Raw genomic sequence first — 288,358 nt, 5'->3', positions numbered from 1 at the left:
CTTGACAGAGGATGATCAGTAGGATGGCACTTGGAATTCCCAAGTCCTTAGAGTTCACAGACTCCCCTTACTAAATTTTTACCTCAATTGGTCTATGTCTGCTCGATGCTACCCTTACTCTGATGGTTAGCTCCACTTCTCTTTTCTTTGCAATTTTTCCTTTCTTTCTGTGTCTCTTGGCCTTTGACTTCTTCACTGCTTCTCTGCCTCACTGTCTCTCTGTTAGCTCATGGCTTTAAAGCCAGTTTGTTTCTTCGACTGTTTGGTTCGTCTTCCCAACTCTCTAGATTGCCTGCCTCTGTCTTCTGGGACTCCTTTGCCATGCATCATCGTTGCTACGTAAGGCTTCACAGAGAGGTGGCCACCTGTCTCCTTGCGAACTGAGTGTCAGTTCTTCCTGAACGGTCATTTTTTCTATTATTTCCCAAATGCATGCAAAATGGATCCTTCTATCGACTCATTGGTCAAATCGGACTTCAAATCATTATGTTCCATAGCTTATTTCTCCCTCAAGTCTGGTCATCCATCAGGTTGAACCTCTGTCGTTTGATCTGGAGCCCCCAGATCCTACAGTCTTCACTTATATCGCACGGTTGAGTTTCTCGACCATTAGTCTGTGATGTAAGTGGTTTTTCTCTCTCCCCGCTGGACACGCATCACTCAGTGTATGGAATCGCTGGGTCCTCGGCCAAACCCACTTACTGCCCGAAATGCCTCCGATATTCTGCCAGTTTTGAGCGTGGGACCCGCCTGTCGGTTTTAGCACTTTCCCACGGTTTTCTAGTTTCCCTTGTGACCAAGTGCTCGGGGCTTTTCCTTCTCAAGGGGTTTTTCCCAGCGATACGCGATTATCAGAAACAGCCTCTGTTTCTAGGTTTGATCTTCCCAACTGCCATTTTTACGCCATGCACAGTCTCCATGGGCCAATGGTTAGAGAGCTTTGACCGAAGGGCCTCGTTGCTCTATGCTGGCTGCAAATTACCATTATTCAAAGGTTATTTCTGATAGCTATAAGATTTCTTGAATTCTGTCATTCATTCTTAACAATCATGGAATTGTTTGAGGATCCAATTCGGATCAACAATCTACTTATAACATGTATTATTGATGGATCTTGTTTCCTTTTTCCAATTTTGTTATTGCATGATTCCCTTATCATTTTACTATAAATGGGTATCTCTTTTATTTCTCCAAGTAAGGGAATGTTTATAGAAATAATTTCCAGTTCATGAATAGTATCAACTTCAAGTATGCTTCTTGGTATTTCTAGTTTTTCACGTACCAAGCTCTCTCAAAAAGGAGCCATCCTAGAGGATTGAGGTTGTTCTTGTAAAGAGACAATTTGTTTTAATGTTGTTTTGGATTTTCAAGTTTATCTGGATTTTCCTCTTTTTCCTCTTCAATTATCAGTGTTGATTTTGGATTTACAATTTTGTTAGAGCTAAGATTAATTTCATGTAATCCAATAAGATTTCCTTTTACTTGCACAAAAATTATTGTAATGCCACAATATTGTCCTTTAATTGTGCAGAAAATTTGTGTAATGCCACACAATTGTGCTATAATTGCAAAAAAAATCCTACAATGCTAGAGGATTTTCATGTAACTCTACCGAAAATTCCTACAATTGGTTGGGAAGGAAGTTGAGTAGGTCATGGGGGTAGTGGATTAGATCAAAGTTGTAATTGTTGAGGTTTAGTTAATTGTGGTTTTGATCTAAACTTAAATAGGAACACAAAAAATTATATATATAACCATAAATACAAAGATGTAAATAAAATAATGCTTCATTTCATTAATATCAATACTAAAATAATCTTACAAACAGAATGGAAATAAACTAGCTCGAGCGATGGTAGTTATCTCTGTGAAGAGATGTGGTGGTACATGCCTCTAAATTGTATTACAATGAGGCTTGAAGGCCTATTTATTATTAATAAATAATGGAAAACCATAAACATCCAAAACCTAACCTTAGGATATGAAGCGCCAAAATTATGTGCCCCATTTGGTAAATTGGTATATCAAATTCCTAGGGTTGTAACTTTGGTATACGATCTCTATTTCACGTGCCTAATATCTCGTTAGAAATATATATATATATATATATATATATATATATATATATATATATATATATATATATATATATATATATATATATATATATATATATATATATATATATATATATATATATATATATATATATATATATATATATATGATCAATACTCCTTTCAAATGGAAAACATCAGTAAAGCACTCATTTTTATCTTGCTGTTCCAAAAAATCATTGTTTAGGGACTCAAAATGGCTCCAAAAGTTCAGTGCCCGAAAAACTGCCAAAAATAGTAAACTGTGCTACAATTAAGGAAATTGCAAAACTGAAAGAGAAATTGGTGGGGATCCAACGAATAGGTGGGTCGCCACCAACATCTACGTGGATCAATCCTCCCCCCTCAGGAGGAAATGGTCTCCATTGCATTGAGTGCCTACATGAGATCGGGAAACTTTTGCTGAACTTGGTCCCTGGTGAGCCACTTGCCTTGGTGGAGGAGTTGGCCTGCTTTGGCAACCTGATATAGTTGGATCTTCTGCTGGCAAGTGTTCTTGATATCTATGTCTATAATCTGACTATTTTTTTCCTATTCCATGCATTCTGGTTTTAAATCTGTTGGTGTAAGTTGTTTTGCAAAGTCTGACGTGTCCAGTAATGGTGGGAAGTATGGTCGAAGGCGATCCACATTGAACACTTAGTGCAGCCTAAGGAATGGGGTAATGCTGAGCTCAAAATAATTGTCACCCACAACCTTGGAAATGGTGTAAAGACCATATCAGAGTGGTTTGAACTTCCGATGGGCTCTGGTAAGGCATTCTTCCTACAAATGTAACCAATCTTTTTCACCCACCTGAAACTTGTATGGCACTCAATGTTGATCATGTCGCTGCATGTACTTGGCTTGCAACTTGTCCAAGATGTTGTGAACTTGCTAGCAAATGTGTTGGATGTGTTCAATAAATATGGTCTTGTTCTAGCAGCTACAATCGCCCTCCAAAATTTTTCCTTAGCCTGTTTTGGAGCCTTCCTACTAACCTTCACAGTAGCTTGCCTTGCTTCATCAAGTCCTCAAGCTTTAGTGTCTTTCTTTCTCAAAGGCAGCCTGTCAATCGCAGTTTGATATTTTCCCTTCATATACTACTCATCCAGACTTGGTCCTACTAAAGGTTGAGCATCTTCCCCTTGAAAATTGTGCATTCATGGAGGCCAACTAGCCTGTTCCTCCAGGAATTGCGCAATCCTCTATGACAGCTTGTTGGTCTCCAGGATTGCGCAATCCTGCCAACCAACCCTCCTAACGAGGCTTGTGCAATTTTCCCACCAACAAGTACTTTAGCCTAAGAATTGTTCAAATCTAGGTAGCAATCAGCTGTTGGGCCTAGAAATTGCGCAATCCCCTTGGGTATTCAGCCCAACTTAAATTCAGGAATGCACATTTTTCCCACGAAGTTGAGCACTAGCACGCATTGACAATCCAGTTGACCAGTTCCACCCGGGACCAAGGAAACTCGACTTGCATGCATGCATGACTTGATCTTCTCAAAATAGAAAAAGGCAACATGAAAAAGTTATCCCATGATTCAGGGAGCTATTTTTAGCAGTAAGGGGTTACATGCAAAGTTGTTTTAGAAGTTTTCCTCTAAGTGTCACATTTTCCTAGATTTGTGGCATGCACATCTTGAGACAAAAATTATTTATTCGACACGTAAGAGCTCATTCATTCACATCGATCTTGGAGCTCTAACATCCCACAACACATTCATAACTCTTCGACACATCCAGCTTAGCTATTCACGGGTAAGTGGCCTCAACTTGTCTTTTTCATCATTTCTGTCGCTTTTTTTGTATTCTCTTTTGTGACTATTTTTTGCTTCATTTCTTTGAGTGCCTCTTATTGTTTACATATGTTCTAACTTGTCCTAGCTTTGTTTCAATTTTCGTTGCTATTTCACTGTTGTCACATGCATGAAACTGTTTTGCACAGACATTCGCCCAACCAGTGAACAACCTCACCCACATGCATTTTGATATGTTTGTTCAATCTTCCATTCATGTTTTGCATGTATTTTTTATCACTTCTACTACCACTTAGTGTTGCCATGTATTCCATTGACTTGCTTTAAGTTGCCCGTTGGCAAGTCAAGCTAACCTTGACCTAGTCTCTGCCTTCACCAAGGCTTCATTGCACAACTTGGAGAGGGAAGGCTCACCTTCCTCTCAAGATTTTCACATTCTAGCCCAACACTAACCTCCTAGACTGAATTGCACATTTCTAGATTTCAATGGCTACTTGGCCCAAAAAATTGCGCAAAATTGTCCCTGGGCTAGCAGCCTACCCCAACTGGAATCGCACACTGCTAATCCCAGCAGCCAACTTCCCAACTGAATTGCACATTTTGTGGATCCAATAGCCATTTCAGCCCCTCAGTCAATCCAAATTTCCTTTTGCACAGTTTTGGAAGCCAGTCACTCAGCCTCATAGTGAAATTTGTGCAATCTTTCTCATCAGTTCCCCAGGTATGTGTTGTGACCTTCCCCAGATTTGCTTGGTTTTCAGTATCATATTTCTTGGCATCCATGCTTCTTGTTTCCAAATATTTCTGGTTTTCATTTGTCTCAATGGCTTCCAAGAGACCAAGATCCTAGGACGTTGATGGTGTTGTAGTTGGAACAACAGTTGAACAGGTGTCCTCTAGCATGCTGATCTACGAAGATTCAAAGTTGTATCTAGACGAGGACATCAAACTGAAGTGGAAAGAGGTGAATGAAACATTCACAGGTACTTTTGGGGAAGACCTTGAAGACCATCAGGTGTACGTGAACATTCATAAGTCCAGACTATACTAGATTGCATGCAGATACCTCGCATTCCCATGTGTGGATATGATTCACTAGATCGTATCTCACACTGACCCCGAGACGATGACCTTGAGCCATGTCAGTGGGACGAAGCTTGCAACCTTATAGGCATGATACTGTGATGAGATGTATCAAATGGACAAGCCCATGACTGTCATGACCCCTCCATTTAGCTTGCCCAGCAGTAGAGGCCACTCCAGAAATATTTTGAAGGATTGGGTAAAGGAACTAGCTCATTTCAAGATAACCGCTAACCGGATCTATAAGACGAAGATTTTTAGGAAGGCATACCAATAATTGGTCATATTCGCATGTCAACTAAGTGCCAAGTGAGCACCGAGACCTTCCCTCATAGCTGGGTGGTCACGCTGGACCAACTGACCAAAGTAAGACTATGGAACTGGTTTGGGATACTAGCTCATTAGCTGAAGGAGAAAGTCGCGAAGGCTCAACAGTCACTTGAAGGCATGCATGTAAAGATTTATATGTCCATCTACATTCTAGATGTAGTCTATGCTCGACATGGGTCCTTGAGCTTAAAGTGGGCATGGTCACCAGTGGAGACTGTTGTGAGAACATATTTCAAGCTATTCTCCAAGTGCAGCTTCAGAGGAGTGATCAAACGGCTGTCCAACAATCTTGTCGCCTGAATGTATAGGTTGATATTTGATCAGGATCCCCCCCAATGTATGACAAATGAAGTGATGAAGGCATTGTTAGGCACTGAAGATTGGTACACCTCACCAAACGGCATGTTCATCTGAGTGTTCAGTGTGGAGAAGCCTCCACATGTTCTGCCAAAGTTTGCTTTGGATGTGCTTTTCATGCAGGAAGTAGTGTATCATATCTCAACAGGATTAACGGCTAGGCTGCAGAGGAAGAACAAGGCACCTTGGCCCACGCTTCTGTTGCGGATTGGGTTATATGAGATCAATATCATCAAGAAAGTGGATGTCAAAGCTGAACAAATGAAGAAGTACCTATTCGACCTCCGAAGCTTCAACCCATATGACCCACATTGCATTGTGGAGGATCACTGCATGAGAGTTCAGTTCAATTGGATCCATGGGGCATTTCATTGGGCCGAGGAAGACTCATGGAGGTATTGTGACCATCATTCCAAACCCAATGAAGAGGTTGGTTTCGTCGTAGAATGGTTAGCATGACAACATCAAGCAACACCATGAAGAACACCAGCAGTAGCAGCAATAGCAGAGGCAGCAGAGCCAAGCATACCTACGTGTGAAAAAGGGAAGATAAATATTGTTAACCACATGGAGGAGGAACAAAGATGAAAGTTTCGATCAGATCCATTGATAATGAAAGCAACTTTGGAGACTCGACTATGAAGTGACGGCGTGACATGAAGATCATGCAACAGTAGAATATCGAACAAAGAAGGAGTTGCATGTGTTGACGCAGCAACTCAAGAATAACATGAAGTTGCACAGACAGTCCAATGAGTTGCAACGGGAATAGGAACAACAGTGGGTGCAACATACACTCGCAGATGAAACTACGCTAGTACGAGTTAAGGATCTACCTTAGCAGCTAACATAGAGCAAACATGGTGAGAAATGTTGTTGATCGTATGCAAGGGATCCAGAAGCATGCATTTTGTTCAGCGCATGCATTCGATACAACCCATTCAACACACTCACCAAGCTGAAGATAAGAAGCAAGTCCAATTGGGGCTTAACATGTACTTGAACGAGTTGATGTGCACGACCACCAGCACACACTTGAAGATCAGCATGGACACTATGCATTAGTGTGTTTCTAGTTCAACGATGCCCAAGAAGACCATGTGAAAGTTAGAAAATGAGTTGGATGAAGGGGCTAAACTAATGCAATGATTGCAACAAAGGTAAGAGTTTTCTTCAGCAAGATGTCACCATGAGGTGCACGCACATCATCATGGACGACCAAGCTTGGCATCAACTCACCACCTTCACCATCACAAGCATGTCAAAGAGTTGGTATCATGACAGTGGACCAAGTCTTAGTGATGTCTTACAAGGCTTTCTCAGGCCATGTTGTCTCGCATAAGCACATGTGCATTGTAATGTTGAGTCATGTCAAGTGTAAGTCGAGTGTCAATAGTTGGATGTAACAGTCATAGAGTAAGTGAAGAGTCATGAGGCTAGTTGAACTGCCAAAAATGGAAATGTCAGAGGTCACCCCACCCTTTGCTATAAATAGTCCCTCATAACTCATTGTATAGGATTTTGGTCAGCCAAGCTTCTACTAAGACTGTCTTGAAGAAGGCTTGGATAGTATTGCAATGTTCCTTGGATTCTCCACTGCACGGAGCTGGTACATATCTTTGGAGGAGAACGCAGATGTGGCTGTAACCTTTTACTGATAGGGCTAGTAGGTTTACATGGTGTATTATATTATTGTGGCTTACACTTCTTTATATACTAAAAGCCAACACATTTTCATGCATATGTCGTTATTGTATTTGGACTTCTCTGGTTTCCTTAATAATATATGTTGTTTAACTTACATACTTGTATATTAACTGATTTGTATGCAACTATATGAATCATGTTGTTAACGTGTTGCATATGTTATTAATGATGTCACCATTTGTGTCGACTACGTTGTCGGACACCAGATAGACCTTTCTCTGAACCTTGTTATATAAATTGTCACACTCATCTCAAACTGATCTGTGAGTGTTGTTCGTGTTATCTTACCTTGTATGTTGGGATTGTTGCATCCATGTCGACTGCTCTGTCGAAAAGTGTGCATGTCCTTTGTGTGGTGCGTTCCTAGCCGAGTTGGGACTGATCCATTTCAAACTGCAACTCACCTTCACCTTCCTCTCCCTTTGATGTGTTGGAACCTATCATACTCATTCCTTGCCTCACTGCATCAATCACACCATTTCTACTGACAGAGTAATCTTACTTTCCTCTGTGTGACATCGTGGTCAAGGCATTACCTTATGACCCACTGTTAGGACTCCTGCACCAAACGTTTTGTGGTGTAATTGGGACTTCTTACCGGGGAGATCCCCTTGACACGTTGGTGGGTCCAACACCATCAACATTTATGGCGCTAGAAGGAGGGTGCAATGACAAGTAGTGTCCTCTCTTCTAGTTTTGAGACTTTTCATATCTTTGATTGAATCTTTCATTCTTCTTCCTCCAAGGTGTTTTTGAATCGTGAAGATGTCTCCATCTTAGGGAAGCTTTTCAATATCTTGTCCACTCACATGTACGATGGTGAAGGTGAAGTTGCCTAGTCCGAGCACTTTCATAACTTCGTTTCCATGATTTATAAGAAAGATGAGTTTACTGACGAACAGGCTAGTCTGCTACTTGCATTCACACTTTGTGAATCCCCATTTCATTGGGTGCTCAACCTACTGGTTGACACCGTGCACTCATGTGAGAACTTCTATGATATTATTGAAGACATGTTCCATCATTTTGATCCAGACCATCTTGAACAAAAACTTTTACGACAACGGAGGGCTCCGCATGAATCCATTATTGGATTTTGGCAGTGCTTCTGTGACTTACATTTTCAAGCTTTGAAGAGCCAAATGAAGTTTTCTAATCTTTGGGATGGGTTCGAGTACTATCTTAAGAAATTTGGCCATTCCAAGAGAAATCTTAATGTCAAGCCTCGGTCAGCCTTCTTCATTGATGGAACTGCACAATCCCATGTGGGAGTAGGCACTGTCTCGATGGACTATTCACTTCCCTCTCATTCAACAGTTCCACCATCACCTAGTGATGTTAAGGATCATGTTCACACATATGTTCATCCTTCACACCCTCCCAACATCACTCCACTTAATTTTCATGCAAATTTGGTTGTTAGTCCTTCGAGTTCCTATATGCATTATTTTCTTCGACCTCCGTCTTCGCACCCAGGTGTTCCTCCAGATGATGTTGTCTTTTGTTTGTCCATTCTGGACTCTTCACTTGTTGTGAATGAGGAACAACCCACTCACGAATTTGGTGTTGCACAACCAACATGCGTTGTCATTCATGAAGAGTATGAGTGGGATATTGAACATCAACACTCGGAAAATGACGACTCCCTTCCGTCCGAACCCCCTCCATTCCTTCCTAGCTTATTTGGTGAACTTTCCATCCATGATTTTTTATGTGTGCCTTCATCTACATATCCACCCATTGTTGATCACTCGTAGGACTCACCGGATGCTATTCCATCATTCGACAACCAAGAGGATAAGTTATTCATTGAAGATCCACTTGATCCTTCATATGTCCTTTCCGGAAACATAGAGGATGAGTCTGTTCACTTTTCATCTACCCCTCTGTTTGATTCAACTGATCTTGAGGATGCCGAAGAATTAATTGATTTTTCTTATCATGGTAGTCGTGATCCATTTTCTTCCATTTTTTATCACGATCATGAATCTATCACAGTTGATCTTTCAAAGACACCGGTTTATGATGATCTACTTGATGATGAAGTTGAGATACCCAAGACTGTCGAGGCACTTCAGCCCGAGCTGATGCTTATGTCAGTTCCTCGCTCCCTTGGGGTTAGTCTCACTTCTGATCATGAAACTTTTTCAATCAACCAAGTCTCCTCATCACTCATCTGTATGCATTGAAGATCCATGTCACACACAGATCACACTTCCTCCACTCGAACTACATGATCCCATTGCTCATGCATTGGAGGAGTATTACATTACAAGCACTCACGTGCGATGAAACTTATCTTTCTTTCTTTCGTTTGCTTGCATGTCTCAGTCAGAGTGTTCTTTTGCTTCAAAGTTGCACGTAGTGTCACATAGCACCATGATAAGTCCACGAACAATTCGTCATGAACATGTGATCAATTATGTCCTGTGGGCACTTTGAAACATAAAGTGTGGTTGTCTTCACTATCATATCTTTCTTGTACGCTGGTCTGCGCAACAGGGTTACTTGCAAACTAAGCCTTCACCCACATGGGTCTACCAAAGTGCTGATGGCTGCATTGGAAGTATCAGTTCATGTGATCAGGCCCATGCATTGTTAGTATAGGAGTAGGAGTAGTGTTTTCTTTCAGTTGTTTCCTTGCATGCTTGTTTGCTTACATGATTTTATTTCTTGTTTGCTTACTTGTTCTTCTTTCACTTTTACTTTTGTTCTTGCTTTGCTTTGTTCTTTTTTTGTTTGTTCATAGGTTATTTTTCATAAAACCATGTGACTCATGAAACGAGCTGGGTAAAGTACAAGAGGGTTTGTATAGCTATTGCTACATGGTTATCTGTCATCTTGCTTCTATATGATGAACTTGTTACTCTTAGTCCATGATACGTCGAAGGAAAATATGGACTTTTCGAAGTGAACCTTGGTGTAAGCACAACACTTGCGCGCTAACTAGTGTCACTTTCTCTAGTCGATGGTTTTTGGGTTAACCCTTGTCATCTCAGTCAAGTAGAGTAAGGTGAGGGGGGAAACCTTAACAGGCATGTTAGAGATATAATAAAATACTTCTTTCTTGGAACAATCTCCTCTACTCTCAATAAGTCAGGATCCCTCTTCCGCCTCTGAAATGAATAAGTGCTATGCACAGTAAAAATGAAAAAATGAAAAGTCAAAAAATCCAAAATGAAAAATGAATAAGGAGAAAGAAGAGAAAGGCTTCTTGCGCAGGCAGGTGATGCAAGTAACTCCGTTGGGGTACTGACTAGGGCCATTGGTAGAAGAGCCATGCTTGTCTTCCTATATGACTCGACCGGTGTATTGTCCAGGCCTACTGGCAGTGGAGTAGCACCATAGATGAAACTAAGACTCTGACGACTATACTGCTTGTGCACCTATATAACCCTCAACCCCGATCGAAACAACTGTGTTGCCTTGGCTTGGAATGTGTGCCAATCGACCAAGAGTTTGGAAAATGCTACATCATACATCAAGTTAGTGTGAAACCAAGATGAGCTAAGAACTGAACAATTCTTCCGGAGGTGTTAGACTCGTTTTCACAAAAAAGGTCTATTCGGAGAGCTGGAGTTCTACTAGTATGTCACCAAGTGTTGTAGCAGCTATAACCACCCTCCAAAATTTTTCCTTTGCCTCTTTTGGAGCCTCCCTACCAACCCTTACAGCATATTGCCTTACTTCTTCGAGTCTTGAAGCTTCAGTTTCTTTCTTGCTCAAAGGCAGCCTGTCGATCACAGTTTGATGTTTTCCATTCATAGGCTACTCATCCAGACTTGGTCCAGCTACAGGCTAAGCATCTTCCCCTTGAAAATTATGCATTCCTGGAGGGAAACCAGCCTGTCCCTCTAGGAATTGCGCAATCCTCTCTGACAACCTGTTGGTCTCCAAGATTGCGCAATCCTGCCAGCCAACCCTCCCAGCAGGGATTGTGTAATTTTTTCCAACAACACATAGCTTAGCCTAGGATTTGTGCAAATCTAGGCAGCAGTCAGCTGATGGGCCTAGAAATTTCTCAATTCCCTTGGGCAATCAAGAATGCACATTTTTCCCAAGCAGTTGAGCACTAGCATGCATGGAGAGTCCAGTTGACCAGTTCGACCCAGGACCGAGGAAACTTGACTTGCATGCATGAATGACTTTATCTTCTCAAAATAGCAAGAGGCAACATGCAATAGGTATCCTATGATTTAGGGATCTATTTTTACTAGTCGGGGGTTACATGCGAAGTTGTTTTAGAAGTTTCCCTACAAATGTCACTTTTTCATAGATTTGTGGCATGCATGTCTTGCGACCAAAATTATTTATTAGACGCATCAAATCTCATTCATTCACATCAATCTTGGAGCTCTGACATCCCACAACACATCCAAGACTCGTCGATGCATCCGTCTAAGCTATTCACAGGTAAGTGGTCTCAACTTGTCTTTTTCAACATTTCTTCACTTTTTGTGTATTCTCTTGTGCGAGTGGTTTTTTCTTTATTTCTTTGAGTGCCTGTTGTTGTTTACATATGTTCTAGTTTGTCCTAGCTCTATTTAAATTTTCACTGCTATCTCAATGTTGTCGCATGCATGAAACTGTTTTGCATGGACATTCGCCCAACCGGCAAACGACCTCATGCACATGCATGTTGATCTATTTTCTCAATATTCCATTCATGTTTTTCATGCACTGTTTATCACTTCTGCTATCACTTAGTGTCACCATTTATTTCATCAACTTACTTTCTTTCAGTTGCCCATCGACGAGTCAGGCCAACCTTGACCCACTCTCTGCCTTCACCAAGGCTTCATTGCGCAAGCTGGAGAAGGAAGCTCTCTAGATTTGTGCATTCTGGCCCAAAACTAACCTCCTAGACTGAATTTCACATTTCTAGAGGTCAGTGGCAACTTGGCTTGAAAATTTGCACAAAACTCTCCCTGGGATAGTAGTCTTCCCCAGCTGGAATCATGCATTGTGCAATCCTAGCAGCCAATTGCACAACTGAATTGTGCATTTTGTATATCCAACAGCCAGTTCAGGCCCCATTCAGTCTAGACTACATTTTACGTAGTTCTAGCATCCAATCACTCAGCCTCCAAGTGAAATTTGTGCAATATTTCTCATCAATGCCCTAGGTGTCTACTATGACCTTCCTTAGATTTGCTTTGTTTTCACTGACATATTTCTCGTCATGCATGTTGCTTGTTTTTGGATCTTTCAGGTGTTCATCTCTCTCAATGGCTTCCAAGAGAATATGATCCCGGGACACTGATGGTGTTCTAGTTGGAACAACATTTGAACAGGTGTCCTCTAGCATGCTGATCTACGACGATACAAAGTTGTATCTAAACAAGGACATCAAACTGAAGTGGCAAGAGGTGAATGAAGCATTCACAGGTACTTTTGGGGAAGACCTTGAATACCATCACGTGTACATGAACATTCATAAATTTAGCGTGTACTAGATTTCATGCAGATACCCCGTGTTCCCATGTGCGGATATGATTCACTACATCGTCTCTCGAACTGACCCCGAGACGACAACCTTGAGAAGTGTTAGTGGTTTGAAGCTGCAACCTTCTGGGCATGAGACTAAGATGAGATGTATTAGATGGACGTGCCCATGACTGTCATGACCCATCCATTCAGCTTTCCCAATAGCAGAGGCCACTCCAGAGATATTCTGAAGGATTGGGTAAGGGAGCCAGCTCGTTTCAAGATGACCCCTAACCTGATCTATAAGAAGAAGATTTTAAGGAAGACATACCAATACTTGGTCATTCACATGTCGACTGAGTGGCCAATCAAGCATTGAGAACTTCCCTCAGACTTGGGTGGTTGGGCTAGACCAACTGGCTAGAGAAGGAAGACCATGCAACTGGTTTGACATACTGGCTCATGAGCTGAAGGAGCAAGTGACAAAGGCTCAACAGTCGCTTGAAGGAATTCATGTAGAGATTTATATGTGTGCCTAAATTCTATATGCAGTCTTTGCCCGACATGAGTTCCTAGGCTTAGACTGGGCATGGTCACCAACAGAGACTATTGTGAGAACATATTTCAAGCTATTCTCCGAGTGCAGCTTTAGAGAAGTGATCAAACGATTGTCCAGCCATCTTGTCGCCCCAATGTACAGGTTGATATTCGAACAAGATCCACCCTGCATGACAGAAGAAGTGATGAGGGCATTCTTAGGCATTGTAGATTGGTATGCCTCACTGAATGGCACGTCCATCTCAGTGTTCAGTGTGAAGAAGCCTCCACACGTTCTGCCAAAGTTTGCTTTGGACGTGCTTGTCATGTAGGAAGTAAAGTATCATATCTCAATAGGATTAATAGATATGATATTGTGGAAGAACAAGGCACCTTGGCCCACTCTTCCATTGTGGATTGGGTAATATGAGATCAAGAGCATCAAGTAAGCAGATGTCAAAGCTAAACAAATGAAGAAGTACTTGTTCGACCTCCGAAGCTTCAACCTGTATGACCCACATTGCATTGTGAAGGATTACTGCATGAGAGTTCAGTTCAATTGGATCCATGGGGCATTTCATTGGGCCAAGGAAGACTCATGCAGGTATTTTTATCATCATTCCAGACCCAATGAACAGGTCAGATTCACCATAGAATGGTTAGCACGAAAGCACGAAGTAGCACCATGGACAACACCAACAGTAGTAGCAGTAGTAGCAACAACAGAGGTAACAGAGCCAGGCATACCTGTGCATGACAAAGGGAGGAGAAAGATTGTCGATCGCATGGAGGATGAAAAAAGATGCAAGTTTCGAGCAGACCCATTGATAATGAAAGAAACTTTGGAGACTCAGGGTATGAAGTGATGGCGCAACATGAATATCACGTGAAGGCAGAAGATGGAAGAAATAAGGAGTTGCATGTGTTGAAGCAGCAACTCAGGAAGAACATGGAGCTGCACAAATAGACCAAATGTGTTGCAGCAAGAACAGGAACATCAATGGGCACAACATACACTCGCGGATGAAATTGCACCAGTACGAGTTAAGGATCTATCCCAACAGCTGACACAGAGAAAACATTGTGAGAAATGTTGTTGATCACATGCAAGGGATCCATTAGAATGCATGTCGTTGAGTGCACACATGTAATCCAACCCATTAAACACACTCACCAAGGTGAAGAGAAGAAGCAAGTCCAACTGGGGCTGAACATGTACTTCAGCAAGTTGATGTGCATGACCACCAACACACACTTGAAGATCATCATGAACACTATGCATCAGTGTGTTTCTGGTTCAACCATACCCAAGAATACCATGCGCATGTTAACAAAAAAGTTGGTTGAAGGGGTTGAACCAATGCACTAGTTTCAACAGAGGCAAGAGTTTACTTCAGCAAGATGTCACCATGAGGTGCACGCACATCATCATGGACAACCAAGCTTGGCATCAACTAACCACCTTCACAATCACAAGCATGTCAAAGAGTTGGTCTCATCACAATATACCAAGTGTCTGATCTGGAATTTATCCAGGACAAAGAATTAAAGGTATTACAGATTCATGTGCATGGATGTGCCTATGTTACTTATGCAATGGATTGATAATATTGCTAGAATACATAGACATTGAGGCAATCAGAGAAAACATAACAGTCAAACATGTAAACAAAACAATTTTAATAAGGAGTTCACCCAATGCTCCTAGGCTACGTCTCCTAATCCGGCCTTTCAGTGGTGGCCTCTCTATTATGTTTTCAAGAAGATTTTTTACAATAGTGAGCTCGATTCGAGACTCACTTAAACAGAATGAAGTCAATAGGAATAGAGAGCACAAACTCTCCTTACTAGAACTCGACCTCTGAGGGTCGCAGTAGTATGATAGGCCTATGTTGAGGAGTTTGCTTGAACCTCTCAAGCCTTTAATGGAGTACACAGACTCTCTGACTCTTTATGGCTCTGTCTAGCTTGATGCTTCCTTCAGGTCAGATTGGCTTCTACTCTCTGTTCTCTGCTATTAGCTTCTTTCATCTCTTTGTGTGCCTCTATGTTGTCTCCTCTCTGCTTCTGTCAGTTCATGGCTTTAAAGCCAGTTTGTTCTTTGACTACTTGTTTCCGCTTCCTGGCCTTCTAGTTTCCCTACCTCTATCCGTTCAAATTTCTCTACTTTGCATCATCATCACTGGGTAACCCCTCGCAGGGAGCTGGCCAACTGTTTCCCAATGAACTGGGTGTCATAGTCTTTGAATCATTTTTCAATGGTCGTTAGTTCAGTTTGCTTCAAGATCACCTGCGAATCATGAATCTTTTGCCAACTCATCATCCACGTCAGACTTCAAATCCCCTGTCATCTTGCTTTTTGACTTGTCAAATCTAGTCAGTCATCAAGACGTATCTCCATCGTTGATCTGGGCCCCCCAGATACTATGGTCGTCCTTCATATCGGGTAGACAAGTCGCACAGTGTTTATCGGTCTGATGTGGGCGGTTTTCTCTCTCATCTGCCAGACGCATGTCGCTCGATGTGTGGCATTGGGTAAGACCCAGTCAAAATTGCGTACTACCTTGAAGCCTTCTGATATCCTGCTAGTTTGGGGAATCCCGCGCTACGGAACCGAAACAGTTACTTTTCCATTTTTTATAGCAATTTCAGTTTTCGGGCAATTTGGGGCTTTCCTTCACTGAGGGGGACACCCTGCGATACGTGATTAGTACTTTAGCACTAATCGTGTATCAGAAACCACCCCCGTTTCTTAATTTGGCCTCCAGTTTTTCCAGTTTGCGCCAGTGCACGTTACCATGGGCCAATGGTCTACGCACTCGACCGAGGGTCCTCATTGCTCTGCTCTAGCCATAACTGCAATTGTTATGAGGATTCCTTCTGATAGCTTTGATCTTTTCTAGCACTTGAATCTTTTAACACAATTTGAAACAGTCATGAAAACTTAGAGATTTTTTAGGATCCAATTTGGGTCACGACCTTCCCACTGAAAAAGCTTTTGGACCACCAAAAGTTGGTTTTCTTTCAAGCATCAATCAAGTGAGGGTATTGCTTCCTCGCTTACTTAATTTCTATCCATTTCGCACTACTTGGCTTTGAACCTTTGAGTTCGATCCTGAGGTATTCAACATCCCCTCTGCGTGTAGTTCTTACCTTCCTTTCCAGAACTCTATCTTCATGCAATTAATTAAGATATTCAGGTAACAAATCATCAATAGAAGGCAATTGACTCTGCTCTTTGGGATCTTCAATTAGGGAAGGTTCAAATAGTCTCAAGTTGTTTGCATTAACAACTAAGTAGATGTGCATGTAAGCTGGTAGATCAAGGCGAAAAGAATTCTCACCAATTTTCTCAAGTATCTTGAAAGGTCCATACCTTATTGGCTTCAGCTTCTTACCTTTACCTTACATCTTGTCTTTGATGATATATAGCCAAACTTGATCACCAACTTGGAAACTATGCTCCATGCGATGCTTGTCATGGCTTGCCTTGTACTTGGCTTGGCTCTTTTCAAGTTGTTCCTGTACTGTGTGGTGAATCTCTTGGATTTGTTCAATGAACTTAGTTTCCTTCTCCACATCACTGTTTCCATCAACTGCTATGCTTTACCAAAGACAAAATCCAAGGGAGACCTTGGTGTGAAACCAAAACAGGTCTCAAAAGGAGATCTCTATGTAGAAGAATGTTTAGCTAGGTTGTAAGCATGCTGCACATAACATAAATGTTCATCCCAAAGTTTGGGATGCTTGCTACAATAGCCTCTAAGCAACTGGATCACTATCCTATTGACCACTTCTGTTTGGCCATCTATTTGCAACTGAAAATTTGTGCTCTTCTTCAGCCTGGTGTCCATCAATTCCCACAAACTTTACCAAAATCTCCCAACAAATTGGTTATCTCAATCAGATATTATGGAAGTGGGTAATCAAAAATGAACCCATACATGCTGAAAGAACAAATTTGTAGTTTGTTCAACTATAATCTATTTGTTACAAGGTATTAAAATACACATTTTGTTGAACCTATCCACAACAACATATAAATAGTCATGACCTTTCCTAGATTTAGGCAGTCCTCCAACAAAGTCCATGGAAACACTTTCCCAAGGATGAGAAGGAACTAGTAGTGGAGTGTACAAGCCTAGTTTTCTATTGCTGGGTTTACTTTTAGCACACATGGTACATCCTATTACATATCTAGAAACTGTCTCATTCATTTTTGGCCAATAACAAAATCTTTGCAGCTATGCAACCGTTTTACTTACACCAAAATGACCTGATATTAGAGAAGTGTGTGCTTCTTGAATTATCTTTACTCTTTCATTTTGTGGAATGCATAGCTTCCCAAAATGATACAAGAGTTGGTCCTTAGCATGATAATCCAGTTCTTCTACTCATTTGCCTTGACTTAAAGTCGCATATACATCTTTAAAATATATATCTTGATCATATTGTTCAATGTAGCTCTCATGCAATACTGAAATATGCTTAAGTATAGTAGATGCATTTATAATGGGTCTAGATAACATATCTACAACTTTATTGTGTATGCCCTTTTTATATCTGATGGCTAAATGAAACTGTTGTAGAAAACCCGTCCATCTATAGTGTCTTGATTGCTGCAGCTTAGTTTGGGAGTGTAGATATTGAAGTGGTTGATGATCAGTATATATAACTATCTCTTTGCACATTAAGTAATGTTTCCACTTTTTCACACTTTGTACTAATGCATACAATTCTTTATCATATGTGGGATAGTTAACTACTGCAGAATTAAATGTCTCGGAATGATAACACATGGGTTTACCATGCTGCATCAACAATGCTCACATGGCATAGTCACTGGCATCTGTTTCAATCTCAAATGGTCTTTGAAGATCAGGCTGTGCTAGTAATTGTGTTGTACTAATCTTTTCTTTCAAGGTGTCGAAGGCTTTCTGCTGTTTGCCTCCCCACAGAAACACCTTGTTCAATCCTGTTAAAGCATGTAAGGGAGCTGCAATTAAGGAAAAGCTAGAAATAAACTTTCTCCAATATTGTGCTACTCCTAAGAAGCTTCTAACTTCTGTAGCAGATTTGGGTTTAGGCCGGTTTACAATGACTACAACCTTAGAGGGATCTGTCTTCAATTCACCACCCCCTAATATATGTCCCGAATAATTCAAAGGTGTTTTGCCAAATTCACATTTTGAGAGTTTAACATAAAAATTTTCTCTTTTCAAAACATCTAGTGTCTTCTTAACATGCTTTAATTGTTCTTCCCACATTTTTCTAGATATTAGAATGTCATCTAGATATACAATAAAAAAATCATCAAGAAAAGGTCTGAGTACATCATTCATTACTCTCATGAACGTAGCAAGAGCATTAGTTAAGCCAAGAGGCATAACCAGCCACTCATACAATCCCTGCTTTGTTTTGAAAGCATTCTTCCATGCGTCTTACTCTGCAACTCTGACCTAATGATAGCCACTATGCAAGTCTAACTTGGAAAAATAAGCAACTTCCTTCAACTGATCTAATAGATCATCTATGTGCGGAAGGGGATAACGATTTTTGATCGTTATCTTATTCAGCGCTCGGTAATCAATGCACATTCTCCACGAGCCATCTTTCTTTTTCACCAAGACAATTGGAGACCCACATGGTGATGTGCTAGGTCTATTGAACCCCTTCTCAAGTAGATCCTATACCTGCTTCTTGATTTCTGCATTCTCTAAAGCGGACAACCTTTTATACCTATGGCTATGATTGTTGCTTCATCTCCTGAGTCTGACCCCAAATCCTTTTGAATAGCTGCAGTAGTCTTCTTCTTCTTGCCCTCGAACTTCTTAGGTTTCATTTCTGGATGTAGAATCCAGCAGTGTTCATCATCATGCCCATCCTTCTTACAATGAGTGCATGAAGAATTTATTTTCTATACAATGTTTGTCTTCCTCTCTTTCCATTTATGTTTTCTTTTCTCCTTATTTTTTCTTGCAGTGGGTTGGGATGATCCCCCAACCTCTAGGTTCCCATTCTTACCTCTAGCTTCTAGATTCGTAGCCTAAACAGATACCTCATCTATGCTAGTGGGATTAAACATGAGAATAGTGTGCCTCATGTATCTGTGTATACCACCTATATACTTCAACAGAGTCTCAGATGAGTCTAAAGAAATTCCTATTATCAAAGCTCTTTTCTTAAATTCTTGTAACCTTGTACACTTCGCCCTTTTAGTTGTCGAAGAGTTTGCCAGCTCATCATGGATTGCTGCATGTAGGCTAGTGGAAAGAATTGCCTTTTAATTCCAGAAATAAATTCAGTCCAGACAGAAAGAATCTTACCATGTTTCTTCATGTCAGCTTGTGTCCTGCCTTCCCACCATACCAAGGCAGTGCCTCCAAGGCATAGGCTGGCCAGTTGAATCTTACGCTTGTTTGAGTCAATGCTCTGCACTCTGCAATAAACATCAATCTGTCTGATCAAATTATCCATATTCTTTGCATTCAACTCTCCATCATATATTGGTAAATCAAATTTAACATCTAATTTAATCAAAGATGACTTCTTTTTATTTTCAGGGCTATTAGGAGGCGTGAGAAATGTTTCTTATTTCCCTTTTCCTTTAGAGTGGTCATGGAGGAGATATTCTTCTACTCCTTTGTCTTATTTGGAGCTTGATGAATCTTCATCTCTATGTTTCTTAAAGTCCCTATACATTTCCTCCACTGTGGATCTCAGGGTCATAAAACTATCCATGAATTTGGGGTCTGATTCCAAGGGATTTTCTTCTGACATTTTCCTTTTAGAATAGACTCCTCCAATTTCCCGGTTAGCTTCAGCCAATTCTCCTTCTCCTAATTTAAGCTTTGATCTAGTTAGCATTCAACAACAAAATATAGCACAAGCTTGTCTAACATTAGTAACCTAGGGCTCTGATACCACTTGAGTTGGAATTTATCTAGGAAAAAGAATTAAAGATATTACAGATTCATGTCCATGGATGTGCCTATGTTACTTATGCAACGGATTGATAAGATTGCTAGAATACATAGACAGTGAGGGAATCAAAGAAAACATAACAGTCAAACATGTAAACAAAACAAGTTTAATAAGGAGTTCACCCAATGCTCCTGGGCTACGTCTCCTGGTCTAGCCTTTCAGTGGTGGCCCCTCTATTATGTTTTCAAGCAGAGTTTTTACAACAAGGAGCTCTATTCGAGACTCACTTAAACAGAATGAAGTCAGTAGGAATAGAATGCACAGACTCTCCTTACTAGAACTCAACCTCTGAGGGCCACAATAGTATGACAGGCCTATGTCGAGGAGTTTTCTTGAACCTCTAAAGCCTTCAATGAAGTACATAGACTCTTTGACTCTCTATGGCTCTATCTAGCTCAATGCTGCCTTCAGGTCAGCTCGGCTTCTACTCTCTGTTCTCTGCTATTAGCTTCTTGCTTCTCTGTGTCTGCCTCTCTATGTTGTCTCCTCTCTGCTTCTGTCAGTTCATGGCTTTAAATCCAGTCTGTTGTTTGACTGCTGATTTCTGCTTCCTGGCCTTCTATTTTCCCTACCTGTGTCCATTCAAATTTCTCTACTCTACATCATCATCACTGGGTAATGCCTCGTAGGGAGGTGGCCAACTGTTTCCCAATGAACTGGGTGTCAGATTCTTTGAATCATTTTTGAATGGCTGTTAATTCTGTTTGCTTCAAGATCACCTGCGAATCATGAATTGTTTGCCAAATCATCATCCACGTGAGACTTCAAATCCCTTTTCATCGTGCTTTTTGGCCTATCAAATCCGGTCAATCATCGGGACGTATCTCCGTCGTTGATCTGGGCCCCCCTGATCCTATGGTTGTCCTTCATATTGGGCAGACAAGTCACATGATGTTTACCCGTCCGATGTGGGTGGTTTTATCTCTCATCCGCCGGACGCATGTCGCTCGATGTGTGGCATTGGGCAAGACTCAGTCAAAACTGCTTACTGCCTCGAAGCCTTCTGATATCCTACTAGTTTGGGGAATCCTGTGCTATGGAACCGAAACAGTTACTTTTCTATTTTTTATAGCGATTTCAGGTCCGGGCACTTCGGGGCTTTCCTTCGCTGAGGGGGATGCCCTATGATACACAAATCATACTTTAGCGCTAATCGTGTATCAGAAACCACCCACGTTTCTTGATTTGGCCTTCAATTTTACCAGTTTGTGCCAATGTGCGTTACCAAGGGCCAACGGTCTACGCGCTTTACCGAGGGTCCTCGTTGCTCTGCTCTAGCCACAACTGCAACTGTTACGAGGATTCCTTCTGATAGATTTGTTCTTTTCTAGGACTTGAATCTTTTAGCATAATTTGAAACAATCATGAAAACTTAGAGAGTTTTTAGGATCCAATTCGGATCAATGTCAGTGATGTCTTGCAAGGCGTTCTCAAGCCATGTTGTCTCACATAAGCACATGTGCATTGTAATGTTGAGTCATGTCAAGTGTCAGTCAAGTGTCAATAGTTGGATGTAACAGTCATAGAGTAGGTGAAGAGTCATGAGGTTAGTTGAATTGCCATAAAGGGGAATGTCAAGGGTCACGCCACCCTTTTCTATAAATAGTCCCTCATAACTCATTGTATAGGCTTTTGGTAAGCCAAGCTTCTACTAAAACTATCTTGAAGAAGGCTTGGATAGTACTGTAATGCGCCTTGGCTTCTCCACTGCACAGAGCTAGTACATATCTTTGGAGGAGCAGGCGGATGTGGCTGTAACTTTCTCCTGATGGGGTTAGTAGGTTTACATGGTGTATTGTATGATTGTGACTTACACTTCTTTATATAATAAAAGCTAGCACATTTTCATGCATATGTTTTTATTTTTGTTGGACTGCTCCAGTTGCCTTAATGATATATGTTGTTTAACTTACATACTTGTATATGAACTGATTTGTATGAAATTATATGAATCTTGTTGTTAATGTGTTGCATATGTTTTTAATGTTGTCACTGTTCGTGCCGACTACTCTGCCAGACACCAGACATACCTTTCTATGAACCTTGTTATATCAACTGTCACACTCATCTCTAATTGATCCATGAGTGTTGTTCATGTTATCTTATCTTGTATGTTGGGACTGCCGCATCCATGTCAACTGCTCTACCGAAAGCTGTGCATTTCCTTTTTGTGGTGTGTTCCTAGCCGCGTTGCGACTGATCCCTTTCAACCTGCAACTCACCTTCACCTTCCTCTCCCTTTGATGTGTTGGAACCTATCATAGTCATTCCTTGAATCACTACATCAGTCACACCCTTTTTATTCGGAGATTTATATTACTTGCCTCTATGCGACATCGTGGTCAAGGAATTACCTTACGACCCACTGTTGGGACTCCTACACCAAATGGTCTAAGGTCTAATTGGGACTTCTTACCGGGGAGCTCCCCTTGATAGTTTGGCAGGTCCAGCACCGTCAACATGTCTCTTTATCATCCTCAGACAATACATGTGTGGATTATGTCTGTGTATTCACATGCAGTATGGTAACATCAATCAAACACACTTGTTGAAAGCCTAGACCCACTTGAAAGGGATTGCGACCAATCAAGCTATGGAGAGTTCCATTATAACTATGTTGCACATAGGGAATACTCTCATCCCAGGTTTATGGATTCTTGGAGTTATACATGTGGAGTATGTGCAGTATCATCCAATTGACGACCTTCGTTTGGCCATCAGTCTGGTGATGGAAGACAGTCGACTTGGTGAGCTTGGTCTCCAATAGTGTCTAGAGGCTTGACTAGAATGTGCTCAGGAACTTGCTATCCCAATCTGATATAATAGTCTATGGGATTCCAAAATGTACCCACACTCATTCAAAGAAGAGTTTGGTAGTGTCCTCTATTGTGATACTCTTCTTACAGGTTGCCAATATAGCCATCTTAGAAAATATATCCACAAACACAAATACACAGTTATTAACATGCTTGGTATAAGGGAGGCCATGCATGTATTCCATGGAGATGGATTCCCATGGCTGGCTCGGAGTAGGAAGAGGAGTGTACACAACTTTCTTCTTGTTGTTTGGCTTGAAAATGGCATAGGAAGGGCATGATCTGATATATTTCCCAAAATCTAGCCAGAGTTTTGGCCAATAAAAGTACTTTTGTAGTACAACCACAATCTTATCCACAACAAAGTTTCTTGCGATCGGACTGTAGTGTGCCTCCCAAATCATCTTAACACGTTCACTTGAAGGAACAAAAAGGTGGCCCAAATAGCATAAGAATGCATCCTAGAGGTGGAAATCAGGAACTTTATTTCCATCTACTAGCATCTAGTATGTGGAGGTGAACTTTGGATCACTTTTGTATGGTTGTAGTCATCTAAAGGTCTTGTGGCCATAGGCATTGAAAACAGTAGCCAATGCTACAACTAGGGGCCGGTTGAGGCATTATGCAACATGATTGGTGTCGTCCTTTTTGTATTTAATGTTCAAGTTGAATTTTTTTAGAGACCACTTCTGATGGCGATCATTCGAAAATGTCCCTTGTGTTTGTATAAATTGAAGTGGTCGGTGATTGATGTGGATGATTGTCTCCTTCCCTAGAATGTAATTCTTCCATTCTTGGCAAGCCTGCATGATGGAATACATCTCTTTATCATATGTGGGATACTTTTGAATTGTATCAAAAAGTGTCTCACTATGATAGGCCACTGGATGCCCATGTTGGGTGAGGACTACACAAATAGCATAGTCAGAGGTGTCTGTCTCAAATTGAAATGGTTGTTGCAAGTCTGGCAGTGTCAGTACCAGTGCAGAACAGAGGCGGTTCTTCAACTTAATGAACGCCTTCTATTGGGACTCAAACTAGGAAAAAAAATCTTTCCCCCCACCCTTAGTAATCTGACTCAAATTCCAAGTGATATGCGAGAATCCCAATAACTTATTACTCGAATAGATAATAACAGAGTGAGTTCTAGACTCATATGTAACATGCCACTTCCACGAGTATGATTGTCCTACTAATACATCACAAACTTCAAGAGGAGAAACATCACACAATACCTCATCCATGAAGGGATTAATGTTGTAGGGAAGGCGACACTGCTAGCTAATGTAGAGATCTTGTCCTTGGTGAAGCCAATCGATGGTGTATGGATGTAGATGTGTTGTAGTCTATAGACCCATATGCTTCATGACCTTTATCGAAATGAGGTTATTTTGGCTCTCGTTGTCGACAATAATTGCAGTGGAGAACCCTTCACCCACATATGTGAGTGGAAGAGGCGTTCCCCCTCCTCTGCATCTTCTAGCTCAATCTTCTAGATCGTGGTGGTGATCACAATGGAACTGGGCTCCATGTCAATGATTTTCTTCCCTTTTTCATTCCCCTTGTCGAGTTCTGAGTCAGATTCGGAACATCCGCCTGACTCAGAAGCCTTTACTTCAACCACCAGTGACTGCTTGGCTGGACACTCACTTGTGTTGTGATTGGAGCTCTTGTGGAACTCATATCACTTTCCCGTGTCCTTGTTTTTTTTCGTGGTGTTGTTAATTTTTTACATCTATGGTAGGTTATCTTGTGTCACCCCACCTTGTCTTTCTCCTTTGCTCTACGGTTTGGGGGCACCTTTCCCTTGCTTCGAATTTGCAAATACAAAGTCTCACTTTTTCTATTTAAACTTTTTCTCAATATTGACTGTGTATCAGTATGCCATGCTAAGCAAGGAGATATCTAGGAACTCCATCGCATCCTGTATGTACCTGTGTAGATAGTCACAATACTTGAGTACCAAATTCCGCTCAGAATCCCTGATACCCAACTTCAAGCAATGGGTATGAAAAACATTGGTAAACTGCGACACATTTTTGTCCCTTCCCTGCCACAACATGGTCCACTTTATGTATTTATCCTCATAGCTCCCGAAAAGGTACTACTTCTCCTTAATGGCATCCTGGAATGAATTTCGTGTGGGTGTAGCTAAAAATGGTGGGGGTGTAATTTCGTCCTTCTTCTCACAATAGGTTTCCTACTAGTCCTTGACATGGGGGGCGACTTTTAGGAGTGCAAAAGTAATATTTTCCTGGATGGAAAAATAATGAACAAAAAAATATCCTTCTAGCATATTTAACCATTTATCTATGGCATCCGCATCTATCTAACCTTTAAATATGGGGATTTCAAAGTTAACTTGTACCTTGAAAGCTGTGGTGCTTCTAGAGTTGCTGCCGAAAGGAGATGTGTCACCTTTGGGTAGCCATTGAAGGATCTAGGCAACATTTTCCATCATCACATTCCTCTATCGCTTGAGGGCTTCTTCGAGCAAGATTTGGAAAGGATCTCTTTCCCCCTCTTCTTTCTTCTGTTCTTCCATGGGAGGCCATCAAGGTTTGTGAGGTTTTTCTTGCAAAGTTCGACCAATTCGAGTTGTATCTCCTTATATCCTAACCTTGTTGGGGACATGCAAAGAAAAACCAAGAAAGAGAAAACCATTCTAATACCACTAATCTGAGCTTAAATAGGAATGCAAAAAATTATAGATATAACCATAATACATAGATGCAAACAAAATAATGCTTCATTTCATTAACATCAAATACTAAATACGCTTACAAACATAATGGAAATAAACTAGCTCGGGTGATGGTAGCTTATCTCTGAGAAGATATGTGGTGGCTACATGCTTCTGAATTATGTTACAATGAGGGTCGAAGGACTATTTATTATTGAGAAACAATGGAAAGCCTTAAACATCCAAAAACATAACCCTAGGATATGAAATGCCAAAAATATGGTCCCCGTTTGGGTAAATTGGTACATCAACTTCCCGAGGTCATAACTTTGGCATACGATCTTCGTTTGAAAAGAAATATATCTCGTTAGAAAGATATATCTGAGGACTACACCTTTCAAATGGAAAACATCAATAAAAATTCAATGATTGGCCATTTTTTCCAAAAAGACATTGCTTAGGGCCTCAAAATGGCTCTAGAAGTTCACGACCCAAAAAACTACCAAAAATACTAAACTGTGCTACAATTTCATAAAATGAAAAACTGAAAGAGACAGTAGTGGGGTTCTAAATGGAATGGGTGGGTGGCCACCAGCATCCACCTGGATTAGGTTGTTGAAGAGGATGTTTTTGTTGAGGAAGGGGTGTCTATGGTTGTTGCATTTGTGGGTATTAAGAATATGGTTATTGTTGATATGGAGGTTGAGATTGTTGATAGGTTTGTTGGTGGTATTGGGGTTGAAATTTTCATTGTGGTGGATAAGGATGGGCATGAACATTTCCATAAGTAAATCATCTTGTTGTGGAGGCCATGCATGCCATGGAATTGGAGCATTCAATGTATTCTAAGGAACAGTATAATATGGGTATATTTTTTACTAGGTTCTTGATACATACCTGCTTCAACTAGTTACCATGGTCTTCGAGGTGTAATATGGTGGATTTATTATTTCTTTACGGATTCTTCTCGATAAGTTGCTTTCAGTTCAAGTAATGTATATGGACATGCCTCAATTTTATGCAGTTCTACAAAAATCAAACAAACTTGAATGTTATCTAGAGGGAACTCTCTTAATGGATGCTTCTTTCGACATTTACTACATAAAATAAATAAAATTGATTCTTTCTCTTCTTTATTTTCCTAATTTTCAAATCATATATTTGAGAAGAAAGAGTATTTAAAAGATTAGTTATGAAACCCTCCAAAAAAATTCGTAAATTTTCTCTAATAACAACTCCAATATTTAATTTAGTAACTTTTGTAAGAAGAATCCTTATCCCTGCACTAGTTAGCTTTCCCTCTTTAGTATTTCTTACACAAATAACTAATTCTATCAAATGTTAGATGAGAAATATCACCAACACCCATTAAATTGAGTATATATATATATATATATATATATATATATATATATATATATATATATATATATATATATATATATATATATATATATATATATCTATATATTCATCACGGATGCCCTTTAAGAATATTGTGTGAATTGTATCAAGACTCAAATCATGTTGTTTTGATTTTTGCAAATTATACAAGAATATTTCTAAGTAGTCCTCTAGACTCTCATCTTCTTGTTGTATCATTCAAAATATATCCTCCTGAGAATATATAGGTCTACAATAGGGTTGATATTTCTTAAGAAAATATTTCTTCATATCATCCCAATATGCAATGGTACCTTCACCTAATCCCATGAACCAACATAATGCAACTCATTTCAATGTTGCAAGAAATAAACGTAATTTTTGTGCATTAGTATTATAAGCATAGTTGCGACATAAAATATCAAATTCAAATAGAAAGGAATTAGGGTCTTCAGTTACCCTACCATAAAATGTTGGAAAAAATATGGTGGGTTTTTTTCATTTTGACTTCAACCTTTGGAATTTCCACAATACAAAACCAAAATGGTTCTTCCCTATAATTTTCTTCATCTTCTGGTGCTTTTCCATTTATTTGTTCTCCTCCACATTTTTCTCCATTTCTATGTCTTCCAACTTCAGCTCCTACTATATTAGATCCTCTTTCCTTATCTGGAATATCTTCATTCCAAAATATAGTGTACTCTCTAGTCCACCTTTCAGGAGAAAATTCAAGATGTAGTTCTAATTGGACCCCTTATGTATCGCTTCATGTTCTTGATACTTTTTGTGCTTCCACCAAACTGTTTGATTCCATTCCTCTCTCGCAATCAATTTAGTATATGGGGGAATTCACGTATAAAGTTTTCTTTGAATTCTACCTCTACCTAATGATTCTATAATACATCTTCCTCTACTATCTCTTAATCTACACATACATCATTCGACACATTTGGCTTTGTAGGAAACACTATGGTGGTGACACAAGTTCTTAGCTCCCGTATTATATTCCTATTCCCCCATATTAGAAATTTTTTTACTATAAGGCATAATAAAGAAAATTGCTAAATGTTTTTATGTTTTCCTTTTTTTTTAAAACAAGCTAAATTCCTAGGGACTAGTTCTTCTACACCTTCCCAGTAATGGCACCAAATGTCAAGTCATAAGTGGAATAAATTCTTCAACATTTGTTTGTCAAACCAAGGTAAATAAAATACAAGGTGAAACACTATATGTGCAAACTAGCTACTCGCATGTTTTCCTATGCAAAAATAAAACACAAACTAGTTACATGTAATTTTTAGAATTAATTTACACTTAAGATTGTTTTCATAATTCTGAGTCCAATTATTGGTTGTGATGAAATAAAATTGCAGATTAGGATAGACACATTACACATTCACACTAAATTTTCTTTTTGAAACCGTACTTGTTTAAACATAGTTACCGATCAAACGAGAAAATGACCTAGTACCCCTTTTTTTGAGGCAGCAAAAAATCACCTGATTTTGAAAAGTGTTGATTCAGAATACAAATTTTTTTTGAATCATATTTTTGGCACTTTAAATTTTCTTATGTATCAAGTATGAACATTTTTTTTGAAATGTTAGTGATTTTCATGTTGATTATGAAAAGTTATTATGCAACATCAACCCCTTTTTTTAGAGGGTTGATTTTTAACACTTTAAATTTTCTAATGTCTTTTTCTTCCCTAAGATATTTATTTAAGTGTATTTATGTATTTGTGTGTTTTTATTTTTCTTTTCAATTTTTTGTAATGAAATCTTAATTTTTTCGCGTAGTTAAAAAAATAAAAATAAAATGGTTAATATTTTAAAGTTAGTATTTTCTATATGTTTATGTAATGTTAATTAATATTTCAATGCACATCAAATAATTGTCACAAAAAAAACAATAATTTTAAACATTTGAAAAAAAAATACACATTTTCAATATAAATATAATGAAAAAAACACATTTTGAAACTTTTTGCCAAAAATAACATGTCAAACAAACAATTTTTATGGGAAAATCCTAACAAAAAACTTAAAAAATAGCATTTTTTCTCAATTTTATGTTAGAAAATAATAGTAATCACAATGTTTTTACAAAAAAAAAATGATTCACATAAAAATTAAATTGAAAATAAGATAATACAAATATTGAACATACGATAACAATAATCAAATGCTCACTCTTCTCATAAAATCTCAAAATCAAAACATTACAAGTAAAAGTAATGAATATGTTTCAAAAATGAGCTTCATTTGCAAGCATAACTTAAATTTCATCAACAATATCATATAATCCATGTTCATCATCTTATGCATCTTCATTATTTTCTTCTTCCACAATATTTTATGCTTGAGTTTCCTCATTTTTATCTTCTAATGGATCTTTTATGTCTGAAAATCTCCCAAAGTATCCTTTTCTAATCATTCCATATAATGGTGGTTGAGGTTCCTTTACCTTTTTTACCACACTTGATTCATTAAATTCTCTTTTCCTGAAACCAGCTTCTTGCATTGCATCTGGCAATAATTGAAGAGAATTAATTCTTTGTTGAATAAAATTGCATTGTTGTGGGTCTCTTTGAATCATAATGAAATTTCTTCCTTTTTGTAGGCAACATGCTAGTGTTGTACCTAATCATCAAGCACACAAAAATAAGTAAGTAAATGATTATAAACACATAAAAACAAGAAAAAAAAATATTAAAATCCAATTTTATATAATAAAACTTACTTGAACCTAAAAATAAATCCAAAACCCAATATCCTTCATTTGAACATAAATATATAAGATAGTTAATCAATGCTTGTGGTTTTTGATAAATGTTAACTATATCTCCTTTTGAATCTTTATCCTCATATGTTAAATTTTTTATGACAACAACATGAACAAACACTTGGCTTTGGCTCTTTTCATCTACTTGATTCAGAAGAATAGACTTATAACTATCATATTTTGTCAACATTAAACATGGATGAACTCACAATCACTTATAATTGGTTGATCTCTAGAAGAAATAAGATTTGACTTTTTCATGTAACATGACATAGTAAAAGTTCAACTAACTTGTACATAAAAAAATAACATTAATCAAACGTACATTTTCAATATCTTACCATGTAAGTTGCATCCTTGAGTTTTCTTTTCCCTTGAAGCTTGTTAATAGAATTCAAATTGTGTGTCTGAGTGAAATGTCACAAATTTCCAAAGTGATGATGTTGTGACTTCTTGAAATCCCGTAACCACTTTATTAAAATCCTCATAAGTGTAAGGCTCACTATCATATCAAATGTCTAGGAAATTGAAACTGTGATGAATATCTTCAATAACTAGGGCATATTCCCCTTTAGGTATGAGTTTTGTAATGTCTTCACAATCACCTTGTATTATTTGATCTTGTATAGTGTCCAACAAATGAAATGAGTAAGAGTAGGATCGAGTTCAACAATTCCTAAGACAATGCTTCATTAGCCTTTCCAGCTTAATTTTTTCAATAAATATTTTGAAAGTATTTGGTACTCCACTCGCATCCTTCTTAGACATCTTTAATGAAATAAACAAATATAAGCATATGTAACAAAAAAAATAAAAATTTATGTGCGAACAAAATGAATCTAAAAATCAATATACATTTACTAGTGTACTAAAAAAAATCAATTTATATGCGAATATTATTATCGAGTAAAACTTTATATGCGAATATTTTTTTTAGGAATTCTTTGACTATGAATATAGAGACAAATTTTCCACTTGGTCTTAATACTAAGGATGATGACAGAAGCATTGATCAAGGGTAGCAAAAAGAAATTTTGATGAACAGAGATTCAATTTTTCCAATTAGTCCTAATCCTAATGATTATGAGAGTACCACTAATGAAGGGGAGGATGAAGAATTTCCAGTAAATAGAGAGTGAAAATTTTCACATATTCCAAATCCTAATGATTATGAGAGCATCATTGATGAAAGGGGGGGGGGGGGTGAAGAATTTCTAGAGTCAAATTTTCCACATAGTCCTAATCCTAAGGATTATTAGAGCACCACTGATGAAGGAGGGATGAATAATTTCCAGAGTCAAAGTTTCAACATAGTCCTAACCCTAAGGATTATGATAGCACCATTCAGAAGGGGAGGGCAAGGATGAACAATTTCCAGTAAATAAATATTCAAAGTGACCACTTAGTCCTAATCCTAAGGACTATGAGAGCACCACTAATGAAGGAGAAGATGAAGAATTTCCATTAAATAGAAATTTATTGTTTCCACTTCTTCCTAATCCCAAGGATTATGAGACCACCACTGATGAAAGGGAGGATGAAGAATTTCCTACAAATGATAATTTGACTATGAATAGAGAGTTATATTTTCAACTTAGTCATAATCCTAAGGATTATGTGAGCACCATTTATGAAGAGGAGGATGAAGAGTTTCTTGTAAATGATAATTTTAGATGCACAGATGTGCATAATGCATTTTCCCTAAGTGAGTGTTTCAAAGACACTCATGGTGATGATGAACTGAATCCTCGAAGGGAGGATTTCAAAAGCGAGGATGAAGATGGTGAATAATTTTGTCTAAGTCAGGATTTCAAAAGCGCAGCTGTTGGTAGTGAATAATTTCCTTCAAGTGAGGATGGTAATGAATATTTTCCAAGCAATGATGATGATGAATTTTCTAACTATGTTTAGAATGATCATAGTAAGTATAATATTCCTAATGATGATGAAAATGATTCTATAGAGAATAATGAAATGATGGAGACATTGCAAGAAAATATTGTGTCTAGGAGTAGGAGTAGACCTTTTCATATTAATCCAAAATATTCTAGTTATACAAGGTCTAGGACAAAATATCTCACAATTATACGTTCTATTGGTGATCTGATTTCAATTGGATGTTGTTGAAAGGATTTCTTGAAACGTATGGATTTCAAGTTTTCTTTAGAGAAAAGGAAGAGATTTGTCAATGAATAAAAGAATTCAAAATTCATTTTTAGTGGTTTGCATGCAATCTACACTATGTTAGGTTCCTATACGAATAAGAGTCATAATTTTGAATTACTAAGGTTAAGCCTTGTAGTATTGTACATACCTTTTCTTTCTGCAAATGTTTTCCATATTAAAAAATTTAAAAAATGTAAAGAGGGTATGTCCTAAAAGAATAATCAAAGGAAAAAAAGAATAAGAAAAGGTCAAAAAATGAAAATATATGAACCCCAAAAACAAAAAAGACCATGAAAGTGTGCAAGTCAAAATGCCACTATTATTTACATTTATGCATAATAATGATTGTGTATATCTTGTTATTCATGCCACAATCCATGTAAATCAAACTGTTTAATCTTGATTATACCATGCTTTTAATTTTATGTTTATAGTTAGAGAATAAAATCTGACTAAACAGTTTAATCTTGGCAGATCATTAGATAGGTAGAGAAAATAAAAGGAGCTCATCAATTTAATCTATGCCCTTGGATGATATAAGGTTAGAATTAGATAGTCCACTTTGTAAAAGAAAAGGATTGATAAGGGTTTTCTAGCCTAAATGCACCCAAATAAAATGAAGAAAAAAATGGTAGGGTGAGCAAATGGGTAAATAGAAGAAAGGTTGCAGAAATATCAAGTGATTACACAAAAGTACTTATGTCACGTTTAAATACATCTTTCAAATGTGCATAAGCAGTAAACAAAGAAAGGATAATGGTTTACAACTTGGGTTATTTAACACCCCCTCAGTCATTTCATCCCTCTACTTACTAATTTCCCATAAATAAGTTCTATGTCCTTCAATATTTTAATTCAAAGAGGCTTAGAGCATTTCCTTGACTTTTGGAGGGGCTGGACCCTCGGCGTAGTTACTTATGGACACAAGTGCTAGAATTCCCTTCATAAAATCCATTCCCCCTTCATTTCCCTAATAAAACCCCCTTTTCCTATGGTTAAACTCTTTTGCCTAGGAAAAGAAAAAACAACTCCATGTAAATCCCTTTTCACCCAAAAAACCCACAAAAAACCTTTTATCCTAAGTATTGAGTAAAGCGCACAAATATTACATGTTACATTATGCTTAAAGGATATTACTCACTCTGCTCATTCACTTCATATTAATTTTTAATTTTTATTATATAATCCCCAAAGTTCCATTATCCCGTATTAATTAATTCCTTTATATAAATAACCCAACCCCTAGTTTTGTTATAAACTATACACTTTACCCCATATCTCGACAAAATTAATTAATCCCAACATTTAACCCCGCCCGATCGCCTAATCCTGTCATTACGCAGCGCTTGATCTGCTAATCCAATAGTTAAATCCTAAACTAATCCCATATTGCTGAAGATTAAAGCTATGGTCCCCCCCGAAAGCCTTTTCTTTATCCCCCGTGCAATTCCCTCACTTGAGTGTCATTTGATCATCATGCCCCTCATCCGAAGGCCCACAGCCATATCGGCCGACCCCGATCACTGACCTTTACCCGCCCGATAAGGCGATTTTCCCCGACTCCCCGAATGCTACGTGTCGCACTCTAAGGTAGATCGGGTGACCCCTCCTAAAAACCACCCTCGCCACAAAAGCGGTGTGATGGCCAAGCAAAACCACTTCCCTGCTTAACCGAAAAACTGCCAACTGTTCATTCATAAATGAACCCGCCAAAAATAATTATTTTTCTATAAAAGGCCGCGAAGCCCTCTTTTCGCCCTTTTCACTCATTTTTCTCTGTAAACTCTGAAAAACCTCTGCAACTCTTGAAAATACTGAACTTGCCAACAGACCTCCAAATTCACTCCAGAAGACGTTGCACACAACCCAAATGACCTCTCAATCCACACCAAAACTGTACAAACCTCTGAAGTTGCCGTGAACCATCAACTTGAAGCCAATTCACCCAATTCTAGGTATTTCATTGTAGAATAGCACTCGGCGTTCAAATTTTCAAGCCTTCCACCTATCAAGTGTTTTCATTAAGCAAAATTAATTAAAAAGCACCTTAAATTTGAAAACCTGCAGCCAAACTCTCTGAAATTCTTCAATTGCCATTCAAAACCTTTGAATAAACCTGTAAAGCCTAATTTAAATCCACAAGAACTAAGTTATGGTTTCCCCCGTTGCCTTGGACGTTAGACCGATCACAACCCCCCATTTGGAATTTGACCACCTTCCCTTTGCTCACTGGGATTTCCAAATTAAGGATACATCTACCCAGGGCCACCTGCTTAAAATCCATTGTCTAAGTAGGGAAAAATACCTCAACCATGCTGATGACATTAGCCTTTGGGAGTCAGATTTCCCAAAATATTAGTTCCCCCAAGTACATATCTTCCCAGAAATTGTTCATATGTTCCTTGCATGCTACATCCCTAGCCATAGAGCCATAATGTCTCATGACCAAAAGGTGTTGTTTACTATCACAGCTGAATCCATAAATGAAATGTTACAACTCCAACCAGGACCAAACCTGACTCCACTCTCAATTGGAGATTTGTTAGACCAATATTCCAAATTAAGTCGCTATAGACTGGCTCAATTGTTCCAAGGTTTCATTGTTGAGGAGTAGTACATTCCTAAAAATCCCCCCCCATATCTTTATGCCATGTTCTCTAAAAGGGGAAAACAAATCATCACCATGATATCATGTGTCCTAGGCTACTCCGCTGATGAATTTGTTGATGAACGTGTCCTGGCTGTCATGTCAATCTATACCCTACAACAGCCTCCTGTTGTTGTGTACAATCATGCTGACTTCATAGCTGAGAGAATGCATGAACAGTTCACCAGGATGAACAATGAAAGAGTGTTCAAATACTCATCTATCCTCTACCATATGTTCTTATATTATCAGCCACACAGATTTCATTTTCCCCTCCAGAAGCTAGATACCAAAGGCCAGCCCAAACCTGTCATTTTTTCGACCCCATTGTTCCATAATTATGACTCACCATATACCTATTCAGATTTCATAGATTCTTTTGTTCATCCAGTCATGACTATGCTGAAAGGAAGCCCTCCTCCCAAGATAAGTCCAGTGATCAAAAGGGTCCTTCAATTGTGTAAACAAAACAAAGTGGTAGATTGGTATCTTTACCAAAACCACACAGAGATAAGGATTTATGGTTGCCAGCTTGCACCATATGAACTACCCAAATACCTCCCCATAAGGTTATTTGATCTAGAGTACTATAGGCAAATAATGAACTCCGATGAGATAAATTTTGTCTCGGCCAAGAAAAGATCACAATTCAAAGTAAAAAACCAGTTAGGCCCCTTCGTATTCAATTCTAGAGAGGCAGGGAAGGAAGCATACCGAATTTTGTAGCAAATGAAGTTCCAATAGAGTTTCATGTGGAGGTATGACCCTAAAGAATTCATGAACAGATTGAGAAAAAAGGCCAAGTTGGGATCTTATATCCACCACCTGATACAAGAGATAGAAAGATATGGAAATCAATCTTAGTGGGTGGAAAACACTATTGTAGACAGAGACAATACAAAGATAAATGTAGAAAATTCCTTATGTGACTTAGAAAGGTAGTTTGATGAGAGCTCGTTTTTGCAGGTACCTGAACAACAAGAACTAGCCATGAGTACCCTTCCTATCATGCAGACTCCCCAAAATGAAGAAAGAAATCCCAAGAGAAATAGAGAGGGAGCTTCCACTTCAAGCATGGATACATCTAATGTACAGTGTGAAACTAGTCATAGAAAAAGGCAAAGGTTCAATCCTGTTTCTAAACAGGAAGATACAGAAGGATCACCACAAGTTACCAACACTGATTTGGACAGAAGCAAGGGCACAACCCCATCTGGGGAGACACATGAACCATCCACATCACGAACTCAGATGTTAGAAAGGAAGCTAAGTGTGTAGGAGCCTTCACTCAGTAGGCTTGCTGACAAGGACCAAGACATAAAGGACAAATATAAAGAAATCAAAATGAGGGATGAGAAGATCAAAGCTCAGACATATGATCAATATCTAAAAATCACTCCCACAAATCAAACAAGGTTGATGTCATATTTTGACATCAAGGAGGGAAAACTTCAAATTTCCTTTATCAAACCTACAGCACAGCAGCCCAAGACATTTTCAGACTTCAAGAGGGTTGACTTTGAAGTATTGGCAAGGGATATTCATCCCATATACCAAATAAAACTGCAGAAATGGGCTGGAGAGATTATACACTCCACCCTTACAGGTAAAGCCATAGCTGCCCATGAGCTACAAAACTCATTGAATAATATCTCGGCACAATTTTAGTTGGAGAAGGCCTCCTCATAGGCCAAGGATACTAGGATTAAGTCTTTGGAATACTTAGTTATTGAATTGGGACATGATCCCAAAGATAATAAAGCTACAAAGCAGCTCATAAAGAATAAAAACAATGATATTGCAGAACTAAAGAAACAATTGAAGATACCTCAGCTGCAACATCCCCAAACACAGGAAGTCTTAGAGAGCCAAACTAGACATGAAGAGTTGATGGACTTGGTCTTAAAGCTTAATGATCAGTTAAGGGAGACAAAGAAGGAATTAGACGCTTTGATTCAATTGAAGCAAAGTGATATTGCCACTACATCACAAATATCATCCCAACAGTATCTACAACAGTCCCTTCCACACTAGCAGCTCCACTAGCACCTACAGCTCCACCTGCCACAACATTGCCAATCACAACAGAGTCTACATCAGCAGTAGGTACATCATGAGAAGAGGGAGACAAACTAATCAACGCCATGAATGAAATGTCTATTCAAGCTATAGAAATTAACAAACTAAGTGAAAAGGTGGTAAGTTTAGAAACTGACTACAAAATTGCCCAAATTATGCAAAAGGAAGAGTCACAAAAGGCCAATAGAATGAGTGAAAGAGTCAAAGATATGGAGAAAGACTTAACATTGGAGAAACCCCTTGGGCAAGCCAAGGAACTGTTATGGGCCAATATCATTGACTCTATCAATGATATTTGGACATCTATTCAAGTTATTTTTGAGCAGATAGAATTGATAAAGATAGCTACAAAAGCTATCCAAAAGTCAAGGAGTTATTGGGAGACATGCCTGAGGACTCCAATAGACTCATCCACTTCCTTAACAGAAAAAACAGGTATGAGCTTCATGAGCTGGATATAGAAGATAGAACTAAAACCATTTTGGAAATAAGGAAGGTCCTTTCCAAGAGAAACTTAATGTTAAACTTGGAAGAAAAGTGCCAGAACATGCAGGTAGCCATTGACAGATTCATGGCTAAGTTCCAAATTTTGAGGGAGAAAGGATTTCCTAGTCCATTGGTCATTAATGACAAACTTATGACACAACAGGACTATGATAAGAGACTCAAGAAGTTGGCAAAGAACAAGCTAGCACTTCAACAATAAAAGCACTGCCAACAGGCAAATTTTGTATAATACATAAAACACTTGTTCATCACCAAGCCCAAATTTTCCAAGTATACCGAGGTTGATGAGATATATAGGCGAATGATGAATGTCAAATTACCTGATGATATATGGTGGGAAAAGATGACTGATTTATAGTAAGAAATATACAATAAAAAGGTTACTCTACAATAAAAGTAGAACATCCAGGTAAACAGATGAAAACATTTCAACATGCCAAAGTGTATCAGTGTCAAAGAGTATCAGGTGAAATTTAAAAGTTAAAAAATATTCAAACAGAAAATACCACAATAGCAAGCCAGCATAAAAGGGCTACAAACTGAACTATAAAGGCTAGAAGCACCACAATAAAAGGGACAACATGAAAATAGTTCAATAGTTGTCTCTATCTTCTTGCAAGAAGATATTTGTATTTCCTAGATTAAATCTCAAGTTAGTTTGAGATATTTGTAATAAACTTTTGTGTAAATAATTCACAATTTGAAGTATGTAGGGTGGATTCTTAGACATTTCTATAGACCTTTTGATCAAAAGACTGTAAAGTTATTCCATCACCGACTGGGCCCGCAAGTTGGATTGATGAATAAAGACAAGATATTTCATAGGATTCATGTGTAGAGTGAAGTGCAGACAAGTATTTTCTCTTGTTTTTGTTATCTTTCCTAAAGTTGTTTCACAATATTTAATGTATTTCTATATCTGAATGCTTAAACATGGAATGATACCTCAGAATTTGCTTCGTTGCACTATGTTTTTACTGTTATGCATTTAAATGTTTTCTACTGATTATCTGAGTTAAGGAATTCTTAATTGCTCCTTAGTTTAGGTTGTCTCCCTATAATCGATATCAAAGGATTCTTAATTGCCCTTTGTTTCTGATTATCCTCTATTCCTCGTTTTGATCCCGGTTTGTGAATTCTTAATTGCTCTCTCACCCTCGTTAAGACCATTTCACCCATCTGGCCCAAGAACCTGCATTTTACTCTGCTAGCTTGCCCTTTGAACACTCCCTTTAGTGAGTTAATTTCAGCTCTGCTGCCCTTCTGTTGACTCCATAGCCCAATGGTCCAAAGACATCATTCTATCCATCTGTCTTAAGGATTCCACCATCCAATCTTCAATACAAATCAAAAACCCCCTGAGCCTTCAGAACTAGCCTGAAATCCTAGCAAAGAAAGCTAAATCATATAGAGAGAGACCTCTATGAGCCATAGGTTGGCTAGAGCCTATGCTTAAAAGTTGGTCTGTGGTTACCTTGGTTATTGTCTTTCCTCTAATAACTTCTAGAGAAAATTCCGAGTGATAACATAGTGGCAACCATACTGGGGACATCGAATCCTTAGTCCTAATAAAGCTTTAAGAAAATCATAAATCTTCATTCTAAGCCTCTTAAAATCATTTGTTAGAAGTTTTCTTGGAAAAATCTCACAAAAAAAACTAAAAAACATTTGAAATTTTGGCTTCCAGGAAGACTCATTTTACTAGGGTTAATCCAGACCCAAACCCTACTCGAGTAGTTAATAGTCCCAACCTAATTTCAGGAAAATCCAAAAAAGAAGAAAGTTTAATTAGCCAGATACCATTAGTTAAAGCTAATTCATGTCCTGATGAGTGGTTATTTTTAGAAGAACTTCCCTTTGATGTGCCCTTTTATGTTTCATTATTTAGAACAAAATCCGAAAATACACTCAGTGAAACTGTTCTAGATCCGGACTTTATTGCAAACGTTGAAGTTCAATAGGCCAACAAATCCATTGATGAATACATTCTGCAATCTCCGCAATCATCCATTAATACTTCCACAACCCCTAAGCTTTCTGAACAATCGTCCATTACATTGAATTCACCATTGTTCCCTTCAATTTCATAAATAAGACCTTATGAAGTCCATTATTCACCACCATTTGTATCTAATCTTCCTCACCAACCTATCATCTCCCATTCATCACCTACTAGTCCTAGTTCTTCATCCATTCTTCATCCACATCTTAACCCCTCCCAGCTTACAACCATGGTAAATAGATATGCTCCTCTTGTTTTACCTACCCAAGTTGGTGCCATGCCAGCAGACTACCAAAGTAATATTGGTCAATTTGATGGCACAGGACATTACACTGCTCAACAACATGTCAACAAGACAACGTATTACATTGAATTGCACGAAAATTGACATAGATAATGTTCAAATGAGACTCTTTGCCTAGACTTTAGCTGGTGATGTTAGGAAATGGTTTAGAGCATTGCCTGCTAATAGTATTGATAGTTTAGATGCACTTCACCAGAAAGTTTTTAACAGATGGGAAAAGAAAAAGAATCCCCTACAAGTCTTTTCATAATATTATGAGAATATTAGAAGGGGACCTAATGAGACTGTTCAAGATTACTGCACTAGATTCAATAGTATATATAATGCCATCCCAGTTAATCTTAGACCCCCACCTGACTTAGCATTAATAAAGTTCCCTGATGGTTTTGACACAGATATGGCATACCAACTTAGGGAAAGAAACCCCCCAACGTTAGAAGAGATGCAAAGTGTAGCTGTTAGTGTTGAAGATAATTTGTTAGCTAAAAGGGCTAGAGTTAGAAATGAAAAAAGAGGAACTGCTAATGATGAAACTTCACCATCTGACATCAAAATAGATAGTTTAGCCAAAAGTATGGAAAGATTAATGGATAAAATAGATAACATAGAAAGGAAACCCAAATGGGATAACCAACAAGCACCTCTAGTTAGAAACCCGAATTTTAGAAAGAACCAAAATCAAAACATTGGGAAAAATGGACCAAATCAGAACATTAGGCCTCCTTTTCAAGAAAATTATGCAAAAACATCTCATCCTGAAGATCTAGAACAAGACACACAAATTAACCTAATGGGAATAAATGATGAGAACACAGTTTTTCTAACCCAAGATGAGCAGGAACTGCATATGTTGCAGCAATTACAAATCCATTCTAGAGAATCATTTGATTACAAACAAGGATATGATTCTGCCATTTTTGAAGTACATAAACAGTATAATCTAAGAAGCAAAAAGAATGTTGATGTCCCTGACCAAACCAAGAAAACAATGCAAAGTCAACCTAAGAAAATAAAAGAAGCCCCTGTTTCAAAGATCCTCCAAATTCTCCCTAGGCAGAACCCAAATCCTTCTAGCCTCACAATTGTAGATATAACCTTTGATCAACCTTCTGTTGATCAACTGTCCACCTCAATTCCACTTAAGGAACCAGTGGACCAAGCTCAAAACATCAGATTTGAAAATCCATCTAAGGAGATCCCCAATAAAGGAAAAGAAGACAAGCCCACTCAAGTCCCTACTGCAAAAATTCAAAACCTTCAAACAGAAAAAGCCTCTTTGCCTTTCATTATGGGAGTGGAGGTGGAAAAGATAAAGATTTTAGTTCCCTTAATAGAACTAATCAAGAATGAAACTTACAAGTCACAGATAAACCAGACGTTAAACATTGTTGAAAATGAGGATTCTGTCAGCTTGTTTGATGACCATCCAGAACTTATATTTGGTCTAGATGTTAATGGCAAACCATTAGAAGGAGGAGTTCCACCATTTTACATTAGCCTTAGTATCCATGAAAAAATCCTACACAATGCAATGTTGGATTCTGGGGCCTCTCACAACTTAATGCCCAAATCAGTAATGGAGAAATTAAACCTAGACATTACAAGGCCTTACAAAGATTTATTCTCATTTGACTCCAGTCAAGTAAAGTGTCTGTTAGTGTCAGTATTTTCAGCCTTCCTCCAGTGATCAAACTTGCTCTTACAAAGTGATTTTAAGGTGTCAAGGTCAAATTTTGTCATTTCAATCAGTCTTCAAGCAAAATTTGGCCACTAGGCATTAGATCTAGGGTTTGCTTTTATTCCCGTCAAAGTTGTCCAAATGTCAGTCCATGTCACCGTTCAGCAGAGTGTACCATCATTCAGAGGGTTGTCATTATCATGTCAAGTTCCACTGGGTCATTTTACACCTTGTTCATGCTTCAGTTGCGCCTACGTAAGGTCATTTCCCTCTCCTAGGGTTTTGAAGGCAATTTCTCTTGGACGGCCAAATCATCAGAAAAACTTGTATCCTGATGTTCATACACTTTCCCCTATCCTTAAAGTACCTTATCAAACACTTCCCATCACTAAGATCCCCCAAATTCTTCATTTTCGCACAAACCCTAGTTTCTTGCTACAGCTTGGCAATTTCCTAGGTTGAACCTGTGTTTTGCCTTTTTGGACCCCTTCCCCTAACTCAATATTTGAAATTCCACTTTCCTCTTCTTCTTAACATCCCTCCCTACTTCCAAGAATTTTCCCAAGAATTTAGAAGCTGCTTATCCCCTTCATTTCGCTTCATTTCGACAAATCTCTTGTTCCACACATCGGGATAGGTTCTACTCCAATGATGTTTCTGAGCAATAAAAGATGAATTTGGGAAACCTGAGAGAGGTTTTTGTCCAAAATAAGCCAAGGAAGAAAAAAATCCTTCACATTTTACACAGGTGTCATGGTTTTAGATAAACGTCAAAAATACAATTGCCTCGGGAGAATTGATGCACCTCTGAAGTGACCTTGGGAAAATCAAGTTTTCTCCTAGCTCGGTTGGCCAAATGACTTGTTTGATGAGTCAAATGATAACTAGACACAAATATGTTTCCAATTAGCTATCATGTGCTCAATTTGGAGTTGCGAAATGCATTCAAAAGTTGACTGTAACAGCACTCTGCCTTGTGGCCGCCTCATTTGGCACATTTTGACCAGTCGTGGGAGATTTGACTTTTGACAGGGAAAATGAACTCCAAATTGAAATATTATTCTTGGGTTGGAAATTAGACTCAAATACCTTTCTAAAAAGCTATCCTGCACCCAATTTTGACCCCGGGAAGGCCTCCAAAAGTTACCTAGAAAATGTGAGGCGCACTGGGAGAAAATTTCCAATGTAAATTTACATTGGCGCGGCGCACTGGGAAGGCGTGGCGCATAGAGTTGCCAAGGCTGATTTTTTTTTTAATCTGCTCCAATATTGCCCCAAAATGCATGGATTTCCATTGGTACAAGTAGGTTGAACTTCTCTCATGGTTTTAATCCAATATTGATGGTTGTTGATGGTGTTTGATGAATGGTGAAGTGTGTTAAAGAAAACAAACCCTATCTCTTCAAAATTTTCCAAGGAGATTGCTGCTAGGGTTTTGTGTTGCAACTAAGTATCCCCTCACCTCATCACTCCCTAATCCCATACTCTCCTTACTTCCCTTATTCCCCAGGTTAACAAACCCCCAAAATTCACTAAGCCCATGCTCCCAATTCCCAAATCACTTATTCCTAAGTTCTATTATCCCTATTCCTAAACCCTACCATTCCCTATCACTCTCCTCTCATTTCACTTGTAAAATCCTCAAATCCCAATTCCCAAACATAGTCAAGTGACTGGACCCTCACCTTCACTTGATTGAACCACATTTTTCCCACACTCCACTATACCCACTGTCCCTATTCATCACTGTCCTTCCTACTTGGCACACATTTGGCATTGGAATAAAGGGTACAAAATTCTCTTTTTCAACGAGTTGCTAAACGCACACCTTGCATGGACATTATGGAGACAGACACTGAAACATCATATGAACAAGACAATCATTTCCACCACTGAACTGCATGCACCAAGAAGGCATCAAAAAGGAAAAAGAGGAAAAAAGAGCATGATCGACTCCGAATATTGGCTGACACAATCCTTGGCCCACCATAACACTTAATGAAGAAGCTCCAACCCAAATTTCAAGAAATTTGGGGTAGTTTTGGTATTTTTGTAAAAATTTTTGCAAAGAATAGGGTTTTTCTCCCTGTGCGTCGGGCCACGTGGCACGCGCTTATTATAGGAGGCTCAAAATGCAAAAACGTTTATAGTTTTGGATTTTTCATGAAAAATTATGATTTTTGGTGCATGGCCAAGACGTTTGGGCAAGTTTTGAGTCCTCAGGAGGTCAAAAACACCCTAAAAATGACCTATCTACCCCTAATTCCACACACGGAAAGAAGTCTTGGGAGATTGAGGTTTTGGAGGGTAAAATGGGCACCAAATTTAGAAATTCTACTTGGCTTGGAAAGTAGACAGGCAGGGATTTCCAACAAGCACACTTGGGCTCAATTTGGACTTCAAAAAGTGCCTCAAAACTAGCTCCAAAGTAGCGTGATGCATACAGTTTTTGGCGCGGCGCACAGAGACCCAAAGGCCAAAATCACTTCCACTCCGCGAAATTTGGATTCGCAATTTTCTCCAAGTGGTCCCACTCATTTACAATACATTTTTCCCGGCATCAAAGGAAAAGTTTAAAAAACATTTTTGGCTTCTATCCAAGTCGCCAAATGAAGGCGAACAGCCACCCAAAAAATCTACGCTCATATTTTATTTTTTTCTAATTGGTCCTCATAGAAAATTAAATGTAACTGTTGATGGTTGGCTCTTCATTTCTTGGGTTGATCGAATTTCTCATGGAAAAGTTTATTTATTGTATTGAGAGTCATTTTGTAAAGGGTTGGAGTTTCTAGGAGCAGTGTGGAGGAAAAAACCCAACACTTTCATTGTACAGTTTTGGCCATGAGATTAATAAAATGATGCAGCTCTGATCTAGGAGATCCTTGTGGTATGGGTTTAGCAAATGTTTTTCTTCTTTGTTTCATATGTACCTTGTTATGTTTACCGTTTCCTTCATAATCACTTCTGATTGAATACTTTTAAGTATGAGAGGTAGAATCCATTTATTTGCTATGCCTTGTGAAAGCATTCATGTTCTGTGTGTTTTTCTTCTGTCTGAAAAGGATTCATTACACATGCCCTTTTCAGCCTCTTAACAGTCTTTCCACTCCATAATATTTCAAATTTGATTGCTAAACTTTCTACCTATATTGCCTCACGAAATACTCTGTATCATCGATTTAATTTCCCAACTCATGTGGTCCTTTGGTCCCACACAGCCTAGAAAATTCAGTTATTCAAAAATCGACTTTTCCATATCTAATTACTAGCCTAAAATCAGTATTTAGTTTCAGTCATCTCAGACCATTTTGCCTATCCATTCGCTGAGTGTGACTCAGAGAGAGCCCTCTCCTGCTCTGGTAGGGCTAGCTACCAGACTGAGCGTGGTTTGTGGTTACCCTAAATTTTGCCTTCCTTCAGCCTAAGGCAGATTTAGGTGCTAATAGTGTCTAGACCTGTGTGTCACTTTAGTCAAATATCTTGCCAAAAGCATCCTTATGGATATTGTAGTTTTTGAAATCCCACCAAAGTATGGCATGCTGTTATCCAGATCATGGGGAGCCAAACTTCAGGGATCCTCACAACTAGATATGTCATATGTAACAATCTTTGTTTTTTGACAACCTAAGAAACTATACCGAGAAACCATAATGAAATATATGGTATGTAGCCAATATCGTCCTCAAAACTTTCCCATCTACTCCATACACTCAGATATCGATTCTTTTATCTTGTATAATGTTGATCAAACAGCAAAAGAAATTTCAGACAGTATTAATACAGGACCAAGATAAATTGCAGTTTCTACACAAAATGAAACTAACCAAACTTCAAAACTTTTCAATGAACAAGATGGTCAAATTGCTGTGAATGAGGAATAGTTTGTTGCACCAGATAGTGAAAATTATGATCATGAGATATTATGGCATTTAGAATTTGATGGGTCAGTAAATAAGTTAGGATCAGGAGCAGGAGTGTGGATATATAATTTGGAGAGTAATCACTCAGAAGGTCATGCATATAGATTGAATTTTAAATGTACTAATAATATGGCTGAGTTTGAAGCATTAATTTTAGGTCTTAATTTACTTAGGAATCTAGGAGCTAAAAGAGTTTCTGTCACGGGAGACTCTAAACTAATTATAAAATATATTGATGTTGTATATATGACAAAGCACCCTAGATTAAGTTGTTATAGGGGAACTATTGTAGAAATACTAAACACTTTCCTAGAAACAAAGCTTGCAGTAATCCCTAGAAAACACAATATGCAAGCCCATAGTTTAGCAATGTTTTCCAGCACTTGCAAATTACCCTTCCAACCTAACCATCAATACACTACTGAAGTTAAGCACAAACCTGCAATTCTAGATAATTTGAAGAATTGGAAAATATTTTCTAATGACAAACAGATAAATAACGTTTTAATTTCAGAAGAAGAGTTTGTAAATAACAATATAGATATTAATACATCCATAGATCCTGACACTAAGGATGAGTTAGAAATAAATGAGATAGAAGGTGATGAACTAGATAGAGTCAATCCAACTAAATTTACTAAATCAGATGTAGATAACTTAGAGAAAATTGAGATTGATGAAATAATCAATGAAGAAACCGAAGTAATTAATCTCAAGGATAACTTCTTACCAAAGGGATTAACCCCTCTGGAAGATTTATTTGATTCAAATGATGTTCCTATGAAACCTAAAATGGAACCATTAAGGTCTGATATAGAGGAATGTAATATAGGCACCAATGAAAATCCCAAACTGATCAAACTTTCAAAATCATTACCTCCAACTAAAAAATTAAAATACATTGAGTTTTTGAAAGAATTCCAAGAAGTCTTTGCTTGGAGTTATGAGGACCTCAAATCCTATGACACCAACATCATCCAGCACACAATTCCTATTAAAGAAAATCAAAAGCCTTTCAAACAAAAACTGAGAAGGATCAATCATGTCTTATTACTTGCAATTGAAAAAGAAATTCAGAGGATGTATGATGCCAAAATAATTGCACCAATCATATTTTTTGATTGGGTATCAAACTTGGTGCCAACTAGAAATAAAAATGGTGAGATCAGACTCTGTGTGAATCTCATAAACCTCAACAAAGTGTCACTAAAAGACAATTACCGCTCCCCAAAATGGATCACATTTTACAGAGGGTAGTTGGATCGACCAGAATCTCATTGTTGGATGGGTTTTTTGGTTACAATCAAATCTTGGTTCATCTAGATGACCAACCCAAAAATGCCTTTACTACTCCTTGGGGCACATTTATGTATGTGACAATGCCTTTTGGCCTAATGAATGCAGGAGCCACTTTCCAAAGGGCTATGGATATAGCCTTTGCAAAAGAAATTCATGATTTCCTTGTGATATATCTAGATGATATTAAGGTATTTTCAAAATATGGCAATCAACATTTGGATCATCTAAGACAAGTTTTTATTAAATGCAGGATATTTGGAATCTCCTTGAACCCCAAAAAGTCTTTGTTTGGGTTAGAAGAAGGAAAGTTGTTAGGTCACATAATTTCAAAAGATGGTATAAGAATAGACCCCGCGAGAATAGAAGCCATCTTGCAAATACAACACCCGAGGAACATCAGAGAGCTACAATGTTTTTTAGGAAAAAAAAATTTCCTTAGAAGATTTATATCTAATCTAGCATAATTAATTAGATCACTAAACAATACGCTGAAAAAAGATTTGACCTTAAAATGGACTGTTGAGGCTAAAAAATCCTTTGAATACATTAAACTGACCTTAACTAAAACACCTTTCTTAATAAGTCCTAAATTTGACACAAATTTCATCTTGTTTTCCTTTGCTTCTAAGCACACAATAGATGCAATTCTATTGCAGAAAAATGAACAGGGCTATGAACAACCCATTACTTTCTTTAGCAAGGCCTTGAGAGATGCCCCCTTGAAATACAATATAATGGAAAAACAAGCATTGGCTTTAGTCAAATCCATTAAGGACTTTAGGGTATACATCTTATATTCTCATATAGTAGCCTACGTTCCAAATTCAGTAGTCAAAGACATCCTAACTCAAGATGGTCCTGATGGAAAGAGGGGAAAGTGGATAGCTACTATTTTAGAGTATGATATAGAAATCAAACCTACTAAGTTAATCAAGGGCCAAGGTTTAGCCAAGCTCATGGCTGAATCGAACTGTCAGGCCTTGGATATAAATTTTATTGCAGCAATAGATAATGAAGAGGAGATGGTGACTCCACTAATCAGTAAGGCCTTATTGAATCACCTTGGTATGCTGCTATTATTTATGTTTTACAGAACTTAAAAGATCCTCTTGAATTATCTAGGACTAAAAGAAAATTTTTAAAGATCAAATCCTTCAAATTTTGTATATTAGGCAATGCTCTTTTGGAGAGATCATGAAGGTATTCTTCTCAATTTCTTATTAAAAGATGAATCTGACAAAGTTTTGCAAGAGTTTCATGCAAGGGACTGTGGAGGACACCTTTACTGGAAGACCACTGTAGATAAAATCCTTAGAGCTGGTTTCTGCTGGCCTACCTTGTTTGCTGATGTCAAAAAATATGTGACCTCCTATCACAAATGTCAAATTTTTGAGGGGAAGAAAAAGATTTTACCTTTACCCCTCAACCCAATCTCTACTGAAGTACCTTTTCAACAATGGGGTTTTGAATTCATTGGTGAAATTCACGCACCCTCCTCTGCCCAACACAAATGGATCCTCACAGCCACAGACTACTTCGCAAAATGGATAGAGGCCATACCTTCAAGGCAAGCCACAAATAGTGCTATCATAACCTTCCTTGAAACCAATATTCTATCAAGATTTGGATGTCCAACTAAGCTCAGTATTGATAATGCAGCAACCTTTAAATCCAAAAGAATGATATGTTTCTGCAATAAATATCATATCACCCTGGGTCATTCTATAGCCTATTACCCTCAAAGAAATGGACTGGCAGAATCCTCAATCAAAAGCCTGGTGAACATCATTTAGAAGTTACTAGAGTACAATAAGAAACTTGTAATAAGAAACTCTTCAATGCCTTATGGGTAGACAGATTGACTACTAAGAAATCAATTGGTACTTCTCCCTATCAACTAGTTTATGGAATGGAAGTTGTCTTTCCATTCTCTTTGGGAGTACCAGTAATGAAGATAATTCAAGAATTGTAGGTTGAACCAAATAGTATCCAAAGAAGAATCAACTAAACTATTCATCTACAACAAAGCAGGGAAGAGGTCTATATCACATCTCAAGTTGTGCAGGAAAGGGTTAAAAAGATTTTTGATAAGAGAACCAAGGCTGAAGATTTCTACCTTGGTGACAAGGTGCTCAAGTGGGATTCAAGGAGGGAAGACAAAGGTAAACATGGGAAATTTGATTTACTATGGAAAGGTCTACAGAAGAAATAATGCTTTCTTTCTAAGAGAAACTAATGGTACAGAAGCAAAAGGTGGGCCAGTGAATGATCAGATGCTAAAACATTACTTGGAAACAAGTTACTAATTTTCATTTCCCATTTGTACATATTCTATTTTCAAAAGTCTAGTTTGGATTGGATGGTGATTTTTGAAGTTGAAGCCCGAAGAGAAAGCCCTAAGCTTTGAAATATTCACTGTCATAAGTATCAATAATGTAGATGCATAGAGGAACACTTTGTAAGGTAACATCTACAACAATTCAAAGGCCACTGGTCTTTAAATTTATTGACATTTCACTAGAAAATGCCATCCCTAAGTGGAGCCACTGTTAGGTCCCTATACCAATAGGAGTCATAATTTTGAATGACTAAGGTTAAGCCTTGTAATATTGTACATACCTTTACTTTCTGCAAATGTTTTCCATATTAAAAAATTTAAAAAATGTAAAGAGGGTATGTTCTAAAAGAATAATCAAAGGACAAAAAAGAATAAGAAAAGGTCAAAAAATGAAAATATATGAACCCCAAAAACAAAAAAGACCATGAAAGTGTGCAAGTCAAAATTCCACTACTATTTAATTTTATGCATAATAATGATTGTGTGCAGCTTGTTATTCATGCCACAATCCATGGAAATCAAATTGTTTAATCTTTATTCTACCATGCTTCGAATTTTAGGTTTATACTTAGAGAATAAAATCTGACCAAATAGTTTAATCTTGGCAGATCATTAGATAGGTAGAGAAAATAAAAGGAGCTCATCAATTTAATCCAAGCCATTAGATGATATAAGGTTAGAATTATATAGTCCACTTTGTAAAAGAGAAGGATTGATAAGGGTTTGCTAGCCTAAATGCGCCCAAATAAAATGAAGAAAAAATGGTAAGGTGAGTAAATGGGTAAGTAGATGAAAGGTTGCAGAAATATCAAGTGATTACACAAAAGCACTTATGTCAGGTTTAAATACATATTTCAAATGTGCATAAGCAGTAAACAAAGCAAGGAAAATGGTTTACAACTTGGGTTATTTAACATCCTCTCAGCCATTTCACCCCTCTACTTACTAATTTGACATAAATAAGTTCTAAGTACTTCAATCCTTTAAGTCAAAGAGGCTCAGAGAATTTCTTTGACTTTTGGAGGGACTGGACCCTTGGCTTAATGACTTATGGACACAAGTGCTAGAATCCCCTTCATAAAATCCATTCCCCCTTAATTTCCCTAATAAAACCCCATTTTCCTATGGTTAAACTCTTTTGCCTAGGAAAAGGAAAAACAACTCCATGTAAATCCCTTTTCACCCAAAAAAGCCCACAAAAAAACCTTTTATCCTAAGTATTGAGTAAAGCACACAAATAATACATGGTACATTATTCCTAAAGGATATTACTCACTCCGCTAATTCACTTCATATTAAATTTTAATTTTTATTATATAATCCCCAAAGTTCCATTATCTAGTATTAATTAATTCCTTCATATAAATAACCCAACCCCTAGTTTGGTTATAAACTATACACTTTATCCCATATCCCGACAAAATTAATTAATCCCAGCATTTAACTCCGCCTGATCGCCTAATCCTGTCATTAAGCAGTGCCCCATCTACTAAGCTAGTGGTTAAATCCTAAACTAATCCCATATTGTCGAAGATTAAAGCTATGGGACCCCCCTCGAAAGCCTTTGCTTTATCCCCTATGCAATTCCCCCACCCGACTCTTGTTTGATCATCACCCCCTCATCCGGCGACCCACAGCCATAACAATCGAACCTGATCACCAACCTTTACCTACCCGATAAGGCAAGTTTCCCCGACTCCCCGAATGCTACGTGTTGCGCTCTAAGGTAGATCAGGTGACCCCTCCTAAAAACCACCCTTGCCATAAAAGCAGTGGGATGGCCAAGAAAAACCACTTCCCCACTTAACCGAAAAAATTGGCAACTGTTCATTCATAAATGAACCCACGAAAAATAATTATTTTTCTATAAAAGGCCGCGAAGCCCTATTTTCACCCTTTTCACTCATTTTTCTTTGTAAACTCTGAAAAACCTCTACGACTCTTGAAAACACCAAACTTGCCAATAGACCTCCAAATTTGCTCCAGAAAATGCTGCAGACAACCCAATTGACCTTTCAGTCCATACCAAAAGAGTAAAAGCCTCTGCAGCTGCTGTGAGCCACCAACTTGAAGCCAATTCACGCAATTCCAGGTATTTCACCATAGAATACCACTCCCCATTCAAATTTGGAAGCGTTCAGCCTATCAAGTATTTTCATTAAGTAAGATTAATTGAAAACCACCTTAAATTTGAAAACCTACAGCCAAACCCTCTGAAAGTCTCAATTTCCATTCAAAACCTTTGAATAAACCTGTAAAACCTAATTTGAATTTGAAAGAACTAAGTTATGGCTACCCCTGTTGCTTTGGATGTTAGACCGATCACAACCCCTCATTTGGACCTCGACCACCTTCCCTTGGCTGACAGGGATTTCCAAATTAAGGATACATCTGCCCAGGGCCACCTGCTTAAAATCCATTGTCTAAGTAGGGACAGATACCTCAACCATGCTAATGATATTGACCTTGGGATTCAAATTTTCCCAAATATCAGTTCCCCCAAGTACATATCTTCCCAGAAATTGTTCATATGTGTCATGCATGCTACATCCCTGGCCATAGAGCCATAATGTTTCATGAACAAAAGGTGTTGTTTACTATCACAATTGAATCCATCAACGAAATGTTACAACTACAACCAGGACCAAACTTGACTCCACTATCAATTGGAGGTTTGTGAGACCAATATTGCAAATTAAGTCCCTCTAGACTGGCCCAATTGTTCCAAGATTTCATAGTTGAGGATCAGTACATTCCTAAAAATCACCCCCCATATCTTTATGCCATGTTCTCTGAAAGGGGAAAACAAATCATCACCATGATATCATGTGTCCTAGGCTACTCCACTGATGAATTTGTTGATGAACTTATCATGGCTCTCATGTCAATCTATACCCTAGGACAACTTCCTGCTGTTGTGTACAATTATGTTGAGTTCATAGCTCAGAGAATGCATGAACAATTCACCAGGATGAACAATGAAAGAGTGTTCAAATACTCATCCCTCCTTTATCATATGTTCTTATATTATTAGCCACACAGATTTCCTTTTCCCCTCCAGATGCTGGATACCAAAGGCCAGCCCAGATCTTTCATTTTCTGGACCCCACTGTTTCATAAGTATGACTCACCATATACCTATTCAGATTTCATAGATTCTTTTGTTCATCAAGTCATGACTATGCTGAAAGGAAGCCCTCCTCCCATGATAAGTCTAGAGATCAAAAGGATCCTTCAATTGTCTAAACAAAGCAAAGTGGGAGATTGGTACCTTTACCAAAACCACACAGATATAAGGATTTATGGTTGCCAGCTTGCACCATATAAACTACCCAAATACCCCCCCATGAGGTTATTTGCTCTAGAGTACTATAAGGAAACAATGGACTCCGATGAGATAAATTTTGTCTCGGCCAAGAAAAGATCACAATTCAAAGTAAAAAACCTGTTAGGCCCCTTCATCTGCAATTCTAGAGAGGCAGGGAAGGAAGCAGACCAAATTTTGTAGCAAATGAAGTTCCAACAGAGTTTCATGTGGAGGTATGACCCTGAAGAATTCATGACCAGATTGAAAGAAAAGGCCAAGTTGGGACCTTATATCCACCACCCCATACAAGATATAGAAATATATGCAAATGAATCTGAGTGGGTGGAAAACACTCTTGTAGATAGAGACAGTACAAAGGTAGATGTATAAAATGTCTTATGTGATTTAGAAAGGCAGTTTGATGAGAGCTCATTTTTGCAGGTACCTAAACAGCAAGAACCAGCCATGAGTACCCTTCCTATCATGTAAACTCCCAAAAATGAAGAAAGAAATCCCAAGAGAAATAGAGAGGGAGCTTCCACTTCAGGCATTGATACATCTAATGTACAATGTGAAACCAGTCACAACAAAAGCCAAAGGCTCAATCTTGTTTCTGAATAGGAAGATACAAAAGGATCAACACATGTGACCAACATTGATTTAGACATAAGCAAGGGCACAACCCCATCTGGGGAGACACAAGAACCATCCACATCACAAACTCAGATGTTGGAAAGGCAGCTAAGTGTGGAAGTGTCTTCATTCAGTAGGCCTGCTGACAAGGACCAAGACATAAAGGACATATATAAAGAAATCAAAATGAGGAATGAGAAGCTCAAAGCTCAAACATATGCTCAATATCTAAAAATCACTCCCACAAATAAAATAAGGCTGATGTCATCTTTTGACATCAAGGAGGGAAAACTTCAAATTTCCTTTATCAAACCTACATCACAGCAGCCCAAGACATATTCAAACTTCAAGAGGGTTGACTTTGAAGTATTGGAAAGGGATATTCATCCCATAGACAAAATAGAACTGCATAAACAGGTTGGAGAGATGATATACTCTACCCTTACAGGTAAAGCCATAGTTGCCCATTAGCTACAAAACTCATTGAATAATATCTCGCACAATTTCATTTGGAGAAGCCCCCTCACAGGCCATGGATACTAGGATTAAGTCTTCGGAAGACTTAGTTATTGAATTGGGACATGATCCCAAAGATATTAAAGCTACAAAGAAGTTCATAAAGAAGAAAAATGATGACATTGCAGCTCTGAAGATATAATATAAGATACCTCAGCTGCAACATCCCCAAACACATGAGGTCTTCGAGAGCCAAACCAGACATGAAGAGTTGATGGAATTGGTCTTAAAGCTTAATGATCAGTTAAGGGAGACAAAGAAGGAATTATATACTTTGATTCAATTGAAGCGAAGTGATATTTCCACTACATCGGCAAATGTTATCCCAACAGTATCTATAGCAGTCCCTTCCACACTAGCAGCTTCACTAGCACCTACAGCTCCACCTGCCACAACATTGCCAGTCACATCAAAGTCTACATTAGCAGCATGTACATCAGGAGAAGAGGCAGACAAATTAATCAAATCCATGAATGAAATGTCTATTTAGGCCATAGAAATGAACAAACTAAGAGAAAAGGTGGCAAGTTTAGAAATTGACTACAAACTTGCCCAAATTATGTGAAAGGAAGAGTCACAAAAGGCCAATAGAATGAGTGAAAGAGTCAAAGCTATGGAGAAAGACTCAACATTGGAGAAACGCCATGGGCAAGCTAAGGAACTGTTATGGGCCAATATCATTGAATCTGCCAATGATATTTGGCAATCTATTCAAGTTATTTTTGAGCAGACAGAATTGATAAAGATAGCTACAGAAGCTGTCCAAAAGTCAAGGAGTTATTGGGAGACATGCCTGAGGATTCCAATAGACTCATCCACTTCCTTAATATTAAAAATAGATATGCGCTTCATGAGTTGGATATAGAAGACAAAACTGAAAGCATTTTGGAAATAAGGAAGGTCCTTTCCAAGAGAAATGTAATGCTAAACTTGGAAGAAAAGTGCCAGAACATGCAGGTATCCATTGACAGATTCATGGCTAAGTTCCAAATTTTGAGGGAGAAAAGATTGCCCAGTCCATTGGTCATTAATGACAAACTTATGACACAACAAGACTATGATAATAGAATCAGGCAGTTGGCTAAAGAACAAGCTAGCACTTCAGCAATAAAAGCATTGCCAAGAGGAAAATTTTGTATAATACATTTGAGAACTTGTTTTTTCTCCAAAATGAGATAAAAAACTTGTTCATCATCCAACCCAATTTTTCCAAGTATACCAAGGCTAATGAGATATATAGGCGAAAGATGAATGTCAAATTACCTGATGATAAATGGTGGGAAAAGATGACTGATTTACTATAAGAAATTTATAGTAAAAAGTTAATTGTATAGTTAAAGTGGAACAACCAGGTAAATAGATGAAAATAGGTCAACATGCCAAAGTGTATCAGTGTTAAAGAGTATTAGGTGAAAGTTAAAAGTTAAAAAAGATTCCAACGTAAAATACCACAGCAGCAAACTAGCATAAAACGGCTATAAACCGAACTATAAAGGCCAACAGCACCACAATAAAAGGGATATCATGAAAACAGTTTAATAACTGTCTCTATCTTCTTGTAAGAAGATATTTGTATTTCCTAGATTAAATCTCAAGTTAGTTTGATATATTTGTAATAAACTTTTGTATAAATACTTCACAATTCAAAGTATGTAGGGTGGATTCTTAGACATTTCTATACTCCTTTTGATCAAAATACTGTAAAGCTATTGTATCACTGACTGGATCAGCAAGTTGGATTGTTGAATAAATACAAGATATTTCACAGTATTCATGTGTAGAGCGAAGTGCAGACAAGTATTTTCTCTTGTTGTTGTTATCTTTCTTAAAGTTTTTTCACAATATTTAATGTATTTTTGTATCTGAATGCTTAAACATGGAATGTGTAGATTTTAACCCCATACCATAATTACCTGCATACGAATTTTAAAACACAAAAAATAAAAAATGTGAGAGAATAACACATAAAACACATATACACAGAGATTTTCCCCTGGATCCCAAAACCAGGACTACCAGCTTGATTTTTCATTATGTTCCTTTCAATGTTACAATACATATTTATACATGCCAAAGCACCCAATACCATAGACCGAAAACCATCGCATCCAAAACCATGTGCGAAAAACATGCACAAAACCATAGGTAGGTCCGCCCAACCTAATATAGGGTCCAAAACAAAATTTTCCGGGGTGATACCCCGGACCCCATACAGTGGGGTTACCTACACCTCTCAAACCCCTTGTGACTCCCCCCACTACACAATCGTTGCAACGAATGGGGGGGGTCCACCCCCCTTCTAACCCCCCCAGTTAACTACGTGGGCTAGTCATGGAAAGAATATAACACAACCCAACAGAATGATACCTCAGAATTTGCTTCATTGCACTCTATTTTAACGGTTATGCATTTAAATGTTTTCTACTGATTATCTGAGTTAAGGAATTCCTAATTGCTCCTTAGTTTAGGTTGTCTCCCTCTAATCTATAGCAAAGGATTCTTAATTTCCCTTTGTTTCTGATTATCCTCTATTCCTCATTTTGATCCCGGTCTGAGAATTCTTAATTGCTCTCTCACCTTGGTTAAGATCATTTCACCCATGTGGCCTAAAGACATGCACTATACTCTGCTAGCTTGCCCTTTGAACACTCCCTTTAGTGAGTTAATTCCAGTTCTTCTGCCCTTTTATTGACTACATAACCAAATGGTCCAAAGACGTCATTCTATCCATCTATTTTAAGGATTCCACCATCCAATCATCAATACAAATAAAAAACCCCCTAAACCTTCAGAACTAGCCTGAAATCCTAGCAAACAAAGCTAAATCATATAGAGAGAGCCCTCTCTAAGCCATAGGTTGGCTAGAGCCTATGCTTAAAAGTTGGTTTGTGGTTATCTTGGTCATTTTCTTTCTTCTGATAACTTCTAGAGAAAATTCTGAGGGATAACACACTAGAAGGTTATGATTATCATATTGGGAATGTATCGATTTGTAGAAAGGATTTCAAAATGTTGCATTCAATTGGTAATTTTCATTTCTCAAGAATCCAAGAAAGACTAGAAAAATATCCTATATATTATTCAGAAGTACATTTTAAAATAGAGGTTGGACCATCAATAATTACTGCAATTTCATGAATGAAAGACTTCTTTTCTAAGCATGGAGATTGTATTCCAAATAAAGACACTATACATAATCCAGATAATTTCTCAAGAGAAGAAATCTACAACTTATATAGAGAATATGCAAAAGGTTTTGAAGGAGATGGTAATTTTATTACATATTCATATTTTACAAGGATATGAAAGACCGAATTCAACAATGTTTGTATTCCTAAGAAGACAAGGATGGGGGTTTGCAGTACATGTGCTTCTCTTAAATAAAAAAGGGATAATGTCAAGGAGAAAAAAGAGGCATGCATTCATAACGTTTTTTTTTTAAATTGGATTGTTATCAACTATGAAAATATATTTATTAATAGATTTCTTTTATTTTATGTGCAAATTCCATTGTCAAAGCACTTCAAGAACATCACAATGATGTAAAACAATCTCAAAAAAATTCTTTTCTTTTCTTCTGACAAGGAATAGGCTCACACAAATGTGTTATAAATTAATTTTTTATCGGGAATTTATTATAAAATAAATCGCTTCTTCTACAACACTATCTAAGATAATTGTTTATTTCCAATTATAATATATATCGAAGCGCCTTTGACCATGACTATAAATGTTAGAAACATTGACCTTATTTGGAGGAATTACTCAAGACAAATGTTTCCACTCTTCAAAATATTCTTCAATATTGGCTTCTTGTAAGATGAATATATCATATTCTTCTTAATTTCTAGATGCCAAAGGTGCTTAATCAACATGCCATGGTTGAATATAAAATTCCTCCAATTCTCAACCATTGTTTCACTTGAAAGGCTTATATCTAATGAAATGTTACAAAATTGTTTATACAAAAGGAACTCACTCTAGAAAAATGTCTCAAACTCTTTTGAATTCTCAATGGGAATAGAATAAAACCTTACCCAACTTATATAATGGAATTTCCATCTTTATGCTTCCATGGCTCTTTCGTTTGATTTGCATAAAATTTCAAAGATATTGTTGTTTCTATCATAGCAAAATGTTTCAAAAATTATGACCAACTTTCATATATCTCAAGAAAACTATCTTGGTAATAAAATTGGTCAACATCCATTGATAATTTGTTCAGTACTTTTCCTTCAACACAAGGGAAAAAGTTTGCAACTACACACAATAAGAGGTAGTTTTAAAAATATGTGGCAAGTTTTTTTCACTCCAATCATGATCAATGAGTGTTTTTGGAAGGAATTTTATGTATGTAGACAAATTTAAATTGTTGCATCCACTTGCATTTCCAATTATTGTCAGCATGTATTGATATTTTATTATTATCTTTTTTTATAGTTTTTAAGCACATTTTTGCTATATATTTCAAAGCAACATGTTGAGAAAGAACTAGCTAGACATCAACATGTCTTCACCACGTTGTCAAAAGGTCAATATTGTGAACATTTAGTCTGTCATCATTATGTGCATCTTCATATTTATTTTTCCCTTTCTCATTGATAAATAATTTTGACTCATCACAAATTGGCCATGGAGAATTGCATTGACATGAAATCATATACCATTTTTTACACAAATAAGAATGAACACTACATTGTGTGTGTATCTGAACATGATTTAAAAAATTCTCATAATGTTCATGAGGATTGCAAAAGAAAAATTGTGAAGTGTTTAAAAGGAAAGGATCATCATTTAGCCTTAGAGGAACCATTATGTTTCATCAATGAATGTCACATGGATTCTAGGTTGTTAGATATTTATCAAAGAATATCCTTGTAGCATGGAAATTCACACAATCAGATCAATCCAACATTTCCATATTTGGAGCAATTAGAAACCATAAGAAACTATGGATGTGGATTGAACCTCCATGTTGCCACTCATACCTAAACAAAAAATATATATAATAAATATAAACAAACCAATCATAACAATAGATAGATGCGGAAAAACCATAAATCATAAAGCAAATATATGGATGAACACAAACCTATACCAATTTTTTTTATCTCCACGATATTTTTGGAGCACTAATTCATGAAAGATATTGAATCTATGATGCATATACATTGCAACAATATGGAGATATTGAATAGCGTTATTAACTATATTTTTATGCTAATTTTTTGAATGAGAATGTGCATTTGATGGAATTAGATTATGTAAATTAGGCGAGTTGATGTCAACCATACTTAATGTAAAAGAAAAGGTTGTGCAATCCAATTAGGTAATCATGTTTGTGAGTTTAGTACAATTTTTTTCAGTGATTGCTTGTATCCCTAAGAGAATAACCATACTGCATTAGGTTATCAACCAACATATTGCCAGGTAAATCATCGAGTTCTTGATATAAGTATTAAATACTAGTAGGTGCATTGTCATGAATATTATTTTTACAAACAATTAAGTTGTTACATATATTTGATGACCCATAATCATATTCAATAAGCAATATTGAAGCTAAGGATGGCTTATAAACGCTTGATCAAAATATATGAGTAGATACAAACCAGTACATGCATTTGAAAAATTACAAATGTATCGATGTAATCAATCAACATCATCAGTTGTGAATAAAGTGGGAAACTTCATGTCTAATAATCCTTCAATATTATATTCATTTATGGGAGAATAACCAATACCTAACCAGTCCAGTTGTTGGTTATGTCTAGAATCTACATTAACAATCAATTTTCTTATTTCATCTAATTCTTTTCATTCATTTGGTAGTCAACCAACAAAATATGAGGGATGGAAGTGAAAATTATCAAGGACCATTTCTTAAATTCCCACATCATTTCTCTTTATTTCATCAATATGACGATCAACAAATTACAACTTGCTAGACATATTTGTCAATCTTTTTGGGAGAGTAACAATTAAATCCAGGTAAACATTACTATAATATTTATACATTTTAATTTTGGGATGAAATTCAATCATCATTTCATTCTCCCTTGACATAAAATTTATAATATTTGGAGTTTTCAACACATTTTTTCACAATTAGGAGGGAAAATTGTTCAACGTGTCATGGGATGTTCTTTGCAATCACACACACACACACCAATTGTGGAAAGCTAATTGTATGACCACTATATTTATATTGTCCACCATAAGAATGTGCAACTTTGAATAGCAAATTAACCCATTCCATTAGCATCTCTTCAACTTGGGTAAGAATTCTTAGAACATAAGGTTGTTCAGCATCACCCATGTTATTAAAACGGGAGAAATGATGGAAACCTCTCCCATTATTACATATTTTAGAAATAAGTATTTTGAAACCTCTAACAAATTGTATACCATAATAAGATTCATTACAAAAATGGAACATGTGGACAATATAAAACTTATCAATATTAGACCAAATTTTTTGTGAAATCCAATCATTTCTCCTCCAAAATGAAGAAAATTACTTTCTTGTTCTTTACAACCATGAATTGTATTTTGAACATGATGTAAAGTATCCTATTGAATGAGACTATTTCTTTTAACATTATATCAACAAAATTATTAGATTTCATTCTTGTAATTTGGTTGCACCCAATCATGTTCTACTTAGACAAAATTAGAAATGTTTTTCTCAAATAAATGCATGCCAAAAATGAGAATTATACTTGTAAATGAATAATAAATTAAAGACATTAAATATTTACAACTTCTTTTCAATTATATGGTCTACCTTCAACTGAAGGAAGGTAAATAACTTATCTTGGTTAATAATGGGAATTTCATTGTCTAATAATATTGATTGGAATATTGTTCTACAAATAAGCAGAAAAGAAGACATGACTAAAATAATTAATATAATAGATAAAAATCTACAAAATAATGAAGAATGATACTTGACATAATTGTGTTGTTCCAAGCGAGATATTATTGAAATATTATGTAGGAGAGAGCATATTTTCTTGAGAATGAGGTTGAGCAAAGGTTGACACAACATTGGTAATAAAAGGTGGCAAATTTCCAACCATTTAGCCAATCATACTTCTATCACCAACAAAATCAAATGCTTCTAATTTTTCAATGTGGTTAGTATGCATACCTTGCAAACTTACTGCATGCTCCAAACATGGGGTTGCATTGTAGAATACTAAGGGTTCTCATATGTAGCTAGGTTATCTTTATAAACACAATGTTTCCAAAGAAGACTATTGTTAGTAGACTCTAGAAAATATTCATGGAAATGAAACTTACTAGGAAATGTTCTTCACATGATATCAACCAAGCTTCAATACTTACAAATACTACGAAAATGATTATGAATATTAATTGAAATTTTCATTTTTCTATGATACACAAATCTTCTTCATTCATTTTTTGCATTCTATTTTGTTGATACCATAAACATCATGATTCATTACCCCTCTCACGTGATGCAGGAAAACAAACTCATTTCAAACTATGCTTAGTTGTTCCTTCACTTGACATTTCTACAAACGTATATGAATATTTATTAAATTATTAAATATTAATTATCAATTTCAATTATTAAATATAAATTACATTTAAAGAAATAATTTGTAATATATCAATATATAAAATATATTTGGAATATAAAATTATGAGCCACCATAGTTGAATATTTGACAATATTTCAATGCATTAAAATAGAGAATGGAACATGTAAGAAAAGTTAAAAATTGAAATGATAATAAGGTGGATCAATCCATCTCACAGTTGTTCTAAGTTCAAAATGAAGTGAATAAATCCATGTCACAACTCTTTTGGTTCAAAATGAAATGCAATTTCAATACATTATAATAAGAATTGAAACATGAACTTCATCAATCCATCTCAAAATTCGTATCACAACAATTTTTAGTATACGATCAAGGAAGATGAAACAACTGTGAAATCTTTCAAAATGTCTTAGAAAAATTATTTTGAATCTTTAAAGCCTAAGTCATGATATCGATTACTAGTGGTGGTATGTGATGAATAAAATATGTTTTTGGAACAAGTGGAAAAACATTTCCACTTTCAATAAAATCAATGCAATCTCCAAGTGATGAAAATTGGAACCTAGAGTTCTGCACCATGGAGACATTGTAAGTCATTTCTATAGCACAAAAACCAAACAACAAATCATTTAATTTGAATGGAAGTTATATGTAGTTTCACATCAATATTCTCCATTGAATTGTGTGAAGAGGAATGTAGCTAGTAAATTCATTATTAACATAAAGATCTATATAAATCTCATGCAACAATTATAATTTGAATCCCTAGTCATCCTCAAAATAGTCCAATCTCAATTCATTATAAGGCTTCCAAAATTTAAAATTTCCAATTAACTTAATACAATAAAAAAAACTCAAACCATCGTTGTTAAGGTAGATAAGGGGGTCCTTAAAAAAATGTCAATGAGATAAACTATGTCAACAATTGAAACAAATGAAAAACTCCACATATTTTTCAAAATATGCAACTAACATTTAGTATACATATATGTAGGGTAATCATCATAATATTTGTCTAAATACAACTAATTGACTTTTCCTTTAGAGAAAACAATCTCATTTTGGTGATTTGTGCCACCATAAGGAACTTCTATTTTCTTCAAGTCCATATCAATGTTGTTACAAATGTAAAAAAATGACTGTATGTCTTCATAAATATGTTTTAGGAGAAGAAAATCAAATTTTTATGAAGTAAATTTCTCTAATATAGAGAATAATCTATACTATCTAACCTAAGTAGATTTGAGATTTGTAAAGGACTTTGTAAGAGTATTAATCACAAATTAATTTTTGGAGTGTGAAAATGTTGTAGGGATAGACAACATAATCATTAATCGAAATGTACACTCAATTGTGTATCTTTAACTAGTAAATGGAAGTGTTGAGAAATATATAGGGAAGAAGTTAGGATGATTTCTCTATCTATGATAACTTCTTGTGATATCTTTTTACTTATTAGCTTCTTCTGTTATTATTATGTTTTTTATTATCATCAAACAACTATCAAAATAATAAGAACAATAATACACAAGAGCACAGGATATAGGCTGCAAGCCAGGGCCAAAACCTCTCCACTTCAAAGGAAAACCTGTAAATATCTTCTCTTATTATTATATTCTTCAATTGATGAATTCCAAGATTGCTAGACCAATACCAATACCCTTCAAGACAAATTTTGACCTCTCTAGATTATGTGATTCCTTTTTCCATGTCAAAACTATTCAAATATCTTCCAGCAACACAGCCTCAACCCCTAGCTTCAAAATTTCAGCCTCTACTATAGGTCTACAATTTTCATCCCCCTCCAACTATTATGTTATCCACACGTCAGTGAAATTTATCCTTCCAAGGCCTTCCAACAACTTTGTTTGCCTTTCTTCCTTATATAAGGCTAGTAGGTGACCTATTAGGCCCTTCTTTTGGCAACTTTGATCCTCTTCCAGCAGATAGAGAATTTCGACATTGAAGTATAAAACCCTAGCCTTCCTTCTTCACATGTGTGAGAGAGAATTAGCCCAAAATCTTATTTTCTTCGTCCTCCTTCTTCGCTAGCCCTCTGGTGCTTATCATTTTCTTATATGACTGAGTAGTGAATGTTTCGCAAGGAGGTCAAGTTCCATCCTTTATATAGGCCTCTTAAGGTGGACATGGCTCCTAAAAATAGGTTGCCTTCTTAGCTGCCATGTTTAATTGGCCTTGAAGGGTATTTTGACACTTTTAAACACAAATATAATTCTTTTTACAAGTTACAATGTGCTCGAAGGGGTCTTCAACTTATGACAATGACTCTTTTGACTCTTAACCTAGGAAAAACCCTAGAAGTACTCAATGGGTGCTTGATCTATAAAATAAAATACCTTGAGCATGAAACCCATGCTCACAAAATAACAATACTAATTTTTATTTCATTTTACAAAATACAAGAATCAAAAGTACATTTCATATTTATGAATTCTGAACCTAGTTACACATTTTTCAACGCTCCCTCTTAAAAAAGGGAGGTATTCGAAAATGGTACATGGATATTATCAATTTGAAGAGATCTCATAAAAAAAATCGTATTGGTAACCCATTTGTTTATCATCATTTCAACCAACATTATCCCATAGCAAGGCCTTCACTAACAACTTTATCCCCCATAACATCAGAGCACAATGATGGCAAGACCAAAGATTTATAGACACAATCACCATTGACTCTCAAGGCACATTCTCCACCCAAGTGTTCATAGAGTATGTCCTTCCAGGACTATTATTATCTTGGATAGCCAATCCTCAAAGAATATTGGTTCTTGACTACTCTTATCTTGGATGCCATATCTCATCCTCAAGGAGTATTGGATGCCAAATGCTTACCCAATCCTCCATTCTTTCTTCCCAAGTGAAGACAAGAATGATGTGCCTATATATCCCTCTCAACTAGGGAGGATATATCAAACAGAATAAGCTTGTCTCTCAAATAGCAAGCTTTTTATTAGGAAGATATTTTATCAATATATCTGCTACCGGTTCATTAGTGGAGATATACTATAGATGCAATACACCATCTTGTACTAGCTTCCAAATGTAGTGATACTTGTTGTTTACATGCTTTTTCTTTCCATGAAACACTAGGTCTTCAAACAACCTTATACATGTGGTGTTTTCACAATGTATCACTATAGGGTTTATTGGTCCTTTAAACAAACCAGACAACAACTTACTCAACTAGACATCTTCTCTGATTACTTCACAAGATGCAATGTATTCAACCTCAACACTACTCAAAGAAACCAATTATTTTTGTCATCTCATCCATGAGACCGTCAAGGATTCCAAACTGAAATATCCTCCTGTAGTGCTTATTTCATCCTTCTCACTACCCCCCAGTGAGAATTTGTATATCTAATCAAGTGGACTTCATTCCTCCTATTATATTTTAGATAATAATGGATTTTTCCTTGCAGATATCTCAGAATGTGCTCAGCTATTATCCAATGATCATGATTTGGCTCTGTTGGGTCCCTATAATACTAGTGATTACCCCATTACTATTGTAGTTATACCACTTATTTATATTATTGTGCCCCTATTACCCCCATATTGTTATTCATGTGCCCCATAGAATACCTCTATTGTTGAACATCCTCCTTAAAAGAGAAAATGGCGATAGCGATGGCTAGGGTTTGCTTAAGCAGGGCTCTTTCTGCAGCCGCGTCGGTCCCCAAGCCAGCCACAGAACCTGAAAGCGATCCAATCCATGGATTATCAGTAATCGCTGCTGGGAAGCCGTCTGCGCCCTCAGAGAAACGGTTAACCTCGCCTCAAATATGCCCAGTTCAGTGCGGCCGCGTACCTGCAGGGTTTTCGATCACATGGAATCGAAAGATATTGGATTGGGAGCGAAATACAAGTTTACAACGTGATTATGAGGCGAGGGTTTCAACGGAAGCACACCGTTCTGCGTGGATCCGTGAGGAGGGTGCTCTCTGGTAAGAGATCGAAGGCCCAAAATCTGCATCTGAACAAGGAAGTCGTCGAGCTGTATGGCGTTTAGGGGCCAGGGCTCGTCAAATCCAGAACTCATGGAAAAATGGCAGGAGGGGATTGCATGTTGCAGATCCACGTTCCCCTTCATTGCATGGACCAAAACTTTGCAGTCTTGGCTTGGATCTACACGATCTAGACTTTATCCGAGTACAGCTTGATCCCAGGCAGTAGATCGAAGGCACCAATCATAGATCGAGCAGTTTTTCGGCAGATCTAGACAGGCACAAGGAAAAACGAATCAAAACAGAGCCAGATCTGGAACTTTGACTGTAGCCAGAGCAGGTAACAAATACTTGTTTTCAGATTCTGATTAATCTCCCTCAGGGGAAAACTCGCCTAGTTTGGGTTCATGCAGGAGACACCCTCTTGCAGTTGAAACAAAAAATATGGGCAGAATTGGGATACCCAGTCCAGATCCAAAATCTGATTAGTGGTAGGCGGTCCCTCTAGGACTGTAGATCGCTGGAAAGTTATGAGATTGGGCCAGGATCAACCATTACGTTAAACTTCAGATTGAGAGGAGGGCCTCTGCCTCAGGGACAGACAAGCTCCTCAGGGGGAGACAAAGGAAAAAAAACTGCAGCCCAGCACCAACCCAAGGGAGGATTATCCTACAAAAACATCTTACAGGGTAGCAGGAATTCAGGGCCCTCTCCAGACCAAGGCGGACACATACCCAGGCCATACATAGTAGATCAGTCAGAACAAACCTGAGCTTTAAACTTAGATTCGTTAGGGATTGATGACTTCGTTAAGTCCTATGAAACGCAAGCTCTAATTTGCCGTTTCAACAGCTTCTGGCCTAAACCCATGGATCTATTCCACTGGATCTTCACCAGCTAGACCATGGAATGTGATATTCATCTATGTTCGAAGGGTTTCTTCATAGTAAGATTTACATCCAAGGAAGTCAGACATACAGTCATCAGTGCTGGGCCATGGTTTTGGGGAACATCGGGGCTGTTTATGACCCCATGGTTCCCAGATTTTTGTTGGCATTATGATTCAAGTGTTGTCCTTGATGGCAACTCACTCAGAGGATGGTACAGGTGCTCAGAGGTTGGTACAGGTGATGGCAACTTAATCAAAAGACAGATCTTAGTACAGCATGCCAAGGAAGTTCATATACGCATGTTCGTTAAGCCCAAGTCGCGTGTACACGCAAGTTGGTTTCAGAAAAAGCGCGTGTATGTGGAAAAGTATCTTTGGTCCATGGTGGTTAGTCCTTGGAAGTTGTGCCTATGATTTCAGACCATTGTGTCTCGACGGGCGTGTCGATCCCTAGTTTTGAAGTTGATGGTATTGTGTTACTATGGTTTTGGCTCTTGGTATTGAGCTAGGCCTAAGACTATATAAGGAGAAGAAGATCATTAGGCAAAATCATCTTTCGACAAGGCTTGAATATCTAAGAGAGAAAGAGATCTGATATGCAGGTTCTGAGTTGCTTGATCTAAGCCAAGGAGAGATCACATCGGTTGATGGAAGACTAGATCTAAGGATAGATCGGGATCTAATGGTTTGAAATGCACTATCATGATATGGTTGATTATGCGTATTTCTAGATCTGCATATTGTCGCAATGTTACGTTCTGGGTCTAACTAATGTCTGGTACAGCTGCAAATTGAGAAAGTTTATTTTTAGATCTGTACGCAGGTTGGCTTCGGTAAAAGCGCGTGTATACGCGGGTTTTGCTCATTAAAGTAGCGTATATCTTTTGAAGCTTGATTTTGGGTTTACAGTGGGGTCTGACTGTTATTGCAGAGTTCTGTAGTCTGCTCTATGTTCTGGTAACTGGTGATTGACAGGGTTCAGTGGTTCAGTGATTCAAAGTTTGGTTGTCTTATGCTTCAATGATCTGTTGTGGAAATTGAATGAATTGTGGTCTTCAGATTGTAATGTTGTGCTTCAGGAATATCCAAGTCTGAAAATGTATGAAAAGTGATACCTGAAAGAAGGAAGATTGTAGGTCAGCACCTACGTACTAGTATCTTGGCTAGTACAAGAGCAAAGGGGGTTGGAGCTCCCTTCCAAGGAAGTTTGGAGAACGAGAGAAGGTTGAAGCCTTCTGCAGGTTGTAGCCTGCGTACTGGTATAAGGCTGCACCAGTACAAAAGATTGTAAACTGAAGTTTCATATTAAAGAAAGATAGAGACAACTTGCAGCAGGTGGTTTTCACCCACATTGGGTTTCCACCTTATATCTTGGTGTTCATGTGTGTGGCTTTTTATCTGTTCTGTTATACTGCACATGTTTACTGTTAATGTGGTGAATAATGTCCTGATGCACTTAATTGAAGAATAAGCTAACTAAATTGTGAGTTTTCTTCTTATACGCTGTTTTACTTCGTCACAGTAGCGTGTACACGCTGGTTCACTTAACTGAAGTAGCGTATATGTTTCTGAGCATTTAAAAAGTTTGATTAATCTGATAATACTGATTCACCCCCCCTCTCAGTATTATTTCCAACAATTGGTATCAGAGCAGGTCCTTCAGAGAAGCTTGATCGCTTGAAGGAAGATCATTCATCATGAGCAACTACGAGAAAGAAGCATCAATCAGGCCACCGGTTTTTGATGGAACAAATCTCAATTATTGGAAGGTAAGAGTTACTGCATATCTTCAATCTCTTGGTACAGAAGTTTGGGACATTGTAGAAACAGGCTATGCTTTTCCTTCAGCTACTCCTACAGATCCAGCTGAGAAAAAGGCATATGAAACAAATGCAAAAGCAGTCAGTACTCTATTAGGAAGTATATCTCAAACAGAATTCATGAAGGTCATGCACTTCAAATCAGCAAAAGAGATATGGGACAAAATGATCACTAGCTATGAAGGAGATGAACAGGTAAAGCAAGCTAAACTTCAAACTCTCAGGATTCAATATGAGACCCTCAAGATGTATAATGATGAAAGTGTGGCTAATTATTTTCTTCGGGTAGATGAGATTGTTAATTGTATGAAAAATTTGGGTGAAGAAATAAAAGAGACTATAGTAGTTCAAAAGATTCTAAGATCATTATCCCCCAAGTTTGAATCTAAAGTATCTGCAATAGAAGAAAAGGAAAATCTCAAAGTTCTCACTATGTCTCAGCTACATGGAATTCTAACTGCTTATGAAATGAGAAAGGGAGGTCCATCAGACAGAAGGGAAGCTGCTTTTAAGGCATCAAGAAAAGAAGATTACTATGAAGCAAGCCATGTTCCAGAAGAAGAGGAAGAAGAATCAAATTTTGTCAGAAATCTTCAAAGGGGTGCTGGAAGGTTCAGAGGTAAGCTACCTTTCAAATGCTTTGCTTGTGGAAGAGTAGGTCATTATGCTGCAAAATGTCCTAATAAGGATAAAGGAAAAGAACCTGCTAGATGGAATAAGAAACAAAGTGCAAATAAGAAAAGCTACTACACCCATGAAGATAGTGATGGCTTATCAAACAGTGATGAAGATGAACAAGGTAATAAATATAAGCTATTAATGGCATTTGAAGATGATGATTATGAGGATGCTGTAGATGTGGATAATCTCTATAATGAAATTACTAGACTCAAGAGATGCATAGAAGAAAAGAGTGTGATCATTGATACTTTGCAATTTCAAATTGATGAAAAGGAAAAACATCTTGAAAAACTAGAAGGTGAAATTGTTGGTCTCAGAAAAGAAATTGAGAAAACAAAAACTATTAATCTTAAGTTTGTCAAAGGATCTGAAACTTTGGATGAGATTATCAATGTGCAGCGGTCTCCTCTAAACAAGACAGGTTTGGGCTATAATGGAGAAACCTCTCAAGCATCCACCTCAAAAAGTTATCTTGATGCAGCAAGAAGAAATGAGCAGAAGAACAATGAAGATAATCAGGTAAAGCAGGGACGAATTACAAACAGAAACTATCAGGGACAATCCTTCTTAAGGGTGAACAAAAGCTACAACCAACCACAGGTAAAATCTTCTCAGTTTGGCACAAGAATAGATGAAAATAGAAATTACAATCAGTTGGCTGGTAGATTCAATAACCGCAGAAGCTTCTTCAATGGACAATGCTTTTCTTGCCATAACTTTGGTCACAAAGCAGCTCAATGTGTTGCATATAAAACAATCATGACTAGGGAAGCTCAAAAACAAAGAAGTATGACAGGGATTACAAAGAGGACCTATAACAACTTTTCAGTTCTTGAAAATGAAGTTGAATGTTCTATTTGCAATAATTTTGGTCATAAAGAATCTGAATGCAGGAGCAGGTTTCAGGAGAAAAAGGAACAAGCCACGAGCACCAAAAAATGGAGAATAAAAGAACCTCAGACAGAAAGATGTGGGATAGCGTTTTATGCAGAAGGACAGGAAAACCTATGGTACATTGACAGTGGATGTTCGAAACATATGACAGGTGATAAAGAAAAACTTGAATCTTATTCTACTTTAGAAAAGGGAAAGAAAGTTTCTTTTGGAAATGATACTCCTGCAACTATAAAAGGAAAAGGTATTGCTCCTTTGAAAGAAAAGGTCAAGGCTGGAAATGTTTTGTATGTTGATGGATTGAAGCATAATCTTCTAAGTGTCAGCCAGATGTGTGATCAAAAAACCGAGGTTATTTTCAGATCGAATGGATGTCTTGTTCGTGATCTTGATACAGGTAAAACAGTTCTCAAAGGCAAAAGAACTCCAAATAATCTGTACATATTTGAAGAAGGACAACAACAATGCTATCTTAGCAAGGATGAAGAGCACTGGTTATGGCATCGAAGGTTGGGACATCTAAGCTTCTCACAAATAAGGAAAGCATGCAAATATCAGGCAGTTCGCGATCTTCCAGATATCAAAATTCCAGACAACACCATATGCAAATCTTGTCAGTTTGGAAAGCAAACCAGAACTAACTTTCCAGAGAAGGAAGGATCAGCTAGCTTGCCTCTTGAGCTAGTCCATACAGATGTATGTGGTCCATTTAGGAAAAGGACACCTCGAGGAGAAGAATATCTGATATTATTCATTGATGATTTCTCAAGGTTTGTTTGGTTAGGGCTTATGAAGCACAAAGATGAAGCATTCGAAAAATTCAAATCCTTCAAAGCATTGGCTGAAAATGAATCAGGACACAAAATTAAGTGCCTCAGATCTGACAGAGGTGGGGAGTTCACATCAAATGAATTTTTCGATTTCTGCGATGAACATGGGATAAGAAGAGAATTCTCTACAGCTAGAACTCCTCAGCAAAATGGGGTTGTGGAAAGAATGAACAGAACTATCCAACAAATGGCTCGTGCTATGCTCGATGAATCAGGTACTCCTGCAACCTTCTGGGGTGAAGCTGCACATGCTGCTGTTATCATTCTTAACAAAACAAATGTCCGAGTAAACAGCACTCAAACACCTCATGAGCTTTGGAGTGGTAAAACTCCTTCCGTGAAGCATTTCAAAATCTTTGGGAGCAAATGTTATATTAAGAATACTGATGAGCAACTTGGCAAACTTGAACCTAGAGCAGATGAGGGCATTCTTCTTGGTTATTCTCCACATAGCAAAGCATACAAGTGCTACAATAAAAGACTTGGCAGAATTGTTGACAGTATTGATATAGTGGTTGATGAGAAGGGATATATTCCTAGGCAAGTTCATCATGAAGACATTGAAGAAGATGAAGGTTACTCTCAAAGGCGAAATGATGAAGAAGAAGAACCTCAAGAAGAAGAAGAATCTCAAGAAGAACCAGAGGAGCAGACAAGAATAGAAGAGAAGACTCCATCCAGATATGTCCAAAAGAATCATCCAGAAACTCAGATTGTGGGGCAGAAAGAAGCAGGAGTACAAACAAGAAGGACACTTGCAGAAGCTTCAAGCTACTTGGCTCTACTCTCCTCCATTGAACCACAAAATGTGAAAGAAGCATGCAAAGATGAATGTTGGGTCAAAGCAATGGATGAAGAACTTGAGCAAATCGAAAGGAACAACACTTGGGAATTAGTTCCTAGACCAAAAGATAAGAATGTAATAGGAACAAAATGGGTCTTCAAGAATAAGTTAAATGAAAATGGAGAAGTAATTAGAAACAAGGCCAGACTTGTTTGTAAAGGGTATGCACAGCAAGAAGGAATAGATTTTGAAGAGACCTTTGCTCCTGTGGCAAGACTAGAGGCCATCCGAATGTTCCTTGCTCTCTCAAGCTTTCAAAACTTCAAGGTATTTCAAATGGACGTGAAATCAGCCTTCCTGAATGGAGACTTAGAAGAAGAAGTATATATTGAGCAGCCAGATGGGTTCATTCTTGGGAATGATCCAAACCTTGTATGCAGATTGAAAAAGGCACTCTATGGGCTCAAACAAGCTCCAAGGGCTTGGTACTATCGGTTGGACAAATATCTTCACCAACAAGGCTTTTCAAAAGGATCAGCAGATAGCAATCTCTATATAAAAGTTGAAAATAACAAATTGCTAATTCTTGTTGTTTATGTAGATGATATTATTTTTGGCAGCAATGAAGAGACTATGAGTCAAAACTTTGCCTTGGTTATGCAGAAAGAATTCGAAATGTCACTTCTTGGAGAATTGACATATTTTCTTGGATTGCAAATCCAACAAAATGAAGGAGGTATCTTCTTGTCTCAAACCAAATACCTCAAGCAGATCTTGAAGAAGTATGGCATGGAAGAGTCAAAGCCAGTATGTACACCCATGGTTACAGGATGCAGCCTCAGTGCAAATGATGAATCAGCAGCAGTCCACCAACCCACTTATAGATCCATGATTGGGAGTTTGCTTTATTTGACAGGTACTCGACCAGATATTACACATGCAGTAGGAATGGTTGGAAGATTTCAAGCCAACCCAAAGGAAACTCATCTTCAGGCAGTCAAAAGAATCTTCAAATATCTTCAAGGGACCCAAAACTATGGCTTATGGTATCCTAGAAATACAGATCTCACTCTTCATGCTTACACAGATGCAGATTGGGCTGGAAGTGTGGATGATAGGAAAAGCACAAGTGGAGGTGCTTTCTTCATGGGTTCCAGATTAGTATCTTGGTTCAGCAAGAAACAAAGTTCGATTGCCTTATCTACAGCTGAAGCAGAATATGTGGCTGCAGCATCTTGTTGCACACAACTTCTTTGGATGATGCAGACCTTGCAGGACTTTCAAATCACTTGCACTCCACCTGTCTCTATCTTATGTGATAATACAAGTGCAATCAGCATTTCAAAGAATCCAGTCATGCACTCAAAGACCAAGCACATACCAATCAAGTACCATTTTCTTCGGGAACAAGTGCTTGAGCAGAAGGTCAAGTTGGAGTATGTTCCTTCTAAGGAGCAAGTTGCCGATATTCTCACAAAGCCACTGCCCAGGGAAACTTTTGAATATCTCAGACAAAAGCTGGGAGTAGTTGCTGCTTCATCCTGTTGTTAAAGTTTGTTTGTTCTACAAAAAGTTGGTATACGCAGGTTACGGAAGGGATATGCGCGTATATACGCGGATTCATGCTGGGTAAGTCGCGTGTATACTGGACGCTTGTTGCAGTAAGAATATCCGCGTACATACGCTGTTTTATACAGGATAAATCGCGTATATGAAGTTCTGAACAGCAAGGGAAAACTCTGAAGTTCTGAACAGCAATGGGAATGTCAGAATTCTTCAGGCACAGTTTCAGGGAGTGCAACAGGCACAGGTTCAGGGGGAGCAGCTTAAAAGTCTCATAAAGCATTGTTGGCATTCAGATGTTTTGGTTTCAGGAGAAGGAGCTCAGAAAGAAATTCTGGTTGCTGATCTAACAAGATGTTTATCAGATACTGCTGGTGCCTTTCCTAAGTCTTGGTCTAGATCTGTTGTCTCTATGTCATGTATCTCTCTTGTCATATCTCTTTTATGGTGTCAAGGTCATGTAACGGCCTATGTTGGTTTCCCCACTATGCCTGGGATGAATGCTGTAATATAATTGGTTGTTTCTGATATGTTATGGATGTATGTATTGAGTCTTTTGGTGATAGGAAGGTCCCTTATGGTGTATAAGTCTTGGTTCTTGTTGAAGAACATCTTTTGCAGATCTGGCCTACTGTCAGGGGGAGCACGAGTCAGCACAGCCAAGCAGAGGTATCAGCATGTCCTCAGGGGGAGCACAGCCCTTTGTCCTTGATGTCAAAGGGGGAGAGTGACTTGGTGTGGTGGTTGCCATCAAGTCCAAAGGGGGAGATTGTTGGCATTATGATTCAAGTGTTGTCCTTGATGGCAACTCACTCAGAGGATGGTACAGGTGCTCAGAGGTTGGTACAGGTGATGGCAACTTAATCAGAAGACAGATCTTAGTACAGCATGCCAAGGAAGTTCATATACGCATGTTCGTTAAGCCCAAGTCGCGTGTACACGCAAGTTGGTTTCAGAAAAAGCGCGTGTATGTGGAAAAGTATCTTTGGTCCATGGTGGTTAGTCCTTGGAAGTTGTGCCTATGATTTCGGACCATTGTGTCTCGACGGGCGTGTCGATCCCTAGTTTTGAAGTTGATGGTATTGTGTTACTATGGTTTTGGCTCTTGGTATTGAGCTAGGCCTAAGACTATATAAGGAGAAGAAGATCATTAGGCAAAATCATCTTTCGACAAGGCTTGAATATCTAAGAGAGAAAGAGATCTGATATGCAGGTTCTGAGTTGCTTGATCTAAGCCAAGGAGAGATCACATCGGTTGATGGAAGACTAGATCTAAGGATAGATCGGGATCTAATGGTTTGAAATGCACTATCATGATATGGTTGATTATGCGTATTTCTAGATCTGCATATTGTCGCAATGTTACGTTCTGGGTCTAACTAATGTCTGGTACAGCTGCAAATTGAGAAAGTTTATTTTTAGATCTGTACGCAGGTTGGCTTCGGTAAAAGCGCGTGTATACGCGGGTTTTGCTCATTAAAGTAGCGTATATCTTTTGAAGCTTGATTTTGGGTTTACAGTGGGGTCTGACTGTTATTGCAGAGTTCTGTAGTCTGCTCTATGTTCTGGTAACTGGTGATTGACAGGGTTCAGTGGTTCAGTGATTCAAAGTTTGGTTGTCTTATGCTTCAATGATCTGTTGTGGAAATTGAATGAATTGTGGTCTTCAGATTGTAATGTTGTGCTTCAGGAATATCCAAGTCTGAAAATGTATGAAAAGTGATACCTGAAAGAAGGAAGATTGTAGGTCAGCACCTACGTACTAGTATCTTGGCTAGTACAAGAGCAAAGGGGGTTGGAGCTCCCTTCCAAGGAAGTTTGGAGAACGAGAGAAGGTTGAAGCCTTCTGCAGGTTGTAGCCTGCGTACTGGTATAAGGCTGCACCAGTACAAAAGATTGTAAACTGAAGTTTCATATTAAAGAAAGATAGAGACAACTTGCAGCAGGTGGTTTTCACCCACATTGGGTTTCCACCTTATATCTTGGTGTTCATGTGTGTGGCTTTTTATCTGTTCTGTTATACTGCACATGTTTACTGTTAATGTGGTGAATAATGTCCTGATGCACTTAATTGAAGAATAAGCTAACTAAATTGTGAGTTTTCTTCTTATACGTTGTTTTACTTCGTCACAGTAGCGTGTACACGCTGGTTCACTTAACTGAAGTAGCGTATATGTTTCTGAGCATTTAAAAAGTTTGATTAATCTGATAATACTGATTCACCCCCCCTCTCAGTATTATTTCCAACAATTTTGATCCAAATAAAATGACTATAACCAAAATGCCAGTCTGGGCTAGATTATACAATCTTCCACTGCACTTTTGGAATGAACGAGTGTTGGAAGGCATTGGGAACAACATAGGGAAGTATATCAAAACAGACCTAGAAAGGATCGACGAAAGGATCTACACTTTCGCACGTATCTGTGTGGAAGTAGATTTAAGTAAAGGGCTGCCGGACAATATAAGGCTGATCTACAAACAATAGAACTGGCTACAGGTACTAGATTATGAAAACACCGCTTTCTGATGTAGGCTCTGTAGGCAGACATGACACTTACAAAGCTCATGTCCAGAAGCTAAGAATAAAAAGAAACAGAAAGGGAAGCAGAAAAAAGGATGGCAATTTTCACACTCAGATTCAGAGGACGAAGAATCAGAAGCAGCAGAGGAAGAGATCCCAGCAGAGAAGACCAAGATATCTCAAGAAATGGAGAATCAGAAGGAAATCCCATCAGACAACAAGGCAGAGAAGTCTAGCATGGATCCGAGCACGGGTGGCATCAAACGACACCACCACTCAGATACTTCAGATTCAGACAAATAAATTAGCCCACAGAATGCAGAAACACAATTAGTCATTGCTTCGATCGAGCCCACTCCAGGTGAATGGCGTAAGGTCGAAAAGAAAAAGGGGAGAAAAACTTGAAGCGTGAGTCCTACTCACTGCAGGAATTCAGTTTTTTGCCTCTTTTCTTCTCTCTCCTCCCTTACTTTCTTCTTATTCTTTGTGCACGTTAGTCCTTTAACGTTGCGTGGGGTGCGAAAGCACTCGAGCCCTTGTGGCAGCTTACGGAATGCTTCAATGCATCTGCTAGTGTAACTTTTCATTATCTTTTTAATAAAAAGTTACTATTCTTTTCCTTGGAAAAAAAAAATCCCTCTATTGTTATTTTTGTGGCTTTATATTATTATTGTTAGGTCGGCTGGATTATATTGTGACTCTTTAGACTCCTATATATAGAAAGGAGGTTTTGTCATTTGTATCATCCAAGAATTGTTCATTTATGTAATGTAAAGGAGGTTTCCCCCTCGAAGAGGCTGAATTCTAAGGCGTTGATCTATCTTTTCTATCTTTTCTTGAGCTGGTTTCATAACATTTGGTACCAGAGCTTTGGATTCTAGGGTTTCGCTGCTCCAAACAGGTCATCGTGGAATTTTCGCTATAAATTTTTTTTTGCGACATTTCAGAAGTCACAAAAAAAAACCCATTTGAGAAGAAATCGCGCTAAACCTTGGGTCCAAATTTCAGAGCTTTTCACGCAATATTTGCGGAGATATGATCTGAGGAATTTGGTCTTTTTGCAGACTCCTGAATTACATTCAAAACAGGTGACCTGGGGAAAATCGTCATAACTTTCTCTCTGGGGATCGGATTGAAATTTCGTAAGAAGGTACAGAAAGAGGACAGACTGTAGTTTCTTGTGTGTGTGTTTCAGATTCAAAGGTTGAAACAGTAACCCGTGGCACGTCGTATAAGTTCGCTCTACTGAACCAGTCTAAAAGTAAGTCACTGTGGGAGATTTCACATAACTCTTCCTTGGAGAATCCAATTTGGCTCAGACTTGTGGCATTGGAAAGAGGACATAGAAGGCTACTATAGGTAGCAATTTCAGAACTGGATGATTCGAAATTACATAGATACATCAGATTCAATATCAGGCTTCTATAAAGTGAAAAAAGGTGTGTAGTTTTTTTTTAAATTTTTGTGTAAGCTTGGTTTAACGGAATTCAAAGGGCATAGTAAAGAATTATTATCGATAACTGATGCCCCAAGGAAATGAAATGTAAACACCTAGTAAGGAACCTGAAAGCTTTAGCATGACTCATGAAGAACAGGAAGAAATGCTACATGATATATCAAAATTACAAGAACAAGTGCAATAAATGTCACGCTCACAAAAGCTAACAGAAGCTAAGATAAGTGGCGTGGAATCTAAGATAAAGGACATGGAAGCTAAGATGGATGATTCAAAGACAGGTTTGAAGAGAGACATGGCAGATTTGAAGACAGATTTGAAGACAGACATGGAAGAATTGAAGAAGTTGCTACAAGAAAGGGTCACTAATGGTGAGAAGGTAGTAAAGGAAACTCATGATGAGAACAAAAGAAATGTTAATCATGATTCCATAGACGCTAATGTTGGATCGAAGAATCACCATATTCCAAAAATCGATATGAGGAAGTTTGATGGCAAGGATCCTGCCACATGGATATTACAGATGGAGCAATTCTTCGATCTCAATAATGTGCAAAATGCACAAAAGGTACGTATGGCAACTGTATATTTGGAACCAAATCAGTTTGTATGGTATCAATGGCTTTTCTCTCGTAAACAATTTATCACTTGGGCAATTTTTATGGAAGAATTGATAGCACATTATGAAGATACAAAAAGCAACACTTTTTTTAGCCAATTGATAAGTCTCAAACAAAAGGGTTTAGTAATGGAGCACATTGAGGAGTTCCAAAAATTGAACATAAGGGTAAAAGATATTCCAGAGGAGCATAGGATTGATGTGTTCATAGGGTCTTTAAAGGATAATATCCAACATGATGTTCGCCTTTGGGACCTGATTCATTAGAGAAGGCATTCAGGTTAGCAAGAAAAATGGAAAGCAAAATTATGGCAACCAGGAAGCATACCACTCACAACTATAAAGACGGAAGTGTTGTTGCCCCTAGTCTTCCACAACCTATAAGGTTGACACCACAAAAATTGGAAGAAAAAAGAGAAAAAGGGCTTTGTTACAGTTGTGATAGCAAATACACTAAAGGTCATAAGTGTGCTGAGAAGAAATTATTCTACATAGATTGTGAAGAGAAAGAAGAAAAGGAGCAAGAAAGGTCAAAAGAAGAAGATATACTCCAGGAACAAAGCCTAGATGAAGAACAAATAAATCCGACCATATCTTGTAATGCATTGGCGGGAATTACCACTCCTCAAACCATCAAGATAGAAGGACAAATCAAGAAGAAAAAGGTAATAGTGTTGATTGATTCAGGAAGCACCCACAATTTTATTCATTGTAGGGTAGCAAAAGAATTGATTTGCTTCCTATATCCAGCACCAGAGTGTCAAGTGATGATTGCAAATGGAGGAACAATAAATTGCTCCGGAAAGTGCCATAATATCAAGCTATCCATGGGAGAATATGTATTGACTAGCCCAATGCTTTCCATTCCAATGGGAGGTGCGGATGTTGTACTAGGAGTCCAATGGCTACAATCCTTGGGTACAATAGCTTTTAATTTTCAAGAACTTTTCATCAAATTTTCTACGGAAGGAAAGGAAGTTGAATTAAGGGGTATTGCAGGGAAACCAGGAAAGATAATCAGCTCTCATGGTATGACAAAGCTTCTAAAAAAGGAGCAAAGAGGTGTAATTGCACAATTATGCTCGCTAGATGTTTCCACATTGGAATCATCTATTTTTCCAGATCTCCAAAAAGTCCTGGACCATCATTCCAAGGTATTTGAAACTCCCAAGGGTCTCCCACCTATGCGTGATCATGATCATGCTATTCATCTGATTCTAGGAAGTGTTCCTCCAAACATCATGCCGTACAGATATCCCTATGTCCAAAAAAGTGAAATTGAACGTATGGTTGCAGAAATGCTAGAGGCTGGTATAATTCAACCGAGTCAAAGTTCTTTCTCAGCTCCAGTAGTGTTGGTGCACAAGAAGGATGGATCATGGCGCATGTGTCCGAATTATAGGGAGCTCAACAAGCTCACTATTAAAGATAAGTTCCCCATTCCTGTTATTGATGAATTACTGGATGAATTGCATGGATCAATTTACTTCACCAAGTTGGATCTTCGTTCGGGATATCATCAAATCAGAATGAAGATTGAAGACATTCCAAAATCGGCATTTAGAACTCATGAGGGTCATTATGAATTTTTGGTCATGCCTTTTGGCCTTACCAATGCACCTTCAACATTTCAAGGTTTGATGAATTCAATTTTCAAACCATTCCTTAGAAAATTTGTGTTAGTATTTTTTGATGATATACTAATCTACAACAAGTCTTGGAAGGATCATGTTGAACATGTTGACAGGGTGCTACAACTATTGGAGGAGAAACAATTATATGCAAAATGATCCAAATGTTTCTTTGGAGTCCAGGAGGTGGAATATTTGGGTCATATTGTATCTCATGAAGGAGTTAAGGTAGACCCTAGCAAAATTAAAGCCATTAAGGAATCGAAAATCCCCACATCCATAAAGCATCTGCGAGGATTTCTTGGGTTGACAGGGTATTATCGCAAGTTTGTTAAGAATTATGGGAGAATAGCAGCACCTCTAACAACATTATTGAAGAAAGATTCATTTTCATGGACTCTGGAAGCAACAAAGGCCTTTGAACATCTTAAAGAGGCAATGTGCCAAGCACCGGTCTTAGCTACACCAGACTTCACAAAAACCTTTATTGTGGAATGTGATGCTTCAGGAAATGGAATTGGTGCTGTTCTAATGCAAGATGAAAGACCCATTGCTTTTGAAAGTCGTCCAATCAAGGGAAAGTTTTTAAGCAAAGCTATTTATGAGAAGGAAATGTTGGCAATACTCCATGCACTTAAGAAATGGCGACCCTACCTAATGGGAAGACACTTCAAGGTAAAAACGGATCATGATAGCCTTAAATACTTTTTAGAACAAAGATTATCCTCTGAAGAGCAACAAAAGTGGGTCACAAAGATGTTGGGTTATGACTTTGAAATCATCTACAAAAAAGGGAAGCAAAATGTGGTGGCAGATGCACTCTCAAGAAAGGATGAGGATGTGGAAGCATTGTTGTGTGCCATTTCTATTATCCAACCAGATTGGATAAACGAAGCAAGGGAGGAATGGAAGAATGACGAAGAAGTGTGGGCACTTATTCGAAAGCTACAACAAGATTCCAGTACTTCTGATACATTTAGCTAGAAAAATGATTCGTTATGGTACAAAGATCGCTTATACCTCTGTCAGAATTCCCAGCTAAAACAAAAGATTCTTATGGAATTGCACACTTCTCCCTTAGGAGGGCACTCATGATTTTTAAAAACTTACCACAGGGTTAAGAAGGAATTTTTTTGGGATGGCCTTAAATCAGATATTCAAAAGTTTGTGGCAGAATGTTTGGTTTGCCAGCAAAATAAAGTTGAAACAATTAAGACACCGGGTCTATTACAACCTTTATCCATTCCAAGCCAACGTTGGGAGGAGGTTTCAATGTATTTTATCACAGGTTTACCCAAGTCTGAGGGAAAGAGTGTCATCATGGTGGTAGTTGACAGACTTACCAAGTATGCACACTTTTGTGCATTATCACATCCATTTAAAGCCAGTACAGTTTCTACTGCATTTATGGAAACAGTTCAAAAGCTACATGGAAACCCAAAGATTATTGTAAGTGACAGAGATCCCATTTTCACTGGAAATTTTTGGACATAATTATTTTCTTGTCTTGGTACTCAATTAGCTCATAGCTCATCTTATCATCCTCAATCTGATGGGCAAACTGAGATAGTAAACAAATGTTTGGAAGGATATCTTCGTTGCTTTGTATCTGATAAACAGACACAATGGGTCAAATGGTTGCCTCTGGCTGAATGGTGGTATAACACTTCCTTCCATACAGCAACAAAAATGACCCCATTTATGGCACTTTATGGGTATCAACCACCATCCATCACATCATATTTAAGAGAAAATTCTAAGGTTCAGGCAGTGGAACATGACATCGAACATCAACAACAAGTCCTCCAACTCTTAAAGGATAACCTCGTGTTGGCACAAAATAGAATGAAACAACAAGCAGATCAACATCGCAGTGAAAGAAGTTTTGATGTAGGTGATTGGGTATTCCTACGGCTACAACCATATAAGCAAATGTCCCTAAAGCAAGCTAAGAAGGATAATAAATTATCACCAAATTATGGTCCGTACAAGGTGTTGCAAAATATTGGTACTATGGCATACAAATTGGAGCTTCCTGCAGCTTCTCGATTGCACCCAGTTTTCCATGTTTCATGTTTAAAGAAGGTTATAGGTGAAAAGCTCCCAATTCAAACAATATTTCCAGAACTTGATGAGGAAGGAAAAATTATATTGGAAGTGGAAGCAATCACAGAAACAAGAACTCGACAGCTACGAAATCGATCAATTTCAAAGTATCTTATCAAGTGGAAGAACTTATCCGCTGAAGATTCCACATGGGAGGATGAGAATTTTATACAGAAGTATCCAGAACTACTCAAGCGTTGAGGACAACACTTTTTTGAAGGAGAGGGGCATGTTGGGTCCCTATAATACTAGTGATTACCCCATTACTATTTTAGTTATACTCCTTATTTATATTATTGTGCCCCTATTACCCCCATATTGTTATTCCTGTGCCCCACATAATCCCTCTATTGTTATTTTTGTGGCTTTATATTATTATTGTTAGGTCGGATGGATTATATTGTGACTCTTTAGACTCCTATATATAGAAAGGAGGTTTTGTCATTTGTATCATCCAAGAATTGTTCATTTATGTAATGTAAAGGAGGTTGCCCCCTCGAAGAGGCTGAATTCTAAGGCGTTGATCTATCTTTTCTATATTTTCTTGAACTGGTTTCATAACAGGCTCAACACAGAATTGATTGAGAAAATTTACTACAAAACATATATTTAGTCGAGTATTCACCAAGTACATTAGTGAACCAATCAATTATCTATACCTAGTCGGATCCACTGGGATCGATTTAGAAATCTTTAGCCTCTTCAGGTTTGTGATCATGGGGGTTTTCATAGGTTTGCAATCCACCATTTCAAACCTCTTCAACATCTCGATCACATACTTTCCTTGACCTAGATAAATCCCATCAGGTCCTTTCTAAACTTCCAGTCCCAAAATAATAGTGCATCAATCGAAGGTCCTTCATATCAAATTCTTCTTCTAGTTACTTCTTGCCTTCTTGGATTCAATCTTCTACACATGTCAAGAGAATATCATCCACATATAAAAGAATTATTATGGGCTCATTCTTCACAACCTTGATATAGAGATTTGGATTAACATAAATTTTTATTAAGCCTAATATTTGTAGGTATACATCGATCCTTACATATCATGCCCTTCATGCTTTCTTAAGGTCGGATAGTGCATTCTTCAACCTACAAACATAAGCCTCTTTATCTTTGACTTCAAATCCCAAAGGCTTCTCTATATAGACTTCTTCATCAATTGTGCCATTCAGGAATGCAGCCTTGACATCCATTGGATGAATGTTCCATCCCATCGATGCTACCAAAGAGACTAGTGAGCATATAGTTGTATACCTTGCTATTGGAGAAAATGTCTCTTCATAATCGATGCCTTCTTCTTGGGAGAATCCCCTAGCCATAGATATTGTCTTATATTTATCAATACTTCCATCTGTCACATATTTAATCTTGTAAATCCATTTGGAAGTCACCATAGATTTGTCTTTAGGCCTAGCTATGATCTCCCAAACCCCATTCTTCATTATCGATTGAAATTATTCACTCATGGAATCCTTCCATTCTTGGTGATTCATAGCTCCCTCAAAGGTGGATGACTTTTATTCTATTAGTTTTTTCATATATGATGCATACCCAGAATATTTTTTGTGCTCCTTGCTTTCTCTGAATATGCCTTTAGCTACTCCATGCCCCTCTACATCTAATAGAGGAGATTTAGACTAGATAGGTCTCTTTCTAGTTTTGGGGATGACCACAGGTTCCACAGGTTCACTGAGATCTTAATCTTCGTGATTTGATTCTTATTCCTCCCTATTGCCTTCCTCTTCAAATATATGAATTTATTCATCATCGGAGTCCATAGGGAGATACTTTGATTTCTTGAATGCAATACTTTCATTGAATATCATATCTCAACTAACTTATATTCGGTGTCCCTCTTTTATGTAGATCATACAGGCCTTAGAAGAGTTATTGTAGCTAACAAATATTCCCTTCATGCCTGAAAGATCCAAATTCTTTCTCTTGTACTTTGGTATATGAACATAGACAAGAAAACCAAAAATTCAGAGATGATCCATGCTTGGTTTCTTTCTAGTGAAAGCTTCTTCATGAGTCATGTTATCTAGTGACCAGTGGAGACTTTGATTTTGTATGTATACAATTGTCTTAGTTTCTTCACCCCACATAAATTTTGGCAAATCTTAATCATGTAACATGGATTTTACACTTTCTTCAATGGATCGATTCTTTCATTGTACAACTCCATTTTGTTCGGGATTATATGGGACTATCAGCTCCATATTAATCCCAAACTCTTTATAGAAGGCTATCATTTCCTTTGATGTGTATTCTCCTCCATTATCAGACCTTAAAATCTTGATTGTCCTTTCTGTAAGGTTTCATACTTCAGCTTTTAATTCTTGAAATTCGAAGAATACTTCACCCTTGGATTTCATTAAATAAACCCAAGTTTTCCTTGAGTGGTCATCAATGAAGGTTACATAGTATAAATGACCTCCAAGAGAATTTGTAGTCATAGGACCACAAACATCAGAATGAATGAGATCTAGAATTTCTTTTGACTTTGAAGCACTGCTTCCAATTGGTCTCTTGGTGTTTTTACCTAATGCATATCCCTTGCATACTCCTTCATGATATTTTTTTTTGTTCGAGGATTCCATTCACTATGTAATTTGGGTTTGGTAAGATTTTATAGTGAAGATGACCAAATATTCTATGCCAAAGTTCACAAGGGATAACATCAATGTGAACCAAAGCTTGAGCGAGGGGAGTTAATAATTTGTAAAGTCTTCCTTCATGGATCCCAATCAACCTTGCATCTTCTATGCTTGATTTTTCTACCCCATACTACAACCTTTCCATCTATGAAAGCAATTTTGTCTCCCTTATCCTCTAGACATGAAATGGAAAGAAGATTCTTATGAAAACCTGGAACAAATAAGATATTATAGAGATGAGAATTTCCTCCATTCTCTAGCTCTAGCGAGGTAGATCCAATTCCTCTCACAGGGTAGCTCTTATTGTCACCAAGCTCAATAAAGTAAGAGGACTTTCCTCTTGAAATTGTTCTTAGTTCCTTGTATTGCCCCGTCATATGTCTTGATGCTCCATTGTCGACTACCCACATATTCCCATCTTGAAAGGTGCTAGTGAGTGTTGAAAATAGTCCTTCATCCTTTTTATATGTCTTGGTCACTTCCTTCTTAAGCGAAAATAAGGGACCCCATACTTGTTTGATCCCCTTTTTGAGATGACCTGCTACCTACATACACTTCTTTGGAAACTTCTTCAATGTAGTAGACAGGGAAAATTTTAAGGGTGAAGATTTTTCTTAAAGTTTAGAAACCTTGGCGAATATTACTAGTCCCCAAATTGCAAAATATAAAATGTTTGTTGATATCTTTATAACAACATGCAAATTTCTAGTAGTTTTAAATATAGTCTTTATAGAACTTTGGAAATTTTTAAGGTAAAATAATTTTATATTATAAAATTTGGGTGAATCATTTTTAGCAAAAAATGGAAATTGGCGAATGTTGTTTTTGGAAAAACCATAAAAAAATTAGCCCACTTGCGAATATTAGCCCCCAAACTTTTCCATGGTAGTAGAGATCTTAATAATACCCTTATCCAACCTTATCTCTAACACCATGTTGAGTAATATTTAGTGCATAAGTTAGGATGATTTCTCTATCTATGATAATTGCTCGTGATATATTTTTACTTATTAGCTTCTTCTCTTATTATTATGTTTTTTCTTATCATAAAAAACTATAAAAACAGGAAGAACAATAGTACACAAGAACACAAGATAGAGGTTACAAGACTGGTCCAAAACCTCTCCACTTGAGAGGAAAACCTGTAAATCTCTTCTCTTCTTATAGATTATTCAATTAACGAATTCCAAGACCTCTAGACCAAGACCAATACCGTTCCATGACCAAGTATGATCTCTCTGGATGATGTGCTTCCTTTTTCCAAAGGAAACCCAATAAGATTTATTCTAGTAGCACAACCTTGACCCCCAGCTTCAAAATTTTAGCCTCCGCTGCAGGTCAAAAAATCCCCCCCCCTACAACTACTATTGCATCCACACATGTGGACGAAATTTAGCCTTCCAAGGCCTCCCAACAACTTCACTTGCGTTGATTGCTTATCTAGGGCTAGTATGTGACCTATTGGGCCCTTCTTCCAACAACTTTGATCCTCTTCTAGCAGATAGAGATTTTGACCTTGAAGAAGCAAGCCCTAGCCTTCCTTCATCACATGTGTGAGAGATATCTAACCTATAAACGTTTTTTCTTCATCCTCATTCTTCTTCGCTAGCCTTCTTGTTCTTCTCCTTTTCTTGTATGAGTGAGAAGTGAATGCTTCCCAAGGAGCATGGAAAATTTTAGGGGCTAATGTTCGCCCAGTGGGCTAATTTTCCATGATTTTTCCACAAAAAAGATTCGCCAATTTCCAATTTTTTAAAAGACGATTCGCCCAAATTTTAGAATATAAAATTATTTTACCTTAAAAATCGCCAACATTATATAGAGACTATATATAAAAAAATTATAAATTTGATTAATTTTACAAATATATCAATAAACATTTATAATTTGAATATTAGGGATTAATGAGATTCGCCAATGTTTTAAACTTCAAGAAAATTTTCCATCCTTAAAATTTTCCTTGCCAAGGAGTTTGAGTTGTCTCCTTTATATAGATCTTAAGGTGGATGTGGCTCCTAAAAATAGATCGACTTCTTAGATGCCAGGTTGACTTGTCCTTGAAGGGTATTTTGACACTTTTAAATAAAACAATAATTCTTTTTACAAGTTACAATGTGCCCGAAGGGGTATTCAACTTATGACAATGACTCTTTTGACTTATTGACCTGGGACAAATCCTAGAAGCACCCAATGGGTGCTTGACCTCTATAACAAAAGACCTTGAGCATGAAACCCATGCTCAAAAATAACAATAATAATTTTTCTTTCATTTTAGAAAATACAAGAATCAAAATTACATTTCATATTTATGAATACTGAACCTAGTTACACATTTTTCAATAGGAAGAAGGCAAGAAGGTATGTAGCCTTTATCATTAAGGGAGGATCCAATAAAGCATCTCTTTTTAGTATCAACTAAAAAAATAAGAAATACAAATTCTTTGATAGAACATCAATTGCGATGAAACAATAAAAAATGGTCTTGGAAAACAACATTCAATGTTTACATCCTAGTTTAAATCTTTTCATCACTTACAACAATAACCAAAGAAATATTGGCTCAATAATCTCAAATTATAGTAACTTCCAAACACCTTAATCCATAATGAAAGGAAGGGACTTCCTAGAACCAAAATAAGTATGGACCATTATATATTGAAGAAGATGCAGGAGCATCAAACCATAGGAAATACTAAATTTTTCTAGACCTGAGGGGTCATGTAACTTTCAAAATGGGAGAAATTTCCCTCTACGAAAATATGTATAAAACATAGAAATAATGGGTTTTTTTATGTAAATACAAGTGTCCTAGTTTTAGAAGGAATCTAGGTTGTTAGGGAATTTTGGGGAGCTAACAATCTTATCCATGTGTCATATTGTAAGATGTGCAAGGTTTCATGAAACTCATAGAGAGAGGGAAAAGTGTAGTTTGATTAAGGAAATTGTTGGTTAACCACCCCACATGTAATTAGGTATTTCCAAAAAATATAGAGGTTTACATAGGAGGACTAGGAGCAATAGAGAAAAGAGAGAATCCTCTCAAGAATAGAGAAGACAAAATCATCCTAAAGGAGACAACTCAAGGAGGAATAAGAGAGTTCTTGTAACATGGGAATGAAGGCCAATATAGGAAGAGAGAGATGGTCTAATAGAGAGGTACAAAATGCTCAATCTATAAGTCAATCATAGGGAAAAGTATACCCATAATCTATAAACAATTTCTATCTCTATGTATAATGTTGACTAATGAGGAAATGTGTTCATTTGTTTTCATAGATGTCCCTACATGTAAGAGGAAGTGTACGTCTTTTTATTTAGTAGTGAATGGCTTGTGTGTGTAGGAAAAAGGAATTGTACACCATTAAGAAAATATTATTGTCTTATATTTTCATCCCAAACTCAATACCTAGATATCTAACTTTGTCACATCTCTGCATGAGTGTTGTGTTCCCTATGCATGTAACTAAGACTATAATGGTTACAAAAGTGTTTGTTACAGGTGATATTATCAGGTGGGTACCGAGATCCATTCGCAGTTAATAAATTTAAGTCACGCTCTATTTTGGATTCATTCCCATTTGGATTGACAAAGTCGAGTACAGGTTAGTAATTTTCAATTGACCCCAAAATATTATAATTGTTTCAAATATGGGCCCAACCTCGAATCTTGGATACATCTCATCCATATCCTTTGTTATGCCAATTCCCAATACAGTTTAGTTGCATGGGACCTACCTCAAACACATCTAGGCCTCACTCTTTCACCTTGTTAACTCTTAGATGTGTTACTGAATCTTATGTGGGCTAGACCCAGAGAGTGGACCCTCTAGTGGATGTTTGAATTCATGCCCAAGATCATATCTAGTTGAGACCTCCTATGGTGTGGTGAAGATTGTGAAACATATGGTCACTTCCAGACCCATCAACCATATCTGGTTGAGACCTAATTTGGCGCTGCAAAGGGTGTTCAATATCTGAATTCCTCTGGACCCCAAACCATCAAATTAAACGATTTATGCTCTAGTGATTTTCAATTAATACAGATAAGTGCAAGTTTATGAGATAAAAAGGCCTTAGTGTATCTAGAATCAATCTATTAGTTCTAGCGTTGGATCATATGACAAAAAGGAGCTAGGAACTAGGAGCTAAATGCTAGTAGACATTCATTAGTTCTGCACAAGGTCATAGACTGTGGATTTTGATACATCACCAATTAAAATCAGATAAGGATGATACACAATATTGATTCGTTAGGGCCTATGGAAGAACTACTACAGTGTGGTGGTGCATCATTTATGGTATCAGAGGAAAACCTTTTCTCTTTAGGACTGAGAGAAAGAAAAGGGAGAAAATGGTGGAGTGTTTGTGTTACAAATATTTGCAGCTAGTGAGATTTCTCCTAGGAAAAGAGGATATTGAGGGTAGTTGGTGATAGAGAGCATACAAACAAGTAAAGAAAGAGTAGAGACCATGAGGACAGTTTGAGGTAGAGATAGTAGTGCAAGAAAGGTTTCAAGAAAGGAACCAAGAAAAGAAATATGTTGAGAGAAGGCACCAACAGATTGATGAAGAGGAGATATCGAACTAGATAATTCAAGTATGAGATACTCATTTATTTTGATTTCTTAAATGTATGGCTAACAATTGAGATTGGTATTTATTTCTTAAAGAAAAGACATTGGATAAGGAAGTGAAATATAGAGGATTTGGTGCAAAGAAGCCCTAAATACAATTCTAGCCAAGTAGAAGAGTTAGGTAAGAATTGTCAAAGATAGTCCAATAAATTAGAACAAGCCTATGCAGAAATTTGAAATATCAACAGAGGAGACTTGGAATGTAAATTTGTCTCATATTTTCATTTTTATCTAGACCAAGGAAATATTGGTTGCAAGTAGGAGCAAGAGGAATAAAATCCACGATAGAGAACCCTTGCAGTAGAAAATTTGTAAAGAGACATTATAGCTTAGAGGGGAGGAGAGGATAGAGAGTGTTCTTAAAGAGAAGTGAAGAGAACATGTGAATTATCGTTAGGTGGGAAAAGTGAAAAAATAATAGGAGCAGAGGAAGCTCGAGAGGTTCTAAAGGAGGTGAACTTGTGGTACCAAAATCCCTATTCAGAGGAGAGAATGTTGGTGAGGAATTGGGGTAACATGTTAATGGAGAAGACTTGTTGTTATGGCTTGATTGTAGCTCACAGTGGGCGAGAGGAAGTTCTCAAAAGGAAGGAGAAGATGATTAATAATAATCATTACAAAGGTTCAAGTGCAAGACAAAACATAGGAAAAGAAGATCCCAAAGTAAATGCAATAAGGAGGAGATGAAACAAGAGAAATATGATAGAGAGTTTGTTGAGATTAAGGATAGACTCAACATAATAATGCAACTACTAAAAGGAAGGGAGAATGAATACTAGTGTAACAACCCTGGTTAAAAATCCATGTAAAATATATATAAGACCACGGTTCATGGCACGCTTATTCCAAACTGAATGGTGGGGAAAACAACCTAGTTGGTATTCATTCAATTTATTATGGCTAAGAAAATTGGAAAAGGAAATGGCAAAGGCTTTGGAGAGGCATGAGGCCTTTATTGGCATTTATTTATGAAAATAATGGAAAATAAGAGAAAAGGAAGGTGAAAGGTCATGTGTTGCATGTGAGGAGGAAAATGAAGGAAAATAATGGAAAATGAAGAAAATAGAGGCCTCATTGATAAAAAGGATTTTGAGGATCAATGGGTGAGGTTTGGTCAATGTAAGCTTGGTCGATTCATTTTTGGTGAAGCTCTCTTCTATTCTCTCTTTCTCATACTCTTGGATACTCAAAGTTTCTTGGAGCACTCTTGGAGGAGTGTGGCATACTTGGATTCTTGGAGCAAGAAGGCAAAGGAAGAGAAGGAAAGTGCAAGAGGACATCAGGATTAGTAGCTATAGTGGATTTTACTGGCATGTATTGAGTTGCATGTATGTTTTCCTCACTAGTTTCAACATGCATGTGGTTTCTTGGTTATGATATTTTATTAGCATGGAGGATTGACAGTGGATTGACAGTGGATTTGCCTAGCCTTTCCATTTTGTGGATAGCCATGGTGTTGTGGGTTTAATTCTTTTTTTTTTTTTTTTTTTCTGGTTTGTTCTCATGTTTCTTAGTCTTTTTGGTTGATTTATTAGTCCTAGAGCCTTGGTTGGACAAACGCTCTAGAGCCCTGTAATAATTTGGGTTGAGTTATTAGTCCTAGAGCCTTGGTTGAAAAAACGCTCTAGAGCCCTTAGTGGTTTGAGTTACTAGCGTTGGAGCCTTGGTTAGACAAACACTTGGGAGCCCTGTATAAGTTGTGGCTTGAGTTACTAGTCCTAGAGCCTTGGTTGGACAAACGATCGAGAGCCATGTATAAGTTGTGGGTTGATTTACTAGTCCTGGAAGCCGGGTTAGAACAAACGCTCTGGCGCTGTGGATAGCTTGGGTAGAGACCAGTCTATTGATGGTTTTTTTATGTCCAACAGTGTGGCGGAATCACCGTTTGATGGATTGAGGTGGTTAGCCTTTGGCAGCTGTGGATGGTTTTGGATTGATGTGTTTTATGAGATCCCAAATTCATGCTTGGAATATGGCACGAGAGTGACTGGCTGAAGAGATATTCATCTCAGCCATTCTACGGTCGGGTGGAACATGGAAGTCCCAAAACTGGTCAAATTTTCCTATGTCTAATTAAATCTAAGCTCTCTTTCTTTTGTACTTATTTATATGTGGATTCTATGGCTAATGTATTCATGGTATTTATGTTATTATGTTGCTGGTTATGAGCATGTATTCTGACAATGATGATGTATGGATCTCCTCATGTTTCTATTTGTAAACGAATAAACAATGCATATATGACCTAATAGATAATAATGCAACTAATGATATAAGAGATCAATGCTACTTAGTGATTCTCAGATAAGTATGAGACCCCTATGCTTAGATTTGTTGTTTACACATGTAGATTGCATTAATGCCAAGTGTTTGACATAATGTTAGTCCTGTTTGGGGATGGTCAGGCCTAGTCCTAGAATTAGTTTTTGGTTTATTAGTCTTGCCATCATGTGTTTAATGGATTCTACAAGTTACAAAAAGTTTTATGTAGTGGTCGAAATTCTGGGCTTCAAAAGTGCCTTAAATCCCACAGACTATGGCACATGTTTGCTGGAAATAGTCCCTAGACTCAGGCATGTAGGCTTGGGGGAGTGTCCAGAGCTCTCTGGACATTGGCATGCCCATAGCATGGGAACGCCCATAGGTTTAATAGATTAAAAACTCAGTGGGACCTAAGGGATGATACCTTAGTGGTTGGGTTGGCTCATGGGAGTGCTATTGTTGATGTGGAATGTATGTTTGATGTGTTTCCATCGATTCTTCTTCCTTAAGGTCACTTAGGAGGTTGAATCATATCATAGTAGCCTCTCGTCACATATTTACCCCTGTTGGCCGGTTACTTGGGTAGATATGGGAGGAGTGTGCTACAACTAGAGAGTTGAGTGGAGTCTTAAAAAGAAGCCTTCAAGTGACCTATTATGCAATTGTTTGATTGGAAGTTGAAGAAGTTGAGGCACCTGATGAGTGCTCTATTGAGATGTGGAGAGCTGAGATTTACTTCCAATGATAGGAGTGAGGAAGTTAACTATTGTGAACTTAAACAAGGAAAACTCATGTTTGATGATGTTAGTGAATATAAAGATAAGAGACTGATGGGAAGTCTCATGGACTATGGAGATAATCCAAATCATCATGGATATATGAGAGAAAAGATATAAAATGAGGCTAGGAAGCCCTGTGATTTTAATACTGATATTTTTTGTATGGTTGCAGGTCATAAGAATGATGAAAGTGGAAAATCATCTAGAGATGCCATAAGGATAGAAGGAGATGATGAGGGAATACCTCTTCAAAGTGTTGAGGGAGGACAAACTTTAAAATTTTCAATGAATGAAGATGAGACAATACTATCTCACAAAAAGAATCAAAGGAAGAACCATAAACATAGGGAGGAATGAATGATGGAGAGGTCATAAGAGGTTCGAAGGCCTCATTTTTTAAAAATTAATGAATTGTACGTGAGTGTAGGATACGCGAATAAAAGAAAGGAGGAAATGCAATATTTCCCCAAGGAGACTTAGAGAAATGGAATTCGGTAGATGATCAAAAGCCCTCATAAATTGTACTAAAAGAGGAATAAGATGGGAAAATGAATTTCTAGAAGGAAAGGGAAGAAGGAATTAGATGGTCTCATGGCAATAGTCCAAAGAAATCCTGCAAACAATTGATGAAGGAAACTATGGAAACAAGCAATGTAAAAGTGTTTTGTGAAGGAAGTCATATGGAAGGTGAAGGAGAACCATTGAAAGTTGTTATGAAGGATGACGAGGTCAACATTATGAAGGAGAATGGATCACATTCAAATGCAATGTTGTTACAATATGAAAATGAATTAAAACGTAGATTTGACTAGTCGGTCATCCCCAGAATTGAAGAAGACTCCACAAAAAATACATGTAAGGAGAAAGAAATGGTCGGGATGCTCAAATAATTTGAATATTTTGATAATTGTTATGATGTCAAAAATTTTTGGATTATGATTAAGTGTGCAGAAAAAGGGAAGCAAGAAGAAGGAGATTAAGGGAGCAAAGATGAGACAAGTTTGTCTCCTAAAATTGAAATCGCATTTCAACAAAAGGAAATGGAGCATAAACATGTTTTGAAATATAACCAGTAGCTTCAAAAGGGTGAAATCACACATTGTGGTGGGGAAAATAATGGAAGAGAATAAGCAATCATTAAACAAAAAGGCTAGTATGAAAAAGAGGGGAATACATCTTCCATAGAGAAACCATGGGGAAGGATATCAAGTTAAGAGAGTAATGAGATGGCCATGAAGTTTTTGGAGTTACTAATACAAGTGATTGGTGCCAATAGTTTGGTTCAATTGAGAGATGAAATGGAAGACTTAAGGGTCATGTTGAAGAATCATGGAAACAATCCACTGTAGAGTATGGTTGATTGCAAGGAGCTGCATAAGCAAGGTAGGTCGAAGTAGTAGTGAAATAAATATGAGGTATTGGAAGGATGAGGACAATAGTAGTACACCAATGTGGGAAAATGAGTGGACAAGAATAACACAAAGTTTGATATCTAGGAGGACTATAACAACATGATGACATATGAATATAAGGTCATAAATTTTCTACCTAGGGAGTTAGATACAAGAGCATCAAACCCTAGAGAAGAAATTTGACTAGACCTGAGGGGTCATGTAACTTTCCAAAGGGGAGAAAGTACCCTCAAGAAAAACATGTATAAAATTTAGAAAAAGTGGAGTTTATGATGTAAATATAAGTTTCCTTGTTCTAGAAGGAATCTAGGCTAGGGAATTTTGGTGAGATGCCACTCTTTTCCACGTGTCATGATATTGTAGGAAGTGAAAGTTTCATGAAGCTTTTAGAGAGGTTGATGTAGCTTGATTAAGGGAGTTGTTGTTTAATACCCCACATGTAATTGGATATTTGTAAAAACTATAGAGGTGTAAATAGGAGGACTAGGAGAAATAAAGAAAAGAGAGAATACTATAGAGAATAGACTAGAAAAAAGACAGCCTAAAGCAGTTAGCTCAAGGAGGAATAGGAAAGTTTTTGTAACAAAGGAACAAGTTATGAAATAGGATGAGAGACATGGAGTGACCAAGAGGTACAAACCACTAAATTTGTAAGTCAGTTAGAGGGTGAAATTTACCCATAATCTGTAATCAATTTCTGTCTTTGTGTATAATGTTGACTAGTGAGGAAAGTCGTAGTTTAACAAAGCTTAATTTCGGCACGAATTTGATAAAATTCAACAGAAATTTGCATTGAGAACCATCGGAATGATAAAATCGAATAGAAATTTGCATGGAAAACCATCGAAATTTCAGCACGCATTTGATAAATCCAATAGCAATTTTGTAAATCCAGGTTACAATTGTCAAGCTTCAAAATTTTGAGTTCCCCAAGCTTTTTTGATGGTGCTGAATCCATTTCAACCATCAAAAACATGGTTCAAACATTTTTGTTTCCATTTATTTTGACATTTTGTTTTTCTTTTTCCAAATTCCAGAAAATTTTAACCATCTCGACAAATTTTCCATCTACAACTCCATGATGGAATGTGCTCATTTATTTTCATGGATGTCCCTGAGTGTAAAAGGAATTGTATGTCTCTATATTTAGTAGTGAATGGTTTGCATGCGTAGCCAAAAGGAATCATATATTCCATTGAGTAAATCTTATAGTTTGCTCTTTTCATCCGAGAATCAATACATCACATCCCTGCGCGTCAGGGTTGGAATTTGGATTTCTCTTTACCCGTCATACAATCTTTTTTTGACGTTTTGGGTCCTTATGTTTCCCGTCAAGAAACGTTATATTAAAAATTTTGCCCTTCAAGAGTGATGTTCTTATAATAAATTAACCCTTCACTAATAAAGTTTTGATTAAAAAATTACCATTCAATAAATAATTATGTTGAAAATTTTCATATATTTATCGTAAGGAAAAAAAAACCAAAATTTGAAAAAACTCAATTGTGGAGGTTTCAATAAAAAGTGTTGAACATTTGAAATTTGCTCATTTAAAGTATATAATCAGTCCAAGGTAAAACGCTTGATGGTTATCCATTTCATATATTTAAATTATCATTTAAAGCCAACAATTTACATTATGCCACATGAATATTTAGATGCTATGTTTGGCTAAAGAGAGATTTCCAGAATATAGAGATTACTTCATTCCCAATCAATTTGATTAAATCTACATATTTACAATTGGTCATTAAAATTAAAATTTTGTTTTTTTCACCGTTAGTTAAAGTTTTAACAGATTTATTCGCTGTAAATAAGTTTAAAAACCAAGAATCTTTTTAAAAACAAAAAATAATTTTTGTTTTTATCACTGTCGGTTGAAGTTTTAACAGATTTATTCGCTGTAAAATAAGTTTAAAAACCCAGAAGCTTTTTGAAAACCAAAAGAAACTTTCAGTGGAATGTCAATTTCTAGGCCAAGAAACCATATTCTGCATAGTGATAAACCCTTGTTTTAAAGAGCTGTGAGCAGTTACACATACAAATCTCTTGTGAAATAAAAAATTAAATTACTTATTAAATAAAAAATTAAAACCTAGCAACAATCAGACCCACATTGTTTGAAGGAAAAAAAAATCAATCACTAACCTGAAGCGCAAATTTGCAGTTTCCTGGCAGTTTCCTTGGAGGCAATCTTGAACTTTCCTTGGAGTCAATCTTGAACTTAGCGTGCAAGGTAAGTCTGAATGGGCATATACCTTGAGAGAGAGTGTCAGTGAAGTAGACAACGCAAAGCTCCTCTGGGCATGTGAAATTTAAGGATGAAGCCAGCCACCAACAATATTAACAAGGCTTTCACATTGGCTTTGATTTGCAAATTTTCTATAAAAGCAAGGCAGTGTAAATTCTGTAAAAGAAGAAGAAAGCAAGGTGGATTGTGGTTCTATATATACTATCTGGAAAGTTACCGTTCCTACTCTACTCTGATTCCAGATAATGCGGATCCGTAATTTAATATGTTTATTGCTTACCTAGTCACCGACGCTAATTAGAATTTAGCATATTTTCAATTAAAAAAACTTTCCCAAAAAATACCCTGTTATATGAAAAATAAAGGGGCGTAAGTTGTAAGTTGTAACTATACCAACGCTGATTAGAATTTAGCATATTTTCAATTAAAAAAACTTGCCCAAAAAATACCCTGTTATATGAAAAAACTTGCCGCGTAAGAACGTTTGGTGCATAAGAACGTTTTGGAAAAAGTTCCAAACGTCAAAAATCCATCTTTTACTCTTCCAAGCACGTCACTCAAAACGGGCAATGACAAATTCCAGCCATCAAATACGTGCAAAAAGCCTTATGACGGGCAAAATGCCCGTCAAATTCCATCCCTGCTGCGCATGTGTTCTGTGCCCTATTCATCTAACTAAAACTGCAATGGCTATAAGAGTGTTTATTGCAGGTGATATTACCAGGTGGCTGCCAAGATCCCTTAGTTCACTCTTCACTGGGGTCATTCATGTGGTCCATATTGTTCGCGACGCCAACACCCGATAGTTGCGTGGGACCTACCCTGAACATATTTGGGCATCACTCTTTACCTTTGTTAAACCTCAGATGCGTCAGTGAATTTTGTGTGGGCCAGACCCAGATTAACAACATAGCATAGAGAAAACAAACTTGAGCCAATGGAGAGTGAGCCCTGCAGAAGTTGTTGGAATTCACACCCTGGACCATATCCGGTCAGAACCATATTTGAATGTGAAACTATTAATGTAATGCATTTTAAAACATTATATTGAAAAATGAAATTATATTAATATATTTTTTTCGGGGGAAGGCATCTCCGCTGAAAAAGCAACATATACAATATATACATCATCTGTATATCAGAATTGATAATAATATCAGTTGAGCACAGGAAACATATACAATATATACATCATGTGTACATCAAAATTGATACCAATATCAGTTACGCACAGGCAACTAAACACAATCTTACAAATAGCTGCAAAGGACCCCATCATGCAACCATGAATCAAACCCTGGTGGGGGGCCACAAACCGACCATCTAAACCATTGGGCCAAACGACCAAGTGCAAATTTATATTATTATATTAATATATTAATGTGAAAAATATATTTAAATGTAAAATTATATTTATATTAATGTAATATCTATTTTAAACCATACTATATTTTAAATGTAAATATATTGTATTAATAAACGACAAAGCCTCAAACTGGTTTACCAATGGAACATACTTTCCTTTCACAATAATATGAAAGCCAACAATAGCAACAGAAATGATCTATGGAAGTTGCTTTTACCTAATATGATGATCTATGGAGTCGACAATTATGAAGTTACTTTGACCTAATCTGAACATGAACCATATAAATGTAATGTAAAACTATATTAATGTAATGTCTATTTTAAACTATAATTGAATTTTATTATTTAAATATAATATATCAAGAAACGACAAAACCTCGAAATAGTTTACTAATGGTAAAGCATACGTTCTTTTCACCAACAATAGCAACGGAAATGATCTATGGAATGGACAATTATGAAGTTGCTTTGACCTAATATGATGATCTATGGAGTGGACAATTATAAAGTTTCTTTGACATAATATGAACGTGAATCCTATAAAGATGAAAAATAATATTCAAACAAATAAGTACAAAGTGACTTTGACATGTTTTATTAGATTATTTATTTTTGGTATTTCTCATGGAATAGTAATTAACTTGCAAAATGTTGAAATTAATGTAAAATTGAAAAAAAAACAATTGAAATCTCTTTGTTTCAATAAAATGAGTGATTAATAATAACCATTGAATCACATTTCTCAAATAAGAAAATATGTTTTTATGAAGTGAGCGACTAATCACCATTTAATCATGTTTTTCAAATAAAAAAATATTATTAAAAAACACCATTAAGAAGAAACATATCTAAAATTTTGTGTACCAATTTGAATTTCAAATCATTAGAGTTTGCAAGAAATGGAAAATGAATCACTTCATTAGATAGTGGAAGGTTCTAAGATTGTAGTCATTGTATAATGAGACAATAAGCAAAACATATATTTAAATATTTGACTACAAAACTCATAAATAATGTGTCTTTTCCACTGTATAAATATTTAATTCATAAATTTGAACTAAAAAACAAGTATACTTGTCCCCTATATTGCATGTAGGATTTCCTGAATTTAGCAATAACTTTCAAACCAAATAAAAAAGCAAAACAGAGTGTTTACACATTTTCCCATCAATGAATGTTATATGTTTGAATTATTAAAGAGGAATAAATCTCTATAGTATTCAAAATATCAAACCTTGCTCCTTATAGAGTGAGCATATTATTCAAAATATCAAACCATGCTATCTACAAAGTGAACAGATCCTTCACATCTCACAGCATTTTATCATGCCTTCTGAAGAGGGGATATTGAGGACCTCAACTGAACCAAATGAACTAATCTATTGTAGCTAATGTAATACCCAATTAATCGACATCTTAAGGTATGTCATGTCACCTGATGAAGGCAAGTCATTTTTGGCTTAGTAACATGCATTATTCAGTAGGGTGGTCGTTGAGTCGAGAAGCGCATTTTACAGCCGAATATGATGTGTAAGTGTGTTAGTTCGTCATCAAAGTTGACATTTTGCTCCTAATGGACAAAAAAAAAAAAAAAAATGTAAAATAAAAACAATTAATTTAAATGTTTTATATAGTTATTTAAATTCAAAGTACATGATAAAATAACTATTAAACACATAAGATAATTACTGAATTTGAATAGATTATAAATTTACCTTAAACAAAAAAAATTACCACATTAAAATTCCAAAAGGTAAAATTTAAACATATTATTTTTTACTCAAGTCAATACCATTTAGTAAAATAAAGTGGTTATTTCAACCCAAAGAATCCAAAATTTTGCTCCAAAATCTTTTAATATTTCTTTTAATTCAATATTTGTGAAATGAATCTTTAAAAGTAAAACCATATCCTATGGATATACTAAAATATCTAAAGACATAAATATTTCCACATCAAAGTTGTAATATTTAAAAATTTTGTTATCATGCCACGTAAAAAATATCATTAAATCTAATATTAATCTTATAAATTTAATAACTTAGGATTAATACAATATTAAATTTAATATAATATCAAATTTGTTATATTATAATATATATTAATATATCATAATATATATTAACTCTAGATATATATGGGAGGGAAGAATAAAGGCATAGTGAGAGAGGTGGAGAGATAGAGAGAGTGAGAGGAAGTGATAGAAAGGGAGAGAGAGGAAGGATGAGAGAGGAGTTGAGAGACAAGACGAGAGAGGGAGGGATAGAGAAATGGAGTTGGAAAGGAAGAGAGGGAGGGAAGAAGAATCACATAGAGAGAAAGAAGTGGAGAGAGAGAGAGAGAGAGAGGGAGTGACAAGGGAGAGATGGAGAGAGAGAGAGAGAGGGAGTGACAAGGGAGAGCTAGAGAGAGTGTGTATATGTTTGGGGCTGAGACAGAGAGACAAAGAAGGGGGGATAGAGAGAAGAGGGGGAGAGAACGAAAAATAGTGAGAAAGTTGGAGGGTGAAGAGAGAGAGAGAGAGAGACAAATACAGAGAGATAAGGGGGAGAGACAGAGGGAGGCATGAGAGAAATGGAGAGAGAGGAAGGAATAGAGCTTGGATGTGAGAGAGAGAAGGAGAGAAGGAGGAAGAGAAAGAAGGAGGTAAGAAGAAATACACATAGAGAGAAATGTGGAGTGAGAAAGAGGAAGTGATAAAGGAGATGGAGAGAATGGGAGAGAGGAGAGCAAGAGGGAAGAGACATAGAAGGGCGGAGAGAGGAAGAGAAGGGTAAGAAAGAAAGAGAGGGAGAGTAAGAGGGAGGGAGAGATAGATAAATATGGAGAAATAGTGTGTATGTTTTGGGGGTGATAAAAAGACAAAAGAGAGATAGTTATATAGATGGAAGGTGAAGAGGGGAAAGAAGAGATAGATAAAGAGAGGGGGAGATAGATAGATATGGAGGGAGAGAGCCTATCTGTTTAGGGAAGATGGGGTGAGATAAAGAGACAAAGAAAGAGAGATGGAGGGAAATATAGATATATATGGACAGGGGAGAGAGGGAAGAATAATTATTGCACTATATGCATTGATTTTAATGTAGATGGTGATTTCTAATCCTATTTGATTGTTTGCATTGAATGAGATAAATTGAAGGACATGGGAGAGGGAGAATGAAGAGAGAGAAGGAGAGGAGTGAGAGAGGGAGAGAAGGGTAAGAGAGAGAGAGAGGGAGATGCAAATATGGAGGGGGGGAGAGAGGGAGAAAGAGAAGGAGAGAGGGAGGACAAAGATATTGATTTGGAAAGGGAGAGAAGGAGGGAAGAAAAAATACATACAAAGACAAAAATAGAGCGAGAGAGAGGGGGCGGGTGAAAAGAAGGAGATGGAGAGAGAGTGTGTATGTTTGGGGGTGAGATAGAGAGACAAAGAAGGAGGAATGGAGGCAGATATAGATATAGATGGAAGGGAGAGAGGAAAGAATATTTCTTGCACTAAATACATTTAATTCACAATGGATGATGATTTCTAATCATATCTTATTGCTTGCACTAGATGCATTAATTTAAGACTGTGTGGATGTTGATTACTAATGATATTTGATTGCTTGCACTAGATGCATTGATTCCAGTGTAGATGTTGATTTCTAATCCTATTTGATTCCTTGCACTAGATCCATTGATTTCAGTGTAGATGTTTTATAATTCTATTTGATTGCTTGCACTAAATACATTGATTTCAATGTATATGTTGATTTCTAATTCTATTTGATTGCTTACACTATATGCATTGATTTTGGTGTAGATGGTTATTTCTATTTCTATTTGATTGCTTGCACTAGATGCATTGATTTAGATATAGTTTGTGATTTCTAATCCTATTTGAGTGTTTGCACTAGATGAATTGATTTTGGTGTAGATGGTGATTTATAATCCTATTTGATTACTTGCACTAGATCGTTGTTTTAGTGTAGATGTTGATTTCTTATTGTATTTGATTGCTTGCACTAGATGCATTGATTTTAGTGTAGATGTTGATTTCTAATCTTATTTGATGCTTGCACTAGATGCAACGATTTTAGTGTAGATTTTGATTTCTTGCATTAGATTCATTGATTTCAGTGTATATGTTTTCTAATATTATTTAACTGCATGCATTAGATGCATTGATTTCAATGTAGATGACAATTTCTGATTTGATGTAACTCAATATATGATGGTACTTTAACTTGAAGTTATTGGATGAACAATGTGCATTGATTTCGGTGTAGCACAACAAATGATTGACAATTTGCATTTATTTTTGTGTTATAGTAATTCAATCTATTAATATTGGAGAGCAAGCGAGACAAGGTGCAATGTTTACTACAATAGTTCAAGTTAAAGAATAGAATGCTTTACAATATCAACTATCCTTTTCATATAATCGATATGAAAAGATGGAAAAACTAACAAATAATGTAAAGATTTTGTAAATCTAAGCACTCATTAAAAAAATTGAAATTACATCATTTCTTGACTTTTGCAAAACAAACAATAGATAAAAAAAAATCATCAAAATATTTTGAAGCAAATAAATTATTTCATTCATTAGCAATGAAACAAATTATTAAAACTATGTTTCAAAATATATTTAGTAATACTCGGAGGGATACTATTAAGAATTATTTATTTTCAAAAGTTGTGATGTCCTAAAATTAAATGAAATACATGTGCAGTATCAATCCTCTTGCAAAATATTGACAATATTGTATCCCTTCTTCATCACCAACTAATTACTAGCAGACAATTACCTACACATATAGAAATATAACATAACAATTGTAAAATTTAAAAACATTCACTAGAGGCATTGATTTTAGTGTGGATAGTGATTTCTAATCCTATTTGATTTCTTGCGTTGCAAGAGATAAACTAAAGGACATGGCAAAGGAGGAATGAGTAGAGAGAAGGAGAGTAGTGAGAGAGGGAGAGAAGGGTAAGCGAGAGAGAGATGGAGACACAAAGATAGAGGGGGGAGATAGGGGGAGAAAGAGAAGGAGAGAGGGAGAGAGATAGTGACAGGGTTGGAGGGAAAAGTGTGTGAGGGAGAGAGAGAGGGAGAGAACTGAATTGAGAGAGAGGAGGAGAGAGGGAGGAAAAAGAGATGGATTTGGAAGGGGAGAAAAGGAGGGAAGAAAAAAGGCATGCATAGAGAAAAATGGAGCAAGAGAGAGAGGCGGAGTTAAAAGGAAGAGATGGAGAGAGAGTATGTATGTTTGGGAGTGAGATAGAGAGAAAAAGAAGGAGAGATGGAGGGAGATATAGATATAGATGGAGGGGGGAAGATGTAAGAAGACTTCTTGAACTAAATGCATTGAATTCATGGTAGATGGTGATTTCTAGTCCTATTTGATTGCTTTCACTAGGTGGATTAATTTCAATGTAGATGTTGATTTCTATTTATTTTTATTGCTTGCACTAGATGCATTAGTTTTAGTGTAGATGTTGATTTCTAATCCTATTTGATTGCTTGCACTAGATGCATTGATTTTAGTGTAGATATTTTCTAATTCTCTTTTATTTCTTGCACTAAATACATTGATTTCAATGTAGATGTTGATTTCTAATTCTATTTGATTATTTTCACTATATGCATTGATTTGGTGTAGATGTTTATTTCTAATTCTATTTGATTGCTTGCACTAGATGCATTGATTTTAGTGTAGATTGTGATTTCTAATCGTATTTTATTGATTGCACTAGATACATTGATTTCAGTGTAGATGGTTATTTCTAATCCTATTTGATTGCTTGCACTAGATGCATTGATTTTAGTGTAGATGTTGATTCCTAATTGTATTTGATTTCTTGCACTAGATGCATTAATTTCAGTGTAGATGTTGATTTCTAATACTATTTGATTTCTTACACTAAATGCATTTGTTTTATTGTAGATGTTGTTTTCTAATATTATTTGGTTGCTTCCATTAGATTCATTGAACTCATTGTAGATGTTTTCTAATATTATTTAAATGTGTGCATTAGATGCATTGATTTCAGTGCAGATGATGATTTTTTATTTGATGCAACTCAATGTATGATGGTACATTAACTTAAAGTGATTGGATTAATAATGTGCATTGGTTTCAGTGTAAGCACAAAGAAATTATTGACACTTTGCATTGATTTTTGTATTATAGTAATTCAACCTATTAATATTCGAGAGCAAAGGAGACAAGGTATCATGTTTACTAGAATAGTTCGAGTTAAAGAATCGAATGGTTTACAATCTCAACTATAATTTTTATGTAATCAACATGAAAATATGGAAAAAAATAACAAATAATGTAATGTTTTTGTAAATCTGACGACTCATTAAAAAAAAAATCAAAATTACATTATTTCTTGACTTTTGCGAAACAAACTATAGATAAAAAGAAATTATGATGAAAATGAGAAATTGGGGGTTGCCTAAAATCCCTTTTTTGTGTAAAAATCGAACCTGGGACTGGGGTTTCTGGGCCCACAAGTCCTTATGGAAGCATTTTAAAACTTTTAACACATAAATCTTCATTAAGCCAAAAAAAAAAATACAATTCTTCTGGCGCTCAAGGAATAATATATGGGTTTTTTTTTTTTCCACTGAATACGCCTTATCCAAATGATTTTCCAGTCATGGCACCACACCACACTTCTGCTGCGATCAGACTGTGTAGGATTTTCTCCTTAGAGAGACACCGATCAATAGCGTCCCAACTTCACCATACACGAAATCTGTGCCACCTAGGTCCTAAATAAAGTCGGCAATCCAACGTTCAAACCATAGCAATCTATGATAGCTAGCTCAATATACATATAAATGCTGGCAATGAAGCTTCCACGTGAAGGAAGTTCGATCAACAACTTGGACAGTCATCGGTGATTACTATAATCCCAAGCTTTTCAAAACCAGAAACGCTTCACGTGCACTTTTACTGAATAGCTATGCCACAACCTTTTTGTTCTGCAAAATATCTGGACCTCCTACGACGACTTTGACTTCAACTCCAGGTTAGATCTAGTAATAAAACTATCATTGACTCAGGTCTCCCAGCTTCAATGTGCCAACGTAGACCCACAAGTCAATAATTTCAGAAAGACAATGGCACTATGACAGAAATCAACACAATGCAAAATTCACAAATTCGTACGCAACACACACTAAGCATGCTTTTATTTATTATGCAAAACGGTTACAAAATTAAGGCATTTCAGCCTTAAGAACAAGCTCACGGTCGGCTACATCTTGTCCACTCACAAATGCCTCACAAACAGATATCTATTACACGCCTATTGCATTACATTTATATAAGAGTTTTAGGAAGGATCGATCCTATCCTCTCCTGTTTTTCCTCCAACTAAAGCTCTCCAAAAGAATGCATGGCTGTTATCAATAGCAAGTCTCCTCAAGACATATCTGCTTTAAAGCTACTTTAAATCTGCTTTATCTGCTTTAAATCTATTTTTCTGCTTTAAGGCAGACTTTCCTCTGTTCTCATCCTCCGGTCCACGTTTGCCGCTAAGTGCTCCCGCATCAGACTCCCGGGGTACAAAAATTTATGACCTCCTGGTCATATGCTTCCGGTATTCGTAATAACTTTAACTTGTGAGCTGCAATCTACCTCTGCAACAGCAAGTCCTCCTTGCTACATCTTACCTCACCAATCCTTTCCTCCGGATCTGGTCTTTTGGTAATCACTCTAGGCTATTGCAATCTTCTCACCTTCCTCTGCAATCTTCTCACTTTCCTCTGCTGCTACCTACACAAAATATAAAGACCATACATACTTTATTAAGAATTGTACCTCCTTCCGCAGAATCTTTTTCTCGCTCCGATACCAACTGATGAAAATGAGAAATTGGGGGTTGCCCAAAATCCCTTTTTCGTGTAAAAATCGAACCTGGGACTGTGGTTTCTGGGCCCACAAGTCGTAATGGAAGCATTTTAAAACTTTTAACACATAAATATTCATTAAGCCAAAAAAAAAAATACAATCCTTCTGGCGCTCAAGGAATAATATATGGTTTTTTTTTTTTTTTCACTGAATACGCCTTATCCAAATGCTTTTCCAGTCATGGCACCGCACCACGCTTCTGTTGCGATTAGACTATGTAGGATTGTCTCCTTAGAGAGACACCGATCAATAGCATCCCAACTTCACCATACACGAAATCTGTGCCACCTAGGTCCTAAATAAAGTCGGCAATCCAGTGTTCAAACCATAGCAATCTATGATAGCTAGCTCAATATACATATAAACGCTAGCAATGAAGCTTCCACGTGAAGGATGTTCGATCAACAACTTGGACAGTCATCGGTGATTACTATAATCCCGAGCTTTTTAAAACCAGAAACGCTTCACGTGCACTTTTACTGAATAGCTATGCCACAATCTTTTTGTTCTGCAAAATATCTGGACCTCCTACGGCGACTTTGACTTCAACTCCAAGTTAGATCTAGTAATAAAACTATCGTTGACTCAGGTCTCCCAGCTTCAATGCGCCAACGTAGACCCACAAGTCAAAAATTTCAGAAAGACAATGGCACTATGACAGAAATCAACACAATGCAAAATTCACAAATTCGTACGCAACATACACTAAGCATGCTTTTATTTATTATGCAAAACGGTTACAAAATTAAGGCATTTCAGCCTTAAGAATGAGCTCACGCTCGGCTACATCTTGCCCACTCACAAATGCCTCACAAAGAGATATCTATTACATGCCTATTGCATTACATTTATATAAGTGTTTTAGGAAGGATCGATCCTATCCTCTCCTGTTTTTCCTCCAACTAAAGCTCTCCAAAAGCGTGCATGGCTGTTATCAATAGCAAGTCTCCTCAAGACATATCTGCTTTAAAGCTACTTTAAATCTGCTTTATCTGCTTTAAATCTAATTTTCTGCTTTAAGGCTGACTTTCCTCTGTTCTCATACTCCGGTCCACGTTTGCCGCTGAGTGCTCCCGCATCAAATTATCAAAATATTTTGAAGGAAATAAATTATTTGAAACATTAGCAATGAAACAAATGATTTAAAGAATAATATTGAAGTAGTAAATTATTAAAACTACTCTTCAAAATATATTTAGTAATAAGTGGAGGGACACTATTAAGAATTATTAATTTTCAAAAGTTGTGATACCTAAAATTAAATGAAATATATGTGAAGTATCAATCCTCTTGCAAACTATTGACAATCTTGATTGTCTCCCTTACTCATCACCAACTAATTACCAACAGACAATTACATACACGTAAAGAAATATAACACAACAATTTTAACATTCACAAACCTTGTCATCCAAATCCAAACACATAAACACACAAACCACTCAAGGTATCCAAGCGAAAGCATACAAACCATTCAAGGCAAGAAACAAAATTATATAAGAGAATGATATAGTGATGTCAAACAAAGAAACCATAATTTAAATTGCAAGGTATGAAGTTTATCTCAAACATATCCATAATAATGATAATCTAAAAATTTGTCATTTTTTCACTCAATTGGAACCATCTTAGATCCATCTAACTCCAGATCTATCATGCACCAAGAGGGATCAAATCCCTCGAGGTGCAACAAATTCCACACTCCAAAAACAAGGTTTGTACCTCGAGGGATTTGATCCCTCTCGACGCATGATAGATCTGGAGTTATATGGATCTAAGCTATTTTATGAGAGTGATGCATGCAATCAATATACAACGAGGAATGACCCAACTACACATCAAGAATTGTGACATTCCCACCTCTTATTATGTTGGAATTGACAAGAGAAATAAGTAAAAATCAATCCTTTTTTTAGTGGAAATTATTTATCCTTCATTTTTGTAATTCATGTCTAATAATTGCAAATGATAATTTTGTTATTGTGTGTGATGCATATATTAATCCAATCCATCTTAACCTCTGTGATTTTATTTCTTTGATAATGAATTGTATAAACAATTAAGATCAAGCACAAACTAAGTTGCGAACATAATTTTATTTCAAACTAAGCTCCTTATTACAATATTATTTGAATAGAAAATTTTCAAATTCCCAGTCCATTTACACATTCTAAAATATAGGTGAAAAATTTTGATATAAAATCTAATTATATGTTTATTGCAAATTTTGGAGTATTATTGTGCCAAAAGATTCATTTTATATAACTAAGTAAGAGTGAGATGTGTAATTCCTTCTATGCTCAACTTCTTATTGACAAGTGTCCTTTTTAAAATAAAAACAAAATATTCTTTAAGTAGAAAAAAATAAAGCCATTATAAAACATCAATAATCCCACTTTCAGTGAGTGATTGTTCATTTCATTGTTGGTATTACCACATAACATGAAGGATAAATGTGGTAAAAATTATTTTATTCTCACTCTTTGCCATAGAGAAAATATATGCATATCCATGTTGAGTAACATATTTTATATCAAATTTAGAGAGAGATCAACTATAAAAGTAAAAAAATATTATATTTTCACTTACAAGTGTGACGAAGATGTATAATTCTTATATTTAAAAAGACAATTCAATATAGGACTTATATAAACTGTTTGAATATAGATGCTAACTAATATTTTTCAATATTTAATTTACATTTTCAATTTTTTTGGGTTGACCCACTAGGATTTGCACCTTGAATTTCATGGTTTACATAATACCTCGTAACATCACAAAAGCTGGTTGTCTAATAGACAATATCAACTTTACATATATGCAAAGAGAATATATATATATATATATATATATATATATATATATATATATATATTATATTCCAATATTTAACGAGAAGAAGTAATTGAAAGTTAAAAAATTTAATTAATTTCTAATAGTTGGGAAATATATAATTTAATCAATTTTTAATATAAAATTGATATATAGTGTCATAATAATAAAAAATGTGATATATATATATATATATATAATGAATAAAATATTTCAATAGTCTTAACAGAGTCACTATTATAAAAATTAAAAGAATAAATAAATTCTTATGGTTAAAGCACTTAAGTAATTATATTATTTACACTGGCCTTTTTTTTTTAAGTTGAAACTACAAGTTTAATCTGTGTAATCTAAATAATCCAAGCAGAGGATTTTAAAAGTGTGGAATCCATGTATGTATTCAAAAATGTAATTTAAACAATGAAAAATAAACATGGTGCATGCATGCATATAGACAAGACTAGTATACATTCATCTTAGTCATGGATCTATTAAGCACTAAGAGAAATCAAATTCCTTAAGGTGCAATTGTTTCTTAAAATTTTGCACTCTAAAAGAGATTTTCATTTCAAAAGATTGAATCTTTGTGGCCTTTTATGGAGTTAAGCCAAATTTTATCCAGAACCACCGTAGTCGAGCCTTTGGATAACATCCACTCGAGCCAAGCTTTTCAAGCAACCACAAGGGAAAGCCCTTATAATATATATATGTGTCATGGCCAACCTACTTTAGCACTAGTATGATGGGATGGGCCCCATATGATCAAACCACATGACCTAGGACCCCAAAACATTTGAAAGAGAGAAAAATGGCTTGGGTTAAAAATTGTTAGGGAGACAAAAGCTAGGATGAAAATTTTCCTGTCAATTCCAAGATTCGATCTTTATCGGTTAATGACCCCAAACTTGGAACGTTTATTTATGCATGTACATGTGAGGCATTATTACTCCCAAGAGATAGAACCCAAGGAACATAAAAAAACTATGTCAACAATCATGCCCCACTCCCATCTATTGTTGTTCCCAGGCCTTTAGACCTTGGGGCTTTTCTAGGTGGTGCACCTTCAAACTTCCAGGGGCCAAAAATAGGGGAATAAGAAATTTCTCATCTCCATCTCTTGATTATCTATCGATGCTTTGTAGAACCAGGACACCTCACTAAGGATTTGGAAAATATGCTAGTATTCACTACGCCAACCAACCTCCATGTCACCCTATCTCTATGTTGAATCATCTCGAGTTAAGACTTTTGAGGAATATTCTATAGGGAATCTCCTTCTATTGACTTTGTTATCTTGACAAAACATCTAGCTATGTTCCATGGATTCTATTAACAGATCTTAAATCTCAGTTGAATCTATATATAATAGTTGGTCACTCCTTCCTCCTTCCCCTCCTTTCGCACTGTGGTGGTTGCAAGCAACTGTTCAGAGCATTTTGTTCTGCGTCATAAAAGCCTTTGGTAGAGGGTCCAACTATTAGGCTCTTGCATTTCTAAGTTCCACACTTCCCTGCAGAGAATACAAAGAAGAATACGCCAGGGTTTTCAGCGCAAACGACTTCAACGAATATATACAGACATACTTCATTAGTTATCAGAGAATAATACATAGAATACAACATTTCCCTACAGAGAAGAATACACCAGAGTTTTCAGCACAAATGTCTTCAATGGATATATACAAGTTCACAAGTGCAAAGTATTAAAGTCCCAGCTTCAAAATACTATACATTGAAGTTAAATTTCAGTATCAGTGTCCCTTATTCTGGTGAACCTTCACTTAAATTTACATCCCAAAATGGAAAACAATGGCGACAATGAAAACAATGGCAAGGAAATATTAGATTTTGTGGAAACAAATCACTTAGGCCAAGTCAAAATTTCTTCAACAAACAAAATAGGGAAGTGGATTTGGGTAAATGCAAAACAATATCTGGAAATTTTAAAGTACAGACTTGTTCGCTATAAATGGGATAAAAGAAGAAGAAATTTTTCCCAGAAAATGAAAACAAATAATAGCAGCAAAAATAAGAGCATCAAAAATAAAATTAAAAAGTCAATCATTTACAATCCCACATCTACACCTCTTTCTTAGTCGTCATATCTCTATGTCCAGGAACTAACCAAGACTAGGGCAAGGCTAGAAATTTTGGAAACCAAAGAACAAGAAAGGGACCACAAAATTTCAGAGATTACACTTGCAAATAGATCTTTAATGGAAGGTAATAGGATTCTAAAAGAGAAATTAACAATGGTACAAGAGGATTTAGAGACAGGAAAACAGGAATGGGAAAGCATGAAGGCAACATGGAAAACCATGAAATAATCAATGGCAGCAAACAAGGAAGTGATAATCTCTAAAGAAACTCGGGTGGATACACAAACATCTCATCAGGTACTCATTTCCAAAAAAGAGATCAAGAGGAAAAACATTCCAAAAGAAATAAAAAACAGACCTGAGGATACTAATGGTTACATAAGGATGGAGGAAAATGAATATTCAAGTTCTCGTAGAGCACAAGAAATAGAACACAGAAACAGAAAACATAAGGAAACAAAATTTATTATAAGAGGAATAAGAGACTATGGAAAGAAGGAAATCACTCTCAATTTGACAAGAGACTTTTTGAAAGAGAAATTACATTGGGCAGGGAAATTTTTTCAAGCAAGAAGGGTGGCAAAAATTTGTGAAGGGAGGCCTCAACCCATAAAATTCATCATAGCAAGTGTGCAAGAAAAACTCTATATCTTAAGAAAAATAAACTCTTGAAAGGCTCACACCTCTTCTTAGATGAAGATCTAACTAGAAAAAAACAAGAGGAGAGAAGAGAAGAAGTGGAGAAAATTATAGTAGCAAGAAATGAAGGGAAAAGAGCATGGTTGTACAATGGTAAAGTGATTTTTGCAATGTTTGGGCCTCATGGCAAAGTAGGAAAGAAATATGGCAATAAAGTAAAACCTTTTAATTCTATAACAGAGAGGAAAACAACATGATCAACATGGACGAAAAGGGGTGAAGACTCAAAGTTGAGTCTTGTGTGTCTACCTAAATCTAGTTTGTTGGAACTATAGAGATTACCCTTGGAGGAAGGGACCTGGTATAGGGCCTATTGCAGAAGGTAGAGACATAATTTGTCTCATAGAAACTCATGAACATGATGGTTTTAAAACTCCTATGTTTTATGGTTATTTGAAATTAGCAGTTTGGAATGAGGCAACAACGAATGGAAAATGGTATGGAGGAATACTGGTTTTATTGAACGATAAAAAAGGTCGTCACATATAGTTTTGGAAAGAGGATACAAATAAACAGTATTTATGGTTCAAAATAACAGAGAATGAGAACCACATAATAATTGCAGCATGCTATTTTTCACCTTGAGTCTCAAAAACTTACAAAAATAAGGGGTTAGATAGAAAAGACCCATATGCATATTTAAAATAGGATATTGTTGTATATTATCAGGAGGGAGAAGTTGTTTTAGGAGGAGATTTCAATGCTAGAACAACAAATCAACAAGCTAGTATGTTTTGTTGCAAAGAGGATCACAATTCTATCTGGCTCATTGAAGAGGAGATCCCCAATGGTTGATATATTCAGAAAATGAAAAAGCTAGCAATCATTTTGGAGAGGAGTTTCTCACATTGTGTGGTGATTTCAACTTAATTATTTGCAATGGTCTAGATAAATGGAAAAGTTCTAGGAATTTCACTTGCAATACATACAATCGGGCAAGTGTTGTTGACTACATTATTTGTTCACAAATATTGATAGAAAGGATAGATGAAGTTAAGATTGGAGAGCATATGTGGGACATAAAATCAGGCCATAACCCAATTTATATAAAGCTATATTTGTTATAAGAAAGGCAACATAGGAGGAAAACCCAATGTTCTCGAAAATCGATATCAATGGGCAAAATTATTCTAACGCAAGAAAATTGTACTATTTTCAAAAAAAAATGGAGAGATCAATTTAGGAAGGGAAGAGTGGTTCCCAAGCCTCAATTATTGAGTTAACAAATATAATTTAGTGTTCACTTGAGAAGTGCAAAAGAGAAAAAAATAGGAAATTTGAATCAAATTGTTTTCCTATAAATGCTTGGTTTGATGAAAAATGCAAAATGGAAAGGAAAACCTTGAAAAATCCAGGCAAGTAGAAGATGAATGTAAATTTATATAAGCATATTTTAAAAAGGAAAAGGGATGAAAACATGCAAACAAGGCGAGAAGAGTTAATATATCTAGGCAAGAATAACCTAAATATTTTCTGGCAGGAACTTAAACAAAGGAAGAAGCAAATTGAAAATAATATTACAGCCAATTAATGATTTGACTATGAAAGACAACTTTATGAGAAATAATCAGAGGAGAATTCACCTCCAAGGATCAATGCAACTACAAGTCTTTTCACATTATAGGAAGTAGATACAGGAAATAAGAAGTTGAAAATAGGAAAGGCAAAGGACTTGGTTGAACTTCAAGTAGAATAGCTAAAGTGGGGAGTGGACATTCTTGCACCACACATCATGGAAATATTCAACAACGTCATTCGAAAAGGATTCCCGAGGGATTGGGCAACTAGTCTAGTAATACCCATGTTTAAAAGTGGAGACATTAATAATCCTTCGAACTATAGAACCATTATGATCAATCCTTTGTTTCCAAAAATCTTTAGTGGCATGGTAGAAAATAGAATCAGTAAATGGGTGGAAGTCAAAGAAAAGAGGCAAAAAACGCAATTAGGTTTTAGGCCGAAGCATTCTAGAGTAGATCATGGTATCATGTTGAGACACATTATTGAAACGGTTTGGGAGGGTAAAGAAGAAGTATTTTGCTTCTTTTTGGACCTCAAAAAGGCATTTGACATGGTCCCTAGAGATAAGTTGTGGAGTAGAATGGAAGAAATTGAAATTCCTTTTCATTATAGAGTTGTTGTCAATAGGATTTATCAAGAGGTGAAAGTAAAAATTAGAACTTCAGCAGGAATTTCAGAAAGGTTTAGAAGTAACATCAAAGTCAAGCAAGGCCTGCATTTATCCCCTACTCTTTTTGGTTTTTATATTGATAAATTAGAAGAGTGGCTAAATCTGCAAGGTGGGGATGGTGTTCGGTTGAGGGAGTTTGTGATAAAGCTTCTTTTATATGGTGATGGCCTTGTAATGATTTCTAAATCGGCCCATGGATTGCAAATGCACTTATATCCTTGAGCATTTTTGTAAAACAGTGGATATGCAAGTCATACCAGCAAGACCAAAATGATATTTTTCTCAAATAAAAAGAAGTGGAGGCAGCATATGTTCTTCTTTGAAGGCAACATTCTTGAAGAAGTAAATGAATACAAGTACCTCGGATTGATTTCAGCAACAACCTTAGTTGGGAGCATCGCAGAAAAAAGAGAATCGTAGGAGGGTGGAAAGCATTATATCCTCTTCAAAATGAATGTAGAGAAGTAGAGTTATGGGATTGGAAAGAAATTAAAGTGATTTCTAGACTCCTAGTTTGTCCAATGATATTATATGGGTGTAAATTGTGGGCTTGCAGTATCCTTGTCTCAAATTGGAAGCAAGTTGAGAAAATCCAAAAATGCTCGATCATGAGCAAGTTTAAAATAAAAAGTTCAGTTTCTTATGAGATAATGCTGAGATAAAGAGGAGAAACTTCCATCGAAGCAATTGCTATGGTGCGTCTTATAAGGTATCTACAAAAAATTGAGCAAACGGGAGAAGGTATATGGCCTAAAGTTATCTTCAATGAAGACATGAGTGAAATAAATAAATCATGGATGAGACAAAACAACAAATGGATGAAAAAATGGAATATTTACCTCAATGCATGTCCCTCAAATAGCAAGGATTTAAATAGTTTTGTTATGCAGAAGTTTCATAAGCATATATGGGGAAAAGAGTTGGGTAGAAATAAGTACTACTATGTTCAATAATTCAACCCCACTTATGATCTTGAACAAAAAGAGTAAATTTGAGCAAGCATTCCATGGAGAGAAAACATTCTTATTGCTCAATTAAGAACTTACTCACATAAACTACGGTGCGAAACAGGTCAGTGGAAAATACCTAAAGAATATTGGGAAGAACGAGTGTGTACTTTTTTCACTTCTGGGGCAGTGGAATCGGAAAAACATTTCATTTTGGAATGTGATGCTTTCAGAGACATTAGAAACAGTTACAACATTATGTTTCCAATCAATTCCTTGGCATTGTCTTTTCAGTGAGGGGACTGTTAGAAGGTTGGGTCAGCTCATCATTAATTTGAATAATAAGAGGATTGAATTATAAAAGGAAAAAAGCACAGAAGCTAGTGGTCCCATATACTATATCTAGTCTCATGAACATTAAAATTTCATTTCATTTTCATTCCATTCCATGTACTTATTCCAAAAATAAAAAAGCTGATTCTTGGGCGCCATTTCCCTATTATCGACTTCCATTCTAGGAATATTTTTGTTACAAGCCTTATTAATAAGAACCCTATGACCCTTGCCCAACCTAGTATGCCTACATATTTTTAATTAAAATAGAATCAAGTTAAACAATTACATATTTGCACAACAATATCAGGGAATGTGTATTTCAAAGGCATAAAGAGTCACTCTAGAGTCTCTCTGCTTTCATTTCTTAATTCACTTTTTAAAAGAATCAGATGTGGCCCAAATTGGCATAGAGTAACAATTTACAAACTAATCAGTATTTTAAATGGATTACATATCAACTAAAATAGAAATTTATTCTAGCTATTCTATCTAATCCCACACATTAAGGAAACAACTTCTTTGGTAAGATATTTTGACCACTCAGTGATTTTATTTTCACGGATGCCCTTGCATCATACTCCTAAGGAACAAAGAATTCATGGGCTCCTACCCATGAGGTATTTAATAGTTTTGTCACTTTTATATAACATCGTGGTTCTCATCCAAGATGCATCATCTACTGGATGGTATTTTCACTTCACTAAATACTCATAGTACTCATTGCCCATTGTTTTTTTATCAATCTCCTATTCAAAATTTTCTCTGGTTACAATGGCTCTATTGCTGGTAACTGCTTCTGCCACTAAATGTTTTGTTGTGTATTGTATGTTATCACCTATTTAGTTTGTTGATACGTGTAGAGGTCTACAACATTGAAGATGGGAGAGATACCAATCCTTGGAGGATACTCAATTTCATAAGCATTTTTTGAAAATTTCCTAAGGATTTTACAAGGATTGATTTTCTTCAATTTCAATTTATTATATTCTCCCTTAAGAAATATTTATTTCCTCAAATGTGCTAATATTAAGTTTCCCACTTCGAATTTTTGTTCTCTTCTCTTGAAATATACTCTAGTTTTATATTTGAGGTCGCTTCCTTGTAACTTATGTTTCACTTGTTCATGGATTTCTTACATAGTTGTGATAAAGTATTCACCTGTTGCACTTCTTTGCTCAACTCTTCACAAGTTTCTAAGCCCTTGAACTCCGCTCGGATGCATCCCATACATGATTTGAAAAGGAATCTAACCAATGCTTCTATTTGGAGAATCATTTTATGCAAATTCATCTTGGGAAAGTACTTGATCCCATTGCTTGGGATGGTTTCCAACCAAGCTCCTCAAGATATTTCCCAAACTCCTATTAACTACTTCAATTTTCCCATCAGTTTGAGGTTGACAGTTTGAAATAAAATTTAACTTTGTCCCTAACTTATTCCATAATTTCCTCTAAAAATGTCCCGAGAATCGAGTGTCTCAATATGAAACAATTCTCTTAGGCACTCTATGCAGTCTCATGATTTATCATACGAACATATTAGCAACATCGGTGGCATAGTTGGTTATATAATAGGGAATGAAATGAACCATTTTCTAGAATCTATCTACTACAACAAAGATTGCATCACTTCCCTTTTTATTTTTTGGTAAACCGAATATGAAATTAAAACACACTGAATCCCATGGTTTGTCTAGAATTGGCAATCACGTGTACAACCATCTATTATGACTCTTTCCCTTTGCATGCTAGAAAATTCTGTAACTGTTCACAAACTTCTACACATCAATCCTAATGTTTGGCCAAAATTAAATATTCTTCAGTTGTTCATATGTCTTTCCATGTATAAAGTGTCCAACAAGGCCTCCAATACATTTCTATTTGATTAAGCTCTCCCTCAACAATCACTTTGGGATGTAGAGTGGATTATTTCTAAACAATAACCCTTCTTGAATAATATAACCAAGTCAAGGGCTCATATCTTTAATTGATGGGTTTTTACAAGCCTCGTAGGCTTCTTTGAAGTTTGTGTCTTCCTCATGCAACTTATTCATAAATTCAAACCCCATAATTTGAATTTGACTTTCCTGTATTTTTAAACTCCTCCTACTCGAAGAATCAACAATTTTATTATTGTGGCCACTAATATGCTTCAAAGCCAAAGTGAAATTTTGTATGTATTCAATACATTTGATATGTTTTTGGCTCAATTTTAACTACTAAATGATAAACTATAGGGCATGATTATCAGTGTATAAAAAAATGTAGACATTAAATAATGTCTTCACTTCATTAAAGCTTGGACTACAACATAAAATTCCTTATCATAGGAAGAATACTTCCTTCTTGAATCATTCAATTTATTAGTGAAATATTTTATAGGCTTATTCTTCTAGATTAGAACAAAACCTATCGCTTCTCTACTTGTATTGCACTTCACTTGGAATGGTTTATTGAAATCTAGCAACACCAACACAAGTTGTTTTGTATTATTTTTCTTCAACGTATGAAATCCCTTCTCAGATTCCCCATTCCATAGGAATGGTTGTTTGTCCTTCATTATATTCTCCACAATTGGAGCACTATTCTTGCTAAAAATATTGATAAACTTCCTATAAAAACTAGCCAAATCGTGAAAACTTGTAACTTCAAAAGTACTTTTAGGAGAAGGCCAATCAACAATAGCTCTTACTTTCTGAGGGTCCATTTTCAATCCATCATTATATATTGGAAAACCCAAGTAAACCAATTTTTTCTCCAAGAATGAACACTTCTTCAAATTGATAAGAAGTTTCTCTTATTGTAGTTTTTCTAAAACATAACTCAAATGTCTCAAGTGTTCTTCTTTAGAATAATTGTACACAAGGATATCATCTAAGTATACAATCACAAATTTCCCTATGAATTCCTTTAGAACCTCATTAATCAATATCATGAAGGTACTAGGTGCATTAGACAGTCCAAATGGCATAATCAACCATTCATACAACCCATCATTGGTTTTAAAGGTTGTCTTCCACTCATCTATTTATCTAATCCTAGCCTGATGATACCTAATCTTCAGATAAATCTTAGAGAGACAACTAGCACCATTTAAATAGACCAATAAATCATCTATGTGTGGTAAATAAAATTTTCACCTGACTGTAATTTTATTCAATTCCCTGGAGTCTATACACATTCGCCAACCACCATATTTCTTAGGGCTTAGCATTGTCGACACTACACAAATACTAAGGCTCTCTTTAATCATTCCTTTATCTAACATCTCATGCACTCTCTTTCCTATCTCTCCATTCTCCCGAGGGGTCATTCTGTATGTAGTCTTGTTTGGTAGGCTTGCTCCCAATATCAAGCCAATATGATGACTTATACTTCTCATAGGTGGAAACTCATTAGGAAAGTAATATACTACAATGTTGCTATATTCATTTAAGATATCTTCAATTTTAGATGGTACGTATGTCACAATAGTTGAGGTAAGGATTACTCTAGGTTTACAAAATAAAGAAAAATTTTCCTTAGTATCTTCCATCTGTTGTAAAAATTATTTCCCGCTCATCAACGATGCCTTTGATTCGTTGTTCTTTGATGTCCCTTCTTGTTTGAAAAGAAATAAAGTATGGTTTATTACATCCTTCTAAAATTTGTAAGTTTTATTTTTCCCATCATGCGTAATAGTTCTATCAAACTATCGTGGTCTACCGAATAAAATGTAGCATACATCCATGGGCATAATATCAAAAAGGATTTTTTCCTTGTAGCTGCTTATCTACAACTCCATTCCACACTATTCATTCACCAACAATTAATGACCCTTTTTAATCCATGAGACCTTATAGGGTGTTAGATTCTTCATCCTCTTCAAACTAAACTTCTCCACCACTTCTATAGGCACCAAGTTGTATGTGTTGCCATTATTAATCACCAATGTGCAGAATTTTCCTTGGACTTTGTAAAAGTTCCTGAATAAATTTTTCCTCTAAGATGGTTCAATAACTTCCTTATATTGTTTCAATAGAACTTTCTTAAGAAATAAATAATCTCCCATCTCTAGTACATTTTATGCCTCTTGTACCTTTGGTTCACCTTCTTCTATTGGGGAAACAACAATGTTCCTCTTCCATGTATCTCTATTCTCTAGAAATTCATATGCCATATGTCTATTCTTGCCACATCTATAGCACCATATATCTTCCTTTGCATCTTCCTCTTCCTCTAGAAAAGGATCTTCAACCTCTAAAGTCTCCTTCTTCTTGTCATTGTGGACTTAGGCTACTAGATCCTCCATGTTGTGTTGCAAATATTCCTCTCTTTAACTATTGTCCTCTTCCTCTAGTATCCTTTTCCTCTACCAAATTTCTCTTTTGCAAACTTCTCATCAGTATTTAAAGTTAGCATGTATGCTTCTTCCATCATTATAGAAGATAACACACTAATCTCATCCTGGATATCCAACGTAAGGTCGTTTATGTATTTTGATGTATTTTCTGTAGACTCTTCTACATATCCATCCTTGATATTCACATTATAAAACTCCCAAGTATACTTCCTCATAGAAATTAATCTCTACATAAGATTTTTCATCTACCTCAATAAACTAAGTTGATAATCCTTTGGAAAAAAACTTTCCTTTGAGCTGCATGACCATTCTATCCCATATTTTTATCTTCTCCTTTTTCCTCCTTCTCCTATCAGCTTGCACACCATCCCACCAAACATTAGTGTGTCCCTTCAATTTGGTGATAACGAATTTAACTTTTTTCTCCTCATCCATATCCTCATACTGAAAAAGCTTATCCATATCTATGATCTAGTCTACAAGTTTTTCTAGATTCATGCTACCAATATAGGTGGATATTTCAAGCTTAGGATTTTAAACATATCCTAAAAATAATTTTAATACGTTAACCTCTGCATACTCCTCAACTACTTCTCCTTCTAAAGATTCTTCTTCTTCCTCATTCACATCTTTGTCTTCAATATCTCTTTGTCTACTAGTTTCCATGGCTACAATTCTCTCTTCCAACCACTGCATTGTTAAATTTTCTTAAGGTGACATTGTTCTTTGCTATGATAGTTTCACTTACTCATTAATGCATTAATTTCACCCCATTTCATCATAAAATCATTCATATCTACTCCATTATACATCAACATATGAAATTACATAAGAAGAAACAACATCAGCATCATCATCATTGCAACGGAATATAAAGGGATAGTAGATGAAGTAATGCACACACATAGAGACACCAGGATCAGTCCAAGACTAGGGAAAAACCCACTATGGGGAAAACCCTTGAAAATCTTCTTCTTCTTATATCGTCATCAAATGATACAGCAGAAGAGAGTACGATGATCCATAAGTTTATCTATGCAGAAAAATAACAATGATATCCATAAAATAGATCTAACTATGATAGGAATCATAACCCACATCCTGATCATTGTAATGTGTTGTCATTGTGCCAAACATTGTTGAAACTAATGTCACTATCAATGAGCCCAATACATATGTTTGCAGTGGAAACTAACAAATCAGATCTACAAATCTACAGATCTGTATAACAATAGAGAGAAACCCAAATCTACCTGATCTCTAAATCCAACTGATGCCAATATGTCAAAACCCTAGATCTGAACTAGGTCGCCCTCATCAACGCTGTCTGTGAGTGACTGAAACTTCTGGGTCAATTTCACGAATACATTATGCAAGATACTGTGACTATAGAGTCTCTCTCAAGAGGTCTCTATGCGTGCGACTTTGGCACTGAATTGCAAAGACCCAAATTCATTCCCTAGCCGAGCTATGTGAGAGACTGAAAAACTAAATTCATACCCTTGCAAAGTTGTGCGAGAAACTGAAAAACCAAGGGCACACCCTTGCTGAGTTTTGCGAGCAACCGAGATGATAGGGTCGCTCCTAGGGCAACCTGGTGTGAGCGGCTGAGGACCGGAACCTTCTGATCTACCTCTTAACCCAGAGTCACTCCCATAAGCCTATGTGCTAGCATCCAATGGTCTATATTCAATCTCATATGCTTGTGTGCTAGCGACCAGGGACCAAAATTCCCTATTCTGTGGCAGTGGATGAGATCCAAAAGACATTAACTTAGAGCGAACCTTTCACCTATGATTTCAGACCCTTGAGTGAACTCCTTTCTTCGAACATATGTGAACCAAGACAAAAGAGAAGAGAAGATGTGTCTAAATGATTTTTACGTCTCTTATATTTATAGGATTTCCTAATGATCACTTGGGGTTAATAATGACCCAAGCAGATGCTTATGTGGTTAGGACTGACCCATTCCATAATACATGTGTGAATAAAATAATTCATAACTCAACTTTTGCTTAACCAAATTAGGTGATATTTAGGTCAATTTTTGTCCTCTCAAAATGATGAATATAATGTAATCATTGTCTCGATAATTTGAAATATCTAATGTGTAATTTTACTGCAGTTTCAAAAATTAACACTTTCTCTCAACTAGGGAGAATTCCACCTGTCAATATTTGTTCATCGAATAATATGCCATTCTGGAATCTTCGAGTGCCATCACGTATCATTACGGATAATATTTTTCATGTAGTTGTCATGCCATGTCCATCTTAAGTGTCTCATCATCACAAATCATCATTGTACATCTCGATCTACCCTTTGCCTATTCCTGCTTATCTCTTTATTGTTCCTGCTCATATGTTGAACATTCTCGGATCTAGAAGAAGAAGAATTTATTACCAGAGGAGAGTTCAAGATACCACTCCCTATCCATCATTATTATATTTGGAATCTCTTTCGTTTGGCTATTACCTAGAATATCATCATCAATCGTCATGAGAGAGCATATCATCAAGGAGTACATCTCAACTTGGAATCACATCAGGTAGAAATAGCTTCCACCCATACCAAGAAATAAGATAGCTCATCACACAGTGAAGTAAACCCTTGACCATGGATCACATAGGGGAGAACACCCTCGACCTTGGAATTTCATTGGGGATCTCTACCCTCAACCTGGAATTTCATAAGAGAGCTTTACCCTCAATCCAGAATCCTATTGCCTACTGATCTTCCCATCAATGAACCTGAGTAGTCATGTGGCATAACACCTGCATCATAATCACCTTGGGTTTTACACCCCAAGTACACCCTCAACTCGTTGGCCACATGAGGAGTAATATTCCCAACAAGCCTTGCTTGTGGGTATGATGCCAACTGGGGTATACTCTACAAATACCAGACAGGGAAGTAAAATACTCAACCCTGTGGGTAACAGATAGGGGAGTACCCTATTGTCTAGATTTCCCTCAACCCTAGGATCCCTTATCCCTAAATTCCTCACCCTGGGAGCTGAAACAGGGGGGGAATAGTTGGCTCAGTGTTCTCGATCAGCACTCACCCTCATCCGGAGGGGATGCTCTTTGAAAACCATGATGCCTTTCAGAGAATATCTGCAATATTTTTGTCTCAATAACAATTGTTTATTATTCATATAGAGCATCAAATCAAATATATTGTAAGTCATATATAATCACATAAATCACAAAAGGATATCATAATTATCCTCCCTCTAAAGGAGGTGCCAAGAACAAGCCTAAGCTTGTTTCGAACAACTGCACTGTTTCAATATATGAGAGTATCTCGGTCCCAAATATAAATATGGGACTTACTGCCAATCGGATCATCACAATGTATCCATAGCATCCATGGCATATTCATATCATGCTCAAAAAACTAACAATATGTTAAAGTCCATGAAAATTTTGGGTCAAATAGCTCTCACACCTTGTTAAGTTCCACCAGAACCAATTTTTCTAGTGTTTCTTGCGCATGCGTTGGAAACTACTCTGAGAACAGCACAGAGCTGTGCTCTGTCTATAACTATAAACCCGCACAGGTGAATTCTAGAAAGTAAAAATAAAAATTACATTCTAGAAACATAGTTGATCGAATATTTCCCAACTGAAAGCTTTTAGGTGATGACAATTCAAACTATAACCCTCATAAGATGCATCTCCATCCCTTTTCTCATGGTAACCCAATCCTTCACTAAAGGAGGTTCATCCTCTTCTTAGGGATTTGAAACTTCCCCCTCTTTGATCTATAAAAGGACAAGAGGGTTGAGGGATGAAGGAGTGTTAGGTCCCTATAATACTAGTGTAATCCCTCATTTTTATTAGTACAACAATAATAAGGGGGTTGTACTAATAATGATAAGGGATTACACTAGTATTATAGGGACATGTTTATTACCAAAAGTTGACAAGGAAGGAAAAATCATATTGGAACCTGAAGCATTCACAAAACCGAGAAATCAATAGCTACAAAATAGATCAATTTCAGAGTATATCATCAAGTGGAAGAACTTACCCACTAAATATTCCACATGGGAGAACAAGAATTTATATAGAAGCATCAAGAACTACTCAAGCGTTGAGGACAACACTTTTTGAAGGAGAGGGGCATGTTAGGTCCCTATAATACTAGTGTAATCCCTTATTGTTATTAGTACAACCCTCTTATTATATTTTTGTGCCCATGTAGTCCCCATATTATTATTATTGTGCCCCATAGAAGCCCGCTATTGTTATTATTGTGCCCTTACATTATTATTTTTTATGTTAGCTCTGATTATATTATGACCCCTTAGACTCCTATATATATAAAGGAGGTCTTTTCATTTGTATCATCCAAGAATTCATTTGTGTAATGTAAAGGAGGTTGCCCCCTCGAAGAGGCTTATTTTGAAGGTGTTCAGATATCTTTTCTATCTTTTTGTGAGTTAGTTTCTTAACAAGGAGGGTATAATTTAGAGAATACAAACTTAAGTTGTTAGCTTGAGATTGGAGATCTTGTTATCTAAGGAGGATATTGAAGGCATTTGGGAGGGACCTCATGGAATCAAAGTGAAGGTTGTAAGGATCCTCTTATCTTCTTATTAATGCAAATGAGCACTTTCTCCCATTGATTTTGTGTTTTCTGAATGATGAATAGTTTGCAATTGTTTATTATGTTCATTAAGGCAAGTACAATCCCTAATTTCCTTGATAACTAGGCTAAGTTGTTTGAATTACTATATCACAAGTTCTTTTGATCCTTTTTATGGTTTATGTTTGCAGGTTCTACCAAGCATTGAAGAGTTGCATCAAGTCACAATTAGGGATCTTCATCAGGAATTTCGTGAAACTGGTAAGAGGCCTATCCATTAGTTAGAATGCTTGTAATTTGAATAAGTTCAACTTAGGGAAAGAGTTAGTTCATTTGTCATGATTGTTTCTAGTTTCCATTTAGGATCTAGGGAGATCGCTTTTTTTCGCAAGAGGGATTGTCTGGTGTAACAAATTGGTGACCATACTGGGGAATATCTCTGCTCTTGCCTTTTTCCTTAGCCTTGATTTTTTATTTTTCTGATTTATCCATTCCTGAGTCTTCATAAATTAATGGCCTTTTAGATCTAATTGGTTGATTTTCGAGTTTTTTTATTTTTCTTTAATTTTTTCTCCCTGCATTGTTTCTATTTGGACGCAGAGCGCATATTTGCGCCCTTTTTTTCATAGCATTTGAGCGCATGTGCGTTGTTGCCTACTTGAGACCTGTGTGGGCCTTGATTTTTTTTTAAAATTTCATTATAGCTTCAACCCAAACCTGAATTTGTCTTTCTAAAAGTGTCATTCTATTTTTTTGGACTGTGTGTTGTCTTTTCTGAACTCAGTTGATTGCTTTGTTGATGATTTTCTGAAGATTAGGTCTTTTTGGAAGAATACCTTAGGGTTTTGACTGGTTGATTTGTTGATTGATCAAAACAAGTTTGAATGTCTTTTTGTCATTGATATTCTTATTTTGTTTTGTCAAATACACTGGTTAAGCTTTAAAAATTGTTTATTTGTAGTCAAAATCACTTTGAATTACAAGTTAGGGTTTCTGAAGACCTTGTGCTTTTGTGAAAAAATCATAGTTATTTTTTCTTGATAAAAGAAGTTGTTGCTTTCATCTTGGGAAATTTTTCATGATTGCACTATTATTGTCATCAAATCAAAGCATTCATAGGAGAATATGTCTTTTCTCCATCTTCTTGATTGATTTTTGTGTGCTTGAAAGTTTCAAGTGATTAGAAGAAAAGAGTTTTTTAGTTTATTTTGATAATTAGGGAAATATGGAAATTAGTTTGTTGACTACATTTTTCATTACAAAATAGTGAAATTGGTTGTTTTGAGAAAAGTTGTGAGTTGTTGCATTTTATTTCTCAAAAATCAAAGAAAACTCTTTTATCTAAATAGAATTTCATCGAAATTGAAAGTTGCCTTTCCATTTTAGAGTGCATTAAGATTTCAAGTCATGTCACAACATCATAAGGTTCACCTCCATCACCCATTGAGTAAAAGAAAAACTTAATAATATAGCACTATTTAAAATTCACTTAGAATTTATATTTTTTAGGGCTCTCTTCACCTACAGGAGCTTAAGTGTAGGGATTTGGAATAGGGAAGGAAGTAAACTTTCCAAAGCTACAAAGGGACAATAGAATCTTGAGTTAGGAGGAGAAAATCCAAGTATTCTTGTTTTTCTCTAGGAAGCTCTTCTTAGGCATGAGTTATGCACGAGGTCGTGTCGAATTTGGTGAAGTGATCTGACCCACTTCATTCACCTAGATACAATGATTTACACATATTACAACAGTGATGAAAGGTACTTGGGGTCACTTGAAAGTAAAACTCGAATTGATCATGTGGAGGAGCCTTCAAGGGGATTGAGCTTGTTACTCTTCCCTTGCATGTACGTCCGATCTACAATTGTCCCCTAGGTAAAATTGTTGTATTTGGTGAACATAATGACTATAATCCTAGGGCACTACCTAAGGTGACGGTAGAGGGAAGGTCCTGTTGTACCTGTAATAGACGTTGTCTAGACTCACTTGGACTCTATGGAGGGTAATCTTTGCTCGGGATGGTTTATAGCAGAGTTACTTACACCAAACCATTTCATTAAGCAGGTTGTCAGGGTAATTGGTCCAAATACTCATTCTATATATATAAAAAATCACCTTGATCTCTTCGATGTTGGATTTCATAAGAAACTAGTATATATTGATCTCTGTGAAGAGTAAGTTTATGTGGTTTGAACTCCTAGATTTTTAGCATGTGTTACTTTCTATGTTGTTTTTTTACTTTTTAGAGACTTTAGGTGTAATTTAAATATTATGTGATTAATAATCTAAAAATATTTCATTATGGTGGAAATACCAAGACAATCACATAGGATACTCAGGGATCCCTCTGATTATACACTGAGTCAGTTAGAAAAGGTTAAAACAAAAAATATAAATCATCTGAAATTCGAACTACAGCAGAAACTGTAACTTCTACTATTATAGATTCTGATGTAAGAGGAACTGAAGTTAATCAACCTATAACATCTACTATTTTAGGCATTGAAGTAATAGAAACTGAATTTAATCAAACTCATAATTTAACATCACACTTAGAAGCAACTGATTTACAAATTACTGAAATTATTCAAACTGGATCAGATACCAGAGAATCTTCTGATAGAAACCCCGTTTCCGAACGAGATATTGACGAACCTGAGTCTGATATTTCTGAGCCTGAAATTCATACATCTCCTACAACACATATTTTGGATCCCCCACTTTCACCATGTATGAAACTTATCATTACTGATAGTCTTCCTCCTAGTAATAAAACACATCTACACAGAGATTTTCCCCTAGATCCCAAAACCGAGATTACCAGTTTGATTTTCAATATATTCCTTTCAATGTTACAATACATATTTATACATGGAGAAGCATCCAATACCATGGACCGAAAACCATCGCATCCAAAACCATGGACCAAAAATCATTGCATCCAAAACCATGTGTGAAAACCATGCACAAAACCATAGGTAGGTCTGCCCAACCCAATATAGGGTAAAAAAAAAAAAATTCCTGGGTGTTGCCCCAGACCCTGTAGACGGGGGCTACCCACCCCCCTTAAACCCCCTTTGACCCTCCCACTATGCAATCGACACAACGAGGGGGGGGGGGGGGGGGGGGCTCCGACCCTCCTCCAACCCCCTCGTTAACGCAACCCAACATTCTCCCACTTGTTGTTTTCTTTCCACAGGGGGCCACAGGAGAGCTTGGTCATTTATCCAACCCTGAAACGCCCATTGTTTCTCTACACCAAGATAACTTCTCAAAGCTCATAGATTTTGTCAATGCATATGCAGAGACAAGAAAATAATTCTGTCCAAAAATCTGGAAGGATATCTTCCAAATGTTTGGAAGGATATAGCTCATAGCTAACTAAGTACCGAGAGAAGAAAATAATTCTATCCAAAAATTTCCAGTGAAAATGGGATCTATGTTGCTTATAGTAATCTTTGGGTTTCCATGTAGCTTTTGAATTGTTTCCATAAATGCAGTAGAAACTGTATTGGCTTTAAATGGATGTGATAATGCAAAAAAGTGTGCATACTTGGTAAGTCTATCAACTACCACCATGATGACACTCTTTCCTTCGGACTTGGGTAAACCTGTGATAAAATCCATTGAAACCTCCTCCCAACATTGGCTTGGAATGGATAAAGGTTGTAATAGACGTGGGGTCTTAATTGTTTCAACTTTATTTTGTTATCAAACCAAACATTCCACCACAAACTTTTGAATATCTGATTTAAGGTCATCCCAAAAAAATTCCTTCTTAACCCTATGGTAAGTTTTTAAAAGTCCTGAGTGCCCACTTAAGGGAGAAGTGTGCAATTCCATAAGAATCTTTTGTTTGAGTTGGGAATTCTTACATAGGTATAAGCGATCTTTGTACCATAACGAATCATTTTTCCACCTAAATGTATCAGATGTACTGGGATCTTGTTGTAACTTTCGAATGAGTTCCCACACTTCTTCATCATTTTTTCATTCCTCCCTTGCTTCATTTATCCAATATGGTTGGATAATAGAAATGGCGCACAACAATGCTTCCACATCCTCATCCTTTCTTGAGAGTGCATCTGCCAAAACATTTTTCTTCCCTTTATTGTAGATGATTTCAAAGTCATAACCCAACATCTTTGTGACCCATTTTTTTTGCTCTTCAGAGGATAATCTTTGTTCTAAAAATTATTTAAGACTATCATGATCCGTTTTTACCTTGAAGTGTCTTCCCATTAGGTAGGGTCGCCATTTCTTAAGTGCATGTAGTATTGCCAACATTTCCTTCTCATAAATAGCTGTGTGTAAATACACTCCCTTAATTGGATAACTTTTGAAAGCAACGGGTCTTTCATCTTGCATTAAAACAACACCAATTCCATTTCCTGAAGCATCACATTCCACAATAAAGGTTTTTGTGAAGTCCAGCGTATCTAAGGCCGGTGCTTGGCACATTGCCACTTTAAGATGTTCAAAGGCCTTTGTTGCTTCTGGAGTCCATGAAAATGCATCTTTCTTCAATAATGTTGTTAGAGGTGCTACTATTCTCCCATAATTCTTAACAAACTTGCAATAATACCCTATCAACCCAAGAAATCCTCACAGATGCTTTATGGATGTGGGGATTTTCCTTTCCTTAATCGATTTAATTTTGCTAAGGTCTACCTTAACACCTCATGAGATACAATATGACCCAGATATTGCACCTCTTGTACTCCAAAGAAACATTTGGAGATTTTTGCATATAATTGTTTCTCCTCCAATAGTTTCAGCACCCTGTCAACATGTTCAACATGATCCTTCCAAGACTTGTTGTAGATTAGTATATCATCAAAAAATACTAACTCAAATTTTCTAAGGGTGGGTTTGAAAATGGAATTCATCAAACCTTGAAATGTAGAAGGTGCATTGGTAAGGCCAAAAGGCACGACCAAAAATTCATAATGACCCTCATGAGTTCTAAATTTTATTTTCGGAATGTCTTCAGTCTTCATTCTGATTTGATGATATCTTGAATGAAGATCCAACTTGGTGAAGTAAATTGATCCACGCAATTCATCCAACAATTCATCAATGACAAGAATGGGAAATTCATATTTAATAGTGAGCTTGTTGAGATCGCTATAATCCAGACACATGCGCCATGATGCATCATTCTTGTGCACCAATACTACTGGAGCAGAGAAAGAACTTTGACTAGGTTGAATTATAGTAGTCTCTAGCATTTATGCAACCATACGTTCAATTTCACTAGGGATTTCTGTATGGCCTGATGTTTGGAGGAACACTTCTTGGAATCAAATGAATAGCATGATCATGATCACAAATAGGTGGGGGACCTTTGGGAGTCTCAAATACCTTGGAATGATTATCCAAGGCTTTATGGAGACTTGGAGAAATACATGATTTCGATGTTGGAACCTCTAGCGAACATAATTGTGCATTTACACATTGTTGTTCCTTCATTAGAAGCTTTGTCATACCATTAGAGCTTATTATATTTCCCGGTTACCCTGCAATACCACTTAATTCAACTTCCTTTCCTTCTGCATAAAATTTCATGAAAATTTCTTGAAAATTAAAAGCTATTGTACCCAAGGATTGTAGCCTTTGGACCCCTAGTACAACATCAGCACCACCCATTGGAATGGAAATCATTGGGCTATTCAATACATATTCTCCCATTGATAGCTTGATATTATGGCACTTTCCAGAGAAATTTATGGTTCCTCCACTTGCAATCATCACTTGACACTCTGGTGCTTGATATAGGAAGAAATTCAATTCCTTTGCTATCTTACAATGAATAAAATTATGGGTACTTCCCGAATCAATCAACACTATTACCTTTTTCTTCTTGATATTTCCTTCTATCTTCATAGTTTGAGGAGTGGTAATTCTAGCCAATGCATTACAAGATATGGTCGAATTCATTTCTTCTTTATCTAGGGTTTGTTCCTAGAGTATATTCTCTTCTTTTGACATTTCGTGTTCCTTTTCTTCCTCCTCTTCGCAATCTATTTAGAATAATTTCTTCTCGGCACACTTATGATCTTTAGTGTATTTGCTATCACAACTATAACAAAGCCCTTTTGCTCTTTTTTCTTCCAATTGTTATGGTGTCAACCTTGTAGGTTGTGGAAGGCTAGGGGAAACAACACTTCCATCTTTATAGTTGTGAGTGGTAGGATTCCTGGTTGCCATAATTTTTCTTTCCATTTTTCTTGCTAATCTGAATGCCTTCTCCAATGAATCAGGTTCCCAAAGGCGAACCTAATGTTGGATATTATCCTTTAAAGTCCCTATGAAAACATCAACCCTATGCTCCTCTGGAATATCTTTTACCCTTATGTTCAATTTTTGGAAGTCCTCAATGTGCTCCATCATTGAATCCCTTTGTTTGAGATTTATCAATTGGCTAAAAAAGGTGTTGATTTTTGTATCCTCATAATGTGCTATCATTTCTTCCGTAAAAATTGCCCAAGTGACAATCTGTTTACGAGAGCAAAGCCATAGATACCATACAAACTAATTTGGTTCCAGATATAAAGTTGCAATGCGTACCTTTTGTGTGTTTTGCACATTATGGAGATCGAAAAATTGCTCCATCTGTAGTATCCATGTTCCGGGATCCTTGCCATCAAACTTCCTCATATCGATTTTTGGATCATGGTGGCTCTTCAATCCAACATTAGAGTCTATGAAATCATGAGTAGCATTTCTTTTGTTCTCATCATGAGTTTCCTTTACTACCCTTTCACCGTTAGTGACCATTTATTATAGCAACTTATTCAAATTGATCTTCAATTCTTCCATCTTATCGTCCATGCCATTCATCTTAGCTTCCATGTCATCGATCTTACCTTCAATTCCAGCCATCTTAGCTTCCACGCCATCCATCTTAACTTGCATGCCATTCATAATAGCTTCCACGCCATTCATCTTGGCTTATTTTACCTTTAGTGAGAGTGAAATTTGTTGTACTTGGTCTTGTAATTTTGATATATCATGTTGCATTTCTTCCTCTTCTTCACAAGTCATGCTAGAGATTTCAGGTTGCTTACTAGTTGTTTCCATTTTCTTTCCTTGGGTCATTAATTAATGCTAATAATTCTTCACTATTCCCTTTGAATACCTTCTAACTAATTTTTCAAACCAATCTTATGCAAAATTTTAAAAAAATTACACACCTTTTGTTTCACTTTGTAAGTGCTCGATATTGAATCTGTTGTATCTCTGTAACTGCGGATCTTGAATATCTGAAATCTTGTCTAGCAGTAGCCCTTTGCGTCCTCTTTCTAACCCCACAAGTCTAACCAACATTGGATTCTCCAAGAAAGCATTATGCCAAATCGCCCACGATGACCTGATTATAAACTAGTTCAGTAGAGCGAACTTGTACGACATGCAACGTGTCACTACTTCGACCTTAGTACTTGAAATGGATACACAGAAAACTACATGTCGTCCTCTTTCTCAAACTTCTTACGAAATCCATCTGATGGTCAAAACAAAATTTATGACGATTTTCCCCAAGTCACTTGTTTGGAATGTAATTCGGGAGTCTACAAAAATCCTAACTTCCTCAAACCATATCTCCACAAATATAGCGATACAATATCTGAAATTTGGACCAAAAGTTCAAAAATATTTCAGCTCAAGTGGATTTTTTAGTAGCTTCTAAAATGTCGCAAAAAAAATTATAGCAACAATGCCACGATGACCTGTTTGGAATAGCGAAACCCTATAATCCAAAGCTCCGATACCAAATGTTAGGAAACTAGCCCACAAAAAGATAGAAAAGATAGACCAACGCCTTAGAATTCAGCCTCTTCGAGGGGGAAACCTCCTTTACATTACACAAATGAACAATTCTTGGATGATACAAATGACTAAACCTCCCTTCTATATATAAGATTATAAAGGGTCACAATATAATCAAGCCGACATAACAGTAATAACATAAGGGCACAAAAATAACAATAGTGGGTTTTTGATGGGGCATTCTCATAACAATATGGGGACAATAGGGGCACAATAATAACAATAAGGGATACAATGACAATAATAATGGGGAATCACTAGTATAATAGGGGCCTAACCCATAATCACTAATTCCATGCAAATACCTAAAAACCCTTTTCACTGTTATCCAATGCTCCTTTCTTGGTTTTCGTTATCACCCCAAGAAACTCTCCTAGGTTGTATATCAGAGATGCTTGGGAACATTACAAACTCAACAAAAATGTTGGAAAATGGTGGATGAATGAAAGAAATGCCGCATATTCAAGCCAGATAACCACTTCTACTATGCTTAACCTCAGACATGGGTGAACAACCCCATACTACAAGGCTATAGACCACCAATTACTCACAGTTTTAAAGAAAATGTGAAGATGGAGAATACTAATCACACCAGCAGATGCACAGGATCCTGTGATGGCTAGTTGCAACCAGTTAAAAGGTCTGTAAATCTGTTTCTTAATGCGCAGACAGGATGACAGCTCTTTGGCATTAAAACAAAATAAACCTACATACATATTCAATAATACATGCTAATTCTAACACAGAGGTGGGATGACAGCCCCTCTAATGCTAAACATCAACAACACATGAATAAATGCATGACAGGCATAGCCTGGAACATAGAAGAAGTGAAAAATGAGAAATTGACAGCAAAAGAAGCTTGCATTAGCTGAAAATGAAGACCAGAAGCTACATGTGTCACAATATTTACAGTCTCCAGAAGTTGAAGCTTACAACAATATGACATTCATCAACTTGATTACATCTTGCTTTTTGGTATATATAGAGTTTGTTCACAAAAAATCTCTACTAACCTATGTGTGGAGGGTTCATAACTGACCACCAACCACGTTTACAATCAGATATGGGTCTCTGATGCAATTTGATTGTTTTTAATGGACAAAATGACCTTTGTGCTACTCTGTTGTACTTCACAAACAAGTGAAAAGTCATGTTTATCTGCTCAAGGCTATCCTTCTCATCCTTGGCCGTGCTGCTCTTTAAATATGGTTGCTAGGGATTCAATGCGCAGCGTGCTGGTAGGAAGCTGAACACTGTTATCCTTCATCCCTTTGAAGCATGGCAGAGGCAGTGGATGCAGGCGGCATGGAGGCACGGTAGGAAGCATTTCACAACAGCTATCGGGAGCAAGCTGGAATCAAATGTGGGATGTTGGATTAAAAAAACAGGCGGTGGATATTGAATCAGAGGGGCTATCGGAGGTCAACGGGATCGGACGAATGAGGGCCATCGGTTTGTAGTCGGGCAGATCCAACGGCTATCGGGCGGTGGAGGTGATCGACAGTTAACAAGTGGGGAGCCATACAGGAAGGTCGGTAAGTGGTTTCCCTACACCGCTTCGGAAGCTATGGCGATTTTCATACTACGGGGCGTGATGCAGTTAAATTATGACACGTGGTTGTAGGGTCCGGCGGGAAACCGCTTCCTCGCGGGTTATAGGATGTGCAGGTTCACGGGGTGGGGGTCGTGTATGGCGTTGGATCATGGCAATGGATGATCAGACGTTCACGGTTAATTACATGCGCTTATCGAATGATGTGACATGTGAGGGTCCACTGAAGTATTTTTATATGCACGCGACTATATAATCCAAGGTTGTAAGTTTAGCTATGTGCCGGGGACTAAACGAAGAATGGTTTATACAGGGTTTTAAATGCGTTATGAGGGTTTTTAGTGTTTAATCAAAAAATGCTTGGGAGTCGGGAAAAAGGGTTTATGTGGGGTTTAAAGGAGAAAAATAGGGATAAAGGGACTTAAAGGAGAATAAGGAGGATTTAAGGGGAAGGAGGAAATGGAGGTGTGGGGAGTTATAAGGCTATAATGCAAATGAAGGGGAAGGATATAATACATTGTTGCAAGCTCCTTTGCAACCAAAATCAGCATTGCCCAACCTGGTTTATCCAACAAAAGTTGAATAACATAGCAGAGCTAACAATGGCTCCTTCTAGGGATGAGATCCTCCCTATGAGTTCTCAAGAACCTGCAGATCAATGCCTTCCAGCTGAAAATAAATTAGCGAAAATTCCTAGTGTTCCATTGGGCATCGAGTCTACTGCACCTATACTAAAACTAATAAAAACACAATATTTACAATTTTTATGGCCAAAGACCTTAAATCACGTAAACTTTCAAGAACCGCCCATTAACTGGGCCATCAAAAATTGCTTCTCCTCCCATACTTTTCAGTATGAAGGTGTTGTTCCCTTGAATCTATGAAATGATGAAAGGCCCTGTTCAGAAAGCATCAAATTTCCCATGATTGCCTTTCTTTTCCTTCAGTGCATCCCATTTCAAAACCAAGTCACCAATCTGAAAATTATTTGTTTTTGCCTTTTTGTCAAAGGCTTCCTTGAGATTTCTCTTATGTGCTGCAGCCTTTTCAACCAGCTGTTCTCTAATCTGATGTACCTCTACTAAATCAATGATCCTCTTTGCCGTGTCTTCTTCCTCATCCTCCTCTTCTTGAAGGAATTTTCCCACAGGGAGAGTTAACTGAATTGTAAATACAACTTCAGTTCCATATACTAGCTTGAAAGGAGAATTCCCTGTGGATTTTTTAATGGTCACTCTGTCAGCCCACAATGCATACTTGAGCTTTGAATCCCAATTCTTTTTATTGTACTCTAACAGTTTTTTTATTATCCTGATCAGACTTTTATTAGAGGATTCTGCCAGACCATTTCCTTGTGGATAATATGAGGTGGAATGAACAAGTTTAATACCCATAGAATCACACATTTCCACCAATTCCTTTTCCCTAAAGGTTGCTGCATTATTTGTGATTAATTTATGTGGACAACCAAATATATTGAAGATATTCTCTGTCAAAAACTTCGTGACCACATTATGATCAGCCTTCCTTGTAGAGACTGCTTCAATCCACTTAGTGAAATAATTAGTAGCTACTAATATTCATTTATACTGGCCACTAGAATGTGGATAGATTTCTCCAATAAAATCCAAGCCCCACTGCTGAAAAGGTCCTTTTGCAATTATTGGTTTTAGGGGCAGGGATTTCAACTCTTGTTTTCCTTCAAATCTTTCGCACCTGTCACAAGATTTAACAAAAACAAATACATCAGAAAATAAAGTGGGCCAATAGTACCCAGCTCTGAGAATCTTATGGGCAGTAAGTTTCCAATAATGGTGCCCTCCACACATGCTGTCATGTAACCGTTGCATCACTTTTATTGACTATTCTTTGTCCAAACACCTTAAAAATATTCCAGATGGATCCCTCGAGTAGAGCAGATTTTCATTAATGCAATATTTAGTTGCTCTAAGTTTTAAAGTTCTAGCTTGACTTTGAGTAAATCTTGAAGGGATTTCTAGCTTCAACAAGAAATTAATTATTCTAGCATACCAATTACAAGAAGCTACATTCTCGGCCACTGACTACTTTCTCTGTGGTTCAGCTGTTTCCTCTTGTTCTTCCTGACCATTTTCTGCAATAGTGCACAAGAAATCAATATCTAAAGACCTGCAATTTTCTTCAGCTAATAATTTGGCAAGACCCTGACCTCTAACCAGCTTGGTGTGCTTCAGCAATATATTAAATTCTATCATTTTTGCAATCCATTTTTCCCTTCTTCCATCAGCATCAGGTTGTCTTAAGACATATTTTATTGCATCAGAGGGTACATATGCAATTATCTTTGAATGTAAGATATAAACTCTGAAAGCTTTCAAGGATTTAATAAGAGCATATGCCTGTTTTTCAATAATATCATACTTCAGTTTAGCATCCCTTAAATTTTTGCTGAAAATGCCACTGGATGCTCTGAACCTTCTTCATCTGCCTACAATAAAACTGCTACAATAGTGTCTTCAAAGGCAAATGAGAATACATGAAACTCCTTGCTATAATATGGACTTATTAATGTGGGAGCCTCCATAATAGCTTTTCTGATGGAATCAAATGATTTTATAGTTGCATCAGTCCATCTTACCGCTGACCCTTTTCTCAACATGGAGGTAATATGCTTCACTAGTTCTGCAAAATTTGGAATAAACCTCCTTACAAAATTTATTTTGCCCAGAAAGGACTGGATATCTTTCTTTGATCTAGGAACAAACAAAGTCTGTATTGCTTTTACTCTTTCTGGGTCAATTTGAACACCTGCAGCAGACACCACATGTCCTAACAGCTTGCCTTCTTCTAAAGCAAATTGTGATTTTTTGGGGTTGACTAAAATTCCAAACCTCCTGCACTTCAAAAACACTTTTTTCAAATGCTACAAATGATTTTGATGGTTGTTGGAGTATACTATTATATCATTAAGGTAGATAAGAATATATTTATCCTTCTCTCCCACAAATGCTATATCCATAGCTCTCTGAAAGGTTTCTCCAGCATTCATCAATCCAAAAGGCATTTTGGAATACATGAAAGTTCCCCAAGGAGTGGTAAATGCAGCCTTCTCTTGATCATTTGGATGCACAGTAATCTAATTAAGGCCTGAAAAACCACCCAAGAAAGACATTACTTTGGATCCTAAGACCTTCTGTAGCAAATGCTCCATCTTTGGTAAGGGATAATTATCTTTCTTTGAGCATTTGTTTAGATTTCTGAAATCAACACACAGTCTGATTTCTCCACTTTTCTTCCTCACCACCACTAGATTGGCTACCCATTTAGAATATCTAAGAGGGACTATGATCTTGGCAGCCAACAATTTTTTAATTTCTTTTTCAATTCGTGGAAGAAGCATAGGATTTATCGGTCTCAACTTCTATTTGAAAGGAATAGCATCTTTCTCTAGAGGGATTTTATGTTGAATTATGCTTTTATCATATGTTTTCAGATCACTATACTCCCAGGCAAACACATCAGCAAATTTCCTCATTAAATTGTAGTATTCAGCACTTTGATCATCTGATAAATGAGTGGACAAATTCACATATCTAGGTTGACCTGGACTTCCTATATCATGCTTACAGACTGCAGATTAGTCTTCTTTTTGGGCAGCTTTGTAAGGCACATCATTTTGGTCAAACAGTGTTTCTAGAGGAATTAGACCCTTAGGAATATGATTGCTGGGAAGCTGGACAATGCTCTCTTTACCAATTCTATTTCTAAGCTGGGATTTGGGGTTTTCTAACAAGGCTTCATTTTCTTGGTCAATTTTCATTTCAAAGAAACTCATCAATGACTTGAAGGTGTTGGGTGTGGAGCCTGATTATCTTCTATATTCAAAGGTATCGCCACATAGGACCCCAGTTCGAAATGGGGGCGGCAACGCCGCCCGTAAAATATTCGCTGTAGGGGGGGTCCAGGGGGGGGCGGCTGCGACCTTTGGGAGCCCCCCCTGGCGGGGGCTTTCGGGGGCAACACCCCCGAAGCTAAAAACAACTGTAAAATTGCCTTGTAAAAGTATAGTAATTTCTAGTCAATCTGGGTCGTTCATTAGGTGAATGATCTGACGGTAGAACTTATGTTTAGTTTAGGGTTTTTTGCCCTAGAAGGCAACCCCTCTCTTTGTATGAGGGTATTGTATTTGAGGCTGTGAGATATAGATGTGTATTGTGTGAGCGAGAAACAGAGAGAGGTGAGACTGTGAGAGAAAACAGAGGATATTACAGCAGATTTGTTGTAGGTTGTGTCTCTTCATTTTGCTGGATAATAAAAAGGAAGGACTGGCTATTCGGGGTGGACGTAGCCCAAACTGGGTGAACCACGTATATCTGTGTCTCTCTTGTTTTGTGCATTTTCTGTGTTTATATTTCTGCAATATTTTATGTGTTCCATTGCTCCGTAATATATAATTTTCTAACAACTGGTATCGGAGCCGAAGGTCTATTTGGCTGATAAACTCGCAGGAAAGAAGGGTTCCTGGTTCGAGTGGGAGCAATGGCTGAAGATGGTAAGTTTAGGGTCGAGAAATTTAACGGCCAAAACTTCTCGTTGTGGAAGATGCAGATGGAAGATTATCTGTATCAGAAAGATCTATACCTACCATTGGGCGGAAAAACAAAGATGCCGATGGGTATGAAAGACGAAGAATGGAACCTTCTCGATAGAAAGGCACTCAGAACAATACGGTTGTGCCTTGCTACGTCAGTCGCCTTCAACATTTCGAAGGAAACCACGACAGAGGGTTTGATGCAGACGTTTTCGAAACTATATGAAAAACCCTCGGCCTCAAACAAGGTATTTCTTATGAAACGATTATTTAATATGAATATGTCAGAAGGTGGATCTGTTGCAAACCATTTAAATGATTTTAATATAGTTACAAGTCAGTTAAGTTCTGTAGGGGTAAACTTTGATGATGAAGTTAGAGCTCTGTTATTCTTGTGCTCATTACTAGAAAGTTGGAATGGTTTGGTAATGGCCATTAGTAACTTCGTTTCTGGATCTTGTACTTTAAAGTTTGATGATGTTGTCGGTGCTATCCTTAGCGAGGAAATGCGACGGAAAAGCTCTGGTGAGACATCGGGAAATGCTTTGAGTGCAGAGTCTAGAGGAAGAAAAATGGAAAGAGGAAAGAGCTCAGGATATCGCAGTAAATCAAGGAAAGGCAGATCCAAGTCCAGATCGGGGATAGTGTGCTGGAAATGTGGAAAGAAAGGACACCTAAAGAAAGACTGTAGATCTCGGAAGGGAAAATAAGGAGATGCACAGCAAGAAAACAATCATGAAGCAAATGTGACAGGTGAGGTGTTACAAGATGCTTTGATTCTTTCTTTCGAAAATATTACTGATTCCTGGGTGGTAGATTCAGGGGCTTCATTCCATGCCACACCTGATAAGAAATACTTTCATGACTATGTTCAAGGCGATTTTGGACAAGTTCGTCTAGGTGATGATAAACCCTGTAAAATCGTTGGAATGGGTAAGGTTCTTGTAAAACAGCAGAATGGAAACCAATGGCTATTAAAGGAGGTAAGGCATGTTCCAGATCTAAAGAAAAATCTGATTTCAACAGGGCAGTTAGGCGATGAAGGTTGTGTGACAAATTTCACAGATAAAGCTTGGAAGGTCACTAAAGGAGCCCTGGTAATAGCAAAAGGCGAAAAGGTTGGTACATTGTGAACCCGAATGTTATGAAGAAGCAATGCAGGTTGAAAGCAGGAAGAAGTGGGAGGTAGCCATGGAAGAAGAGATGGACTCCTTAATGCATAACCAGACTTGGGATTTAGTCAGGTTGCCTGTAGGAAAAACGACATTGAAGAATAAATGGGTTTACAGGCTGAAGGAAGAAGATGGAGGAAAACAGAGGTATAAAGCTAGACTTGTGGTGAAGGGGTTTGCACAGAAGAAAGGTATTGATTTTGATGAAATATTTTCTCCTGTTGTTAAAATGACTTCAATCAGAACTATTTTAAGTCTTGTAGCAGCTGAAGATTTGCATCTTGAGCAGTTAGATGTAAAGACAACCTTTCTCCATGGGGATTTGGAGGAAGAGATATATATGCAGCAGCCACAAGGATATGAGGTGAAAGGGAAGGAGAAACTAGTGTGCCGGTTGAAGAAGAGCTTGTATGGCTTAAAACAGGCTCCAAGGCAGTGGTATCTAAAATTTGACAAGTTTATGTCTGAACAAGGTTATACTAGATGTCACTCTGATCATTGTGTTTATTTGAAAAAGCAAAATGATGGCAGCTATATTATATTGTTATTGTATGTAGATGACATGCTTGTTGCAGGATCTAACATGCAGGAAATAAATGTGCTCAAAAGAAAATTGGCAAATTCATTTGCAATGAAGGATTTGGGAGCTGCAAAACAAATCCTTGGTATGAGAATAACTAGAGACAGGAAAAATCGTAAATTAACATTGTCTCAGAATGAGTACATACAAAAGGTGTTGAAAAGATTTAACATGCACAATGCAAAACCAGTTAGTACACCTTTTGCTAACCATTTCAAACTTAGCAAGGAAATGTGCCCAAAGACCCAAGAAGACATGGATTATATGTCTAAAGTTCCATATGCATCAGCAGTTGGAAGCTTAATGTATGCAATGGTCTGCACAAGGCCTGATATTGCACATGCAGTGGGAGTTGTAAGCAGGTACATGAACAATCCAGGAAAGGAACATTGGATGGCAGTGAAATGGATTCTCAGATATTTGAAAGGTACCACAAATCAAGCATTATGCTTTGGTGGTTCAAACATCTCCCTACAAGGATATGTTGATGCAGATATGGCAGGTGACAAAGATAACAAGAGGAGCACTACAGGATATGTATTTACTGTTGGAGGAGGAGTTGTTAGTTGGGTTTCAAAAATCCAAAGTGTTGTTGCACTTTCAACAACAGAAGCAGAGTATGTTGCTGCTACAGAGGCTAGTAAAGAAATGATTTGGTTACAAAGGTTTATGGGTGAATTGGGTAAGGAGCATGATATGGGCACGTTATACAGTGATAGCCAAAGTGCCATTCATCTTGCAAAGAACTCAGTGTTTCATTCCAAGACTAAACACATACAGCTCAAGTATCATTTCATATGATCAGTGTTGGAAGATGGAGAGTTGAAGCTGGAAAAGATACACACTAGCCAGAATCCTGCAGATATGCTAACAAAAGTTGTAACCAGGGAGAAACTGAGAATGTGCTCAGTTTCAGTTGGTCTTCAAGGATGACGATGAAGATGAGAAATAGCCAGGTCCAAAGAGGAGTCATTTTCCAGCAAATGGAGCAGCGGTGGAGTTGCTACAATCAGTCTCCAAGTGGGAGATTGTTGGGTGTGGAGCCTGATTATCTTCTATATTCAAAGGTATCGCCACATAGGACCCCAGTTCGAAATGGGGGCGGAAACGCCGCCCGTAAAATATTCGTTGCAAGGGGGGTCCAGGGGGGGGCGGCTGCGACCTTTGGGAGCCCCCCCCTGGCGGGGGGTTTCGGGGGCAGCACCCCCGAAGCTAAAAACAGCTGTAAAATTGCCTTGTAAAAGTATAGTAATTTCTAGTCAATCTGGGCCGTTCATTAGGCAAATGATCTGACGGTATAACTTATGTTTAGTTTAGGGTTTTTTGCCCAAGAAGGCAACCCCTCTCTTTGTATGAGGGTATTGTATTTGAGGCTGTGAGATATAGATGTGTATTGTGTGAGCGAGAAACAGAGAGAGGTGAGACTGTGAGAGAAAACAAAGGAAATTACAGCGGATTTGCTGTAGGTTGTGTCTGTTCATTTTGCTGGATAATAAAAAGGAAGGACTGGCTATTCGGGGTGGACGTAGCACAAACTGGGTGAACCACATATATCTGTGTCTCTCTTGTTTTGTGCATTTTCTGTGTTTATATTTCTGCAATATTTTATGTGTTCCATTGCTCCGTAATATATAATTTTCTAACAGAAGGAACCTATTTATCTCATCATCATCATCAAAGACTTTCCAATGCTGGACATTATCAGGCAAGGATGGTCTGTATTTCTTTTGGACTTCATAAAATAGTCTAGAATGCATGGGAGGTATAAATAGACTAGAAGAAACAACAAGAGAATCAGCGAGCTGATTTTGGGCTCTAGGAATATATGAAATGCAGAAATAATAAAAATAATCTCTAATTCTCCATACCTCATCTCTGTATGCTTGCAGCCTTGGGTGCTTTGCTTGAAATGTTTTATTTACTTGTTGAATGATCAAATCAGCATCTCCAAACACCTTTATGCTTCTAATTCCTCTGTCTTTTGCTGAATTAAGGCCCAACAACAAAGCCTCATATTCTGCTATGTTGTTTGTGACTTAGAAAACCAACTTAAAAGATAGCTGAATGCTTTCTTGTTTTGGAGATACTAGCATCACTCCTGCTCCTGCAGTCTTCCTAGAACATGCTCCATCAAATAACATCTCCCAAACCTGACTTCCTTCCTCTTCTTCGACCTGAGCTGTTGGTTTCCTGAGCTGCATTGAGGCCTTCTGAGATTATTCTATTTGGAGAATACATGCTCCAAAATCAGTGTCCACTGCATATATAGGATGATTGGTAGGATTCTTCTCATCACTGATGATATATGCTAGTTGTGCTTCTCTATGCAATCTCCTACTTTCTTCTCCAAATATGGGGCTGTTGCATAAGAAAGATCATTCTGTAATATCCCACCTAGTCTCTTAATCCAACCTCTGGACAGCAGCATGCCAAACATGGGAGGGACATCTACTACCACAATATCCATCATCATACTCTTCATGGGCAGCTGAGTTAAGGTAATGGCCAAATCTTTCCTCAATCCAAGGCATTTCACTTTCCTTGAATCAAAAGAGAATAAATCATGATAGGGTGTGGTGATGTCAAGGCCTAACTCTTCCATGATAGCTTTAGGCATTAAATAGTGGCTGGCCCCTATATCTAGCAGGCAGTTGTGAAGGATTTTGTCATGAATGGTCAATGAGACATAAAAAGATGAAGAATTATTATCAGCATGTTCAATCATAGGGCTGAGCACAATGGCAGGCTTGTCATCTTGCAAATTGATAGAGTCAGTGGAGGTTTGTGTGGTTTCTAGCTCAAGGGCTTCAAGGATAGGCTTTCTAAATACTTCACTCTTCACCAACTCTACCAGAGGCACAGATATTTTCAATTTTTGAATTTCTGACTCAAAGATGAAAGAAGAAGATAACTTATCAAAACATTTTACCTCTTGAACTAGAGCTTTGAGGATGACTGGATTAGCTGCTGGTCTTTTCTACCTCCTATTCTGTGACTCTGTTTGGACATCAACTCTTTGGGCATGATTCTCTTTGACATTCTTTGCATTTGACCTCAAGTTATATCTCTGCTACTTTTCAACTTGTAGTACAACTTCTCTATCCCATTCCTGACTGTTTTGTTTTTGTAGCAATGATTCTTCATAATCAGCCAGAGTAAAAAATGTAGCACTGCCTTTATCTTCCATGCAATGAATTTCATCCTCATCTTCTTCAAATTGTTCCTCCTCCATGACTACATTTTGGAAAGGAGCTTTAACTTTCTTATCTTCTTTTGAATCTTCACCCCTTTGCATTATTTGTAACTGCTCATTTTCTCTTCTGAATGGATTGGAGTTTCTTGGAGCAAATGTGTTTTGCAGCCTTGTTTTTGCTGAATCTTGCTTAACCTTTAGCTTAGAAATTTCAGCAGCCAATGACTCTATCATCTTAGTCATTTTATCTAATTTAGGCTCTAAAGATGAAGCAGAAGAAGTAGAAGCCTGACCTCTCTGTCTCCTTCTGTCAGCTTGACCTTTTAGCTTCTCTGCAGCTGTTATCACTCAGGTTGTCCTTAAGCTCCGGAAAAGGATATGGCCGAGGTAACCACAGACCAACTTTGGACTGCAGGTTCTAGCCAACCTGCAATCAGAGAGGACTCTCTCTTTTAGGTTTAGCTTTGTTTGGAAAGGATTTTAGGCTAGGTCTTTGAGTTCAGAGGGTTTTTTGTTTTGTTTTTGGTGGGAAGGAAGATGTCTCAAGTAGAGAGGCAAAACATAGTCTGGTAAGTTTCAAACCATTGGGCGTGGAGTCAAGGAGTGGGACTGCTGGTGCGTTTTCTTGGTCACAAGAGAAATAAGGAGCAAGGTAGCCGCTCATGAAACAACACTTAAAGCTTAAAAGGATGGAATGAGGGATAAGGAATGAGAGGCAACCAAGAATCTCTCACTCGGCTTAAAAAGGGGGAAGGTGAATGACCTTTGTCTAGGAGCAATTAAGAATTCCTAGACAACTGTCAAAGATGAATGGATTAGGGGAAACATGAGCCATAGTGAATTCATATTCATTACTAACCCAGATGAAAACATAAAGAAATAGCAGAAAATGAGCATAGGGGCAGTTAAACTAATTCTAGACTATTCTTTCTTTCTACTATTTTAGACGGTATATCAATGGAAAAACAGAGGTAGGAAAACTTATTGAGTCATGTTGTAGCACAAGAATTCCAAATTCACTTCTTCAAAACCATTAGACACAGAGCAGACAGTCTTTCCTCCAAACCTTTCAGCAGTCTTTGATTACAGAAAACATATCAGGTATACAGTGTGAGTCTCCACTGAAGACTATCAACCAACCGACCCTTTAAACAATACAGAGGGTGGTATATATAGGGAAGATTTATCCAAATTATCTATTACAGCCGACCTAACAGGTCTGACAGAAACTGATTACTTTAACCTAATCTTATCCAGAAATAAATGCCAGAAAATATCTTTGAGCTATGCTGGGGGCAGCTGTATCAAAATGAGTTAATGTCTGTCCTGGTGGCTCTGTACTGTTCATCTGTCATAATTGTGCATTGGTCTTTGCACCCTTGCTGTTCGGCGGTATTGAATGCTTTTGACTGTGATTTGAGAGCTAGGATGGGCTTACTCCTCTTGATTTGACTTTCTGGGGGGCTCATCAATGTTCAGGTGCTTCGAGCCCCTAAAAAATCTTCGGCTGATACTCTTTGGCTCTTCTTCTTCCTCTGACACTCTTTGGCAATAAATTGATGCTGTTCGGACGTGCTGTGGGTCTCATTCACAAATAAATGGCCGCTGTTCGGCCTCTGTTTCTTTCAAAACTATTTTCTGCTCCTTCCGGCAAGCTTCGCGAAGAAAAATGGGTCATTCGGCGCCTTTCGGGCTTGCTGGGGGCCGCAGAATGAAACGATTCCTGAAGATTCCCCATTCAGGCCCAAAAAATCTAGCGATGAGCGATTTGCGCTAGCTCATCAAAAACTGCCTCAGAATCTGATTCTGGGGCTCCGAAGTGCGATTTTTTTTCCCTTCGCGCCAAAAAGTGTTGATGACATCAGCATGACGTAACGTTGTACAGTGGGTGACGTCAGAGATGACGTCAGCATGATGACGTGGCGGGATGACATCAGAATGACGTCATCATGTACGGATGGTGATGTGGCATGACATGTGGCAAGGGGCCACACAGGCAGATGACTTGACATGTGACTGGGCAGAGGGGGGTGACGTACGCAGTGACTGTGCAGGGGGGTGACGTAAGCGGTGACGTCACCGGGCAGGGGGAGGTAAGTGGTTTTGTGGCGCACCACCTTTGGGGGGGGAGCGATTTTGTCAGAGGGGGCTCCGCCACAGCCCAAGAGCTAACGCGTGGCGGGAGGTACGGCGGTAATACCGCCCATCTCCCGGACGCTAAAGCTCGGGCGTCTTGGAGATGGGACGGCCCACCCATCGTCGATCTGCAGGACAGACGATCGGACGACTGGCGGGAAGGATGAGGTGACGGCTGGTTAGGGCGGGGAATATGTGCAGAATATTCCCTTTTAAATATAGTGCGCAGTGGGTTTAAAACTTAGGTTTATGTGGGTTATGGGGGTTATACGGGTTTAATATGCGCGGGTCAATGTATTTGTGCACAAAACTTTGGTTTAGGGGTGGAAAAAGGGGGTTTTTTTTAGGGTTTAGGGCTAAGGGAGAGGTTATTAATCTGGCCAGGTGTCAGATTAATCCCTGCTTGGACACGGATGGGCTAAAACAGCCCCTGATGGACCATTTTTCCCCGGACTTATAAAAATATGGCTATATTGCCAGGGAGGGGATATTTATATAGGGGAATTTTATATACAAAGTTTTAATAGGGAAAGGGAGTTATATAATACTGTTAGTAGTTAATATGAAGGTGATAAGTAGGCGCCAAGGTCAGGGACCTTAGGCTAATTTGGGGGAAAAAGATTTTGAAAAGAATAAAATCCTTGAGTGAAGCAGATCTGCACCAAGGCAGCTGACATGGATGATGAAGAAACTAAGAGGAATCAAGCAGATCTTTACCTCTTTGGGAAGTTAGTAAGGGACTTTGGGGAAAATAGAAGAAGGGGGAGTTAGTTATGTTCACCTTTGAGCTCCTTTGAATGAAACTGCCTGATGATTGTGATCTGGAAAGGTAAACATTCAGCACCACAAAATTGATCATAAATCACCATTCTGCAACCATAGCTACCTACCCAGCCTATTCACCTATCATTCTTTCTTCTTTTCTGATTAGGGTGCACTTAGATTTGCAGACCCAGCTTTACAATTTTTCTTTTGAATTCTTCCTATCTAAATCTGCACTTATTTCTGCCAGGGCCCAGATTAAACAGTTGGGTCCCTTTGATTCTCTACCTATCTATAAAATTTGCCAAGATTAAACTGTTTGGACAGATACATTCTCTATATTCTAAAATCGGAAATTGAAACCTAGGGAGACCAAGATTTAGTTGTTTGGCCTTCCCTTAACTGAAAAACCTCACCAAAAATGGAATACAGCAGTGGCATTTGGACCAGGATGCTTTCATGGCATCTTCTTTGGTCTGTTCTGGAAATATGGAATACTGCAGCCTACAAAGTATGACATATTTGGCATGTAAAAATGTCAATCATGAAAAATGAATACCTGCTGCAGCAGGAGGCTAACAGCAGCCATGATATTAGATTCTACTTCTAGAGCTACATCCTGCATGTCTGCCAGTGTAGCACATCTTCTTTCTCTCAACAACAAGCAGAAATCAGAGTCAAAAGCATTGGCATAAGTGAGTTTGGCCTAGGTGGGGTTAGGTTTACCTCAACGGGTGTCTTACTATACATACGATTCAATTTATTATTAAAATCGGGTAAAGATTCACCATTTTCCCTCTTCAGATTAACAAACTCAGTATGGTAATACAGTAAGTCCTTTTTGTCTCCCCAATGCTTCAAAAATGCATCATCTAATGCTTCAATATCAGTTATAGATCTCTGGGGTAATTCTCTGAACCACTTCCTAGCCTCTCCATCAAGGCTCTGGACAAAAACTGTCATCCACACATCATTTTCACTTATATCTAAATTATCAGCATAACTGTAAAAAGCTTCTAGGTGCTCTTCTGCTATTACTCCCTCTGTGCCAGTGAATTTAGGCGAATATTTTTTATATTCCCCCACAGGCATAAGATTTAAAGGAACAGGCAAGACTAAAGGTCCATATCTAGCAGCAACAATTTTTTCTATCTTCATAGCTGCTTGTTGTCCTGCCATGATTGGGATATGTAGAGGAACACTAGCAGATTGAATGGTAGGAAGTAATGTGATGGATGGCAGAGATAAAGGGATGTTTTGGGCTGAATGGGAAGCTTTCTTTGGACTGAGATTCAAAGGGGAACTAACTGCACAAGGGGCTAAATTAATCTCTGAAGGAGTTTCCTTATTTACAGAGCTGGGTTCTAAATCTTCATACTATATATTTTCAGCTACAACTTTATCTTTCAGAGATGCATGAGATTTCTTAGGCTTACCTGATCCTGATGCCCGTTTCTGTGATGCTTTCTTTGATTTGACACTCCTCTCAGGGTCAGGAAATGGTTCAGCTGGAGATTTCTGAGGATCTCTTCAAGTGTGTCTCACAAACTAAGCCAGAACTTCAATGTGGAGTCACCAAAGGATGGTCTTCCTCCAATGGAGTCGCCAGATAGATTATTACAACTAGAAACTGTGTTCAAACCTTGTCTATCATTAAAACTTGAAGCTATGTCGTTCTCCCAGGAAAGATGAGTGTCAATTCTCCTCTGCCCAACAACGGCGCCAATTAATGTTATCACCCCAAGAAACTCTCCTAGGTTGTATATCAGAGATGCTCGGGAACATTACAAACTCAACAAAAATGTTGGAAAATGGTGGATGAATGAAAGAAATGCTTCATATTCAAGCCAAATAACCACTTATACTATGCTTAACCCAGACATGGGTGAACACCCACAGACTACAAGGCTTTAGACCATCAATTACTCATAGTTTTAAAGAAAATATGAATATGGAGAACACTGATCACACCAGCAGATGCACAAGAGCCTGTGATGGCCAGCTGTAACCAGTTGAAAGGTCTGTAAATCTATTTCTTAATGCACAGACAGGATGACAGCTCTTTGGCATTAAAACAACAGAAACCTGCATACATATTCAATAATACATGCTAAATTCTAATACACAGGTGGGATAACAGCCCCTCTATTACTAAACATCAACAACACATGAATAAATGCTTGACAGACACAACTTGGAACATAGAAGAAGTGAAAAATGAGCAATTGATAACAAAAGAAGCTTGCATTAGCTGAAAATGAAGACCAGAAGCTACCGGTGTCACAATAATTACAGTCTCCAGAACTTGACACTTACAACAATATGACATTCATCAACTTGATTACATCTTTCTTTTTGGTATATATAGAGTTTGTTCACAAACAATCTCTGCTAACCTTGCATGGAGTGGTCATAACTAACCACCAACCGCATTTACAATAAAATATGGGTCTCTGATCCAAATTTGATTGTTTTTAATGGAGAAAATGACCTTTCTCCTACTCTGTTGTACTTCACAAACAGGTGAAAAGCCGTGTTTATCTGCTCAAGGTTGTCCTTCTCGTCCTTGGCCATGCTACTCTTTAAATATGGTTGCTAGGGATTCAATGCGCAGCGTGCTGGTAGGAAGCTGAATACTATTATCCTTCGTACCTTGGAAGCATAGCAAAGGCAGTGGATGCAGGCGGCATGGAGGCAGATCCACCATTGGATATCGTGGATCGACAGCGGGAATCATTTCGCAACAGTTATTAAGAGCAAGCGGGAATCAAATGTGGGCCATTGGATTAAACAAACAGGCAGCAGAGATTGAATTAGAGGGGCTATCGGAGGTTAATGGGATCAGACGAATGAGGGTCGTCGGATTGCATTCGGGCAAATCCGACGGCTATCAGGCAGCGGAGGTGATCGACAGTTAATGAGCAGGGAGCCGTACAGGAAGGGCGGTAACCAGTTTCCCCGCACTGCTTCAGAAGCTGTGACGGTTTTCGTACCGCGGGGCGTGATGCAATTAAATTATGACACGTGGCTGTAGGATCTGACGGGAAACCGCTTCCTCGCAGGTTATAGGACATGAAAGGGGCGGGGGGCTGTGTATGGGGTTAGATCATGGCAATGGATGATTGGACGGTCACGGTTAATTTCACGTGCTTATCAAATGATGTGACAGGTGAGGGCCCGTCGAAAGTATTTTTATATGCACGCGGCTATATAATCCAATGTTATAAGTTTAGCTATGTGCCCAGGACTAAACGAATAATGGTTTATACAGGGTTTTAAACGGGTTATGAGGTTTTTTAGTGTTTAATCAAAAAATGCCCAAGAGTCAAGAAAAAGGGTTTATGCAGGATTTAAAGGAGAAAAACAGGGATAAAGGGACTTAAAGGAGAATAAGGAGGATTTATGGGGAAGGAGGAAACGGAGGTGTGGGGATTTATAAGGGTATAATGCAAATGAAGGGGAAGGATATAATACACTGTTGCGAGCTCCATTGCAACCAAAATCAGCTTTTCCCAACCTATTTTATCCATCAAAGGCTAAAGAACATAGCAGAGATAATAATTTTGACATAAACCTGCTCAATACTCTCATTGCATGCGCAATGTCTGGTCTAGTACAGAACATTGCATACATCATGATACTGACTGCACTTGCATATGGAACACGGGACATGTCCTCTTCCTCTTCTCATGTCCTGGGACACTGTTCAGCAGATAAATTCACACCTCTAGGAATAGGAACCTTCACCAGTTTACTATCCTACATATTAAACCTTTGTAGTATTGTCTCGACATACTTCCTCTAGTTTAATGAGAGCTTCCTCTTTGCCCGATCTCTTTTAATTTCCATGCCCAAAATATAGTTTGCAACACCAAGATCTTTCATGTCGAATTTGGAGGACAATTGGGTCTTCAAATCCTGGATAATTTCTTTGTCATTTCCAACCAGTAGCTTATCATCCACATACAAAACTATATAAATAACACAATCACCAATTAATTTAAAATACACACAGTGATCTGCTTTGCTTCTGGTGAAGCCAAGTCCCCGTATAAATGTATCAAATTTCTGATACCACATCCTTGGTGACTCTTTTAACCCATACAGAGACTTCTTTAACTTGCATACTAGTTCTTTCTTACCCTTCACCATAAAACCTTCAGGTTGCTTCATGTAGATATTCTCTTCTAGATCCCTGTGAAGAAATTTTGTCTTCACATCCATCTACTCTACCTCAAAATCAAAAGAAGCAAAAATAGATAGAAGTAATCTAATAGAAGCTACCTTAGCAATAGGAGAAAATTTATCACCAAAATCAATTCCCGACACCTGGGAATAACCTTTTGCTACCAACCAAGCTTTGTATTTCTCCACCTTTCCTTCTACATTTATCTTCTTCTTGAATGCCTATTTTCTTCCAATGGGTTTCCTTCCAGCCAACAACTCCATCAGATCCCAAGCCTCATTTTTGTGCAAAGATGCCATTTCATCAACCATGGTCTCTTTCTAGAGTTTTCCGTCCTCTGAATCTACTGCTTCCTTCACAGTTCTAGGATCATCATCAGTAATAGATAAAGCAAAATTTGAACAAAAAGTAGATGGAATATACCTTTCTAGCCACCTTCTTTCTCAAACTCATCTTCTCACACCCGGAGTTTGTGGCTCTTCATCTTCTGATTCCTCCTTCGTTGTAGAGTCTGATTCTTCGTCCTTTAGCTCAAACTCTATCTTCTTAAGTTCCTTTGATGGGACTTCATGTTTAGCAACATCTTTCACCTCTCTGAACACCACATCTCGGTTGTACACAACCTTCCTTGTTACTAGGTTCCAAAGCTTATAACCCTTTAAACCATCCTTATACTCAAGAAAGATGCACTTTTTATATTTACTATCCAACTTGGTTCTTTTCTCCTTTGGAACATGTACATATGCATCACATCCAAATATCCTCAGATGTGAAAGAGAGGGTTTCTTACTAGTCCATAACTCTTGTGGAGTCTTATCCTCCAACACTAATGAAGGTGATCTATTGACCAGGTAACATGTTGTCTCTACCACCTCTTCCCAAAATTCCTGTCCTAACTCGGCACCACTAAGCATGCTTCTTGCCCTTCCCATCAATGTGTTGTTTATTCTTTCTGCAACTCCATTTTGCTCAGGTGTGTATGGAGTAGTATTCTATCATGCTATACCACACTTCTTACATAATTCTTCAAATTCCTTGCTGCAAAACTCTCCACCATTATCTGATCTCAACACCTTAATCTTCTTCTCTCTCTGGTTTTCCACCAGAGCTTTAAATTCTTCAAACCTGTCAAAGACTTCATATTTCTTCTTAAGGAAATGTATCCATGTATTCCTTGAGAAGTCATCTATAAATGGTACATAGTACATAGACTTACCTAGTGATGGAACCTTCATAGGTCCAAACACATCACTGTGCACAAGCTCTAATATCTGTTTCGCCCTCTTACCATGAGAGGGGAAACTCATCCGATTCTGCTCCCATATACACAATTTTCATAGAAATAAAAATCCAGAGAGATATTACTCATACCTTCTACCATACCTTTACCATGAAGTATTCAAAGGCCCTTCTCTCCAATATGTCCAAGCCTTTGATACCACAACTGGTCTTCTCTCCAGAGACCACTAGATTTTTTGCTCCACTTTAAGGGACAACAAAACTGTTGCACCCATCAACAACAGTGCTACCTTGTAGCTTGTACAGAGTTCCAATTCGAACTTCCTACACCAATACCAGTGTTCCCCAAACTATCTTGCAGGTATCCTTCTCGAACATTATTTTTACACCTGCATCATCCAGCTTGCTTACAGAAATCAGATTTCTGGCCAATGCAGGAATATGTAGAACACCTGGAAATGTTCTAACCCTTCCACCTTGCAACTTCAACTTTTATTTTCCATGACCAACGATTCTAGCCTTCCTATCATCCCCTAAGAACACATCACCACCGTCATATTTCTCATACTCGCAGAACCACTCTCTATGGGGAGTCAAGTGATAGGATGCACCTGAGTCAATCAACCATGCCTCATGATCTACATGTGTACTTGAAGAAGCCAAGTACACATCCCCACCTTCATTTGAGGTGGTTTTTGCCTCTACAGAAGGAGCATCATCAGATTCCTTTCCTTTGTTGGGGCATTAGATATACAATCCATTTTGTAGTGCCCTTCCTTTCTGCATTTCTAGCACACCACCTTTACAAGTTTTCCTAGAGATTTAGATCTCCCTCTAGATTTATATCTCCCACTCGATAACTTATTTTGTTTCTATTTTAGGACCATCCTCGTACAGAAAAGGAATCACCATTATGGATCTCTATATTTTTCTATCTCATCTCCTCTGTTAGCAAGGATGAGACTATTTCATCGAACTGCAAGGCAGTTCCATTGCTACCTATTACAGTAACCAGAATATCCCACAAATTTGGTAGAGAACACAACAAACTAATGCACTTATCTTCATCTGAAATTTTAATATCAACGTATAATAAATAACTTACCACAATATTAAATGCGTTCAGATGTTCTGTCACCGAGTCTACATCTTTCATCCTCAGGTTATACAACTTTTTCGGTAGGAACAATTTATTCACCAGAGACTTAAATTGGTACTAAGTCCCTAACTTGTCCCAAAAAGCCTTCGTCGTAGCTTCCCCTAATACATTCAACAACACTGAATCTGAGACACACAATCGTATTATGCTCTTTGCCTTTCGATCCAACTTCTTCCATTCTTCATCGGACACTCCCATTGGTTTAGTACCTAGATCTACCGCGATCCACTGATCTTTATCCACCAACAAATCCTCCATCTTGAGTTTCCATAACTCAAAACTCTAACCATTAAATTTCTTGATCTCTATCTTTCCACTACTTGCCATCTTCTTTCACCACCAGAATCGATCTTGCAGATCTCCCATTGAACAGGTTCTACCATAGGCCCGAGCAAAACCCCTCAGCAACAAAGGTGTCCCCTTGAAGCCAAAACAGCTCTGATTCCAAATGTAGGTTTTAACCCCGACAGAAGTTACCTGCATACGAATTCTAAAACACAGAAAATAAACAATGCAAGAACATAACACATAAAACACATATACACAAATATTTTTCCCTGGATCCCAAAAATGGGACTACCAGCTTGATTTTTCATTATATTCCTTTCAATGTTACAATACATATTTATACATGCGGAAGCATCCAATACCATGGACCCAAAACCATCACGTCCAACACCATGGACTGAAAACCATCGCTTCCAAAACCATGTGCGAAAACCATACACAAAACCATAGGTAGGTCCACCAAACCTTATATAGGGTCCAAAAGAACATTTTCCTAGGGCGCTTCCCGGACCTCATAGAGGGGGGCTACCCTTGATCCCCCCACTACGCAATCAGTGCAACAAAGGGGGACCTCCGCCCCCCCTCTAACCCCCCCGGTTAACTACGTGGGCTAGTCGTGGAAAGAATATAACACAACCCAACATATTGCCATTGAAGAACTTGTTTGAGACGAAGAGGAACAACCTCTAGTTTCTACCAGTGAACCTGTAGATATCTAAGAACTTTTTTTTCGATCTCTTCACCTTGACCCTTGGTATTTTACACCCTTGAACATTTTAGGGCAAGGAATCTACATTACACAACTCCTTATTCTACCGTACCCAGTTTTGACTGGTTCACAATTATCCAAGAAGTGTCATGACAGATACATCCATGTATTCTACTTCTTTGAAGTCCACATTGTATGGTAGTTTTTTACCACCTGGATATCACTCTCTTGCAGCAGCTTATTCAAGAGCTTCTTCCTCGAACTCATATGCAAACATGTCAACTGGTGTAATTAACCCTACCAATGAAGGTTTGGCATCTGAACAAGCCATTAATATTATTTCTGGTAATGTTTGTAATCCACGAGCTAACCCAACAGGTGGTTATTATCCGCCTGGGGGGAAACCATCATATCTTCCACCTGGAGGACAACATTTTGGTGGACCTTACCCTACAGCTAGGTGGAAATCCCCTACTAAAACTACTTTAACTATGCTCAAATTACTCAAACTGGTTTTGTTCAGCCTGTTATGCCTTAACCCGCTTATGGAATGCCTTACCCTAGATTGAATACAGCTTGGAACCCTTCTCAATGGTCAATTCCTGTTGCTTCTCAGGTGCCTTTGTATCAACCTGGCCAACCTCTTAGACAACCTATGCAACAACTTCCTTTTCAAGGTATGTCTTCTCAAGTCCAACCAACCGTCCAGGCTACCTCATCGACACCTGCCCAACAATTTCTTTGAAAGTCCGCCCAATGTACCCATCAGACCATAGGGAAGTCTGCTATGGAAACGTTTGTTTAGAACCCAGGTTCAAGTTCACTAGGACTCCCATTCTAGTAGTATCACAAATAACTATCCCGCTTACATCACAGGTTACTTTGCAACATATTGTTCAGTATTTACCTCAGGAATATGGTGTTCAATCCTTTCCTACAATTCCATCAACACCTCAAATATCTGTTGTTTAGCCTATTGTTCCTTATATGCAAGTACCTTTTAAAGGGCTATATTTCCAAGGTTTACCCCATACTTAGTTTGTTCAAGCTACACCTTTTCTGTAGAAATTCTGCAAATTCTCTACAAATCTCACTCTAGGACTATGTAGAAAATCTGACTGTAGATTAACCTGATAATGCAATATAACCAAAGAAAAATACTATAACCTACTTCTACTATCAATTTGCAGAAGCTTAAATATTGAGCAAGTTTGAGTTGAACAATATAACCATAAGAAGAAGAATCAATGCACAATACACATGAAAATACTTTGGGAAAGCCTCAGCTAAAAACCCCACTATCTGTATTATCATACAAGGTGGAAATACATCAGAATTATAAAAAGCATTAGCTACCACAGCTAGCCAGCTCTTAGTACAATCCTCTTGGATGCTCACAGCCAATCAAAGCTTCTCACAAGCCTTCTCCTTTGTCCTCCAAGTTCCTATTTCCTTGGGCAATTCCTCTGGGATGATCTCCTTCACCCAGTGGAATGTTTCTCTCACACACTAGTCTAATACACTGTCAGAACTGCAGAATCCTTAAGGAACCTTGTCCTTCTACATGCATGAGTTTTCTTTATAGGAAAACACATGCAATTGATATTACACTATCCTTGACTTTAATCTCAACTGGGTCTTTCACAGAATAGACATGCATGAGTTTCTGATGAGGGAATCTTCAGTTATCTCGAGTACACTAGTTGAGTGCATGCATGCATCAACTGATTGATAACTCAAAATTAGGTCCTCAAACAGTTTGGAACTAATTTAACTGGACTTAACTCATTAAACTGAGCTAACTAATTACAACTCAAATATAACTCAATCTTATCTCCTTAATTAAGGGATAATCTCCTTAATTTAAGGGATAACTCTTGCATGACTTCACAAAGACTTATAACTTGAATTTCTCCAACTAATTAATCCATAATGAATTAATTAATTATTTCCAAGTAGCCGGTGAGACTAAATTCGATTTTAATTCACAATTTAATTCAAGGACAAATTAAAATTGAAATTTTTGGATTCTATTTTTATCATTTCTTGTTGCTATTTTCAACACTCCCTCTCAGCAAGAAAGGAATTCAACTCGATCCCGATTGTGAACCTTTGGAATGTTATGCATGCAACACTTCTCTCTACTGTTGTTGCTCCAATAACTCCAGAAACAAAATAACATCCAACCTGAATCAGTATGATGCATCTGTCATGAAAGTCTCTGACTACTATTGCCTCTGTCAACTGAAAACTTGCGCCTCGGCTGAATCTACCTTTCTGCACTGTTGTCAATCCTTCTCTGCGCTCTTTAGTATCTCACTGCTCTAGCCTCTGTCACTTTGCTCTTTGACTTCATCAATCCCACTGATTCCTCCCACTACTATGTAATTTGGGCTCCCATAGCAAGGTACAATCCATGAGATAAAACCTCTCAATGGAACCTGCCCAATTTCATCCTTCTTAGGACTATCACTTCACATCGCCCCACCTCACGCCTGGAGGTATGGATACATGTGATCCCTCTACCCACTTGTCCAATTGTGGCTCCTCCACAATTGTCTGAGACTTCTTCTGGGACTGCATATTGAGAGGTAATTTACTCTCCCTCTCAACCACCATGTCTCTAACATTTGCCTTTCTCCTCAAGGATTTGCATGCATCTTGAACCTAGAGAGCATACATGTTCTTAACTCTTGAACCGATCTATCTCACCTGTCTCGTGGTGATGTGTCTAAGGAAAACCTTTCCATTACTAAAGACAACATCATAGCCTTTGTCCTCCAACATCGCAACCGATACCAAGTTCTTCTTTAGTCCAGGCACATACTTCACATCTGTTAAGGTGATAAGAGCTCCATGCTCCCTTTGAAAAGCAAACGTGCCCACTCCTGAAACACTATACCTTTCTTCATCACCCATCTCTATGCGCATCTTGATGTCTTTCTCCTCCAAGGCACTGAATAAACTTTTATCACCAGTCACGTGGAATGATGCTCCATTGTCAAGATACCAAACACAACCCATCATTGATGACACCATGCGTCCGATGAGGGTAAATTCCATTTTGAACTGAGATGTTAATGCCTCACCTTCTGAGGATCCCTTCTTGGACTTATTCGATGGGAAATTAGTCACATAATGTCCCATCTCATGAAAATTAAAGCATCTCACTTTAGACTTGTCACCCTTCTTCCCTCCATGACAAGAATTCGATTTGGAATGGGAATCCTTCCCCTTCCCTTTCCTTGGCTTACTCGCTAAGGCCAAATTTTCTTCATCATCATCCTTGGATGAAGAACCATCTCGTGTGCTCCTCCTGATCTCCTCCTGCATGAGATCCGACCACAATCGTTCCCAATCTGATAGTTTCTCCCTTCCATTCACTGAGTCCTGGTAGCTATTCCAGCTCTTTAGAAGGCCAAGGAGAGCAAGGCTCATCATATCATCATCGACAGTAGTTATTCCCACACTGCTAAGCTCATCTCTGCAGTTGGTGAGCTTGTTCAGATATGTGGAAATAGTATCTCCATTCTCCATCTTGATTCTTCGAAGCTTATCCTTGAGCGCCAATTTCCTCTGGTCGCTACAGTTCTAGTAGAGGTCCTTCAATGTCTTCCATAATGAATATGGAGTATCCTTCCCATGGAGACTCGAGACAATACGGTCTTGAACTCCCTCAAGGATGATCCATCTCACCCTCACCACACACTTCTTCCACTCAGCTAACTCTTGTGCATTAGTTGAACCTGGCTTTGGGATTTCTTTATCAATGAAATCCTTCAAGCCATTGTCTTCTAATACAACCTCCATGCGATCTTTCCATGCTATTTAATTTGAGTTGCCTTCCAAGGCATGCTCGAGTCTCAAGCCATAGAACGCCATTGGCCAACCTTGAAGTATGATAAGAATTCGATTTGCACCTGCAACCCCAAACTTCAAACTTCAAATTCTCTTCTCTGTATACTGTTCACAAATCCGATAAACATTGCTCTGATACCATGTAGAACTTTCTCTATAGATCAGCTAGCTCTGATACCATGTAGAAATTTCTTTACAGATCAGCTAGCTTTGATACCATGTAAAAATTCTACAAATCTCACTCTAAGACTATGTAGAAAATCTGACTGTAGATTAACCCAAGAATGCAATATAACCAAAGAAAAATACTATAACCTACTTCTACTATAAATTTGTGGAAGCTTAAATATTGAGCAAGATCGAACTGAACAATATAACCAGAAGAAGAAGAATCAAAGCACAATACACATGAAAATACTTTGGGGAAAGCCTCAGCTAAAAACCCCACTATCTGTATTATCATACAAGGTGGGAATACATCAAAATTATACAAATCCTTAGCTCTCAGAGCAAGATAGCTCTCAGTACAATCCTCCTGGATGCTCATAGGAAATCAAGGCTTCTCACAAGCCTTCTCCTCTGCCCTCCAATCTCCTATTTCCTTGCACAGTTCCTCTGGGATGATCTCCTTCACCCAGTGGAACACTTCTCTCACACACTACTCTAACACACTGTCAAAACTGCACAATCCTCAAGGAACCTTGTCCTTCTGCATGCATGAGTTTTCTTTATAGGAAAACACATGCAATTGATATTACATTGTCCTTGACTTTAATATCAACTGGGTCTTTCACAGAATAGATATGCATGAGTTTCTGATGAGGGAATCTTCAGTTATCTCAGGTACACTGGTTGAGTGCATGCATGCATCAACTGACTGATAACTCACAATTAGTTCCTCAAACAGTTTGGAACTAATTTAACTGGACTTAACTTAGTAAATTGAGCTAAATAATTACAACTCAAATATAACTCAATCTTATCTCCTTAATTAATGGATATTCTCCTTAATTTAAGGGATAACTCTTGCATGACTTCAAAAAGACTTCTAACTTGAATTTCTCCAACTAATTAATCCATAATGAATTAATTAATTATTTCCAAGTAGCTGGTGAGACTAAATTCAATTTTAATTCAAATTTAATTCAAGGACAAATTAGAATTGGAATTTCTGGATTCTATTTTTATCATTTCTTATTGCTATTTTCAAGATTTTCAAACTCAATTTCTCCAAGGTCAACCCTTGCAAAGCCAACCCTTTCAAGGATAGTTTTTTCAAGTTCAAATGGGTCAGAATCTCGCCTTCCAGAATCAACTGTACCTAGGTCATATGTTTTAAAAACCTATTCAACCGCAATACAGTATGGCTCATCCTCGATACCTAGGAGGTATGCAGACTCCAACTACTTAGGTTATCCTAGGATATCCTCCTCCTAGTATGAGACTCACCCCTCAGGGTTATCATATCCATCGCAGGACCCTAATCACTAGTTGCCTTTCATTGCAACTCTAGATTTTCCTTACCTCTCTCAGTTGACTAATGATCCGCTTCTTTATTTACCCTATGCACCAACTATTCCTACTAAGTTTCCCAGTGAAATTTCTAAGTTTGAAGGTATGTCTAGTGAATATTTGCCCAACCATGTCATGACCTACCATCTTTGGTGTGCGTCCAACTCGTTAAATGACGATTCTATTAGATTACGACTTTTCCAACAAAACCTAATTGGTTCGACAGCCAAATGGTATGTAGAATTACATTTCCCTTCTTTCAACACGTTCAATGCCCTTACTAAAGCATTTTTGTCGCATTTTCAGTTACTCGTTCGGTATGAAAATGGAACTAAACTTTTGACTTCTTTAAAGAAGTCAACGTCTACCCATATCTCATATCACATTCATGAATGGAGACGAAGACATCGCCTAGTTAAATTTTACATTCTAGACCAGATTATGGCTGAATGGTTTATAAAATCACTTTTACCAGTAATAACTGAAGATGTGGCCAAAGGGGGTGTTGTAACTTAAGAGCAAGTAATTTCCCGCGCTCAATATCTTGATCTTGTTTATACTCAGTCTGGTAATTTGTATGAAAAGATCCCAGATTTACCCCAATCTACTCCAAATAATCCACCTCTTCTAGGATCACATGCCGCAGATGTCATGATTGGTTCTGTGAGCCAGAAGACGAAGAACAAAAAGAAAATTTCTAAAAATGTTCAAGTTTTGGCTCTATCTGATTCACTTGACAAAGATCCTTCTCCTAGAATTACTTCTGAAATCAACATTGTAGATTCATATACTAGCAAGGGAAATTCATTCGGAAATAAGAAAAAGGCAAAAGGCAAAACTAAACAAGACAACCGCTCTAAGGATAAATCAGCCAAGAACGAACCATCTAACCAAAAGAGAAAACCTCAATATCCTTACTTGATTTGTGAGGAAGATCATTACAATAAGGAGTGTCCTCACTAGGCCAAAGTTTCCAAATTTGTCAAAATTTCACCCACACCCACTGTTTTGAAGGATCCCTTTCCTCAAGATGGTAAAATTATCTCTCACGACCAATCCTCCTCATCCCCATCGACATATATCATGATGATGTCTTCCAGAGTTATGATAGCAACAAGATCCAAAGGTTACACATCAAAGAGTCCTATTAAAAATGGAGATGACTCCAGTTCATATGGTCAAACTTCTGCGTCTACTCCTCCTTCTTCTAAACCATTACACATTGAAAAACCAAATCCTGATATGGTAATTCGTCTACCTCCTAAGGGTATTCTTCGTAAGTCAGCCTTTAATCCTCATGCAAGGGCTGCCCAAAATTATAACATTGTTGAAGATTTGGCTATGTCACCTTCGTCCATGTCTGCCCTTGAAGTGCTGCAAATTTTTCTAGTGCAAAGGAAATATTATTATCAGTCATAGGAGCAGTAGATCCTCAAGGCTCCCATTTGATTTTTTTTTTTATCTTGAGAATCATGTCCCATTTCTCCCACAGCAACTGGCTTTAGATACCAATTCACATCAAAACTCGACGATTTTTCTGAACAGTGATTGACAAAGGAGCATTGACATGTATTATGTCCATTGCCTATTGTAAATCTTTACATTCTCCAAGAATCAATTGATCTCCCACGACTTTGAAAGCCTTCGATGGAAGAGGTTTTCTTCCATATGGACTTTTAAATGATTTACCAATCGTGTTAGATGGAAAAACAGTTGCAATAGACGTTGAGTTTGTTAATGCTCAACTTGATTACAACCTTTTTCTTGGCCAGAGCTAGACTTATGCCATGGCATTAGTAGTCTCGTCATATTTTAGGATGATTAAATCAAGTACTTTAGAAATTGGAGATCCATGGAAAGTACCGTCAGAATCAGAAATGATATTATATGGTGATGAAATTGCTCATAGTCCTTTTGAGTTAGCCTGTGAGGCCATTCAATATTTTTCCAACCCATCAACATCTAATGATGATTAGATGAATATCATCATTTATGAATATTCTCATTTTTCACGCTTGGAACCAATCTCTATGCCTGATCCTTTTAACAAAGATTTTTTAACTGACAAAGGGATTATGGAAGTTATGACCTTGGATGAAATGCCATGGGATGATACTCATCAACGTTCAACTTTCTTACCATATTTTGATAAAATTGAGAATAATTTTTCATCATTCTTTTCATCCGAAACCCTTAACGATCCTCAAAATCCAATATCTACCCTTTCTTCGAGTTTTGAATAGAATTTAGGGAACATATCAGCAACAGTACCTATCAATATCTCAGCGAAACCCACAATAATTGAAAATATTCATATAGGAGCCCCTTGTTCATTAGATGAGATTTCAACTTACAAAGCCCTATTTTAGGAATTATTTTTGCCTGGTCCTACGAAGAGATGCCACGAATCGACCCTAGCATTGTCGTACATGAAATAAAAACCTATCCGGATGTTAAGTCAGTTAGACAATGATTACGTCCCATACATCTATGAAAATTTGATGCTATCAAAACTGAGGTTGAGAAATTTATAAAAGCAAGATTCATTGACCTCGTTCCTTTAACCGATTGGTAATCAAATATTGTGCCCGTTAATAAAAATAAAGGAACCATTCCAGTGTGTGTTGATTACCGAGATATCAATAAAGCTTGTCCCAAGGACAATTATCCAACTCTGTATATCGACCAAATTATCGACGACTATGCTGGGAATGAAATTTTTTCCTTTATGGATGGATTTTTTCGCTACAATCAAATAAATATCTAAAAAATGCATCCCTTCCGATAAATATACTCCCTGCCGATCAATATAAAACCACATTTATATGCCCATGGGGGACTTTTTCTTATCACAAACTCCCATTTGGCCTAAAAAATGTTGGTGTAGCTTTTTAACGAGCAATTTCTTACGCATTCTATGATATCAAGCATATTGTTCAGCCTTATTTAGATGACCTCCCGACTCATTATATGAAACAAAAGGATCACCCAATGCACTTAAAATCAATTTTCATTAGGTGTAGGCATTACAATATTCTCTTTAATCTGCACAATTATTTTCTTTGTGTGCAATCCAGTCACCTTCTAGGTTTCATCATTTCAAAGGAAGGCATTCATGTCGATCCTCTCAAGGTAGAGGCAATTTTGAATTTTCCTGATCCTTCTAGCCTAACTCAACTCCAATGTTTGCAAGGGAAAGAAAACCGTTTTGCGTAGATTCATCCAAAATTATGTTGAACTAAAGTAGGGTTTTACTCAACTATTGAAAAAGGGTATTCCATTTTTCTGGGATGATATTGTTGCTAAAGCTTTTGATGCATTAAAGCATGAACTGACTAATGCGCCTTTACTGCATCTGCCCAATTATCATCGAGACTACTTTTTGTACTTAGTTGCATCTAATGCCACCATTGGCATGGTGTTAGTCCAAGAGAATGATTCTAGCAGCGAACATGTGATTTACTATTTGAGTAGGAGTCTCAGTAAAACTAAGATTAAATATGCACATGTGGAGAAGCTAGCCTTGGCAACTGTGCAAGTTGTTCAACGATTCCGTCACTATATACTTCTCCAAAAAATGACTATCATTTCATATTGAAACCCTATGATGTATATTCTCATGAAGCAACTACTAGGGGGAAAATACTCGAAGTGGATAGTCATTTTACAAGAGTTTGATCTGGAATTTGAAAAATCCAAATCAAATAAATCCTCGGTATTCATAGAACTTTTCTCTGACTTCCCCCATACTGATATAGAAAATGTATCAGAAGATTATTTTGCTGACGAATCTCTTTCTTATTAGTGTGTCTAATCCGTGGTATGGAGACATCATTATATATCTCCAAGAACAAACTTTTAGGCCTGAGTTATCCAAAACTAATCGTCGACGAATCCAATACCAATCCCAAAATAAAACATTATTAGCAACACTCTTTATCATCATGGTGCCAATTTTGTGTTTCGACGTTGTTTAACTCTAGAAGAAGCTGAAAAAATTTGAATGACTTCCACTCTGGAGAATGTGGTGGTCACATGTCCATGTATGCTACTGCCCAAAAAATATTATGTGTTGGCTATTTTTTGCCATCAATGTTTAAAGACTGCATCACTATAGTCTGAAAATGCCATAATTGCCAAATTTATGATCGCAAAAGCGAGCGCCTCCCACTTCTCTTCACCCAATCGTAGCTGTCGGTCATTTTTCCAAATGGGGCATCGACTTTGTCACTTATAACCCTCACTTGGTTGAGGGGCATGGATATATCATCCTTGCAGTCGATTAATTTACAAAATGGGCTGAGGTGATGTCTACATATAGATACGATGACAAGACTATAGTTATTTTCATTTTAGATCATATGATTGCTCAGTTCGGCGTCCCACAAGCTATTGTTACAGACCATGGTAGTCATTTTCATAACTTTCTGATCGTCAAACTATCCGCACAACTTGGCCTTTGCCATGATAGATCTACTCCATATTATCCACAAGCTAATGGTCAGGTCGAAGCTGTCAATAAAGTTCTAACAATATGCTTAAATGGATAGTTGGTATCCATAAAGGAAATTGACACTCTATGCTCTTTTCAGCACTATGGTCTTATCGCACTACTATAAAAACATCGACTGGTTTTACCCCTTTTCAAATCGTTTGTGGTTTGGAAGTTGTATTACCTATTGAATGTGAAATTCCATCTCTTAAATTAGCAATTGAATTATTACATGCTACCTCTGTAGACGAAGAACACTTTGTACACTTAGCCCATCTAGATGGAAATCATCGTAATGTTGTATTGGCTAGCAAAGCTCAGTAGAAATGTGTCAAAGCTCAATACGATCAGAATGTTAATCCTCATACAAATTTATAAGGTGACCTAGTCTTGGTATATGATCAAGCTCATGACAAGCTAGGTGTAGGGAAATTTGACCCCATGTGGCATGGCCCTTACATCATAAAATGCGTATTAGCTAAATGTTCCTATGATCTTATTGATTATGATGGTGTTCCCTTGGGAAAGCCCATAAATGGTCTTTACCTAAAGAAATATTTTACATAAATTTTTGGTGAAGATTTGTACATTATTTACCATTTTTAGATATGTGTGATAGATTAGTGTATTTTACTACTTCTTCTACTTATCTCATTTTTACACTTGATTTGCATATTTCAACATTTTCTTCGACTTAAATTGGCTTTGTTGATGGTGCTTTTCGTAGTACTCGAAATTTATCTTCCACAACTTGCGTTATCTATTCACCCAGTAACGAGCTAGTCTCTATTCACGAGATATGTCTCGGTCAAACAAATGAACAATATAGCAGAATATAGCACAGTTATTGAGCTAATGGCTGATGCCAACACATTTGGTTTCTGGCGTTTGATCGTTAGGTTAGATTCATAGCTCATAGTATTACATTTAAATAGTGTCTATTGAGTTAGGAGTCCAACCATGTTAAGGATGTTTTTACAAGTTTGTCTCTTGGAAAGGTGATTTGATTATATTGAATATCAACACATTCCGAGATATTTAAACATATTGATAGATGCATTGGAAAATCATGTGTTAATCAGACATTTGCAACATTTGTAAATTAAAAAAAAATAAAATCATTCATATATTGATCGAGATAAACATAGATAAAAGTAGCAAATTTTTCATTAAAATAGTGTTTGGGTGTGTCTACAAAATATGTTATCTGAGGAAATAAGGCCTCGTGACCTTTTATTCTCTGAATAGTACTGACATTAAAAGGTCAAAAATGGTCCTAGAAACTAGAACAGTTATGCATGGTGATGCTCATGATAACACACAATAGCAAGAGAAGCTCGATTCAGCAAACGTTTGAGTAGCCCGGGAACCCCAACTACGTGTCTCTGATAGGTGTGTAGAATTCCATCAACTCCAGTCTTTGGGATGTTGGCAGTGAACCTCTCAATATTGTGCTCGAACTCTATCAGGATGTCATCTGCCTCTTGGTTCGTTGCCGCAAAAACCATAGGATGATTATCTATTCTATCATACTATCTCATCCCGTCTAGTCGGGTTGGACCCACATCTACACATACATTTCGAAAAATTAGCCTTTGAGGAAAAAAACACTAAAAAATTAAAAACTTTGAAAATATGCCAAAATGAGAAAATATTACCTAGATCACCCCATTGAGCTCCAGTTCGAAGTGGGATATCAGGGTCACCTCTGTAATCTATCCCAGCATATGGAAAGTCCTTGATCAGAACAATCTACTCACTTAGCCAGTCAAAAAACTATGTTGTATACCTCACTACAGGACTATCACCGCCATGGCATGCCATCAATGCAACCCACCTCATCAAGCATGTATCCCTTGAATCCCCCTCGTCTGCCCGAATTTTCTATGGCCGAATAATAGGAACCCTTTCTAGGGAAAAAGCGACTAGAATGGCACCATAACCGAAATTTTTCATTTTACCATTATTGCACCTAGTCAGCTACCCAATCATGTTTACCACTACTGCCTTACACCATTTGTATATCGTGGACTCGCAGCATTCCATGGTCATCTGCATCTGTGCGGGGTGGCTATATGGAGGGAAACACTACCACATAGTTTGCAAAGAGTGAAATCAATGGTCCTCAAGGGTAATAGTTCGATGGATTGAATGTCAATCCATCCATCTTTGGGCGATGCACCCCTACAAAAGCATCATAAGTATCCATCGATAGTGTCTCCCCCTACTCTCAACCCAAAAAGTGAAAGATCGAATCCCCGATGAGATAACACAGTTAGGAAATATATGTCATTAGCATCAATGGTGAGGCGATAATTAGCAATCACGAAACATTGTTCCTGGACATTCCAGGTCCTCACCAACCATGTCATCAAATCTACCTTGGCTTTCATCCCAGGGATTATCCAGTATTTCAGGAGGCCGCAATTCCTAACTACAAAGTGGCTAGATTTGCCAAAGTAGCCACATCATTGGCTTCATGATCTCTCTCCCCTTGTTCCATTTTTGAGCAAGAAAAATGAGCTAAAATGGCCATTTTAAAGGAGCTATAGTACTTATTGAAATTCATTTCATATTTTTTGGGCCCCAAAGTTTTTTTTTAAATGACTCATGGCATCTGCGTAGCTTCCTTTTATTGACAGGGCATAGTTGCATGGAAATTTCCAACAAAATTCTGCGAAGGCTGATAATTTCTATATGGAAAATTCTAGTGGCCTACACAGACCCGATTGAGAAAAATCTGCGTAGGGACGAGGGCACATTTTTGGACAAATATCTGCCCCAAAAAAACAAATGCAAGCTTAAAATGAAAAAATAAATGGATAGAAAGCTAAGTTATGGAACGATCTTCTACTTGGCGGAAATGACACGTGATTTTGTCCACAAGCTGGCTCAAAATTAATCCTGGATGTTTTACGGTAAAAACACCTCTCTCTGCTCTGAACTGGTGAAAATGAAAATGGTAAAAATAAATTACTTTTTCCCACTTTTATAAGTTTTTTAAGCTTAAAAAATATTATTTTTGATATTTTGAGTCTTTTTAAGAGGGAAAACATATGTATGAGCAGTTATGACGAGTTATTGAGTTTGAATGTGCAAGATTGTTTACAGAGTCAAGATGAATCATTTTTGACATTTCAACAAACTTTTATTGCTTTTTATTCTCTTTAAAGATTACGAAAAGCAAAAATTCATGACATCTTCTTTTAATCCCTTTTCATACTTTTTCAAAAAAGAAAATATTGTCGAGTACTTACTTGTTCGAACTCATAAAAGTAAATGAACAATCATCCACCCAGTATAAGTTTACCCCTTTTACAATTGAGCAAAGACTGTTTAAGAAAAAGGTGTACATTGATCGAGCATGATCAACAGAGTTATCTCTATTATTTTATCCTTTTTCAGACCTGAGAGACTAAACCAACGAAAAAGAACATGATGGAGTCTACTTATGTTTTTCTTTTCTCTCTAAAAATGAAAAACGTCGAGCTTTACTTTCTCCGAGCTCGTTAAAATTTTATGGTTAAAGAGCTGAAAGAGTTTCCTTTGTGTGTGTTTTTCAAATCTCTTAAAAGAAAATGACACTAAGTTACACCTTTATTGGATTCATTGAAATTAAACAGTATAAGACTCGCTAAGCATGACGAATCCGAACCATTCCTTCTTAGGGTTCGTTAAAAATAATTCAATGGACTCATCGGAAGGATGAGGTTACAGTCCAAGCATATGTTATCCTCCTCACTATTGTAATAAATAAAGAGGTACTTGCCAGTAATGGTGGGGGGAGATTGGGGAAGGTGTCCATTTTACATCATCAGTTAAAAGGTAGCATGTCACTCTTGAACATGGCACTCCATCACATTCATGTCTGTGTTGGGAAATCCATTTTCCTTATAGTTAATCAAACCTCATTTAAATTATTCATGGTTTTGGGTATTATCGTTGAGTCAAATGTTGCCAAATAATTATAGCATCGTTATGTGTTCAACAAAAGTTCAACCTTGGTTCAAATCCTTTTGCAAAATCTTTTCCTTCATTCACGTCCTCCATCCTTGAGTCAGTCCTTGCAATTATTTTTAAAACTTGATAATGTTTTGTGCTGTAGGCTTTCCTACAATGAATCAATTGCTATCGACTTCAGCTCATCATCTAGGAAGTTTATTTAGAAACCTTCAGTACCTTAAATCCTGAATGCCTTAATGGTAGGTTTTTCACTTTCGACGATAGCTTCTCATCATTGGCATTTGATCGAACGATTCTATGAGTATTTGAATTAAGATCACATATTCGCACTTCATAGATTGTACTGGGAGTACCTTGAGAACCATTGTCATTATTGGTGGCTTCTCTCACGCTTGTTAACGATTCACATCATTGACCGATATTCAAGTGGTTTCTACCATGTTCAACTTCAAGACATTCACTCGCAAGGTTAGAATCGTACTGTGGATCGAGAAATCGAGATCAAGGACCTAGATCTAGCTTCATCAATCCAAGTTGTGAGGAGATTTTATATTCATGATTATGTAGATAGATGGTTTTGCCCATGTTGTGTCTAACATCTATATGATCTTAGTTTTTCCATGCTTTTTCATTGACTTCGCTTTACTTTGAGTATGGGAATGCCTACCTCAAAGATGATTTTTGATATATATTTTGCAACATGTTCCCTCGAATGTTCGTTGTAGGTTTTTGACCATTGCTTCTGATCCGATCCTTGGAATTATAAAGCGCTTCAATATTTTAAACTTATTTTTCAGACTTCGCACTTTATTTGGAAATCGGTTACACGTAAATTTTTCACCATGACACTTGATCAGTTTATGGATATTATTACCATTTGTGAACATGTTGAAACCATCTCCTTAGAGGTCTAAGAACTCAAAATATGTTAAAGTCCATGAGAAATTTGGTTCGAATAGCTCTCACACCTTGTTAAGTTCCACCTACGTCGATTTCTCTAATGATTTCTGCACATGCGATAAAATCTACTCTGAGAATAGCGCAGAGCTATGCTCTATCTATAACTATAAACCCGGTCAAGTGAATTCTAGAAAGTAAAAATAAAAAGTACATTCTAGAAACATAGTTGGTCGCATATTTCCCAACTGATAACTTCCAGGTGATGACTATTGATGAGCCTCATCATTAGGTAACTATATGGACCTTAATTCACCTCCTAGATTAGTCAAAATAACTCTTCTCACAACTTATTACATGTTTCAATAATATTTTGTTTAATGAGATGAATCAAAGTGAGATATTATGCCTAGTGGACTAATGTGCATTAAATGCTGGTTTGTGAGAGAAAATCGGGGAATTTTGGCAAGATTAAAGGCTGAAACTAGAATGGGACAAGGAAGAGAGATTGTAGGAGGTAAATCCTCCTCATTTTCTCCTCCCTCATTTGAATATTCCTCCATCAATCACACTATATTAGAGTACAAGAAGCCAAGTCATGAAGATCAAAAGGCAGCCGAGCAAGTGATAGTCAAAGAAGTTCATCTCAAGTTTGGTAGGCAAGCCTCCCTAGATTTAAGGAACTCATTGGAGACTTCAGTTGTATAAATAAATAGTCCTAGAGCCTCATTAGGATACGAATTTTTGTTGTAAAAACGCTAGCTATTTTTGAGCTCCAAACTTGTGGAAGACATTGCTATGTAATTTTTTGTTTTGATAATGAGAATGAGATTTTTCATGATCTAGTACTGAGTTAACTCAGAGGGTTGAAGCTCTTGGGTTAGGACCCAACCCTAGAAAAAAAGGCTCCTCTTCTTGTATATGTATTCCTAGATTAGTTTCATAGATTCATGGTTAAATTGTCCTTAGAAGTCTTTCGTTGCAAGTAGTGTAGATTTGATTAGTTTGTTTATTAGTTTGATTCCATTTGTTCTTTACGTCAACAATAGGTTAGAAGGGATAAAATGAACACCAAAAAGCTTTCAATATGTGCCTTGACCTCACTTCCTCCTTCAAGGATCATGATTTGAGGAAAGGACCCCTATGCAACCCAAAAAAGATAGATTTCTACTTTCTCATAGAATTTAGAGTTTACTGTACTTGAACCAGCTTTTGATCAGTTTGTGACTATAGGATTTAATTACCATTTCCTACATTTTTAGTCTTACAGTAGATCTCATCAATGATTCCATTTTATTATGCAATTTCCCTCATGCATGAAGTAGACAACTAGCTCATTAAACTTAGTTTTTCTAGCTTAGAGAAATTCTTCTTGTTTATATGATTTTTGGGAAAATACCATTTTTTGATGCAGTGAAGGTGTTTCAGAAGTAGAGAAATACTTCATAGAAAGCAACCTCCTTCCAACTTCATCCATCCATAATCATTCCTTGCTTTCACCATGACCTTCACCAATTTCATCATTTTACATGGAAACTTCTCCAAACATGTTGAGCAAATCCAACCATATCCATGCTCACTCTAGCTATCTCTCGCTTCCTTCATCAAGCACCTGAAACAAGTAAAAAACAGCCAACAATAAATGTGATAATAGAAAAATTGTAATTCAACCTACTTAACAAGTCAAGAAACATTAAATCCATGAATATGTAAGATGACAAATCATGTGGGAAATCAACCGATAGTTGCATATATTAATATTAAAGAGTGTTTACAACCGTTTGTGTTGACATTGCAGTCCTCCTCTCATAAGACCAGGTTCCCACACACTTCTTCTAGCATTCCATGATGACCTGAATTAACAATAGTTTTAAGGCTCTTCCCTTTAGGCTTCACTCCAAACCAAATCACACTTCTCTCTCACACAACTAGTTAGCTACAACTAGTAATAGTTTGTTATTTACTCCAAAGCAAAATAGCATTAGCACACCAATATCAATACTAGCTTGTGCTTGGGAAGAAGGGAGGTTTATATAGGATGAATTGATAGGAAATGGATCCTCTTCTCATGGGAGAAGTGCTTATTCATTGAGGTAGTTCCATCATTATAGGGGAAAGGAGCCCAAACTGACATCCTCGACCCCATCCGGGCAAACCATTTACCAGACTTCCATTATGAAGCTTCTAGAGCTGGAACCTTTAGCTCATGATTTAAAAAAAATTCCATAACAACACTGGTGCGACTAGGACACAGCTCAGTCTCTTCAGTCGGTGTGATGGATAATGATAATCTCTACACATCTACACGGGGGAGATAGAGGTCATTAGCGTCGATCTTGTAAACTGGGTAAAACAAAAGTTTTAGGGGAAATGGTGCAAAAGGGAATTGATCTGCTCATGAAGCGAAACACAATTGGAGTTTCTTCATGAAGGAAAAGCATGTGGGGTTCACTGTAGAGGTCCTCCAAGATCAAGGAACAGGGAGTATAATGACAATGACAAAATGATGTGTAACAGATGCCCCCTAAAGCGTGAAGGTCGAGCTGGAGTGAGGGATGAAATGATTTATAAATTAGCGTAGGGAACCAGTCTACCATCATAAAACCTGCAAGCTAGTATAGATACATATACATAAACTCAGATCTCTATCAAATGATACATGAATAATGGCATGGACGCAGCCACCCAGACAATGATCATCTAAATGGATCCAGGTGGGTGCATCCATCCATCAAAGAGGATCTTAATGAAACCAAGGTATGGTCACATCCATCCGATAATGAGAAGGATCACATATGATAACTCATGGTCTGGTCACAACCAGCCATCTGAAAGAGACATGCATATCATCATAACCATGTCACACGATTTCGCAACTTAGACTTTTGTGATCTGAGTCCATGTCTTGCACTCCAACACAACTCGATCAAAGTACAAATTCTAACATGTGAATAGATGTGTTGACGTCAAACATGCTAGAAAGTCACTTGATTACCAGTCAATGACGTAAATTGTTAAGAAGTGCGAGAGGAGCCAGTAATAATGACAATGGTCCTCAAGGTACTATCAGCACAATCCACATAATTTGAATAGAGGAACTAAAGTCGAACACCCATGAAATCACTCGATCAAAAGCCAATGATGTGATCTTGTCGTCAAGTGCAAAGAACTTGCCATTAGGGCATGTAAGCTCTAAGGTATTGGAAAGGAGTCTCTTGGTAAACTTCCTGGATAATGAGTTGAAGTTGACAAAAATCACCCATGTCGAAGGAGGGCCATAATGAATTCCACATCATCGATGTGAGACGAGAGGATGAAAAATGATTTTGGATGATATAGAGAATCAAAGGTAAGTGTAACTGCAGAAGGACAACTCTTGAACATATCGGTGACGCAACTGGAAGTTTGGTAGCTTTGGGATCCACGGGATCAGTGGTCATGATGACATGGCAGAGATCAAATAGAAGGAAAAAATGAATGGCCCAAACCCAGGGAGGTTAACAATACAAAGGAGGATATCCCAACCCAACATGAAGCAAGGAGTGTCATGTTCAAAAGTGAGCCAACGACACCACTAATAGATTTCTAAATTTTCCCCCACCATTTCTGGGAGGTACCCCAATTATTTTTAATCGCAAGCTTGAAGGGGATAGCATATTCTTGCACTATAAGTTCATCCTTTAGACGAATCCGACCTAGTAAGTTTAGCAAGCTCTAGCAAGGAGAAGCTCATGTTCACCATGGTGATGAATCCGATATCATTTAATAGTTTAACGAGTCCGACAAAGGTGTAACTTGGCATATTTTTCATGTTTAGAGAGTTTGAAAAAGACGTAAAAGAAAACTCCACATAGTCCCTTTTCATACATTTGTGTCTCTCGAGCCCGAAAAGGTAGAAAATAATACTTGAGAGAATCACTTGACCATTCCAGTCAAGGAGTACCTTTTTCGTAAATAGTGCCTCCCAGCTTGAAAACAGGGTAAACTTATACTCGGTGCACGACATTTCACATCTGTTAACGAGTTCGAAATGCAAGCGATCGATTATCTTTTTGCTTTTAAAGGGTCAGAAAAGAGCTGAAAGCGGACCCCCCATTTTATTTTCTTTTACGAGTCAAAAAGGAATAACACTTGGAAATCTTTTCATACGAGTTTAATGAGTCAAGAAAAGAGCTGAAACGTGACTCGTCATCATCATCAAACATCCATCACATGTCGAGACGAGTATATGTCTTGATCTCATCCAGAGAACAAGATACCCCAATATGAACGTGTTCAACAATACCGGGTTTGATAGAAATGTCAATTGGCATCGTTTGGGTAATATTACCCAGATTTCCTTCCAACCATACTTCATGAGTAACAATCGGTGGCGGAAATGGAGAAGAGGACTCTTCGAAAACAGTAGACATGATCGTTGGGCAAGGCAGGAACGAGGAGCGATGATGAGTATCGATACAAGGTGGTTCCTCGAGAGACATGATTTCCATGATACCTTCATCAGCAAGGAAGGTCTCGGTTAAGGGATCAGGTGATTCCAAAGTGCCAAGCCACAGGGATTGAGAGTACGTATCGAAAGAAGTCTTCGACATAAAAGAATCAAAGGGTGCAAAGTTCGAAGCCGAAACAATTTCCACATAATTGACTTCGACGAGACTAAGCGGCATAACCCTGCCCCAGGTATCAACAAGATCTAGTGCAAGTATGATCCAAGGATCAGATTTAACCGAGATCATATTGACAGAGGCAACATGAGGAAGTGGGAGTGGAAAAATTTCCATTAAGGTAGAATCTTTGAAGAGACCTGCCCCCACACTATCATAGGGAGCACAAGTTTTCTTGACGTACGGAACATTGCCATTTCAGGAGGAAGAGGCAAAGAAAGATAGATGGTAGATGGTGACAATCTTCCCTTGATGGGGAAAATGAATCAAGTGAAATAAAGAGAAGGCCATGGCATGCATGGCATGGGTCCAACTTCGGTTGAGTAGAGCATTCAAACTAATATTGGCCTCAATAATTTCTACTTCGACTTGCACTGTCTTGCCTTCCAAGGTGATGGAAAGGTTAGGTAAGACGCCGAAGGGTCACAAATTTCACCCATCAAAAGGTTCAAAAGTCTTCAGAGATTGGTTCAGTTCAGGAGAACCAATAGCATTCCAACATGCAGTCGACAGGATGCAGGTGGAAGCACCTTCATCAATGACAGTCTAGTGGATGGTCTTCTAATTGATGATTAGCTAAATAAGAAAGGAAATCTACTGAGGGAGCCACAGAACATGGCTCTCTGGATCAAAAAATATCAAATTGGAGTCGGTGGGATCAATGCCCATGATAGGTGACAACAAATATTTCCGCTGCAATGGGCAGCTTTGGATTACCTCAACAACCATCATGGCTGACGGCGCCTGAGCCAAATCCTAAACAATATTGTAATGTTGAGTAGCTTAGGCATTGGGATTATACAAAGATTTCCATAGCACATCTCGAGAGGGTGACCTTATAGCAGAATTAGGGTTAGGGCGCTCAATATGAAGAGGGCGAAAACACTGGGCAAAAGAAGAAGGCGTGGCTTCTTTCTCTTTCCCATCTGCCAAAGCAGGAGTTTACTAATATTTCCCCTAGTAGCCACATTAATAGGCGTTGTCATCATGAACACTTAAGATTCGAAGGAAGTGGATTGGGCTTGGTCTATCATTTGGGTCTGTTGAGATGGAAACGACTCTTTGAGGATAGCAAGGGTCCCTTTGAGCAAGCGACTAACTTCTGATCATTGGGGAAAATCCTTAGTGTAGTGATCTTACTCATAAATGAGGTAGGGATACTTAGGTTTCCGTTGCGAAGATTTGCCAGTAGACGATTTGGGAGGACCCTGTTTCGAGGCATCGACTTTAACTTTGCCTTTGCCTTTCTTCTTTCCTTCCGAGGATTTTTCTGTTGTGATAGAGTGGACACCGTGGACCTCTGAGGTTTTACCAGGGCCAGGTGGATTCTGGGATGAACTATTAGGAACAAAATTTGAGACTGAATTCTGTTTGGAAGAAGTTTTAGAGGGGGTCTGGGATACTGAACCAATAAATCCATTAATGGGAAGAACAGCTGGTCACTTTTATGCTTCAGGATCGGATGATGGTCGTGGAGCATTGGGTAACAACTCATACAAAGTGCTAGATTGAGAGTAAACTAGATCCAAGTACTAGGCACGAGCGATCGCCCACTCTTCAGTGATGCATCCACCCATAGATATATCGCGATCAATTGGGGCCGCAAATGATTTGGTGAACCATTCAGTGAGAAACTGATCAGCAATATTGAATTTGATTACATGACATCTACATCTCAATTCATGGATGTGATCGTAGATGTGTGTCGTAGTATCTTGCTTAAGCGACATGAAAAAATAGGTGCCAGTTTCATAGTGAACCGAAAACTGAAAATGCGTGAGGAAAGCCATGGCTAAAGAGTTAAATTCATTGTAAGTACTTCGAGGTAGCTCGATGTACCACTTTTTTGCAGAACCCATGAGGGTTCATTCGAAAGGATCAAGATGAATGGAATCGTCCACATATGAGTTCGACAAGCACTAGAGGTGATATGTCATCACATGAGCCTAAGGATCTTCTTTAGCTTTCCCATTGAAATTTGTACAATCACTCGGTATCTTGGACAGCACCGGAGGCCAGTATGATGATTGAAGGATCAGATCACTCGTAAGGTGAGATACATCTGGAAAATTGAGTGTAGCCAAGAAAGACAATTGGATGTTAAAAGCCATGGGAGGTCGATAAGCAGGCCCATAGGGAGAAGCCCATCCCTGCTGGTAAGGATTTTGGCCCCATAGTGGGGGATTTTTGCCATATGGCATCTGATGCTACCCCCATTGCAGATTACCTTAACCATAGGGAGGATTTTGACCTTGAATACCTTGCAATTGTCTGGCCATAGGTTGCTGATAAGACACGTATGGGTTAAAAAGTTGTTGAGCCTATTGACCTTAGACATATGGATATGGGACCTGTTGTCCTTGAACATACGGGTGATGAACATGTTGTACCTGAACAAGAGGGTTTTGGACCTGTTGTCCCTAGGCATAAGGTTGATACACTTGTTGCCCATGGACATACGAATTTTATACCTAATGCCCTTGCCCAGCAGGATTCTGAACTTGTTGGCCTAGGACATGAGGATTTTGAGCCTGCTGCTGCAGGACTTGACTTTGACCCCGCCCCCGTAAGGGTTGAACTTGTTGATATATATATAAGGGCTTCTACTGCCCTGGTTGGTTTTTTTGTTGCAAGGGTTGACCTTCTGGCTACAAAATTTGTCCCTTGGGTTTCAGAGGTTGGCCCTGCGAGGGCATGGGTTGAGAGGTGTGCGAAGCATATTGCATCTGCTATTTCACAATTTGCTATAAGTGTTGCAAGGGATGACCTTGCAGTTGCTACAGTTGACCTTGCTACGAGATAATTTTCCCTTACTATTGCGTGGAGATCCCTTACTGCAACAAATGTTTACCTAGCAGTAATAAAGGCTACCCTTGTTGTTGTAGAGTTTGTCCTTGCTGCTGCAAGGGTACTTGAACAGTGTCAGGGAAATTGTCAAACTGAATCTGGCCATAGCCAGACTGGATGTACTGTGCAGATTGGAGGGTGTAAGGTTGATTAAACATTTCTTGAGAACCATATGGAACATAAGGATTTTGCTATTGGAACTTAGCCACATAGGGCTATTGATACTGAACATTGCTCGATCTAGACAACCCAACGAGATTTTGAACCTGTTGGTATTAGACATTGCTTGATCCAGTAGGACCAGGAGGGTTATGAATAATACTAGAAGAAGGTTGGTTTATACCAAGCATGTGAGCTTGTGAGCTGCTCAAATTAGTGGCACCTGACACCATAGAGACATTCAGGTTCTGCCCCCAAGGCAGTGGCATAGCCTAGCCACTGACTAGAGGGACAAAGGAACTAACAGAGACAATCTTTGAAACTGTCGGTTGTTCCTGATGGGTAACTGGGATTGACGATACAGGGGTATTCAGAATGATGGGTTACACTGGGACTGAGGTAATAGCCTATTCGGAAGTCGTGTTCATAATGAACGGACCTAAAGTAGGCATGGTGCCTGATGCCCAAACAGGGTTATGGTAAAGTGATGAGGCACTAGGTGTACCTAAACCCAGGTGCACCAAAGACAAATAGTTGGATGGAAAACTAGCAGGAACACCTCCTAAAAAGGGGAAACCCTCGAGAAGAAAAGGAAATTCTTCCCCCTCAATAGTGTGTGGAGTAGAAACTTCAGACTCATCTAGAGATGTGGCTGGAGCATCGCCTTCGGGCTCCATGTCTGAAAAAAATGATGACGAATGGCCAAACGAGTATGAGGGGATAGTTCCAAAGGAACACTCGGCTAGTCACATAGACTGTAAGAACACTGCAGTGATATCATGATAGGGTAAAACAAAGGGTTTGGAGGGTAGATAACCAATCCAAGCTAATCGTTAATGGTCAACGAGTTCTCTGGAGTTTGAACGAGATTGTCCGGAGATTCTGGGCCAAGATCAGCAGATGACCCAGTATCGAAAGTAGGTGTAGGAAAATATGACAAAGATTGAATGCTCAGAACAATTGCAAGTTCAACATCTTGGTCCTCAAGTGACTCTGGTAATTCAGGAAATGGCTCCTCAGACAATCTTTTAGATGGGGGAGAGGAAGAGGAATTGGGTGAACCAAATGGTTTAGCCACAATGACCTTGTCTTAGTCGATAGAACAATTAACTTCAAGGCTTTAAAATGTTCTTTTAAGGGAAACTTACGATTTGGTATTAGAAAAAGACTAACAAGGTGTTTTGGATCATGGGAAATCAATTATTAAGACACATACAAGATTGGTGCTCTTTAATTATTTAAGAGTCAAGAAAGAGACAAAGATGACTCTATCACTTTCGATTGGAAGCAAGCTCGAAAGGACAAGTGCTTGAATGATATTCTAAGTTTAATGAGTCAAAAAGATCAAATGACTGTTCTACGTGATCTAGGTAAATAGGATTACCAGGCAACCGTGAATTGTAGAATACCTCCCAAAGAACAAAGAAGTACGAGCAGGGAATCTCCCCGAATGTTGTGTTCGTCGTATCACGTTTGCAAGGCAGCCGACTCAGCTTCCTAAGGGTAAAAGGATTGCAGCCTAGTGGGGTATCCTATTATATACTCAATGGTACAGGGAGGAAAAATCCGTACTAGCATTTTCTAATGCCAAAGCTAAAAATAACTGCTAGGTTTAAATACATCAGAACACATCTCTAGCCTAGACCTTCTAGATACAATCGTTAATGTCAAATGCACCTTAGGTTAATTGAATTCATTTTAAATTTGATCTTGAGTTATCTTTCAGTTTTCACGTCTTAGTTATGCGACTTGAAAAACCTTAAATTCAACTAAATGAGACAATACCCTTTCAATTCGATGAAATGCCTACACTAGAGAGGGTAGAAACTACTCAATCAAATGCAAACAATCAAGCAACTAAAATCGAAATGATCTTTCACTCCCTTACTTTTTTCAAAAAATAAACTAATGAAAAAGGCATTCCAATTCCTAATTTACTAACAAACGCTAATCTATTAGTCCTTTCAAAAGAAAGAAGTTCTCTTCCTTTTCCAAATGCCAATGCAATTCTAGTTTTCTAATGATTCAGGTTATTATAGCATAATGATGCAACAAGCTAGAATTTCATACTTTTTCATGAAACAAAGAAAAAATCTTTTCGCATATAATATTTCAATGAAAAAATTCTTGAGGCAGTAATCTCTTTAAGTAGATGACACATCAAAAGAGAAACTCGTTCAGGCTAACGAAACATCGACTATACTAACCACAAGACAAGCAACATAATCCATGCCGGAAAAGAAACGTTTAGGAAATCAAACGAAAAATTTTCAAACTTGTGTAAAAGAGGTCAAAGTCATAAAAGGACCAAAAACACAATGCAAAGAGTAAGTACTCCTACAACCCGACTCACTGAGTTCAGAAACTACTAAATGGATGACCAACTAGATGCCATAATGTCGCTAGACACTCAATGACTCAATCAATCAAGCAAGAAGATGATAATCCAAGAAGCAGACAAAACCAAATGAAAAGTAGCTTTCTAATCAGGGAGAAAATGGTCAAAAGGGCTTACAGGGTCAAAACCACAAGAACAAAACACACTGGGCAAGATTGTGGTTATCCCTAATCTTCACTTACAGTACTCTGTGTGACTGCCTAACTGACAACAAGCACCAAAGGCTGGTCGGCGCGACTGTTTCTTAGAAACTTGCGCCGATCGGTGCGACTATTAGCGAATTAAGCACATTGATCGAGGGATCTAAGGGAAAAAAAAAAATTGAATAGGGACCAGATCTACTACTATGAATTTTAGACTCAGACTAGTAAGAAAGAGAAAAGAAATAGAACCAAAGGGAAAAAGTGGAACTAGAAAAGTTCTCATGAAATCATGAAATCCAAGACAAACAAAAGGATTGGGAACCCCAGTGGAGTCACTAATTTGTGGTGAAGTAAAATTATATGTGCAAACACAAATAAATTCCTTTAGCTTGATAATGGGTCTAGCCACAACAAATACATTCTATGGAATATTTCCTTAGGTTAGAACCAATTAAGAGGGCCTACCTCTTAGTCCGCTTATCCTATTTGATGATGTTCTTTCTTGCTTACTCCAGCTATCTCTCGCATCCTTCTTCAAGTACCTAAAACAAGTAAACAATAGAAAACAACAAACGGGATAATAGACAAATTTTAATTCAACCTACTTAACAAGTCAAGAAACATTAATCCATGAATATGTAAGTTGACAAATCAGGTAGGAAATCAATCGATAGTTGGATATATTAATATCAAAGAGATATTACAACCATTTTTCTTAACATTGCAGTCCTTCTCTGACAAGACCAGGTTCCCACACACTTCTGCTAGCATTCCATGATGGCCTCAATCAACAATAGTTTTAAGGCTCTTCCCTTTAGGCTTCACTCCAAACCAAATCACACTTCTGCCTCACGCAACTAGATAGCTACAACTAGTAATAACTTTTTGTTTACTCCAATCCAAAACACCATTAGCACACCAATATCAACACTAGCTTGTGCTTGGGAAGAAGGGAGGTTTATATAGGATGAATGGATGGGAAATGGATCCTCTTCTCATGGGAGAAGAACTTATCCCTTGAGGTGGTTCCATCATTATAGAGGAAAGGAGCCAAAACTGACATCCTCGCCCCCATTCGTCCAAACCATTTACCAAACTTCTGTTACGAAGCTTCTAGAGCTGGAAAGTTCAGCTCCTAATTTAAAAAACTTTCCATAATGGGACTGACGTGAGTGGAACGCATCTCAGTCACACCAGTCGACGTGAGGAATAGTGCTAATCTCTGCACATCGGAATGGGGGGGACAAAGGTCATTAGCATCGGTCTTGTAAACTGGGTAAAACAGAAGTTTTAGGGAAAATGGTGCAAAATGGAATTGATCTTCTCATGAAGAGGGACACAATGGGAGTTTATTCATGAAGGAAAAGCATGTGGGGTTCACTATAGAGGTCCTCCAGGATAAGGAATGGGGAGTATAGGGACAGTGAAAAAATGTTGTGTAATCTAGAACAAGTTAATCAAGGAGAAATTCCTCAAATATCGTGGGAGGAGAAAGAAAGACATCCCTGCCATTAATTTCATTGGAAAGTTGTCTGACTTAATGTTAGGGAGAGTGATTGGACTGAAGTATATAGACCTCGGAAGTCCTGTGGTAGATGTGCACATTGATGGCATCATTGTCTCCCATACCTTGATTGGTCTTGGGGCATCCATCAATGTGATTACTAAGGAGACCATGCTCAAATTGGATCTCCAAGGACCATTAGGGAAGACCACAATAGTCTCGCAACTTGTAGATAGATCCACAGTAGCTCTTGAGGAATTTTTTGAAGATGTGATGGTCTCCATTGATTCCTGGGAATACCCTTCTGACTTCTTAGTTCTCCAACCTAAGAAAAAATTCAGGGGTTTTCTTGTCATCCTTGGAAGGCTATGGTTAGCCATTACTGATGCTAACATAAGTTTCAAGGCTGGGAATATGACCATTAAAAATGAGCATTTTTCCAAACAGGTTTCCTTGTACCCTCCTTCTCAGCCATCTCTAGAGCATGACTTACCCCATGGTTGGAAGAGGAGGAGGAATATGAAGTATACCATGCCACATACTACCCAATATGTACCCTAGATACTATTATAGGAGGGGGGAACCTAATGAAGATGACCTAATTGATCAAATCCTCCAGAACCAGCCCCCCAATATCATGCCTCTTAATGAGCCAGTGAAGAAATCTGAAGATAACCATTGGAAGGATTTGTGCCTAGTTAACTCAAGTCCTACTCATATCAAAATGGTTGAATTTGGTCCATCTAAAACATTGAAAATCAACCCCTCACTCTCAGCCAATCAGGAAGAGAAGTTGTGCAACTTGTTGAGAGAGTTCCTAGATGATTTTTCTTGGAGCTACAAGGAAATGAAGGGAGTGCACCCTAAGTGTGTACTCACCACATATACATCAAGGATGACTACAATCTAGTGCACCGACCTCAGATGAGAATGAACCCAACTGTTACACAAAATATTGTCACCATGACTATTTGCAGTCAGTATGGGTCTATCATCATTCATACTGTCCTCCTTATCAAGTCTCAAACCTCAGCTCTTCATGTCAAGCTTTGAAAATGAGAGAAAGTCCTTAAAAATCAATAAAGCTCTGGTTCCACACTTTCTCTCACTATTTCCTGCGGTCCCGTACCCCTTGTTCATGTTACCTGCGGACCTGCATGCTCTGTCTCTAAAGGAGTGGGTGCAGACCCATGTGAAAGTCAAAAAGGCGCAAGTTTATTCTTAAAAGCTCACTTTGGGTTAATTATGGATGATTCTAGATGGAATCTTGATGTGGATGGTTCGCTCCTAGGTGGTTCATGCATCCCAAAACTAAAGGAGCTAATCCCTTGATGAGAGGAGCTTATCCCTTTGAAGGAGGGCTTTATCCCTTTGAAGGTGGACCTACTAACTTCCCTCCATTGCACTATAAATTAAGGCATTCAGCTGGTTGCTAGGGAGGTTAGAAGCTGAACACTTTTTAGGGTAAATGCTGTTGGAATTGAGACTTCCTAGTTAACCTTGAGAGGACAGATTACATACCTTTTGGCTTCATTGGGAAGAGATTGAAACTTGTCAAAGTAGAGGAGATTCTTGCTGGACCCTGGGAGGAGCTTGTACAACATCAAGGCACCAAGGTAGTAAAGTTATTCTTTGATTAAAGTTAATACAATCAGATTCATTTTTCTCAACAAATTTTCTTATGTGATTTGTTTCATGAATTCCTTGATCATCATGATAAATATGTTTTATTATATTGGTTTTTTAGGTGCTATTTATGTGTGTTCTTGTTTGTGTTTGCAGATCCTTTACAAGGGAGCCCATTTGGATCAACGAAGCGTGGCTTCCACAAACTTGCACTGGACCCAAGGTAGGCCTAAAACACTTATTTTCCTTTATCTATAAATTTCATATTTAGAGAAATATAGAATTTGTTTGGTTTTCTTGTCGCTAGATATCATTACATACTAGGGAGGTCGGTCTTGTCCATAAGAACGACTTATCTGGCCAACATCAACCCTCAAAGACATAGTTAGAGAAGAAATGCAGCAGTTGTTGGATGAAGGGTTCATTTACCCCATCTCATATAGTGAGTTGGTGTCTCCTCTAGTTCTAGTCCCAAAGAAGAATGGAAAATGGATGATATGTGTGGACTACAGAGAGTTAAACAAAGCCACTAAAAAACACCATTTATCTCTACCTTTCATTAATCAAGTCTTGCATGGTCTTACAAGAAAGAAGATCTTCTCTTACCTGGATGGATTCAGTGGTTACAATCGGATCCATATCATCCTAGAGGACCAAGATAAAACCACCTTGACTTGTCCTTGGGGTACCTTTTATTATAGGGTCATTCCCTTTGGGTTACGTAATGCCCCTGCCACTTTGCAAAGGGTAGTGATGAGGATCTTTGCTGAGCTAGTCCATGACTTTGTAGAAATATATATGTATGATTTCACTCCCTATGGGTGTGAATTATTGGAGGCTCTCTCTAACTTGGGGAAAGTATTAAATAAGTGCATTGAAATGAAACTATCCCTTAGTCCTGAGAAGTGAGAGCTCTTCATGAATGCAGGGACTATTCTAGGTCACTCAATATCCCAGGAAGGACTACAAGTGGACCCAAATAAAATTGTTACCACAAAGAGGGTCCCTACTCCTCAGAAGAAGAAGGATGTACAAAGTTTCTTGGGCTTAGATGGATACTATAGGAGATTAATAAAGGACTTTGGTAAGGTATAATCACCATTGTTTGGACTACTAGCCAAGGACTCTGACTTTTGCTAGTCAAAAAGCTGCCAAGAGGCCCTAGAAACCTTAAAGGACAAGTTGACTACTGCACCCATAGTTTGAGGCGCACATTGGGATATTCCTTTCGACATCCATGTTGATGCCTCTGACAAATATATAGGAGCATATCTAGTCCAAATAGATGACAAGTTGCCATATGCCATTTACTTCATTAGCAAAAAGATTTCCAAGTTTGAATTGAACTATACTGTGAATGAAAAAGAGCTCCTAGTTATTGTCCATTCCTTGAATAGATTTAGACAGTACAACACTATTTACAAGACATTTGTAAACACTCACCATTCCGCTATCAAATATTTTATGAACAAGCCTAATGTGAATGCCAAAATTATTAGATGGTTTCTTTTATTACAACAGTTTGATCTAACTATCATTGATAAGCATGGTAGAGAAAATGTAGTTGCAGATTTTTTGTCTAGAATTTATTTTCCTGCAGATGAGGAAGGAATGGTTGATGATCAGCTGCTATATGAGAATTTATTTTCTATTTCAGTTCTCTCTCCGTGGTTTTCTAACATATCCAACTACCTAGTGGCTGCACTGTTCCCTCCAAATCTACCCTCCAAGGAAAAAAGAAGAATTGTAAGAAATAGAACCCCATTAACCTGGATTGTGGGAAATATCTTCATGCTAGGCCCAGATCAAATATTGAGGATATGTGTTAGGGAGGAGGATTTCTTTGACATCCTTCTTACATGTCAAGATGGGCCTTGTGGAGATCACCTTGCAGCCAAGAGGACATCCTTCAAGGTACTACAAGATGGCTACTACTCGACCACTCTCCACCAAGATGCAAGAATATACACTAGTCGATGTGATTAGTGCCAGAGAATGTGGAAACATACTCCAAAGGATGAAATTTCTTTGCAACCTCAGGTGACTCTAGAGCCATTTTACACATGGGGAATGTATTTCATTGGGCCCATTGATCCCCCATTAAGGTGGCAAATGTACATAATTGTATTCACTGATTATTTGACAAAGTGGGCTGAGACCAAGGCTGTCAAGGTTCAAACAAAGTGGAATTTGGTTCAGTTCTTAAGAGAGTATTATACAAGTTTGGGTACCCTAGAGAACTAGTCACTGATTAGGGAGATCAATTCACACCACAACTAATTGATAATTTATTGAGGCGACATAAGATCAAACTCAGGAAGTAAACTTATTATCATCCTCAATCCAATGGACAAGTAGAGGTTACTAACAGAGCATTGTAAAGCATCCTCACCAAGGTTGTGAGTAGTAGCATAAAGTTTGGGCTTACAGACTAGTGGAGGCCACTTAGGCCTATAACACAACCTAGAAGACAACCATTGGATTCACCCCTTATGACTTGGTCTATGGAAAGAAGGCTTTGTTGTACATTGAGTTTGATTACAACACTTTGAGAATGGCAGCATAGTTGGATTTGGATGTTACAAAGGCACAATAGGATAATTTTCTCTAGCTCCATGGTTTGGATGAATTCAGGATGCAAACCCTCCTACATGCTGAAGTTCATCAAGTATATAGAAAGGTTTGGAATGAAAAAAACATCAAGGACAAAGTTTTTCAAGAAGGATACTATGCTATATAACTCCAGGTTCAAGGAATTCAAAGGAAAATTGATGACCAGGTGGTTGGGTCCATATATGATAGAAATTTGACATGAAAATGGGGTTGTACAGATTAGGACCATTGATGAAGAAGGTATTTCCTTTCTTGTCAATGGGTACAGATTAAAATCCTATAAAACACCTCTGTCAAGGGAGGAGTTCATCACTACCATTAGTAAGGAAGTGAATGTGATTGGAAATGTATCATCTTCCAGCTCACTGAATTCTTGAATACTGTTTTTATTTTTTGTTTTTGTTTTTTAAAAAATAAAAAAAATAAGGGACCTAGGTGAAAACCTCTATGAGGCACTTGAGGCCAACTCAAGGGTTGAAAACCACCTTGAGGCAGCCCATGAATGAAAAAAATGAAAACAAAAAGATCATTGGGTGAAAACCTCCCATGAGGCACCTCGGGCATGCATACAAGTTGAAAATCTCCTTTGGGGAAACCTGTGTGTCTTTCAAAAAAAAAAAAAAATGCCATGGAAGGGACCTCAAACCTCTCCACTAATAAAGTTCTGTGATTTTGTAGGTTTTTAAAGACAACAAATGACTTAGAGTTCCATGGATAATAAGCCAAGAATAACCTCAATTCTTCCTCCATCCACTTCATCTCATGCATGCCTACCATGTCCCCATCATCCATTTCCACTTTCAGGCATCAAAAGCAATTTTTGAGCAGTTTTCTAGCTTTTGACAGGATGTCTTATAGTTGCTACAGGAAGATACTGCAGCACTACATGGTGTCCTAGAATACTACAGGAAAGGGGTCTTGATTGGAAAAAAATTATGAAGGCCTATTCTAAATTTAAAAAAAAAAAGACCCTAGACATCACCATCTCTCACCCAACATCCACTCATATCCATACCTATCCAAGTGTCCATAAAAAAGAAAAAAGAAAAAAACACAATAAAATAAAAAAATATATACAAAAAATGCCTCATCCACCCATCACTCCATCTCCTTCATCACCATTTCTCAACTCCTGCACCACCCAGCCTCCCTCTAAGTGAAAAAAACAAAAAAATGGTGAAGAAAAGGTAGCTACAAGGTTTCTTGTAGTAGCTACAACATCTCCTGTAGCAGCCTGTGTTACAATTGCAACATGCCATTGTTGTATTCTCCTTCAGCACAAATTAAAATAAGGGGATCCAACATCTGTGCAAGCCTTGTGCCTCCTTTCTGGAGCTCAGTAGAAGCAGCAAGGATACCAAGCACCTGGACAAAGGAAATAACCAGAAGATAGCTACATTAGTGGGAAGAAATCAATACAAAATGACCAAAGGAAAGCACTCACCTAAACAAGAAGCACATCAAGGTCATCCTCCAAAATGCATCGACCAGCAAGGTAGGCACATGTATGGAACCTCATCCGAGATATTCCCCTAGTATGATATGATAGAAGTGTAAGGAATGTAAAAAAGTTTATTTTATAAGCTGGAGGTGGCCAGTTAACTTGGCCACCCTCAACTCGAAGACAAAATGTAAACTCCCAGTCACCATGCCACATTGGAATGTCACATCAAGAAGCATTAGTCAAAAAGTTTATCGATTTAATTATGTGAGAGTAAATGATAATTATGAGGGGAGGATGCATGATCACCAATGGTGGGCCAACAATCCTAATGAGGAAATCTCGTATCACTGCCAACCAACCCAGCACTCCAAAGAATCGACCATAACTAGAAAAAGTTACAAAATTTCATGGACCCATTTTTCATTTCAAGATCAGAGATATCGGGACCACCTTGGAGAGCCATGGAGGAAGAAAACCCTGTTCTGGACACCCTACAAGAAACTACATGAAAATCAGGGAGCTACAAGAAGCACTCAAAATTCACAAGAAATATGCAAGGGGATGCCTAGGGTCCAGTTGGTGAGAAATTATCATCATCAAGAGCATCACAGTAAAAGGTAGGTAGCCCATCTCTCCTATGTTTTGGACTTCATAGCTAGGGAAGAAATAAAGGGACAAGTCTAAAATTTTCTAGTAATTATAGTGGGCCTGGGGTTTATATAGAGTTCTGTGAAGTTTAAAGAATCTAGTAATCCACAAAAAATTCTAAACTCTTAGTCACCCTGAACTAAAACTAAGGCTAGCTTACAAAAATTCCTACAATCAGCTAACCAAAGAAGAGAAATGGGAGCATGATTCAACAGAATAGAACCTCCGGACACATCCATGATCCACCTTCACCCCCATGTGGTAGATATATTTAGGAAGCATCACTAGTTGATATTATTTGAGTTGCTTAGAGGGTATTATGATGATATAGATTTGGAATTTTCCATGGCACTCAACCCTCATACTAGAACTAGTGCTACTACTGTGGTGAGGGGGCTGTCAATTACAATCAACCCTAAGGTGATCAACAGAGTCACCACACTTCCTTAAGGGGTGCAATGGAGAAAGGATGATAAGGCTAGCAACATTTTTAATAAGAAAACCTTTTTCCTAGATGATGAAGAGTGAATTAAGGACAAAAATCAGGTCAAAAGGGAGAGCCTTCCCTATCCTTGGAATGAGGTGAGGTATCACATTCTCAAATACATTTCTTGTGAAGGGAGGTTCAATTTAATCTATGGACACCAATTCAAACTCCTCCGTGATTTTAGATTTGGAGAGGAGCTACCCATAAACCAAAGGCCTAGTGTGCCTTATTTCCTATTGCATTTAATGATAGACATGAGCGAAAAGGGACAAGAAGGGAAACAACAACAATTGTCACATCATGGAATCATTAAGCTAATACTGTGAATGCCTTGAGCCAATTAAGAATTCCTATTCTATGGTCCACCTTTAGAGACAAAGAGGTTGTAATTGAAATCCAATCCCTTGAATATGATAGTGACCCAACCTCTAGTGAACAAGAGGAGACAGAAGTGGTAGAAGAAGAAGAAGAAGAGGAAGAAGAGGCAGTAGAAGAGGAGGAGGAAGACATAGACAAAATAGAGGAGGAAGAAAGAAAAGAAGGATAAGAAGAGAAAGGTGAAGAGGAGTATCAGAAGGAAGAGGCAAGCCATGAGGAAGATACAAAATAAGGGGAGAAATCTCCAAGGTTGATCCTTAAGCCCACTGAGAAGGAGGCATCTGCTACCTTGACTAGCCTAATCACACCCACCAAGTCAAAAGGGAAAATACAAAGGTAGACTCCCCTATATTTCAAAATAAGAAGAAGCACTAGGATCAAGCAGGGGAGCCCACAAACACCCATGAGGACTCCGATCATAATTGAGGAGTCACCAAAAAAGCAAGAAGAGCTAGTTTTCTTGGGAATGAAAGTTGAAGAGGGCACATAAAAAAAATGATACCCCAGAGGCTCCCATCACCTATGTTAGGAAGCTTGTCACCATGTAAACATCAAAAAAGCAAGATAAGGCACCTACAACCCCATTAAAAAGAGGAAAAATGATTCTACAGGATCATCAAGCAGTCCTACAGGAAAATTTGTCATTCCAACAATAAACACAGAAAAAGATATAGGAAGGAAATGAGGAGCAAAGGGAAGGCAAGGAAGCAACACCACAAGTATAGGAAGGGGAGCTTCTCCAAAAACATCTGAGGGGGGAATTCCAAGAGATGTAGGAGCGTAGCGCAATTCAAAATATGAGCTATTATTACAAGTTCATTCAGGAAGGAAAAGTAGTATGAAATAAATTTGCAATCCCTCTCTTCTTTGAGCGTGAGAAAGGGAGATGAAGGACACATTGTTGGATGCAAATTGCCAAGTCAAAGAAGGTAGCAGATGTGGGCCATATGGAAGAGAAACTCATAGAGATGGACAGGGAGTTGAGTGAGATGATAAACAGGGAATAAATGATGAGATCCCAACTACAAGCATAGAACACATGGCTAAAGAGGGAGTTGCAAGAAAAAGAGAGCCAATAAGCCACCATGGGAAACCTCTCCATGGAGGCACCTCATTGTAGAATACCATCAGGATCATATGCACTATACCTCAAGGATCAATGGTTGTAATTTCATATCAAGACGCTAGCATAACAGGGGACTATGGCTTTTCAAGACTATAGAAAATTCATTGAACTATTGACAAGAGCACCTTGGAAGATAAGGCCAAGATATCTGAATATTACCTACACACCTTGGCCTTAATATATTTGAATGTTTGGGACCCCAATGTAAAGTTGGGGAATTTACAACTAATGGCCCTTGAGTCATGGATGAATCATGAGGAGGCTAGGGCTAAGGAGGTGAAGAGAATATTAGAAAAAGAGGAAGGGAAGCTCATTTACATCAAAGCAGAACAAATAAATTCCATGGGTATCATTAGCAACCACAACATCACCTCCAATGATGCCCAACTTGACCAAGATACATAGCTACACAAGAAAAAGACATCACCCACATTGAAAACACCTTGAGGTTGTTTGGAAATGAAAGCTAGCAAGCATGCCAGAGGAGATGGAGCAACCTACCACACAGTCTAAGGATCATAGAGTACTATTCCACTAAGAAGTTGAGGAATGCACTACAAAGAAGCCACCTATATAATAATGTCATGCAGAGGATAAAAATCAATTGGATTTATTTGAAACTCATTCCACCCTTGTTGTTGGGTCTGTTAGAAGGTAGGAAAGAAGAGGAGGAAATAAAATAGTGGGAAGAAATAGAGAAACAAGCAGGGTTCTATCCTCAAGATGAAACTTCATCAATAGAGGCCTGGGATGTTAGAGAAGCCACAAGGGCTATGAAAGATATGGACATAGACTAAGTTGCTCAAAGGATGAGAAACATCTTCAGTAGGGGGGTGATGATGAGGCTCATCAATAGGTAAACTATATGGGTCTTAATGCCACTCTCCACATTATTAAAATCAATGTTTCTCACATTTACCTACATATTTTATTATCTTTTGCTTAGTGAGAAGGGTAAAGGTGAGGTGTTATGTCATGTCGCCTAATATGCATTAATTGAAGGAATTGGAGCATTTTTCAGCTAAATTAAGTGTAGGAACACGAATTGAACAAGAAAGAGGTATCTTAGGAGATTTATCTCCTCCTTAATGCCTCAAGTCATTCGAAGTTTCCTCCACCATATCTCATCAACTCGAAGTGACAAGCAACCAAGCCAACCAAGTTCATTGGAAGCCAAGCTAGTGACAGTGAAGAGAAGTCATTCTAGAATTTGGGATCCAAGTCTCCCTAATTTTCATGAAGCTATTGGTAGCTTCTGTTTTTGTAAATAAGAAGGCCAAGGGACTCATTAGGATTCGATTTTTTGTTGTAGCCAAGAGGCAATTTAGAGATGAAACATTGTGACTGTTACTTCTATGTTGTATTTGACATTTTGATGATAATGAGAAGGTTTACCTTGATGCAAATTTGAGTTGACTTAGAGGGCTAAATCTCTTGGGTTAGGACCCAGCCTTAGCAGCAGAGGTTCCTCTTTTTGTATATGATTTCTTAGATTAAAATCATAGTTAGTTTCTCAAGTTATTTATGCTTTGTTTAGTTTAACAACTATTTGAATGATTTTTTAGTCTTGTTTCCATTAGTTGAAGAAGTAGATCAGTGGTACAGTAGTAAGAAAGAATACTTCAAAAAAGCTTCTGACAGTGGCCTCTTCCCCATATTTCTTATGGGATCATGGTTTGATAGCCCCACTCTCACAACCCTAAAAACATATTTATCTTTTGATCATTGCATAGCTTAGGTTTCATTATTGAATAGATCATTGTTTATGATTTCTTGGAAGCACCTACAGTTATCATTTTGTTTCTTGAGTTTGTTGTAGTTTAAGAAGGCATTTTATTTCATAGATCTAGTCATTAGCCATCAACAAATCAGTTTTTTCTCAAATTCAACTCATATTTCCCTATCTATATGAAGTTATGCATAACTGAAGATAAGAACATGTTTTTTTGCAAGGATTATTGGTCTTCAAGTAGGAACTCATCCCACCAGCCTCACCTAAGTCTTCTCCACCTTCTACCAAGGCCCACCAACCCCTAATCCAAATTCTTGTTTTGTAGCCACCCTGCGCAAATCCAACCATCATGAAGTGTTGGGTTGAGCCTTGGGTAATGTGCACCTTCCATATAACCTATTTCACAGTCTAACATCTTTCCAACGATTCATTTTACCTTCCCTACATTCCTATGGCCTACAACTAACATCCTGTACAAAACCAAGACATCCTATAGCAATTCCTGTAGTAGCTACAGGATCTCCTATAGCAGCAACAGTATCTCCTATAGAAGCTACAGGATCTCTTGTAGTGGAATGTTTAAAACTATTTCAATCATAAATGATAGTATGGGAATAGGGAAGGCCCCACTTGACTTCCATTCCTTTCAGTGCCATTTTAGACTAGCTCTTACATGCCCTTCTCCCTTGCAAAGAAAACAGTGTGTAACTTAACATTTACATTTCTAAAGAAAAAATCAAAAGACTCTTTTTTTTTTCCATTTCCACATGAGGTAGCTAGTGCATGCATACATCAATAATAGAGTGATAGGATAACTTCCCATGTCCACTTAGTCCAAATATCCATATGATAGAATGTAAAGATATATTCATTCTTTTATGCAAGTAATGTGTGTCATTTCTTAACTAAATTATTTCATGGCTTTTCATAGCACTTTCCACTCAGAACATTCAATTCCCAAATAGGAAAGCATTTACTTTCTTGCATTAAAGATTAGTTTTACATTCACTGTAACTAGTCAGAATCCTTCTAGTCAATAGAAGACTGGTTTGAAAACCCTTGTGGTCTATCGCCCTAGTTGAAAAGTGACAAGCATAGATTGTTTCATCTATTTTGAATATAGAATTGTCATCTCCAAGTTTTTATGAAAACCCGAGTTGATAAAGTAAAGTTGGTAGCCCTAGAAGTTGTAGTGTCCTTGACTGAAAAATAGAGAGACAAGGAACATAATGCTTTTACTTAAAGTAAATAGATGATAGAGTGAGGACTTCGTAGAATCCTTTGCACACTTCACTCCTTCTTTAGCTTGGAAGTTCCAATTCCAGCTCCGAATGCCAAAATTAGAACCCATATAGTCATATAACACAAGCCAAGAAACTATAAGATCTATGCAGTATCATCTAAATACTTTCTTCAATAGATCAAAATAGTCTTGAAATAAGTGAAATAAGGACATCACATATAGGAAAAAAATGAATTATTTACATTAATATAAATGGAAGGAGATTACAACCATAAGTAGCAATTGATCTTGTAGAAGATCTCCTACAAATTGTTAACATTTCCTTTCCTTCTCAGAATATGCTCCTCCAATCACCCTAAATGCATGATATGATGACTACTCACTACTGCAGCATAAGGGAAAAATCACTCTCCAAAATCCAACCTCCAACCACATAGAAGGTTGGGAATATATAGGGAAGTAAGATAAGTTGGAAGTTCTTATCCAATTACCAATCTAGGGTAAGAGATCCACCTTTGATGGATGGATAGGATCAAAGGATAAGTGGTGAGAAATCCAACATAGCGAAGGATAAGATCTGTATGTTTTATCCAAGGTAAGTAGTTGAAACAACTTTTGGAAACTCCTAGAAGGGGAAGCTTCTAGAATCTTGATCAATCTCCCAGATTTCTGGAACCAATGCAGCTGCAAAGGGGATCAACCTACTGCTAACCAATGTAAGCCATAGTGGAGAAACCTAATGCTGAATTCACCCTAGTAGGATTACAAGTAGCATTAGTCTACAAACTAACTCAGGTGATGTAGTTTAGGGCTGAAATTCTAGGAAATGCAAGGTACATGCGTGGGGTTTGCCCAAGATGGTGATAAGGGGGAATAGAATGTTGATTGATCCCATTAGGAGGCTCACTAATTGGATGTGAAAAAATGGACTATAATATAATCTCCCCTAAAGTGCAAAGTCAGAGATGATGATTGATGATTGAAGTTCTTTACCTTGTGACAAGTAGGGATCAAGGAAAACTGGAGAGCTTGATTTGTTATAATACATTTACAACATGACATCTTTGTTTTATGAGGGAGTCATAGCCATACTCATATCATAAGGTAGCATGACAAGTGCAATGATCAAAAGACACGCCCATAGATGGAATTGGTGGACCCATGGCTGGATCACTTTCTATGTTATCATGACCATAATACATTTTGATCTTTGTATAATTCTTGAAATCGCAGCCTGGATGGATGAAACTAGAGCTACAGTCTTATGTCTCATCCACACTACCAACCAATGTATGATTCCAACCATGTGAATCAATGAGCTATAGTCAAACATGGTAGATACCATATGATTATCAACCTATATTGTAAGTCATTAACATACATGAGAGAAACCACCGATGATGTTAATGGATCTCAAGGTACTATAGTACAATCCATATGGTGTAAATGAATGAGTTGATGTCAAACAACACACAAAATATTTTGGTCAAAGGCCAATGATGTAAACCTATCACCGAGAGTGAGGAAACTTTCCATTGATGTATGCAAGCACTAAGATACCAAGGGTTGTTTCTAAGTCAACTTCTTGGATGATGTTCTAATGTCGATAGGAATCAACCCATCACAAGAGGGCCATGATGTATAACCCATCAACAACATGAAAAGGGTATGATGATTGAGACAAAATGATCAGAATGATTCTGACATGGAAATAGATCAGGAAAGGAAGACATGAAATGAATGCTTAATAGTATTGCAGCGAAGATCAACTAAATGAATTCTCTTGAACATACCATAACACTGAATGGAGTTTACAACAATGATGCAAAAATGGAATGGAGACTCTGAAAATGGTACGATAAACAAAAGACAAGAATATTACCCAAGCCAACAACCACAAAGATGAAGTGGAAGAGTTACATGTTCAAGAGTGACTCATTTCCATTAGGAAATGGAATCCCTTGTTTTCCCAATTTCCCCATCCCTACTCATCAGTACCTCTTTATTTTTTAATGAGCTTGAGGATGATAACATATGCTTGATATGTAAGTTCATCCTTAGGATGAATCCCTCTAAGTATATTTAACGTACCCTAGGAAGGAGTGGTTCAACCTCATCATGTTTAAAAATTCCATCTTGTTTGGTGTTCTAATGAGTCTAGTGAAGGTAAAAGTCAACACATTTTTCATGTTTGGAGAGTTTAAAAATGAGGAAAAAAATAAAAATCCAAATGTCCCTTTTTGTAGGTAGTCCCTTAGGTACGAAAAGGTAGAAAAAATTACCCAAGAGAACCTCTTAGCCATGTTCAACTAAGGTATTCATTTTTCGTAGCTAGTCTATCCTGGTCTAGAAAATGGGTAAACTTTTACTAAGTAGACATCTTTTCATTTACTTTTACGAGTTCGAAAAGACAAGTTCTCGGCAATATTTTCATATTTTTGGAGTCTGAAAAGAGCTGAAAGAGGACTCCAAGGGGTTCCTTGCTAGTAGGTCTAAATAGCCCTAAAAAGAGATAAAAATATACTCTATGGTCAAAGTAACATGGTCAAAACATAATTAAAATCTACTAAAAACTATCGACCTGCTCAAAATACCACAAGAAGGATTAAACATACCTATTCTATAGTGAAAATGAAGCATATATATGTCAAAACACTAAAAACGAATAAAATAATGAGAAAATGACCATAAATATTCAAAATGACCTGTCATTTTTACGATTCACATTTTACCTTCAATAGTGAGTATTTGGACCCCTTTTCCCTCGATATTCTACAACTGATTGCAGCTAATCCAAGGAACCATTTCAAGTGTCATCGATTCTAGGTAGGAACTAAAACCTTTCTCTATCTTTCTATGGTCCATTTTTGTGTTTTCATGCAAAACTTTTAAGGCTTTGAGGACCTTGGGATTCATAAAAAATTCTTTGGGAGCAATGCACACCCCAAGTGTCAAAAATGATGTTGCACCTAGGCAAAGAGACACTGCAGGCAGAGGTGCAATGTCATGGTAAATAATACCGGGGTTGCATTGGACGGATTTTACTAAGTTGTCTTTCAATTTTACATCAAATTTTGTCAAGATTTTTGCATGGGAAAGAGCCTAATGGATCCCTTGTCGATCTTACAGGTACACATTAGTACAAAATCACATTCATCTAGCAAGAAGGAGAACATGAGGAACAAGATTTGAATGTAGAAAATGACCCTACTACTATCCAATTGCTCAAAAATTATGGGTTATTGAAAATCTTTTGGCTTCCTGCTATGAGGCAACAAATGGAGTTGTTGAAGTACGTTGTCCATTCATGGTATATTCAAGAACAGGCGCTCAGGTTTGGGGAGAATATTCTCGCAATATAGGTAGAGGATATTTACTTTCTAATGGGAATTTCAAAGCTAGGTGCCCTCACCTCTCTTCTAGGTGTAGTAAGTGGTGGTGAGCTGGTGAAAGACTATATTACTACCAATTCAATACCTTGAGCCCTTCCTACTAGGGATGGCAATATCAGCATAGAGGATGTAACCCAATTACCTTTGAGAATGATCTTGTTCATTACTGCAAGATTGGCAGGCATCTCAACTCTATATGTAGTGAGAAAATCATACATGCAGTATGGGATAGAATGTCTAGATCCAACAATATTCAACTAGAGTGAGGGTGTCTTGGTTAATTTGATGGAACAAATTACTAAAGCAAAGGAGGGGAAGTTGAAGAACTTCGACTATGGTGTGATCTTAGTCTCTTTTCCTCTAGAGTAGATGCCATTATTGCAACCTCAATAGATTGTACTTGAGCCCATCGATCTGAGGACCCCATGAATGAGGAGGCAGATAGACCATATGAGGTGACATGTAGGCACATCAGTGATCAACCTTTCACAAACATTCTTTGGGTGGTTATGTAGGAAGTTCATCATCATCAATGATTATCCTTATGTAGGGATGGATTTCATGATGATCTTGAGGTTTAGATGCCTAAGGATGAGTAATGGGATGCTTCGGGTAAGATACTTAGACCATTAATTTTTTAAACTTTTATGATTTGTTTTGTGCCTTTTGATGTTCCTGAGACTAAATATTTGATGCTTTCATGTAGAAATCGGACCTGTTCGACCAGTGGGTGCTACATATCTCCATCATCTAGCAAAACAACCAGAGGAGGAGGAAGAGAGACTAGTACATGTAATGCGGTAGGACAAGATGCGCTACGAGATCTTGATGTATCAAAGAACCTATCAGAGGTAGAGCACCACATGGAAGGACTGACGCATAGGATTAATGAGACCATGATCGATCATCTTCCATTGTGACTTCAATGACATACAATCAAAGTGCCTAGTGGTATTGGTCGATTACTACAGAAGTTAGCTCATGCAACGTTGTTTTAACATAAGGACTACGGATTTGTCTACTTAGAAGTTTTGCATGTAGTTTTTATATGGGTGATGTACCCATATGTGTCTCGGGGAATTTTTTTTGTAAAACCAAACTTAATATATATATATATATATATATATATATATATATATATATATATATATATATATATATATATATATATATATATATATATATATATATATATATATATATATATATATATATATATATATATATATATATATATATATATATATATATATATATATATATATCAATGTTTCCTAGTTCCTATTATGCTTTCAATATTATGTCAGGTGAATTGAAAGTTATTTACATTCTTTGAAATGTCGATCTAAAACAAAATTAGCTAGGGCACCTTCCAATGTGTTCATATTTCTATAAATATGTTAATATCCTATGAAATCAAAATCTTTCTTGAATACACACTCTCAAAACAATGCAAAGGATGGTAGGATTTATCACTGAATAGACATTCTGAGTTCTAGTACTATGAGTTGTGAGTCATGCTGGATGCCTATATGGAAAATACCATGTAAAATAGCATAAGAAAGTAGCTCAACCAATGCACTATACTCAACAATGTTGTTAGTCGAGAGGCCAATGAAAATCCCTTACATACACACTAGCTCACCATTTAGAGCATGGGATAGCCCATGATGTAGAGAATAGGTTCTGAGTACTATGACTAACACGTGTTGTAACATAAATGGTTTTCATAAGTTAGATATTTATAAAACAGGGTATAAAAATAGAAAAATAAAAATATAATAAAAGTATGAAAATATGAAAATTGTTAAAAAAAAATGTGAAAAGAAACCCAATCAAAAGAAAAACAAGTGTACAAGTGAGCAATCTTGAATGCCACTTTAATTAATTTTTGTTTGAATCATATAGTATAATTATGATCAAACATGTTTAAATTTATGTTTTAGGATTAGAAAATAATTCAACCAAATTGTGTAATCTTGGTTGAAATTAGAAGATAGGATAGATTAGAGCAAAAAGTGACCAAAATATTTAATCTTGGTCAATTTAATTTTATGCACTAGAAAAGGGTTAAGAGTTACTTTAGGAAATAAAGGAGGGCATGCTTGATCAAATGTGCCTTTATATTTCTTAATCATGTTTTGATGGATCTATTTTAGTTAAATAATAAACTAATAATGTCATTTAAACATGATTAGCGCCATGCAATATGCATTAAACTTGAGTTTTATCTTTACATTGGGAGATGATTTGATGTTTTGTCGTTTTGTAATATCCAAGAGGGAAATTTTAAACATAAATGATTTCCTCACCTAGATCAACTACGGGGAAATCAATTCACACCCCCTTGTCCCATTTCTCGTTAATTCCAGTGGAAGGGGGGAGGGCGGGCGGGGGCGGGGGGGTTCCAAAAATCAGTATTGATTTTCCCGAGCCCCACGCAACGTTGGACTCTCTCATGAATTCACACCCCCCTTGTCCTAAACCACTTACCATTCCCCTCCCCCTCCGAAATCTACCTATCGCTCCTCTACTCCCACCAACAGTCACTATGTCACCTCCCACACATTTCCTTCCTCTATTCACATCTAGCAACATGTCCATCTATCATTCGCTCATGTCTATTCTCGTTATCATTTTCCTTTTACATGCTTATCCATTACCACATTCATGTAACCCATTAATACACCTAAATCTCATTTGGTAACAGTCCCATCACAATGGTAATTGATTAAGGCCTATAAAATCATCTTGACTCTTTCGCGTGACTCCCCTAGCTACTTCCATTACTATTTTCAAATTTCAGGTACTGTTTTAAATTTCTGCATCCCCTACTATTCAACACCTTTCAATTTTGGAAATTCAAAGCTCAAATACCCTTGACAAAGACTCATTGCTTATCCAGTGAACTATTCAAGCCAAAGTTCTATCCTAGAATATCATTTTCCTTACCAAACTTCTTAGTCATTTCACCAAAGGGGAAAGCTTAATCTTCTAGCAGCAAATCAGAAAGTGATGATAACCCTAAGACCTCTATTACACTAGATCACATGCCATTAGTAGACCAATACGTCAAGATTTCAGGCACTGAGTGTGAATTCAACCTATTCGAATTACATCACTGGTTAAAGAAAAAAAATTTATACCATTAAGATGACATTAATCTTTGGGAATCCCTGTTACCTATGTTTAACTTTCCACAGGCACATTATTTCCCTGATCTAGTTATGTGGTGTCAAGCCAAATACAATCCACTGCAAAGAAACATTGTGGCCTAGAATGGAGACATTCTCATCTCAATTGAACATGAAACCATAAAATAGATGTTGCTAATTCCTCAAAATGACTCTGTTAGCCATTTTTTTTGTAGATATTCTAATGGACATGTATCATAAGTTATATTTTCCTCAGGGAGCCCAAAATTTTGAGATATTTCTCCCAGAAGACTCTCAGGTTCCTAAGCAAAATCCCCCTTATCCATCTTCTATTTTCCTAGATAAAGCCAAGAAGATAATTGCCTTAGTTTCTTGCCTTTTAGGGTATTCATCATACCAGTGGGTAGATGAGCCTATTCTAGGCTTTCTATCAATTTTCTCCAATGATCATAAGCCATCATTCATGTTCAATTTTAGCCAATATCTGGCTAATAATATGCATGAACAGATGAATATTACTATAGAAGTCATATTTATTTATGCATATGTATTAGTCTACATGTTTATTTTTCACCAAGGAGATAAGTTTCCAATAAATTTACACAACCAAGATGATAAAGGCATCAATAAATTAGTGATACAACGGAATTCATTAGTCAGGAGAAACTCAACAGAGTTTAAGTTTGGAGACTTCATTAACAGTTTTGTCCATACAATTGCAGGCCTTCTTAGTAGTCAGAGTGAGCCAAGGATCAGTTCAGAAACCAAAATGATTTTTCACTTGAATGAGCAGAAAAATACTAGAGACTGGTATTTATACCAGAATTATACAGAGATAAGAGTATATGGATGTCTGTTGGATCCCCACAAGTTTCCTAAGTATGTTCCAATGATAAATTCTCTAGAATATATAAGGCAGATGATCAATATGGATGAAATCCATTTTTTATCAGGTAAAAGGAAATGACAATTCAATATCAAGACTCAAGTAGGACCATTTATATGCAATACTAGAGCAACAGGTGATGAGGGAGATTCAATCGTCAAGCAATTCAAATTATAGCCTAGTTTCATCTCGCCATATGATCCATTCAACATTATTTCTAATCTAAGGGTGGAACTGAAAACCACGCCTTATAATCATACCCCCTTCCCAAAAAATGAGAAGTTTATGAATCAAGGCTAGTGGGAGGAGAATACAATTCAAGAAGCAGAAGAGCATGTTTTGTCCACAGCTACCCTCCACACTCTAGTACCTCAACATAAACAGGGGAAAAGGCAAAGAGAAGAAATTTCATCTCCAGCCTGTACAAAAATAAGTGCACGATAATTCATCATTCAATAGAAAAAGAAGAAAACACATCTTGAAGATGTCACCATTAAGAATGAAGAAGAACAACAAACTATTGTTATGAGTGCTTTACAATTTTCCACAGGGTTATAGGAACATCTCCCTGACACCCCATCCTCATCACCCTCACAAAATCCTTCAGAAAAATCACAGTCAACATAATTGGGTGAACATGATGATCCCAATATCTTCAGTACATTTTTGCATATTAAGCACGTGAATGAAACAATCAAAGCCAACACCTATGCTCAATTTTAGAAGCATACTTCAACCTCCCAAAATAGGTTATTAACAAAATTTGATAGTGACAAAAGGAAGGATGAAAATAACATTCTTACGGGCTCAAGTACCATCTCAAAAAACTCCTGCAAATTCTAGAAAGACTATCTTCTAGCTTGATGCAAAGATTATACATCCCATTGATCAAATGGATATGCATAGACAGTATGGAGAAATGATTTTCTCCGCCATGACAAATACTTCTATTGAACTGTAAAAGTTAAGGACATATATTGAAAATATCCAGACATAATTAAATTTAGAGAAAAATTATTCATTAGCAAAGGACACCAGAATCAAAACATTAGAAGATTTGGTGATCAATCTTGGATATGATCCCAGTGATGTCAAATCAATGGAGGAGATCATCAAGAAAAATAATGTAGACATAGAAACACTCAGGAAATAGCTAAAATTACCTTCTACAAAGGATCCACTAACAAAGGAGATAGACGAAAGTGAGCACCATAATGAAGATATGTTCAAATTGATCATTGAGAAAAATATTTAGATAAAAGAGATGGAGGAACAGATATAGAAGCTACTGAAGGAGAAATAAGAGGTTTTACAATTAACCATAGCTCCAATAATATCCATACTGATTACAGTTGCAGGGACAACAAGGTAATCTACATTAGCACCACATGATTTGAACAAGGTTGTGCAGGACCTGTCTCTTCAGAGATAGGAAAATGATAAGCTCCAACATAAGCTAAAGAAATTATAAGCACAAAAAAATAATTGATACCCTCTTGGTGAAAGCGATGCAGAAATCTCATGAACTTGCGAAGAAGATAGATCAATTGTAAAATCATTCATTGATGGTTCAAACCTTGGCCCAAGCCAAGGAAAGAATTTGGCTGGATATCAATCATGACATAACTAAGGATTCACCGTCGATTCAGATTATTCTTGAGCAAGAAGAGTTAATTGACAGGTGCCAAACAACAGTTGAACAAGTCAGAGCAACACTGGGACAAAAACCAGCAGAGGCTACATCTATGATCAAAGTGTTGAACTTGAAGACTAGAGCAGAGTTGGAGCATACTCATACTGTTGATAGGCTAGAGGAAATCCTAGAGATAAAGAAGATATTGTAGAAAAGTTACAACTTAATGTCTCAGTTGGAGACTAAGTGTCAAGCTCTAGAAAATGTTGTTTAGAGATCTCATACTAAGTTCAATTTGTTGAGTCAAAGAGGATTGCCAGGGTTAGTAGCACCCAATAATAGGTTAATTAGCTTGGAATATTACTGTGAGAAGATTTACACCATTTCAAAAGATACATAAAAGTTTGTAGGTATTAAGGGACATGTCATAGGGAAAGCATTTATTGAAGCATTAGAGTTTGATTTAATTATCAGACATGAAATCAAGCATATTTTCATCAACAAACCAACTTTTGAGAAGTACACTGAAGTAGATGAATTCTATAGAAAGCTAATAAATATTTCTATATCGAATGATGAAATATGGGATGAGTTATGTGATACCATTGAGTAAATTTTTTTATCTCTAATAGATAGACAACATGACAACATTTTTGGGCCTAGTTATCAATCGTATCCTTGAAGATAGTGCCATCAAACTCAGTAGTTTAAGCACCCATACATTTTTGTACTCTTTTTGTAATTATTTAGATGTTTCTAGAACCTTATATTTTGTATAAATAAGAAGTGATTTGATTTATTAAGGGTTGAACACTTGGATGAGATTTCCAAAGAAGAATTGTAACAAACTGAAATTGCTTCACATTAATGAAAGGATTCTGGATTTGCTTCAAACAGCTTGTCACTTTGTGAGGTTGTCTCATGTTTTCACTTCAATTTGTTATTATGCATGTATTAAACTTTTATGAAGATAACTAGGTAAGAGAAAAATAAATATAATTCTATCTTAAAACCCCTCTGAAGTTATAATCTATTTTAGAGATTAGTTTATTTGACTATTTTTTTTTGTAAGCTCCTCTACATTTACAAAATTTCAACCATATTCATAAGGTTAAATGTAATTTGTTGGGTTGTAAACATTGTTTACTTGCATGCTTTCTTATGATTAACTAAAATTGGGTCTGAATATTTAGTAAATCATACTCTCTTATATTTCTTCCTTTCCACACACTTGTAAATCAAATTACTATTCACACCTACCTTATCTGCTCATCATATTGGTCATCCAAAAAACTTTTTAAAACAAAAAAACATTTTAGATGCTCTACCATATTTAATTAACCTAGAATTATCTTAGAGGACAACATTAGATTGGCAAAATTGTCAGGGAATGAAATTGAATTATTTTTCCCTGGGAAATTATAGAACGTTTATTTTAAGGTGAATAAAGGAATAGTAGGTTAAAATATTTCACCTGACAACTTCATAAAACCAAACTGGCTCCTTCAAGACACACCAGGTCTCATTTTGATTTTGAAATTGTTTCTCCATTATTTGATCTCGAGACTGGTAAGAGAAGCCTCTTTAAGAGGAAGACTTGAAGATTCTTCCTCTTTTTCTATACCACTACAACCTAATGATATTTCAGCCTTTGATCTATTTAGTTCTATTCCATCTCCTTTAGTTTTGGCTAACTTAACACCTAGGGTTTTAGAATTACTATCCAAAGGATTTGATCTACAGTCAGCTATTTTAGTCCATTCACTGGAATCATATCAAATTCCTGAAATACCTTCAAATTCACCTAAGTCAGAAGAAGAATTGGATGTACATTTCCCTAAGTTAAAACCTATTGATTTTGTCTATCCCACTCACTATACTTTTCCATCTACTTCGGCCCAACCTGAGAAAACTTTTTCTCTATATTAAAATCCTTTGTTTGAAAACAAAGAAGAAGTTGAAATAGAGGTCCAGAAGCTAGTCATAAAAACACATTTAAAAACTTTAAGAAATCCTCCAACCTCTTTTCCTCCACCTACTTTTACATCTCCATCTTCACCTAAAACTTCATCATCCTCTACCTCATCTTCTACCACATCTTCTATTGATTCATATTCATCTTCAAGTATGGCTACTTTTTAACCTATTGTTCAAGCTAGGTATGATTCTTTACAACCTCCTAATATACTCAATAATTTTCCCGATGGGTATTTAAAACACCTACCTAGGTTTAATAGAGAAATCGATTTGTCTTTTGAAGACCATTTAGCCGCCTTCTTTGATTTTGCTGATAACATGAACATTAAACATGAAAATGTGTATATGAGATTATTTTTTTAATCACTAGAAGGGAATGTCTGAATTTTGTTTAAACAACTTAGACCAAATTCTATTTGATCTTTGAATGAATTAAATACCATACTTAAGAATCAATGGTGGGTTAAGAAGGATCCTATTTATTTCCTCACAAAATTTGAAGAACTAAAAATAAATCATGGTGAGTAAATGGTTGATTCCATAAAGAGATTTAATAAAAATGATCATAAAATGCCACCTGGTTGTAAACTACCAGTAGCAACAACCAAAGTTAGATTTTCAAAAGAATTTGAAGATGATTTTGCAGTTATGCTTAAGGAAAGGACATCTCAAACCCTACAAGACATGAAAACAATGCCATAGAAGTTTAAGCCAATATGGCATCATCAACTAAACTTAAATCAAAGGAAAACAAAATTGAATGAAAAATGAAATCCAAGGAAGAAGGTTCTTCCTCAAGAACTAAAAATGAAGGTCAAAATATAGATCATATCACTTCATTGCTTAGACACGTTTCAAATAGAAGGTCAAAAATAGAATCTCAGCCTAGAACAATTCAACAAACTACTGCTAAATCTCAAACTCAATTTAGGAGAGATTCCCAACCCCAAATTTTGCAAATACCAAATGTTGATCAACAAATTCAACCACCATTAATGATTGATGACCAAAAACCTAAAGAAAATAATCTTTTTATTACTGAGGATATAAATAATCTTGATCATTCATCTGTAAAAAATGATATTATATCTCTTCCTCTAAATAAGTTTTCTTAGCAAGATTAAGAAGACTCACCAATTTCAAAATATCAGGCCTTTTTATGAGTTTTTAATTGTATAACTGAATAGGTGATATGAATTAAGACCAAGGTTAGCGCCTAGTATATCTCCCAAAAATTCCATTGTACATGAACCACAAGTTAAATATATTGAATCTCAAACAACAACAATTCAACCATTGAAGCAGCAAATGAAACAACTTCAATTGATAAAACTGTTTTAACAAATTTCAATGGTGGAAAGGAATTATAAAGAGTCAAAATTGTCATTCCTTTATTTGAACTTTGAAAGAATCCAGGATATAAAAATCAATTTTCTAAGTGGATCTAGTCATCAAGTGTTGATGTTGAAGGAGATGTAATAAGATTACAAGATGAAAAACCTTCAGTAGTCTTTGCCCCCAACTCAGATATTATTAATGAAAATGTACCACCTTTCTATGGTACTTTAAAAGTTCATGATTTCTTATTATACAACTGCATGTTAGATTCTGGAGCCTTCCATAATCTGATGCCAAAGGTAATCATGGATCAACTTCAATTAGAGGTTACTCGAACTTATCATGATATATATACTTTTGATTCCAAGAAAGTACCATGTCTTGGACTTATAAAGGATATAGTGGTGAATTTAGCTCAAATCCCTATTAAGAGTGTGGTATTAGACATTGTAGTTATTGATATTCCTCCTAAATTTGGCATGTTATTATCAAGATCATGTTGTGCCAAATTAGGAGGAAGTCTTCAAATGGACATGTCTTATGCTACCATTCATGTATATGGGGGTGAGAATCTCATATTATATAGAGAGGTAAGATTCATGAATACTATTTGCAAATCAGATGAAGCAATAAATCATCCCATTTATGCAGTAGATAAGGATTTTGGGTGTTTTGAGTTATCATCAAATAACTTACAAAACACTCAGCTTAGAATTAAAAACATTGTAGAAAAACCAAATACCAATAAGATTGATATTTGGAGATTATACTTTGATGGTTCTTCCTCATAGGAAGGAGTTGGAGCTGGTATTGTACTAGTTTCACTAGACAAAGAGAATATAACTCAATCCTATAAGCTTGAATTTGATGTGACAAATAATGTAGCAGAATATGAAGCCTTCCTTATAGGATTAGAATTAGCCAAAAGTCTTAAAGTGAAAAATCTAAGTGTATTCAGTGACTAAGAGCTCATTGTTAAAAAAGTAACGAATATTTGTCAAACAAAACATCCTCCACTTGGATCATAAAGAAATGATCTATGGGACTCAGTGGATAATTTATTCCAAGCATTTAACATCATTGTTATTCCAAGGGATGAAAATATTCATGTAGACTCTTTACTTGTTTCAACTAGTGCTTTTAAAATTCCTCATCAAATGCTTGTGCAATATCAAATTCAAGTTTAATATAGGCCTTCAATTCCTAAAAATATTAAACATTAGAAAATATTTGATGATGATGAGTAGTTGAAATCCTTTTTGCAAGTAATTTATGAATTTTCAGCCTTACAAATTGAAGAAAAACAGTTGGATAATAATGAGTTGAATAAGGAAAATCAAACTTCACAATTTGACTCGAGAATTGGTGATAATAGTATCATTTAGTTATCTAACAATTTCATTCCTAAGGGCCTTGTCCCTCTTGAAAATTTTTTTGACTATAGTGATCTTCCTAGAAATCCATTATCAAATTCACCTGAAGAAGATATAGAAGAATGTAATATTGGAACTTCAGAAGAAATTCGAAATATTAAAATATTTGCATCTTTTCCAATGGAAGTGAAATATAAATATTTAGCTCTCCTTAAACATTATAAATATGTCCTTTCTTGGTATTATAGTGAACTGAAGACATATGATACAACACTCATTGAACATAAAAAGCCTTTAAAACAAGAAGCTAAACCCTTTAAGAAAAACTTAAGGAGAATTAATCTTGTCCTTCTTCCAACCATTGAGAAAGAATTTAAAAAGCTACTTTATGACAAGATCATAGTTCCATTGAGATATTTTTATTGGATAGATCATTTAGTTCCAATAATAAAGAAAAATGGTGAAATCAGTCTGTGTGTAGATTTTAGGAACTTAAATAAATCATCTCTGAAAGATAATTATCCACTACCCAAGATGGACAAATTGCTTCAAAATGTTTCAAGTGCCAATAGAATGTCTGCGTTAGATGGTTTTTCTGGATACAATCAGATCATGGTGAGCCCAAAAGGTAGAAAAAGGACAACATTCACAACTTCGTAAGGTACATTTATGTATTCAAGGATGTCGCTCGAATTAACAAATGCTTGAGCTACCTTTCAAAGAGCTATGGATTTAGAATTTGTGGGTAAGACAAATAAATTTGTTTTCATTTATCTTGATGATCTGACTATTTTCTAATTCTGAAAAAAAAAAAAACATTTAAAGCACTTAAGGTTTTGGACAGGTGTAGGAAGTTTGGGATTTCAGTTAATCCCAAAACATCCTTGTTTGCAATCAAATAAGGAAAATGGCTTGGCCATATTATTTCTAAGGAAGGAGTGTTCATTGATCCCATAAGAGTTTCAGCTATCCAAGCACTTTCATTACCAAGGAATAATAAAGAAATTCAGTATTTTCTCAAAAAAACTACTTTTTAATAAGATTTATACCTAATTATGCCGAAATAGTTAAGGATATCAATGATATGTTGAGAAAATATCATGAAGTTAAATGGAGAGTTCCAGCAATATATTATTTTGACCATATTAAAAAATCTATTTCAGAAACCCCAATACTGGTCAATCCAAACTATTATCAACCATTTAGTATCTTTTCCTTTACCTCTGAAACTACCTTAGTTGTTGTTCCTTTACAAAATAATGAGAATAGAGATGATATTATGAGAGATGTTGAACTCGAATATGATAGTATTGAAAAGAAGGCCTATTCCTTAGTTCAAGCCCTAAAAACGTTTAGATTTTATGTTCTTCATTCTTCAATTATTGCCCATGTTCCAAATAGTTCTATTAAAACTGTGTTAACTCAACCTGATACCGATGGAAGAAGAAGGTGGATTACTAAGATATTAGAATTTGATCTCATTATCAAAACTACAAAGTTGGTCAAGGGTTAAGGCTTGGCCAAACTCTTATCTGAGTCAAATTGTAAAGTCTTGGGAATAAATTCTGTTTTTGAAATTTTAGCTGAGAAGAATCCACAAGAACCTTCTCATACTTTAGCAAAGAAGAATCCATAAGAACCTTCTCATACATTTGCAGAGAATAATCCACAAGAACCTTCATCTTCAATCCAATCAAATCCTATTCATATTGATGACAAAGTTTTATTATCTGAGTGGTACACTAATAGTGTACATTTTCTTAGAGATTTTGAATGTCGATATAAATTTACAAAGAATCAATGCAAGACACTAAAGTTGAAGGCCATAAAATATTGTATCATCAATGAAAATCTGTATTGGAAAGAACCACTCAACATCCTTTTTCTTTGCTTGATAGAAAGTGAGACAAAGTAACTATTGATCAATTTCATGCAAGTATTTGTGGAGGACACTATGCTTGGAGAGCTACAACATATAAGATTTTAAGAGAAGGATTTTATTGGCCTACATTGTTTGTACAAGTAGGAGCAAATGTTAGAAGTTGTACACAATGCCCAATGTTTGCTGGAGAACAAATATTAGCATTACTTCGACTAGTTCCAGTGCTAGTTCAAGAAGCTTTACTATAATGGGGATTGGATTTCATTTGGGTAATTCATCCAACATCAAGCAACCAGTATATATTGATATTGACTTCCACATATTACTTTACGAAATGGGTATAGGAAATTCCAGCTAGAATGCAACTAACATTGAAGTTATTAAATTTATTGAAGAGAATATACTATCTAGGTTTGGGTGCCCCAAACAAATAGTTACTACAATGCAACAACATTCGGCAGTGTCAAACTGAATGAATTTTTTCAGAAATAGTAATTTTGTTTGCACCATTCTACCCCCTAATATCCACAAGGAAATGGACTGGAGGAGTCTTCAAAGCCGATCCTGGTTAAGTTCATTAGAAAACACTAGAATACCACAAAAGGAGTTGGGATAACCATCTCATATATGTAGTTTGGGAAAACAGAATATCTCCAAAGAGGTCAACAGGTAAATCTCCATTCCACCTTGTTTATGGTAAGGAAGCCATATTTCCTACACATCTATATTTTCCTGTCATGATATTTTTACAAGAAGAAATTGAAGAACCTGATGATTTTTCTAGGAGAATCAATCAGATTATAGAAGTTAATGAAAACAAAGATGAAGTTCATTATAATCTTTGGAAATATCAAAACAAAATGAAGAGTCTATTTTACAGAAAGTCTAGAGAAAGATATTTAACGAAGGAGATTTACTATTAAGATGGGATGCAAGAAGGGAAGATAAAGGAAAACATGGAAATTTTGATAATATATGGTTTGGACATTTTAGCATTGTCAAGGTTAAAGGAAACAATACTTTTACGTTGTAGAACTTGGAAGGAAAATATTCCTCATTGCTTGTCAATGGGAAATATTTGAAGCATTATATCCAATATTGAGATTACTTCATTCATTCATCATTTGTACATCACCATATTGTTTTTATTTTATATGAAATTTTTGATTGTTTCAACAAAGGTCCCATTAGCCTGAGGAGAAGGCACATGTATTTGTAAGTTCTTTGCATCCTGCACAGGGAAGCAGTCCCTAGTTTGATCCGATGTTGTAACATAAATGGTTTTGATCAGTTAGATATTTATAAAAGAGGGTATAAAAATAGAAAAAAAAATAGAATAAAAGAATGAAAGTATGAAAATTGTTTAAAAAAATATGAAAAGAAAGCCATCAAAAGAAAAACAAGTGTACAACTGAGGAAGCTCAAATGCCACTTTAAATAAAATTTTTTTGAATCATATAGTATAGTCATGATTAAACATGTTTAAATTTATGTTTTAGGATTAGAAAACAATTCAACCAAATTGTTTAATCTTGGTTGAAATTAGAAGATAGGATAGATTAGAGCAAAAAGTGACCAAAGAATTTAATCCTGGTCAATTGCATTTTATGCACTAGAATAGGGTTAAGAGTTACTTTAGGAAATAAAGGAGGGCATGCTTGATCAAATGTGCCTTTAGATTTATTAATCACGTGTTGATGGATCTATTTTAGTTAAATAATAAACTAATCATGTCATTTAAACATGATTATCACCATGTAATAATAATTAAACCTGAGTTTTATTTTTACGTCGGGAGATGATCTGATGTATTGTATTTTTGTAATATCCAAAGGGCACCTTTCAATGACCATGATTTCCCCACCTATATCAATGACAGGAAAATCAATTCTCACCCCCTTGTCCCATTTTGCGTTAATACCAAGGGGGTTAAAAAAGTGGTATTGCTTCTATCGGACCCCACACAACGTGGCACTCTCTCAGGAATTTGCACTTCCCTCATCCTAAACCACTTACCAGCACCCCCCCCCCTCTGAAATCTGCATGTTTCTCCTCCTCTCCTGCCAAATGTGACTACATCACCTCCCACGCATTGTCTCCCACTAATCATATCTCACCACATGTCCATTTATCATTCACTCACATCTATTCGCGTTATCATTTTCCTGTTACATGCTTACTCATTACCATATTCCCGTTACCCATTAATACACCTAAATCTCCTTTTGTAACATTTCCATTACAACGGTAATTGATCAAGGCCTATAAAATCACTTTGACTCCTTCCGTGTGACTCCCCTGGCTACTTTGATTATTGTTTTCAAATTGCAGGTATTGTTTTAAGTTTCTACGACCTCTACTATTCAACACCTATCAATTTTGGAAAGTCAGAGCTCAGATGACCTTGATAAAGACTCATTGCTTACCTAGTGACCTGTTCAAGCCAAAGTTCTATCCTCCAATATCATTTTCCTTATCAAACTTCTTAGTCATGGCACCAAAGAAGAAAGCTCAATATTCTAGCAGAAAATCAAAAAGTGATGGGAACCCTAAGTCCTTTGTTACCCTAGACCTAGATCACATGCCATTAGCAAACCAATACTTCAATATTACTGACACCGAGTGTGAATTCGACTTGTTCAAATTACATCACAAGTCAAAGAAAAATTATCTAGACCAACAAGGTGACATTAATGTTTGGGAATCTTGTTACCTATGTTTATCTTTCCATAGACACATTATTTCCCTGACCTGGTTATGTGGTGTTAATCTAGATACAATCCACTAGAAAGAACCATGGTGGCCTAGAATGGAGACATTCTGATCTCAATTACACCTCAAACCATTAAGCAGATGTTGATGATTCCTCAAAATAACTCCCTTAGCCATTTTTCAGTAGCTATTCTAATGGACCTGTATCATAAGTTAACTTTTCCTCAGAGAGCCCAAATTTTTGAGATTTTTCTCTCAGAAGACTCTCATCTTCCTAAGAAAAATCTCCCTTATCCAACTTCTATGTTCCCAGAGAAAGCCAGCAGATAATTGCCTTAGTTTCTTTCCTTTTAGGGTATTCATCATACGAGTGGGTAGATGAGCCTATTCTAGGCCTTCTATTAATTTTCTCCAATGAGCACAAGCAATCATTCATGTTCAATTTTAGCCAATTCCTGGCTGATAATATGCATGAATAGATGATGAATATTACTACAGAAGGCATATTTAATTATGCATTTTTAATAGCCTACATGTCTCTTTTTCAACCGAGAGATAAGTTTCCAATAAATTTACACAAGCAAGATCATCAGGGCATAAATCAATCAGTGGTACAATGGACTTCATTAGTCAGGAAAAACTCAACAGAGTTCAAGTTTGCAAACTTCATTGACAATTTTTTTCATTCAATTGCAAGGCTTCTTAGCAGTCAGAGTGAGCCAAGGACCAATTCAGAAATCAAAAGGGTTTTTCACTTGAGTGGGCAAACAAAGACTAGAGACTGGTATATTTACCAAAATTATACATAGATAATAGTATATGGATGTGATCTAGCTCCCTACAAGCTACCTAAGTATGTTCTAATGAGAATTTTTTCTCTATAATATATAAGGGAGATGACCAATATGGATGAAATCTATTTTGTATCAGGTTAAAGAAAAAGCACAATTCAAGATCAAAACTCAATTAGGACCATTTATATGCAATAATAGAACAACAGGTGATGAGGAAGATTCAATCCTCAATAAATTCAACTTTCATCCTAGTTTCACCTAGTCATATGATCCATTCAACATTATTTTTAATCTAAGGGTGGAACTCAAAACCATAACTTATAATCATACCCCCAGGCTACAAATTGAGAAGTTTATGAATGAAGACCAGTGGGAGGAGAATACTCTACATCTACCCTCCACACTCTAGTACCTCAAGATAAATAGGCTAAAAGGAAAAGAGAAGAAACTTCATCTCCAACCTGTACAAAAATAATTGCTTAAGAATTCATCATTCAGCAGAAAAACAAGAAAACACATCTTAAAGATGTCACCATTCAGAATGAAGAAGAAGAACAAACTATTATTATGAGTGTTTTATAGTTTTAGGAACATCTCCCTGGCACCCCATCCTCCTTGGCCTCACAGAATCCTTCAAAAAAATCACAGTCAGTAGAATTGGGTGAACATGATGATCCCAATATCTTTAGAAAGTCTTTGTAGATTAAGCAAAATAATGAAACACTCAAAGCCAACACCTATGCTCAATTCTGGAAGCGGACTTCCACCTCCCAGCATAGGTTGTTAACAACATTTGATAGTGATAAAGGAATGATGCATATGGAATTCTTCCAGGCTCAAGTACCATCTCCAAAAACTCCTGCAGATTATAAGAAGACTATCTTCTCATTTGATGCAAAGATTATATAACCCATTTATCAAATGGATATGCATAGAAATTCTGGAAAAATGATTTTCTCCACGATGACAAATACTGCTATTGAACTATCAACGTTAACGACATATCTTGCAAATGTCCAAACACAATTAAAATTGGAGAAAATTTCTTCATCAGTGAAGGACACCAAAATCAAAACATTAGAGTATTTAGTGATCAAGCTGGGATATGATCCTAGTGATGTCAAAGAAATAAAGGAGGTCATCAAGAAAAATAATGCAGACATAGAAGCACTCTGGAAACAACTAAAATTACCTTCTATAGAGGATCCAATAATAAAGGAGTTATAATAAAGTGAGCAACATAAGGAAGATATGCTTAAATTGATCATTCAACAAAATATTCATATAAAAATGATGGAGCAATAGATAGAGAAGCTACTCAAGGAAAAGGAATAGGTCTCACAATTAGTTATATATCTAGTAATAACCATACCCATTACAGTTGCATGGATAATAAGGGAATCTACATCAGCACCAGAGGATTTGACGAAGGTTTTACAGGAAGAGACAGGAAAATGATACGCTCCAGCATAAACTAAAGAACTTAGAAGCACAAAAAATAAAAACGCATACCCTTTTTGTCAAAGAGATGCAAAAATCTCATCAACTTGCCCCAAAACCTCAAAACTTGGCCCAAGCCAATGAAAGAATTTGGGTGAATATCAATGATCCCATAAATGAGGTTTGGCAATCCATTCAGATTATTTTTTAGCAAGAAGAGTTAATTGAGAGATGCTAGACAGAAATTGAACAAGTCAGAACAACACTGGGGAAAAAACTAGCAGAGGCTACATATATGATCAAGGTGTTGAACTCAAAGACTAGAGAAGAGTTGGAGCAGATTCAGATTGATGATAGGAAAGAGACAATCCTAGAGATAAATAAGGTATTGAAGAAAAGCAACTTAATGACTCAGTTGGAAACTAAGTGTTAAGCTCTAGAAAATGTTGTCCAGAGATTTCATACTAAGTTGAATTTGTTAAATCAAAGAGGATTGCCAAGGTTAGTAGCTCCCAATAATAGGTTAATTATCTTGGAAGATTACTATGAGAATATTTACACCATTGAAACAAATACATCAAATTTTAGAGGTATTAATGGACATGTCACAGGGAAAGTATTTATTGGAGAAATAGAGTTTGATTTAACTATCAAACATGAAATCAAGCATATTTTCATCAACAAGCCAATTTTTGAGAAATACACTGAAGTAGACGAATTTTATAGAAAGATGATAAATCTTTCTATATCGAATGATGAAATATGAGATGAGTTATGTGATACCATTGAGTAAAATGTTATATCTCCAACAAATAGAAAACAAGACAACGTTTTGGGGCCCAATCATCAACGATTTACTTAAGGATAGTGCCAACAAACTCAACAATTTAAGCACCCCTACATTTTTGTACTATTTTTGTAATTAGTTAGATGTTTGTAGAACCTTATATTTTATAAATAAGAAGTGATTCGATGTATTAAGGGTTGAACCCTTAGATGAGCTTTCCAAAATAGAATTGTAACATACTGAAATTGTTTCACATTAATTAAAGGATTCTAGATTTGCTTCAAATAGCTTGTCACTTTGTGAGTTTGTCATATATTTTCGCTTCAATTTGTTATTCTACATGTATTTAAGTTTTATGACGATAACTGGGTCAGGTAAAACTAAATATCAGTCTATCCTAAAACCCCTCTGAAGTTATAATCTATTTTAGAGATTATCTTGTTGGACCGTTTGTATTTATAAGCTCCTCTACATTTATAAATTATAAACCATCTTCACAAGGTTAAATATATTTTGTTGGGCTGGAAACATTGTTTTCTTGCATGCTTTCTTATGATTAACTAAAATTTAGTCTAAATATTTATCAAATCATAGTCTCTTATATTTCTGCCTTTCCATACATTTTTAAATAAAATTACTATTCAGAGGTAAAGAATCAACCCTTTCTTAATTTTCAGTATTAATAAGGTTTAAGCACCTACCTTATCTACTCATAACATTGGTTATCCAATTGTTTTTTAAAACAATAAAAAAAAAATTATATGCTTTGGAATAACTAATTAACCTAGAATTATCTAGAGGATAACAATACCATCGGCATAACCAATGTACGGTTCGAGAGAGGTCGACATCTACAATCCAAAACTAAATAGAATCAGTAGAAACGATGAGAAACTCCAAAAAACACATTTCAAACACACTCAATACACCTATAGACAATATGTACACAGTGTACCATGCATGGGATCAAACATAGTAATCTTTGAGGTACAACTCATTTCTAGATTGTTCCAATGGAAATCCATCGAGGTCTACTAACTCATAAGCCCCTTTTGCAAGCACTCACTTGACAATGTATGGGCATAGCCACATAAGCTAAAACTTTCCTTGACCTAACTTGACATCCTCCTCGACATATAAGAGAACCAAATCTCCTTCCGAGAAGATTATAAGCTTGACACTTTTTTCATATTGTGTTTTGATGTGTATTTTATGGGCTTCATTGGCTAACATGGCATCACACTGGGTTTCATTCAAACGAGTTAGATGTAAAGGATGCACCTCCTCTACGGAAGTAGCAGGAAGAAGTTCGATAGCTAGTTTCAGCGATGGAATTTCACATTCAATATAGAGGACTGCTTTCAGACCATACACAAGCTATAAGTGTGTGAATCTAGTCATAATCCTAACTAAGGTTTGATATGCCCACAAGGCAGCAAAGAAAAGCTAGTTCTAGTCTGATTTGTGGACACCTATCATATGTTGAAGCATAGTCTTAAGAACAATGTTAATTTTATCAACTTGTCCATTAGCTTGAAGATAATAAGGAGTGGCTTTTTCATGTGAAAGTCTGAATTTGGCAACTAATTCAGTCATCATGTGATTCTAAAAGTGCTTCCTGTTATCCGTTACTATTGCTTGTGGAACACCAAACCTAGAAATCATGTGGTTGAAGAAAAAGTATGCAGATTTTTCGCCAATGTTATTGAATTTAGGCATCACTTCAACCCACTTAGTAAAGTAGTCAACAATGAAAATAATATATCCATGCCCTCGATCAAGTGAGGGTTACACGTCATAAAACCGATGCCCCATTTTGCAATGGGACCAATGGTGACAATGAGATGCAATGGAGCAGGTGGAGAATGGAATTTTTTACCATAGATCTAGCATGCATGACATTTCTAGACTGTGAGGATACAGTCGCAGAAAATGGTGAGCCAAAAGTAACCCTCACGTAACATTTTTTATGCGGTAGCATAACTAGATAAATGTCCACTACATGCTTCTGAGTGGTATCCATTCAAGACTTTCTCGACCTCCTTGAGAGTGAGTCACCTCAGTAAAATTGTATCGATACCATGATGGTAAAGGGTGTCGCAAATAATCACATAGTTTCAGGATTGATATGGGATACATCATTGTTCTGAGCGAGAGGTATTAGGATGGGAAGTATGGGTCTGGAGATAGATGAGAAAATCTCCATACCATGTGTCAGATGATGAGATTAGGAATAATGACTTGTCCGAGATGGAATCTTCATATGTAGATTTAGAATCAAGGGAAGGGAGATCGCACATTAGCTCAGCAAAAACTAAGGATTTCTTTTACTTGGATTTGATGAATTCTAGTTCAAACTCCTGGAGCATAATGATCCACTTAGAGTATTCCCCCCCCCCCCAGAAAATGATATGACAATATGTATGTCATAGGGTTGCAATCCAAATGAGCGTAGTTTTGTGAAGTAAGACGTAAAGGCGAAATATCTGGACAGATTGAACAAACACCAAAGCTAACTTTTCCACATGAGTATACCAGATATCATTATTGTCAAGATTCTACCTCAGATAATAAATGATATGTTCATTCCCCTTATCATCTTCTTGGACAAACACCATAACTATAGTAGAGATGGCGGCAACAAGGTAAAGGAAATAATCACGTTATTAATCAGGAGGATATAAAAGAGATGGTTGAACCATTACATCTTTCGACGCATAAAACACTTTCTATGCAATGTCATCCCTATGGAAGGGAATCCCTTTTTTTATTAAGTGAGTAAATAATTTGGTTAATTCAACGTAGTTAGGTATGAACCTCCTCAGGAATTTTTATTTCCCTTGGAGTCATTGTAACTGAACAAGAGTGGAAGGCGCAGGCATCTCAATGATTGGCTAGACTTTTAAAGGCTCAATATGAATTCCTTGTTTGAAATGATGAAACCAAGGAGCTCGCCATAGCCAACACATATTGAAAAAATAAATTAACTCAGACAAATATATAAAGCACACATAAAAAGCTAGACACAAAATATTGGCAGAAAAGGCTTCAGCCAAATGGCTTCCTTAGGCATTCTCTCTCTTTTTCATTTAAAATAATTGAATATAGTGTTACAAATAAATAGATGAGAGACAATGTTCTCAAGATAGTGCGTGCTATCCTAGACAATTTTGGTTAAGATAATTTATCCTTTGGTTTAGATAATTTCTCACCAGACACACACCAATATAGGAGTTACCTAAACTAACTCCTATCTTAGAGGAACAACCCAAGAGTTAGGCACAAATTCCGAACTTGGAATATTTAATTAATTAATTTATTTTTCGATTTATTATTGTTTTGTGAGAGAGGCTAACATTCCCCCCCCAATGATAAATCCAAAATAAGAATGAGGAACCATCTTCCAAGTTCCCATGTTGATCCTCAAAAACATTGCTTGAAAAAAATCACCAAATTTAGATGTTGAAGAAACTGCAATATGAAGAGACTAAGTCAGCTACATGACTGAATCATCTCTGAATGATGCTTGAAAACTCCATCACATGCCAAGCTTCAAAAGGATCCAACTATCCTTTGCTTGAAAACAACATCCAGTGTCCACTTACATAATTTGATGAATGCCCACTGGCGTATTTGCTGATGATGATGACCCACTGGTTGATGATGTCGAAAAACAACTCAATGTTGCTTTTGCTATGATGAAAGCTTCTCACTGTTGCTTTGTTGTTGGTCACCCACTAGCGAATTTGCTAATGCTCACTATTGATGAAAAATGCCCATTGGCTGCTTCACTGATGTTTTCGAGACTTTTAGTCTGACAACCACTTGCCAATTTCATTGACATTTCCCCCCTTTGTAAGTTGAAAGGAGAGACAATCTTCTTCAAATTATATCTGAATTCTAAACTCCTCCCCTTCAGGTGTAGGAGAGTGTCACCGTTGTACTCCCCCATTCAACTGCATGAGTGTACCATCATCTTTTCAGTGTTGGCTGCTCTATGTGTGATTGTATTCAGTTTTAGAACTGAGACAATCTTTTGACTATGGATGACCATTCCCAAGGATCGAGCCATTCATAATGTATCTTCAATCTCGCTGATTTTTGTTGGTTGCGACATTTTTCTGAGGAATGATTGGGCTTGCCACAATAGCGACAAGGATGGAGATCAAAACACTGATCTTCCATATGACCGGTTCTTTGACAATGAGAACATTTCGGTTGGACATCAACTTCAGGTTGCATGCAAATCTATTTTTTTGCTACTTTCTCAGAACCTACTGAGGTGAGTTGTACAAGAAATCCTGCACTGACGAACTTAATTGTCTTGGAATAATCTGGGATATGTAAGTTGGTGTCATCAAAGACACATCCTAAGCCTCGTCGATTCTTGTTATTTTGAATTTCTTCCTAGGGCTTGATCATGGGTTTGGAAGAAATTTTAACTGGAACAACTTCGACACTTGAAGCTGTTGGGATGAATGACTGATCATCTGGATGGTTCAAAGACTTGAAAGTATCACTATTTTCTTGCAATTCATTCCTTTGAAGTTGAAACTCGAGTTGAAAAAACTCAATGGTTTCATGTGTTTATCATATATGCCGTGAAAGATCAGCAAGAGTTTCTTTGTTGATGTGCACCATGTCTTCATCACTAGAGATGATCAAACTGTGAAGAATGTTTAACAACTGAATATGTTGTGCCATCTGAACTTGCTTACTTGAATTCAAGCTCTCTTGTCGTAGATAGTTGTTTCAATTGATTTTGTGACTTGCATGACATGCTCCCTTGCTATGGGACTTGAATGGCATGCTCACTTGATTTTTTGCTTATTGCACTTGTTGGGAGTACTTGTTAGAGTTTTAGAAATTTCTTGCTTAAACTCTGGAATTCACGCTCACTTGATGACGATTGCGTTTACGTGAACGCTCACTTGCCTGATTGGCCTTAGAGTTGAACTTGTTTGGTCGCTACAATGAGCTTCACTCTGGCTTGCTTGAAGGTTTGAACTTTGTATTGTTTTGACGCAAATTGCTTGAATGAATACTCACGCTCGCTTGCAGGAGATGTAAACTTGGTGTTTGTTTCATTTAGAGTTAAAACTCGTGGATTCACTTGATTGTTCTTTTAAGGAAGGGTGTCAAACACCGTCGAAAATGCACCCAAAAAAGCTTACAATGATTTTACTGACTCACTACAATGAATTCAATTTTACTCAATTCAAGACTTGGGTTTCGGTTTCAACCGAGAATTCACCCTTACAATTCAATGTAATTTGAGTTTGATTACATGTTCAATAATGTTGATGTAGACTGTGCTCTGAAATGCTTTAACTTGATTAAGTGAATTTGCTTGTTGAGATAGAATTTTGATGTTGACAATCTTTGATTATTTGTTGTAGTGATGCAAATGCATGTGTTGAGCTTAATTATCCTTCCTTACAGCTATTTTGTTACAGGTGTTGTGCTGGCTGGCATTGTATTTTATGTGTGTTAAATGAGATCATTTATGTGTCAAAACTAGACACAAATCAAAAGCAACAACATGAAGCATGCACCATCATCAACACACTCTTCGTGTACCTAAGATCCCCTTATTCAATTTCGGGCGGATCTAGGACACATCAACACCACAAATAATATGTCCTTATTAAGTATTAAGGTCATCAATCATTCATCTTTTACAACATTGCCACTGAAGCTTTCTCAAACAATGAGAATGTGACGCTCGCAAATTTTGGAAGCAAATGCGTTCAAAAACTGACTCAACCTCCTACAACAATGAGCTTTCTTTTGAAAAACCGATCACTTCAAACTTACAGAAAAATAAAAATCAATCCTTATCACTCCATTACAAGGAAATAATCCCTTACTTTATAAAAGAATCTCACTTGTCACTCCACACTTAAAAAAAGCACACTTATTGCTCCAAAATTACAAAATAAAATTTACCTTATCTCTCCATTACAAATAAATGATTTTATCCACTCCTTATCTCTCCTAAAAATCACACTTTATAACCTTATTACTTTATTACAAAAATAATACTCCTTATCTTAAAATTACAAAATTTAAAATAAAGAACACATCTTCTTACGTAGCTTTTAAATCCTTTTCATTTTAAATCACTTTATGAAATCACTTGAAAAGTGATATAAAATTACTTTTAAAGAAGGTCAATAAATTTTGGATTTTAATTTAAAACACAAGCACCATTTCCTTTCTAAAAAACTACACGTACCATACCCATACGTATTTTTCAAAAGCTTGTTCATTGTAAACTTCCATTTGCACCTTCTGAGTTCCATATTCTACATATTATATTCATCTTGTCGCAGAACATATGCCTCCTCTTGCTCAACAGCATGCTCCAACTCTTTGCTAGTTATTATTCACTCTTCCTTTGCCATTACACACACTCTTGGAGCATTACATGAACGATCAACACTTGAATAGTTTAAGTGCTTCAAAGGGGGAACTTTCTTTATGACTTTATCCAAGATTAAACATAATAATCTTGTTCACAGTTGTTCACTTCGCTGACTCGTTGGCACTAGCGTCAATCCAACCAGTTATATGACCACATTTTCAATGGATTTCTCATAATAGCCACAAGCTTGTCCCGCCTCCAAATATACAACAAGCAGATCCTTATGCACACAATTCCACGACAATGTTTGATTACTTACGTAGGTCTATAATACAGAAGAGTGTAAGCCAAGCTAAGAGAATTATGTTGATGAGCTTCAGTCATACACAGTTAGTATGGAATGAAAACTCAAGGCTGCAGGGACCCCTCTGCATTTGTCAACATCTCCTTTACACGACTCAATCTCAGATCTCAGGATGGCTATTTCATAAATAAAAACTGAACAGAAGGGATTGCAAGAGATCAAATCAGAGTTCAGAGATTTCAAATATTTCATACCTCATAGGAGAGATTTCAATGACCGGTTACTAATGGTAGAACGTGCATTGACAGACTTAGAGAGAATTCCAGGTAAACCTTGGAATAAGCATCTAATTTATGGGGAAACTAATGAAAATAACTATGGATCCTTTCATTCCCTACGATCGTATTCCTATATGATGCCGAGCTTGGCAGTGGAAAAGACTTGCGCAGATGCCATAATGGACACCGATCAAAAATTATAAGTAGGCGTAGCATTAAGCACAGCCTTCAGGCCCAGGCCCTAGTCCAACATCAGAACCACCAGTCCTCTCGCATCAAGGATCTCATACGGCACTAAGTTTATCATGCTTGTTCCTCTGTGGAAGCACCAAAATGAGAAATCAAGATGCGTTTCGATACCGCCAATGATGTGTCATGGTTATGGTGCAATTATAGAGGCAGATCCTCTTTTTTAAAGAAGATCACCTGTGATTCCTGGGATAGTGAGCAGTCATATATCCAAGGATGCAAGCATCTGATACCTTATGCTTTCCATTCCAGCTTAAAATTAGCAAACGAAGATGCTTCTATGATTATGTAAGTGGTATCACACTCAGCTAGCCACCAATCCAGTCCCAACGCAAGTTATAAGCTCTGATACCACATATTGAAAAAAGAAATTAAGTCAGACAAATATATAAAGCAGACATAAAAAACCAAAGACAAAATATTGGCAGAAAAGGCTTCAGCCTCATGGCTTCCTCAAGTATTCTCTCTCTTTTTCATTTAAAATAATTGAATATAGTGTTAAAAATAAATAGATGAGAGACAGTGTTCTCAAGATAGTGCGTGCTATCTTAGAAACTTTTGGTTGAGATCATTTCTCCTTTGGTTGAGATAATTTCTCACCAGACACACACCAATATAGGAGTTCCCTAAACTAACTCTTACCTTAGAGGAACAACCCAAGAGTTAGGCACAAATTCCTAACTTGGAATATTTTATTTATTTTTGGATTTATTATTGTTTTTCGAGAGAGGCTAACAACACAAAACACACCTTTGTGTGGGTTGAGTCAAATGTTATAATTTCTATAATGAAGAACAATTACATATGAAGAACAAGATGCTCTAACATATAAATTTTCGACTATTCCTAGTTTAATCAAAATATCGAGTGGAATGGTTTCTTCGATATTCAAAACATTCTTTTCAGAGTCCATCTCATGAATGGAAATGGAATTCGTAAATGGTTCAATAAAATTAGGTAGGTATAAACCCTTGAGATTATCTTCAATAGTATATGGGAAGGTGGAACGGTGATGATGTTCTTCCCACGGTGCATTTTCTGACATCATGATCTCCATGATGCTTTTGTTAGTAGAGAATGTATATGGGAAAGGATCGATGGGCATGTTCTTAGTGTCAGTCTTGTTAGCCTATCACCTGGATCAAATGTGCTTTTACTATGCTTGTCAGGACTATTAAAATCAAAATTTTCATGTCACTAGGTTTACATAGTAAAATTTGGTCATTGTTTGGTTAGTCTAGAAATGAGTTTAGTCTTTTGAAAATTCACTCATGGTGGTCACCTATCACATTTCTATGAAGGTGTCATACTAAAATAAAGACATTCATCATCATCATTTCATTCAGTTTCAGGTCATCCATTAGGTCACTAGGGTTTCCAAGGTCCATCATTATCATGAATAAATCCAAAAGTAAATAGAGCATGACAAGCAACTCTTTAACATAGATTTGTTGACTTATCCCAAATTCCTCATGCTTTCAGTTTGAAAACCTCCAGAAGAAGAATTTCCAATGCTCAGGAAATTGAAAGAACAACTCAATTTTCAGCCTTAAAGGTGACTCTGTTTTCAAAAGTGAAAAAATCAGTTTTTCAAATGTTTGTGGGTCCCATTTCTTTTTTAAAAGGAGAAATTATTTTCCTATATAAACTCAAAATCCCGAAACTTGTCTTATTTACCTCTCATTCACTCTTTTGTACCGAGATCTCAACCCAAAAGAGAGAAAAACGTGTTTCCATACGCTAAATTGGCAAAAACCTCAAGGCGTTGTGCTTAGGAAGACTGGGTCGCGCTTGGAGACCTGACGTTGCGCTCAGGAACACTACGCTGTGCTTGGGCCAGAGTGTCTAGAAATCGCCTGAATCTCTCCCAAAACTGATTTTAAATATTGCTAACCTGATTTCATTATATCCTACGCTAAGATACAAGTAAGTACATCATTCCACTTGCTTCTTTGTTTTTCAAAATCATTTCATGCCAAATATTAATCCAATTAGGGCTTTGTAGTGAGTTTTTCATGGACAATGATAGGGTTGATGATGGCCATTTTCATTTCTTGATTTTTAACATGTAAAATCTTGCCTACACCTTTATACATGTTAGATAAACTATTTAAGCCACTCAATCAACCTAAAATCATAAAGTTACCTCACTAAAAATGACAGCCTAGTTCATTCCTAGTGGTTTTGGGCACTTCAACTAAAAACACTGTTTTTTCCTTCTCATAAGCATATCATTCCTCCGTTGCTTTTTCATTCATTTTCATCAGTTTTCCATAGCTCATATCCACCTCTTTCAAACCTCCTTTACCATTTCATCGAACTTCACCTACCCATCATTCCACTTTCCACTCATACCTCACAGTTTTTCTCATTTTCCTACTGCTAGGGTTTCTATCATCATGGAAGTAGAATCTTCACCAGAGAGGAAGAGACATCACAAGGAAAAATCCTCAGATATGAGTCATCAAATTGCAATGAAATAAAATCATCCCCCTTTTTCAAACAATGCTTTGAAGATGTGCATTACTTGGATTTATGAAAAAGGGTGAGTGAAGTGGGTTTCAATGAACATTTCATAGATTGGTTGCAACTTAGTTTAAAGGTGAAAGTGTTGTTGTTGCTGGTGTTAAATTCACTTTTTCAGTGGCCTCCATTTCACTTGCTATAGGGCTACCAGATAATGGTGAATATTGGTTCAAGGGGATGAGCTTAGACCTTGAGAGTTATAGACCCTTCTTGAAAACACCATACAAGGAAAAACATGCTCATGTTATTCCTTTCAGGTACTTATCATAGAAGTATGACCCCTTGATGAAGATTGTGATGAAGTTATTTACATGTGTAGGAATATTCCCCAGATTATATGCATATCATATTCGCCTCATAATGCACTTTACATCTCAAAATCCACTCAATACGTGCAACTACCTGTGTATGAGCATTGCCAAAATATCAAAGGGGATTCAGATGAAGAAAAAAGAGAACTAACTTGGTCTTTCTCATCATAGTCTAATCAAGACTATAGTCCTTCATCAAATTGCAAAGAAAGATATGAAACCAATGTGGCATCTCAACCTTCTAGCATGCCAATACAACAAATGGAAGTGGGGTCCTCTAGCAAATAAGTTGAAAGAACCAAAGCACCTAAGCCTAAGGTGACTAGGATGTACAAGAGAGGGAAGAGGATTGTGTTTTCTTCTCATGGTGAGAAAGGGGCCAAGCCTTCTACATCAACAAAGCATGGATCAACAACGCGAGATAAAAACATGGTTGAACATGAATTTGAGCTGGTTGATTTATAGGTAGGGGATCAGACTTCAAGCATGTTGCATATGATCAGAGATAAAGACTATCAAATCAAGGAGCTCACAGTGAACATGGCAAGAGAAAGGTACATCATTTCATTCCTTAAACAGGAGAATAGTCAGCTCAAAGCGAAGTAATTGATCATGGAAAAAGAGAAAACCAAATTATTGCAGCAGGTTGGCAAGGGAAAAGTAGTCATAGAGTCAAGTGAACCTGAAGGAACACAAGGGAAGATTAAGAGAAAAAGACCAAAAACAAAGGGGCTAAAGAAGGCATTGCAAGAAGAAGAAGAACATATTTTGTTGAATGAAGAACTAGACCAAGAGGACAGAATTTCTCTTGAGGTCAATCAAGACAAGGAGTATTGTCTCAACAAGGTGAATGATCATTTAGAGAAGATTCTAGAGAAGGAAAACATAGATAATCAGCTGCTAAGGCACATGACGCACCACTACCAGGCTCAAAACATGATTTGCAATGTCAAGGTCAAGCAGCTTGAAAACAAACTCAAAGAAGCCAAAAAGGATAAAATAAAATGAAGGAAAGTTGGAGATGCTTTCTGAAGCATCTATGAAGGTTTAAAATCTATCATTTTACAGATCTTGGACAATTTGAGCAAATTCTGAGTAGTTTTGGTTTTTTGTGAATTTTGAAGCCTAATCCATAGAGCGCAGTGTCTTAACGCTATGCTTTTTCCTCAAGCATTTATTTTAGGAAATTCTACATTTCGGAAAATCTCTTACCATCCTCTAAAAACCCACTTGCTCAAATTTTTCATAGGTGGCTTAGATTTTGCGAAAACTGGAAAAACGTGGCAAAAAACTAGCTTTTTGGACCCTTTTTTGAGACGTGCTGCGCTCCTGGAGAGACATTGGGATAATGGCTTTTTGAAGGCCTTCCCATGGGCCATTTTCAAAAATTCAAATTGTTATGGAAACTCTACTTTAAGGGATAGTTGACCATTCTCTCAGATCTTCATTTGGACCTTAGGAAGGCACCTCAAAGTGAGCTCCAAGTCGGCGTTGCGCTTCTACATTTCCTGTGTTTTAAATTGTAAATTTCATTGTGTAAAATTTCTAGTTTCCAGTTTGACTTAGTCAAAGTAAAAATAATTATGTAATGGCACTTTTTTTTAGGCTAGGTGATGTAGGCATGAATAAATGTACATGATAGGTTGTTTTTAATGTTTATTGGGCCTCATAAATGAAGAAAACTCCTAAACAAACTCCCCAAGAAGTGTTTGAGTTTCACTTTCTCACTCTCACCTGTTGGCTAAGAGAATATTGGAGTCAGTTCCTCCAGCTAGGAATTAGAATCTTGAAGGTGTGAAAGTGATATAAGAGAGTCTATATGTATCATTTCTCTTTCAGAGAGAAGGGTTGGACTTTTTGTGGAGGAGGCTTGCATGTAATCATCTTTTTAGCTAATACAAAGATACTTGCAGCTATTTTTAAGGAACTCTAGCCCAGTGCATTCATGGTGTTTGTTCTTCATTTTATTTGTTTTCTAATGATTAAAACATATTTATCTACCTGATATAAATTCTTTCTATGGATTCCTTGTAGTGAAATACACATAATTTTTGTTGACAAGCTATGTTTGTCTGGTTTTCATAGCTATGTTTATGTCTTCCTAAGCTAATGAAATCATGTTTGCTTATGCTCATTAGTTTCTTCTACACTCTCTCTTCTATACTACATTGACAATATCCTAAACAAACCATTGTCTTCTTACATCTATCTCCTTTCCATATTTTCTTCTACACTCCTACAGCCTAGACCTATTTGTGGCTCCAAACCCTAGTCCAGCAAACCCTAAAATCTAAATTTTCACCAACACATAAACAATTATATATATCTAGCCTAAAACTTATTTTCTTTAAAGTCATTTCATTGATAAGAGACTTTGAGAAATCCCTCTCATGCTCAGTAGGGCTAGCTACTGAGCTGAAGTCGTTTGAGGTTACCCTTCTCGGTCTCCTTTTAGCCTAGGAAATTGCAAGGGACTAACACATGCCATAATCCAGTGATTGATCTACCCAATTAATCGAAGAGAAATTATTGGCTTCACAAGTCGAGTAGATGGACTCATAATCTTCTGTAACAATGCTAAGTGGAATTCAGTCGCCAAAACTTTTAATGTCATTTTTATCAGGACAATCTATGGATCGGCTAGGATCATTGATGATGATATCATATTGACAAAAGAAACCAAAGTGGAGGAGCTGGGAAGGGGAGGGGGAGGGAGAGAAAAAGTTCCCATAAGCGATGAATCCTTCAATAAAACAACTCCAGCATTCTAAAAGGAATGTAGGGCTTCCCCTACAAGAGAGACACTTCAAGTAACATTGGAATATAAGGAAAAAAATGGTGAGTTGATCTATAGCCATGATACCACCTTTATGAGGAAAGGAAATAATTTAGAAGTAAGTTGAAATGACAAAAACCATAGCATAAACCCATGCACGTCCTAGTAGAAGATTATAATCCAAAGGTACGTGAATGAATTATACTTCAATGGAGACAGATTTTCCCCCTAAATTCCACTTGGAGGGAGTTCAGAATCCCACAAGCTTTGTAGGTCCTTCCATCAAAGGCTTTTAATGTCGTGGTTTATTGACTCATTTGGGGTGAACCAATCTCCTTCTAGCAAGACAAAGACACAATACAAGTCGACGCTCCCTCGCCCAAATAGAAAGATGAATTTTCTTACCATGTACAATGACCTGGATCATAAAAGCTAACTAAGCCGGAAGTTGAGGGGTATAGTTTTCATGAGAGAAAACCACAGGTTGGAATCTAATGGATCCACATATCTAATAGTGAACAATAAGGCCTTCTTTTGAGTGAGGTAGTTTTGCAACACCTCAAGAGTCGACATAGCCTAAGGGGACTGGCCGATGTCTTCAATTACATTGTAATTTTAAGTGTCTCTCAAACAAGGGTTGAAAGCAGACTTATGGATAACACCCTTTAGAGGCTTACTAGTCAACTTTATAGGAACCGAATGTGGAACATGATCAGATGAAGGTGGTATGAAACTGGCAGGGTGATCAGTAGCATGACCGTTCGATAGCTTCACATTACCATAATCCTTATTCCCAGTGGCCACCATGACATCATATTTGAGATTTAAGGAGGAAAGAATCATAATTGTGTTAGAGGAAGAAGCATCCCGGGAAGCCATATGGGTCTCTTGATTGGGAAATGGGTTGGTCAGCACAACAGAAGAAGTAGATGATTTAAGGAAATAATTCACTTCAACACAGTGTAGAAAATTGTTGTTCAGTGGTTGTCATTGATGTTAACCTAAGAAACACTAGGGGCTACCTAATCTTTCATGGGAATTTTTCTTGACAACACATTTTATTCTAAGTTAAGGATCTTCTTGATGCACTCCACTCATTGAAATGTTTCCATTGATATATGGCATGCCACGTAGTTCTTCATGGTTTGGGAGTTATTTGTGTTTGAAGTTAGTAACCCCAGTTAGTGGGCTAAAAACCCATTCAGTTGTGACATGGCACTCATCATTGGTTGTGGTCATTGAATAGTAAATAATTAATAATGTTTTATGCTTCTAAAATCCCTCCAATGATCACTTGTTGAGGACCCTCTCAACTCAAGACATTTATATAAATAGTGACCCTCATATCCTCCTCTAACTATCACTTTTCAACGAACTATATTGTGAGACCTCCGCAATTTTTTGTCCCTCATGAGATTCTAATGAAGGATATGTTGTAGGTATTTTAAGTTTTAGTTGAGTTCTTGTTAGGGTATAAAATTATGATCAACTTCGAAGGCTTGTTCTGAAGCAAGTTTAGAGCCTTAGATTCTAGGAGTTCACTGTTTCAAATAGGTCATCATGACATTTTCACTATAATGTTTTTTCTACAAAGCTTCAGAAGGTGAAACTAAAACCCATTTGAGATGAAATATTGATGAACGTTGTGAGAGAATTTCTAATCATGGTTCACTATATGTTCGGAGAAATGATCTAAGGAAGTTAGGGTTTTTGCAAGCCCCTGAATTCAATGTGAAATAGGTGACCTTGAGAAAATCGACATGAATTTCTCTCTAAGAATTAGATTCAAATTTTGTAAGAAGTCAAATAAAGAGGACATACTATAGTTTGTTGGGTATCATTTTCAGAATCTAAGGTCGAAACGAGGACACCTGGAACTTGATACACGTTCACTCTACTGAAGTAGTCTATAATCAGGCCATCATGGGAGATTGGGAATAACAATTTCTTGAAGAATCCAATCACAATCACACTTGTGGGGTTGGAAATATGACTCAGAGGGATACCATAGGATACAATTTCAGAAATTGGAGATTCCGAATTCCATAGATACAACAAATGAAATATTGAGCTCCTAGAAGGAAAGAAAACGTATGCATTCAAGGGTCACTACATTAAGGACCACGCGTCAAAAATCAAGGGTATATCTGCTAGAGAAAGGTATGTATGATTAGTGCTTTCATTTGAATTTTTGAGTATCATCTCTGACATATGTTTTCTAAGGACAACATTAGTATATTCTTTTGTATTTGTTTGGGTCTTTCTTGCTAATGTATGTACAGGAAGGATGACACTTTAGCACATCTCAAACACATACTAGAAGGACATGCAATGCCAAACTACCATTACTTGAAGTAAGCACAACAACGTAGGTTTTAACCCCGTACAGAAATTACCTACATACAAGTTCTAAAACAAAGAAAATAAACAATGCGAGAGAATAACACATAAAACACATATACATAGAGATTTTCCCCTGGATCCCTAAACCGAGACTACCATTTTTATTTTTCATTATTTTCATTTCAATGTTACAATACATATTTATACATGCCGAAGCATCCAATACCATGGACCGAAAATCATCGCATCCAAAACCATGGACCGAAAACCATCACGTCCAAAACCATGAGCGAAAAACATGCACAAAACCATAGGTAGGTCCACCCAACCTAATAGAGTGGAGTTACCTGCACCCCTCAAACCCCCTGTGACTGCCCCCCGCTACGCAATCGAAACAATGAAGGGGGGGCTCCGCCCCCCTTTGAACCCCCTGGTTAGCTACGTGGGCTAGTCATGGAAAGAATATAACACAACCAAACATTCTCCCACTTGTTGTTTTCTTTCCACGGGGGGCTAGAAGGGAGCTTAGTCATTTATCCAGCCTTGCAATGCCCATTGTTTCTCTACACCAAGAGAACTTCTCATAGCTCATACATTTTTTCAATGCATCTGCAGTATTCTTCAAAGTGTCCACTTTTAATAGCAACACCTTTTTGTCTTCTATCATATCCCTCGCAAAGTGATACCGAACATTAATGTGCTTTGTCTTTGAATGATATGTAGGGTTCTTTGCCTAGAAAATTGCACTTTGGGTGTCACAGTCTATCCTTATAGCTCCCTGTACTAACCTCATACTTGAACACAATATCTGCAACAAAACCTCTTCCTTGCTTGCATCAGTGGCTGCCATGTATTATGCCTCTGTAGTTGATAGTGCCACTACATATTGTTTCTTACTCATCCAACTGACTGCACATCCAAATAGGTTAAACACATACCCACTTGTAGATCTTCTATGATCTAGATATCCAGCCGAGTCTGCATCAACAAAGCCATGAATATCCAACACTCTATCCAGTCCTGGTCTTCCTTGGTAGCACAAACCATAATCACTAGTGCCACGCAAATACCTGAAAACCTGATTCACTGTTGTTCAGTGCTCCTTCCTTGGTTTTGACATAAACCTGCTCAATACTATCACTGCATGTTCAATGTCTCGTCTAGTATAGACCATTGCATACGTCAGGCTATCGACTGCACTTGCATATGGAACATGGGACATGTCCTCTTCCTCTTCTTGTGTTTTGGGACACTGTTCAACAAATAACTTTACACCTACAAGAATAGGAACCTTTATCGGTTTACTATCCTGCATATTAAACCTATGCAATATTGTCTTTACATACTTCCTCTGGTTTAACTAGAGCTTCCTTTTTGTCTGATATTTTAATTTCCATGCCCAAAATATAGTTTGCAGCACCAAGATCTTTCATGTCAAATTTGGAGGACAAATGGGTCTTCAAATCCTGGATAATTTCCTTGTCATTTCCAACCAGCAACATATCATCCACTACAAGACCAAATAAATAACACAGTTGCCAATTAATTTAAAATATACACAATGATCTGCTTTTCTTCTAGTGAAGCCAATTCCCCATATAAATGTATCAAATTTCTGATACCACATCCTTGGTGACTGTTTTAACCCATACAAAGACATCTTTAACTTGCATACCAGTTCTTTATTACCCTTCAACACAAAGCCTTCAAGTTGCTTCATGTATATATCCTCTTCCAGATCCCCGTGAAAAAATGTTGTCTTAACATCCATCTGTTCTACCTCAAAATAAAAAGTAGCAGCAACAGATAAAAGTAATCTAATAGAAGTTACCTTGGCAACAGGTGAAAAAATATCACCAAAATCAATTCCCGGCACCTGGGAATAACCTTTTGCTACCAACCAAGCTTTGTATTTCTCCACCTTTCCTTCTACATTTGTCTTCTTCTTGAACACCCATTTGCTTCCAATGGGTTTCCTTCAAGCTGGAAACTCCACCAGATCCCAAGCCTCATTTTTGTGCAAAGATGCCATTTCATCAACCATGGCCTCTTTTTTAGAGTTTTTCATCCTCTGAATCTACTGCTTCCTTCACAATTCTGGGATCATCATCAGTAATAGATAAAGAAAAATTTTAACAGAAAGCAGATGGACTATACCTTTCTAGATGCCTTTGTTGAGCCCCGAAACCACACTTTTCTTAAACATTTTCTTAAACTTTTTCCATCCACCTGGACCTCATAAGCTATCAACATCATTGCATATTGAGTTTAAAAGAGCACAGAAAGTGGTTTTCTAACTATGTTTTGTGTTTTCTATTTGAACAAGATTTTTGCTCATAAGCTGCGGAATCTTGTAACTTTCCACAGCGAGTCCAACTTTCTGCAACCTTTTTGTTAAACTCTATATTGCAGGTGTCTTCAGGAAAATTGAGCCACATGGGAAAGTTGGAAATGATGTGGACATGGGCCGAGTCCTATTGGCTCATTCGAATTCATCAAAGAAGGTCGTGGTTAAAGGTGGTCAAGCGGTGGTCAAATATAGGAGTCCTACAACAATAGGACTCTGTTTCCAACCACGTGAAGACTTGCGTGGCCATTCCTAGATCTCTGGGGACATATCAACACCTGTGGACTGCTCCATAAGCTGAATCCAACAGCCACCCTCAATAGATTTAATCATCACGGCAGCCATGATGCTAGATCCATGGACATTGTCGTTCACGTGTCCTCTATCAGTGCAATTTCTAGGAAATTAGTTATGTAGCCTTCTGTTATAAATAATGCGTTCCCATATGCATAATAGTTAGTCTTTGTAATGTAATTTTGCTGTTAAGAAATCCCACTGTGTCATGACACTGTTCCGTTGTTATGACTGCGTTTTGAGTATATGAGAAGACTTTGTTTATAAGCACAATTCGTGGTTGATAGTTGTTGCCCGAGGTTATGCAGAGGGCCCCTGTACACGCCGAGGTTTTGTTTATTGCTATATAGTTTCATGTTGTGTTTCCTTACGTTCATTATTCCATAGTTATTCATGTGTATATATTTCATTTCTTATGGTATTAACGTTTTATTTCTGTCCATAATTTTACATGCTTTATATTGTTGTTAACGTTGATCAGTGTATTTGTTCTAGATTACAGTAGGCAGCCCGGGCATTTGCATATAGTTTTCGCAATGACTAATGACATGGAATTAGTCTTGTCTTTCTGCTGATTTATTTTTCTTAGCTTTTAATTCCAGCACTGTTTTGTTTATTTCAAGATTGTTCATTGGCTTTATTAGTTAGATTAGATATTAAATTAATTATTTCATCATGAGTTACCTCCGAAATCCATAGCGGGACTGATGGTGAGAGATTGAAGTATGAGTTTGTAATTTGATATTAGTTTATTTCTCTGCAAATTAGATATTAAATTGCTCATGTCATTATCAGTTACCTCCGAAATCCATAGTGAGACTAATGGTGAGGGATTGAAGTATGAGTGTGTAATTTGATATTAGTTTATTTTTCTGCAAATTAGATATTAAATTTCTCATTTCAGTATCAGTTACCTCAGAAAGCCATAATGGGACTAATGGTGAGGGATTGAAGTATGAGTGTGTAATTTGATATTAGTTTATTTTTCTGCAAATTAGATATTAAATTACTCATATCATTGTCAGTTACCTCTGAAAGCCATAGCGAGACTAATGGTGAGGGATTGAAGTATGAGTGTGTAATTTGATATTAGTTTTATTTTCCTGCAAATTAGATATCAGATTGCTCAAGTTGTTTATGATTACCTCCGAAAGCCATAGCGAGACTAATGGTGAGGGGTCAGAATATGAATTGATGTAATTTGATTTTAGCTTTACTTTACTTGCACCTTTTTGGATTTCTTTGAGTACAGTAGCTTAATTCATTTCTTTTGTATTTAGACAGCAGCAGGGATAATGGTTTCATGATCAATAGTTCACTGTTTGTTTAATTAGAATAGTGGCACATTTTCATTTTCTTTTAGGAATTAATTTCATCATTGCATGTTCTAAGATCTTCTGAAGTTTGAAGTTTTGGAAATCATTTTAAAGGACATAATTGCCTTGAATATTTATATCCATTTAGAATTTCCATTTCACAGTAGGAGATAAACTAAGATAAAAACCCCAAAAATAAAATAAAAATAAAAAACGACAAAAAGTAAGAAATAGGTTATCTTACACATATAGTGCGCCACACTTCAACAGTTTATGACTCCCATATTGACAATTAATATATCAATTTAGGACACTCTAAATTGACCAAACAACCTTCTTTCTCGAACTAATTTTCACACACCCTAAGTTTGTGGCTCTTCATCTTCTGATTCCTCCTCTGTTGTAGAGTATGATTCTTCCACCTTTAGCTCAAACTCTATCTTCTTAGGTTCCTTTGGTTGTACTTCATGTTTAATAACCTATTCACCTCTCTGAACACCACATCTCGGCTCTACACAACCTCCCTTGTTACTGGGTTCCAAATCTTATAACCCTTTAAACCATCCTTATACATAATAAAGATGCACTTTTCAGATTTACTATCCAACTTGGTTCATTTCTCCTTTAGAACATGTACATATGCATCACATCCAAATACCCTTAGATGTGAAAGAGAGGGTTTCTTACCAATCCATACATCTTGTGGAGTCTTATCCTCCAACGTTGATGAAGGTGATCTATTGACCAGGTAGCATGTTGTCTCCACCGCCTCTGCCCAGAATTCTTTTCCTAACCTGGCACCACTGAGCATGCTTCTTGCCCTTTCCATCAATGTCTTGTTCATTCTTTCTGCAACTCCATTTTGATGAGGTGCATATGCAGTAGTCTTCTTTCATGTTATACCACACTTCTTACATAATTCTTCAAATTCCTTACTGCAAAACTCTCCACCGTTATCTGCCCTCATCACATTTATCTTCTTCTCTGTTTGGTTTTCCACTAGAGCCTTAAATTCTTTAAACCTGTCAAAGACTTCAGATTTATTCTTAAGGAAATATATCCATGTATTCCTTGAGAATTCATCTATAAAGGGTACATAGTACACAAATTACCCATTGATGGAACCTTCACAGGTCCACACACATCACTGTGCACAAGCTCTAATATCTGTTTCGGCCTCTTACCACTAGAGGGGAAACTCAACCGATTATGCTTCCCATATACACAATCTTCACAGAAATCAAAATCCAGAGAGTTATTACTCATACCTTTACCATGAAGTATTCGAATGCCCTTCTCTCCAATATGTCCAAGCCTTTGATGCCACAGCATGGTCTTCTCTCTAGAGACCACTATATTTTCTGCTTCACTTTCAGGAACCACTGAGTTGTTGCACCCATCAACAATAGTGCTACCTTGCAGCTTGTATATAGTTCCAATTCGAACTCCCTGCATGAATACCAGTGCCCCCTAAACCATCTTGCAGTTTTCCTTCTCAAACACTGTTTTTACACCTGCATCATCCAGCTTGCTTACAGAAATCAGATTTCTGGCTAATGCGAGAATATGCAGAACACGTGGAAGTGTTCTAATGCTTCCACCTTGCAACTTCAACTTTACTTTCCCACGACCAACAATTCTGGCCTTCCTGTCATCCCCAAGAAGACATCGCCACCACCATATTTCTTATACTCGCAAAACCACTCTCCATGGGGAGTGAAGTGAAAGGATGCACCTCAGCCAATCAACCATGCCTCGTGATCTACATGTGTACTTGAAGAAGCCAAGTACAGATACCCACCTTCATATAAGGTGGTTTTCGCCTCTGCAAATGGAGCATCATAAGATCCCTTTCCTTTATCAGGAGCTTTAGATTTACACTCCCTTTCGTAGTGCCCTTCCTTTCCGCATTTCCAGCACACACCCTTTATAGGTTTCCTTGGAGATTTAGATTTCCCTCTAGATTCAGACCTCCCACTCGATGAATTATTTCTATTTCTTTTCTGGGACCGTCCTCGTATAAACAAGGAATCACCATTCTGGCTCTCCATATTTTTCTGTCTCATTTCCTTTGTCAGCAAGGATGAGACTATTTCATCAAACTGCAAGGCAGTTGCATTGCTACCAATTGTGATAACTAGACTATCCCACAAATATAGTAGAGAATACAACAAAATAATGCACTTATCTTCATCGGGAATTTTAATATCAACAGACGATCATTGATTTACCACAGTATTAAGTGCATTCAGATTCTCTGTCGCCGAGTATCCATCTTTCATCCTCAGGTTATAGAGATTTTTCTATAGGAATAGTTTATTCACCAGAGACTTAGATTGGTAAAAAGTCCCTAACTTGTCCCACAAAGCCTGTGTCGTAGCTTCCCCTGATACATTCAACAATACTGAATCTGAGACACACAATTGTATTGTGCTCTTTGCCTTCCGAACCAACTTCTTCCATTCTTCATGAGACACTCCCATTGGTTTAGTGCCTGGATCTACCGCGATCCACTAATATTTATCCACCAACAGATCCTCCATCTTGAGTTTCCATAACTCGAAACTCTGACCATTAAATTTCTTGATCTCTACCTTTCCACTGCTCGCCATCTTTTTTCACCACCATAATCGATCTCCCAGATCTCCCACTGAATAGGGTTACCACAGGCTTGAGCAAAAACCCTCAGCAACAAAGGCATCCCCTTGAAGCCAAAACAACTTTGATACCAAATTTAGGTTTTAACCCCCTACAAAAATTACCTGCATACGAATTCTAAAACACAGAAAATAAACAATGTGAGAGAATAACACATAAAACACATATACATATAGATTTTCCCTTGGATCCCTAAACCAAGACTACCATATTGATTTTTCATTATTTTCCTTTCAATGTTACAATACATATTTATACATGCCGAAGCATCCAATACCATGGACTGAAAACCATCACGTCCAAAACCATGGACCGAAAACCATCACGTCCAAAACCATGGGCCGAAAACCATCACGTCCAAAACCATGTGCGAAAAACATGCACAAAACCATAGGTAGGTCTGCCAACCTAATATAGGGTCCAAAAACAAGACCCCCTGTGACTCCCCCTGCTACGCAATCAACATAACGAAGGAGGGCTCTGCCCCCCTTATAACCCCCCGGTTAACTACGTGGGCTAGTCGTGAAAAGAATATAACACAACCCAACAAACAATACCTCAATAGTTGCAAGTGATCTAAGAAGCAATCTCGAGTCAAGTGTTAGGTCTTTTCAAGAATCCATTGTTGTAAAAGAGTCATCATTGCAAATTTGTAAAAGATGCATCATTGTAAATTTGTAAAAGATGCATCATTGTAAATTTGTAAAAGAGTCATCATTGAAAGAGTAATTATTGTAAAAGAGTCAATATTCCTAGAGTCAAAGAGGCATTGTTGGAGGTATAGGAGTCACTATTGGGATGATGTCATCATTGGGTTGCAAGTCATAGTGTGATTTGGTGTTCGGTCAAGTACAATAAAACCATTGTAAATCATATTGTATCGTGGATCATTGTCCCTGGTACAAGAGTCCACAATCTTGTCTCACTTTTCATCATTATAGGGTGGTAGGAAGGTGCTAGTCAGGTGCATGAAGTCACGTACATGATGGATCCTGTGAACACTTTAGAGTGGTAGGTTGGTCTAGGATGTTGCGGCATCCATTCAGTTGTCTAGTGAAGAAACCAAGTTGTTGGGGTCTCCTTCTAGTGGGAGTTGGAGAAGAAGAGTTTTCTAGAATTCTAGGAAGCTGTAACTTTCATTTTAGTTGGGGCTGGAGATTAAAGAATTTATTTGAAAATAGTTCGGTGGTTTTTGACTAGGAGGGGGCTTTCCACCTAAAGTTATTGTGGCTATTCCATTCTTTTGTTTACTGTTATTACTAGATAAGAATTAATAATAATTGAAGATTAACTAATGCTCTGAAAAGATTTAAAAGTCCTAATTTCTAAGGAATAATGTTTCACACCCCCGCTAAGTATTTCCAACAATTAGTATCAGAGCTTGGTTCCTTCAATAACAGTCTAAAAACTAGAAGGAGATCATGGAATACACTAGGAATAGAGTTCCTTTGTTAAATGGAAATAACAATGCACTTTGGAGTGGAAGAATGCAAGTTCATTTGTTGGCACAAGGATACGAAGCATGGGAAACCATTAAAAACAAATCCACATCAACGTCAGATGAACAAGCTAAGAAAAATACGGTATATGATGCAAAGGATAAAGGTCTTATTATCAGTGGGCTTATCGAATTTGTCTATCTTAAGGTATTGAGTTGCAAGGTTGCTAAAGAGGTATGGGGCAAGCCTGAGAATATATATGCAGGTGACTCACAAGTGGAATAGGCAAAGCTTCAAATTTTTAGAGCAAAATTTGAGCAACTCAAAATGTAGGAAGATGAATATATTGATGCATACTTTGAGTGTGTTTATGAAACAACAAATACATTGGAAGGTTTGGGAGAATATGTCAACACAAAAATTGTTGTTCGAAAGATCCTCAGAACCTTGCAAACAAGATTCAACCCAAAGGTATCTGTCTTGAAAGATAGATCGAATTTGACCAAACTCAACATAGATGAATTGCATGGAATTATTACGACATATGAAATGAGGATTGAAGAAGAGGATGGCGCATCTCACCTAGAAACAAAATTTACTACATCCAAGAAGACTAGTAAGGACAAGCAAACTCCGAAAGCAAAAAGTTGCAGTTGTAAGGATGAAGAAAAGGAAGAAGATGAAGAAGAATTTTTAGATAGAATTTGCCTACTTCAAGCAGAAGATCAAAACAGGTATGGGAAATTCAAAGGAAAAATTACATTAATATGTTTTGATTGTGGTGAGGTTGGGTATTTTGCAGCCAAGTGTCCTCACAAAAATGAGGTTGTTACGAAGCGAAACAAAGGTCCTAGGAAGTTCAAAAAGCAAGGCAAGAAGAAATGGTTTAAGAAGAGTTTCTTCTCTAAAGAAGATAACTCCTCATCTGATGAAGAGAGTTTTAATGAAGAAGAAATCAACAGAAGAGTATTTTTTATGGCCAAACACAATAAGCAATAGGCATCTAACGAAGAAGGAGAAGAAGAGATGACTAAGGTTGAATTTCCAAACAAAGTAATCAGGGTTATCAAAGAGCTTAAGGTTGAGAAGAAGCATGTCAACACTCTTGAAGATGAATTAAATACGGAAGGGGAATAGGTCCTAAATATTAAAATCGAGGTTTAAGAATACAAACAAATTGAAGAATCACTTAGGAAAGAATTAAAGGAAAGAAACAAGGAAAGAGAGGCATTGGAAGCTGAAATAGTCTCTTTACAAAAAGAAATAAAAAAGGAAAACTCTTGAAAACTATGCCAACAATTCAAAGGAATTGGAAGAACTGATCACCAATCAGTGATCATGGAGTGACAAGAGTGGTCTTGGTTACAAAGAAAAATCCAAAAATGAGTGAAGTTCTTTTATGCGAAGAAATGAAGATGGATATGAAAAATCTACCAAGCAGGTAGATCTCTCCGCTAAATCAAGAGAACAAGACTTGTAGGAAGAACAATGGAAAGCAATTCCTCGAAGAAGATTTCCTCCGAAGTATCCAACTATATTTTATGGCCATTTTTATTCATGTGGAAGGTTTGGACACAAAGCTGTAGAATGTTGCATGTATGTTTGAAGTGAATGTAGTTCCAAGAGATATTTCAGAAATGGATATTCCAGAACTCAGTAGAATATCAATAGATTTGATCATTTGAGAGATGATGTCAAATGTTATAAATGTAACAATTTTGTACACCTGGATAAAGATTGTAGACTTTGAATCTCCTCAAAAGAATTCTCACAAAATAAGAATGAACAAGCATCAAAAAAGAAGACTGAAAAATGTGTTATCACTCTTGAGGCTCAAAGAAACAAAAATGTTTTGTATGTTGACAGTGATTTCTCAATGGATATGAATGGAGATAAAAATAAGTTCATATCCTTGAAGGAAAAGAAGGATGGAGCAATGCCTTTTGGAAATGGTGGGTCTTCAAAATTCCTAGGAGTAGGTATGGTCACACTGGGAAGAAAGGATGCATTAGTGAAGGATGTGTTGTTGGTTGAAAATATGAATCACAATCTACTCAGCGTTGGACAGATGTGGGATCAACGACACACAATGGTATTCAACTCTAAGAAATGTGAAATTAGGAAAGGGAAATTTTGAAAAATTGTGGCTATAGAAAGCAAAGATCCAAATGACATACAAATTTTGGATGAAACACCTAAAGGGTGAATTTTGGAAAAATAAGATGAAAGTTAGTTATGGCAGAAATGAATGGGACATATAAATTTTGATAATTTGGTCAGGATCAGCAGAAAGGAAGCAGTAATAAAAATTCCTGAAATTTCGAAACCTACCAATACGATATGTGAATCTTGTGGGCACGAAAAACAAACAAAAGTTGATTTCAAGACAAAGGAACACTTTGTGTCAAGTCCATTGGAATTAAAACATATTTATCTATGTGGTCCTATGAGAACAAAAGGTTTATATGGTGAACTATACTTTATGCTAATGATAGATGATTAAATCAAAATGATAGCCATCAGTTTCTTAAAGTAAAATTCTGAGGCATTCGAATGTTTCAAAATATACAAGGAATTGTTCAAAAATGAAACCGATTTGAAGAACAAATGTCTGAGATCAGATAATGGCAGAGAATTCACCTCGAAATCATTTCAACAACACTGTGATGAAAATGGAATAAAAATGTAATTCTCAATAGCCATAATACCACAACAGAATGGAGTTGCTCAAAGAAAAAATAGAACCATAGAGGAAATGGATAGAACAATGTTAAATGACAAAAAATTAGATGATAAATTTTGGGTTCAAGAAATCGCTAAACTCGCATGCATTATAAACATAGGTCTACTCAAGAACAATTGTAACATGAGTCCGTCTGAACTATGGAAAGGAAGACTAGCTAATTTCAAATACTTCAAAATATTTGGAAGTAAATGATACATCAAAAGATAAGACCAAAAATTGGGAAAGTTCGATTCTCGTGTTGACGAAGTTATTTACATTTGTTATTCATGCAAAATAAAGGCTTATAGATGCTACAATCTAAGGTGAAAACAAACAGTTGAAAGCATAAATGTTACTTTTGACAAAGATTGTGTTCTAAAGGATAAAAATGATATTGTCCCTGAGGGGCTTGAGGTATAATCTATGAAGGATGAAGAAGAAGCTCCAAAACAAGACCAATAAAATAAGGAAACAACAATCAACCAAGAGCAAATAAAAAATGATCAGCAAAATGTACAAGAAAATTCTCCAAAAGTTTTAAAAGAATGGTTTCAAAAGAATCATCCATCAAATCAAATAATTGGCAACATATATTAAGGAATTAGAACTAGAAGAAGTCGACAAACTCATTCATAACATCAACCCCACCTTTCTCTTTTAGCAACTTTTGAGACTAGTAATTTTGAGGAAGCTAGTCAAGATGAATAATGGGTAGCAGCTATGAATGAAGAACTGGACCAAATTTAGAACAACAACACTTGGGAATTGGTTCCATGACCAAATTATAAACAATTTATTGGAACTAAATGGGTCTTCAGAAAAAAAATTGAATGAGGATGGACATGCTACCAAGAATAAGGCAAGATTAGTCTGCAAAGGATATGCACAAGTAAAAGGAATTGATTTTTAGGAAACATTTTCTCTCGTTTCTAGAATGGAAGCTATCAAGAAGTTTCTATCTTATGCATGATCGTGAAAATTCAGGGTATACCAAATGGAGGTTAAGTCAACCTTTCTAAATGGTGAATTGGAAGAAGAAGTTTACATTGAACAACCTAAAGGTTTTATGCTCTCTGACAAGGAAGACTACGTCTGCATATTAAAGAGGGCACTATATGGTCTCGAACGAGCTCCTAGAGTTTTGTACGCTCATCTTGATGGATAACTACATCAACAAGGATTCAAGAAAGGAAGTGCCGACAACAATCTCTATGTGAAAGTGGATCAAGATAACGTAAAAATTACTGAGGCATATGTGCATGATATAATATTTGGAAGTAATGGTTATAGATTAAGTAGAAGTTTTGCCACAAGGATACACATTGAGTTTGAAATGTCTCTACTTGGCGAGTCGACATACTTTTTAGGGATTCATATATATCATCAAGATAAAGGATTATTTATATATCAAACCAACTACATCAAGGAAATGCTCAATAAATTCAAGATGGAACTAGACTGCAAGCCTGTCCTTACCCCAGTGGTAATAGTTTACAAGTTAAGTTTATAAGATTCATTAAAGGATGTGGGCTAGAGGTTGTATAGATCTATGATTGGCAGTCTTCTATATGTGACAACTTCTCAGCCAGACATAATGCAGGAAGTTGGAGAAGTAGCAAGATTCGAAACAACACCAAAAGAATCTCATATTATTTCCACTAAAATAATTCTTCAATATCTTAAGGGCACAGTAGAATATGGTTTATGTTATCCCAAAGGAAATGATCTATTTATCCAAGCTTATACAGATGCAGATTGGGCATGAAGTGTTGATGATCGAAAGAGTACCAATGCATAAACATTCTATCTAGGTGGTTAAGTAAAAAACAGTTTTCAATCTCATTATCCATAGTAGAAGCCAAATATATCACGACAGTAGCTTGTTGTACTCAATTTCTCTGGATGTAGAAAACTTTGTAAGATATTCAAGTCAAGTTTGATGAGCCTATTCATGTTGGGTTATGTTATATTATTTACACAACTAGCCCAAGTAGTGAAGTCATGGGGTTAGAGGGGGGTAGTAGCCCCCTATATGGGGTCTGGGGCAGCGCCCCAGGAATTTATTTTTTTTGGGCCCTATATTAGGTGGGCAGACCTACCTATGGTTTTTTGCATGGAATTTTCACATGGTTTTTGGTGCGATGGTTTTTGATCCATGGTATTTTGTAGGATCCGGTCAAGGGAACTACGATTATGTTCTAATATAGGATAAATGGATTAGGGTTTATGGATGCTTTGGCATGTATATATATGTATTGTAACATTGAAAGGAACATAATGAAAAAATCAATCTAGTAGTCCCAATTTTGGGATCCAGGGTAAAATCTCTATGTATATTTGTTTTACGTGTTATGCTCTCACCATTGTTTATTTTCAATTTTTAGAATTCGTAAGAAGGTAATTTCTGTACGAGGTTAAAACCTACATTTGGTATTGGAGTTGTTTTGGCTTCAAGGGGACACCTTTGTTGCTGAGGGGTTTTTCTCAAGCTTGTGGTAGACCCTATCCAGTGGGAGATTCATGGGGTCAATTCTTGTGGTGAAAGAGGATGTCCAGCAGTGGAAAGATAGAGATCGATAAATTTAATGGTCAGAGTTTTGAGTTGTGGAAACTCAAGATGGAGGATTTGTTGGTGGACAAATATCAGTGGATCATGGTAGATCTAGGTACTAAACCAACGACAGTGTCCGATGAAGAATGGAAGAAATTGGATCGGAAGGAAAATTGCACAATACAATTGTGTGTCTAAAATTAGATATTGTTAAATGTATTAGGGGAAGCTATGATGAAGGATATGTGGGGAAATTTAGGGACTTTGTACCAATCTAAGTCTCTGGTGAATAAATAGTTCCTACGAAAAAAGTTGTATAACCTGAGGATGAAAGATGGTGACTTGGTGACAAAGCATATGAACGCATTTAATACTTTGGTAAGCCAATTATTATCTACTGATATTAAAATTCCAGATGAAGATAAATGCGTCAATTTTTTGTGTTCTCTACTAGATTCATGGGATATTCTTGTTGTTGCAATAGGTAGCAATGCAACTACCTTGCAGTTTGATGAAATAGTCTCATCCTTGCTAACGGAGGAGATGAGATGGAAAAATATCAAGAGCCAGAATGGTGATGCCTTGTCTATATGAGGATGGTCCGAGAACAGAAAAAAAAAAAATAAGTCCTTGAGTGGGAGATCTAAATCTCTATTAAAACCTATAAAGGTGTGCTGGAAATGAGGAAAGGAAGGGCACTACAAAAGGGGCTGTAAATCTAAATCTCCTGAGAAAGGAAATGGATCTGATGATGCTCCTTCTATAGAGGTGAAAACCACCTCAAATGAAGGTGGGGATGTGTACTTGGCTTCTTCTTCAAGTACACATGTAGATCATGAGGCATGGTTGATTGAATCAGGTGCATCATTTCACTTCACTCTCCATAGAGAGTGGTTCTACGAGTATGAGAAATATGATGGTGGTGATGTCTTCTTAGGGGGTGACAGGAAGGCTAGAATCATTGGTCATGGAAAATTCAAGTTGAAGTTACAAGGTAGAAGGATTAGAATACTTTCGGGTGTTCTACATATTCCTGCATCTTCTGATTTCTGTAAGTAAGTTGGATGATGCAGGTGTAAAAATAGTGTTTGAGAAAGATACCTGCAAGATGTTTCGGGGAGAAATGGTATTGATGTGGGGAGTTCATATTGGAAATCTATAAAACCTGCAAGGTATTGATGGGTGCAACAACTCTGTGGTTCCTAAAAGTGGAGCAGAACATCTAGTGGTCACTGGAGAAAAGACCATGCTATGGCATCAAAGGCTTGGACATATTGGAGATAAGGGCCTTCGAATACTTCATGGTAAAGGTATGGTAGAAGGTATGTCTAATAGATCTCTGTATTTCGACTTTTGTGAAAATTATGTATATGGGAAGCAGAATCGGGTGAGTTTCCCCTCTGGTTGTAGAAGGGAGAAATAGAGATTAGAGCTTGTGCATAGTGATGTGTTTGGACCTATGTCGGTTCCATCACTGGGTAAGTTTGTGTACTACGTATCATTTATAAATGACTTCTCAAAGAATACATGGATATATTTCCTTTAGAAAAAATATTAAGCCTTTGACATGTTTAAAGAATTTAAGGTTCTGGTGGAAAACCAGGCAGAGAAGAATATAAAGGTGCTGAGGACAGATAAAAGTGGAGAGTTTTGCAAGAAGGAATTTGAAGACTTCTATAAGATGTGTGGTATAGAACGGAAAAATACTACTCCGTACCCACATGAGCCAAATGGAGTGGCAAAAAGAATAAATAATACTTTGATGGAAAGGGAAAGAAGCATGCTTAGTGGTGTCGGGTTAGGACAAGAATTCTTGGCAGAGGCAATGGAGACTACATGTTACCTGGTCAATAGATCACCTTCATCAACATTAGAGGTTAAGAATCCACGAGATGTATGGATTGGTAAGAAACATTCTCTTTCACATCTAAGGGTATTTGGATGTGATATATATTTACATGTTCCGAAGGAGAAAACAACAAGGTTGGATAGTAAATCTAAAAAATGCATCTTTATTGGGTATAATGACGGTTTAAAAGGTTATAAGATTTGGAACCCAGTAACTAGGAAGGTTGTGTACAACCAAGTTTTGGTGTTTAGAGAGGTGAAATATGTTATTAAACATGAATTCCTATGAAAGGAACCTGAGAATATAGAGTTTGATCTAAAGGAGGAGGAATCAAACTCTACAACAAAAGAGGAATCAAAATATGAAGAGCCACAAACTCTAGTTGTGAGAAGATCAGTTCAAGGAAGAAGGAAGCCGAAAGGTATAGTCCATCTGCATTATGTTCAAATTTTTCTTTATATATTACTGATGATGATCCCAGGACTGTGAATGAAGAAGTAGATTGAGAGGATGGAAAACTCTAGAAAGACACCATGGTTTATGAAATGGAAACTTTGCACAAAAATGAGGCTTTGGATATGGTGGAGTTGATGGCTGGAAGGAAATCCATTGGCATAAAATGGGTGTTCAAGAAGAATATGAATGCAAAAGAAAAGGTGGAGAAATACAAAGCTCGGTTGGTAGAAAACGGTTATTCCCAGGTGCTAGGAATTGATTTTGGTGATATTTTTCCTCCTGTTTCCAAGGTAGCTTCTATTAGATTACTTTTATCTGTTGTTGTTGATTTTGACTTTGAGGTAGAACAGATGGATGTGAAGACAACATTTCTTCACAGGGATCTGGAAGAAGAGATCTACATGAAGCAACCTGAAGGCTTTGTGGTGAAGGGTAAGAAAGAACTAGTATGAAAGTGAAAAAAATCTCTGTATGTGTTAAAACAGACACCAAGGATGTGGTATCAAAATTTGATACATTTATACAGGGACTTGGCTTCACCAGAAGTAAAGAAGATCTCTGTATATATTTTAAATTAATTGGTGACTGTGTTATTTATCTGGTCTTTTATGTGGATGATATGTTGCTAGTTGTAAATGACAAAGAAATTGTCCAGGATTTGAATACCTAATTGTCCTCCAAATTCGACATGAAATATCTTGGTGCTACAAACAATATTTTGGGCATGGAAATTAAATGAGATCGGGGAAAAACGAATCTCTGGTTAAACCAGAGGAAGTATGTCGAGACAATATTGCAGAGGTTTAATATACAATATAGTAAATCGAACAAGGTTCCTATTCCTGTAGGTGTAATGTTATTTGTTGAACAGTGTCCCAAGACACAAGAAATGGAAGAGGACATGTCCCATGTTCCATATGAAAGCACAGTTGGTAGCTTTATCTATGCAATGGTCTGTACCAGACATTGCACATGCAGTGGGAGTATTGAGCAAGTTTATATCAAAACTAGGGAAGAAGCATTTCACAATAGTGAAGCGAGTTTTTAGGTATTTGCGTGGCACTAGTGATTATGGGTTGTGCTACCAAGGAAGACTAGGATTGGACATATTTTTGGAAATCCATGGCTTTGTTGATGCAGACTGGGATGGAGTTCTGGATCAGAGAAGATTTACAAATGGGTATGTGTTTAACCTATTTGGAGATGCAGCCAATTGGATGAGTAAGATACAATTTGTAGTGGCACTATCAACTACAGAGGCAAAATACATGGTAGCCACTCATGCAAGCAAGGAAGTTGTTTGGTTGTAGAGATTGTGTTCAAGTATGGGTTAGTACAATAAGCTATAAGGATACACTATGACAACCAAAGTGCAATTTTCTTGGCAAAGAACCTTGCTTATCATTCAATAACAAAGCACATTGATCTTCAGTATCACTTTGTGAAGTATATGGTAGAAGAAAAAAAGGTGTTGTTGGTAAAGGTGGACACTTTGAAGAATACTGCAGATGCATTAACAAAGTCTGTGAGCACTAAGAAGTTCTCTTGGTGTAGAGAAACAATGGGTGTTGGAGGCCTAGATCAATTATTAAGCTCTCCTGTGGGACCCTGTGGAAGGAAAACAACAAGTGGGAGAATGTTTGGCTGGTTATATTCTTTCCATGACTAGCCCTAATAGTGAATTCGAGGGGTTTTGAGGGGGGGCAATAGTCCCTCCTTTGTTATGTCGGGCATAGCAGGGGGTCACAGGGGGGCGACAGCCCCTCCTATCGGGGGGTTTGAGAGGCGCGATAGCCCCCCTCTATGAGGTCCAAGGTAGCGCCCCAATAATTTTTGTTTTGGACCCTATATTAGGTGGGCAGACCTACCTATGGTTTTGAGCATAGATTCTGCACATGCTTTTTGCCACAATGGTTTTCGGTCCATGGTATTTTGTAGATCCAGTGAAGGGAACAACGGTTATTTTTTAATCCAAGGTTAGTGGTTTAGGGTTTATGGATGCTTTGACATGTATATATATGTATTGTAACATTGAAAGGAACATAATGAAAAAATCAATCTGGTAATCCTAGTTTTAGGATCCAGGGGAAAATCTCTGTGTATATTTGTTTTATGTGTTATTCTCTCGCCATTGTTTACTTTCCATTTTTAGAATTCGTATGCAAGTAATTTTTGTACAGGATTAAAAACTACAATACCCATCTTCTGCAATAACACTAGTAACATTAGTCTCCAAGAATCCTACAATGCATTCTAAAACAAAGCACATTCTGATCAAATATCATTTCATTAGAGATCAGGTCACCGAAAAGAATATCAAGCTTCAATATGCTGGCACAAAGGCACAAATTGCTAACATCTTTACCAAAGAATTACCTTATGAAGCATTTGAATATCTTCACCAAAAGATTGGGATTCTTGCGATTTCTCATTAGCATCGTTATCTTATCTAATTAAGTAGAAAAGGGGAGTGGAGGTGTGTACAGGTCCGTAGGATAACAGTTTGTCAAGGAGAGTTACCCTTTGCCATTGATGACAAAGGGGGAGACAAGGCAGTAGGAATAGGTTTCATGATTGCAGGGGGAGTACTTGTGTTGCCATCAATGCTAAAGGGGGAGATTGTTGATCGGTGGTTGTCATTGATGTCAATCCAAGAAGCACCAAGGGCTACCCTAATATTGCATGGGAAGTTTTTCTTGAAAACTCATTCCATTCTAAGTCAAGGATCTTATACATGGATTCTACTCATCTAGATGTTTCCGTTGATATATGGCATGCCATGTATTTCTTCATGGTTTTGGATTTTTCGTGTTCGCATTTAGTAACCCCAACTACTGGGCTAAAACCCCATGGAGTTGTGGCATCACACTCATCATTGGTTGTGGTCATTGAATAGTCAATAATTAATCATTTTTTATGCTCCTAAAATCCATCAAATGTTCACTTTTTGAAGACCCTCTCAACTCAATACATTTCTATAAATAGTGACCCTCATATCCTCCTCTAGATATCACTTTTTAACGAACTATGTTATGAGAAGACCTCTGTAGTTTTTTGGCCCTAATGAGCTTCTAACATAGGCTCTATTGCAACAAATTTAAGGTTTCATTAAGGTCTAGTTAGGGTACAAAATTAAGATCATGTTTGAAGGTATGTTTTGAAGCAAGTTTGGAGCCTTGGATTTTAGGATTTTGATGTTTCAAACAGGTCGTCATGGAATTTTCACTATAATATTTTTTCTACGAAGCTTCAGAAGTTGAAACAGAAACCCATTTGAGAGGAATTCTCAATGAACCTCGTGACTGAATTGCAGATCTTGGTTCACTATATTTTCGGATATATGATATGAGGAAGTTAGGGTTTTTGCAAGCACCCAAATTCCATGTCAAACAGGTGACCTCGAGAAAATAGTCAACACTTCTCTTTGAGCAATGGATTCAAATTTCGTAAATAGTCACAGAAGGGGGAAAAACTATACATTGTTAGGTATTGTTTTCAAGGCCAAAGGTCATAACCATGACATGTGGCGCTTCATACAAGTTTTCTCTATTGAACTAGTCTATATTCAGGTCATCGTGGGAGATTGGCCATAACTCTTTCTTGAAGAATTCAATTGCGATTCGATCTATTGGGTTGGAAAGAGGACTCAAATGGATACCACAAGATGGAATTTTGGACCTTGGAGATCTGAAATTACATAGAGACAACAGATTCAAAATAGAGCTCCTAGAAGGCAACAAAACGTATGGATTCAAGGATCACTACAGTAAGGACTGCACATCAACAATCAAGGGTGTGTCTTCTACGCAAACGTATGGATGACTAGTGTTTGCATTTTAATTTTGAGTATCATCTTTGACATATGTTTTTGCAGGATAGCATAACTATATTGTTTTCTGTTTGTTTGGGTCTTGCTTGTTAATGCATGTGCAGGAAGGATGACACTTTAGAACAACTCAAATACATACTAAAAGTACATGAAATGAAAATGTACAATTACTTGAAGCAAGCAAAGTTGTACCTCAGTAGCTATAAGTGATCCAAGAAGCAATGTCGAGTCAAGTGTCAGGTCTTATCAAAAAGCCAGTGCTGTAAAAGAGTCATCATTGTAAATCTTTAAAAGAGTCATCATTGGAAGAGTCATTATTGTAAAAGAGTCAATCTACCTAGAGTCAAAGAGGCATTGTTGGGAGTTATAGGAGTCAATATTACGATGATGTCATGGTTGTGTTGCAGGTCATAGTGTGATTGGGTGTTTAGTCAAGGACACGAAAATCATTGTAAATCATATTTTATTGTCGATCATTGTCTCTAGTACAAGATTCCACCCTCTTGTCTCACTTCTAATCATTATATGGTGGCATGGAGTTGCTAGGCAGGTGCATCAAGTCGCCTATAGGTTGGAGCCTGTGAACACTTCATGGTGGTAGGTTGGTGGAGGATTTTGGGGCATCCATTCAGTTGACTACTGAAGAAACTAGGGCGTTGGGGAGTCCTTCCAGTGGGAGATAGAGAAGAATGATTTTCTGAAATTCTAGGAAGTTGTAACTTTCATTTCAGTTGGGGCTGAAGATTAAATAATTTATTACAAAATAATTCAGTTGTTTTTGACCTAGAGGGGGTTTTCCACCTAAAATTCTTGTGCATATTGCCTTCTTTTATTTACTGTTGTTACTAGAAAAACATTAATAATAATTGAAGACTAACTAATGCTCTGAAAATATTTAAAAGTGTTAATTGCTAAGGAATACTGATTCACCCCCCTCTCAGTATTTCCAACAAAAATCATGTAAAATTATCTTCATTGCGAATCAAACATGGGTATCAAGGCTCTTGTTTCTCTTCAGAAAATGAATTTGTTTATTTTCCTGCAGTGAGGAATCTTTATTTTTCTTACCTTTGCCTTTCTTCTTGATTCCAGGTTGCTATTGAGACTTGCATTTACTAGATGAGGCATATTTTTTCTCGGAAGCAAAAGCCATAGGAGGATGAGATGGAGGGTTTTGTGCAGGAGCACTAAGATAAATATTAGATGGTTTACTCGCCGACTGTGAACTAGCAGAACATATAATTCCATCAGAAGCATGAGTTTCTTTACTAGGAGGAGGAGGAACAATATTAAAAGGTGTCAGAGCATTTCACATCTTATCATAGAGTGTGCCTGATTGGTTATAAACTAGATCTAAACACTGAGCACGAGAAATAACTTACTCTCCAGTCATGACTCCGCTTTCGGCCACATCATTTGTTATGGTAGCTCATAGAGACTTGAAAAACCATTCTGCTAACAACTGATTGAGAACCTAAGTCTTGACCAACCGATGACGACACCTCCACTCATGAATGTGATCTGAAATGTGGGTAGAGTCTAATTGTCTAAAGTTAGTGAATATGTTAGGTCCCTATAATACTAGTGTATTCCCTCATTTTTATTAGTGTATCCCCCTTATTTTTATTGTTGTGCCCCATAGAAGCCTACTATTGTTCTTATTGTGCCCTTACATTATTATTGTTATGTCAACTCTGATTATATTGTGACCCCGTCGACTCCTATATATAGAAAGGAGGTTTTGTCATTTGAATCATCCAAGCATTGTTCATTTGTGTAATGTAAAGGAGGTTTCCCCCTTGAAGAGGCTCATTTTGAAGTCGTTGATCTATTTATTCTTCTATCTTGTGAACTTGTTTCATAACATTTGGTTTCAAAGATTTGGATTCTAGGGTTTCACTACTTCAAACAGGTCATCGTGGAATTTTCCCTATAATGATTTTTGTATGATTCAAGCTTCGGAAGCGAAAAAAAAAAAAAGATTTGAGATGAAATATTGAAGAACTCTTGTTTGAATTTCATACCATTTCTCACAAAATGTTGGGATATATGAACTGAGGAAATTAGGGTTTTGGCAGGCCCCTGAATTCCATCCCAAACAGGTGACCTTGGTAAAATATTAATAACCTTCTCTTTGAGAATCGGATTCAAATTGCATAAAAATACATAGAAAGAGGATGACCTATAGTTTTTTGGGAATCGTTTTCAGTTCCAAAGGTCTAAACAGTGACACGTGTCACTTCTTGCAAGTTCGCTCTACCGAACGAGTGTATAATGAGGTCATTATGGAATATTGGGAATAACTCGTCCTTTGGAAACAAAATCTTGATATGGCTTGTGGGGTTCAAAAGAAAACTCAACAGTCTACAACACGACAAAATTTCAGACCTTGGGGATCCAAAATTTCAGAGATACATTAAAGTCAAAATCGATCTCCTACAAAGAAAAAATAAAAAATAAAAGGTGTGTAGTCTTTTTTAAAATTTGCATAAGTTTTGTTTGAAAAATTAGTTTGAAGTGATTCAAAGGGAATAGTGAAGCATAATTAATATTAGTTGATTCCCAGAAGAAATAAAATGGAAACATCTATTAAGCAACCTGAAAGCTCTTCTATGACTCATGAAGAAGAGGAAGAAATGCAACACGATATATCAAAAGTATGAGACCAAGTGCAACAAATTCCATTTTCAAAAAAAGTAAAAAAAGCTAAGACGGATGGTTTCAAGAATGGCAGGGAAGCTAAGATGGATGTTTTGAAGAATGACGTGGACGATAAGATTTATAGTTTGACTAATGACATCAATGAATTAAAAGGAAACATTGAAGATTTGAAGAAAGACACGGAAGGTTTGAAGGGAGGTTTGACAAAGTTGCTACACGAAATGATTCCTAATGGCGAAAGGGTAGTAGAGGAAAGTCATGATGAGAACAAAAGAAATGTTAATCATGATTTCATAGACTCTAATATTATATTAAAGACCCACCATATTCCAAATATCGATATGAGGAAGTTTGATGACGAGGATCCCATAACATGGATACTATTGATGGAGCAATATTTTGATATCCATAATGTGAAAAACACACAAAATATATGCATTGCAACTTTATATTTAGACCCCAATCAGTTTGTATGGTATCGATGGCTTTTCTCTCATAAACAAATTGTCACTTGGTCAATTTTTATAGAAGGAAATGATAACACATTATGAGGATACAAAAAGCAACACCTTCTTTAGCCAATTGATAAATCCCAAACAAAAGGGTTCAATAGTGGAGCACATCGAGGACTTCCAAAATCTCAATATAAGGGTAAATGATATTCCATAGGAGCATAGTATTGATGTATTCATAGGGACTCTAAAGGATAAAATCCAACATGACGTTCACATTTGGGAACCTAATTCATTGGAGAAGGCATTCAAGTTGGAAAGAAAAATTGAAAGAAAAATTATGGCAACAAGGAAGCCTACCACTCACAACTATAAAGATGGATGTTTGGTTGCTCCTAGCCTTCCACGACCTACAAGTTTGAAACCACAAAAATTGGAAGAAAAAAGAGCAAAAGGGCTTTGTTACAGCTGTTATAGAAAGTACACCAAAGGTCATAGGTGTGCTGGGAAGAAATTATTTTACATCAATTGTGAAGAGGAGGAAGAAAACGAACAACAAACGTCAAAAGAAGAAGATATACATCAGGAACCAACCCTAGAGAAAGAAGAAATGAATTTGACCATATCTTGTAATGCATTGGCAGGAATGACCACTCAAACTCTTAAGATAGAAGGACATATCAAGAAGAAAAAGGTAATAGTGTTGATTGATTCGGGTAGTACCCATAATTTTATTCACTATAAGATAGCCAACGAATTAAATTGTTTCCTATATCCAACACCAGTGTGTCCAGTGGTGGATGCAAATGGAGGAACCATAAATTTCTTCGGAAAGTGCCATAATATTAAGTTATCCATGGGATAATATGTATTGAATAGTCCAATGCTTTCCATTCCAATTGGTGTTGTTGATGTTTTACTAGGAGTTACAATCTTTGGATATGATAGCTTTTAACTTTCAAGAACATTTCTTGAAATTTTTTTGGGAACTAAAGGAATTCTAATTAAAGGACATCTCAGGGAAATAAAGAAAGATAATCATCTCTAGTAGCATGACAAATCTTCTAAAGAAAGAAGAACATGGCGTAATTTCATAATTATGTTCAGTTAAGGCCCAAACATCAAAATTATATATTTCTCCAAACCTCCAAAAAGTCTTGGACAATCTTTCCAAGGTATTTGAGACTTCCAAAGGCCTCCCACCTATTTGTGATCATGATCATGCTATTCACTTGATTCCAGGAAGTATTCCTCCAAACATTAGGCCTTACGGATATCCCTATGCCCAAAAGAGTGAAATCAAATGTATGGTTGCAGAAATGCTAGAGTTTGGTATAATTCAATGTTGGCTTGCAGGGGCCTGACACAGGTTCATTGTTAGTTATCCAAACAAATCATTGAACTATTGGCCCTTTCGGTATCAGCCCATGGAGCGAGGACTGAAATCTCACCCGAAGTAGTATGGGGGGATGCTGGAACCAAGTTCCCACACCCTTGAGATGGTTGTGATGTCGGTTTATTCCAACTATACCTACCTTCATGCAGGTTTCTTATCCCTATACTATACCCATTAGTACCTTTACAAAATGTTACAATCGGCTTCCGCGCAACCCTAACCAGGGGCTCATAAGATTTCACACTTCTAGGGCGGAAAACTGCGATATCTCCCAAAGTAAGTTAAGTAACTTAATTATCTTATTCACAAATCTTAGTTAGTTTCGAGAAAACAAATGTTATTACTTGCATTCACTTAAACAATACAGTTATACACATTCGTGCATCATCTAAGCATTAGAAGTGAAATTCATACCCAATACAATAGATGCATAAACAAGAAATAAAGATGCAAAAATTATAGAATACTTCTCTTTATTGATAATTCCAGATGATTACAGACTTGACTCACCCTGCGCACTCATCCGTAGGGGTCCATGCACTCAGTTGCAAATCCTCTACCTATGCTATGACCCAAAACTTAGAATTCTACTTTAGAGCTATCTCTCATACGTCATCAATCATTGATTTCATCATGTCCCTTAGCTACTTAGAGCTTCGCTCTATTTACACAATCCCATGGTCCGCGGACCATGGGCAGATCTTTTACAACTGACAATACATTATTAAAATAAGGGCAGACAACCCTATGACTCTTTAACATCTACGCGCTCCGCGACCACAAAATGCAAAGTCTTTATATTTGGATTACAAAAATTGGACCAAAATATGGGCTTTAAGCCCCAAAAATGCCTTTGGGGGATCCTACGCCCAACATTCAACCTAGTCAAAGCTCTCTCTCTGATCTAGTGGTATTGGTGCACAAGAAGGATGGATCATGGTTCACATGTCCAGATTATAGGCAGCTCAACAAGCTCACTATTAAAGATAAATTTCTCATTCCTGTCATTAATGAATTATTGGATGAATTAGATGGAGAAATTTACTTCACGAAGTTGGATCTTCATTTATGATATCATCAAATAAGAACGAATATTAAAGACGCTACAAAAAAACATTTAGAGCTCATGAGGGTCGTTATGAATTTTTGGTCATGCCTTTTGGCCTTACCAATGAACCTTCTACATTTGAAGGTTTGATGAATTCCATTTTCAAACCCTTCCTTAGAAAATTTGCGTTAGTATTTTTTGATGATATACTAATCTACAACAGGTCTTCGAAGGATTATGTTGACATGGTTCTCAAGCTATTGGAGGAGAAACAATTATATGCAAAAATCTTCGAATGTTTCTTTTGAGTACATGAGGTGGAATATCTGGGTCATATTATATCTCATGAGGGTTTTAAGGTAGAACCTAACAAAATTAAAGCCATTAGGGAATGGAATATAACCACATCCGTAAAACATATGCGAGGATTTCTCAAGTTGGAAGGGTATTATCAAAAGTTTGTTAAGAATTATGGGAGAATAGCAGCACCTCTAACAACATTACTAAAGAAATATGCATTTTATTGGACTCCACAAGAAACTAAGGCATTTTAGCATCTTAAAGAGGCAATGTGCGAAGCACCGGTCTTAGCTACACCATACTTCACAAAAAATTTATTGCGGAATGTGTCTGAGGTTGAGGTGATAAAAGAGGGTTGGTTTGATAAAAATGAAGTCCTTCCGAAAGAACGAGAGTAGAAGCGTGAGACTCTTCTTGTGGGACCTCCTCAATACCTATAAGTCCTCATGGAAGAGGCTCACCATCAGGCTCAAGATATATTATTTCTTTCTAAGACACAGGAAGACAGGAGGAAGGTACTAAACACTCAGGTAAATATGCTTCAGGATCCTTAAGTTCAATGACCTCAGCAAACAAGGTTTCTGGATCAGAAGTATCAGATTCATTAACCTTATATAACAAAGTTTCAGGGACTTCTATTTCAATTGCATTAGTGTCACCAATAGGAATAGATGTAATCTTAGGTTCAAAACTCAAAGGGATAGATGATTCTGGCTAATCAATATCAGGTGGAGGGCCAAAAGTAGTTCCCGATGTTCCTGGTTTGGTAGTTTGTGTTTTCCTATGTCTAAGACAATGGTTAGAAGTAGCCTCTGGAGGAAGTGGAGGCTCATTTTGCATTCTATGTGAATGACAGGTAAGGGGATTTTGTTCTTCCATGCCGGGAAATAAATTTTATTAACATGAAAAGAAATAAATCAAAAAGGGGGTAATCTAGGCATAAAGGATTACCAAGTAATCATGAACTATGATATACACCTTTGTGATCCAAGGACTTAATGTATGGCATCCAATCTCCCCAAATGTTTTGTTCAGTGTATCATGGTATGCAAGGTGGCAGACTTCGTTACCTACGGATGGATATTAACCTATTGGGGACTCCCAAAATATACACGACGGTACGTGGGAGTAAAACCTGTAGTAGTGTTCTCTAATGCATAATCATTCGATGAGAGCATTTTTATATACTTTGTGTTCATGGAGCACCACCAATATACCTAAAGGTACGTGGAGTACGATCCTATACACTCACACATGTTGAACGAGATTTTACCCCTAGGATGCAATACTTACAAACAATGAAAACTCCTACATTTAATGACTTTGGAACACATCTCTAGCCTAGACCTCTAAATGTCTTCATTAATGCTACAAATTCTCCTTAGGTTGATTCAATAAATTTTATTGTTTACCTTTGATTATGTTTCAGTTTTAGGGCTAACTACGAGTGTCACCTCAATATCCTAAAATGCAAATCTAGCATGAGAAAATAGGAACCCTTTCTCTTTCAATGAAAATATAGCTAAGGAAGGGAAGAAAAAATCAAGATGTAGCACACAATATGCAACAAACTAGATGCAAGATGAAATTTCCTTTCCGATGCAACTGTCCATATGCTAAGACACATGCAAAAACTATAAATTATGATGCAAATTTTTTCTTTTCACCACACTTAGTTTTCAAGATGAAGAAAACTAAGATGAAAATGTTCAATTACTAATTCAATTACACTTTTCAGAATGAGGACTAGAGCAACAATTCATCCAAGTGACCAGACCCCAAATGAAAATAGTTTTTCAAGCGACCAAGTGATAAGAACAAAGAAAAATCAAAACCAATTCTTACCAAAGGTAAATAACACAAATGAAAACCAAATGGAGGCTTTAGAGAGACTGAAAGGCATTGAAGACTCAGGGAAGTTTAGCTGGAAGTACGTTGACCAAAGGTAGGCTCAAGAACCAAGGAAAAATTCATGCAAAAACAGAGGCCAATGTTGATCAAGAAGGAGCACCAATGCGTTGCAATGTTGGTGTAGAGTGGGCAACGGTGAGGTGTAACTCTATGTCAAAGTCACAAGCAGTGTGTTGGGCCAAAGAAAGGGAATTCTGGCACAAAAATTGCAAGAAAGGCTCAACAAAATCACTTCCTAGGTTTTTTCTTGGTTGGATGATACAACAAAGGTCTGTCAAGGAGGTAATCAAACACAATGGACAAGGATACCTACAACCAAGGGAATGCTTATTTCCCCAGTATGGTCACGAATTTGTTATACGACATTTATAGTTGCGAACAAAACTATATCCCCCAAGTCGGTGGCTAATCTAGAACAACAAAGAGACAAGAAACACAATGCTTTTCCTTAAAGTAAATAGATGATGGAGTGAGGCCTACTTGGAATCATTAGGACACTTCGCTCCTTCTTTAGCTTGTAAGATCCAATTCCAGCTCCGAATGCCAAAATCAAAACCTACACAATGAGATAACACAAACCAAGAAACTACGATATCTATGCAGTACCATCTAAATACTTTGTTCAGTAGATCAACATGGTATTGAAATAAGTGAAATAGCAACATAACATATATGAAAACAATGAATTCCTTGCATAAATATAAATGGAAGGATATTACAACCATAAGTAGCAGTTGATCTTATATAAGATATCCTCCAAGTTGTTGACTTGTCCTTTCCTTGTCACAATATGCACCTCAAATCACCCTACATGTATGATATGATGACCACTCACTACAACAACATAAGGGAATAATCACTCTCCAAAAGCCAACCCCCAACCACATAGAGGGTTTTGAATATATATGGAAGTAAGGTAAATTGGGAGTTCTTATCCAATTACCAATATAGGGTAAGAGATCCACATTTGATGGAGGGATAGGATCAAAGGATAAGTGGTGAAAAATCCAATGTAGGGAAGGATAGGATCCAAATTTTTTATCCAAGATAAGTATTTGAAACAACTCCTAGAAGGGGAAGCTTTTGCGATACCGATCATTCTCCCAGATTTCTAGAACCAACACAAGTTAAAAGGGGAGAAACATGCTGGTGACCAAAGCAGGCCATAGTGGAGCAACCTATTGCTGAACAAACCCCATTAGGATTACAAGGAGCGTTGGTCCTCAAACTAACTCGAATGATATAGTTTAGGGCTGAAATTCTAGGAAATGAAAGGTACATGCTTAAGGCTTTGTCCAAGATGGTGACCAGGGGGAATATGATGTTGATTGATCCCATTAGGAGGCTCACTGATTGGGAGTGACAAAAGGGCCCATAACAAGTGGGAGGGATGATAATATGATTCAAAACTATCTCATTCTCATAGACACCTCCTCTATCTCTTGCACATTTTGATTCCACCATGGAGATTGAGCTCTAGTGATCCTAAATCAACTTCTCTATATTAAACTAATGTAAATATCTTTATGATCTATTTGACATCCAAGCATATCTCTGTCTTACACACAATATCTAATTTTTTTCTTTTATGTTTAGTGCAATAGTGAGGTTATAGTAATGACAATATTGTGTTAATAATTGATGTTGTTTTCTTTAGTGCACAAATCTAGTTATTATTGTTGTCTCATTGACCTAGTTGGAATAATTATATGGTGGCTAATCAATAAATGTTATATTATTATTTTTGAAGGAAAACATCCCACCTCACCCTCATATACTTAAGCAAAGAATAAGTTTATTGGTACCATTCTAAACTTCATGAAGTTTTCCCCATTTTTCCTAGAATTTCAAAATGGAAGGTGTATGGACAACCAATTGCATAGATGGCTGGAAACCACAAAGGTTATAAATGATATTTAATATTAACACCTTTGTTGACTTAGCACAAGAGGATTTGTTAATTGACCTAACCCTTGGAGCTACGGTTTGATTGTATGATGTAGCACATTATTTGCTCCTTAAATGTTTAAACATATAGGGGTTAATTTCTTACTACACATAATAACTATGACATAGGATTCCATTGTTGTAGGAAGATTAGTATTGAGAATGTTTTTTTTAGGATTTTAGCAATGATATGCAGAAGTGGTTAAATCATTTTAGGTGATAAGTGTTGCAAAATTATAATGTTCACTACATCTATGTGGTAACAAGGATTTCAATGGAGATAGGAAAAATATTGACCATTCATGTCATAGTAGTAGGTGTAATACCTTAGTTTTCTCCCCTTACTTGTATTGTTGAATTGTATCAAAGTTTTTATGTATCGAAGTATGTGGGTATTTTTTTGTAATGGAAGGTTAAATTCTATGGAATTAGGTTCAGTTCTAAAGTTATCTAGTGAGTTCATTGGTTAGGATGAATAGGTTCTCAAGTTCTCAATTTTTTAAATATTACTTCAATATTTTAAAAACATAGAACTTCCTTGTAAGTCAGTTGTGCTATTATAATATTTTTGTGGTTTTGTCAAGTCATTTCTCAACATCCCTTATGACATTCGCTAACAATTTCTCTCATTTGTTGGAGAGTTATATGACATTCAACCAAACATGCATTTGTTAGATCTGTATTCTTCGAGTGACGAAAGTTCATGTAGGATAGAAGAAATTGACCAAACATTTGGTATGTTGTATAGCAAGCGAAGATCAAATAGAGGTGAAAAGCTTAGAATAAAATTCCATAGAAACATGGAATTCTTTCTCACTAAAGTAGGGTCATTTTCTTATGATAATGAGAGCATAGATGAAAACAATGTTTCCTTGAGGTATAAACATCTAGTAAAACAATGCGTACCCAAGGATATTCCTAAAATAAACACTGATTTTTCTGTCAATGAAAGGATATACCACACTTCCCATTATCATTACATGGTTTAGGGTTTTTGTTAGAGGAAAAAATTATTTGCAATGAACCAATATAGTTCATGTTGGCTTATGGGGGCCTGACCTAGGTTCAGAGTTATTTTAGCCAAACAAATCCCTACACTACTGGCCCTTTTGACATCAACTCGCGAAGCGCGGACTGAAGTCTCACCCAAAGCAGTATGGGGGGATGCTGGAACCAAGTTTCCATGCCCTTGAGATGGATGTGATGTCAGTTTATTCCAACTAGACCTGCTCTCGCGCAGGTCGCTTCACACCCTTCTCTAACCTTACGTACCTTCGTGAAGTGTTAGAACTAGCCTACACACAACCGTAACCAGGGGCTAAGATGCTTTTGCACTACCAAGGTAGCAAACTACGCTATTTCCCAAATTAGACTGAGTATCTTACTTATCTTATCAACAGATCTTATTTATCTTCATGTAAATATATATTCTAACTTGTGTTCAATTAACCAATACCATTATACACATTCGCGCGTCATATAAGCATTAAAAATGAAATTCATATGAAATATAAGAGGTGCACAAATATGAAATAAATACACATAAATGATAAAAACTTCTCTTTATTAATACTTCCAAAAGATCACAGACTCAACTTTCCCTGTGCACTCAGCTGTAGACTACTAGGGCTCTGTGCACTCAGCTGCAGGGGTCCACACACTCAGTTGCAGACTACTAGGGCTCTGTGCACTCAGCTGCAGAGCCTCTACCTACGCTACAACCCAAACTTAGACTTCTATTCCAGAGCTATCTCGCATGCATCCTTATTCCATCTCTATATTATTAGATGCCTTTGACTACTTAGAGCTTTGCTCTATTTATACAATTCCATGGTCCGCAGACCATGGGTAGATCTTCTACAGTTGACACTACATTATCAAAATAAGGGTGGACAACCCTATGAATATTTAACAACTACATGCTCTGCGCCCAAAAAATGCAGAGTCTTTACATTGGAATTACAAAATCGAACTAGAATTTGGGCTCTAAGCCCCAAAACATCCCTTGGGGGATCCCACGCCCAACAAGCCCCTAACACAAACATCGTGACTTGCCCTTGAGTCAATCTACAGGTGTGGAGATCTTAGCGTGAAGACCTCCGAGCTCTATTTGGATTGCTACACGTTCATCAGCGCACTGAGAAGCTGCCTGTTGGACTTCCTCTACGGGCTGTTCGGTGATCATTGATGTTGAACTGGTGCCCTGAATCCTCTCCTGAGTTTCTTGCAGTTACATGAGCTTTGCTTCAATGGATGCTGCAATTGTATACACCTCATCGATCCATGACTGTAGGCGCACTTTCAAGAATGCTTCTTTGTGCTGAGCAGCATCCACTTGTTCCTTTAATGCCTTGGTCTATTGCTTCCTTGCAAACTTCTATGTAAGGTCAACTATCTGCGTTGTCCCTTTTACCTCATCGTATCTCTACTATAGATTGTGTGCCTCTGTCTCTAGGCGTTCTATGTTTGGGTCCTCCTGCAAGGTGGTGAGAACCTTGAATGACTGCTCGAACAACTTCAAGTAGTTTGTCACTACACTATCAACTACCACCATTGTTGTTGTGACCACAGTGGGACGCTATTCTCTTACCTCCAACAGGTTTGAAGGTTGAGCCTTCAACTATAGATCTGTTATCTACAGGTTCAGCTCCAGCTGAACCCTCACCATTTCTGCTCTTGCATCGCACACCCCTATGGCTAACTTTCGAACACGCACCTGCACTGGTTCCTCTACTTGGATGTCCAAATCTGAGACCATCTGGCAGGCTTCCTCCACAACCTACACTATTTGTTTTTTTTTCTCCACTACCTCATTGCACTGCAGGCTCAACTTCTCAATGTTGATGTGCTACTCGCTCATTACCTGTAGAGCGCAACTCTCTCTGGCCCGAAGTTCTATGGTGACTCCATCGTGCAAAAGTTAGAGTGTCTCTCGAGGGAGTGAAACCATGTTTAACCCAACCCCTTTCAAACTACTGACCATAGGCCTATCGGCCTCATTCTCTACGATGAGTGCTCCATCTAGTAACACTATTGTGTTGGTCATATTAGCACACAAAATTTCCTCGGCAGCTGAAGTACCGACTGTGAGGCTAGTGGACACTATGCGAGCTTGTGGAATGCGCACCTGCAACTCCTGTATTTGTGTTCGGAGAGCCCGCAATACCAACTAGTGTTGTTCCTCAAACTATTAGAGGGCCTCCATTGTGACATCCCTCACCATTTCGTTGATATCATGTAAGTCCCCTTCAGTAAGGGTGATAGGGTCGAAATACGTCGTCGAGGCCTTCGTTTTCTTTCACGGCCCTACCTACTCTCATGGTCGTGAACATTTTAGCTATTGGGATTATGATATATGTGTTGTCCTTGATGGCAACTCGCTCAAAGGTATGACACAGGTGTTGTCCTTGGTGGCAACTCAATCAGAGGACAGATCTTAGTACAGCAGGTCAAGAGAGAGATATACGCAGGTTAACCTTGATGAAAGTACGTATACACATGGGTGAGAAGAACAAAACGCGCGTATACGTACGCACGCAGGTTCACAGAAGGAAAGGCGCGTACATGTTGGAAAACTAAGTTTTGGTCCATAGTATTTTGGTATTGGTCCGTGGTATTTGGTCCGAAATGTTGACCCCAGGTATTGGGTCCAAGGTATTGGTTCTACATGGTTTTGGACCATGGTATTGAGAGAAGCCTAAACCTATGTAAGGAGAAGATCATTAGGCCAAGGAGGCAAGGCGTTGTGGGGAAAAATGCCTATGCAGGACGATCCTATCCACCTAAGGTGTGACAGTGCCTTAGCAACAAACAGAAACAACTATTCTAGTATTCTTCCTTTATGAATTAAGAATGAAGAGAGATAGATGGACTAACCAGTGTCTTCCGTTTGTCCCTCGATCCGGTTTCTCTTCTCTTTGAGAGTTTCCAGCTACTTGCCTTCTTGCTCGCCCAGCTTCAACAGGTTCCTGCAAGATCACAAGAAGAGAACACTACACAAAGACATAGATTCATATTCATAACTAGTTCAGGATTAGAAATAAACTAAACATACTAATGCAATCATACATCAAAGATACATCAGTATATAGGAGAAACCAAGATAGCTTTATTGATGAATAAAAAGGTTCAGGAAGAGATACAACCCAGAGGGCTCCAATCCAGCATCTCCTTCCCAGCAAATGAAATTCCTATCTTCACCTTCCTTCAAAGCATTAAGCACCCAATAATTCCAATCTCAAACCAACAGCAATTCTTTGCAATAACAAAATTCCCGCCTCAAGATCTCATGGAGGAGAGATCCATATATAGATGTTTGGAGAGAGGATGAGTCAGCTTGAGATCTGACTAGTGTCCTCTCCCTCTGTCAGTTCTTGCTTCCACTTGGAGACTAAGAGCCTCTAACTCATCACTAGTCGAATTCTTTGAGGCAAGTGTCATTGGAGAAGATTCTGGAAGCTTCCAGGGTCTTTCCACCTCGTTGAATGAACTTTCCATTTCTCACTTCCCGCTCAGCGCACCCTAGTAGTGCTTCTACCTGCGTTGCAGTGCACCTAGCCAGTGCAATCTCTGCATTTCAGCGCAGACAGCTAGTGGAGCCTCTGAATTGATCCTGAATTGACTTGTTCTTTAGCAGTTTCTGGTGGAGAACTTCTGTGGATTGCTGTGGTTTGTTATCCTTGTTCCTCTAGGGGTAGGAACAACATGTTTAGGGACTTTGGATCCCTTAGATTATGGACATTTCATGCTTATAGCTGTAAGGCACAAAAATGTCTATAACAGTTGCCCCCTAAAGTATGAGGCCGTTTATCGGGTGAAATGCTTTATCAGGAGGACCCGAAGTTCATTCAATGTTGGGAGGAGACCTGTAATAAGATACAATACAATACATTATTTTTCATACTGCTTTCATGATCTAGCTGAGGTGGGCATTCCCATGCTCAGCTTTATAAATTCATTTTTCTGTACATAGAACAGACAATCGTCTGATGGTAGACTGATAATTTTGATGAAATTATCATCCTTTGTGTAGGATGATTATCTGCTTCAATGATGTACATGTCAATGTCTTTATCATTCCTGAATATATATCGCAGCCCGTATGGATGAAACTAGATCCGGGGTCTTCAAATTCATTCGATCTTCACTCTAAGTACAAGTTGATCCATGTGAGAAATGTTCTGAAGTCGAACATGGAAAGACATCGCTTGATTACCGGTCAATGAGGTAAACCGTTAACAAGCGCGAGAGGAATCACCGATAATGATAATGACCCTCAAGGTACTGTAGTACAATTCACGTGGTGTGAATAAAGTACTTGGCGTCGAACACCACGGAAAATCTTTCGGTCGAAGGTCATTGATGTATACCTGTCGCCGGAAGTGAGAAACTTGCCATTGAGGCATGCAAGCTTCAAAGTACTGAAGGGGTTGTTCCTAGATCAACTTCTTGGATAATGAGCTGATGTCGACAAGAAGCGATCCGTCAAAGGAGGGCCTTAATGAATCCCACATAAGTGACACGGAACGGAGCAAATGATTTTGATGGAGGTGAAAACGATCTGATGACATATGATTCAGGGTGGCGGTCATGAAAGGATGAAGGATAATGTATGGCAGTGGATGGGACACGGTTGACTTCTCTGAACGACTTCTCTTGAACATATGGCGACACTTATGCGATGGATCGGTAGCATTACCCCAAATATGGATGGTATGGCGAGACCATGGTGATGTGACCGGTGAATGAAACAACCCAACCCGACTGTGGTACGGAGGAAAAGTGTCATGTTCAAGAGCGACTTGCTACCATCAAAGTTTTCTTGAGTTTCTCCCAATTTTTCCCCAGTCATTGCTGACCAGTACCTCTTTATTTTTGTCAAGCTTGAGGAGGATAACATATGCTTGTTCTATAACTTGCCCTTCGGGCAAGCCCATCGCTATGTTTTAACGAGCCTAGCGATAGTGAAACTCGTTCTCGTCTAAAGACAAGTTTGTCGCTATTTAATGCTTTTAACGAGTCTAACGACAAAGATAACTCGGTCCTTTTCATTTTTAGAGAGTCTGAAAAGGTACGTAAAGTCAACTCCGAAAGTCCTTTTTCGTCATCTAATCCCTTAAGTCCAAAAAAGTATAAAACAATACAGAAGGGATGAGTTTTCGATAGTTTTAACGAGCCGAACAAAACAAGTGCTCGATCTTTTTGTGCAATAATCCATCAGGTCCAAAAAGATTAAAACCTAGAGGAGGGATAGCACTTCCGGTCGCTTTAACGAGCTAGAAGGCCAAAGCTTGGCAATCTTTTCATATTTTACGAGTCAGATGAAAAGAGCTTAAAGAAGACTCGTCTTTTGAGGAACGAGTGATAAAACGGGTTAGCAGTTGATTCCAGGTACGGGTTGGAATTTTCCAATCACGGCAGTGTCACAAGGATGGCCAGTGAAATCACTCTTCGCAGCTGTTCCTCAAAATGGGTAAACAATCATATGGAGGTGAACGATGGGCCAATGGAAAAGTGGAGGTGACGGTGCAAACACGACCAAGGCTTTAATGGTTGATAATGTTACATTCACAGTGGTTATTTACCGGAATATAGTTCATTTTTTAACGAGCTTAAACGCGGAAAAACACTGCTCAGTCTTATGTTTATTTTTTAACGAGCATGAACTATGTGCTAAAACTGCTCGGATCTTGCGTTTGTTTTTTAACGAGCATGAACTGTGTGCAAAAACTGCTCGATTAACCCAGTCATATGATAAGAATGTCTCATGGAAGATGCTATTTTTTATGGAGCTTAGATCTTATAAAGCTTTGCTCCGGATCCTTTCGTTATGCAAGTTCGGAAACGACTAATCCTACGAGTTTAAAGGGTTAGACCTACAGGTTTAAAGGGAGGACCTAAAAATTTAAAAAATAAATAGCCGCCCCTTGCTTGTACTCCAAAAGGTTTGCATGCCCCCAGGCATAAAGTACGAGTTCAAGGTTACCCCTTCTTAGTCCAATAAAACATTTGTTTTACCGGGAGAGGCCTACCTCTTTCAGGTTACCCAAAGATTGTCTCGTTAATCTTTCAAACAAAACACTTCTTCGGCGATATCTACCGAAATAGACAAAGGTGAGAGACTCCGTCTGTCAACTCACATAACTTTAACAAAAGAATCTTATTCTAGAATAACCCTCTTCCAGCATGGGCGGGGTACAGACTAGTCATATTCTCCCGCGGAAACCTACCCTATACCCAAAGTTTTCCTGCCGAAGCAGACCAGGACGCATGCCCCCTGGGTTCCAGTCATATCCCTCTGAATTACTCGCGCTCATCGGGAGGACGGACCATGGGTTGAGACATTTCTTGCGTGAAGAGACCATTTAGGGATGGTATATGACTATTTGCGATGCGTGATCCGGGAAATGAAAGCTGGTCCACGAGCTTGACCACTCTTCCTTCGTGCGGAAAACACATTACTCTAAAGAGTGAGGAGACGATGGCTCCCATGCAATATATATAGTCTCGTCCAAGGAGTAGGTTATAATCCAAGGGTCCTTGAACGACCATCACGTTCATTTGAACAGTCTTCCCTTTCAACGTGATAGGCACATTGGGGAGGATCCCTAAAGGTCGACTGGTTCCTTTATCAAAGCCTGTCAGATATCTCATTTCAGGCAAAAGCGCTGGCGAACCAAGCACTTTCCAAGCAATAGAGGAAAGGATACTCACAGATGCCCCCTCATCAATGATGGTGCCAGCCATTACCATTCTGTATATTTGAACGATAATTCTGAATGGTATGCTTGCTGGCAAATGGGGTCTGCCTAGTTGGTTCCAGTCGAACGAGACAACTAGATTGCTTGGTGGCGGGACCGAAAAGACGGCCAGGTATGACTCTAACGAAGTTCCTTCCTGCGATAAAGGAATGGGCAAATTTCCCCCTTGTTTGTCGGAGTCTGTGTTGATGAAGAGAATTTGGACGGTGTCGTCTTTATTCTCCTCTGTGATGGTATCATTCGAAGATAGAGCCTCTGAAGGCAAAACCAGGTCAACTGTTGCCTCAACCTTTTGACTTTCGTTAGGTATGGATTTAGACAGTTCATCCTCAATGATAGGTGCTTCGGCTGACCACCTGAGCGGGCCAGCCGGGTTCTCAACTGGTGAAGGACTTGGCAGGAGTTTTTGATATCCAGGAGGAAGTCGCGCTGGTAAAACCGGGCGATCTTCCAAAACTCTTTTAGCCTCATCTAAGAAGGGACAACGGTGGATGGCATGGTCGCCTTCACACAGTTTGCAGGGAAATCTAGCTTTCCCTCTCTGTCCTGTGGCTTCAACTTCACTAGTTGACGGTGTGCTGTCAACATGGCTATCAGAGGTTGACACCACCGAATTGTGCAAACGGGGAGACCAGTCCCTTAGTATCCGAGGGATGCAGGGACAATCTCTGTGGAAGTGGTCTCCCTTGCATATGACACATGGCGATTTAGGCCTAGTCAGCGCTGTGTGTGGATTTTTGTCAGACGACGTTTGTTTACCCCCAGTCGCTTTTGGCTCCTTCTTCTTCTTCTCTTTCTTCTTCTTTTCCTTCTTCTCCTTAGGAACTTGGTTTTTTGTTTTACCAGTTCCGTCAAGCGAAGAGGAAGGAGGAGAGGAAGAATTAGATGAAGTAGAAGGCTGGTGGGCAACTCTGGTCTGGTCTAACTGTTGATTCGACTGTTCAGGAATAGTGGTGTTCTGAACGACATTGGTTGAGAAGAGCCAGACCAGCAAGCCAATTGTCGGTCCTGGAAGCGACAATGTGGCCATATGGGGCGCACCAACATCTCCCCAAGAGGAGAAGGGACTAGGATTTCCACCAAGGGGAATTCCTTGGTTGGTGTGCTCCATTTTCTCAACCTAAAGATCAACGCAGGAAAAAGGGGTGATTGTTCCATTTAAAATAAATTTTAACGATGCTTTAGACACAACTTGCTTTTTCAATTTTAAAGAGCCGAGAAAAAGCTAAAGATGACTCTAGTCTCCTTCGATGTTTTAACGAGCCCGAAGTGACAAATGCTCGGATGGACTTTTTCCGTTATAGAGTCTGAAAAAGGCCAAAAGGAACTGCTCTGGAGTTCTAGGTAGAGGGTGTGCCAAACTTTTCGCAAAACCACAGAATACTTTTTAAGGTACGGGTCGTCAATCTTCCTGAATGCTGTGTTCAGTGCATTGCGATCAGTAGGGCGGCCGACACGGCTTCCTAAGGATAAAGGTTTTATGCCTATAGGGGTCTCCCAATATATACTCGACGGTACGTGGGAGCACAATCCGTACTGGCGCTATCGTCTCTCACGAGGAATCACCCACCATCAGCGAGATCGACAGTCACCAGGCTTTACAATGCCGGAACACGTCTCTAGCCTAGACCTCTATGTTGTGCGTTAAGTTACAAAGCGTTGTTAAGTTCATTCAATTTATTTTAGGTTGATATTTTTAGAAGTTTGCCTTTTGAGGTTCACCACGAGATGTATGATACAATTCCTAAATGCAGTCTAAAGATGATAAGCAAGTTTTATCTCTTTTTTCAACAATGAAAATCCTAGCTACAAAGGGAAAAGAAAGACACCATCTTTTCTCAAAGAGCAATCAGCACACTCTAATGCACTTTTCCTAAATCAAGCATGCAAACTATCAAGATGCAAATGCACAATGCAGGTGTTTGTTTTCCGCTCTCTTAATATTGATGCCTAAAAAGAAAGCTTTTTGTACAACTTTGAATTTGCTTTTAAATGAAAAATACAAACAAGTTTACTTTTTTGAAATCAGAAAGGGTAGAAGAGATTACAACACTTAACGATTTTCGAAATGAATACTTGTTTTGACACTCAAAAGAGACAAACTCAAACCAAAAGCAAAAGTAAACATATAATCAATCTGTCAACAGCCAATGAACTCTCTCCTAAGATCACAACCAACAGATCTGAATCAAAGGCTACAGGATGACTATTTCACTCTTGCAACGGAAAACTATAAATGACGCCACAAACACATAAAAACACTCACAGTCTTTTTGTACAAAAGGAGGCGGAATTTAAGCAGAGAAAAGGAGTTATCAGATAGGTACCTATGCTGGTTACAGGCTGCAAAAATCAGAGATCAAAACAAGGCAAAACAGAGCAGAGAACCCCAGCTGCACAAGGCCTAACTGGATCAGCGCACCCCTAACACAGAGGTTTTGACATTCAGCGCAGGTAGCCTTCACAGGACCTGCATTGAAATGCAGAACCTCTTCACAGAGTCTGCGCTGAAGGAGAAACGAGAGTTTCTCACTGGGTTCTGGGTCACAGTTTGCTGATTAATCTACGGTTTCACGCCAAATAAAAGCAACAAGCAAGGTACAATCAAAGGGATGCTTTGAGGGAGGGCTAAGATCTATCACAAAGTATCATCAAATCATTTGTGAGTCCATTGTTCAGATCATAGACAAATCCAGTGATTGGATCAAAGCAGCAGTTGTCTACTTTGCATATGAAAATAGCAGATGCAGTTCGATTGCTGCTCTTGAGTCTATGAAACAAACAATGATAGAGACACAAATAAAATGACTAAACAGATCTCCCCAGTGGAGTCGCCAATTTGTTGTGGGGAAAAATGCCTATGCAGGACGATCCTATCCACCTAAGGTGTGACAGTGCCTTAGCAACAAACAGAAACAGCTATTCTAGTATTCTTTCTTTATGAATTAAGAATGAAGAGAGATAGATGGACTAACCGGTGTCTTCCGTTTGTCCCTCGATCCGGTTTCTCTTCTCTTTGAGAGTTTCCAGCTACTTGCCTTCTCGCTCACCCAGCTTCAACAGGTTCCTGCAAGATCACAAGAAGAGAACACTACACAAAGACATAGATTCATATTCATAACTAGTTCATGATTAGAAATAAACTAAACATACTAATGCAATCATACATCAAAGATACATCAGTATATAGGAGAAACCAAGATAGCTTTATTGATGAATAACAAGGTTCGGGAAGAGATACAACCCAGAGGGCTCCAATCCAGCATCTCCTTCCTAGCAAATGAAATTCCTATCTTCACCTTCCTTCAAAGCATTAAGCACCCAATGATTCCAATCTCAAACCAACAGCAATTCTTTGCAATAACAAAATTCCCGCCTCAAGATCTCATGGAGGAGAGATCCATATATAGATGTTTGGAGAGAGGATGAGTCATCTTGAGATCTGACTAGTGTCCTCTCCCTCTATCAGTTCTTGCTTCCACTTGGAGACTAAGAGCCTCTTACTCATCACTAGTCGAATTCTTTGAGGCAAGTGTCATTGGAGAAGATTCTGGAAGCTTCCAGGGTCTTTCCACCTCGTTGAATGAACTTGCCATTTGTCACTTCCCGCTCAGTACACCCTGGTAGTGCTTCTACCGGCGTTGCAGTGCACCTAGCCAGTGCAATCTCTGCATTTCAGCGCAGACAGCTAGTGGAGCCTCTGAATTGATCCTGAATTGACTTGTTTCTGAGCAGTTTCTAGTGGAGAACTTCTGTGAATTGCTGTGGTTTGTTAGCCTTGTTCTTCTAGGGGTAGGAACAACATGTTTAGGGACTTTGGATCCCTTAGATTATGGACATTTCATGCTTATAGCTGTAAGGCACAAAAATGTCTATAACACAAGGGTGTGTGACTATCTGATGAAGAGTGAGATCTAGTATATTGGTTATGGGTTTGAAATGCTTGGCTCGATCTGAATCAAGGAGGCTCCTATGCGGTGAATAAAGGTTGACGGTCCGGGACCTTGAAGACTAAAATGTATTATCATTATATGGTATGATCATGAGTAGAACTAAGTATTGACGCATGTTTTATCCTTTATATCTTATTGTCTGGGTATATCTGAATTTGAAATTGCAGCGAAGGTATAAGTAATTATCTTTAGATTTGTACACGGGTTCTCTCTGGTGAAAGAGCGTATACACGCCGGTTTGACACAGTCAAGTAGCATATACATTATGAGATTTGATGTTTTAGGTTGTTGTTGGTTCTAGTGGTTGTTGCAGAGTTATGGGCTCTGGTATGTGTTCTGGATGACAGGGTTTCAGTGATTCAGTATTGGGTGATTCAGAGATTGATGATGCAGGTATAGTTGATGATTGTATTGCAGTGGTGATTATTTTGTATTTATGGATCTAGTCTGAAAATTTATGAAATGTGGTCCCTGGAAGAAAAGAGAAGGTTGTAGCCTTCTGCAGGTAGAAGCCTACGTACTGGTATAAGACTTCACCAGTACATAACCATTGTAAAAAGAAGTTTCTAATTAAAAGAAGATAGAGATGAAATGTAGCAGGTGGTTATCACCCACATTGGGTTTCCACCTTATATCATGGTGTTCACGTGTGGTTCTTGTGTGTGATGATCTATTCTATTTTGCTGCTCTTATTTACTTTTCATATGGCTAATAATGTTTTGATGCACCCATTAAGGATCAACTAACTAAATCATAATTTTACTAGATATACACTTGTTGCACTACACAATTGCGTATACACACGGTTTTCCTTAACTGAAGTAGTGTATATGAATCTTAATATTTAAATGAAAAATTTATATTGATTTGATAATACTGATTCACCCCCCCCCCCCAGCCCCCCGATCTCAGTATTATTTCCAACAATTGGAATCAGAGCAAGTCCTTTAAAAGAAGCTTGATCGCTTGAAGGAAAGATCCAGCAGAATGGGTAATCAAGAAAGAGAAGCATCCATCAGGCCACCAATGTTTGATGGGAGAAACTTTGTCTACTGGAAGATAAGAACCACAGCATATCTACAGTCGCTTGGAATGGATGTTTGGGGAATCGTGGAAGGAGGATACACATATCCGTCAGCAATTCCTACAGATACAGCAGAGAGAAAGCAATATGAACTCAATGCCAAAGCGGTTACTGTCTTATTCGGAAGTTTGTCACAATCAAAATTTTTCAAGGTCATGCAGTTCAAATCAACGAAAGAAATATGGGACAAAATCATTCTAAGCTACGAAGGAGATGAACACGTAAAACGAGCAAAACTTCAAACTCTGATAATACGATATGAAAAATCTTAAGATGCATAGTAATGAAATCATAGCTAATTATTTCCTGTGTATAGATGAGATTGTCAATTGTATGATGAATATGGGTGAAGAATTTAAGGAAGTTGTCTTAGTTGAAAAGGTTTTAAGATCCTTGTCTACTAAATTTGATTCCAAAGTTTCTGCCATAGAAGAAAAGGAGGATCTGCAGAAAATCACTATGACGCAGCTTCACGAAATCTTAACTGATTTTGAGATGAGAAAAGGAGGACCATCAGATATGAGAGAAGCCGCATTCGAAGTGTCGGAAAATGAATCAGGATACATTTTAGAAGGAGAAGATGAGGTAAATTTTGTCAAGAATCTTGAACGGGGATCTGGAAGGTTCAAAGGTAAGCTACCTTCAAAATGCTTTTCATGTGGTATAGTTGGTCACTACGCTGCTAGATGCCTTCATAACAAAGGAAAGATGTATGAAAAAGGTAATAGAAGTTATTATACCCATGATAAAAGTAATGACTCATCCAATAGTGATGAAGACATTAGACTTTTCATGGCATATGAAAATAAGGATGTAGAACCAGAAGAAGTTACCAGATTAAAAGAACAATTGGAGTCAGTAACTAGAGTAAGGGAGCAATTGCAGGATATAGTAAAAGATCAAATCATAACAATTCAAAGACTTGAATCAAATATCCTCTCTCTAAAAAAAGATCTTAAAGAATCAAAGAAGCAGAATGAAGAAGCTCTTGAAGGACAAGAACATGAGGTGATCGAATTAAGGCAACAAGTGGAAGAAGGAAGAAAAGCTAAAGAAAACATAAGGAAGCAATCTCTGGAAAAGGAAGAACAACATTAGGTTGAGGTAAATATCTTAAAAGAAAATCAGAAGAAAAGGATAAACTGTTACGATTTCAAGATAGTACTAAAATTTTGGATGACATTCTTGGTAGTCAAAGATCCCCTACTATCAAAACTGGTCTTGGCTTTTATGAATCTGTTGAAGGTGAATCTAGCTCACAAGGTGAGGTAAGGAACTCTAATGAGAATTCTGAAATGCTCAACAAGGAGATGAGAGGACAACCTCATCAATAGCCAAGGAAAGAAATTCCTCAAAGAAAATCCTTTACTCCTAACTATGGAAGTGATAGACGATTATTTCCTCCATTGCATAATGTTGAATGTTATGTTTGTCATAATCTTGGACATGTTGCAGCCAGATGTAGAAGTAGAATGGTTCAAGACCGTCACACAAGATCATCACATTCCAGGTACTTCAAAGGATATTGTTTTTCTTGCAATATGTTTGGCCACAAAGCAATTGATTGCAATAGAAGGAACATGAAACATGTAAGATGTTATGCATGTAACAAGTTTGGACATAAAGAAAGGGAATGCAGAAGCAAAATTCAAACTCCAAAGCAAGAGGATTATACATCATCACAATTCCAGGTATTGAAGAAGATAGAATTAGAGATAGAAAGGTGTGACATAACTCAGTTAGCTGACATAATAGACACAGGGGAAACTGAAAGTGTAGACCTTCATTATTCCATCTTGCATACACTAATATAATAAATGTAAGTCGTGTATATACACAAATCATAGACTGCATAGTCACGTATATGGAGCTCTGAAGAAAAGCAACAGAACAGACTCGGGAAATGGTTCGGTTGTAGTATATGGTGGTTGGCACATGCTCAGGGGGAGCATATGCTTTGAATAAAGCATTGTTGGCATTATGGTTAGAAGTCCTTGGTGATGATGCTTATTGAAACATCCTACTACTGATTGTTGATTGACCAAGAGAATGGATTGCAGGTTATGATGCTTATGGTGTAGATCATATGGTGTATGATAGTTGTTGATAACTATCATGGTCATGTTTAGGTCCTTGGTCCTTGTGAGTTCATATGGTGTATTTTGTTACCCCACTATGCATGGGATGGATGATGTAGTGGTTCTTGTTGTTGAGTCTGTTACACTAAAAAATGTCACCATGACTATTTACAGTTGGTATGGCTCTATCAACAGTCATGCTATCCTCCTGGGCAAGTCTTATGCCTCTGCTCTCCATGTCAAACTCCAAAAAGAGAGAAAGTCTTTATAAATGTATTTATCTCTGGGTACGCAGGTTCTCTCAACCTTACCTGCGGATACGCACCTAATGTTCACAAAAGCTGCGTACTTGTACGCTCTGTATGTAAAGGGGCAGATGCGTACCCCTGTAAAGGTCAAAATGCGCAAGTTTCATCTTTAAAAAGTTACTTGTGGTCATTTCTAGAGCATTCTAGAAGGTTGTTCGACGTGTATTGAGCGCCTCCAGATGGTTCATGTACCCCTACCAAAGAGGAACTTATCCCATCAATAAGGGAGCTATCCCATCCAAAGAGGGGATTATCCCATTGATGGTGGACCTAAATAACTTCCTCTAGAGCACTATAAATACAGGCATTGGGCCAGAAGGAGGAGAGGTTGGAAGCTAAACATTTCTAAGGGTAGATGCTGCTGGAATTAGGACTCCCATTTAGAAGCTTGTGAGGAGAGATTGTCATCTTTGCTTGTTCTATTTGGAAGTGGGTGAGCTTTGTCAAAGTAAAGGAGAACTCTTGATGGACCCTGGGAGGGACTTGCACAACACCAAGGCTCAGGTTGTAATTGTTCCTTTTGTTTCCTATTAATGCAAATGAGTCCATTCTTCTCAATAACTTGTTATTTATGAGTTATTTCATGTACTCCTTGGTCTATGTGTTAAATATGTTTTATTCTATGAGATTATCAAGTGCTATTTAATCGTTTGATTGTTAGTGAATGCAGGTTTCGAAGTGAAGGAGGAGCTCATCCGGATCAGCGGGGTTGGACTGCTACAACAGAGTTGGACTACAGGTAGGATCTAAACACTTGATTTCTTATATAGTAAATGCATGTTTAGAGAAGGATTCCTCTTATTTGTCTTGTTTGTCACTAGAGAGTCTTAGGCTCCTAGGTAGGTTGGTTGTGTCCGCACTATCGACTCTTTCCGCCTGACAAAATGGCGACTCCGCTGGGGAATCCATTGATGTGAAAGTCTTTTCCTTTGTATGCAACTTTGATCTGAGAAAAGTCATTTATTTTCTGGTTTTTGGCTCTGTGACTTTGCATTTGGGTGGGTTAGCTTAGGGTCAGATTGAATTTAGTTTTTCTTGGCTTTTTCAGTAGTACGCACCCTCTGAGTATTGCACAATGCGTACTTGTACGCACTGTTGCTTTGTGCACAGAGCGGGCCCGCACCTGTCTTAACAGGTTGCCTGCGTACCCTGCTAAAAATTAAGAAATTTCCATTTTTTTACATTTTTCCTCTTAAATTTTGCTTTTTCTTAGGTTTTACTGCCCAGATCCATTAGTCTCTTGTCAAAGATCTTCACCTGAACTTGTTTTGATAGCATTGAGTGTTTTAGTGGATTTCATAGAAGTTTAAGCCCTAGGGTTTGATTTTTGAGTAGGTCCTGTAGTGACTTTGGTGGTAGAAGTTGTCGAGCCTTAGATCTCTCTGGTTTTGTCAGCCTTCTTAGAAGTCGGACCTGTCATAAAGTCTACCTATGAGAGCAACTTACCTTTGAGTGGTCTCTTTGGAAAATTTCGAAGTGCTTGTTGATTGAGTATTGAATTCCATTTTACAAAAAGAACAAAAAGATTTGAGTTTTGTTTTGACTGGTCTTTTGATTCTGCATTAGCTGGTCCTTGACTTGATTGTGGTCAAGTAAAACAACCTAGAATTATCCTTGTAGGCTTTTGCCTCGTTAGGTTTGCTTAGAGTAAATTTCTTTTTGATTTGCTTGTGAGTCAATTTTTCATAGATTTTATAACTTTTGAGATTGATTTTCGTTAAAATAGATTTATATGCTTTATTAAATAAGAGAAAATACAAAAACATCTCCTTTGAAAAGTTTTGTTTCAAGTAGCTTTGAGGGGTTTTGAAAGAAAAAGAGTTTTTCGTGCACGTAAGGAGTGGTCATGTTTGTATGCTTGGAAAGATAAAGAGAATTGTTTCTTTGATTGTCTTTACTAAGAAAGTTGTTTTCTATAAAATTTGCATTTCTCAACTCTCTTAGTTAGGAATTTCATTGAAAGAGAAAAATAACGTAAATCATCTTAGGTGCATCTTTGTAGTGGTTTGAGTCGAGTCTACACACCATTGGTTTCATTTCCGCTACCTTTTGTCTTTAAGAAAAACCATAAAATTAACGCTTAAAGTAAAATTAACGTAGTAACTTTTATTTACTAGGGCTCTGAAACACCAATTTAGATTAGGCTAGTGTCTTGGAGTAGGAGAGTAATTAACTCTCCAAGACAACAAAACCAAACAAGTAGCTTATCTTGTGATAGAATAAATCCAATTGTCTCATTTGTACTCTGGGAAAGCTCCTCTTAAAGGAGAAGCACGAGCTCGTGTCCGAACCAGTGAGGGGATCAATCCTCCCTCGTTGGGAACGACGCCAGACACGCACGTATTACAAACGGTAAACCTCGGATTAACCATTGTCGAGGAGCCAGGGGTCACTTGTCGGTAAACCTTGGATTATTGTCAAGGAACCGGCAAGGGGATTGAGCTTGATACTCTGCCCTTGCGTGCTGTCGGAGTGTAGACTGTTCCCCCAGGTGCATTTGTTGCGGTTGGTAACCTTAGTGACCATTATCTTTAGGATTCTACCGAGGTGACGGTGGAGGGAAGATCCCACTGTACCTGGAGCAGACGTCGGCTAGACTCACTTGGATTTTCCGGGGGGTTCACTTCACTCGAGACGGTTAAAGTGGAGGAACTTATGCCGGTCTATTCATTAAGCAGGTTGTCGGGGTAACTGTTCCACCCGCCACTTTTGTACTGAATCCGGCGATGTTGGGTTTCATCTCCAACTAGCGTTTTCGGTCTGGAAGGCTACTGTTTGTGCTTGGTTTGACGCCCTAGATTCTTTAGGCGTGTGATTCAAATTTGTTTGGTTCTTTAGAGACTTTAGGTGGTTTGATTTGAGATTTTACTTTGTTTTCGTGTGTAGTAGTTAAAAGTTTTTAGCTGTGGTGGAATTACCGAGACAGTCCCGTAGACTTCGGGGCCAGTCTCCTGAAGTTGTTTCTGTGGCCGAATTGTTGAGGAGATCCTGTAGACTTCGGGGTGAACCTCCTCGAGATGACCCCAGTAATCTAGAAGGTTTGAAGGTCCGTGTAACTCCTCCTAGTGGCAGTAGAGTAGGTTCACCTGAAGAAGGTGAATCTTCCTTGGTAGTCCATCCAGATTACCAAAGTCTAGAGACAGGTTATAATCCCGAAGCTGTTACAGTTTCTGAGCTTGTTGGTAGTTTTTCGTCTACTAGTGATACAGGCGAAGAACCTGAAATATCTGAACCTGTTACTCCGACTTCTAGTGTTCCAGATTCACCAAGAGTAGAACGAGTTATCACTGAAAATCTTCCTACTGGTCTGATTGCTATCGAAGAACTTGCTCCAGAGGAAGAAATAGGCGTCTCTAACCTTGAAGATCAACTTACTATTGAGCTCAGGGAGCGTGAATCTATCTTTTACAGTCCTCCTAGAAGTACTACTTGGTACCTTTCGTTAACCAATTATTTAGACAGCTCAGGGGTAGGTTTTTCTACACCTCGTACTCCCTTTCCACCTGGAGGTATTTATACTCCTGTAAATATGTCTGGTCAGTCGTCTGTGTTTACTCAAACTCCTGAATATTTCTTACACGGCGGTCCTTCTGTTCCCACCGGGTATCAATCACTTTCTGGTACCTTTGCGGGAGCATCTCCTCAACCCGTTGATCATGGGTTATTAGCTGGAAACAATGGTAATATACCATTGGGTGTAGGAGACATTTACATGATGTCAAGTTCAGTTCCCGTTTCCCAACCTCAAGGTGGCCAATTACCGCCTGGGGGGCAGCCTCAGTTAATGCCTGGGGGGCAACCTCAAGGTACACAAATTGTTTCTGGGGGGCAACCTCAAGGTCAGTATGTACCTATGGTGCAATACATGCCTCAAGGTCAACCCCAGCCTCAATATGTACCCCAGGGTCAACCTCAGTATCAATATTTACCTCAAGGGTATCAACCCCAAGGGTATCAACCCCAAGAGTATCAACCTCAAGGGTATCAACCTCAAGGTCAAGGTCAACCCCAGTATCCGTATTTACCTCAAGGTTATCAACCTCAAGGTCAATACTCGAGTCAAGGTTATCAACCACCTCAAGGTCAGTCATATGTTCAAGGTATGGGAACTGCACCTTTCAATTATCAATCCTATCCTCAATCCAGTTATGGATCTCAGTATACTCAACCTGTTACGGGTCAATACCCCGGAATGATAGTGTGGGATCCATCACAGGCTCAACAGGTGTTGCAGAGAAGTATACAGTTGGTACCTCAAGCTGGACAACCCGTAGTTTCTGGTCCACCCCAGCAACCGCAACCTGTCTAGTCAAATGTTCAAACTTCTGTAACTTCGGTAGTTACTCAGCCGCCAATTCCACCTAGTACTCCATCTCAAACAGCTGCTGCAACTACCGCTACATCTGCCGCACTTACTTCTGGAGTATCGACAGCTCCGGTTTCTACTGTCTCTGCAACCACTCCTCAGACATCTTTACCGTTGTCTGGATCTACGATTCAAACCACGGTCCAGATGCCTATAGGTCAGCCTGGTATAAGTACTGTTGTCACTCCTCAACCTCAATTTGTTCAACAACCGTACCAGGGACAGTACCAACACGGGCAAGCTGTCCAACAGCCGGTTTACCAGTATCAACCGTATCCTGGGTACACTTATCAACAACCTCAACAACCCCAGTACAGTCTGGTTAATCCTGGTTTTCCAGGAGGATATAATATCCCTAATGAGACTCCTGTTCCTAGTTATCCTGGATATCCTCCTCCTGGGACTGGTCTTGTGACCCAGAGTTTTAGAGATCCTAACCGGCAGTTACCGTTTATCGCAACTTTGGATTTACCAGACTTGACGCGCCTAACGAACGATCCAATTCAATATCTTCCATTCTGGCCGCCAATGCCAAATAAGTTGCCCAGTGATATACCCAAGTTCGAAGGTAAGTCTGGAGAGGATCCATCCAATCATGTGATGACTTACCACCTCTGGTGTGCTTCAAATTCTATCTCGGATGATTCGATCCGCTTACGTCTTTTCCAGCGTACACTCATTGGTCTCGCGGCCAAGTGGTACATTGAGTTACCACGGGCCTCTTTTTACAATTTTAGCCAGTTAGCTACCTCATTCTTAACTCACTTTCAGTTGCCGGTCAGATACGATAACGGCACGGAGTTATTAACTTCACTAAAACAATCAACGTCTACGTATATTTCTGATCACATTCATGAGTGGAGACGTCGAAGAAGGTTAGTGAAAGTTTTTATTCCGGACCAAATCTTAGCTGAATGGTTTGTTAAATCATTATTACCGAAGATTACTGAAGATGTAGCTAAGGCCGGAGTAGTTACTGAGGAGCAAGTCATTGCTTAGGCACAGTACCTTGACTTAGTTTATACTCAGTCGGGTACGTTACACGAGAAGATTCCAGATCTTCCAAAATCGAATCAAATCGCTGCTGCTCCTTTGGGATGTCATGCCGCTGATGGTATGATTGGCATCGTGAATACAAAGAGCAAGAAGAAGTCTTCCAAGAATTCTACTACTCCTATAATCACTTTGCCTGATTCCCCGACAGGAGAGTCTTCTCCTGAACTTTCCACCGATATTTACGCTGTAGAGTCATCTACGGCCAAATCAAAAAACGATGGAAAGAAGAAAGGAAAGAAGAAGGCTAAAGCAGACAAAGCTCCGAAGGAGAAAACGGAAAAGTCGGAAACTAATGACGAAAAGCGCAAACCTCGATATCCTTGTCTTATTTGTGAAGAGGATCATTTTACAAGAGATTGCCCTCATCGGGCCGAGGTTGTGAAAATAGTCAAAGGTTCTCCCACTCCTGCTGTGTTAAAAGATCCATTTCCAAAGCAGGAAAGTAAGATGATAGGTTCTTCCTCGACTGCCAGTGAAGAACCCATTTTGATGATGTCTCATGTGAGGATTGCGACTCGATCGCAAGATTATGGTAGTAAGAATCCTGTTGATGGTAAAGAAGCAGAATCTTCTCATTCTAATCCATCAACCTCAGCTCCTGGTTCCGATCCACTACAGATCGAAAAACCTAACCCGGACTTAGTAATCAAACCGCCCGCCAAGGGTGTACTTCGAAGGTCTGCTTTCAATCCACATGCGAGAGCAGCCCAGAATTACAACATTGTTGAGGACTTAGCTGTTTCACCCTCAGAAATGTCGGCTTTAGAAGTGCTGCAATCATGCCCAGCACAACAAAAATTACTTTTGTCGGCTATCGGAGCTGTTGATGTTCAGGACCCGAATCTGATAATCTTCGATCTAGAAAATAGTACACCGCGTCTACCCCATCAAATGGCTTTCCAAATTCCAGTGATAGTCAAAAACGGGCCTATTCATCAGACTGTGATTGATGAGGGAGCTTCTACGTGTATTATGTCGATTCAATGTTGGAGATCGCTTGGTTCTCCTTCGTTGAACCAATCCCCGACCATCCTTAAGGCCTTTGATGGCCGTGGGTTCCGTCCGTTTGGTATTCTACATGAATTGCCTATAGGGGTAGAAGGCAAAACCGTTAGTCTGGATGTGGAAGTGGTTGATGCCCCTCTAGACTACAACCTTCTTTTGGGTCGAAGTTGGTCATATGCTATGACAGCGGTCGTTTCATCGGTCTTCAGAGTAATTAAGTTTCCATATAACGGTAAGATCGTGACGATTGATCAGCTGACATACTTTTCATCCGACCCAACCTCTTCAGAGAGTATCCAGCATGTCGGTAAGACGACAATCCCTTATAGGGACGTTGGCGTAGGTTTAGTTAAAGATTCCGGTTTACTGGGAACTTTTCCTTTCCCTCCAATCAACGCATACCCTTCATTTGCATCAATTCATATGATTACATCAGACAACATTATTTATGATGATCCTTGGATTGTCCCATCTGAATCTGAGATAGACTCATTCGGTGATGCTATGCCTTTGAGTCCATATGAAATTGCTTATGAAGCCGTCATGTCTTTTACCAACACGCGTTCAACCGAAATCGACCAAATGAATGTGGTCAGTGAAGAATCACTTTTCACATCAACCTTAGAACGGATAACATTTCCCGAAGTCATGTCATCTGACGAGCAACTTCGCGAAATCCTAAGTGTAGACGATCTACCATGGGAAGATCTCCATCACAGATCTTCGTTTTTACCTAAGGATGATGCTTTTGAAAATGATTTTTCATCTATCTTTATCGTTGAATATGTCAAAGACGCTCAGAATCCAACGAAACATTCTCATTCAGAGTTGAATTTAGGGAATATTTCTCGCACTATTCCCATTGATATTTCAGTGAAGCCCGGAATTGAGGAAAACATTCATATAGGTGCCTCATGTACAGAAGATGAAATTCAAACTTACAAGGCCCTATTCCAAGAATTCCGCGATGTGTTTGCCTGGTCTTACGAGGAAATGCCAGGAATCGACCCTGCCATTGTTGTTCATGAAATAAAGACCTACCCGGACGCTAAACCCGTCCGGCAACGGTTGCGTCAGATTCACCCTCGGAAAGCGGCTGCGATTAAAGCAGAAGTCGAGAAGCTGTTGAAAGCAGGTTTCATTTATCCAATCCCGTTAACGGATTGGGTATCGAATATTGTTCCGGTCAACAAGAAACAAGGAACAATAAGAATCTGTATCGACTATAGGGATATAATTCGAGCTTGTCCAAAAGACAACTATCCTATGCCTTATATCGATCAAATTATTGATGATTGTGCCAGAAGTGAAATGTTTTCCTTCATGGATGGTTTTTCGGGCTATAATCAAATCAATATTCTACCTGCCGACCAACCAAAAACGGCATTCATTTGTCCATGGGGGACATTTGCTTATTGCAAATTACCTTTTGGACTTAAGAATGCCGGGGCCACTTTTCAACGGGCGATGTCTTACGCATTTCATGACATCAAGCACATTGTGCAACCATACCTCGATGATTTGCCTGCTCATTCTTTACATCGAGCTGATCACCTTGTCCACTTACGAGCAATCTTTATGAGGTGTCGGCATTATCGAATTCGGTTGAATCCCCACAAGTGTGTGTTCTGTATAGAGACGGGTCGATTGCTGGGATTTGTTGTTTCAAAAGCCGGCATTCGCGTCGATCCCTCGAAGGTCGAAGCTATCATCAAATTGCCTCCTCCTTCGAGTTTGCGCCAACTCCAAAGTTTGCAAGGGAAAGCGAACTTTTTACGCCGATTCATTCCAAATTACGCCAAGGTCACTAAAGGTTTTACACGGTTGTTGAAACAGAACGCTAAATTCTTTTGGGACGAGATTTCCCAACAATCTTTTGATGCACTTAAACACGCATTGACCCATGCACCGTTGTTGCATCCTCCCAACTACAACCAGGACTACTTCTTATACCTCGCAGCTTCGCATTCCACCATTGGAATGGTGTTAGTTCAAGAACATGAATTCGGAGTAGAACATGTGATATATTATCTTAGTAGGACATTAAACCCCACTGAGCTAAAATATTCGCATGTGGAGAAATTGGCCCTGGCAGCCGTTCAAGCTGTCCAGCGTTTTCGTCACTACATTCTTCTTCGTAAAACTACAGTCATTTCGGATTGCAACCCTATGATTTATATTTTGACAAAACAACTGCTAGGGGGCAAGTACTCTAAATGGATCGTTATCCTGCAAGAGTTCGACTTGGAGTTTGAGAAGTCCAAGTCTAAGAAATCCTTAGTTTTTGCGGAATTGATGTGTGATTTCCCGCGTGCTGACACAGAAACTGTGGCAGAGGAGTCCATTGCGGATGAATCTTTGTTTCTTATCAGTACTTTAGATCCGTGGTACGGGGATATAATCATCTATCTCCAAACCCAAACCTTTCGGCCTGAAGCTTCAAAGTCGGAACGTCGAAAAATTCGGTTTCAATCCCAGCAATACAAGATTATTGGAGATACACTTTATCGCCGGGGGCAGACTTAGTTTTTCGACGTTGTTTAACTCACGAAGAGGCTGAGAGGGTTTTGAATGATTGTCACTCTGGAGCATGTGGCGGTCATATGTCTGGGTATGCCACAGCTCAGAAGGTGTTGCGCGCTGGCTATTTCTGGCCGTCCATGTTTAAAGATTGTATCATTGCGGTCCGGAAGTGCCACAACTGTCAAGTGTTTGATCGCAAGATTCGCGCACCACCTTCTCCTCTCCATCCTATAATTGTCGTTGGTCCTTTCGCCAAATGGGGTATCGATTTTATTACTTGTAACCCTCACTCGGCCGGGGGGCATGCGTATATCATCCTCGCGGTTGATTATTTTGCTAAATGGGCCGAGGCGATGCCTACATTCGACGCAAGCGGCAAAACAGCTGCAGTTTTCGTATTCAATCATATTATAACTAGGTTTGGTGTTCCACAAGCAATCATCACTGACCATGGGAGCCATTTTCGAAACATCATGATGACTGAGCTTACAAGCCAGCTTGGTTTGCGCCACGATAGCTCTACTCCTTATTATCCGCAAGCCAACGGTTTGGTTGAGTCTATCAACAAAGTTCTGGTTATCATGATCCGACGAACCATTGGTATTCATCGGTCGAATTGGCACAACATGTTATTTTCAACGCTATGGGCATACCGAACCTCAGTGAAAACTTCAACAGGGTTCAATCCTTTCCAGCTAGTTTATGGCTTGGAAGCTGTGTTACCCATTGAATGCGAAATCCCATCACTTCAAATGGCTGTCGAATTACTCCCAGCCACTTCCGAAGAGGAGAAACGTTTATTATACTTAGCTCAATTAGATGAGACTCGACGTGACGCTGCATTGGCAATCGAGACTCACGCGAAGCGAATGAAAGCTCAGTATGATAGAAATGTGACCCCTCGAAGTTTTTCGGAGGGAGACCTAGTGCTATTATATGATCAAGCTAACGATAAGCTAGGTGCTGGAAAATTCGTTCCTATGTGGCATGGACCCTACATTGTAAAGCGAAAGCTAGCAAAAGGGGCATATGAGCTGGTAGATTTTGATGGGGACTCTTTGGGTAAACCCAGAAATGGACTTTACCTAAAGAGGTATTGTGCTTAAATGAGGGGTATGGGGAATTTTTAGTTAGGTTAGGTTATCTTTCTAGCTAGTATGTTTGTTAGTTTAGTTAGTGTGCTTAGCTTAGAAAGTGTGTTTTTCATCGTTATTCTGGCTTATCTTGGTTTTACTCTTGATATTGCAGATGTCGACGCCTCTCCAAACATACATTGGATTTGTTGATGGTGCTTGTCATAGTACACGGAATATCTCTTCCGCAGCTTGGGTTATCTATTCGCCCTCTGACGAGTTAGTTTCTATGCATGTGGTAAGCCTCGGTCAAACGATGAACAACATTGCAGAGTACAGTGCAGTGGTTGAATTATTATTTGAATCTATTTCATTTGGAATTCGACGTTTGATAGTGAGGCTAGATTCTGAACTTGTTGTATTACAGCTTAATAGAGTATATGCCATTAGAAATCCTGTGTTATTAAGGTTGTTTTTGAGAGTGCGTCTCTTGGAACGTGAATTTGATTACATTGAATATCAGCATATTCCAAGGTCTTTAAATACATTAGCAGATGCAATTGCTTCTCGAATGTTGGACAGACATTTACGATAATCATGCAAGTAAATTTAAAAACATTTCATCACATATGTTAAACAAAATGAGCCGGTAATAATGATATATATATATAGATAGGAGTGTGTCAAAAAATATACATCGTCTTCGATCATAGGTTGAAAAACACCTTATGATCGGCAAAAATGATAAGTACAAAAAACCAAAAATGTCATATGTGTCTACAAAAGTGACTAGCCAATCACTGGTGGTGCTCTCTATACGAGACCACTGCCCGCGCTACCCTACACAAGAACCTCCTAAAAGGTCCTGGGACTGCGACCACATAGCGCTGAAGTCGAATGGGAATGTCATTTATGGTGGTCTCTGGTATATCCGCCGTCAGACGCTCTAGATCCTGTTCCAGCTCGGCTAAGGTCTCTGCGGCCGCATCCTGTGGGGCTGGTGCTGGTACAGCTGGTACTCTCCTCTCAAAAGCCCGGAGGTTGGCTAGACGCCGTGGACCTACATCTGCATTTTGAAAATTTGTGTTGTCAGTTTGAGGCGATATATAAAAACAAAAAAAAATATATAATTTGAAAACTCATGAAAAATGAAATACCTCTGTCGTCCCACTGTTCTCCCTGTGGAAGAACCATGTCCGGATCATTCCGAAAATCCATTCCGGCATAAGGAAAGTCCTGAATAGCAAAGACCTGGCTCTCTAGCCAGTGAAAGTAACCATCAGGAAATCGAACAACTGTTGCGCCCTCATCAGGATGTCGGGCCATTACCGCAACCCATCTCGTCAACTTAGGCTCCCGAGGCACCCCAACTGGAACTGTAAGATGCTGGGGGACCAGCATTAGAACTCTCTCTAGGGAAAAGCTGACAACTATAGGCCCATATCCAAAGGTCTTCAGTTGTCCTCTCTTTGCCCTGGTTAGTTGGCCCTTCAAATTAGCCAACACAGCATCACACCAGTTGAAAATGGTGCCATGGAAACAGTCTATAGCCATCCGCATTTGGGACCCGGTGGCTTGGTGCAAAGCGGTCGCGCCGCAAAGTCTGGTAACAGTAAAGGCTATCACCATAAGTTCAGGTCGGGATATGTACTTGATTTCTATCCCCTTCTCATGGTTTTGGTTGTTGCACCACTCTAGTCGGAGACTAGCAAGGGATTGGCCACCCGGCCTAGTCCCGAATAGAGAAAGTTGCTCGCCCCTGTTAGGCAAGCCAGTGAGAAAATATATATCGGAGGGCTCTATCTCGAGCTGGTGCTCTCCGATGTAGAAACATTGCTCCTGAATGTTCCACCTTTCGACCAGCCACTCAAGAAAAGGCACTTGGCCCCTCATGCCAGGTATGGCCCAGTATTTGTACAGTCCGCATGCTTTTAATGCATCAATGGAAGGTTGATAACCTATCGCGGCCAAATCAACATCCTCGTGCTCTCTTTCACGCCAATCAAGCATGGTGTGCTCCCTGCACATCATAAAACATCAGTGAGAATCCATAAAATTTAAAAATTTTGGTCTATTTTGGAGGGCCAAGGGTTTCAATTTGTGTTTTGTGGGGTACGCACCCCGGCCTTTAGGGACAGAGCGCCCGGACGCAGGTTCCCTTAAGGCCGGGTGCGTACACCCCGTAATTTTCCCATTGGGAAAATATCGGGGTACGCAGGTCAGCAGTGCATGACCTGCGTACCCCGAAGGGCGCATTTTGAAACCCCAATGCCCCCAAAAAATCAAATAAAAGCTTAAAACTAAATTCTAAATGGATGGAAAACAAGAGAGGGGTGTTGTAGAATACCTGGTGAAACGACGTTCGATTCTGACGGTCGGATTCTCCGCAATCTCCACGGGAAGTTTCTTGTCAAAAGCCCTTTTCTCAACCTCAACAGTAAAATGGTAAAAATGACATGGTAAGAAGTCTTTTTATAGGTTTTTTGGATAAATAAATGCTAGATTTGTTTATTTTTCACCATGAAAGGACATTTTCAATGAATTTTTGCCCATCTTAAACAGGTATGAGTAATGTGTTTTTTCTGTGCAGGACAAAGGGACTTTAGGGTAAATTATCATTTTTTACGTCAGAGTCATCTTTTAAGCTCTTTTCTGACTCCTAGAACATGAAAAGATCGCCGAGCGTTTCTTTTACACTTGTTAAAATGGAATTAAAAGACGGTCCCCTTATAGCTCTTTTCTGACCGTAAAATCAGGAAAAGATTGCTGGGTTTTTGTCGTTTCAAACTCGATATGGAAATAAAACGACGTGTCCTTGATCGCTTTTTACTTTTCAGGTCAGAGACACTAATCATGAAAGTACTCCTTGGTCGCAAGATCAAGCGGTTCTCCCAGGTATTATTTTATACTTTTTCGGGCTTGGGAGACACAAATTTACGAAAAAGTTCAACCTGGAGTCTTCTTAAGTTTTTCAGACTCTCTAAAATTGAAAAACGCCGAGTTTCTCCTATACTGGGCTCGTTAAAATTTCACAGTAAAGGACCTGTTCAATTACAAACAGGAACGAACCACTCCTTCCTAGGGTTCGAATCAAAACTAGGTTGGACTCATCCGAAGGATGGGCTTATAATCAAGCATATGTTATCCTCCTCAAGCTTGTTAAAAAATAAAGAGGTACTTGCCAGAAATGGTGGGGGAAAAGAGAGAAGAATGAGCCTATTTGTTATCCTTTGTCTCAGAAGAAACCTTATTACCACTCTTGAACACGACACTTTTCATTCACCTGGGTTGGGAAATCCTTTACCTCACAGTTGATCAAACCACTTTGAAAGTCTTCAACCGGGTTCTGGGGATTAACTTTGAGTCATTCATCAACAAGCCATCTGTCGTGTCGTTATGTGTTCAAGAGGTCTGCAAGCAAAACTTTCATCTGCAAAATACTTGTCATCCATTTGACCATCCCTGAGTCAGTCCTTACAACAACATTTCTTCAACTTGATCAATGATTTCATGTTGTGGGCTTGCCTGCAACGGGTCGCTTTCTATCGACATCAGCACATTATCTAGAGAGATGACTTAGAAATCGTCAGTACCTTGAAGTCTGCATGCATCAATGGCAGGTTTCTCGCCTTTGACGTCAGTTTCAATCATTGACTCTCGATCGAAGGATTCCGTGAAATGTTCGACATCAACTCATTCATTCACATCTCATGGATTGTACTGGGTACTTTGAGAACCATTGACATTACTGGTGGTCTCTCTCACACTTGTTAACAGTTTACATCATCGACTGGTAATCAAGTGGTTTCTACCATGTTCGACATCAACTCATTTATTCGCATGGCTAGAATCGTACCAATACGGGAAGTAGAAATGAAGACCCTGGATCTAGTTTCCACCATCCAGGCTGTGAGGAGTTTTGTATTCATTATCTAAGTAGACTAATCATAAACAGATGGCTGCGCCCATACTGTGTCTACAAAAGTCTATGATTATGATGTACTGCAAGATCATTCCTATATCAGTCTAGTTAGTCTGTTAGTTAGAGTTTTGATCTGAGTATGGGAATGCCTACCTCAGCGATGATATAATCTTATACATGTATTTTGTGTTGAAAATTGCAGGTTCTGACTAGGCTCTCCACGAGATAATCCTTGAAATGATAAAGCACTTCACCCTTCCTAGATAATACAAAACCCTAATCTACTACAGGCTTCGCACTTTAGGGGGCAATCTGTTACACTAAAAAATGTCACCATGACTATTTATAGTTGGTATGGCTCTATCAACAGTCATGCTATCCTCCTGGGCAAGTCTTATGCCTCTGCTCTCCATGTCAAACTCCAAAAAGAGAGAAAGTCTTTATAAATGTATTTATCTCTGGGTACGCAGGTTCTCTCAACCTTACCTGCGGATATGTACCTAATGTTCACAAAAGCTGCGTACTTGTACGCTCTGTATGTAAAGGGGCATGTGCGTACCCCTGTAAAGGTCAAAATGCGCAAGTTTCATCTTTAAAAAGTTACTTGTGGTCATTTCTAGAGCATTCTAGAAGGTTGTTCGATGTGTATTGAGCGCCTCCAGATGGTTCATGTACCCCTACCAAAGAGGAACTTATCCCATCAATAAGGGAGCTATCCCATCCAAAGAGGGGATTATCCCATTGATGGTGGACCTAAATAACTTCCTCTAGAGCACTATAAATACAGGCATTGGGCCAGAAGGAGGAGAGGTTGGAAGCTAAACATTTCTAAGGGTAGATGCTGCTGGAATTAGGACTCCCATTTAGAAGCTTGTGAGGATAGATTGTCATCTTTGCTTGTTCTATTTGGAAGTGGGTGAGCTTTGTCAAAGTAAAGGAGAACTCTTGATGGACCCTGGGAGGGACTTGCACAACACCAAGGCTCAGGTTGTAATTGTTCCTTTTGTTTCCTATTAATGCAAATGAGTCCATTCTTCTCAATAACTTGTTATTTATGAGTTATTTCATGTACTCCTTGGTCTATGTGTTAAATATGTTTTATTCTATGAGATTATCAAGTGCTATTTAATCGTTTGATTGTTAGTGAATGCAGGTTTCGAAGTGAAGGAGGAGATCATAGGGATCAGCGGGGCTGGACTGCTACAACAGTGTTGGACTACAGGTAGGATCTAAACACTTGATTTCTTATATAGTAAATGCATGTTTAGAGAAGGATTGCTCTTATTTGTCTTGTTTGTCACTAGAGAGTCTTAGGCTCCTAGGGAGGTTGGTTGTGTCCGCACTATCGACTCTTTCCGCCTGACAGAGTCATGTATAAACATTTGGTATATCCCCACTTGGTTGGATGGATGAGTCTAAAAATGGTGTATTCCACTTGGTTGGGAGATTGATGTATATAGTCATGTTATGCTTTTGCCGACCTTGCATGTTCTCAGGGGGAGCATGAACGGATTGGTACATCTTGGCATATACAAAGGGGGAACTCAATCAGATATTTCAACAAGTACTCAAGGGAAGTATGGACAGCAGAGGGAGAGAACTTCTTGGTCTGCCCTTTGCCCTTGATGTCAAAGGGGGAGAGTGACTTGGTGTTGTGGTTGCCATCAAGTCCAAAGGGGGAGATTGTTGGCATTATGATACAGGTGTTTTCCTTGATGGCAATGCGCTCAGAGGTATCACACAGGTGTTGTCCTTGGTGGCAACTCAATCAGAGGACAAATCTTAGTACAGCAGGTCAAGAGAGAGATATACACAGGTTAACCTTGATGAAAGTGCATATACATGCGGGTGAGAAGAAAAAAAGGTGCGTATACGTACACATGAAGGTTCACATAAGGTAAGGCACGTACATGTTGGAAAACTAAGTTTTGGTCCATGATATTTCGTCCATGGTATTTTGGTATTGGTCTGTGGTATTTGGTCCAAAATGTTGACCCCAAGTATTGGGTCCAAGGTATTGGTTCTACATGGTTTTGGACCATGGTATTGAGAGAAGCCTAAACCTATGCAAGGAGAAGATCATTAGGCCAAGGGGGCAAAGGTGTCTGACTATCTGATGAAGACTGAGATCTAGTATATTGGTTATGGGTTTGAAATGCTTGGCTCGATCTGAATCAAGGAGCCTCCTATGCGGTGAATAAAGGTTGACGGTCCGGGACCTTGAAGACTAAAATGTATTATCATTATATGGTATGATCATGAGTAGAACTAAGTACTGACGCATGTTTTATCCTTTATATCTTATTGTCTGGGTATATCTGAATTTGAAATTGCAGCAAAGGTATAAGTAATTATCTTTAGATTTGTACACGGGTTCTCCCTGGGGAAAGAGCGTATACACGCCGGTTTGACACAGTCAAGTAGCGTATACATTATGAGATTTGATGTTTCAGGTTGTTGTTGGTTCTAGTGGTTGTTGCAGAGTTATGGGCTCTAGTATGTGTTCTGGATGACAGGGTTTCAGTGATTCAGCATTGGGTGATTCAGAGATTGATGATGCAGGTATAGTTGATGATTGTATTGCAGTGGTGATTATTTTGTATTTATGGATCTAGTCTGAAAATTTATGAAATGTGGTCCCTGCAATAAAAGAGAAGGTTGTAGCCTTCTAGAGGTAGAAGCCTGCGTACTGGTACAAGACTGCACCAATACATAGCCATTGTAAAGAGAAGTTTCTAATTAAAAGAAGATAGAGACGAATTGCAGCAGGTGGTTTTCACCCACATTGGATTTCCACCTTATATCATGGTGTTCAAGTGTGCTTCTTTTGTGTGATGATCTATTCTATTTTACTGCTCCTGTTTACTGTTCATATGGCTAATAATGTTCCAATGCACTCATTAAGGATCAACTAACTGAATCATAAGTTTACTAGATATACGCTTGTTGCACTACACATAGTTGCGTATACACGCAGTTTTCCTTAACTAAAGTAGCATATATGAATCTTAATATTGAAATGAAAAAGTTATATTGATTTGATAATACTGATTCGCCCCCCCCCCCCCTCTTAGTATTATTTCCAACATTAGCTTGGTGGATATCGTCTGTGGGACTGTGCCACCTTGTTCGATATCGATCTCTAGTTCGGGCGAAGATGACTTTTGTCCTTTGTGCTCTTCTTCAATTGTTTTCTGTTGTTGTTCTGCTAACTTCGTAGTGTAGCACGCCGCCTTAGCCTTAGCCACTGCTTCTTCTTTCCTGTGCTTTTCTGCCAGTTGTGCCATCCACAGTTTTGTCTCTTCCTTCCTCTGTTCTGTGGTGGACTTCTCTGCTTCTACTGTGCAGTCAGCTGGAGCGCGCCACTTCGATGGCCAAGACTCAAGGACCGGGAAAATTACATCATCAGTCACAAAGTATGGTAACTCATGCCATGTCTTCATAGGGTCCTTCCATGCCTTGATGAAGACATGGTGGACGTCTGCTTCGAATTATGCACAGCTCTGTAGACTATTGTAGACTGTGGTTGATAACTGCGGTTTGTAATTGATCCCCGTCCTGATGTTCATCTCCATGAACACCCAAAATATCTTGCTCTTCATTGTCCTCTGCACGTCCCTGGTCACCCCCAATGAAGCGTACTTCAGTGCCTCTCGAAGGTCCTACGCAATCAACGGGAACTGGCTATCTTCGGGCAACTCCCATGCCATTAGTACTATCAATAATAGGATCCATGCATAATGAAACATTTTTCCCTTCTCCTGTGCCTCGCAACAGTTCACAAGGAACTCACCGCATAGATAGTTTTCCCAATTGAACTGGACCCCTTCTGTGCATTGCACCACTAGTGCAACCACTGGCGCGGGCACGTCATCTGCGTGACACTTCCGCATCACCTTACCTGCCAATATCTATGTCACGACCTTGGCTACAGGGTATTTGATGTTGGAGATGGCATACCCTTGGTTCTTCTTCTCCAATTTGAACTTCTTTTTCATTTCTTCCATGAGGGCCAACTCACCTCCTTTTCCCTCTGAAATGTTTGCTGGGTCCTCTCCTGCGCAAGGTAGTCCTGTCATGTAGTGAATGAAATGGTCTATGATGGGGATGGGCTCCTCCAGCCACAAGCACCCATCATGCACCAAGCAAAGAAGCTTCCTGATGACAAAAATAGTCACTAGGGTGTGGTGGTAATGTGGCACGTAGAGTAAGTTTAAAAAACCTACTTTCTCAACACCTCTGAGCCATTTGCGCGGCTCCAACTCTATCATTTTAGTCGGTGCATCTATCTTCTAGTGCATTAGCTTCACAGTCGCTAAATGCGGGAACTTCTCATGGTCTGCGAGGTCCCAATCTTCAAATTTCAGCACGGGAACCCGTCCCAAGTGCGCTCCCTCAAACACAATATCATCTGGGAGCAGGGGAGTTTG

The sequence above is a fragment of the Pinus tabuliformis genome, chromosome 4_2 (genome assembly GCF_031772625.1).
Source record: "Pinus tabuliformis cultivar Carrire ecotype Pingquan chromosome 4_2, CPIR1, whole genome shotgun sequence".
Classification (NCBI taxonomy): domain Eukaryota; kingdom Viridiplantae; phylum Streptophyta; class Pinopsida; order Pinales; family Pinaceae; genus Pinus; species Pinus tabuliformis.
This window is presented reverse-complemented; position numbering follows the sequence as displayed.